We start from the raw sequence: 288,145 nt of genomic DNA, 5'->3' as shown, positions 1-288,145 counted from the left end.
TCCTCTGGCATGGCTGACAGTGACTTCCCTAAAGTGATGCAGAAGTTTTGAGGAAAAAAAAACCCCACAAACATCCACAGGAGAAAAAACAAAACAAGCACAAAACGTTTGCCGTGATTCACAGCCCGATATCGCGCATGCTTGTGTGAAGTTAGCCTGAGCATAAACAGCATACTTTACGTACGTGGTCTTCAAATCTTGTCCTACGAGGAACGGTTAAAGGATCTGGGAATGTTTAGCTTGTAAAAAAGAAGGCTTAGAGGAGACTTAATAGCTGTCTACAAATATCTAAAGGGCTGTCACAGTGCAGAGGGATCAGCCCTATTCTCATCTGTACAAGGAAAGACTAGAAGCAATGGGATGAAACTGGAAGGGAGGAGACACAGATTAGATATTAGACACTGAGGGGGGATCAATGAGTGGAACAGGTTGCCACAGGAGGTGGTGAGTTCTCCTTCAATGGAAGTGTTCAAACAAAGGCTGGACAAATATCTGTCCGAGATGATTTAGTGATCCTGCATTGAGCAGGGGGTTGGACCCGATGACCCTGGAGGTCCCTTCCAACTCTTCCAGTCTGATTCATGTACTGGCTTCATTTTTTTTTTTTTTGAACTAACAAACATTCTCCTAGCAACATGAGCTAAAAAGGACTTTAAAAAGCCCTACATGTGCAATTGCATTTCAAGAGCACCTATAGAAAATAGGGCTGTATGTGGCAATACAGAACATGCTGCCTTTTCTTAGGTGTGTAATTTACACAAGTGTGAATGGGACAATAGAAACCAGTGTACTTTCATTGACACCATTTACTGCACATTAGATGTGTGTAAATCAGGAGGGGTATCATGTCTCCTTGAGGAGAGCACCCAAGTAGTGTGGAGACACCTAGGGGGTGAGTGGGTCAGGGGATTTTTATAGTCTTTCCAAGGAGAGCACCCGAAGGCCATACAAGCTTCTCTGGGTAATTTATGCAAATAAGGAAGATGGAGAGATACCTCTGCAGCGCCACCTATTGGATGGCAGCATTCCTTCAAATTGGGAAATTCCTATTCCCATTCAGACTTATGAAAAAGTCACATTGATTTGAAGTAATGCAGCCATCCAATAGGTGGCGCTGCAGAGGTATTTTGCCATCTTCCTTATTTGCATAGATGTACATAAATTGCACATGTAATACACAATTCAAATAAGTTAGTGTGAGCCCGGCCTTGCCCGTCTTCAGCCATCGGGATCCAGGGCTGCAGCCCTCGGCGGTCCTGGTGACAGATGAAGTCACAGAAAGTCAGGTGACTGCTGTAGCATCCCCACTGTTCTCCTGGCATTGGGACTCATGTCCTGAGCGCCATGATGTCAAGAGTTAAAGAGCAGGCTGTAGCAGTCACGTGATTTCCGGTGACATCTGTCACAACAAGCCCTGGGACCACAGTACTGGATCCTAGCAGTTGCAGAAGGGCAAGTATATCTGTTCATTATTTATTCGACACAAGGGAGTCCTATTTAGAAGAGGTTTCCAGTAACCAGACAACCCTTCTATGTAAAGTACACCTCTGGGTGCTGATCTTCACGCACCATGTGTTTCTAGAGTAAAACTAGGAGAGTCGCTTCAAGGAGGATCTGGGTGTAGTTGTAGGTCATAGGCTACAGCACAATGTCAATAAGCCACTTCTAAGGCCTGCATGATACAGTCATTAAAGATGATGCAATGGACATACAATTCAGTTCATAGAGAGGATGCCTGGAGTTACACTAACCAGCCATACAGGAGCAAAGAGTGAAAGTACTGAATCTTGAGAAGAGATATCTAAGGGTGGGCAGAATTACACAAATTCATTAACAGTCAATTTTTATTACAAAGCCATTATATGTAAAACCCCCTGAAGACAAGATACTCTGTACCCAGTCCTTAATGTAGTGTCCCAGAATTACATCCTGGTCCCCTCCATAATTGTCATACCGTGAATTGTCTCATATGGATGCACTGTGCAGAATTGTCACGTCAGTTTTCTGTATGCATGTTGCACAGCTGCAGCAACTGAAGGGTTAACTCCCATAAAATCATTGCCTGCCAGCTCTGTCTGCTGAACGCATCTATCCTACTGTGGTACAGGTGAGGATATAAAAGTGAGTGTCTGAGAGCGGGAAGAGGTCTTCAATCTGTGTTAGAGTGGGGTTCCATCTTACCTGCTGCAGAGTGCTAACACAGCCGCATGGAAGCACCTTTAGCTTCCATGTTGGTGAAGATGGAGGAAGATAGACATCCCGTAGCGCATGGAGAGTGGATGAGAGGAGAGAGTCCCTTCCAGAGAGCGCAACAAATTCTAGTCCACTAAAACAGGTACCCAATCACACTACAGGCATTATTTTTCCTTTGTGGCCATCCGCCATTAGGATCACCACGCAATTGTGACACACGCGAATGTTGTGCAGGGTGCATCTAGGTTAAGCCTTTCTTGAATAGTTGTCTGCCAGAGTGTATGTGGAGAGACCCCTACCCAATTTCCAGGACCGGTGACATATAGATAACGTGGACTATAGGGCCATATTGTTCGTGTGTTTCCTCCCGACCTCTAAGGTTCTGCCTGTAACTTTATGTAAGTGAATTGTACCTGCGACTACCTGTTTTGCAAAGTTTATCCAAGTAAAGTTTTACCGGGTCTCAACCGTTCCTAAAGTACGACACAAGCCTCTGTTTATTGCTCCGCCGTATAGAATGGTGTGGGAACGGTGGCATCACAACGCAATATCTAAGACTACTACCCCCCCTCATCCAGAGGACTACTGGCCCTATCCATAGCTGTGGTAACTCCCTGCAGTACCAGAAGTTGGTAATTGCCACCGTGACTGACACACACACACACGTTTAACAGAATCTGCAAAGGACATTTAAACAGGTGTGAATGAGGTCTTAAAAACTTCTTGCAGTGCAGAACCTATGAACAAGTCCAGGGGTCCAACCACAGAACATGGCCACAAAGTACCAGATACTCAGCTTTATTATTAGATCACATGAGATATCGGCACTCAAAGTTTTGCTTCCCAATGGGGTTTTTCAGTATATTGGTTTAAACCAGAGGTACAGGGTTGGATCCTAAAAACAGAGTACTGTATATATTAGGTATAAAAGGGAGCTGAAGCCATATAGCAAATGTGAAGGCAGCCTGGGTATTACTTACCTAACTGCTCTCAGGTTCTATGCTGCTATCCAAGACCCAGGGTGTGAATCCTTCTGCAGAGCACACAGCTATTTATCTGCTCAGCGGCCCTAATTAGTAGTCAGCTGGTGCCCCCTAATTAGTTCTACAGAGAGAGGGAGAATTAACAAAACACTCTGGGAACAAATGATGTACTAGGTGAGACCGTCTTTCCCGTTTGAGTTCCGTCCAATTGCGATATGGATGGAACTCGCACGTGAAAGTAACCCATCGATTTTAATGGGTTAATTTACATAAGCAATTTTCCACTCATACGGATATTGCGAGATCAAAAAAACGCAACATGTCCTATTTTGAGCGATTCTATTCCAGAATCCCCCATTAGTTCATTTGGGGGGTAAAAAAATTGCATCCCACTCGCATGTGAGGGTGCATTCATGCGAACGTATATCGGCTCGGTTTTCACGCCGAGCCAATATACGTTGTCCTCGTGTGCAGGGGGGGGAGGAAGGAAGAGCCAGGAGCAGGAACTGAGCTCCCGCCCCCTCTCTGTCTCCTCCGCCCCTCTGCACTATTTGCAATGGGGAGAGGCGGGATGGGGGCGGGGCTAATTCGCGGAACTTAGCCCCCCCCCTTTCCCTCCTCCTCTCATTGCAAATAGTGCAGAGGGGCGGAGAGGAGGCAGAGAGGGGGCGGGAGCTCAGTTCCTGCTCCTGGCTCTTCCATCCTCCCCCCCCCTGCACACGAGGACAACGTATATCGGCTCGGCGTGAAAACCGAGCCGATATATTTTCGTGTGAATGCACCCTAAATACGAGTTTCTTTCGAGTGCGATGCAATTATTAAATTATTAAAAAATTTATTTTTTGGAGCAAATGAAATGCGCACGCAAAATACGCAAATGTGAAAAAAAAAACATTGAAATCAGTGGGTTCTACTGAGGGCTTATTTAGACGACCGTATATTGGCTGGGTTTTCACGCCGAGCCGATATACGATGTCCTCATCTGCAGGGGGGGGGGGGGAGGATGGAAGAGCCAGGAGCAGGAACTGAGCTCCCGCCCCTTCCCTGCCCCTCGCCACTATTTGCAATGAGAGGGGCGGGACGGGAGCTCAGTTCCTGCTCCTGGCACTTCCATCCGCCTTCCCCTGCAGACAAGGACATCGTATATCGGCCGGGCGTGAAAACCCAGCCAATATACAGTCGTCTAAATAAGCCATGACTGCGTATTGCGCTGCGCGAGCATTTGATATGTCGTCTTTCCTCACTATTTACACATTTATGGGCTTCTCTACTATTCAAAATATGACAGTTTTCTGGCGCAAACTTACATACCTGCGCCACATTTATTAGGTGTTTTTTTACACTATCGGACAGTTTTTCCGACTTGTCTGAAAAAGGCTTGTAGCCTAAGCTGCGCCAAAAATTTTAAGACTGGTCTAGTCTTAGTTTGCACTAACTTTGAGACAGTATCGTTAAATAAACCCCAAAAATGTCATTCGGTTCTGCCTCAACACCATGGCTTTTCAAACTCATTTTTACCGAGGGCCACAATAGCCTTATGGTTGCCTTCAATGGCCAATTGTAATTGTATAGTAAGAGCTTGTTCACATGAGCCAATATCCGCAGCGTATTAGGCGCGGAAACCTTTTGGCGTTTAACACGCAGTGAGTAGAAACCTATTTATTTCAATGGGTTTATTCACATGAGATGTACAACTGCATGAAGAAATACACGGCATAACCTATTTTGGTGCAATAGAACATTAAGATGAATGGGCAGGCGCAGGTACGCAGTGAGTACGCATGAAACCTGCATATTTGCACACAATTTCAAAGAGCCGATCTGCGTTCTTTTCTGTATGTGCAAACATGCAGTGTGTTTGTGCACATAAAAACATGCCAGAGGCCTAATAATGACCCCCATAGTGGCCCCAGTAGTAATAGTGACCCCCATAGTGGCCCCAGTAGTAATAGTGACCCCCATAGTGGCCCCAGTAGTAATAGTGACCCCCATAGTGGCCCCAGTAGTAATAGTGACCCCCTTAGTGGTCCCAGTAGTAATAGTGACCCCGTTAGTGGCCCCAGTAGTAATAGTGACCCCCATAGTGGCCCCAGTAGTGATAGTGACCAGCATATTCGCCCCAGTAGTGATAGTGATCACCATAATGGCTGCAGTAGTAACAGTGCCCTCATAGTGGCCCCAGTAGTAATAGTGACCCCCATATTGGCTGCAGTAGTAACAGTGCCCTCATAGTGGCCCCACTAGTGATAATAATACCCCATAGTGTTCCCAGTAGAAATAGTGATGCCCCATAATGGCATCACTAGTAAGTGACCCCCTCTGCACGGTGCCATCGGACCAAAGCTGCAAGGTGGGGTGAGTAGAATTCCTTTAAATGGGTTATCCTGTGTAGTGTCCGGCGCTTGTAATTGCAGGCTGGGGTGCCATTGATTTCAATGAGCGCTATGCCTGCAATTATGAACGACAACTGATACATAGGAGTCAGAGCAGTGCTTCCGCTCCGACACTGGTGTATCCCATCGGATGCTGCCTGAATAGCCCCTTTAAGGTTTAATGCACGGCCGACAGGCCACATAAGGTGAGGCGACGGGCCAGATCTGGCTCACAGGCCTTGTGTTTGACATGTGTGATCCAGAAGAGAAAAAGAAAGATTGGCTCAAACACAATCATACACTTTTTCCATTCAAACTTCCTGTTACAGTTTGTGGCCACGGCGGCTAGCTTAATCCCCGTGGCGGCTGCAGCACATGTCATTGGCAGGCACCTGATGGCTGTGCTCTTAAAGAGCCAGTGTGCGCCTTATAAATTTCTCCACTGCCAATCATTTGGTGCCCTTGGCTATATCAAACGTATGTAGGGTGCCTGATTTTATTGGTCCTGCTTAAGGTGCTATCCTGGCATATCCTGATTCTTCATTTCCTCACTTCGCCTATTCCTCACTACGTTCCCATTTCCTGTCTTGACCATGGCTCGTTATAGTGCCCACGCTTCTGTCTGTTGCCTGCTCCGATTTCTGGACTGTTGTACCATTTTGAATCCACTCTCTGTGTCCCAACCTCTAACTTGTTCTTTGTCCTGAAGTTTTACTACCTGCCCCGACCCGTAATGTCTGACTACACTTCTGTTCCCACTCTCAGCTACGACAACTTGGTCTATAGTAGCGTCAGCTGCCAAATTACTGGCACAACTTCCAGAGCAATGCCCGGGGAACCACGAAGCGAAGTCCAGATCCTGACTAGTGTAGTTAAAGGTGAAGAGTGGGGTACCTCAGGTGTCACCTCTGGATTTGGCCCTAAGCCAGATCACTGTGTGGCACAGTGCATGTACATCCGCTGATCAAAATGTGATTGTTCTCAGCAAGAGATACCAAGTAATCTTGTAGATATGATACCTATTAATGGCTAACAAAAATACATGATGTTAATGCGAGCTTTCGAACCTTTCAGGATTCTTCCTCAGGCATAATGAAACAGATCTGAAGAGGCATATATATATATATATATATATATATATATATATATATATACACATTCTTATGACAAGGCACAGATCGTGACACTATCATTAACAATTACTAAACGTTTTGGCAACAGTGTGCAATTATAGCTGACTTTTGGTTAAAACCCTCTCTAAAAACAGTACATTAATACAGCTTCTCCTCTGTGTGACTTCTCTCATGTCTTAACAAATTCTGTTTCCACAGTAAAACAGTTCCCACCTTCTTACCATGAATACCGCTTCTCCTCTGTGTGACTTCTCTCATGTCTAATAGGACCTTTTTCCACAGTAAAACATTTCCCACTTTCTTACCATGAATACCGCTTCTCCTCTGTGTGACTTCTCTCATGTCTAATAGGACCTTTTTCCACAGTAAAACAGTTCCCACCTTCTTACCATGAATACCGCTTCTCCTCTGTGTGACTTCTCTCATGTCTAATAGGACCTTTTTCAAACATGCCTCTCCCCATGTGACTTTTCTGAGATTGGATGTGCCTTCTGAGACTTTCATTCTACTTATCAGTTGGTGATGAATCAGAAGACAAGTACTGTTTAATAAGACGAGATGGACCGGTGCTGTGAAGGTATATTTGGGATAATGGCAGGCTTTCCAGATGTATTTTGTCACATTCCCCGATTATTTGAAGATATCAGATGTCCCTCTGAGCTCCTGGTACTGTCATTTACCAAGAATAAAACCATTTTTAAAAAATAATACAATCTTCAAATTATATTGATTTCTATACCAAGTTTCCATGCAAGCTGTAAGGTATGCAGAAAAATGTAATCATTGACTGATGAAGAACGAAGGTGGTAAAACAGATCATAGCCTAACAGTAGACCTCAAGCAAAGAGTGGTGGATCATGATGTAGAACCATAGAATGGTAGAGTTGGAAGGGACCTCGAGGGTCATCGGGTCCAACCCCCTGCTCTAAGCAGGATTCACTAAATCATCCCAGACCAGGCCTTGTCAGGCCACCAGGCTGTTCTAATGCATTTTTCCACTTCTGGGGTGCAGCCAAGATCTTTATATGTTCATGTGTCAGTGTACCTCTCTTTACTTGTAAATGCTTAGCGGAGAATCCTATAGAGACCTGTAAGTGAGTACTATTAGGCGATTGTCTCATACACTTCCTGATAGCTGCATGCTTTACCCTGGGAAGGGCAAGAACAGAGTCTAGTAGTTTGGGATAGGCACAGAGGGGGATAACCAATGAAGCGGCTTTGTTTCTTACCTGCATCAGGTCAGCTGGGCACTGAAGTCATTGCTGTTACCAGCCTTTAAGAATGTCGATACTGGCTTGACCCATACTTGGAGCAAAATGGGTGCGTTCACAGACTTTTTCGTGGGGTACCTGCCAAAATGAATCACACGGTCATTGCATATTAATAACTTTAATAACAGTGGCAACAACTGTTAGTCTTAGTCCATTCAGGCCGTGGGCACACAGTACAACTCTCATTCTCTATATTGGAGTTACCGGTCCTCCTAATCACCGTTAGCACAACTCTGTTCAACGCTTGTGGTGCTCTTTTTTGGAGGATAGATCACTGCTGGTTTTTGGGCAGGACCCCCTGTCTTCAGCTTGTGGCCTGTTTTCCGTGTGCCCTTTCTTACAGCACTAGATGAAGACTGTTAGTTGGCATCAAACTGCGTCACACCCTTCCCAGGACATGGGCTGTTTCATAGTCTCCTATTCCCATTTCCTTTCGAGTGAGTTACTTGCTACACTTTGCCCATTTGACAACCCAAATACAGACTAACATATAAGAAAAATACCTGTCATCATCAGGGTACATCATATATCCTGATTTATTAGTAGACCCCCTCTACACATACAGCTTAGTACAGAACATGGCAGACAAGATGAGCAGTATGGTCATGATCAGAAAATTTTGGGCCCCATGCTGCTAAATGCTCAACCCCCTGGACCCCTCCGACATCACTTGGATTTATGTACATGGGATAAATACAATTATTGAAGTCTCCCATTATAATTAGCAGAACATTAGAGAAAATGGAGGTAAGCTATTCTTCTAGTTCATGCTGCATATATCCTGCGCTGACATCTGCTTAGTGTCTGCCACCGGAGGGTGTGTGTGTGCACATGCCTATGCTCTTAAAGGGTTGGCACTTAACTTGCAAAGTCTTTACCTGCCGATCATGTGGTGACTGGTGGTGTAAAAGGGGGACAACTGGGGTTCCTCAGGTGTTACCTCTGGATTTGGCTCTAAGTCAAACCAGTGTTTGGCAGAGTGGATCCATATCTGATCCTGACAAATATACAATATACAATAATTATCACGTATCCTACCTAGCGTTATTTGCTGTGTATTCCAGTGTAACTCCTCTTGCTATCTACTAAGGATCGGACCATTTGAAGGAAATATTCTTATGTACTAGTTCCACCCCTCTCCTTGTATGGTAGGCGAAAAAGTGTACACAGTATTCCCATAGGGCCCACCTCCCCCCAACGACAAAATAAGTCACCACCGCTTTCTAGTAAAGGGAAAGGCGGCATTCACAGTCTTGTCGCACTGCTCTCGGATCGTCTGCCCCATTATCTGTGCCTACCTATATAATCAGATTACCTCCACCAATCACAAAAATGGATCAAGGATAAATTAAAATATTGGGATAACCCCTTTTGTTGTCATCAATTAATTAATTCCTTAAAAGGGTTGTTTCATCACCAACAACCCCTCTCATGTTGAAGCTGCTGGGGTGATCAGTTAACCCTTTCCAATCCACTGTCTGACGTCTAAAGACATTATGATTTAAGGCTGTACAGCTCCGATGTTGGAAGACATCCGTCAGGGTTCTCTTACTGTATATTGCCAGCCTCTCTGCTGTCGGAGCTGTCGGAGCCTCATGCAGTACTGGCTTTAGCCAGCAGATAGCGCTGTTGTATAACGGCAGAAAAAGAGTAAGCTCCCTAGGAAAACCAGGATACAAATTGAATTGGAAAGGGTTAAAGGTCACAGCTAATCAACTATATCTCCTGCAGGGTTCGCTTCAGGGAAAGTGTAGCATTAAACGGCTGCCACTGGCTCCTGTAAGGTATCCTGCGCAGAGAGAGCCTTTTATAACATCCATATAGCCTATTAGGGGGTGTTTATGGTAATGTCACTGTTGTGCCAAATTGATCCCACTTCTTGCTGACTGTCTTCACTGTGTTCCATGGTATATGTAATGTCTTGGAAATGTTTTGGTCCCCTTCTCCTGACCTTTCAACAATCAGATCCCTTTGATGTGCTGTAAGCTCTTTACGGCTTTTGCTGAACAATGCAAGTAAGGAAATGTCAGGAGAATCCTACTAGAAGTGCTGAACTTTATATGGGGGAAATCAGAACACTTTACATAATAGCAGCGGAGTGCCGACTTGTATTTAACATGATATTAAATGTAATTGGCTAATTCTGAACACAACCACATCCCCAAATATAAGAGGGTGTTCACATTATTTTAGTTTTTTTATTTTTATTTTTCCACCCAAAGAGTCAAATTTCTTTCTGAATTTGGTAGATCCGTGATAAAATCCATTTGCAGTTTTTGTCATATCAATAAGGCATTTAGCTATTTCAGAAAAACTGCAAAGAAACTTTTTGTAGTAATTCACGAACCCCCCCAAAAAATGTTAAAGGCCTTTAGATTCTCCGGTGGACCCATTCCAGATCCCCTGTTCTTTCGGCTGCATTCACATGAACGTATATCGGCTCGGTTTTCACGGCGAGCCGATATACATTGTTCTCCTCTGCAGGGGGGGAAGGGGGCAACTTAGCCCCGCCCCTGTGCCACCTCCTTTCATTGCAAATATTGCAGAGGGGCGGAGAGGAGGCAGAGAGGGGGCGGGAGCTCAGTTCCTGCTCCTGGCTCTTCCATCCTCCCCCCCCCCCTGCAGATGAGGAGGACGTATATCGGCTCGGTGTGAAAACCGAGCCGATATACGTTCGTGGGAATGCAGCCTTCATCTGATCTGTTATGAAATCTTGAAATAATCTACAAATAATGTACTTAGGAAATTTCTTGTATAACAAAAAGACATTTTTTCCTTTTTAGCACAAAGAATTTTCCCTCAGGACCTGTAAAGCAAGATGTTTTTGTGAAAGAACAGATCTCGGGGAATAGATTAAGATATTGTCTAGGTAAGCAACAAAGCGATCAATGAACTCCCGCAGAACATCATTAATCAGTGCTTGAAAAATGTTAGAAGTATTTGTTAACCCAAACGGCCTTACCAAGTTTTCGTAGTGCCCCTCGGGGCATTAAATGCCATCTAACACTCACCCCTCTCTTGTAGGCACCATGATGCTCTAATAACTAGCCGAAAATTCCCATTTTGTCTTACCTGATGCAGTGGTGCTTCATGAGAGGCCGGTTCATCGGGGACCTGCATAACGTGCGTACAGGCCAGAGCCATTTGGTGCCATCAAGGAGACGGGTATGTCAATTTACAGCTATGCTGCAGTTCCGAAGAAAGTCAGACCAAGAGCGTGAGTAAGCATACTTTATTTGCAACTATACTTTAATGAATTTTTAACAATATGTGTTGACAAGCATTCTGAGTGTACTTTTGCATTTCTGACAGTTATTTTCTATAGGTTTGTGTGCCCAAAAAAAGTATTTTGATTGTTATTGAATTACAACATATGTTTATTCTTTCTTTTTGATTTTTTTTTTAATGACCACGATAAGCAGATGTCAGCAGTTATGAACCATCAAAGAGAAGGAAGACAACACCGCAGATCCCACTACCCAACATACTTCTAATCGGTTGCTCCCCAACCAGAAATTGCTGTAATGATATAACTCCCCAGACCACAATGGGAGCTGTTTTTTTGGGGGGAGCTGAGTTATATTGGCGACATGGATCTGGTCGGTAAGTCATTCGCAGTGGGAAGATCCAGGAAGGCATTGTCAAGATACCTTGCACAGATTTGACAAACAGGTAAGGAGGAATCGAGGTGATATCCTTAATTTTACGGTTAGATGGGGCAGGGCCATTAGATTATCATTTCTTCTAGTTTCTCCTGCTTGAAATGGGGCAAATGACACCCAATCAACTGTATGAGTGCCATACTGTGGTGTACAGAGCCATCTTGAAGATCCGGCACCATTCCATGATTCCACTGCTGTCTACCCACTGGCTGGCACACGTCTACCCACGTTCACAATAAATACCTCTCAGCCCACCGCCATCCTCCTGCTCCACTACTTCCACCTGCACCTACCTACAACCCTGTACACAATGTCCCAACACCTTCTCAGTTGTTCACATCCTACCACATAGATTCGCCATCACATTCTCCTCTCCCGCTGGCTATTCTGACCCAACCCATTTCTTGCCTTTCCTGAATCCTATCCGCACTATACCACATCTGTTCTTGCTGGCGAGTGCCTTGAGGGATAGGCATCACTATGGAAGAGAACAGTAAAGCATGCTCCCAACCTGAATATCACCAGCTGACCTAAATGCTGTGAACTGTTAGTCACTGTCTAAAAAAACGAAAAAATATTTTTGCAAGTTTTAATTTGGGTTTAACAGAAATCTTATTGCTGATCTAATTTGCTTGGGTCGGCGCCAGGGAGACGGGGACGCCAACACAGGGGGGGGGACCCCCTGTAGGTAAGTGAATAACTTCTGTATGGCCAATATTTAATGCACGATGTATATTACAAAGTGCATGTATATGGCCATACAGAAGTGTTTAACTTTACTTTATTTTGCGGGACAACTCCTTTAACATATATTAGAAATGTCAGTAATGATGTTTCATCTGTATGTATTGTAGTGCATTACTATTTTTTTTAGATTTTGTAGGAAGCTTTTTTTTTTCTAATATTGGTGTAAATCAATGCTTAATTGGTTGCAAGTATAGAGATATGTGTTCCTACAGATCACTATTACCACATATTACTACAAGTCCATGCTGTAAAAATACACTAAAATAGTTCCAAAGGTATAGCAACATCCTGACTACCAAGATGCAGACTGGCCAAATATGACTCCACAGAAAAAAAAGAAAGAAGGTATAATTTTTTTTAATTCCCAATATTTTTAAATTGTTTTGCAAGTTTTTAATGGTACATAAAATTTCACATGTGATTTATAGCAATAGGTGTACAATATAGAAGGAATGTGAAAGAATGCTGGTCTTAGTTCACAATGTAATTGATTCAACTCGCATCTTTCCATATAGGCTCTCTGAGCCCATTTAGGCATAGAGTGTTAAACTAAGGACCACCTCATGCCACCCATATTTCAAAAACTAACGACTGACGTCTTTTAGGATATTCAACAAGTATCTCAAAAATTTGAACCCACTTTCAGCTCACTTTCTCTTGAGCCCTTCCGTCTGCTCGAGTCTGGATTCAATCATATGTTCCATTAGGCAACTGTGATGGGCCACCTGAAAAATTTCACTCAGCGTCAGTATACTACCAGTAGTACTTTTCCATTTTTTTGCTATGGAAGTGTTGGATGTTGTTAAGACATGGAAGATTATAAGAAGATCCCCTGAGGAGTAGTCTTCTGTGCCCAGTGATAAAAGGGCCACCTCTGGACCCCACTGTACTGTAAGTTGTAAAATGGAGCAGAGTGCATGTTGGATTTGGTCCCAGAAGCTTTGGAGAGGTTTGCACAACCACCAGATATGAAGGAATGAACCTACTTGTTTGTGGCATCTCCAGCATAGTTCAGAGAGATATAACTTTTTTTGTAGGTACAATTTAGTTTTTTTTTTTAACCAAATACTTTTTATTAAACATTTTCGTATGGTACATAGTGTTATACTTTCACACATGTTAGTTATGCATAAATTATACATTAAATTTTTCTGTTTGCGCTGCACCACGACGACATAGCATGTGAACAACACCAACGACTATTTTAATTAGCAATTCTGTGTGTTTATGCAGTGTTGTATTTTTAGTAATTTAGCTCTTGCTTGTATTTTGTCAATCATGTAGTGCCATCCGAATAAGCCGTCGTGTACACAACACACCCAGTAGATGAGTTTCAGTAGTGAGAAAGTATTAGATGTAATAGACTTTTAACTTGTTAAAATGTTATAGTTTTCTACTTTAAACATAACTTAAAACATTTCACAACCTGCGTTCTTGCCAAAACTTCCAAACATCATCGAATTTATGTATGCAATCGTTTTTCTTTGCATGCATTTTTTCATAGCAATAGTGATCTGTCATCATGTCCGTCAATTCTTTGATTCTTGGAGGATGTTCCGATCTCCAATTCCTTGCAATAACATTTTTTGCCGCCAGTAGAAAGTGACAAGTCCATTTCCTCTTATTTTTTGGGATAATATCACAGTCCAGGAGTAGGAGAGCTAATTGTGGGGTAAAAATCAGTTCTTCCTTTATAGTTGCTTGTATATAGTTGAAAACTTCCCTCCAGTATATTTGTATCTTTGGGCAGTCCCAAAATAGATGAAGGAGGGACCCTTCGCCTCCACATTTCCTCCAGCATTCGTTTTTTACGTCGTCAAAGCATTTTGCTAGCTTCAATGGCGTATAGTACCATCGTGTAATCATTTTTTGGTGTGTCTGGATTAGGTTTGCTGAAAGGGTGGCTTTGTTTGCCCACGTGAAGGCGTTCAGCCACTGTAGTCCCGAGAAGCTTTCCCCCAAATCTTTTTCCCAATTAATTAGGTGCATTTTTTTTACATTGTTCATGTTTCCCGTTATGCTATCGTATATCATTCTGGTTAATGAGCTTTGTGAGGACTCACATTTTTGCAGTGTAGCTTCCACTTGTAGAGGAATAGCACACTTCCCCAGGTGGGAGCTGTTCAGGAAAGACACCATCCTCATATATGAGTACAGCTCCGAGTTTGGTAGGTTATATTTTTCTTGAATTGATTGGAATGTGAGGATTTTATTATTTTCTAATAGCTCTGTTATAGATTCAATTCCTCTCTTCTTCCACTCCTTTATATTTACATCTTGAATAAAGTATGAGAGAATTTCTATGGGAATATATAGAGATGTAATACGATGCGCATTTTTGAACTTGTATGCCAAATCTTTCCAGCATTGTATAGTCATTTCCATCATTGGAGGAAGTTGCTGTATTTTTAATGGCGGAACTGTTTTAGGATACAGGGATTTCATAATGGAAGCTTTAATGAGCAGTCCCAAGGATCTATTGTGGTTTTGGTCTTTTTCTATGTTGCTCCATGCAGGAGTTTGGGATTCTTTCAGCCAGGTGGCAGATTGCTCTATAATAATCGATTGATAATAGGTTAGTAAGTTCGGGACTCCCAATCCTCCTTGTTTTTTGCGTAGATGTAATATTGATGCTGCTATCCTAGGTCTTTTCCCATTCCAGATAAATGCTGATAGTTGTTTTTGGAAATTTGCTATTGCACTTTTCGGAATAGGGTAAGCTAGTGTGCGGAAAATATAAAGAATTTTCGGCAAGATTAGCATCTTGTACAGAATTATTCTGCCGATCCATGAAAATTCCTTTTTCTTCAGCTCCTCAAGTTCTTTCTCAAGAATATTTAGTAGTGGGTCTAGGTTAGAAGATATGATTTTTTCTTTAAACTGGCATAGTTTGATCCCTAAGTATGGAATCTCTGTACACCATTTAAATGGGAGTTCTCTTTGGATATCTTTTTCTAGTTTTTTTTCTATATTAAAACTTAGAATTAATGATTTGTCCGAGTTTAGCTTATAGTAAGATACATTGCTGAACTGAGATATACATTGCTGGACCTTTCTTAGGGAGTTTAGAGGATCGATTAAAGGAGTTGTCCGGCCACACAGGGTAAAATTTTTTATAATGCTGCTGCTTTCCTTTCAGTAAGGATAGTAACAGACAGCATACAGGGGCTCAAACCGGCCGGCAGATCAGCTGCAATGTCAGTTTATTACCTTAGACTCTGATGTTCATTGCAGCTTTCAAAGATGGCGCCTCTGTGTGCGCGCTCCCGATGGTAGTAAGAGACATGAACAGGCAAAATTTCATGGCCTCCCTCAGCTCACGTCCTAGCCCCGCCCATGACACGCCCACCTCTATTGAACTGCTCTACAGTCTCTCCCCGACCAGGCCCCGCCCCCTGCTGCATACTATACTCAGAGGGGGTGTGGCCAGGGGAGACTGAGTTATACACTCATGTCAGGAGGGGGGAGGGGAGGGGAGCGAGCAGCAGTGATGTGTGTCTGTGCAATGTCAGGATGGATGGATGGATGTGTGCAAGTGGCTGTCAGAAGTCCCGGGGGGGGGGATGGATGGATGTGTGCAAGTGACAGCCACTTGCACACATCCATCCATCCATCCTCTCCCCCCAAGCCCCCCCCCCCCCCCCCGGCCTGGACCTCTGACAGCCACTTGCACACATCCATCCATCCATCCTGACATTGCACATACACACATCACTGCCGCTGCCCCCCCCCCCCCCCGGACTTCTGACAGCCACTTGCACATATCCATCCATTCATCCATCCATCCTCCCCCCTCCCTCCCTCCTCCCCCCCCCCCCCCCACGAGAGCCCGCCCCTCCTCTCATTCTTACCTAGGAGTTGAAGAGCCAGCAGCCACGCCTCCTCAGGCAGAACTGAGCTTCCCAGGCTGAACTTCTGCACATGCGCAGAGCTGTGCTGGAGAGGCGCGTCCCCGGTCGTCCCGACAAGAAGAGGAGAAGAGACTTGTCGGAACCAGGAACCATGGCAACCGAGGAGCAACACAGGGGGGGGCAGCCAAGAGGTAAGTGAATAACTTCTGTTTGCCTAATTTACAATGCACAATGTATATTACAAAGTGCATTGTATTGGGCAAACAGAAGTAATGAGACCTGATGTTTATGGCCGGACAACCCCTTTAAGGACAGGAGGATGTCGTCAGCGAACAATCCAATTTTGTGTTGCCTTAAGTTTGATGCTATTCCCCTAATTCCTGCGTCTGACCTAATTAATTCCGCCAGTGGTTCAATAAACATTACAAATAGTAGCGGAGACAAAGGGCAACCCTGTCGGGTTCCATTTGTTATGCAAAAGGAGGAGGATAGCGTTCCGTCCACCAGCACTCTTGCAGAGGGTTTTGTATATAGGGCTTGAACTGCGTTCAGATAGTTACCTTCCATTCCAAATTTCCTGAGGACCGCAAATGCGAACCCCCAGTGGACTCTATCGAACGCCTTCTCCGCGTCCAGGGAAAGGAAGAGAGAAGGCGTCCGACTCGAGCCCACCATATTTATCAGATTCTGTGTTCTGCGTGCCCCATCCGACGCATTTCTTCCCTTTGTGAACCCCACTTGATCACTATGTGTTATACACGGCAGAACTTCCAGTAGTCTCAAAGCTAATATTTTGGAATAAATTTTTGTGTCCGAATTTAGTAGCGATATGGGTCTAAAGTTTGCCGGAGTGGTGGGATTTTTCCCCGGTTTAGGGAGTGCTATTATTGTGGCCTGAAGCATTTCATCCGGCATCTCACCTTTAAGCATGGATTCGTTAAATATAGTGACCAATCGCGGGGATAAAATAGGTGCAAAGATTTTATAATACTCATTGGACAGTCCGTCCGGGCCCGGAGATTTGTGATTTTTTGAAATATTTATTGCTTTGATTACCTCATTTATTGATATTGGTTTGTTTAGTTCTTCTTTTTGTTTACCTATCGAGGGAAGAGATATTTTTTTCAGGAATTTTTCTATTATTTCGGGTGTTGGCTGGGGTGTTATGGCGCATTCTCCCAAATTATATAATTTGGCATAAAATTCCCTAAACCGCTCCGCAATCTGTTGCGGATGTGATATTTTTACTGTGGGATCTTTGCTACATTCTATATAAGGGATTTTTGTTTTGACTATTCTTACTTTGGCTAATTTGGCCATTAATCTTGAGGGCTTATCGATGTTAGAGTAGTAGTTAGCCTTCAGGTAAGTCATGTTTTTGTTGTAATCATCCAACAATGCTTTTCTTAGTTCCTCTCTCAAAAGTATCAGATCCGACCGGGGAACTTTTTGGGATGTTTTTTGTTCTATTTTTTCCTGTTTTTGTATTTTTTCTAATAGGGTATTTATTTTTAATTGTTTGTTTTTATTTTCTTGTATTTTTAGCTTTATCATAACTCCCCTGATTACTGCTTTATGTGCATTCCATATAATATAATTGTCTGTTCCTTGGTTTTCATTCAGTCTAAAATATTCCATCAATGCTTGTTTTAATTGCTCTTGGGCTTTGGGTGTTTTAAGCAAATTTATATCATTTCGCCATATTTTAGTTTGTTTGGAGTGGGGGCCTATTTTGACCTTTATATATATGGGGGAATGGTCTGACCATGTGGTCGTTTCTATCCTGGAGACCGAAATATCTGTGAGTGTCTTTCTATCTGTTATGAATAAGTCGATACGTGAAAACGTCTTGTGCCTTGGTGAGAAAAAAGTAAACTCTCTCGAGGTGGAATTAAGGCACCTAAAAGTGTCGTATAGGCCCTCTTTGTTCAACCAGGGTTGTAGTACTGCTGCGGTCCTTTTTTGTGTTGTGGAGTCTATTTCCTTGTCAGGTATAATATTAAAGTCCCCGCAAATAATTAGTTTTCCTTTTTGGATTTTCCTGATTTTTCTGATTATTTTATTTAGGAAGGATATTTGGGAACTATTCGGAGCATATATGTTCGCTAAGGTAACTATTGTTTTGTTAAGAGTGCCTTGTAAGATAATGTATCTTCCTTTCTGGTCAATTATTTGTTTTTCTGCTGAGAATTGGATACCATCCCTAAATGCAACTGCCACTCCTGCGTGTTTTTTATTTTGTGCACTAGCCGAGAAAATTTGAGGGTATTTTTTATTTGTAAATTTTTTCGCAGCCAATTGTGTAAAATGTGTTTCTTGTACACACAAGATATCTACTTTGTTTGTCGTAGCATCCTTCCAGATCATAGACCTCTTAAAGGGAGTATTCAATCCCTTTGCGTTTTGTGAATATATTTTAATGGACATGAAAGGTTTTGGTGTGAGGTGTTCTGTTGAGGTTCAGTTTGGTAGAGCAGGTTGTGAACAAAACTTTACAAATATTACATAAAGTAACAACTGTAGGTCTTCTTGTCAGTAGTCGCTTGCCTATGTGGGTGTTGCGAATTAACTGTGAGACCTGTAACGTAGAACATTTGAGGTTGTATACAAACTCAGGGTAATCCTGGTGTATGTTTGTGGGGGTAAGAGTTCATCTTGCAGGGTGAGACCCCTTTTACTCACTCATTTTGTAGACCCAGACAGTCCAGCGATCTTGGATTATTCTGAATTAGAGTGTATTTCTCTTGGTGGGGTAGACGGTAGTGCACGTCTGCTGATCCCATTCTTTGGTTTCGTATATTCAGTTGTTTGCAGCGGGATATTCCATTTTCCCAAGAGCTTTTCTCCTGCTTCTGGTGAAGAAATTACATGCATGACATTATTTTTGTGTATTAGAATTTTCGTCGGGAACCCCCACTTATATGGGATTTTGGCGAATCGTAAGGATGTTGTTATTTGCGAAAGAGTTCTTCTAGCCTTTATCGTAGATTGCGACAAATCTGTATAGAGGTTAATTTTTTCGTATGGGGATGGCAGGGTGTGGATGCGTCTCGCCACTGCCATCAGTTCCTCTTTTATATGGTAAAAGTGTAATCTGGCAATTACATCACGAGGTATGGCATCTGGTAGGAAGCTTGGTTTAGCAAGCCTATGTATCCTATCAATCGTATATTCTTGACTATTAGAGTCGGGGAGAACCTTTTTTATCAAGTTGGTAAGATATTGCTTTAATTCCGGTTGGGATACACTTTCTGGAACTCCTCGGAGCTTTATGTTGTTCCTCCTGCTCCTGTCTTCTAAGTCAGTTAGTTTATTTCTTATACTTTCCACCTCCTCCTCCAACGTATAATGGGCATCTATTAGCCTGTTATGGGACGTTGTGATTTCTCCCATTTTTGTTTCTACACGGTCCGTGCGGACTTCTATCTCCTGTATGGAGCTATTTACTGTAGATGAAAAGGCTTGGATATCTTTTTGCAGGGACCCATGTAGCGCTAGCATCATATTTTTTATAAAGTCCTCTGATGCTGGGAGGTTAGAGGAAGGGACGTTTTTTATCAGTTCTTCTCCAAAAAGAAGTTGCTGATTGCAGGCATTGGACGAAGCTGAGAGACGAGGTCTCTGTTTCTCCGGGCTTATGGATGGAGAGGAGGGTATAGACAGGGACAGGGAGGGGGTCTGTGAGCCTATCGGCGCCATTTTAGGTGAATGGGCCGGTGCATTTTGGAGCTCTGCAGCTCCTTCACTCACCCCTTCCCGATGTGAGCTTCTCCCCGCTCCTCCACTCCCTCTGTCTGGGCTGACAGCTTCCCCTGTAAGCGATGTCCGGGGTTTTTGCTTTCTCCCGTCGGCTCCGGAGCTCGTGCGCGGGACGGCGCCATCTTGCTCGGCAGGTAGTGCTGTTGCTGAGCCGCGGGACGAGAAGAAGTCCGATACTTTGTGTAGCGGCGTCTTTCCTCCTCTTCTCTTCGGCATGACGATCTGTAAGCCGTGAGACACCTTCTTCACCTATTTTGCTGTGCTGGGGCTGCTTTTAACGTTGCTTAGCGGGGTCTGCAAGACGGAGCCCGGCTTTACACTTCTTCCTCCAACGGCATCAGGCCACGCCCCCCAATTTAGGTTTTTTATTGTTTTTTGGATAACTACATTTAAAAATGGTTCCTTCGTGAAGCTATATTAAGGCCAGTATTAGTATTTGTAGGGTGCATGCTGTCTTCAGAAATTGTAAATGTGTCATGAGCCAGGTCAGGGGGTTATGTTTGCATGGTACCAATATAATGATTCTCTCTCCCACCTACACTTCAGTGAAAGGTTGTTGGACTTGTTGTTACAGGGTGGTCTACGCTGCATGGGATGGTGTCCTGCTGTAGTGTAGTATGTGTCCCCCAGAGAATAGTCTAATTAGCAATAAATGATTAGAACTAATACTCACTTGCTCATTGTACATGTAGACAATGAAGGGTTCTTCTTGTCCATACATTCAATCCCCTGAAAAACAATTTGAAGGTGGTGGCTAGAAGTACTGCTCCCCTTCCATAAATCCTGTAATGTTTGGAAGAATATATAACAATGTTCTTCACACTCTTTATCCTTCTTCATCTCTAAGAACATTAGCTGGACAACAGTGAGGTCTGGTGACAAAAATGCTATCTTCACAATGCAAACTACACCTATTCTTTCTCTCTTCTGAACTTTCTGCTACTTCGCTACTACTTTTATAATCTTTGGTCCTCCCAACAGCATAGAGATGATTGGCTGAGAGTGAGATGTATGGCTTAATCACTGGGGCATCTCTATCTCAATCTAACAGAACTCTATCAATTTCCAAACATCTGTTTCAGATATGTTAGATTGTCTGTTCCCACTAACTTCCCTCTCCCTAGTGCTGGCAGACGCGGGCGTCATCCTGCTTTCCCTGTGTCCTGAGCTTTCTTACCTGCTTCCAGCACTGCTACGGTTAATTGCTCCTGGGCTTCTCTGGTCAGTTGTAGGCTCTTTGCCAACCTCCTTCCTATATAGCTGTGCTGGGACTTCACATCAGTGCTACAGAGTTGATGTTGTTTCAGACCTGATGTCTGTCTCCTAGCTTGCTCCTGTTTGTGCAAGTATCCTGTTTGCATTGTGTGCCCTGTGATTTGTTGTCTTGTCTATTCTTGTATTCCTCTGTATATACTCGACACCTGTTCCTCTTTGTTTCCTTGCAAGCCTGTCTCTTCTCCCAGTCCTGGTCTTTTTTTTGTCATATAGGTGTTCTGTCCTGTCAGGGTCAGGTAGCACCCAGAGGAAGACCGCTGGGTCATTTTTATCAGGACGCCAGCCCTACTTATAGGCAGGGTCTTTCCTCTCCTGTATACTAGATCAGGGCTAGCTATCTCCCCTAGTTGTATTCATGGACAGGGTCGCAGTCATCTGGTATCTCACCTCCGCACGCTAGAGGATCAGCTGTCAGCCTTGCTGGATCGGGTCATCGCAAATCCGGTAGGTTGGCACAGTGGATGCATGTCCACATTCCTAACAAGATACATGCATTTAAAAAGCCTATATAAAAAAAAAGTTTTATGGAACAGACTAACTACACATTAAAAACAATTTAAGGCACACTTTTACAAGAACTACCATAACACCATGTAGTGACCATTTATTTTTATGTTATAAATGTATTATTTTAAGAGTTTAATTTAAATAAATATAAACAGTTACTCCTAATGATAAATGTATTTTTAACAGCTGTTATAATGTTATTCTATATAATGTCTTTTGCCGGTAATCTGTGTTTTTTCGTTGTTACATTTGCAGACAAACTATATACTTATTTTTAACACAATTCTCGCAGCGGGACCCGACCCGAGCCCCTGCAGAGAGCAGCGTGTACACAGAAATAGCGCATGCCGCGCGAGATTTTGCGAAGACATATCGCGGCCGTCTGCCTAGGATCGCGTTTGCTAATGCAATCCTATGGCAGCTTTCAGGGGCGGAAATTCTGCTGGAAATCCCGCTGCGGAATTTCCGCCTGTCTGCAGGCGGCCTTATTGATGCTTGTTAAACAGAAAGCAGAACGTTTTGTAAATATTTGAGTACATTTGCCTTTTTTTTAAAAAAAAAACTTTATTGAAGATTCATGTGGAGAATGCTTAGTATTCAATACACAGACATGTTTAGTCATCAATATATTGTTTATAAAAATAATTTGTTAATTGTAAATATAAAACTTGACACACAATGCATTGTAATTATTAAATACTAAATTGGTACACTATAACTATCTTTAAAAAAACCAAAAAACTTTAACAGCTGTTTTAATAAAGTCCATGTGGCGATCCATGCGAGACTGTTTCTGACAAGGGGTAACATAGCTTGAAAGAAGTGGCTTATCTCCTAGTTGCTCAACAATGTCCAACTTTAGAGAATTGGGTGCTTCACAGCTAAATTGTAATCTTTATTTTTTAATCTAAGTTCACGCACTTTCATTTGCAACAAAGATGATAAATTGTAGATATATGGAAGAGAACACATCGCATTTACTTGTAGGTTCACCTATGTTAACATTAGAGATGAGCGAGCACCAAAATGCTCGGGTGCTTGTTACTCGGGACGAACTTTTCGCGATGCTCGAGGGTTCGTTTCGAGTAACGAACCCCATTGAAGTCAATGGGCGACCCGAGCATTTTTGTATTTCGCCGATGCTCGTTAAGGTTTTCATGTGTGAAAATCTGGGCAATTCAAGAAAGTGATGGGAACGACACAGCACCGGATAGGGCAGGCGAGGGGCTACATGTTGGGCTGCATCTCAAGTTCACAGGTCCCACTATTAAGCCACAATAGCGGCAAGAGTGGGCCCCCCCCCTCCCAAAAACTTTTACTTCTGAAAAGCCCTCATTAGCATGGCATACCTTAGCTAAGCACCACACTACCTCCAACAAAGCACAATCACTGCCTGCATGACACTCCACTGCCACTTCTCCTGGCTTACATGCTGCCCAACCGCCCCCCCTCCCCCCCACAGCGCACACCAAAGTGTCCCTGCGCAGCCTTCAGCTGCCCTAATGCCACACCACCCTCATGTCTATTTAGAAGTGCGTCTGCCATGAGGAGGAACCGCAGGCACACACTGCAGAGGGTTGGCACGGCTAGGCAGCGACCCTCTTTAAAAGGGGCGGGGCGATAGCCCACAATGCTGTACAGAAGCAATGAGAAATAGAATCCTGTGCCACCGCCATCAGGAGCTGCACACGTGGGCATAGCAATGGGGAACCTATGTGCCACACACTATTCATTCTGTCAAGGTGTCTCTGCATGCCCCAGTCAGACCGGGCTTTTTAATTCATAGACACAGGCAGGTACAACTCCCTATTGTGAAGTCCCTGTCGACCGACAGCATGGGTGGCTCCCTGGAACCCACCGGCGGTACATACAAATATCCCATTGCATTGCCCAACACAGCTGAGGTAGTAATGTCGTGCTTAATGCAGGTGGGCTTCGGCCCACACTGCATGCCCCAGTCAGACTGGTAATATGTACCTTAACAGTAACCGCGTTGGTGGTAATGTGGTGGTGACTGCGGACCTAGTAGCGCGGTTTTATTTTGTTGGTTTTCGGAATGTGGCCAGGATTAAGTGGGCCGTGGCGGGGGATGTTTTGGAGGCACTATGTGTCCTCTCCACGTGTCCGTGGTTATATGCACCTTAACAGTAACAGCGTTGGTGGGAAATGGCCTCGCCGCCATCATGTCTTTGGGAAGCCTCTGTTTCCACACCCCAGAGACATACCATTAGCAGCGGTATAGGCAGAGCCCAGAATTAGTAACATTTCAGCCGTAGCATTAGCGACAGGCCTCACTAACATATCACTAGCAGCATTATAGGGGGAGCACAGTCTTAGTTCCATTTCAGTAATAGTAGCAGCCTACACAGGCCCCAGTAACAATTCCGAAGCAGCAGTATAGTGGGAGCGCAGTCTTAGTTCCATTTCAGTAGCTGCAGTATAGCCAAGGCCCAAGTTACATTTATGTAGCTAAAGTGTAGGCCAACCCCACACACACTTCTGTACCATGAGTGCAGGCGAAGAACATAGAAATTTCTATGATTACACTGTAGGTGAGGGCCCCAAAACATTGGTGTACCAACAGTACTAATGTACCTCAGTAAAAATTGGCCATGCCCAACCAAGATGGCAGGTGAAACCCATTAATCGCTTTGGTTAATGTGGCTTAAGTGGTAACTAGGCCTGGAGGCAGCCCAGTTTAACGAAAAATTGGTTCAAGTTAAAGTTTCAACGCTTTTAAGAGCATTGAAACATATAAAAATTGTTTAGAAAAATTAGATGAGTGAGCCTTGTGGCCCTAAGAAAAATTGCCCGTTCGGCGTGATTACGTGAGGTTTCAGGAGGAGGAGCAGGAGGAGGAGGAGGAATATTATACACAGATTGATGAAGCAGAAATGTCCCCGTTTTGGATGGTGAGAGAGAACGATGCTTCCATCCGCGGGTGCAGCCTACGTATTGCTTAGGTATCGCTGCTGTCCGCTGGTGGAGAAGAGAAGTCTGGGGAAATCCAGGCTTTGTTCATCTTGATGAGTGTAAGCCTGTCGGCACTGTCGGTTGACAGGTGGGTACACTTATCTGTGATGATTCCCCCAGCCGCACTAAACACCCTCTCTGACAAGACGCTAGCCGCAGGACAAGCAAGCACCTCCAGGGCATACAGCGCGTGTTCAGGCCACGTGTCCAGCTTCGACACCCAGTAGTTGTAGGGGGCAGAGGCGTCACGGAGGACGGTCGTGCGATCGGCTACGTACTCCCTCACCATCCTTTTACAGTGCTCCCGCCGACTCAGCCTTGACTGGGGAGCGGTGACACAGTCTTGCTGGGGAGCCATAAAGCTGGCAAAGGCCTTGGAGAATGTTCCCCTGCCTGGGCTGTACATGCTGCCTGATCTCTGCGCCTCCCCTGCTACCTGGCCCTCGGAACTGCGCCTTCTGCCACTAGCGCTGTCGGATGGGAAGTTTACCATCAGTTTGTCCACCAGCGCCCTGTGGTATAGCATCATTCTCGAACCCCTTTCCTCTTCGGGAATGAGAGTGCAAAGGCTCTCCTTATAGCGTGGGTCGAGCAGTGTGTACACCCAGTAATCCGTAGTGGCCAGAATGCGTGTAACGCGAGGGTCACGAGAAAGGCATCCTAACATGAAGTCAGCCATGTGTGCCAGGGTACCTGTACGCAACACATGGCTGTCTTCACTAGGAAGATCACTTTCAGGATCCTTCTCCTCCTCCTCTTCCTCCTCAGGCCATACACGCTGAAAGGATGACAGGCAAGCAGCATGGGTACTGTGGGCCAAGCTGTCTCTTCCCCCTCCTCCTCATCCTCCTCATGCTCCTCCTCCTCCTCCTGAACGCGCTGAGATATAGACAGGAGGGTGCTCTGACTATCCAGCGACATACTGTCTTCCCCCGGCTGTTTCCGAGCGCAAAGCGTCTGCCTTTATGCTTTGCAGGGAACTTCTCAAGATGCATAGCAGAGGAATGGTGACGCTAATGATTGCAGCATCGCTGCTCACCATCTGGGTAGACTCCTCAAATTTTCCAAGGACCTGGCAGATGGCTGCCAACCAGGGCCACTCTTCTGTAAATAATTGAGGAGGCTGACTCCCACTGCGCCGCGCAAGTTGGAGTTGGTATTCCACTATAGCTCTACGCTGTTCATAGAGCCTGGCCAACATGTGGAGCATAGAGTTCCACCGTGTGGGCACGTCGCACAGCAGTCGGTGCACTGGCAGATTAAACCTATGTTGCAGTGTCCGCAGGGTGGCAGCGTGCGTGTGGGATTTGCGGAAATGTGCGCAGAGCTGGCGCACCTTTCCGAGCAGGTATGACAAGTGGGGGTAGCTTTTCAGAAAGCGCTGAACCACCAAATTAAAGACATGGGCCAGGCATGGCACGTGCGTGAGGCTGCCGAGCTGCAGAGCCGCCACCAGCTTACGGCCGTTGTCACACACGACCATGCCCGGTTGGAGGCTCAGCGGCGCAAGCCAGTGGTCGGTCTGCTCTGTCAGACCCTGCAGCAGTTCGTGGGCCGTGTGCCTCTTCTCTCCTAAGCTGAGTAGTTTCAGCACGGCCTGCTGACGCTTGCCCACCGCTGTGCTGCCACGCCGCGTGACACCGACTGCTGGCGACGTGCTGCTGACACATCTTGATTGCGAGACAGAGGTTGCGTTGGAGGAGGAGGAGGAGGAGGAGGAAGGTGCTTTAGTGGAGGAAGCATACACCGCCGCAGATACCACCACCGAGCTGTGGCCCGCAATTCTGGGGGTGGGTAGGACGTGAGCGGTCCCAGGCTCTGACTCTGTCCCAGCCTCCACTAAATTCACCCAATGTGCCGTCAGGGAGATATAGTGGCCCTGCCCGCCTGTGCTTGTCCACGTGTCCGTTGTTAAGTGGACCTTGGCAGTAACCGCGTTGGTGAGGGCGCGTACAATGTTGCGGGAGACGTGGTCGTGCAGGGCTGGGACGGCACATCGGGAAAAGTAGTGGCGACTGGGAACCGAGTAGCGCGGGGCAGCCGCCGCCATCATGCTTTTGAAAGCCTCCATTTCCACAAGCCTATACGGCAGCATCTCTAGGCTGATCAATTTTGCAATGTGCACGTTTAACGCTTGAGCGTGCGGGTGCGTGGCGTCGTACTTGCGCTTGCGCTCAAACTGTGGCACTAGCGACGTCTGGACGCTACGCTGACAGACATTGCTGGATGGGGCCGAGGACAGCGGAGGTGAGGGTGTGGGTGCAGGCCAGGAGACGGTAGTGCCTGTGTCCTCAGAGGGGGGTTGGATCTCAGTGGCAGGTTGGGGCACAGGGGGAGAGGCAGTGGTGCAAACCGGAGGCGGTGAACGGGCATCGTCCCACCTTGTGGGGTGCTTGGCCATCATATGCCTGCGCATGCTGTTGGTGGTTCCTCCCAAGCTGATCTTGGCGCGACAAAGGTTGCACACCACTGTTCGTCGGTCGTCAGGCGTCTCTGTGAAAAACTGCCACACCGTAGAGCACCTTGACCTGTGCAGGGTGGCATGGCGCGAGGGGGCGCTTTGGGAAACAGTTGGTGGATTATTCAGTCTGGCCCTGCCTCTACCCCTGGCCACCGCACTTGCTCGGCCTTCGCCCACACCCTCACTTGGCCCTCCGCGTCCTCGGCCGCGTCCACGTCCTCTAGGCCTACCCCTACCCCTCAGCATGCTGTATTAGCAGTGATTTGATTTCACAGGCAGGAAAGAAATTGGCGCAAGCCTGCTGGCCAAATATAATTTTTTAACTTTTTTTAAAAAGGAAAGGCCCACTGCCTCTAGTGAATGAATAATAAGTTTAATAACTGTGTTGCGGCCCTGCAAAAGTGTCACAGAACTTTACTGTTGCAGAGTTATTAACTGTGGCAGAGCAGGTATTTCCCAGGCAGGAAAGAAATTGGCGCAAGGCTGCACTCAACCGTAGCTGGTTGCGTCTGATTTTTTTACGTTCTCCACGCAGCACACACGTACCCAGAGCCCTTAGGACTGACACAGGCAGGGCAAATATACTTTTTTCCCTTTTGTTAAAAAAGAAAAGGCCCACTGCGTCTATTCAATGACTAATATAACTGTGTTGCGGCCCTGCAAAAGTGTCACAGAACTTTACTGTTGCAGAGTTATTAACTGTGGCAGAGCAGGTATTTCCCAGGCAGGAAAGAAATTGGCGCAAGGCTGCACTCAACCGTAGCTGGTTGCGTCTGATTTTTTTACGTTCTCCACGCAGCACACACGTACCCAGAGCCCTTAGGACTGACAGAGGCAGGGCAAATATACTTTTTTCCCTTTTGTTAAAAAAGAAAAGGCCCACTGCGTCTATTCAATGACTAATATAACTGTGTTGCGGCCCTGCAAAAGTGTCACAGAACTTTACTGTTGCAGAGTTATTAACTGTGGCAGAGCAGGTATTTCCCAGGCAGGAAAGAAATTGGCGTAAGGCTGCACTCAACCGTAGCTGGTTGCGTCTGATTTTTTTACGTTCTCCACGCAGCACACACGTACCCAGAGCCCTTAGGACTGACAGAGGCAGGGCAAATATACTTTTTTCCCTTTTGTTAAAAAAGAAAAGGCCCACTGCTTCTATTCAATGACTAATAACTGTGTTGTGGCCCTGCCTACACAATTCTGTGCCTGTAGATTCAATGCAGGGTGCAATGCTCTGCACCGCCGATTTTGAGAAAAAAAAAAAAAAAGCAACACAGCTAACAGCAGCCTGCACAGTACTCCACACAGTTAAATGTGGCCCTAGAAAGGACCGTTGAGGTTCTTGAAGGCTACACTCACTCCTAACACTCTCCCTGCCTAAGCACCACTTCTGTCCCTAATACCGGGTGCAATGCTCTGCACTGCCGATTTTGAGAAAAAAAATAAATTTCTCCACTGCTAACAGCAGCCTGCACACACGTAGATGTGGCCCTAAGAAGGACCGTTGGGGTTCTTGAAGCCTACACTCACTACAAACACTCTCCCTACAGCAACTCCAATAGAACAGCACTTTCCCTCAGCTAACTCACACGCCATCTGAGGCGAGCCGCGGGAGGGGCCGACTTTTATGTTCGGGTGACACCTGATCTTCCCAGCCACTCACAGCAGGGGGGTGGTATAGGGCTTGAACGTCACAGGGGGAAGTTGTAATGCCTTCCCTGTCTTTCAATTGGCCAGAAAAGCGCGCTAACGTCTCAGAGAGGAAACTGAAAGTAACCGGAACACCGCGTGGTACTCGTTACGAGTAATGAGCATCCCAAACACCCTAATATTCGCACGAATATCAAGCTCGGACGAGTACGTTCGCTCATCTCTAGTTAACATATAATTCATAACTTATCAGAAACATAATGCTAACAAAAGTTATTGCATTATCACATATTAACATAAACATTGATCCTACTATGTAGAACTTAAAGAGATTACATCAATGCTAGTATACCCTTGGTCAGCTTATATCACAGAAAATATCACAGTATGTATGTGTATATGCATATAAATGTATCGAATCAAATGAAACTTTGTATGTGGGACTGTAACATTGGTATAAGTGATTAAAGGGGTTGTCCTGCAAAAGCAAGTGGGGTATACACTTCTGTATGGCCATATTAATGCTCTTTGTAATGTACATTGTGCATTAATTATGAGCCATACAGAAGTTATTCACTTACCTGTTCCGTTGCTAGCGTCCTCGTCTCCATGGTGCCGTCTAATTTCAGCGTCTAATCTCCAGATTAGACGCGCTTGCGCAGTCCGGTCTTCTCCCTTCCGAATGGGGCCGCTCGTGCCGGAGAGCTGCTCCTTGTAGCTCCGCCCCGTCACGTGTGCCGATTCCAGCCAATCAGGAGGCTGGAATCGGCAATGGAGCGCACAGAGCCCACGGTGCACCATGGGAGAAGACCCGCGGTGCATCGTGGGTGAAGATCCCGGCGGCCATCTTACTAAGGTAAGTAAGAAGTCGTGGGAGCGTGGGGATTCGGGTAAGTACTGGACGGTTTTTTTTTTTTTTTTACCCCTGCATCGGGTTTGTCTCGCGCCGAACGGGGGGGCTATTGAAAAAAAACAAAAAAACGTTTCGGCGCGGGACAACCCCTTTAATTACAATATCAGAGCAAAAGGATAATTTATTGCAGAAAACCGACCCCTTGAAGGGAGGCTATTACCCTGTTGGTCCTCCTCTAGCTTAGATACAAGATATGATACGGGCTACGGGCGGGCATGGAGACTCTAGTACCCTGTTGTATCCAAGATAGAGGTGGCCCAAAAGTGCACTAGAGCCTCCATGCCCACCCGTATCACATCTTGTATCCAAGCTAGAGTTGGTCCAAGATGTGATATGGGCAGTCATGGAGGCTCTAGTGCACTTTTGGGCCACATCTAGCTTGGATTCAAGGTGTGATATGGTTAAGAATGAGGGCTCTAGTACCCTGTTGTACCACCTGTAGCTGGGACACAAGATGTGATACGGGTGGGCATGGAGGCTCTAGTACCCTGTTGGGCCGCCTCTAGCTGGGATACAAGATGTGATACGGATGGGCATGGAGGCTCTAGAACCCTGTTGGGCCGCCTCTAGCTGGGATACAAGATGTGATACGGATGGGCATGGAGGCTCTAGAACCCTGTTGGGCCGCCTCTAGCTGGGATACAAGATGTGATACGGATGGGCATGGAGGCTCTAGTACCCTGTTGCACTACCTCCAGCTTGGATACAAGATGTGATACGGGCAGGCATGGAGACTTACAGGTTCTGTATGGTATCCTGTGATATATCAGTCCACATTTGCTATAACTGAAATCTAAAACATGCAAATTCTTAAGCTGTCGAGTTTGGCATCCCAGGTGGTCTCATACATGTTCTATTGGTGATAAATCTGGTGACCAAGTAGGCCATGGAAGTGTGACAATGTTGTGTAGGAATACAGCTGCCCTGTGTCTTAAGCCACTAGTTCATACAGGTACATAATTCAGAAATTTGAAATATAGGCCATGACTCATGCAGAGGGTGGGTAGTGAGGACCAATTTAGACACTTTACATATACAGTGACAGATTGCTGTCGTGTTCTGGAATCTTGCTGTCAGTCTGACTGTATGCCCTTAGTGTTAGCAACGATGATCATCCCTCCAAGTCCTCACCATATCCCTACACATCCTCTTACTATCAAAACAATGTTGGTTCCAATTCTCAAACACAATCAGCATCTTCAATTATTCCTCATTGTGATTCTTCTTTAGGTTGTTCCTTCTCTGTTTTATCTATGTTCCCAAAGTTCAAATATGACAAACCTCTATATTAAAAAAAATTAGCATGTGAATTTTGAAAGGTCCATGTTATGAACATTTCAACTTAATTAAAGGATGCCATAATGACATATTTAACCCCTTAATGACGCAGAGCGTACAGTTACATCTTGGAGGCTAGGGGTGTGTATAGAAGGGGATCGCAGGTCGATCCTGCTCCATACAATGCGCGCGCCAACTGTTTGACACCCGCCCGCAACAGCTCCGATAAGCCGCACCGCTCATCGGAGCTGTTAACTCTTTAAATGCCACTGTCAATTCTGATAACGGCATTTGAATGACCCAACCGATGTTTAGGGGTCCCATACAGCCTCCCGCAATGAGATCTGTAAGAAGTAATAAAGTGATAGGGCCATTCACAGGTATGCTGTATGAATTCATCATCCATGTAATGAGGAACACTTACAGTTTTCTACAAAAAGTAGATTTTTGTTTTATTGTGTCCATAGAAAAGAATGGGTAATATTGTCCCAAAAAATAAGGCAAACTGCAAGAGAAAGATCGGTCATCTTTTTTTGCCCTGTACGGCACAGAAGTCGCATGGAAAAAGAACCCATTATTTTTAATGGGTGCATTTACATGTCTGATTTTTTTGTTTTTGTTCACAGCTCAGCGAGGAACATGTCCTATCTTTTGCCAATTCTGTTTAAGAATCGCCCATTCGTCCCTTGCGAGGAAAAAAAAAATCGCATTGTGCTTACATGTATATGCGAGTGTCATATGAGCACAAATGCGATTTTTCTCCCATAGGAAATAATAGGCAGTTTTTCACATGCATGCAAAATCACAAGTGCAGTGATTTGAGTGGGATGCAATTTCCTTGCAAAGCACATCACACTCTCTTACAACTTGTGGGTTTGCAACTGCAATAATATCAATATTGCACTCGCCCATGTAATTGCACCCTTAGACAGAATTAGTAAATGTGCCTCATTATGTAGCAACCAGTCTAAGGCTGCATTCCCACGAACGTATATCGGCTCGGTTTTCACGCGGAGCCGATATACGTCGTCCTCATGTGCAGGGGGGGAGGATGGAAGAGCCAGGAGCAGGAACTGAGCTCCCGCCCCCTCTCTGCCTCCTCTCTGCCCCTCTGCACTATTTGCAATGAAAGGAGGCGGGACGGGGCAGGGCTAGGTTCCGAGAATTAGCCCCGCCCCGTCCTGCCTCTCCCCATTGCAAATAGTGCAGAGTGGCGGAGAGGAGGCAGAGAGGGGGCGGGAGCTCAGTTCCTGCTCCTGGCTCTTCCATCCTCCCCCCCCTGCATATGAGGACGACGTATATCGGCTCGGCGTGAAAACTGAGCCGATATACGTTCGTGGGAATGCAGCCTAAAGCTGTCCATACACTTCAGATAGGTGTTGGCCAAATGTATATTCAGCTGACAGATACTCCTCCTGTCTTCCCCATATGCATGCACTTTGGATGACATGTTCTGAATGGGGAGTGTTGAGTAAGCCACTGTTAGTCAGTTTTGGCAGAGACATATCTTCCCTAGGAACAAAAGGATGGAGCATGTTGAAATTAAACAGCTTGACCCTTCTTTTCCCTGATATCTGTGTAAGGACTGTGGATATGGAACCACTGTGTCAACCTACTGGGTAGGTGAAGATCCGATCCAGTACAGCTGACAGCCAACCCGAGCGTGGGAGGTAAGATACCAGATGAACAGCCCCATATACGGATGGAAACTAGGGAAGGTACCTTGCCCTGAACTGATAACCAGGAGAGGAAAACCCCTGCCTATAAGCGGAGCACTCGTTCTGATAAGGACAACCCCACGGTCTTCCTCTAGGCACTGACTTGCCCTGGCGGGCCAGAACACCTGTAGGACAAAGATAGAACAACAACGGGGGGTACAGAAACAAAGAGGGAATGAGCTGACAAGGATAAACAGAGAAGCACACAACAGGAATAACAGACCACAGAGTACACAAACGAAGAACACAGAACACAAGCAGAATGCAAGGTAGTAAAGTAACTGCCGAAGCTGCGGCTGGACAGGACATCATGGGAACAAAACTCTCAACAACACTGCAGCAAGGTCTGAAAGGCCCAGGGCAGCTATATAGGATGGTGATTGGAAAAGAAGCTGAACAGGAGACCAGAAGCTATTAACCATAGGAGTACTGGAAGAGAGTGAATATAAGCTCAGGGAACAGAGAGAATGGGACAACACCCATATTTGCCAGACACAGAAGCAGAAGATTGTGTCTGAACAGTGCACCTAACAATCTGCCATTGGGGAAAGTTGGTTGACCTCCAAACACTTTAGGTGGTTGTCTGGTTCTATCGAAGTTGGCACCTTCAGCAAGGATTATTCTATTGAATATGCCCACCTTAATCCTTTATTCATATCTGTCGTTATGAGTGCTCTACTGATGTGTGCTACACTATTCTTGTCATCAAAAGTACTTGGAATGCCTATTCATTCTTCGGTTTTCCTTTCTTGGAAATAATTGTGTTGAGTTTTAAAGGGAATCTGTCTCCTATTTTTAACCCCATAAAGTAAGCTTATGGGCAGAAAGTAGGTGACCCATGAAGGTCAGAGCATAAGTTTCATACTTACTTCCCTGTTGTTCCCCCAATGTCAGTGCTGTAAGCCACGGATCAATGGATACTAACCAGTCTGCTCGTTCTAATACTATAATGGGAAGGCTGCTCAGCAGTCCCGCTAAATGCATTGAGCAGCGGCTTACAGCACTGACATCGGGGGAACGATGGGGAAGGTAAGTTTAAAAATTAAATCCCGGTACTCCACGGGTCACCTACGTTCAGCCTATGAGCTTAGCCTATAGGACTAAAAGTAGGTGACAAACTCCTTTTAAAGTTTTGAGGCACATGTGGTCTACTTGGGTAGCTATTTGCTTTTCATATTTTATAACTCAATGAATGCAGAGGTACCTATGGGAGACCCTGAGCAAAGAGTTCACTCCTGGGGATCATGCATGTGGTTCCCATAGCAGACTGTAGGCAGTGTATCACACATAGGCAGTGCTGTACATAGATAACATAGGGCCCCAATTAATGAACAAATGCATGTGTCAGGTGCTGTACATAGATAACATAGGGCCCTATAACAAAGGAGATGCTTGAGACCGATATAACTGTAAGTGTTCCTCAGTACATACCTATGAATGGCCCTATTAGAAGAATGCAGGTTTCATCACCAACGTAGAAAAGGGTTCTTTACTGTTAGAGCAGTTAGACTGTGGAACTCTCTGCCTGAGGACGTAGTGATGGCAAAATCCATAGAAGAGTTTGAAAGGGGACTTGATGTCTTTCTGGAGAGGAAGGATATTACAGGATATAAATCTTAGGTTAATTGTTAAAGGGGTTGTCCCGCGCCGAAACGGTTTTTTTTTTCCAAAATCATAATTTTAGGCCTTTTTTAACTGAAAGTCAATTATGAAATACGGACAGTGCCTTTACGTCTAATAAGACCATTCTGATCTATTATTTTATAGTAATATGTAGGTTAAAGGAGTTTTCAGAGTAAAACAAACATTGTTGACCTAAACTTAATGGCCATTTACACGGGACGATTATCGTTCAGAATTGTTCGAATTCCTGTGCTCCTGCGTGAATTTGAACAATAGCGTCCCATGTTAATGCATGCAACGGCTGGATGAGAGTTGTTCAGCCGTTCAGTTTCTGCATGCAGAAAACTAAACAACACGACGTTCAGTGTAAATAGCAGTCATTCACTTTTAAATGACTGTCTGCTGACTGTGAATGGAGGCGGGTGGGGGGAGAACGCTCTCTGGTCCGCTCCGCCTCCATGCCGGCAGCGCTTTCAATGATGCCACCGATACTCGCTCCTGTGTAACAGCGCGGGAGCAAGAATCACTGGGATGCGCTGTTGGACATCGTTTGCCCAATAGTTCGTCCTGTCTTAATGGTATATTAGGATGGGCCAGCAATGTATGATCAATGGGGCTAGGTCCTGCAGTGAATAGGGCTGGAGTTATAGTATCAGGGCCTCTTGTGCAGACGGGCCATTATGCTTAGGCAGGCAATGAAGTGGCTGTTGAGATAAGGCTACCAGGGGGCGAACCCCCACAATTCACACATTTACATATAGATGTCTTAATGTATCTTTATATAGGATAACTGTCGGGAACATATGCACACTACCGGCTTGCAATATAAGCCCTCTACTGAAAATAAGCCCTAGCTACACTACATGGTAAAAAAAAAACCAATACTGACCTAGTAGCCGGAGTTGGAGTCCCTCACGCTGGGCGCTTGAATACCCCATCTCCAGCAAGCGAGTGCTCTAATTGGTTAATTGAGTGCCACGTCAGCGCTCGATTAACCAATCACAGCCATTCAATGCTGATGTGGCGCTCGATGAACCTATCAGAGCAATCGCTTGCTGGAGGTGGGGTATTCAAGCCCCACTACCAAGAAGAATTGCTCTGTCACCGCAGGAGACTACACGGAAGCCTGCTGCAGCATCGAAGCCCAGAGCAAGGGACCCGAATGCCGGCTACTAGGTAAGTATTACAAGACACCCCCGAAAATAAGACACACAGCCAAGATCAGTCTAATGAACTGGAAGAATAATACTCCCACAAATTCATTCTCTTTCCAGCTCCTAGACTGACCACTATATCATAACATTGGGAAAGATAGGGAGGCCTATCTAGTATATCGATATGTCTCATGACAGTTTAGGAAATAGATACGTTGGGGTTGCTGAAGAGGCATGTTTGAAGCACCTCTTTCCTCCATGTCACCCTGCCACATACAGGACCTCTGGCACATCCAAAACCCTTTGGAATTGTGTCGCCCCCAGGCATCCTGTTGTGTTTAATACAGCCAAACTGACGAAGGGGCTCGACCCCGAAACGCGTATTCACTTGCTGGTTCTCTACTTTTAGCTTTCAACTATCTTAGAGTGTTGCGCCTTCACCACCAGGATTTTATCAAAGTCTCTTTCGGAAAAATAAAAAAGTCATGGCTTTTGAAAAGTGGAGATGAAATTCCCCCCCAAAATTGTTGCGTCCTTTTGGCCAAAATAGCGGGTTAACAAAATGGAAGGTGAGCAATTTTGCCTATTCAGTAATGGTAACAGGTCTCTTAAAATGGAAGCTTATTATTTTAACATTATTTTGTAAGAGTCCTTACAAAAACGCAGGCTGTTCATAGTCCCTCCTGAGGTGGAGGTCTACTACATGGACAGATAATATTCTCTCACACAATAGAGGTCTGTTCTTTTAGTATATAGTAGTCTCTCATGTATGCTACATGTAAAATAATCCTCTTAGAGCATTATAGTCTAGTCAATTCATGCCATACAATGTCTCCATTTTGCATGTACTGTATGCTAAATGACGTAAAAATGACTTGGCCACTGATGATACAGGGTGAACCCCTCTGTAGCTGACAATCACTTTCCCTGAGGTAATATAATTTCAGATCACTACCTTTAATAATCAGATCCTTAATGGCACGGTTACTTCAGTCCACCAATTCTAACATAGTTGGCCATTAGATAGGTCTATATGGCAGTGAACAGCCAATCCCAGGTGACGGACCCCCGCAGGTCTACTATTGGTGATCTGTCTTGACGGTATACTTTACATTGGGACAACAACCCCTTTAATGTAAACATTCAAAGCTCTGCTGGTGGGATATTTGTACTGTCGTACTAAGACTTGCTGAATAAGACAGTTACTTAGGCCTCTTTATTATCTGCCATTGTCGCCAATTGTCTTTCTTTCTTCTTTTTTGGCATCACCAACAACTCTTATCTGTCTTCAAATTGGCATCTGAAGCAGCTCCAATTCTCACTTCTTTCTTTCTTTCTTTCTTTCTTTCTTTCTTTCTTTCTACATCGCCTCTTAAGACTCCTCCCACTTGAGCAGACCACCAATCAGAGGATGATCTCTAGCCAAATGGAGTTTTATCTCAGGATTTGCAACTTCATGAAAAGTCAGCATGTTAAAAAGGAGCTGCACAACTCCCTTACAGACCCCTGGCCATTACTCTGTGGGGCACCACACCACTCACAGCCTAACCATGCAAACACTACTGAAATCTTAAATGGTTAACGGGGTTGTTCAGGATTTCAAACAATTAGCCTAACAATGAGAAATGTGCTAAAATAAAGTGTAACCATTATTCACCGCTTAGGTTATTCGCTGTTCCAGCCCTGATGCTCTAGCGCCGGGGTCCCCAACTCCAGTCCTCAGGGACCACCAACAGGCCATGTTTTCAGGATATCCTATGGTAAGAACACCTGTGGCAATGTCTGAGGCATCGACAATAATTACATCACCTGTGCAATACTGAGGAAATCCTGAAAACATGACCTGTTGGCGGTCCCTGAGGACTGGAGTTGGGGACCCCTGCTCTAGCGGTCCCTGGCGGTCTTTGTTTACTATGTTATGTTGCAGTATGTAAGCATCACAGCTGAGGCCAGTGATTGGCTGCAGCAATCATTTAGATGTACGGCACATCATCGCTGCAGCAAAGTAGGCAAGGACCAGCAAGAATCATGTGTATAGTGTGGGGCCTTAAAGGGATTTTCTGGGACATAAAAAAAAAATTAAACAGGTTTAAAATGAAATTAAAGTGAATAGTCACCTATCCTGGCCGCTCCTCATTGCCTGCTGCCCGGAGCCCAGAAAAAGCAGCAGGTGGTCCCGTGCGATCTAATGGATCACTGCTAAAGCCTGTGACTGGCTGAGCATTCACATGCACAATGAACGTCACGTGACCGCCTGCCATTTCTTCTGTGTTCCAGGTGACGGGGAGTGGCTCGAATGGGTGAGTATTCAATTTTTCTTTTACGTCCTAGAAAACCCCTTTAAGTCATGGTATTTGCCGTAGGGATTCAAAGAACACCAAAGAGAGAATTCCCGCGTTATGCTCCGCCCTCTCAGGAATGACAGTTTACCACTTTTGTAAAAAAAAAAAAAAATGCAGACACAGCTAAGTGTTAAAAATAAAGAAAATCATATGCTGACCTCTTAAAGGTCCCGCTGCTCCAGTGCCACCCCTCCAGTCCAATGCCAGAGGTTCTTGCAACAGTCACGTCATTCATCATTAATTTGACCGTTGCAGCCAATATACAACACTTGACCACTGTGGACAGTGATTGGCTGTAGCAGTCACATGAACGGCACATGACTACTGGGGACAGTGATTGGCTGCAGCAGTCACACGAACAATGAACGGCACATGACCACTGCAGCAGATTCATTGGACCAGAGCTAGGGGACATTTAAGAGGAAGTACATTTTTTTTTTATCTTAGTGACTTATTTGCCCCCGCCAATTTTTTTTTTGCTCTAATCTCCGAAAACCCCTTTAAGCAACAACGACTTGACTTTCTGCAAAAATGGAGCTTCCTGTTAAATCTTTTACTTAATCCTTTTTATCTGTACTCTTCCTTTTCCTCCATATTTCTATCACTTTAATGGGTTCCTGTAATTGCATGTCTAACAAACAACACGACTATCCAGATAAAATTGTATCGCAGCATCAGTCCACCAAATAATCTCTGTATAGCGGGAATAAAAGGCGCTGAAAGTGATTGTATCTTTCATCTTCAAGATTACAAATAGAACATTTTAACGGCCACAAAGACCACATTCTGGGCAGATCATCGATTATTTATCAAAAATTTTAGACTAATGTTTTTGAAAACATAATGTAACAGATTAAATCTTCAATCTCCAGACACCGGGGCGAGAAACGGGACAGCAGAGATGAACGGCACCGGAATACAAATCCGGTCAGATTGTATCTTAACCTAAAAAAATACGACTTCTTCTGGCAGGTTTGTAAAAATGATATAGGGAAGCAATCCAAAGCCCCAGACAGATCTAATAAAGCACTCCAGTAAAGAAAACACTTCTATCTCTTCAAGTGATCCGTGTTATATACCCTGAATAAAGTCTTCCCGCCTCCCGGGGTCAAACAGGAACAGTTGTGACTGACACACAAAATTGATACTAAAACCCACCTACTTAAGAAGTCATTCTCTGGTAGCATTCTGCCAATAAGTCTTTCATTCTTTTCATTGCTGGTGGATCTTGTAATCTCTTCGACTACAGTATTTTTGTTGTAGTGCTCTGTGCGAAAACCTAAAAAATATAAAAATAATTGTAGACTAGGGAGAAGATGTTACTTGTTCCTGGGCCACAAAGTCTGGAATGGCCTCCTCCATCCATTATGTACCCTTTATAGTATTGGTATCATTTTATGTGGCCTCATTAGGCACCAGGGCCCGGTTGCAGTTGCTTTAAATTTTACATCATATACATAAGTTTCTGCTCCATAGAAGGGCACTTGTTGTGTTGCAAACAGTCCTGAAGAACTCCGAGGGGTTTAGCGCCATCTACTATTAACTAGTCCCCTATAATCCTTACACAGGATTTACGGCCTCAAGGGGGACAACTATGACATGACATTTTCTTACCACCCGTATTCTGGATGGACCAGTCAATGCAAGGAGAGGTCCTCCCTCTTCTCCCACATGTTGATGTGTTACTGCCATGGGTCATCTGTGGCTTGGTCTTGCACAGGCATTCATAGTAGGGATATCTTTAGCAGGCACTGCTGGGAGGGCATCTGTGTCAGGAGCAGACATATCGTATCTGCAACCTGTTTAGATGCCTAGTATATAAGGGGGCCCACTACCACCTTAAAAACAAAATTCTAACTGTCTAATGGATCAACATTGGGAGATAATTGGCTAAATTGCATGGACATATGTTGGCCTTACATACTATGTTACTACAGAGGTGTCAAGCTGATTTTCACAGAGGGCCACATCAGCATTTTGGTTGCCTTCATAGGGCCATTTTTAATTGTAAGACTATTTTAAAGGATATATTAAAAAGGGGGAGGGTAGAACAGAGCACACTTATAATCCAGAACAGTTGGGGCACACGTCCCCCAACACAGATACTTGACTCCAAACTGCCAGGACTGGAGGTACTCACTCCTATTCCCAACAATACCACTCATACCAACATCTGGCTTTTTACATTGGGTAGCACACAGCTTCATTAAATAAATTTTTTAACATTCTTTTTAAAACCTTTTCATGCTTCCAAAAACCCAAACTTTAATAAATCCAAAGAGTCGTCAGAAAGCCCTTTAGAAATAAACCAGGTTTGAAGAACCGCCTTCTCCTAACCTGTGCTGGCATGGAAAGCAATTTTCCGCCAACACCTCCAGCTGTGACAACTTCCGAAACCCGCAAATCCACAACTCTTACTTCCAACCGTGTAGCTACTACACCTCTCCATTCCCCAACTCTTGGGCAGGTGTCCTTGGTTATGTTCTCCTGGCTCCCGAATAGACTGCTCCTCCTCTTCCTCTTTTCCTAACCTAACTTAACCCTTCCTTCCCACTTACTTATGGTCGTCCAACCCCTTTCCTCTCTAAACCGCACCCCCCAGTCCCTAGCAGCTTCGTTAATCATGTTGTTGCCATAGGGTAATCAGAGGAAAGGAAAGATTATGTGAGTTAGCAGAACCTGGTGAAAAGTTTCCAAAAATTCCTAAGAGTAGAGCCCTTACAGGGTTAAGCATCAGTATAACACAACGTCTTCTTTAATCCGTGCAGCGGACTCGCAGGATATAGATAGGCAAACTGGAACAGACTGTTCTCTGCAGGATGGTAGCGAGGACCAGCCGGGATGTACAGGCCGCCTCACGGTTTGAGTCCCAGTAAGTAGTGCTGTAGTGCAGGATAGGTTCATTGGGAGAAGCAGATGGGAGAGCACACCATAGGCTCTGGGGCCTGCAGCGCTCAATCCACATGCACCTGACATCGCTGTGAAGGACCAGGAAGGCAGCCACAATCCTGCTACCTAGTGGCCGGCCACAAACAAATCCACAGTGCACCAGAGGGTCTTTTCGGTACAGCTCAGGACCCTCCTACCGTGTTTCCCCAAAAATAACACCCTGTTTTATATTTTTGCCCTGAAAGAAGCACTAGGTCTTATTTTTGGGGGATGTCTTATTATACTTGCCTAGCAAGCTCTGTCCAGGTCCCTCCCGCTGCTCTTTAGAGATCCAACGCGTTTCTTGCTGTCCTCGGCCATCAAAGAAGATCACTTCCTGGTTACAAGATTCGTAAATCCCATCTCCAGGAAGCGATAGCTCTGATTGGTTTTCAAGCGCTGCTCAGTCAATCAATGCAGTACTCAATGAACCAATGCGATGGCTGTGATTGGTACATTGAGCGCTGCATTGATTGCCTAAACAGCTGTTAAAGAACCAATCACAGCCTTCGTGTTGTGGAGGTGGGATTTATGAATTGGCTGAGCCAAGGCATTGATTGGCCAATTCATGAATCTAACCTCCACAACGTGATGGCTGTGATTGGTTCTTCAACCGCTGCTCAGCCAATCAATGCAGCACTCGATGAACCAATCACAGCCGTTGTATTAGTTCATCAAGCTCTGCATTGATTGGCTGAGTAGCACTTGAGAACCAATCAGAGCCATCGCTTCCTAGAGGTGGGATTTATGAATCCTGTAAGCAGGAAGTGATCTGTGTGCAGTTGAGGACTGCAAGAAGCGCGCTGAAGTTTCAGAGAGCAGCGGGAAGGACCCGGACCGAACCTGCTAGGTAATGTTCTGTTTTTTTCATGTAATGCAGCTTGGGCTTATCGTCAGGATAGGGCTGATATTTCAAGCCTCCCCGAAAATCCCCGACAAAAAAATCAGGCTAGGGCTTATTTCCAGAGTAGGTCTTATTTTCTGTGAAACAGGGCATCTAGAAGAGGCTCTTCTGTGTCCAGACCTAGATTGCATGAAAGGTACTACAGTAATGTATTATAGCTGGCTGGTTCTGAGACATACATATACAGTATATCCAGACTGCAAGTGACATATTATAGGAACGTAGCAGGGGATGAATAACAATCCAAAATTCTGATGCGGTAACATGCTGACACTTAGGTGATGTAGATTCCTGTTTACACTGCAGATGTGCAAGCGGTTCATCTATTATCTTTATTATACGGGGGTATGATGGCCATTAAGATGCATTCACCTTCATATCGCCTGACATAATGGGATTAATCCAAGCTTAATTATAGTTATGTTCCGGTTACGGATACGCTGATGGTAATTAATCTACCTTATAAACCCTGCCGAATAGGTAGAGAAAATGCAGTGTCAGATTAAATAAGACCGCGGACTACTTTATTTACACAGGAGCCGTCTATTTATGTGACTGTCACTGATATTAAAATATAGTTACCAAACTCAAGGGACGGCCATTATTCTTCTTATAGCGGTTTATAAATCAGTAGATATTTTTTTTCCTATATTAGTAACAGCACATTATAAATATGCTGGTTTTTAAGTAATTTTTGCTTGTGTTGATTTTTTGTGGATTACATAAGTGCATAGCACCCTCTATAGGAAAATATGAAGTATTGCAGTCTGTTCTACTTTCTCAGCTAATTCTTTTTATCATCTCTCTCTCTCTCCCTCCCCCCCCCCCCCCCCCCCCCCGCTCCCCTCTGCTCACTGCCGCAACTCACCTGTCACCCGCGTCGGCAGCCGAAACTTTTCTTCCGAGCGGGGAGATACTCGTTTAGGACAATGCTCGATTGAGTAATTGTCTATAGTGAGTATGCTCGCTCATCTCTACTGCTTATCTATTTGAATTTTTGCATATATTACTTTCATCTAATCGATCTGTACGGTCGCCATTTAGAATGTGCCCCATGATTGACAATGTACATCTTGCACCAAGTATACAGTTGTTGAACAGCCGCTCGATGGTGCATACGGCTGTACGAGATGTGATTGTGTTGCGTATTCGGAAGCGCAGATCCCGGATCTAAATGAGCAGCTTGCAACACTGAGATCCATTGGCACCATGGAAAGCAGTTTGCTGCTCACTGAGTGGGCGCTCGCTGGGGTAGATGTGTGGGTGATGGGTAGTATGGGGGTGTAGGATGAGCAGGCAGCAAACTGGATGACGGTTAGAAGGAGGGGTAGAGGGAAGAGATCCAGGTAGGCTAGTCCTAAACTGGAACGCCTCAACAAGTTCGCAAAGTTGGCAGGTGAGGGGGATGCCATTACAGGATTAGCACTGCTGCAGCACGACATGCCCTCTGACCGGGGAAAAGGAGGGAGACGATCATGTGGAGTCTATATAGGAAGGCATACATGGAGAGAAAAATAATAAAATCCTCATAGGGTTCTCTATAGGCCACTAAATATAACAAAAGACACCGAAAATCCATTAATAAGGCAAATAGATGAAGTGACAAATCACAGTGAGGTAATTATTATGGGGGTCTTTACCTATCTAGATATGAACTGAGAAGCCAAAACCTGCGAATCTCACAGAGGTAACAACTTTCTGTCAATAACTAAAGATAATTACCTAACCCAACTTGTATAGGATCCAACTAGAGGGACGGCCATGTTGGACTTCATATTAACCAACATACCTGACAGTGTAACAGGGGTGCAGGACGGGGGGAACTGGGAAATTATAATAAATTTGCATTTGTCTTTCAAAAGGGAGATTTAATTGGGAACTAGGAAAATACTAAACTTTAGGAAGCCAAAGTTTGATCAGCTTAGAGATGCCATTAACCTTATTGGATGGGACGATGTACTCAAAAATAGGAGTACAAACAATGAATGGGAAATTTTTAAAACTATCTTAAATACTTACTGTGAGAGGCTCATACCTTACAGGAATAAGAGGGTTAGTAATTAGAGATGAGCGAACGTACTCGTCCGAGCTTGATATTCGTGTGAATATTAGGGTGTTTGGGATGCTCGTTACTCTTAACGAGCACCACGCGATGTTCGAGTTACTTTCACTTTCCTCTGTGAGACGTTAGCGCGCTTTTCTGGCCAATTGAAAGACAGGGAAGGCATTACAACTTCCCCCTGCAACGTTTAAGCCCTATACCACCCCCCTGCAGTGAGTGGCTGGGGAGATCAGGTGTCACCCGAGTATTAAAATCGGCCCCTCCCGCGGCTCGCTACGGATGTATTCTGACATTAGTTCAGGGAAAGTGGTATCGTGTTGGAGCTGCTATAGGGAGAGTGTTAGGTGTATTGTAGGCTTCAAGAACCCCAACGGTCCTTCTAAAGGCCATAAATCGTCTCTATATGCTCTCAGTGGGGCCGGCGGCAGCAGCGCCGACCCCATTAAGAACATATAGAAGACAAATCCTTCTTTTCTGCCACAGCTGTAACAGCTGTAGCAGAGAAGAACGATGTTAGCCCATTGAATTCAATGGAACCAGCAATACAGCAGGTTCCACTGAATGCAATGGGCTGCCGGCGATCGCAGGATGAATGGTCGGGAAGGGGTTAAATATATAACCCCTTCCCTGCAATTCATCCAGAAATGTGTTACAATAAAAATATATACCGGCGTATAAGGCGACGGGGCGTATAAGACGACCCCCCAACTGTCACCTTATACGCCGGCAATACAGTGGAGCAAAGAATAAAAATCATTACTCACTTCTTCAGACGATCTGCGCCGCTCCTGTAGACTGTCACTCCTTCCTGGTGTTCTGCGGTGCTCCTGCAGGCTGTCGCTCCCTCCTGGTTCCCGGCAGAGCATTGCTTTCTCTACGAAAGGCTTTAAATCCACGCCTCCAGAAACACACGTGCCTTCAGCCAATCACAGCCAATGACAGTGATGTCATTGAATTGCTGTGATTGGCTGTGTTTCTGGAGGCAGGGATTTCAAGCCTTTCATAGAGAAAGCTTTAGTCCGTGGACCAGGAAGGAGTGACAGTCTGCAGGAGCGGCGCAGATCGTCTGAAGAAGTGAGTAATGCTTTTTATTCTTTGCTCCACTGTATTGCCGGCGTATAAGGTGACAGTTGGGGGGTCGTCTTATACGCCCCGTCGCCTTATACGCCGGTATATATTTTTAGTGTATCACATTTCTGGATGAATTGCAGGGAAGGGGTTATATATTTAAGCCCTTCCCGACCATTCATCCTGCGATCGCCGGCAGCCCATTGCATTCAGTGGAACCTGCTGTATTGCTGGTTCCAATTAATTCAATGGGCTAACATCGTTCTTCTCTGCTACAGCTGTTACAGCTGTGCCAGAGGAGAACGATCTTTACGCTGACAGTGCGGGGGGGGGGGGGGGGGCCCACTCTTGCCGCTATTGTGGCTTAATAGTGGGACCTGTGAACTTGAGATGCAGCCCAACATGTAGCCCCTCGCCTGCCCTATCGTTGCTGTGTCGTTCCCATCACTTTCTTGAATTGCCCAGATTTTTAAACATGAAAACCTTAGCGAGCATCGGCGAAATACAAAAATGCTCGGGTCGCCCATTGACTTCAATGGGGTTCGTTACTCGAAACGAACCCTCGAGCATTGCGAAAATTTTGTGCCGAGTAACGAGCACCCGAGCATTTTAGTGTTCGCTCATCTCTATTAGTAATAGGAGAAAACCAATGTGGCTCAATAAGGATGTAAGGGGGGCACTAAACAACAACAACAACAACAAAAAACGCGTTTAGGCCTCATGTCCATGGCCTTAAAATCCGCAACGTTTTTCCCGCACGCGGATCCGCGCCCCATAGGGATGCATTGGACACCCGCAGGTAGTTAAATACCTGCGGATGTCATTTTTCCCGTCAGGCGCGGATCCTCGTGCGGGAAAAAAAATAGACATGCTCCATTTTCGTGCGGGTCTCCCGCGGGGACGGCTCCCGCAGGCTTCTATTGAAGCCTATGGAAGCCGTCCAGATCCGTGGGAGACCCGTACCAGAATTAAACTCACCTGCTCTGGGCGATGTGGATCTTCCTTCCTTCGCGGGCAGATCTTCTTTCTTCGGCCCGGTGGATGTGCCCGGCGCATGCACATGGCACGCTGCCGACGTGCCGAGCACATCCGCCGGGCCGAAGAAGGAAGATCCAGCCGCGAAGGAAGGAAGATCCGCATCGCCCGGAGCAGGTGAGTTTATTCTGATTTTTAGCCTTATGTCCGCGGGGCAGGAGAGACCCGCTACGGATTCTACATGGAGAATCCGCGGCGGGCCTGATTTTCCCCGTGGACATGAGGCCTTAGGTTACTAAATTAAGAAGGTAGTGGAGAAACACTAAAAACCTATAAGGAAAGGAATAAATGATGTAAAAAGCAGCAAAGATGGAGACAGAGAGACTTATTGCCAATGAGAGTAAAACTAACCCTAAACTGTTCATCAATTATATAAATAGTTAAAAGATTAATACAGAAAGTGTTGGCCCTTTAATAAATAATGTAGGAAAAATTGTAGATGGTGAGGAGGAGAAAGCAAATCTAGTAGACAGTTTTTCCCCCAATGTATTTACTGAGGAAAATGAAATGTTAGATGAGATGCAGAGTGATAAAGTAAACTCTCTACTAAATGTCACCAGTTTAACCGAGGAAAAAGTGCAGAGCCGTCTTAAAGGGATTAAAGGGGTTTTCCACTGAAATACTATTGATGACCTATCATCAGGATAGGTCATCAATAGTTGATCGTCCGTGGTCCGTCACTGTGGACCCCGACCAAACAGCTGAGTGGATGCATGGTGTCAGTGCCGCAATAACACAGAGGTCGGATTTGAATGGTGACTTGAAGGGAAGAGCTTTGTATAGCTGTGGGATACTCTACTAGCAGTATTGTTTCTAATACTATATATGTAGGGTACCTTCCTGGCAACATTGTTAATTGGGGTCACTTTGCTGGCACTTTTTAACAGGGAGCTGGCACTCTTCTTTCAAGGAGCCGGTCTGCTGACAGAGTACTCTGCTGTCATCATACATAGAGTGAGGATCAGCACACAGGAACTCAGTATCTCTTCACCATCAATCAAATCCATTTATTTCTCCGACAGATAAAACATGCAACATTTCGACGTGCCATGGGTCTTTATCAAGCATGGAAGTAACTAACATAGACACACATATATCTACAGCATACACACTCATCCGCGACTAATAAAACCAAGACACCCACAATACCTTAGGTGTTCCATAGGTAGAACGGCGATTCCACCAGGTGCAGAACTCGCCCCATATTAAGTAGACTATAGCCGTTGATACTATTCCGCATGTGGTTGCCCTATGTCCTCACAAGCAGCGTCCATAAGACTGTACTGCGCAGCCAAGTTTATTATCTCGCAGAAAAGCATATCTAGCAATCAAAGTCAAAAAGTCACTGACGGCACAGAGCTTCATAGTATTACTAATGTCATGGGCAGTGGTGTAACTATAGAGGGTGCAGGGGATGCGGTTGCACCCAGGCCCAGGAGCCTTAGGGGGCCCATAAGGCCTCCCCTCTCCATATATGGAGCCCAGTACTATGAATAAAGCATTATAGTTGGGGGCCCTATTACAGGTTTTGCATTGGGGCCCAGGAGCTTCAAGTTATGCCTCTGGTCATGGGTATAGCATCCGACGTATCACCGCCAAATCTACGGAAAACAGCAAAAAGAATTTAAAAACCTGTCAATGTACACACAATATACATCTATATTAAAACACCTATCAAATCATAACCAGCAATCTATACTGTACATACCTACAGAAAATCCAATAACAGCTATGCTATATGTATGGGGTAGCATTATACTCCAAGTTAAGGCCTTTAGGATACAAAGTATCCCGATTAAAGATCCATTTAAGTTCTAGTAGTTTGAACTTCACCTCTCTTTCTCCACCTCTGTGTAACTTAGGCGCCCCATCAATGATGCGGAATTGGAGCTGACTAACAGAATGGCCTGCTTCTATAAAGTGTTTAGCGACTGGAACATCTGTATTTCCAGTCCTGATAGTGCTCTTATGCTTAGAAATTCGCTGTCTAGCCTCCATTGTGGTCTTCCCTATGTACAAAAGCCCACAGGGCTCTTGTACACTATCACTGTACACGTGGTTGGCAGCATTGTTTAGTGGGGTTTCAGTGTACCTTGTACTTGTGGGCAGCGGTACATTAAAAATTGACATTCCACACCCCTTGATCTCAAACACAGGGGTGTACTTACAATTTATGGGGCCCCATAGCAATACTTGAAATTGGGGCTTCCCCAAAAAGTTGTATATATAAAATTTTTTCACTCAAGACAACTTTTCCAACACCATGGGCTTAGATACAGCGGCTCCGCTCTATCTATGGCAGTTTACCACTAAATGTGGTCAGAAAACAGCTCTGCACGGTTCTAGAGATTACAGTTCACTTATATCCAGTGGTAGTGATTACCAAATAATCAGCAGGACGCTGCTGGTTTCGACTCTCCCATTCAGCACAAAGCTGATGGTACTGACAATTCTGCACTGTACAAAGTTTGTGCCGGTGACAGACCAGATGAGCAGAAAGCTGGTACCCGAGTAGTTTGCTGGTGGCAGTGATCTAGATGAGAAGGTCGCTGGTTGTGATCCAATGAGCACCATGGTGACGGTTATTAACCCCTTAATGACACGGCCTATTTTGGCGTTGAGGACCAAATGATTTTTGGTATTTTTTCATCTCCATTTTTCAACAGCCATAATTTTTTTATTTTTCCATCGATGCGGCCGTATAAGGGCTTGTTTTTTGCGCGGCGAGCTGTAGTTTTTATTGGTGCCATTTTTGGTTACATAGACTATATTGTAAAACTTTTATTATTTTTTTTATGTTCGTAGGGAGAGAAAACGCATCAATTCTGCCATAGATTTTTTTTTTTTAAAGCGTTAATTATGCAGCATAAATGACACACTACATTTTTTTCTGTGGGTCGGTACAGTTACAAGAATACTAAAATTCTTATATTTTTTGTAGGTTTTTTCACTTTTCCACAATAAAAATCCTTTTTTTGGAAATTATTATTTTTTTCTAAACTCACTGCATTCAAAGTGCTATAACTTTTTTATTTTTCCACGGACAGAACAATGGGGGCTTACTTTTTGCGAGACGAGCTGTAGTTTTTAATGGTACCATTTTGGAGTACATACTTTTTTTTATCACTTTTATTGCGTTTTTTGCCTCAGTTTTTTAGCATTTTTTTAACGCTTTTTGCCGTGCAGTATAAAAAGTGCATTCAATGTATTGTACTCGTTGTTACGGATGCGTCGATACCAAATATGTAGGATTTTTTATTTTTTTACATTTTTTATGCTAGTATGAGAAAAAGCATTAAAAAAGGGTTTTTTAACTTTTTTTTAACATTTTTATTTTTTGTACTTTATTTTTTTATTTTTTTTTTACACAATCTGTGTCCCTCTGAGGGACTTTTACTGCAGGACTGCAGATCGCTGCGATAATGCATGGCAGGACTTCTCTCCTGCCATGCTTTATTGCTTACTATAGCGATCTAAGTTATGGCAATACAGGACGCCGGTATCTGGCATCCTGTTGTCATAGCAACCAGCCGGGCTCTCGCGGGGGGCGGGGAGCGGCGGGGGAGAGCGGGGAGGAACGGAGGGGAGTTCTCTCTCTCCCTCTTTCCCCGCCGCAACTCACCTGTCACCGGCGCCGGCCCCTGAATCTTTAGAGACGAGCGGGGAGATACTCAGCTTAGGCACTACTCCCTCGAGTAATGTGCCTTAGCGAGTATACTCGCTCATCTCTAGTACTAATCATACATATGCTTGTACTGTTATGGCTGATGTGTTAGTACTAATGGGCCAGTCCAGTGAAAACCTATTTGTCCATGCCTGCACTCCTACCCTGATTGCCTGTCACACTCTGGAGGTCTCTGTGTATTGCAGCTACTTCACTGCAGTGTAGCCCTCTGTCTGATGCTGCCAATAGGTGGCGCTGCAGAGGTAATTTTCCATCTCCCTTATTTGCATATTACCCAGAGGAGCATCAATGGCCCTAAAAGACTCCTCACTCATTTTCTTGGTGCTCTTCCTAAGGAGAAAAGATAGCGTTCCTGACCCACGTCAGTGGCCTATTGCTAGCCAAGCCAGACTTCTACTTCACACTCATGAGGAGCAAACACCCCAAAATAGCTGTCTGTGTATGGATTCTGACTTGGTTTCAATTCTCAGTCATTGTTACAAGGCTTGTATAAAGAGTCTAACATTGACTTGCCGGAATGCTGCCTTGCAATAGGTAGTGTTGTATTGTTCCATCTCCCTTATTTTAAAGTTTATCAGACAGAATCTTTAGGCCTCATGCTCACGGCCGTGGCGGACTCTGCTAGCGGAATATTGCAGCGGAGTCCATCACAGCGCCCCCCAAAACCCTCATACTCACTTCCCGGATCCGCCGCACTGTTCCTGTCCCTGTGCGGGATGACGTGGTCGGGGACGCATTTTCATGCAATATTTCCGCTGTGCTGCAGTAGAAGTATAGCATGACGGCCGGCTTTCATTGACTACAATGGAAGCCGGCCGCATGTATTCCCTCGGCAATTAGAACATGCTGCAGTTTGTTTCACGCTGCAGGATTCCGCCGCATAAAACGCTGTGGGCATTAGCCCTTAGAGTGCAGGTTTTTTCCTTCACTTTCACAGTCAGATATAACCCATGATGCATCTGCACAGCACTAATTAAGGTTATACCATTGAGTTTAATTATCATGAACTACATATAGTCAGGAGGATGAGCTGTGATCTCCTCTATTATAACTGTGTGGCAGGATCCACTAATCATTATCAGTAACTGTGACAGGAGTGTCTGTTCGCCCCCGTAGACAGTTTCTGTGGTAGATCCATGTAACAACATCACACAGACTGAAAATCTGATTAGAAAATTAATACATAACCCCAAATAAACCTGAGCTGGGAAGAATTGAGATCACATGACCATCTGAGGAAAAACGGGTCAGGAGTTTCTTACAAAAAAAGAACTAATCAATATAACACCAGCACACACACACTATATATATATACTGGGGGGGGGGGGTAGATACATAGTGAATGATTCCAAATAATCACTGGCATGGCCCTTTAATATCCTCTCTCCGTCTCCTATACCAGGATCGGGAGATATTGCTGCGCTGAGTGTGATTTGAATACAAAGTTGATTTTTGAGCATTTCTTTATCAATAATACATCACAGGATTTCAGCATTTCTCCGCTGCTCAATAACTTCATTATATTGGAACTCGGAGAGTGTTTGACCTTAATGTTTTATTTTAATGAAGTCGAGGGAACTGAGAACATTTTGTTTCATGAGTGACATCTCAGAAGTGAAAAGTTCTGTGCGCTTCCTTCCTTCTCACATTTTAACCCCTTCTCGTTCCCTGTCGGATATAACCATCATGGCCGCCGAGTACTTTGTACTGAGTAAGGTCCAATGTCCACGGGTGGATTTGAATTGCGGAATCCGGGCAGGGGTACCCGTGCAGATGATCCGCAGTTCAAGACGACCATAGGGAAACATGGGCGTCCGCAGCTGAATTAAAGCATGCGGATTTGATCTGCGGACCAGAAAACAAATCACAGAATGCTCCATTTCAGTGCGATTCCCGCACGGACTGTTTACATTGAAGTCAATGGAAGCCATCTGACCCACGGCCTGTACACAGAGGACATCGCGGATGGGCCGCGGGTTCTACGGGAAAAGCAGGAGATTAAAAAAAAATATCTGTACTGCGCATGTCCGACGGCAACTATTCACAGTACAGATGACCCAGAAGAAGAGGAGTCCAAAAAGAAGATCTGGCAGCATCAATCGCTTAAATCCAGACCATCAGGGCGTTCTTTACTCCCAAAGACATAAGCAGAAGCGACGTTTCGATCCTAGGCATTTCAATGTAATAGTCTGCTGGTATCACCAGCACTGAATACAAATCTAAAAAGTATCCACCCTTTAAGGATACAGGATTACGTAGCAAAAGTAACTTCCAACCAGCTATTAACCCCTTCCCTGCCCATGACGTACCCTTACGGTACTTCCCCCAAAATGACGTACCCTTACGTCATAGGGATAGCGCCAGATCATAGCAGATCTTGCGCTATCCCGCAGCAGGAGCCGGCTGTCACTAGTAGCCGGCCTCCTGCTGCGACAGCAGGGGGCATCGGAGACGTGCCCACCTGCCGTTAACCCCTTCCCTGCCGCGATCTAAGTAGATTGCGGCAGGGAAAGAATTTACAGAGGGAGCGCGCTCTCTCTTAGACTTCAGCTGGCTCTTGCGATAACATCGCGAGAGCCCGGCTGGTTGCTATGGCAACAGGTCGCCAGATACCGGTGTCCTGTATTGCCATTGCCTAAGATCGCTATAGTAAGCGATAAGGCATGGCAGGAGAGAAGTCCTGCCATGCCTTATCGTAGCGATCATTAGTGCTGCAGTGTAATTCCCTCAGAGGGACACAAATGGTGTAAAAATAAGAGCAAAATAAAGTACAAAAAATGTAAAAAAAAGTTTAAAAAAAACTTTTTTTATGCTTTTTCTCATATTAGCATAAAAAAATCCCATATATTTGGTATCGATGCGTCCGTAACGATGCATACAATAAATTGAACACACATTTTATCCTGCACGGCAAAAAGCGTTTAAAAAACCCCAAATAATTTGCATTTTGCCTCAGTTTTTTTAGCATTTTGCCTCACAAAAAAACGCAATAAAAGTGATTTAAAAAACGTATGTACCCCAAAATGGTACCAATAAAAACTATAGCTCATCTCGCAAAAAATAAGCCCCCACAGAGCTCCGTCCATGGAAAAATAAAAAAGCTATAGGACTTTGAATGCAGTGAGTTTAGAAAAAAATAATAATTTCCAAAAAAAAAGGCTTTTTATTGTGGTAAAACCAAAAAAAATAAATAAAAGAATTTTGGTATCGTTGTAACTGTACCGACGCGCAGAAAAAAATGTAGTGTCATTTATGCTGCATAATTAACGCTTTAAAAAAAAAAATAAAAAAAATCTCTGGCAGAATTGATGCGTTTTCTCTCCCTACGATCATAAAAAAAATAATAAAAGTTTTACAATGTAGTCTATGTACCCGAAAATGGTACATAGGCTACATTGTAAAACTTTTACTAGAGTTCGCCACACAAAAACAAGCCCTTATACGGCCGTGTCGACGGAAAAATAAAAAAGTTATGGCTGTTGAAAAATGGAGATGAAAAAATACCAAAAATCATTTGGTCCTCAATGCCAAAATAGGCCATGTCATTAAGGGGTTAATGATCCTGCGTTAGACACATTCACTAAGTTTGTCAGGGAAGACATTATGCATCTTCTGGCTCATAGCTGTAGGACACGGCACAAATCTAATATCACTCACGCAGAAACTGCAGCACTGGGGGGTTGACAACAAGATCAGTCAATCACTATAAAGCCAGCCGGTAAAGGGGGCGCCATAGTGGTGATGAACAGCTAAGATTATCTTGCTGAAATTAATAGACAACTCAGTGATCATTTAGTTTACCAACTTCCTGACTTTGATCCATCGGTGCGCTTGAAAAGAGAACTTACTACACTTGTGGATGAAGCAGTTCTGGATGGAGTGATTGATCCAGCTCTTGGTCAAAAATCCGGTAGTGCTATGTATATATGTTTTACCTAAAATTCACAAGAGCTTGATCAACCCCCCTGGGAGACCGATTATCTCAGGCAGGGAGTCTCTGACGAGTAATTCCTCACGCTTTCTGGACCGTATTCTGCGAGGTTTTGCGCAGGGTGCAGATTCATATATTAGAGATACCAGCGACTTCCTGAACAAAATCAACACCTTGAATATCCCGTTGGGAATATTGCTTGTTACCCCAGACGTGGTGTCATTATACACCAACATCACTCATTCTAGAGGGATGGGAGCTATCCAGGAGGCCTTGGTGGCCTCTAATTGGATGAACAGAAAAATCCAGTTTGTCCTGAGAGTATTAGAATTTATCTTGTGTAACAACTTCTTTATTCATGGTGGCAGATTTTATCAGCAGTTGTGCGGTACCGCCATGGGGTCCAATGAGGCCCCTACATACGCTAACATATATATGAGCCAAATTGAGAAAAACCTTGTATACGCCTCCCCATCCTGGACCCATGTCCTTGGATGGTGGAGGTATATTGATGACATTTTTATGTTGTAGAAAGGTACCCCGCGTGAACTGGAGGACTTCCATCACGATTCACGAACTCAACAGCATTTATCACATTGAATTGCTCGGATACCAGTATACAATTTCTTGACGTACTGGTTAATGTCAAGGACCAATCTTTGGGTACGGACATCTACTGTAAGTTGACTGACAGGAATTATTTGCTAAGATTTGATAGCTGCCGATCTCGTAAAATGATTGAATCGTTACCATGGAGCCAATTGATGCGTGTCCACCGGATTACTGATGATGACAAGTTGGATTTACGACTCGATGAGATGTGCAGATGGTTCATAAATGGAGGGTACCCTGCTGATCTCGTGAAAAGGTCAGCTACGAAGGTGAGGATGCTCACCCGGGCAGAGCTGCTGACACCTAAAAATCAAGTATCCCAATCCAGTAGAATTCCCTTCATCCCCACATATGGCCCTGATAGTAAATCAGTTTCAAAGATCATTAGGAAATATTGGTACCTATTAGCTAGGGGATGCCCTCAAGTAGAAGAACTACAATTACCACCCCTGATGTCATATAGGAGATCCCCCAATCTTAGGGACAGGCTCATACATGCATACAGTGATGCGCCAAATACGTCAGGACAATCCCACCCCATACCGCCTAAGTGTGGAAATTTCCCCTGTGGTAATTGTGTATGCTGCAGTTACATCATACGTGGGGACACGTTATCCCACCCACGAACAGGGAGAAAATTCAAACTTAGGGGACACTATACTTGTAAATCTACGTGTGGCGTGTATGCTATCACATGCCCCTGTGGGCGGATCTACGTAGGTGAAACCATGGGTGAGGTTGGAGTACATATGTCGGCCCATAAGAGCACGATTAGAACTGGCAAAAAAGATCTCCCGGTCCCAAATCATTTTTTACAAATGGGTCACACTGTTAGTCAGTTCAAATTCCGTGTTATTGACCATGTTCCACAGACAACTAGAGGCGGTGACCGAGAGAACATTTTGAAGAAAAAAGAATTACAGTGGATATTACGTCCTGGCAGCGGGGTACTTCCCGCAGCAGGGCGCAAACTTACCTCCTGGGGATAGCGCAAGATCACTGATCTCGCGCTATCCCGCAGCGGGAGCCGGCCTCCCGCTGCAACAGCGGGGGTGCATCAGAAATGCTCCCTTCCCTGCCACCATCTATGTAGATCGCAGCATGGGAGGGGTTCACAGAGGGAGCGCGCTCCCTCTGAAGTTGCCGGGCTCTCGCAATATAATTGCAGAGAGCCCAGCCTGTTGCCATGGCCAGACACTGGTGTCCTGTATTGCCATAGCCTGTGATCACTGTATAAGCGATAAGGCATGGCAGGACAGTAGCCCTGCCATACCTTATCACAGCGATCATCAGTGCTGTGCTGTAAGTGCCCCAGAGGGACACAAATTGTGTAAAAAAAGATAATAAAAATGAATAAAAAAGAAAAATGTAAAAAAAAAGTTAAAAAAAACTTTTTTATGCTTTTTCTCATATTAGCATAAAAAAAGGTAAAAAATTAAAACCCCACATATTTGGTATTGTCGCGTCCGTAACGATGCGTACAATAAATTGCACATGCTTTTGACTGTGCATGGAAAAAACGTTAAAAGAACTGAGGCAAAATGCTAATTTTTAGCATTTTGCCTCCCTAAAAACGCAATAAAAGTGACCAAAAAAGCCATATGTACCCCAAAATGGTACCAATAAAAACTACAGCTCGTCTCGCAAAAAATAAGCCCTCATAGAGCTCTGTACATAAAAAAATAAAAATGTTACAGGACTTTGAATGCAGTGATATAGAAAAAAAAAAATTCCCAGAAAGGGTTTTTATTGCAGAAAAGTGGAAAAACCTAAAAAAAAAAAGGTAAGAATTTTAGTATCGTTGTAACCGTACCGACCCGCAGAAAAAATGCATTGTGTCATTTATGCTGCATGATTAACGCTGTAAAAAAAATAAAAATCTACGGTAGAATTGATGCGTTTTCTCTCCCTGCTATTATAAAAAAAATAATAAAAGTTTTACAATATAGTCTGTGTACCCAAAAATGATGCCGATAAAAACTACAGTTCGCCACGTGAAAAACAAGCCCTTATATGGCCGCGTCGACGGAAAAATAAAAAAGTTATGACTTTTGAAAAATGGAGAAGAAAATCCGCTAAAAAATTGTTGCGTCCTTAAACCCAAAATAGGCCGTGTCCTTAAGGGGTTAATAATTCTCAATTAAGGGGTTAATCTGGACTCATTGATACCTAATGAATTGAATAATGATTATAATATTACGCCATATATTTGATCTTTTTGTACTCCACTTTTTTTCGTGTTTTTAAGTTGTTTTATGTATATGCATATCACCCGACCCATCAGCCTTACCCGAGTTACAATCATCCTCCATGTAATTTTAGGCGCACGGATTGTGGATCGCCCCGAGCAGAACCTGTGGAGTTATTTGGTTTTCCAGTCTACTATTGGAATACGATATTTTACGGTCGGCATGTCTTCTTTGTTTCAGCGTCTGTTCTATCCGGATGAGGAGTTATTCCTTCTGATTTTGTCCATATGGATCTATGTTATTTTCTGCCTATGTTCTAGATGCAGCATTACATGCTATTATTATGTTTGACACGTTTCCGTTTTTTAAGCGGTTGGCGGTTTTGATGGATTAGTGATGTAGATGGAAACTACTGTATAACTGATTTAACATTAATAAAGCGATCATTGATGAGCTGTACAGTATATCCTTTCACATTTATGTTGCGTAATCTATATGCACAGATTTATCTGGGTCGTATTTAAGCACTACGGTATCTATACGCCCATTTAACATGAAAATGGTTTCATCATTTTGGACTTGAGTGGCTATAATTGTTGAACACTGATTACATTAAGATCCCACATCTGACCATCAAGTGCAGGATGTACACCGTGGCTGAACGCTAATGCTAGCAGCTATTTCTATAAACGGACTAGATATTATAGTCTATTGTGGTTACTTTATAATAGGCCTAGCAGGGGTGTAACTATAGAGGGTGCAGGGGATGCAGTTGCACCCAGGCCCAGGAGCCTTAGGGGGCCCATAAGGCCTCTCTTCTCCATATAGGGAACCCAGTACTATGAATAATGCATTATAGTTGGGGGCCCTGTTACAGGTTTTGCATTGGAGCCCAGAAGTTTCAAGTTATGTCTCTGTGCAGCATGGTTTAGGTATGGGTACGGGTACAGATACAGATAGAGGGGGGCCCCAGCTTACGTTTTGCATCAGGGCCCCTGAGCCTTTAGTTACGCCCCTGAGGCCTAGTGAACCTCCGTTGAAATCACAAGTTATTCGGTAGTATGCAGTCATTAGACAGTGTGGATGGGTATCGGCCACAATCTCTACTGAGGTGAGCAGAGTATATACTTTTCTTTTCTTCTGGTGGGTGCTGCTGATAAACTAAAATTTGTATGTGGAAGAAGAGGAGTCCACGTGGCTGCCACCGCCTGCACACATGGGTAAGCTGAGTTTACTGTCCCGGTTACGGGCCGGATTCCATGCGTGATTCTGCATGTGGAAATCGACCGGCCCGTGAACATGAGGCCTAAATCAGAGACGTCAACCAGGGAGACCCTTTCACAGGGTGATGAGGGTGACCCTGTGAGGGTGTGGCTGCAGTCAGTGCAGCGCAGTTAGCGAGCGGTATCAAAATTTGTAAAAATGGCTGAATCACGTCTGCAGCCAGGTGATAGGGGTGAATTTTGGGTGATTTTTTTACAGGGATCAGGTAACCGGATGAGGGGGCCACCAAAAATTGGGTGACGCCTTGGAAATGACGCAGCAGACCTGATAAATAAGTCTGCAAGATTGAGTAAGCACACCTAATGGACAGCAGCTCTAATTGGTAGCTCCATTGTCATTGTAACCACAAAGCCCATTAAAATATATAATAACATGGGCCTCAGAAAAAGCTCCTGCAGCACCTCTTGGCGAGGAGTTTCAGTTGAGCCAGAGGGATAGTGGAGGACCAAGACAAGGTCTGAAGCATCAGCGAGACAGAGAGAATGGAAGTAAGGAGGAGCTCGTGTTGTTGGTTAGCTCCTTGCGCATACCACACAAGGCTCTTATGTGTGTTTGGCCAAAGAACGCCTGCAACACAGACTATCGAAGCGAGCCAGTTGGGCAGATATGTAGAGTCACCATAAGGATGCCAATAATTGTTCTAAGAGTCAATGATGCCCTCATTAGCAGGTACCATGTGACTCCATTGCCGGTTATCTGACAGTGCCCCCTGCAGCCAGACATGATTCCTACAGCTCAGGGATGCTACTTAACTATGGACTACCAAAAACCCACTCAACAACCCCCCACCCTCATTACTAAACCCAAATAATAAAAGACAATATTACAACTTTGTTCATGGTTAACCCGTTAGTGCCCACCCATAAGTGTTTTCATGTCCTGGGCGTCTGGACTTTAATCTACAGGGCCGTAAAATCACGCTGACCCTGTATACAAGGGGTCGCCAACCACAGGTCTGCGGACCAGGATCAGGCCGTTGGGGTATTTTTGCCGGTCCCCGGCATTGCCATCGGCCGCTCACCACGTTCCTAGTGAATACCGGCAGGGGCTGCAGCTCCCCTGCCGATATTCACTAAGCATCGCTACTAGCGGCACTGATCTCGACGCACACTGTGATGTCAATGTGCAGCCGGGATCCTCCTCCCCCCTCCTCTGATGTCTCCTACTTGGTTCCGCAAGATCAAGGGGAGGAGGCGTCCGGCAGCACACTGACATCACGGTGTGCACCGGGGTAAGCACTGCTAGCAGTGCCGAGCAGAGGAGTAGCAACACTTGCATGTGGAGGAAGGGGTAAGTATATGGGTCTCGGGGGGGGGGGCGCTATTACTACTGGGGCTGAAATAGGGGATACTATTAGTAATAGTGTCCCCTATATCGGCCCCAGTAGTAATAGCATTACTACTGAAGCCACTGAAACCCCGCCCTTATATGACCAAAGCTCCACCCCTGCCCCACCCCGCCGGGCCATGGAAAAATGGTCTTGCTTGAAGGTGGTTTTGCTGGTGCAAAAAAGGTTGGGGACCACTGCTGTAGACTAAAAAAGCCCTGGGATCTACAAGTTATAGTCCCTAATTACTGCAGAAGGGTCGGTGATCCAGGGATTATTCTGATTGTCAGATTGGAGTCAGTCTAGGTTCACACAGGACTGAAATCCTGTGGAAATCTCGTGAAATGACCGCCCGGAAATACCGTGAGATTTCCGCGGGAGAAATGCAGCCTCAAAACCCGCTGCTTTTCGCCGCAGGTTTTGGAGCTGCTTCTGCATTCTGCTGGCGCTTGATGAGCCCATCACAGCCATTCAGTGATGTTAATCATTGAGTGGCTGTGATTGGCTCATCGCGCCCCGGCTCTGATTGGCTGCCGCTCGTTCCAATCACAGTGCTCGCTTTGCTGGAAGCTGGGTATTCAAAGCCCCGTCACCATGAAGAAGTTGGGATGTCAGAGCAGAGGATACTGCAGTTTGCTGCAGCACCGCCGGAGACCATCACAAGGCATCAGGATGACCAGATGAGTATAAGCCCCCTTCCCCTGAAAATAAGACACTGTGCCTCTTTTGGGGCAAAAATTAATATAAGACGGTGTCTTATTTTCAGGGAAACACGGCAGTAGCAAAAAAGTTGATTTTTTTTCCTTTTTTTCCTGAATGAATCCTTCAAAACGTGTATATCCTTGTTTCAGAGTTAAGGAAGTGAATATAACAATGATGTGGCTTTCTTAGTAGTCACATGAACACATCCACTCGGATGATTTATCCCGTGTGGACGCCTACTCATGCAGATCCTCAATTTGTGATTGTTCTCAATAAGAGAACCAAGAAATCTTGTAGATATGATACCTTTTAATGGCTACCAAAAATACATATTTTCTCGAGGTTTCCAACCTCTCAGGGTTCTTCCTCAGGCATAATGAAACAAATCTATAAACATATTTATATAAAAACATATACACATGATCACATGGGAGGGTACAAGCATGGTGAACCTAATGAACTTAAACATGGTGATCCTCAATTTGTCCCTTGCTATAGAAATCCAATTTCCTCATTTGTTATTTTCGCAAGTTTCTGTCATAACATACATAAAAATAGTTACGTAGTTGAAACTAAAAATACATGTCCATCAAGTTTAGCCAGGTAAAGGTACTGGTGCGTCTTGTCTCCCCCGGGACGATGGGTGGAGACATGGGCATGTCCTGGGGGAGTGCTGTGAAACGCCCACAGCTTCCAATTGGATACCTTTATGCTGGCAGAAGACAGCGGCTCAGACCCAGTGGGGGAAGGGGAAACTGACAGAGTCTCTGACAGACAGCAGCTCCGGCTTCAGCCCTGGCGGCGGACAGCAGGAGAAAGTGCTGTGGAGATAGGAAGGCCGCTAGGGAGAGTGACAGTGGGTGAGGGGAGCAGTGCAGATCCGCCACTTACCTAGATGCATCTGACCAGGGGTGTAACTATAGAGGGTGCAGGGGATTGGGTTGCATCCGGGCCCAGGAACCTTAGGGGGCCCATAAGGCCATATAGAGAGCCCAGTACTATGAATAAAGCATTATAGTTGGGGCCCTGTTACAGGTTTTGCATTGGGGCCCAGAAGCTTCAAGTTTTGTCTCTGAGCAGCATGGTTTAGATATGGGTATGGGTACAGATACAGATAGAAGGCGGGGCCCCGGATCACATTTTGCATCAGGGCCCCTGAGCCTTTAGTTACGCCCCTGCATCTGACAGCAGTGCAGGGTTCAGCGCTGGCCCTTCCATCCATCCTGTCACAGGGGGGCCAAGTTCTACAACGGAGCAGGATGGGAGAATGGCGGGCAAAATGACAGGAGTCAGAAGGGGAGATGATGCGAGTATGCCGGGGAGAGTGACAAGAAGCCGGAGGGGACATGATGCTATACCGCCGGGTAAAGTGACAGCGGTGTTGGGAGTGGAGATGGAAGAATGGCGGGGGGAGAGTCACAGCAGGCCCAGCAGCGGAACGCAGACAGAGGCGCTAGGAGCGGGGATAGGAGCCCAGCGGGAAGGTCATGTGCCAGAAAGCCGGCTAGAGGTGTGACCTTGCATCTGGGGAGGAATGTGTGCATCAGCCAATTGGTAGTTGTAGCCCTGCCCTTCCAATACTGTAAACCATGCAGTTGCACTTGTAGCAGCAGTGGCCACATGTGCTATTATACAGACACCATTCACTTGCATGTGAACCTTTATGCTAGTGCGCACATTCTCAAATTCATAATAAATTAATTATATTGCCTATGCATTTGCCTGCTGCCTTCCCCCAACTCTTGTTGTGTGCCCTAATCTCTGGTTTGTACCTGGTTCTGAAGTTACACTACCTGTCCCAACCCGGATTGGTCTACCTACTCCTCTGTGCACACACTAGGGCACCGCGCCTTGGTCTATAATAGTGCCAGCTGCCACATTACTATGACCATTTCCAGAGTAACGGCTTAGGGGACCCCGCAGCAGAGCCCGTATCCCAACTGCTAGGGTTAAAGGGTGAAGACTGGGGTTCCTCAGGTATTGCCTCTGAATATGGTTCTAAGTCACCCCCGTTTGCAGCACAGCTGATCCTGATATAACTATAGGAAAGACAGAGTATCATGACTTTTTCCCCAATGGCCACACACTACCTGAAAGTCATATGCAGTTTGGAACAGCAACCTCTTCATTTTGGTAATAAAAAAATATTCAGTTGTTAAATGGAAACCATCAACAAGTAGCCTAGCTGCTGTTGATGGATGTTATTTTGATTGTTTATTAGTAATACTTTAGGCATTGTAGACAGAAAACATATAATAAAACAGGCTGTTGACCGCCTTTGTGAAAGGGGGCGTGGTTAGGGGGTGTGGCTTATCATAACATGGGTGTGGCTTATCACAACATGTGTTTTTACCTGTTATTCTAGTGGCCACAACTAGTAACTGCACTCACAATAATGACCCCAATAGTAATAGGAGCCCAGTAGTGGCCCTAATAGTAATTGTGTACTCATCAGTGGCCTCAATAGTAGTATTGCCTGCAGTAGTGGCTGCAATAGTATTAGTACCCAAGTTGTGGCACCAATAGTAATAGAGCCACCCAGGGGCGTAACTATAGAGGATGTAGGGGATGCGGTTGCACCCGGGCCCAGGAGCATTAGGGGGCCCATAAGGCCTCTCTTCTCCATATATGGAACCCAGTACTATGAGTAAAGCATTATAGCTGGTGGCCCTGTTACAAGTTTTGCATCAGGGCCCAGGAGCTTCAAGTTACGCCTCTGGAACCACCAGTAGTGGTTCTAATAGTAATTGTACATCCCTCAGTGGCCTCAATTATAATAGGACTTCCACTAGTGGCCTCAATAGTAATAGTGACCCCAGTTTTAGCCCCAATAATAGTGCCTCCGATTGTGTCCCCAACAGTAATAGTGCTCCAGTAGTAATAATGCTCCCAGCTGTGGCCCTCTCTGTGTCCTCCTGTCCTCCCCACCCTAAACCTGCAGCCGAGCAGCAGCCCCACAGCATCTAATATGTCTTTCATCCTCTCTCCCTTTAGCTTCTGTCCGGCCACCGTAATCAGAGCTGCAAACCCTGACCTCTCCTCCCGGTGTCTGCGATGCATATAGGACGTGCAGGATGCAGACACTGGGAGCAGAGGTCAGGGGTCACAGCTCCGATTATGGTGGCAGCATGGGAGCTAAAGAGAGAGAGGATGACGGACATACTAGATGTCATGGGGTTGCTGCCCAGCTCTCAACTGACAATTATTTTTTTACCAAGAATGAATATGGCTGGTAAGAAAAAAAAGAGGGGAACCAGCCTTTGGCCATAATTACTGGCTGTTCGGCAACCCTAGGTGAATTGTGGAGCAAGGAAATAACACAATGCATTGTGGAGCAAGGAAATTGAATATTTTAAGCCCCTCCTTCTGCCCACTCCGAAACAACCTTAATATGGACCAGAAATAGCACTTTTCATGCAAATTATCATAAGCCACTCCCCTTTCTGTGTCTGGCACAGTCCCATGAAAATCAGAACGGATGAAAAGTGTGGTCTAATGTCATGAGACTCGGCTATTTTCCCCAGCCCTCGGTGGGGGCCATGACGTTGTGTGGGAGGACGGCATGGGTTGTGTCATTGGAAAAGTGTCTGGAATGGTGAAATCAGAGCCGTTTGTGACTCACTAGAAATAACATCTGCAAGTGATTCCGACTAGATCTGGAATGGTGGAGGTGGTGGTGGTGGGGGTGCTGTTCTGGACTGCAAATGTTAAACTGCATACGTATCTCTACCTGTATTCTGCCATTCTCTAATACCTGTATTTGGTTCATTGCAGACTAACATCTGTGGTGCATGAATAATATATTCTGCTCTACTAAATCTACCTTCTGGACTCGGAATGTTGATGTTAACTTGGGACTTCCTTATTATAGACCGAACTTTCTGGTTTTCACTTTGTATGTTGTGTGTTCGTTGTCATAACCCATAGCAGCTGTCACTTATCTCCGTCCTGCATGATCTGGCTATGGAGCTGAGTCAGACCTACCGCACTATCCGTAGATTTTTGTTTAAATAAGTCAGTGGTGGATACGGGGTTAATAGTCGCTGACAGTTATCAACATGGTACCGAGGGGCAGACCACAGGGTCAACTTTTTTTGGAGCTCCCCAGATCCTGCACTCATACAAGATGGAGCCCAAATCGCACCGGTCTAACACGCCCCAACACATCCCGCTGCCACCACTGACCATTTCTGACAGGTATGCCAGGTATTCGGCTTCCACCAGCCGACACCAACTAACACCTTTCAGGGTTACGGAAACTGACTAAATGTAAAGCTTTATTTCAAGAAGGGTTATCAGTTTTTAGGTATAAAATACACAGGGGGGGATATTTACAGAGGGGTAAGAAGATACAAATACACACAAAACAGTATGAAAACAAAAAGAATAGCAAATACTAGTCTACAAAGTTGTTTCTAATAGTCCTGGGGTGAGGAGCGAGTGGAAATATAGACAGTCCTGCATCAGATGCAGCTCCTGGATTTGACAATGGGGTGGGACCCCTCTTTTAGCTTTACAGCCTCTTTGAGCAACACCTCTGCTGTCCTCCTTGTGACTTCACCAAGAGGTTGGCTAAGTGGATGTGCAGATCTTCCAGTTGGAAACCCAATTTAATATTTCGGCCATGTTTTCCAAGGAGGCACTCCAATAAACAAACTATGGCTGCCATCGTAGGAATTTACAAATGATTAAATATCAAACAGTACAGGTTTGGAAGGTGTACAATTCCTTGTATCCCTGACATTGTCTAGTGACTGGAGTGGATGTGTTGTGTCCATAGGATGTTCGAGGTTTCGGAAATACACCTGGTTTCTGGCTAAAATTTTTGTAATCCCAGTTAGTTATTTTTCCTTTGTTTCATCTGGATGCTGGAGATGCAGACCGCTAGTCTGTGAGAATGTGTATTGGAAGCACAGAAGGGTAACGGAAGCTCTTGCAAATTGCTGATTTCCTTACTATGGAAGAAGGCTTCCTCATTGGTTCCAAAAGGAGCAGATGGGATCAAATGCCTCTGTAGAGGTGTGAATGGCAGTTTTAATGAATACTTAGACATCTGCTCTAAAGCTCAAAGCCACCCAAGTTTCCCAGATCAAAGTGGCTGATAGGAGAGAGAATAGTTTACATGCAAAGATGGGTGAAAATTAGAGATGAGCGAGTATACTCGCTAAGGCACATTATTCGAGCGAGTAGTGCCTTAGCCGAGTATCTCCCCGCTCGTCTCTAAAGATTCGGGGGCTGGGGAGTGGCGGGGGAGAGCGGGGAGGAACGGAGGGGAGATCTCTCTCTCCCTCTCTCCCCCCCGCTCCCCGCCGCAACTCCCCGAATCTTTAGAGACGAGCGGGGAGAAACTCGGCTATGGCACTACTCGCTCGAGTAATGTGCCTTAGCGAGTATACTCGCTCATCTCTAGGGAAAATCTATCAGTATCACTTCCTTACCTACACAAAGCTTTGTGATATATGTGAAGTGGCGTTTTCCTCGCTACTAGCATCTCAATTAGTAGTTCCTTATTCCCGCCTGCCAACTCACTGTAAATGTTCATCTCGGGTTGGACAGCAAATAGAAGACAGAGAAGAGAGGAGAGGAGGGGGATGCAACTGCATGTTCTCACTTAGTCTGTCAATAGAAAGAAACATGGTGTGAACGAGCTAATGATGCATCTGCCTGTCTAAACAGAGAACATGAGCGAACGAGCTAGCAATACCGTCATTTGGTCGTCAAGGCCTGTTTCACAGGGGCGGCACAATACTGCCGCAAGAAAATCGTAGTGATATTGAATCGTTGGTCATTGCGATATCGCTGGGTTTTCTCGCAGCAATATCACAATTTTGTTTTGCTACAAAGTCGCACGACTTTGTAGTACCATGTGTGAAGACTTAGCACGTGGGTAGTGGTTTGAAATATAAGCCCTACCCCGATAATAAGCCCTAGCTGCATAGGAAAAACAAGCAAAAAAAAACACATACATCACCTAAGAAGCTGCTGTCAGCTCCGCTGTGTCTTCTCTCCAGTCGCCGACACTTGTCTTCAGGTATCTCTTCCTGGTCAGGGATTTGAAAAACCCCACCTCCAAGAAGTGCTACCTCTCATTGGCCACAGCACTCAACCAATCACAGGCAGCGCTTCCTGGAGGCGGTGCCACCACATGGTCGTTTGCGTTTTTGGATGGGCGAGAAACACAGTGATAGGGCAAACGTGTGTTTGCTTTGTAAAGTGCATTTTCATGCCTTTTTTCACTCAAATCGAACAAACGATGGCTTCATTTGGAAACAAAAGTGCATAAAAGAGCAAAAAACAGCCAAAAGATAGAACATGCCACGATTTTTTGCTATCGCAGCATTGCAACAGAGAACACATTGCAGATGAAAATGAAACCATTGAAAGACATTGGTTTCATAAATCTGCTTTTTTACTCAATCTCACACAGAGCAAAAAACGCAACATTTTAGCGCCCGTGCGGAGGCACCCTTAACCTGTTTCGGACCAGCCGCCGTAAATTTACGGAGGCTGGTCCTGGGCTTAGAGCACCGCCGATAGTAAAATTACGGCGGTGCTTTAAGTCTCCTGGCTCTGCAATCAGTCAGAGGGCAGGAACGGGTTATCAGCTGTTAGTGACAGCTGATAACCCAGAGCAGAAGGCAGGAGGGGTTTTTAACCCTTCCTGCCTTCTGCTTCTACGATATCCAGTGCTCAATGGGCACTGTATGGGGAAAGTGAAAGTAACATGTACTTTCACTACGGGAGCCTCGGGGGGTCATGTGACCTCCTGGGATTCCCTGCTACTGCAGAGCTGGAGGGTCAGACTAGACCCTGGCAGCTCTGCAGGTGACTAATGTCACCACAGGGGTTGCTTTCCCCTGTAACTAGGGCTCCTATGGACGCCCCAGCTACAGTGGGAAAGTGTCAAATAAAGAAAAAATATATATATGTGAGTGTCCCCCAGAGGTCTTATATGACGTCACGGGAGACACAGATAGTAAAAAAACACAATTACATACATGAGTAAAACAAAACAACAGAATAAAACAACAATACATACAAAAGAAAGAGAATAACACAAAGCAGACGCCAACAAAAACCGTCGCCGTATGCGCCCTGTAAACCAAAACCATACATACTATATATCAAAATGTCCAAAACAAATAGAGGAACCCGTTCCCATACTTTATTTTAGTTTAAATATAAAAATAATTTAAAAAAAAATTATAAATGTTAAAAAAATGATTTTTTTAGCTTCTTACCCACAATAAAAGTAGAAAACGGAAAAAAAAGTCAGTGAAAAAGATATTAAAAAATAGTCCTATATGTCACGGGAAAAAAAACGCAGCTAAAATAATTTTGGTAGCTAAAGCAAAAAAAATAGGACAGTAAAACCACCACATGGGTAAAATCCCTAAAAAGTGTCTGGTCCTTAAGGTACAAAACAGCCTGGTCCTTAAGGGGTTAAGGTTGCATCGCACCACAAGAAAACCGCGTTTATGTGCAATGAGATGCAACAAAGAGGAAAGCTCCATAGGGAAACATGGAGCACAAAATATTGCAAGTCGCGGTCATCTCTAGCAGCCTGCTTTTTTTTTTTTCTGTCTCGCAATGTCGCACGCTACAAAACATCGCTAATGTGAAGCAACCCTTAGGAAAGCACAGGCTTCACGTACATGCGATTTGTAGCGCTGTCACATCGTGAGAAAATCGCATCATTTTATCGCCTTTGTGAAACAGACCTAAAACGATAAATCAGCTGGTCTAAAAGGGCCCTAATAAAGACCCTATACTCACCTGTCCTGGACCCGGCAGCGCCTACACTGAACCCGCCGTTATACCTGCCGAGTCTGTTCACATGCCGCCGTCTGCCTGTATACAGAGCGTCACGGCTAATCCCAGGCCTCAACGGTATAAAAGAATTGCTGTTTTTGTCACTTCGCAAAAAAATGGTCAAAAAGTTGTGTGTACCCCAAAATGGTACCACTAAAAAACTATAGCTCCACCCATAAAAAAACAATCCATGCAAAAATAAAAAAAGTTATGGGGCTCGGAATACGGTGATACAAGGCACATTTTAGTAAAACATTAAGAGAATATATAAATTTCGTACCTGCAAAAAAAAAAAATTATCCAAAAAATGACAAATGATTGTAACGGGAAGGGGTTAATAAATCATGCATTAACCACAAGACCAAACATTTGTCTGCTGGTGAAATATGTGACCCCCTCCCTGGTTAGCACTCGGATCCGAGGTGACGGGACGGATGTGCTATTGTTTCTTCATTGTATAATCCCTCTAATGTTCCACTTAGTAAGACTATTGGAATGTTTCACATCCTGCATGCGCCGCCGCTGGTAATGGATCTCCGTCACGGAGGGTTGGGGTTTCGCTTGCATCCACCGTGTTGGCAGCGTTTCATACGGCGGGCGGCGCAGTTGTTTCCACTGCTGGAAAATCAAACAAAGTATAGAATTATCCCGATGCAAATGTGTCCCAGATCCCTACTGAGCGGGGACACTGCGGCCCTGTAGACCAAATATATCAGTCGGCTCAGCTGTTACATGGCTTATCCGTACGTGGAAAAGCTGGGTGACAACCAATATGACCGGCTGCTACATGGTTGTCACACAGGTATCCAAGAGTTTGGAATGGCAAGTCTGTCTAGTCAGCGAGAGGGAGAAGTACTACATAACTAGACAAAACTCGTGACATTAACCCCTCAATGCCACAGGATGTAAGTTTATATCCTGGCAGGGTAGTAGTTAACACAAGAGGAAATAAACTTACTTCCTGTGGTTGGCACGGGCTCAGAAGTGAGGCGGCACCATCCCGCAGCGGGAGTCAGCTGTTCTTGACAACTGCTGCAACAGTGGGGATCGGTGATAACACAGATCCTCACTGTTAACCCCTTACATGTCACGATCAATGTAGATTGCGGCATGTAAAAGATTCATAGAGGTAGCATGCTCCCTCTGTAATGTCATTGGCCTTCCGCTATGAAATCGTGGAGAGCCGATGTGTTGAAATGGCAACAGGGTGCCAGACACTGGTGCCTGGGCCTATCATGGCCAGTGATCCCTATTGTGAGAAGTACCGCAATGCATTACCATAGTGATCAGAGCTTTTATGGCTCAAATACCCTAGAGCAGGGGTCCCCAACTCCAGTCCTCAGGGACCACAAACAGGTCATGTTTTCAGGATCTCCTATAGTAGGAACACCTGTGGCAATGTCTGAGGACCGACAATAATTACATCACCTGTGCAACACTGAGGAAATCCTGAAAACATGACCTGTTGGCGGTCCCTGAGGACTGGAGTTGGGGAACCCTGCCCTAGAGGAATGTAAAAAGTAGAAAGAATAATATAAATAAAAAAACACATTTTTCCTCCTTTGTATAGCAAAAAAAAACAAAAACATACTTGGTTTCATCTTATCTGTAACGGCAATACATTGAACATACTACCCGTGTTTCCCCGAAAATAAGACAGTGTCTTATATTAATTTTTGTTCAAAAAGGTTTAACTTTTTTACATGTATAGCTGCCTGGACACTATTTAAATTGACTTTTTAAATTAACTGTTAGCAGGGCTTACTTTTGGAGTAGGGCTTATATTTCAAGCATCCTCAAAAGCCTGAAAAATCATTTTGCATCCTCAAAAATTCTGGAAAATCATGGTTTGTCTTATTTTCAGCTATGTAACAGGACTAAAACACCCCGCTAAGCTCTAAAACGCATAATAAATGTGCTACGTGGTATTTGCGCCAATGCATTTTGTCTCGTAGCTGAGTTCCATTGTAGTGAATGGAGCTGAGCTGCAGTACCGCACATAACCCATGGACATGGATGGCGCTGCTTCTGGAATAAAGCAGCCATGTTTTTCTAATTCTGGACAACGCCTTTTATTAGGTCTCAGCTGACCTGCTCTGTATATTACACACACAAAATGACTTTATAGCTGCAGACCTGATTCTTTGCATCTTGCAGTTAGTAGACATTGCATAACCACATGCATCCACTAGATGGCACTAAAAGTCTATGATATATCTGTTAGGTCAGGCCTTCGGTACAGAACGCTGTTTGTTGTAGTAATCATTAAAACTTTTGAAGAAATAGTAAAAACACTTTGAGCCAGTGGTGATTATTAGCTTGTATATTAGGGACCCAAATATGTCTCCGGTGACAGCAATGGGCAAGTCGGATACCCGGTGACTTCTCTGGGCTCGGCATTAATTACTGCTGTTGGGGCAGAGTTCTGGCAGAAGGTGCAGTTTGCTTCTAGCGCAATTTAGACAGTTTAGTATTGATTTGCACACAAAGGAACGGATTTTACGCCTCGCACTCCACTTTTAAAAAGTGTCTTAAAAAGGGGGCGGAGTTTGAGTGGACAGCGGCTTGTAGAGACATTTATGACATGCAACTTTTTAAAAAGTTACAATCTTTGTCACAATTTCACTCTAGTAGAAGTGACACCACATCTCTAGACCTATTTAGCCCCTTAAAGACACAGACCCTTATTTTCCCCATTTTTTTCCTCTGCAAAAATCATATTTCTCTTATTTATCCATCAACGTAGATGTTTTTTGCGGGATGAGATATATTTTTCAATGGTGTTATTTAATGTATCATATAATGTACTGAAAAACTCTTTAGTTTAGTGAAATTAAAAAAAAAAAATTATTCCGCCATCTTGGGGGGTGGGGGGGGGAGGATTACAATTTTCATTTTTTGGGGAACTGTGTCAATTTAAAAACAGTTTTCTTTGTACAGCACACATATAAATGAAGACTTTTACCCCCAAATGGATCCCCCTGTTTGTCCCGTATTCAGAAACATACCCATTGTAGCCCCAATCTACTTACAGAACAAATGGCTAGGCCTATAATGAAAGGAGCACCCGTTGAAATTCCAGTCCCCATTGCCCACTTATAGAGCCATTGAGCAGCCAAAACGATAAAGAACCCCCACAAATGACCCCATTTTGACAACTAGACCCCTTAACAAATTCATCTAGGGGTGTACTGCGTATTTTGACCCCACAGTATTTGAATGAATCTAAGCAAACCAGAAGGAAAAAATTACAATTTTCATTTTTTTTCAGCAATTTTGTCAATTTAAAAACAGATTTTTTGTACAGTGTACACAGGAACGAAGGCGTTCACCCCAAAATGGATACCCCCGTTTGTCCCGTGTTCAGAAACATACCCATTTTAGTAGCCCTAATCCACTTACAGGGCCCATTGCAAGGCCTATAATGGAGGGAACACCCGTTGGATTGCGGGGCACAACTGAATAAAAATTGACTCCCTAAAAATACCCCCCCCCCCCCCCCCCGCGCGTCCTTTTCGGCGTTCCCCAAATCGTAGAAGAAGTAATAATGTAAACTGTGTGGTATTTCCGAAGACAGGGGTAACTACGGAGGCTGGTTGGGATGGGTACATGGGGCAATAAAACTGGGTATCCCCCCTCCTCTCATGCTTTTTGGGGGTCATTTCTTGACCTCAGTGGCAGGGATGGGGTGTAAAAAGTGGCGCTCTGTGAGTCTCCGTACGCTTGCTGAGGTGTGGCGGTCTCACACAGAAGGCGCTCAACATGCTGCTCCTGGAACTGCAGGAAGGCGAGCGTTCCCGGGGCTTCTTGTAAATCACGTATTACAGGTAGCGATCTGAATAACGCCCGGCTCACACGGCCGCATGTGGAATCCGCTTGCAGAGGCCCGCAGCAGATCCCGGCTGTGAGTCCAGCCATGGCTCTACGTATAGCTGCGGAATGTACTGCTCATAACTGCATACTTACACAGGCGGTCATACGCAGTACACCTTTTTTCTGTTTATGTTTCCAACGCCGTCGCTTAGCGATGACACGGGTACCCACAGCCCGTATACAACGTAGTTGCGTATGGGCTGCGGGTATATCCGCGACCATGGAGCACAATGGGCTCTATGTTGCAGATATCCGCAGTAAAATAGAACCTGCTGCGTTCTCTTTTCTGCGAGTGGATTACACAATTCCAACCCACTAATGTGAGCGGAATTGTGTAATCCAATGCGATTGATCTGCGTAATACCGCGGATCAGACGCATGCGGAATCCGTAATTCCTATACCGTCATGTGAGACTGGCCTAAGGTAGATCGGTTCCTTTTTATCACATGACCGGTGATCGCTCAACAAGGTCACTGCTCCAGGCTCTCGGCGACCGATGGTCGCTGGGAGCAAGGAGATTTTAAGTTTCCTGGGCTCCCCGACTCCTGCGCATGTGTCCGCCATTTTGCCAAAGGTCGCATGTGCAGAATCCAGGAAGGTTCACTGAGGAGGAACTCGTCGGGGGGCAAATACGGAGGCCTCCGGTAAAAAGTTTCAATTTTTTTTTTACTTTTACGTGATCACCATTATCCATTGGATAACGGCGAACACGTGACCAGGAATCGCTCAATGTGGCCGCCCATGAAATCTCCAGGCTCTTGGCTCAGTTTTGTAACCAGGAGCAGGGAGAATTTAAATTATCCTGGCAGTCCACAGCTTTTGCGCATGCGTCTGCCATTTTGGCAACAGGCATGTGTGCAGAAGCTGGGGTAAGATCCGCGGATAAATCCGGGGGCCTTATGTACGTACTTTCATCCTCCCTCACTGATATGATCCATGAGGGGAGATGAAACGTAAGCTTTTTAAACTTTTTTTTTTTTTTTACTTTTTTACACTTTAAATGATTACTGTTATCCATTGGACAACAGTAATCATGTCCCCAGTGACATCCCTCTGCTCCTGGCTACACATGGTAGCTAGGAGCAGAGGGATTTTGAATTTCTCGGGGCCTGAGCCCCTCTGTGCATGCGCCCGATGATTGACATTGGGCGCGCATGCGCAGAAGGGGTCTTCAGGTCCCGGAACAATGGAAGATCATAGAGGACCCGAGGTGAGTATTTTCACCTCCCCTCATGGATCCAATCCATGATGGGAGGTGAAACTTGTACTTTTTTTCACTTTTTTACACTTTTTCGTGATGCGGCGATCACGGGCCTGGGGACCGCTCACCGCTATCCCCGGTAACATCTCCTGGTTCCTGGCTACCTTTAGGAGCTAGGAGCCAGGAGATTTTGAATTTGCCAGGGCTCCCGGCCTTCTGCACATGCGTGTGACGTCATTCGCCTGGAGAGGATGTGCAGAAGAGCGGCGACAGATCCCGGAGGACACCTCGGAGAAGGCAGGTGAGTAATTTCATTGGATAGCGCCAATCGCATTGCCGGGGGGGGGGGAGGGGGGACTGCCCGCAGCCCAGGATGACAGCTCCATGCTGTTGGCTACCTGCAAGCACTAACAGCATGGAGCTGTCACGTCCATAGCCCACATGGCTTTAATCCCTGCAGGAAAATAAAGAGAGAATAAAGCCCACTTGGGCAGGATGTAAAAACACTATGGGCTGGTCACTAAGGGGTTAAGATCTCTTACCATTCTGTGTCCGCAGCTCCTATACAGAACTACATTATGTGTCTTCATGATTACAGACTTCAAGCAGAACCCCGGGTAGTCTGTTTCTGCAGTCTTACTTACTTCCTTCTGTCCCTTGTAAATGTATATTATCAAACAGGGGACGACTATAAGGTAATATCACTGCAGGATCAGACTACACAGGTTTGTTTGTTGTCTGTTACCATGGAGACAGATTCAGTAAGTCTAGATAGAAGCAGTGGACACAAAGCGGATAATGTTCTTCGAAGCAATGAAGAAAATAGAGCACAAAAGTTTAGTAGACCCTTAGTGGGTGACTGGTCAGGGGCCACAGTTGTGAGGATAGGTCTGGGGTTGGAGGATCATTGCACAGCATAGTCCTTCACCGATGCCAATAGTGGTGCCCCATACATCTGTAATAGGCATCAACAATTTAAAAAAAACTATAAAGTTACAATACAAAAACAGAGGAACAACCCTCTTATAAAAGTATATATTTAAGTAAGGGTATATATATATACGCTTACTTAGATCCAGAAAAGAAATTACAATTTTCCAGTTTTGACGGCTGAAGGTCCAACATCAGCCACATTTCTTTCTAGTTCACAGATTTAGGCCGCTTGCAGACGAGCGGGTCGGATCCGGCAGCGAGAATTCTCACCACGGGACCCGACCCGAGAGCCTTCAGTGATGAGAGCGTACTCACCCATGCCTGGCGCAGACCGGAGCCGGCGGCCAGGTGAGTGCGAGTGCGAGCCTCGCACAAAAATAGGACATGCCGCGGTTTGTTTGCCACGCGAGATTTCGCACGGCCAAACCGCGGCCGTCTGCATAGGAGTGCGTATTGTAATGCACTCCTATGCAGACTTTCAGTGGCAGAAATCCCGCGGGAAATACCGCCGCGGGATTTCCGCCCGTGTGCAGGCGGCCTCATTAGTGATATTAGATATATTGTTGCGAGTTACCGCTGGTGTTTTGCTATTATTACTCTTTTTAGATTCCATTTTTTTGTATCGATTCTCCCCTTTTTGTTTCACTTCTTCCCTTTTTTCTTTGCTTGCTCATCGCAGACAGAAACTCTTTAAATGTAGTTGACAAGCCAAGATGAAAAGGAAGATGTTCAAAGATGGTGAAGAAATGTTAAGTGAAGCTTAGTGAGGATGAAAAACCTCCAGACTTACATCCCAAGATCAAATATTAGTATTGCCCAGATTAACCTCGCGGATTTCTGCTGTCAGACGGGCCGCGCTCTCCTCATGTGATCTCAATTGATGCTTCGTGCGTTTGGTAGGTGAACCCTTGTTGCTCTTGCATAGCACAGAGGAAGCGTCACAGAGGGTCATGCTATATATTTGGCGTGTAGAGCCGACTGACTAGTTTAAAAAGTGCAAAAAAATATTGACCAGTGTACCTCCTAATGGGTGCACTATTAATCCAGCCAGGGATTGTATGCAGTACGGATACAAGATTACACGGATCCAGGGGCATAGCTAACAGCTCATGGGCCCTTGTGCAAAAGTTTAACTTCGGCCCCCTACCTTCTCTTTATGCCTCCTGCCCAACTCATCCACAACTTTTCGCAGCATTACTGGGTCTCTTTAAGGGGTTTTCTGGGGAAAATACTATTGATGACCTATGCTCAAGTTAGGTCATCAATAGTTGATTGGCTGGGGACCCCAACTGATCAGCTGATTGTGTGCCTGCTGATAGCCCTGCAAATAAACAGGGGTCAGAGAGGAAGCTGCTGCACCGAACCACGTGTAGTGGCCGACGCTTAGAATTGCAATGGAAGGTATGCCTGCAGTTATAAGCATTGGCCACTAGCCAGGGGTCAGAGCATCTGCTTTCACTCCAACCCCTCTGTGTTTGCAGCACTGCCAGCAGGCGCACGATCAGCTGATCGGTTGGGGTCCCAAGCGGCAGACCTCAGCTAATTAACTTTTGATGACCTGTCTTTTAGGATAGGTCATCAATAGTATTTCTCTGGAAAAACCCTTTAAGAGACTTATCCATACAACACTAGCTACTACTGTAGTGACATTGATAGAGTCTTAAAAATAGCAGAGGCATAGGTTTTAAGACATATATCTCCCCCATAATAAGGGGGAAATATATATATATATATCATATATATATATATATATCAGAGACAGCGTAAGACAGCTTTTATAACATGGCAGGCTTAGATACAGCATCTCACCTCTAGTATACCTCTAAATACTTAAGTCACAATATAATAGTCAGTTAGTACTTGTACACAATGGTAGTGATTACAGTGCAGTTACCTCCAGTGACCACAGGTGATGTCCTCTCTGTTTGGTGACATTCTTTTCAATTTTCATCTGGACCAGACAATAGGACAAGTTTTTCCAGCTATAACTCTGTGATGCACACTTCCCATCCTGCCGTCACGCTCATTGCCTTCAACATAGTACTAGTGCCCCCAGAGTGCCCCTCTTACATTAATAATTTCACCATTGTATTCGCCTTTTTCATGCCCCATAGTCATAGCACCCTGTGTGCCTCTACACAGTAATGATCCCCCCTTTGTGCCCTCTACAAAGTAATAGTGCCATCTTCTACGTCCTTTAAGGTAATAATTCCCCTTGCATAGTAATAATGCCTTCTTTGTGCTTTCCACAAGATAATAGTGCCCCAATTGTGCCCCAGCAAACAAGGTAAGTTTCCTCTTACAAAGTAATGAGTCCTCTTTTTGCCCTCTACATAGTAATGGTAGCTCCTTTATGTCCTCCACAAAGTACAAATGGCCCATTTGTGCCCATCAAAAGGTTGTAGTGCCCAGGTACCCCCACAAAGTAATAATGCCTCCTTAATGCTCCCATGGGTAATACTGCTCCCCTTTTCCCCATCAGGTAATAATGTCCTCTGTGTACTGCCCCCCCCCAAAAATAAATAATGTCTCCTTAGAGCACTCCCCAATCTCCTCAGTTCCTTCTTCGAGTTGTGCGGCCAGCAGTGTGTGAATCGGCAATCATCCTGTCTTGTCTGGACTCTGCTTTACTCCGACAAGTGGAGGAGACAATACAAGAAGACCTTACAACCACCCTAAATAGTGGGAATAGAATTTTTCTAGTTATCACATTTGAGCCCCATAAACTCCGTTATGGGGCTCAAAGGTGATGGAAAGGGGGGTCCTGAGCGTTACGTTTCATACTCACCAAGTGCCCCGTTCCAGTGCTGTGTCCCCACGTGCCTGCACCTTTATTTTTTATGCATGCATCTGCCAATATTCCCTATGGGAGATGTGTGTGCAGAAAAAGTCAAGCTGCCGGTATGGAAACTCTGTGGAGACACAACGCTGGAACGAGGCACCCATAGAGTATGAAACACAACTCTCCGCATGCCCTCTCACATCACCTTTGAGTCCCATAATGTAGTTTATGGTGTTCAAATGTGATGACAGGTTCTCTTTAAAAGAACTTTTCCATTGTTTGGCTGCTTCCACCATGCGGGCCACTGGTGGCCATAGCGTACCGACAGGTATTCTCATCTCAGCCACGATTGGCTTCCATGTAAATATCCCTTTAAAGCAAAATACAGGATGTTTCCCAACTAATAATAAGGTTAGAGCAGCCAAAAATGTAATTTCTAGCACATCCGGAAAAGATAGACATAGTAGAGTGTCGTGAAGATCCTGTAATAGTCTAGCTGTAAGAGGTTCAGCTGCTAGGGCGAAGAGGGCTGATAGCAGGCCTGACTGTTTAGCACCTCTGCGAAGCCGGAAGGGTTCTAGAACATGGCAGTTTATATGTAGAAATGCAGTCGGTTTGGTGTAGAGAAGTTGTATCCATGTGAAAAGCCAAAAGTAGAGAAGAGCCCATAAGTAGGTCCATTCAACTGCGTCAAAGCCTTCAGCAGTAATTTCCCGCTGTTCCCAGATTGTACACATATAACATCCTTTTTTTCTTTTTTTTTCCACATAAAGTGGATCAGTTACTATCTATAAAACTTTATCGTAAAAAAAAAAAAAACTTTGAAAAGCAAAGGCTTTATTGCCACCAAGAGACACAAGGATCTCATATCGAAGATTGGACTGTACATCTTGCAGATTCATTAAAAGGACATCTAAGGTTCATGGATGTGTGTCTGCCTGACATAAAGCCAGTTTGGTCTGATTAAACTAGGGGCCGCATTACAGCATTCAACCTCGTGGCTAGTATTTTGGCCAAAATTTTAACATCTGTTTAGAGTAAGGAAATGGGTTGGTAGGAGAAATATTAGATACTTAAATACATAGAAAGATATAGACAAAGTCTAGTCTAGATCTGTGTTTGCATGTAGGTCTGTGTCTCCCTGCTTCTCTAAATATGGGTGGACAGTTGTAGTCCTAGTCTGCAGCACATGCAGCTCCCCTTTTCCCTTCCCCTGACAGGTGCGGCCTCCAAACGTCTTATGTGTCGTTCTGTGTGTCAGTTGGTGGATCCCTGACACAGTTCCCTATGTCAGCATGTGGCTGACTGTCTATCCCCTCTATATGAGAACACTTGGATTTTCTGTGCGTTTCATCTGTGTGCATGTAATCTCTGGGTGGAGTCTGTGTGGTTTGCACTTTATGTTACAGTTCGTGCCGGGTTGTCTGTCCTGTTGCAGCTTGCTGTGTGACCTGCGTTCCGTTGTCTGTCCTGTTGCAGCTTGCTGTGTGACCTGTGTCAGGTGCCACTGGACACCTGGTTAGTGTCGGGACTAGTGGTATAGGCAGGAGCCGTGAAGTGGCCTGATAGCTTCCACGTTTTGATCAAAATGTCAACTAATACCTGGCATTTATATACAGCTTACTATCTGCTATTAGTATTGCATTTTGGTTGCTGTATGCTGTGTTTTCTGGGTCTGTGTGTCCTGTTGTTCTGTCCCTGTCATGTGGCATGTTAGTGTGTCCTGTTCTCGTGCGTGGTTCCTAGGAGCAGCTAGGTCCCAGATCCGAAGACCGCTGGGCCGCCCTTTATTGGGGCGATGTCCCGCGTAGGTAGGGCCATGTCATCCTCCCTGTAGCACAAGGTCAGTTGTCTGAAACCTGTGTGCGTATCCGTCTTTTGGTCACGATCTTGTGGGCTCTGTGCTTAGTTTGCCCACACGATCGTAACACAAACTTCTGAGCCCATTGTAATGAATGCCAATCAAAATGCATGGCGATCCATGCTTGTTTAATTTTCTTTTACATGGGCCAAGAATTGGCTTATGGGGATGAAAAAATTCACTAACATGATCATCTGCCCCATAGACCATATGTACATCTCCTTGCTCACACAAGAAGATGTATCACTGTTGGGTGAGCTTTTTTATGTACCGATAAACAAGCCAATCAGCTGACAAATGAGCTTGTTTTTTTGGCTGATCATTGGTCCCTTTACATGTAAGAAGCAACAAGGGGTATCGGCTCCACAGAACCAAACCCCCAGATATGCATGCAAGCAATCTGCTTCAAATACAGTACAATCAACCAATAAGGTATAAATGTGTAGATATAGAAGATAAATCTGCAAGCTTTATTGCAACACTTCTAAACCAAGGCGTTTTATCCATGTCAGTGACCACTAATGCATTTCGGATGTGAAAGCCTTAGACATAGGATGTAAAGTCTGCAACACATTAGCAGTCACTGACTCCAATAAAACATTCGCTGACTTATAAAGTGTTGCAATAAAGCTTGAGGTCTTGTTTTCTATATCTATGTTGGACATTTAGACCTTATTGTCCTTTTACATAGCCCGATTGTTGGTCAAACAAGCGTTTGAAGGAACGTTTGGGACATAATCAGTCCATATAAAGGACCATTGATAGAGAGAATTTCTGTAATAGTTTAATTTATGTTGAATTAAAGTCAGAATATGGGAATAACCGAGGAATTTCACAGGTGAAGTTTGACTTACCGACCCCACAACCCTGGTTATATGTGTTTGTATATATGAAGAACATTTTTCCAAAATGAGTCAGGCAACAAGGAATTGCTTTAAATAAATAAGTTTTTTTTTTACAATGGGAAATAACTCACAATGCATGCAGGAACCTGCCGCCGGCTGTAAACACCATTAACTAATTTATGGTGCTCATAGGGCAGGTTTCCAGGAGGTCATTTTTATACCTACCCACCTCCCAGTTTCTGTGCTGACCACCCCGAAAGTTGTTGTACGGAGCAGACTCAAAGTTCCAGGCTGTACATGCACACTCCCATTGACCTTGAGTCTGTGCACTGACTTTCGTGGTTAACATTGCAGGAACAAGGTGGCGGGTAAGTATAAAAAATACTTCCTCTGGCTCCTGGGAACCTCCTCTATGAGCACCATAACTTAGAGTGACTGGTTTCCTTTATCCTTTTCCAATCCACTGTCCGACATCTTCCTACATTCTGATTGAAGCCTGTACAGCTCTAATGTCAGAAGACGTCCCACAGGGTATTCTTACCATCTATTACCAGCCACTCCGCTGTCGGAGCCTCTCTGGCGCACACACACTGGCTTTAGCCAGCAGATGGCACTGTTGTATAACAGCAAAAAGAGAAAGCCTTTTAGGAACCCCTGAATCCAAAATTGGATTGGAGAGGGTTAAATATAGCCTTGTAGACATGCAAACAGAAGCAAAGGGATTCGTACTGTATGATAAAGCACGAAATCTTTAAAAATGGACTTGATTCAGTTTGGAAAAACACTCCTGATTAGAGATGAGCGAGCGTACTCGTTTAGGGCGTTTTTGCACTCGTGCACCGCATTTTCCGAGTAACTGACTACTCGGACAAAAAGATTCGGGGTGCGCCGGGGGTGAGCGGGGGGTTGCAGAGGGGAGTGGGGGGGGGGGGAGAAAGAGAGAGCTCCCCCCTGTTCCCCACTGCTACCCCCCGCTCCACCACGCCGCCCCCCGCCCCCCCTGAATCTTTCCGTCCGAATAGTCAGTTACTCAGAAAAAGCGGTGCTTGAGTGCAAAAACACCCGAACCGAGTACGCTCGCTCATCTCTACTCCTGATACATAACATGCATTCCATCCTGTAAAGAAATATTTGTCCTTCTTCAAAATACATACAAAAAGCAGATTATCTTTTTTAGCTGAAATTTATTTTAATGGACATCGGTCTTTTTTCCAAATAAATATAATTTCATGCTCTCAGGAATTTCTTTTATTTTTACATTTGAAACAATAGATTTTCCCTTTTCTTCGTTCCCATTCTAGTAACGGTTTACAGAACATACAGGAATCTTTTATATTTTCTCTTCTTAAAAATAGATGAAAAACACGCCGGAATAATCACTCCTCTGATAATCAAATGTCCGTCTGTAGCCTGAAATCACATCCAATCCCTGACTCTAAAGCATTTTACAATATTTACAAACAACTTCAAATACTTCAGACAATATATTAAGACAGAACCGGATATTAACAAATCTTCTATACAATTAGTCATTAACTTATCATGCTAAATTTATTTCTTTTTTTTTTTTAATATACTCAATATAAATAGAATTTATGGTAGGCAGTTATTTGTGATCTATTGGATGGTCAACCAAAAAGTGGTAAAAGCATGTACAAAATTGGCTCTACCTTCGAACAGTGCCAGTTTACCATTGGGTACACATAACATGGGCCTATAAGGTCAACGGGCCAATCATCTCAACATGGGTATCTCCAGTTTTGCCCGGCATCTCATTGATGATATTTTATATAGATTTGACCCTACATGATCAGAGAGCCCATTTTGCCCCAAAAGACCCCCAATGTAAACTCGGTGTTACCGGTCAAAGCTATAGAAAAGCTTAATAGTCCAAAAAGACATAAAGAGGAAACATCATTGAACCTTAAACAATGAACCAAAAACTTACATTGCATTGTCAGGCTATCTACATCTACCAGTCATCAATGTCTTAGTGGGAACTGGCATGCCGATCTAAATCAACAATGACCTATTCATTTTGAAATAGGAACCAAAAAATTATTTTATTAGCATCAGCTGTTGTCTCCCAATTTTAATTTTTTTATTTTTTTTGCTTTTTTTTTGTTTTTTTTAAAACTTTTTTTGTACACTTATTTTGTCATGCAAATGGATCGTGAAATGAAAAAAAGTCTCCGAAGATGTGGCACATAACCAATGAGTGTGATTGCTGTATATACTAAAGTAATTTTTGACACATACAACAAAACATACATGTTAGGACTTCGTATTTTTTCTTTTCTCTCGACTACGATGCTGTCCTACAAAAACCGATAACAACTGAGTATATGTAAGTGATAATTATGATCCTTATGGCTTTCCATACCCAAACACTGAGACACGCACCGGTATCTCTACAACGCTGTAGAAAGTAATGACCTTATATTACAAAAACAGAGGAAAACAAACAAAAATTTGCACCATTTTTACCATGTGATGTAAAAACTAATACCTACAATCGATTTCACAGAGTCACAGTGAAACAGACTTTTTGTGTTGTCTTTTTTTGGTACTTCACAAATGGACTCGAACCGCGGAAATTCTTGGCAAAGTGATACACGATAACACCATGCAAATCTGAGTTTGCTTAATTTGTTCAAAGTAAACTATTCACATGCCGATTTTTCTAAAATTTTGTTTTCAAAAATATCTCCTTTAGTAACACCTGTTTTTGCTATCTGCTCCATCCTGAGCAACCTGAATAAAAGGAGAAGGTTTTCAGACTTGCATCAGGAAAAATAAAGTCACTGGTCGGACGTATTAACTTACAACTTTTTGTGAAATGAAAAATAGGAAAAGTCTTTGTTTTGAACCTACAAGGCCACCCCAATTTTTAATTTTTATTTTTTTACAAATCTTTTAAAAAGTCACGTACTCTTAAAAATCTTTCATCTCCACTCCATCGGACGGTGCAGTCGTAATATATTTTTGGAAGAGTCCCATCTTCGTGTATCCAGAAAGTTCTGTTTCCTTTCCGAGTAATGCACATACGACGAGAGTTGCATAAAGCAGAGAAAATTCAAAAATATCACTTTTCGATTGACATCTAAGAACATCATTTCCAAGGTTAGCATCTGTCCCGGTAGATTTTCTTTGCTACGTGGCATCCGTTGCACGTTGATATGTTGGTTTCCTTTGGAAAATTGTAGAGTAATCCTCTTTTTTCAATTAAATGTCTATTTTTTAACAAAAATAAGAATTTGATTTTTTTATATATATATCTTTTTCCAAGTTAGGAAGATCCAGAAATTTTGCCTTTAAGCCGCCAGAAAAATAGGAAATCCAGTAAAATGAAAAGCCTTTTATCTTCATATAAGCCTCTGTGAGTAAACACTGTACACTTGTCCACCCTGACAGCCGCCGACTCTATACTATAGACCCTTTGGAAGAGGATAGATGGATAGACTGTATCCGTGTCGCCAACGTCCTTTGTAAGTCCCCAAGAACATCCTGGCCCGATGTCTCACAGTTCTTATCATATAATAGTTGTTTAAAGGCTTCATTTTCAATGAGGAGCATCATATTTTTTAAGAAGTAGCCTTCACAGTAAGACGATAACTCAGGGACACCGAGAAACTGCAGATACAGAGAGTCAGAGGACAAAGTCGGATTAGTCACAGGATTAAGTAGACGCAAATTGTAGCACACATTGGAACCAACAGAAAGTCCTTGTCTTGCAAAAGTACAAGGCCTCATAGAGCAATAACGTAAAACAACTCAAATCCTTGTAGGGATTGGATTTTTATATAGCACATATATACTCTATTCCACAGTACTGTGCATAGAGAGTAAACAGTTTTCCCACATTTATGACCTATACACAGGATAGGCAATACATGTTACAATCTTTGGGGCCCCTACTGACTACTAGATTAATTATTATGTACATTGAGGGGCAGTTTCTTTTACAGGAGGTGCCTGGTTTAGGAAACCCATTATTCAAAACAGCCCATTGATTTTATTGGAATTGTGTAATACTTCATTTCTCCTGTAGGAATGCTGCAGGGAAATTGTACACTTAGGTTTTCCTACAGATTACAGTTGACTGCTGGAGTCTAAACAGGATTCCTTGTAATTATTTTATCATCTAACCAATAGAAATGATCCCCAGTGTATAATCCCTTTGAAGCATTTGAAGATTTAGGAATATCGCTTTCTGGGCTGAACCAAACCCCGTAACATCAGATATTAGCATGTTTAACTTTTTGCATAGCTGGTTTGGGAAATAACAAGTAATCATCATATGAGCACTGCCCTAGTTATTGGAATAATATGTGTTTTTACAGAATGTGTATTAATGTAAAATTTTAGTAGTATTTGCAGTGTCATTTTGGTATCTGAAAAAGAATTCTTAAAGGGCAAGTTCACATTAAAAAATACAATGTAGTCTGGAGTGCCCCCTACAGCCACAGTCTGGCAGTGTAGTCTGGAGTGCCCCCTATAAAAATCAGTCTGGCTGTGCATCTGGAGTGCCCCCTTTGGCAGCAGTTTGGCGGTGTAGTTTGAAGTGCACATAATAACTGCAATCTGATTGGATAGTCTAGTGTGCCCCTTTTAACAGCACCCTGACTGTGTAGTTTCTAGAGCCTCCTATAACAGCCATATACCTAACCACAGCATTAGAAAGATGGGCATACCCCTATAAATTTATTTGTTGGCTGCTCTCCTCTTGAGTTATTGCTAAGACCTCTGAACCACCTGCTGAACCTTCAATGATATTGGTGTTATGATAATCAGACATAGGAATTATTTTGTCCTATGCCTGACTATAGGTTCTTAACCCATTAAGGACCAGGCACAGTAAATTTATGGCGCCTGGTCCTGGGCTTAAAGCACCGCCGATAGTAAAATTACGGCGGCGCTTTAAGCCTCCTGCCTCTGCAATCAATCAGAGAAAGGAACGGGTTATCAGCTGTTAGTGACAGCTGATAACCCGGAGCAGAAAGCAGAAGAGGTTTTTAACCCTTCCTGCTTTTCCTTCAGGGAGTACACAGTGCTCAATGAGAGCTGTGTACTGAAAGTGAAAGCAGAACTGTAGCTTTCACTATGGGAGCTGGGGGTTGGGGGGTTCATGTGACCGCCGAGGTTCCCTGCTACAGCAGAGCTGGAGGGTCAAACTAGACCCTGGCAGCTCTGCAAGTAACTAATGTCACTACAGGGGTTGCTTTCCCCTGTAACTAGGGCTCCTATGGATGCCCCAGCTACAGTGGGAAAGTGTCAAGTAAAAATGAATGTCCCCCAGAGGTCTTACATGATGTCATGGGGGACACAGATAGTAAAAAACATAATTATGTACACAAAGAAAACAAAATTCCAGAATAAGAAAATAACACAAAGCCGACGCCAACAAAAACCATTGCCGTATGCGCCCTGTAAACTAAAACCATACATACTATATATCAAAACGTCCAAACGAAATAGAGGAACCCATTCCTATACTTTATTTTTGCATAAATTAACTAAATTTAAAAAAATAACTATAAATGTTAAAAAAAAATCATTTTTTTAAGCATTTTACCCCCAATAAAAATAAAAAAACGTGAAAAAAATTTAGTGAAAAAGATATTTAAAAAATCGCCCCATATGTCACGAAAAACAAAACGCAGTAAAAATAACTTTGGTAGCTAAAGAAAAACAAAATAGGGCAGTAAAACTGTCACATGGGTAAAATCCCTAAAAGTGTCTGGTCCTTAAGGGGTTAAAGACCATCAGATTATTGGAATGTTGCCGTATATACAGCCGGTGTTAAGGTGGATCTTCATATTATACAAGTACCTTGGCATGGTTATAAATATCCACACAGTTTTCTGTATTAATGCTCTTTGCACAGATTATTTCACAGTGGCGTTGCAGAGCTTCCAGGTGAAAGAATTTGCTGGCAGACAACAGCTGCGAGAGAGAGAGAAAGAGGTGCAGGATAATGAATTCACGGTGAGAGAAGGTGGAAGAGCAGCATTAATAAACTAATCTCATGCAGCAGGACGGAGACTTAACACTGTAAATATGCCGTCAATATCGGATTATCAATCATTAGGAAATTGGCATCGCAGTAAAGCGTTCATGTTATCGTTAGCGGCAACTAAATGGTTTCTCTTCTAAACATCTGCGGCTGGTTAAGCCCGAGGATCTCATTTATTGAAGAATTCCACAAAGCGCATCTTACCTCCATGATTTCATTATTTTTAATGAGGAGTGATTCTGTGCCGCCACAATATAGGTACTGCATGACCAGCTAGAGAAAGAGAAACAGACACATTGTAACAAAGGCACCGCTTAGATAGAAGTTATGGTCATTTGTGCCAACATATAAATATAGCTGGAGAATAAGGAATGTTTCATCATTTACAGGTTCTCTCCTTCCTCTTGAAGACATGATTTGATATTAAAAGTGCCGTCCAGATTAGAAGAAAAAAATAATTTGCCATTTTTATTTCCATGAACAGCGCCACTCTTGTCTGCAGGTTGCGCCTGGTATTGCGGCTTAGGTTTATTTTCTTAAAAGGGGATACATTGCAATACAAGACATAACCCATGGACAAGAATGGCGTTACTTCTGGTGGATAGATGCTTTTTTTGTACTACAAAGACATTTCTTGTTTTTGCAATAATAGGATGAACACGATATACTAGTCAGCCATAGCATTAATATGATGTACTCAATGACTATTCAGCCTCATAATACAGCAAGCGATGATGCCCCGTGTGTTCTGACTCCTTTCTATCATAGCCTTAATTAAGTTTTCAGCAGTTTGTGTTAGAGTAGCTTTTCTATGGGATCTGATCAGACGGGCTAGCCTTCACTGCCCATGTGCATCAGTGAGTCTTGGGCACCCATGACCCCAACGCCGGTTCACCAGTTGTCTTTCCTTGGACCACTGGATAACGGGAACACTCTACGAGACGTATTGTTTTGGAGGTACTCTGACCCAATCATCTAGAGATCACAATTAGTCCCTTGTCATACTTGCTCAGATCCTTAGGCTCGCCCAGAGGCGTAACTTGAAGCTCCCAGGCCCCAATGCAAAACCTGTATCAGGGCCCCCAACTATAATGCTTTATTCATAGTACTGGGCTCCCTATATGGAGAAGAGAGGCCTTATGGGCCCCCTAAGGCTCCTGGGCCCGGGTGCAACCGCATCCCCTGCATCCTCTATAGTTACGCCCCTACGCTCGCCTATTTTTCCTGCAACCAACATCAACTTCAAGAACTGACTGTCCGTTTACGGCCAGATATACCGTATCCCACTGCTTGACGAATGTTATTGTCATGAGATAATCCGTGTTATTCACTTGAACTGTGGGTTGTTTTAAAGGGATTTAGTCATTAGGTTCATGTTGCCCAAACTATGGCAGCAAGAACCCGGGACAGGGATGCCGGTTGCCCCCCCCCCCCCCCACCCCGTGGGTGTTCTTTCTGAAACGCTGCAGTATTTTAGAATTAATTTATTTTGAAGCTTGACTTTGAGTTGAGCACCAAGTCACACTAGGTGGGCTGTGCCGTCTTCTTACTGCCCGCAGCATGAAGACTGACTGCTCTCTCCCTATACACAAAAGAGAAGAAAACTGTCAGTCTACATGGTGTTGAGAGAATCTGGAGTGCCCCCCTCCCCCCTCCCCAATGCCTGGGAGCTCAACTCCGAGTCAAATTGTCCCTGTCCCGGGTACAAGAAGCTGATGACAGAATCCCTATAATATTATTACTGACTGGTGTGTATTTTCAATTGGCTATATACTGGATGTCTCCCTATTTCCACGAGACACTGGAATGAAACGCATGGTGTTTCTATATAGTTGGTTGGACCCCCATCCGCTCTGCTGATCTGCAATACCCATAGGATAGGGTTGGAGCATATTTTCCTAGAACTCTTCATTGCACCTTTCCTCTGTTATTCCTCCCAGATATATATTAATAAATTGACAACTAGGTATGGTGTCAATCTTAGAATATGCACTCAGTTGTCCATTTATTCATACTCAGTGCCAGCCCTAGGTTAGATAACACCCTGTGTGGATTTTTTTTTGCGCCCCTTTCTCGTAACAAGAAAAAAACATATATATTGCAGGAATAGGCAGTCTGCCTGTATTCTCATTGTACAAAAAGCAAGACTAATCTCAGTACATACAGCACCAGAATCAAGCTCATAACATAAATACAGCACCAGAACAAAGCTTAGTACATAGATACAGCACCAGAACCAAGCTCATAACGTGAATACAGCACCAGAACCAAACTAAGCAAGTAGAATTCAGCAATTGTGTTGTTTGCCGATGGGCAAACTGGCACTTTGAAACATTAGGAAGGAGGAGGAAGAGCCTGGAGGGAAATGATTCATGTAGTTCCACAAGATTCTGGCGCATGAAGAAAGAAGATCATGTGACTGGGCAGACCTAAGGGAGGACTATTGCCACCAGCCTGCATCTGTTGGGTGCCTCCACTGCAAACTGGTGGCTAGCACACTGTATGACTGCATGGGTTGCACATAGCTAAGGCCAACTATATTCATACATTTCCATAACAGAGGTATGGCACTAAACAGTGATAATAGCTCCCCCTAGTGATAACAGCTTACAGACAGAATTATATAATTTATCCAGTCAGGTATATTATGAAATAATTAAAATACTGGACTTTAATAAAGAATTAGTACATTCAAAGTCCCTTGACTCCTTGACGTGAGCACTACCCAAGGACCATGGTAGTATAAACTTACCCCTGCAAAAAAAAGCAAGTAGGGGAGTGTGTGGCTATGCCTACTGGCACTTTCCTTCGCAGGGGTCGCGCCATGTGTTTGAATAGACTGATAAAATGGATTCTGTGAGGATGGCTGTATTAATCCCAGGCTTCAGTGGGGATATTGCATAATCCATAAGTAATGCCAGCTGCTCAGACTATGTAGTATTATTAATATGATGTGCATAATTCATAAAACCTTGTAACCTGATATGTCAAATTACATTAAAGCAAATCCTCCATTAAAATGTCAAAATGTTCTTTACAATAAACTTTGCCAAATCTAGATGAATCCAATATATAGCATTTTATGTTCTCGTATTGAAAATGATCCAAACCCCCCGGGTATTAAAACTCATGAGCCCCTTTCCAAACACTATGGCCATAATACACTTGGTTTGGAGTGCTGTAATTGACTAAGGGGCTGTGGACCTCAGCCACTACCTTAATGCTTGGATGGTCCGTTTGCCCTAACTCATGCTGTATACATATTTCCTTTACGTGAAAACATATTTGTAGAGATGAGCGAGCGTACTCGGTAAGGACGGATACTCGAGTGAGTATCGTCCTTACCAAATACCTGCCTGCTCGGCTGCAAAGATTCGGGTGCCGGCGGGGGTGAGTGCAGGGGTGAGTGCTGTGCTGCTCTTCCCCACCGCCCCCCGAATCTTAGCGGGTGAGCAGGCAGGTACTCGAAAAGGACGATACTCGCTCGAGTATCATTCCTTACCGAGTACGCTCGCTCATCTCTACATATTTGGTAAAAATGTTTATTGATATTACTGGTAGCTGTAGGGCGATGCAAGAAGGCAATGACCCAAAGAACAGAAATAAGTCAACTAAAAAATGGTTGAAGAAGACATTTTTTGTTGTGGAATGTCCAAGTAGGAGTCCTGACCTTAACCCGATCGGGATCTTTTGGCATGACCCAAAGAGGGCTGTGCACACAAGGCATACCAGAAATATTGTTGAACAGAAACACATTTGCAGGGAGGAATAGTCCAAAATTCTTCCTCAATGTTGTGCAAATCTTATGTTACATCTGTGACAGACATGTGGATAGTATCCTCCATGGATTTACGTATGTACACCTCACATGAATAACACAAAAAAACCCTACCTACAAACGGGGCGATAGCCCTGAAGAAGGAGGACCCATGTCAGGAACCAAGGGCACTCTGACTTTCTCTAGATGGTGAAAGGTAATTGTGGCAAACGAAAGATAACGCCGAAATATATGCAACCACTAGAATAAGGAACAAGATGGTAAACACCCTATAAGTTAAATAAATGAATAACCAACAGACCTCTAACTGAGACACAGGTTAGGATCAGGAACTACCAACTGGACCAAAAACACCGTCAGACAAAGTCTACAGCCAAGTCAGACAGCAGTCTATCTGAGAGGGAGTCACAGACCAGATCTTCAATAGTGTGATCAGACAAAGTTGAAACAAGACCAAGTGAATAACCAGCGTCCTCTGAGGGGAGGAGCTGAATTAAATATACCCAAACTAATGGCTATTGGCTGGCTGGGCTGTCCCCCCTCCCCAGCCAACCAATCTGCCCATACATACAGAGACGTGCTCCCATTGGTATCTAACACCAGAATGACGGTGAGCATGTGGAGACGAACAGGTCGCTAAGGAGGAATCTACGGGTCATTCAATTCAAAGATTCACTTACTTACTTGTGCTCAATCAAAGACCTAGACGGTACAACTGTTTTTGTGTTATTAGATTGTTTTTGCCTATAATTGTCACTTCGATAACAATCAGACTAATTGTTTGCAACTAATGCAGAAATCATAATAATTCCAAAAGGTTCACTTACTTTTTCTAGTAACTGTACATAACCCCCAATGAGTTCAATCTGTGCTGTATACATCCTACTGCACCCCAGGAGTAGCTGTATATCCAGATTTAATTGCTACAGCGCCTTTTTTAATTATTTTTTTTGCCCCTTTTGTATGTGGAGTCTATGGAGTTTAGTCTATGATTTTTGCATATGCCCCCGCCTGCAGATATGTAGTTATCAAATTATTGAATGCATAGACACATACCTGAAAAATATGATATTTCACATAATTGATTTCAATGCAGCTGTTTTCCGCCGTTGACTTGTTGGTGAGAAGAGCTTTAAACCTTCGAAAAGAATTCATAGTTATTTTATTAGAAACTCCGGACTTGCAAAGTAAGCGATGGCGGCAGGCGGCGTCTAATTAGCGGTATGGATTGTACTGTATATTATATAGAAATTCTCAAAAATGCAACTACTCATTAGACCTGATTGGTGTGTTGCAACATGTTTTATACTCTAAACATATTCCAAGCTGCTAAAAACAAGACAGATACATTTTTAGTGCAATCAGGCTGTAGGATCTGACATCTCTCTGCTGAGTACAATCCGCCCCCTTTACAATGTGGGATGTGCTTTGTTAGGCCTAGTGAAGGCCCCGAGGTGGTGGTACATTGCACAAGGAACGGAAAGGGAACTTGTATATTTTATGCTGCCCTCCCTGACAGACACATTGATTCCAGTGGTCCGCCATTTATGTTCTGTAGTGTGGGGAACTCACATAGCCAAGCGTCTGACATAAGAGGGGTCCAGCTGCCTGTCTTCAATAGGTCCAGGGTAATTATGAGCTTCCACTTGCCCCACCACACATGCCATGATTGACACTTTTATCAATGGAGGGCCGTCAGGGTGAGTGAGAACTCACTAGACTTATCTCAAGCCCAGCGTTAAGAAACCGGGCTTCTCTCATACCGGGAGCTGCTGCTTGGCTACGTAAGTGCTTCGAAACTACAGAACATCACGCTATTCAGTGACAGATCAAATAGCGTAAAATACATGGCGTAGTATATAAGGCCAAAAAAGGACATATGTCCATCCAGTTCAGTCTATCACAACTCAATGTTGATCCAGAGGAAGGCAAAAAAATACCAAATAAGGTAGAAGCCAATTTTCCACATTTACGGGGAAAAAATTCCTTCCCCGTTCCAATCTGGCAATTAAAATAATCCCCGGATCCCCGACCCTTCCGAAATTATTAATGATTATAACATATAATATTGTATCGCTCAGGAAAGGCACCCAGGTCCCTCTTGTACTGATTTATCGAGTTCACCATCACCACGTCCTCAGGCAAGGAGTTCCACAGTCTCACTGCTCTTACAGTAAAGAACCCCCTTCTATGTTGGTGTGAAAACCTTCTTTCCTCTAGACGTAGAGGGCGCCCCCTTGTTAGTGTCACAGTCCTGGGTATAAACAGATGATGGCAGAGATCTCTGTATTGTCCCCTGATATATTTATACATAGTTATTCTTCTGAACAGTGTAGCTGTAGACTCCATAGACAACTCCCCCACCCACAGTCCCACCTGTCTTCTCCCCCATCGCCCTTCCATCTACCCATACATTCTCCTAGGATGGGTTTCCATAGACTGCTCGGATGGCAGTCATTTAGGAATCACTAGAGGATACCTGTGTTGTGCTCTGCCTTCAACCTATAGAAGGCGCTGTTAATTACAATTTCTTGCCTATGTAACTTGCGTGTGCCAAAATACAGAAGTGAGTGAGTTAATATGAGCAGCATTTTTCCTTAACCCCCTCCTCACCCCCGATTCTTTGTAATTGGTACCTTGGAGATGCTGTGAACAGCAACACTTTGTGTGCATAAAAAGGTCTTCCTTCCACAATAAAGGTGACATCCGACATTTCTTTGTTGTTGAGGAAATGAGGATCTACAAAGCAACAAGAAGAAAATCACCATTTATGTTAGAAGAAGCTTGATTCTTGTCTGTGGTTTCTCTCTGCAATTGCAATTTAGCCAAGTTCACTTGAACCACAATGAGACTAGGTCCAGACACAGCCCATGGACATGAGCAGTAGTGTTTCTGGTCCACCTCTCTCCTATACAACACACGTGTCCATTTTATTAATCAAGGGAGGACATTTATCATTACAAGTTTGCAAAAATGGCGAAAATTGCACAAAGTTTAGCAAAACGGCCCACGTGAGTTAATAAATGTGGCAGGTGTACACAGAAAATGGTTGCCCTAACACAAAGATAAAAATGAGGCCGTTTCAGGAGCTGCCTGATAACACCCCTCTCCTAGTTACGACAGGAAGTCCTCATGCCCCACTCCCATTTTCATGACTCAAGGAACTTTTCCACCTATGGAGCCCACTCATTGAAATGGGGACAAAACTAACCTGGAATCAGTCCCGTTTCTCTAGGGGACTCACAACAACCACATGGGTGACCTGCCTTTATATACGTTTGAGAGTCTCACAAGAATGGTCAAGAACTACTAAAATCCGACCTAAGGTCTAACCTTTCAATGTCTGATGACATCCCAATATTGGGCCCAGTATGGGTGAGACAATGGGCGATCCCAACAGCCAAACTGCTGGAATATGTGCAATAAGCAAGATCCTTTGCTCATTGTGTTCGAATGAAACTCACCCAAAGCAAAGGTGTAACTAGGCTTTCTGGTCATCCGGGGCAAAGATTCAATTTGGTGCCCCTCTTTCTAAAACTTGCTCTACAATATACAGCTGAAGTGATCATTTTTAATTAAAGAGGTTGACATTTTTTTCTTTAAAATCAGGTTCCTCCTCCTAGAAAACAGGAGGCTGGTTTAGACACAACGATTATCGCTCAAAAATCTTTTGAGCGATTTTCGAACGATAATCGTTGTGTTCTTTAACAGCGCAAGTGGATCGCTCAAGCATTGAGCGATTACCTTGAGCTCCAAGCGGAGGATGCAGAAGACAAGCGGGGTGTCCCCACTTGTCTTCTGCATCCAGCTGTTCCCTGCTCGCAACGTCCGGCTGTTATGTAGCCGAGCGCTCCGAGCGGGGTATGGAGAACAGAGCTGGACCGCTCTGTTCTTCATACCCAGCCACTCTGCTCCGAGCGCAGGATGCAGAGGATGCATCCAGCTGTTCCCCGCTCGCAGCACCCGACTGTTATACAGCCGGGTTCTCCGAGCGGAGGATGCAGAAAACAAGTGGGGTGATCCTGCTTGTCTTCTGCATCCAGCTGTTCCATGCTCGCAGAGCCTGGCTGTTATACAGCCGAGCACTCCAAGTAGGGTATGGAGAACAGAACTGGACCAATCTTCATACCCAGCCTATCATCAGTGAGCGAAACACAGCTGAAACAATAGTATCAGCTGTATCCCGCTCTGAATTCCTGATAACTGATCGCTGATCTTTCAGCACGCTGAAAGACAACAATCAGCGACGGCTTGACGAAATCTGCACGATGTCAGTGCAGTTAGACACAACAATTATCGCTCAAAAGACGGCTTTAAGCCAGGCAGAAGGTCCGGACACAGGACATTGAGAAGTGGCAGACTGGCACGGCAGTCACACATACTGGAATTTGCAGCCGTGCAAGAAATCCTGCACCAAACTCTGTATGTGTAACGTGGATTCTGATGTGGGATTGCAAATGGATTAATTCTGCCAGTAATTCCACATCCAATGGAATTCTGAGTTGGCAAATTGCGGTACGTGTTAAAGCGCCGCAGGGCTCCTTCAGACGAATGTGTGGTGACAGTGTATTATGCGCAGGTTCTGTGCATCTAATACGCTGTACCAAGCTGCCATAGGCTCCGAGTGTTAAGGCAGCAGAACTGCAATCCTAAACTCTTGCTCACGACCTGAAGGTTGCAAGTTCAATCCCTGCATGGTTCAGGGTTGACTCAGCCTTCCATCCTTCTGAGGTCGGTAAAAGGAGTACCCAGCTTGGTGGGGGGTAATAAATAAATTACCTGAAAACGCTACGGAATAAATTGCTGCTATACAAATAAGAAGACTTATTTTATTTTTATTTTACTTGCGCTGGTGCCTACAGCCGAAGAGCAGCCGGGCCTGCAGAGGAGCAGCCAAGAGTGAGGAGACGCAAGTATCAATAAAGAGACCAGCTACCACAAACAGCTAACATTATGCAACCCCTCAGTGACGAAGCCTCTTTGCGCTCTTATGCCCAACTAATGTTTTTTTACTGCATTCTCAAAGACCCCTAACATTTTTTTTTTTTTAAATGGAGAAAGGTGGGATTTTGAGGTTTTTATTATTTTTGAATTTTTTTTTAATCTTTTTACTTTTTATTTTTGCCCCACTTTGGGGATGTGATTATCACCATATTTTATCATTCTTCTATTGCAAAGCCTATGAAGCTCAGCCAGGGGCTGTAGCTGACAGACCCAGAGGCTAGATTCAAGCCTTCAGGTGCCATAGCAACCCATCGGAACCCTGTGATTCGGGGGCCGGCGGTGGGCGGGGAGCGGCGGAGGAGAGCGGGGAGATCTCTCTCTCCCCCCCGCTCCCCGCCGCAACTCACCTGTCACCCGCAACCGGCCCCCGAATCTTTAGAGACGAGCGGGGAGATACTCGGCTAAGGCACTACTCGCTCGAGTAATATGCCTTAGTGAGTATACTCGTTCATCTCTAATACTCACTATACACATGCATATATACTTACACTGCACACACTATGCACATGTCTCTCACCCTCATCTAAGACATCATATATTACCTACTTGCCTATCCTGACAGTTTATTTCTCTTGCAGCCCCTCACTAGTAGGCACTGCCCAGTAGCCTGCAGTGGGTGTGCCGCTGTCACCAGCTTCATATTGGGACTAGGGGAGGACATTGTTTGCTGAGCTGCTGCTGCTGCTTCAAGACCTTTAGATAGGGTCATGCAAAATGATCTTGTGACTATATCTCAATGGTCCTTCAGCAATCCCTTGTGCATACTTGTCGGCTTAGGGATAATTACACACTTTCAAAACCGTGTTTCACTAGGATGGCACCTCCTACTCCCTTCAATCCTTGCTGCACCCAGGGCACATGCCCCGACTGCCATACTCTACCCAAAGGTATGGCCGCACATGAGGATAATAGTGAGGAATCCGTGAAGGCAATATCTGAGCACTTACTAATTAATGGCCAAAACTTCACCAACCCTATACCACCACCAAGCCTTTACAGTCTAGCTGTGCGCCAACACCATGAGTCACAGCAAAGCCAAGGAAGACCTTGTGTCTTTTGCTTTTAGGGGCTTTTATCCATGGATTACACTGCTGCTCACCTGAACTCAAGCTGTGCAAGCACCAGATCAATAGTCCTGACGTCTGCATGAGCTAGAGCAAAACTGTCATTCATTAAATGATGGTAGATCAAAGTCTCTGGATATGCATGAATGAACAAGATCTAAATACACACAGAAGATCATCCTATACTTCCAATATTTCTGGTTAGTGAATGCAGCTCCTGCACAGCATTTAAATTGCACCTGTAAGAATCTTGAAAAAGCAGCTTATCAATATAAATGAGCCCTGCATTGTAAAGCAAATGTTCCAGCCGGGCGTAGCGGGCATGGTATAAAAGTACAGAGATGTGTTACGCATGGTGTAGACTACTAATGAGTTTCGACGGACCGTTAGTTCATCGATGTTTGCATATCTTTCATTTAGAGTGTAACAATGCACCAGAAACATGAATAAAACTACAATTTCAGTGTTACATTTGTGAACACTTACCCAACCGGGACGTCTGCTTGCGCTTTATCTCAGTCAGCTTCGGAATGGGGTAAGGACCGTAGCACTGGCTGAATATGACGGCCAATTGTTGGCTGATAACCTCATTCTGTAATAGAGAGAAGACAATTTCCCTTATACAAATGGGATTCACAGACGGCACATTCGGTTTTATCTACGTCTTGACATGTCATGGAGATACTTTATATTAGAAGATAGCATTGATCGGGAGCATAAACTGATATTCCCACTGCATGAGTTCCCTTGACTTTAAGTTCAGAGATTTCTAAGCTAATGTTGATGATGGTGTGATTGGTTTAATCAGTATCGGGCATTCAATCTCCACCGAGGCCATCTTCTAGGACATCGTTTGACCAACAGCTATTCCTTGCCATCCCCCATACAAATGCACTCAAGCATGCATGTGTCCTCAATAGGGAAGAGAGAAATGAAGTTCTGCTAGATACCAATAGCAGAGTCTTCACTTTCCTCAGAGCAAAGGATGGTGTAAATTGATATCCAAATTGCTGAATCCTTCTTTCCCCCAACATTTGATGTTGGGGAGGTTTGTGGCACCTCCATATCAATTAGAAGGTCAGTTTGCCCTGCCAAAATCATCATGTTCAGCTAATGTGTGTGACCACCTTAAAAGGGGTATTTCCTGGCCAAGATGGTAAAACCCAGCCTTCTGTTTCCTACCACATGTCGGAAACAGCCAAGCGCTTCAGTCCAGCTCTTATTGAAGTGAATGTGAGTCTGGAAACAGCGCTATGCTATGCTGTTTCCGTAACTCCTATTCACTTTAATGGGAGTTACGGAAAAAGCGTTGGGCTGAAGCGCTTGCTTGTTTTCGTAGTTACCGTCTGGATAACTATCACAGCTGTGAAAATCCATTATGGGAATACCCCTTTAACACTTCTCTCATAATACAGATGGTGTAGGTACAGCTATCAAGGAAAGGCAATGCGTGATTTTGTGGGTAGAGTAAACACTTTTAATGGACAAGATAACCCGTGGACCGTCTAGGACTGTCATTACCCACTGGTCGGGTCAAGATTACACAAAAAATTGATTGTAGTAAATTCAAGACTTGAACATTTTTTTAAACTACTTGCTACGAGGTTCTATTTCACAGACACCTTCTTGGACTAGGGTGCTGAGTCCTGAGGGTTGGACTAGCCCTTCAGAAGGGAAGAGAGTGCAGGCTCTGATGAAATAATAAAGCTCATCCATAACAAGGCTCATGAAGACTCATCTGAAGCAAATGGAGTAGATCACTTTTTTTTGCTGGGGTTAATAACTTTTGGGGTTCTTTCAAATATATCTTGTTAGTCCTGGTGACATAGTTTATAACACAATGCACTTGGCCTCTAGGGGCCTTCAGTATAATTTATTCTAAGGAGCCTTTAATATTGTTTCCTTCAGTAGGCATTCAGTATCATTTTTTCTGGTGGGCCTTCAGTATAATTTCCTCTGGTAAACATTCAGTATGAGTTCCTCTGGTGTGGGCCTCTAGTAGGTCTTCCAGTGTCATTTTCTCTGGTGGGCTTCCAGTATCATTTCCTCTGGGAAGCCTACAGTATCATTTCCTCTGGGGAACCTTCAGTATCATTTCCTCTGGGAAGCCTTCAGTATCATTTCCTCTAGGGGAACCTTCAGTATCATTTCCTCTGGGGGAACCTTCAGTATCATTTCCTCTGGGGGAACCTTCAGTATCATTTCCTCTGGGGGAACCTTCAGTATCATTTCCTCTGGGGGAACCTTCAGTATCATTTCCTCTGGGGAACCTTCAGTATCATTTCCTCTGGGGAACCTTCAGTATAATTTCCTCTGGGAAGCCTTCAGTATCATTTCCTCTAGGGGAACCTTCAGTATCATTTCCTCTGAGGGAACCTTCAGTATCATTTCCTCTGAGGGAACCTTCAGTATCATTTCCTCTGGGGAACCTTCAGTATCATTTCCTCTGGGAGAACCTTCAGTATCATTTCCCCTGGGGGAACCTCCAGTATCATTTCCTCTGGAGGGAACCTTCAGTATCATTTCCTCTAGGAGAACCTTCAGTATCATTGTCTCCAGTAGGTATTTAGCATCATTTCTTCTGGAGGGCCTTTGATATAATTTCCACAGATAGGTCTTCAGTATCATTTGTTCTGGTGGGCTTCCAGTATCAGTTCCTCTGGTGGGCCTTAAAGCCATTTCCTCTCATGGGCCTCCAGTATTATTTTCTCTGGTAACGATTCAGTATAATGTCTTCTGCTGAGCCTTCAATATTGTTTTCTTTGGTAGATCTTCAGTATAATTTCTTTTGGTGGGCTTCCAGTATCAGTTCCTCAGATGCGCCTTCAGCATAATTTCTTCTGGTACGTCTCCAGCATCATCTTCTCCGTGGGCTTGCAGTATCTTTTCCTCTGGGGGAACCTTCAGTATTATTGCCTACGGTTGGCCTCCAGTATCATTTCCACTGATAGGTCAACGTACCTTAGCCCAACTCCTTAACTTCCCCAGGTAATTGTGTAAAAACATTGAAGCATTCCGTTTGTTTCCCTTATTCTTTCCTATGTTATTGACAGCACAAGCAAACTTTTTTCTTTCATATTTTCCGACTCACTAAAGCAATGAAAGCGATGAAGTTCTGTACGTCTCCCAAATACCTCAGCTCCTTCCCAGCAGCCAAGGACACTCTGGAGTTCTCATTGTCAACCATAGTAAAAGTGATTAAATTTCACTCCAGAGTACTGGTACTCATCACCACTGTGGTCGGTGTAATTAAAAACAATCAGCATCTTGGTGCAGCTTTGAGGTCTGTAAAATCTGTGGTAAGAAACTGATCTACAAAAGTTTTTTTCTTTAGAGTAGATGAAGGTTTTTCCTCAGTAGACCGGAATGAAATGAAAGAAAGAATAAAAAGCCCCATCAGACTAAACGCTGGGAGATCTGCCAAGAATGAACTTGGAAATTGCATTTAAAATCACAGCTGTGAAGTGAACTTTGGGAAACCCTGGGCGAGAAGGAAAGTTACGTCCTTGGGGACCAGTAATGAGACGATTGCAGAGATGACGGGATCGGAGCCATGCAAGATCATAATTAGTGAGTTAAATTCTTTGTGGGTGATACATCTGCCTCCTATTAAATGCCATTCACTCCTCACTCTTTTACAGTGGCGGGATCTATGAAGGAGCTCTGCATGAGGTCACCACACACTCATGTTTGAAATATAGACTAAGACACAAATATCATAATATCTACAATAAAGACATCTGATAAGCCCTAGATCCAGGTGATGAGCCAAACCAGAAGTGATGCCATAGGCTAAGGGGTCGACAGGGTGGGTGCAGTTCAAGTGCAGGAACCAATTTTGGAGCCAGTAACAGATAACAGAGCAATTATGTTTAGACTCCCTAATGAATAACATACAGTCTCAAACAAGGGACATTTTTTTTGAAGAAATGACCCCATAGTATATACTTCCTGGGCCTACCTTGGTTCACACCCTATACGCACACTGCATTGTACTTAGGGCTGTGGAATGATTTCTGTAGCCCACGCAGCACTGCAGATCCTAAGAGAAGCAGAAGGAAGCCTGATCCCAAAGTATCCCTCATCTACTCATCAATTTCAGAATTTGCTGTTATGCTCCCTCCTTGTACTGTGCCTGCCGTACCCCCATGTATTGTGCTGGCTGCTCTCTAGTACTGTACCTGCTGTGCCCCTATGTATTGTGTCTGCTAACCCCCTCTTATTGTGCCTGGTGTGCCCCCATGTATTGTGCTTGCTCATTCCTTGCACTATGCCTGCTCAGCTCTTATACTGTGCCCTGATGTATTGTGCCTGCTGTGCCCCCATATATTGTGCCTGCTGACCCCTTGTACTGTGCCTGCTGTGCCCCCATATATTGTGCCTGCTGACCCCTTCTACAATGCCTGCTGACCCCTTGTATTGTGCCTGCTGTGCCCCCATATATTGTGCCTGCTGACCCCTTGTATTGTGCCTGCTGCTGTGCTCCCATATATTGTGCCTGCTGACCCCTTGTACTATGCCTGCTGTGCCCCCATATATTGTGCCTGCTGACCCCTTCTACAGCGCCTGCTGTGCCCCCATATATTCTGCCTGCTGACTCCTTGTATTGTGCCTGCTGCTGTGCCCCCATATATTGTGCCTGCTGACCCCTTGTACTGTGCCTGCTGTGCCCCCATATATTGTGCCTGCTGACCCCTTATACAGCGCCTGCTGTGCCACCATATATTGTGCCTGCTGACCCCTTGTATTGTGCCTGCTGTGCCCCCATATATTGTGCCTGCTGACCCCTTCTACAGTGCCTGCTGTGCCCCCATATATTGTGCCTGCTGACCCCTTGTATTGTGCCTGCTGTGCCCCCATATATTGTGCCTGCTGACCCCTTGTATTGTGCCTGCTGTGCCCCCCATATATTGTGCCTGCTGACCTCTTCTACGGTGTCTGCTGTGCCCCCATATATTGTGCCTGGTGACCCCTTGTATTGTGCCTGCTGTGCCCCCATATATTGTGCCTGCTGACCCCTTCTACAGTGCCTGCTCTGCCCCCATATATTGTGCCTGCTGACCCCTTCTACAATGCCTGCTGTGCCCCCATATATTGTGCCTGCTGATCCCTTGTATTGTGCCTGCTGCTGTGCCCCCATATATTGTGCCTGCTGACCCCTTGTACTGTGCCTGCTGTGCCCCCATATATTGTGCCTGCTGACTCCTTGTATTGTGCCTGCTGCTGTGCCCCCATATATTGTGCCTGCTGACCCCTTGTACTGTGCCTGCTGTGCCCCCATATATTGTGCCTGCTGACTCCTTGTATTGTGCCTGCTGCTGTGCCCCCATATATTGTGCCTGCTGACCCCTTCTACAGTGCCTGCTGTGCCCCCATATATTGTGCCTGCTGACCCCTTGTATTGTGCCTGCTGTGCCCCCATATATTGTGCCTGCTGACCCCTTCTGCAGTGCCTGCTGTGCCCCCATATATTGTGTCTGCTGACCCCTTGTATTGTGCCTGCTGTGCCCCCATATATTGTGCCTGCTGACCCCTTCTACAGTGCCTGCTATGCTCCCATATATTGTGCCTGCTGACCCCTTCTACAGTGCCTGCTGTGCCCCCATATATTGTGCCTGCTGACCCCTTCTACAGTGCCTGCTGTGCTCCCATATATTGTGCCTGCTGACCCCTTGTACTGTGCCTGCTGTGCCCCCATATATTGTGCCTGCTGACTCCTTGTATTGTGCCTGCTGCTGTGCCCCTATATATTGTGCCTGCTGACCCCTTCTACAGTGCCTGCTGTGCCCCCATATATTGTGCCTGCTGACCCCTTCTACAGTGCCTGCTATGCTCCCATATATTGTGCCTGCTGACCCCTTCTACAGTGCCTGCTGTGCCCCCATATATTGTGCCTGCTGACCCCTTCTACAGTGCCTGCTATGCTCCCATATATTGTGTCTGCTGACCCCTTGTATTGTGCCTGCTGTGCCCCCATATATTGTGCCTGCTGACCCCTTCTGCAGTGCCTGCTGTGCCCCCATATATTGTGTCTGCTGACCCCTTGCACTGTGCCTGCTCAGCTCTTATACCATGCCCTGATGTGTTGTACCTGCTGATCCCTTGCACTGTGCTCTCGTGTATTACGGTATGTCTTCTCTGCTTCTTGTATTGTGCCTGCTGTGCCACTATACATAGGGTCCGATACCCTTCTTCTAACTGCCCCTCCAAGTATCCAGCTGAGGGATCTCAGATAATGAGGATACAACTGAGTGCATTGAGAATAATATAAGTTGGTGGTCTCTTTGCCTCTGGCCCCCTAACCTATGGGCCAGTAGTAGGTACACCAATGCCTCCACCTGCTGGGCCAAACATGTAGGTAGCCTCTAACATCACCCTCCCTAGTCCTAATATCTGGCATGCACCGGTGAAGGCTCCGTGGCAGATGATCTTCCATTTTTATCTAATACATCCAGTGAACTGTTTTTAAAAAGTCTCCATTAACATCAGCACTATATTAGCGGACGCATCCGCTTGTCTTTGTTTGAAGACCCATGTTACCTTATGCAGCGCCAGGTCAGCATCTGAAGCAATTAGTAAAGAGATTTATGAAGCGCACCCGCAGCTGAGAACGTCCTAATTCATTAGTTGATCCTGAAGGTGGCACCTGAGTCATTTGTTATCAGTGGCGGAGCAGCTTGTTGTGTGATGAGGTGGAACCGTGTGCCTTAGTAACTGTACGGGTTCTGTACTATGCCCAAGAAATATTTTCATTGGCAAGCCCTCCTGGAACAAAATCTTGCTGATATGTCAGGTGGAGCCATGTACAAATATCCATTGAAAATGATAATTTATAAGCAATTTTTAAAGACCCTCTGGAAAGGCAGACAAGGCCAAAGCCAAGAATTGATCGAGAATGGCTGTACCTATGGGATACATAGATTTAAGGTGATTTATTATATTCCCTTCGCCAGACTGGAAGACTAACGACCATGGTTTCCGGTGGAAATCCTAGGCGTAAAATCTCCGATGATGGATAATCAATAAGAACATTATTGTCTCTGGAGATGGATAATTGTGCCTCCCAAATACAGTCATGAAAAAAATGAAGCACACCCCCTTTGAGTACTATGGTTTTAAGTATCAGGACATAATGGAAAAAACATCTAGTCTCTTAAAATTAGATAAATACAACCTCAGGTGAACAATACATGAAATATTATACCGTCATTAGGCCAAAATGCAGAGATAGTGCGTGAAAAATTAAGTACACCCCATAATGAATCGGTAGCTTGTAGAACCACAACAGCATTAACTTGTAGTAATCCATTTCTGTAGGATTTTATCAGTCTCTCACATCAATCTGGAGAAAGTTTGGCCCACTCTTTACAACACTGCATCAGTTCAAATATGCCCGGCTCTCTTCGGGTCCCATCACAGCATTTCAGTTGGGTTGAGATCTGGACTTTGAATTGGCCATTGCAACTTCTTTTTCCGCCATCCTGATGTAGATTTGCTGGTGTGCTTGGGATCATTGTACTGTTGCATGACTCTGCTTCAGATAAGCTTTAGCCTTTGGGTAGATGACCTCACATTTCACTCTATAATACTTTGGTATTTGTCTATCCAAAGAACATTGTTCGAGAAGTCTCGCAGTTTGTTCAGATGCAACTGGCTGCCATGTTTGATTAGGAAGAAGAGGCATTTTTCTGGTAACCCTTCCAAACAAGCCATATTTGTTCAGTCTTTTTCTGATTGTACTGTCATGATCTTGAACATTTGACATCCTAACTGAAGCCTTTAGAGGCTGAGATGTAGTATTTTGTTTTTTTTGCAATTTTTTATGCACATTGGATGGTCTGTCCTTAGGGTGAATTTGCGGGGGACATCCCCTCCCGGGAGCATGGTCAATAGCCCTAAATGTAAACCACCTGTGAATAATCTTTCTCACTGTAGAATGATGGACTCCAAATCATTTGGAAATAGCCTCATAACCCTTCCTAAATTGATGGGCGTCAACAATTAATTCCCTAAGATGAATGCTGATGTCTTTCCTCCTTTGCATTGTGTTATAGGGAACCATCATCTCCCTACAGCAACATAAACTAAGTTATGGTGCTGTTAGGGCAGATAGGAAGTCGGGTGATGTATTTTTTATTGCTCCCTGGTAGCTGTGGTGTCCCCCTGTAATAAATCATGCAGTGTATGGAAATGTGACTCTTCAGATTGCCATTCATGTACTTTCCCATAGACTTGTATGGAAGAGTGTGTGCAATTTGAAAAAAAGTCAGATTTCCATGTACCACGTAATTTTCACAGGGGGACACAGCAGGTACCAGGGAGCAGGTGAGTATAAAAAAATACACCACCAGGCTCCCTGTCACCTACCCGAACAGCACTATAACTTAGTTTATGGTGTTGTAGGGAGGTTACAGGTTACCTTTAACACACCTGAATGCTCCAGACCAGCAAACTGCCAGAATTTCCGCCTTGAGGTGGCCACACTTGCTGAAACTCAATTAATCAAGGGTTTTTGATTGGTAGCAGCTGGCTACTACTTACCTTCTAAATTCCTATGGAAGCAGTAAACGTGTACCTAATTTTTCACACTGCCTCTGCATATTGGCCTAGTTTTAATGAAATGGTGTAATTTGTCATGTTTTGTTCATCTGCGGTTGTATTTACCTAATTTTAAGACCTTCCAAAGACCAGGTGATTTTTTATTATGTCCCAAACATAAAACTATAGAATTTAGAGAAGGTGTGCTTAGTTTTTCTCATGAAAGTAGCTTGGGTAAATCTGTCACCAACTTGTTTGATGCATTGAATTCTCCCAATAATTTTGATCTATGGAGTTCAATATAGATTAGTAAGAAGTAATATTATTATTAAAGAAGACTGTTCACTGCCGCTAACTCTATCACCGTTTTTTTACCCCATACTCATCTTCATTCCCCCAGACAGTCTTTTCTTAGGTCTGGCTCCCGCTGCTGTCAGTGTATCAACTGAGTAATCTCCAGCTCTCACTCTCAAAAGGCTATAATCAGACTGTCAGTCAAGTCTGATGTCACCCAATGAGAGCAAGTAGTGGGGACCACCCTCTTGACAAATTGAGAGTGCCAGAAGTTGACAAGTATGAAAAAAAGGGGATAGAGTAAATTGGCCATGGCTGTAGAGCCTGCCCTGCTGATACTATCTCATGACTCGTCCTCTTCAAGGCAAAAGAGGTAGTGTCTTGCACAACAGCAGAGGTTACACCTATGGTATCTCCATTCTTTCTGTAGTCCTACATGACCATCTTCAATCCCAACCTTCACAGTTAATAATCCATGACTGTTGTCCCTTAAAAGTACAAGTAAATTGAACAGAAATACCTTGCTAGCTTTCAGAATCTCAAACATAAGCGGCAGACCCTGTGTAATCAGCTCTTCTGTATATTCCTCCTCTTGAATTGACTTGAACTCTTTCAGTAGACATTGAATCAGAGGACGTCTATGTTGGTGAAATGAAATACGCAGGGACTCCAACCAAGTGTGAAGAGTCCACGGGACACCTACAAGAAAACACAGTAAAGTTAATGCATCTACCGCATAGAATTAGCCCTGCCCCAAACTGGTCTACAGTGATTGGATACAGCAGCACATGACCAGCAAAGTGGGACGTCTCTTTGCCAGGGCTGCGGTATAATATGCATTGGCTTAGGTGATGTTTTTTGGAGGCCCATAGGCAAAAAAAATGATATTGGCCCTCTCCTCAGAAAGAGTGCCAATATTATCAACAGGACCCAGCAACAATCTGATGTGTAAGGGGCAACTCCATTGTTCCCCAACATTAGCTGTGTGGAAAACATGTAGGTTGTTAATATGCACAATTACTTGTTCAATGGGTAGATAAGCAGTTTTCCCCTCCCAATGGTGACAATTGTACACCCCAGATTTCTTCTAGTAAGCAAAGAAAGCAAATGGAAATATCCAAAAACTACAGTCTTACTAATAGGGCCATCTAGAAAAGAATGTATGGAACTGAAAGGTGGAAGCCCCTAGGCAACTGTCCCTTTTGCCTTCCTTATGTGTTCCATTAAGGAGAACCTGTCAATACCTTTAACCCCCATAAACTACTTTATGGGGCTCAAAGATGAGGGAACGGAAAGTCTGGGGAGCTGTGTTAGATCTTACCAGGTACCCCGTTCCAGCACTGTGACCCCACAAAGTTGGAGCGCACACACAGCATCACTCTTTCCAGATGGCTCTGTTTGTGCTGTCTGAAAAGAGTCAATCTGTGTGTGAGCGCCAACTTCGTGGGGTCATGGCGCAGGTATGGGTACCTGGTGAGTATAAAGCACAGCTCCCCACTTTCTTACCTTTGAGCCCCAATAATGTAATTTATGGGCTCAAAGGTGCTGATAGGGTCTATTTAAAGATTTGCTATACAGCAAAATGAAGAGGTGACCCATTTGCAGTGGAGCTGTATCCTGTTAGTTGAAGGGCCACTTTTTAGGTAACATGATGGACATTAAGCAAAGTCCTACAGAGGATATCAAGGCTGGCATAAAGTGTCCTACTTAACTCCCCACCGAATCAGTATTTTTAGCCGGAGAAACCCTTTAACTAACCTGAAGCATCAATCTATTCACAGTATTCTGCTCTTTATTATTTCTTGTGATACCAATGTCGAAGAAAATGTCTTATCTTTCTGCAGGAAGTTCCATTTCCGCACAGCGGGGAGTCGATTTAAACACCTGTGACACCAGCTCTGGTTTTCTTTTAATTCTAAAACCTTCAATTACGAGGGTTTGTGGATTGCACTAAAAAAGCAATTTACATCCAGCAAGGGGATTATAAACGATAAATGTAACTGAGTTAGTGGAATTAAATTATAAGGTATCGCTTCATTAACCATTACTAAGGTATGGACAATGGAGCTGCCTCCCTATTTTGACTGAGATAAAAATACACTATGCTGACAAAAGTATTGGGACCCCCCACTAATCCTGTGCTGTCAGGCGAAGGGGATATGCAAATCAGATGTGTGAGCATCAAGCATAAAGGAGAGGATCACACAGGTATATCCCACTACTGAAACCATCAGGATGCCACCAGGGGTAGAGCTGACAACGGGGTACAGTGGTGGGATGTCACCTGAGCAACCAATCAGTACGGAATGTCGCTGCGCTTTTGGACCTTCCAAAGTCCACTGTTGGCCATGTTAATCGGAAATGGAAACCATCTGGTGTGTGTGGTGCAGCCAAGTTCTGGGAAACCACATAAACTGACAGAACGTGGACATCGAAGCCTTGTAGAAGCTGTGAAGGCATCACAAACATCATGTGCCGAAACACTTGCTCAGGAGATCTCACAGGCCATTGGAACATCCATTAGCACCAGAACCATCCATAGGGAACTGGATGCGAAGGGTTACCATGGACGAGTAGCGGCACACAAGCCCAACATCACAGCAGTGAATGTACAGAGGACCCTGGGATGGAGCTTGTAGCATTGTTCTTGGACTGTAAATGAGTAGAGGCAAGTGTTAAGGACAGCTGAATTGCCGTACACCATTTTTCAATCGGATGGCTGCACTTGTGGTGGTTGCCTGGAGAGCGGTTTCTAAATGACTGCAATGTCTCAACAGTGAAGTTTGTAGGATTTTCTGTTATGGTGTAGAGGTATTTCAGCTGGGAAGGACTAGACCAATGGCTATAATGAATGTCTCCATACCTTAATGCCAGTGGGAACACAGGAATTCTGGAAAATGTGGCATAACTTTCCCTTTCACCATGTCATACAGCACACAGTGTTATAGCTTGGTTTGAGGAGCAGAATGTCTGCCAACTTCATTGGCTAGCCCGAAGTTCAGATATCAATCTTATCGAGCATCTTTGGGGTGAACTAGAACACTGTATCCATGAACACCTATCATCCTCCACATCACTATCTGAAGCTCTCCACGAGGAGTGAAGGCAAATCCCACCACACATCCATCAGAATTTGGTATAAAGCATGCCTACAAGGGTTACTACAGTCATTAAGGCCAATACTGTATTAAAAAATGTGAATAAAATCAAATTTATCACCTTCTATGGGATTCCTAATACTTTCGTCAACATAGTGTGCATAGTGCATGCTTCACTTAAAGACCCAACCACCCTGTCGAAGTCACCCCCTCTCTTTAATGGGACTTGTTTTATGTGTTAAGAACTCAATTCCTCTCTGGTATAAGTTATAATCATTCTGTTCTTGATACTATGGAAATCAGATCTCTATACACTGGCTTCCCGGTGACTTGTGGGCTTCTGCTCATAAACAGTAGCCAAGCAGAACAAGCGGAACTGCAGTATAAAACATGAAGGGATATTAGAGCAGCGGTCTGAACCTCTGATGAGGCAAGAGGTTAGAAAATGCTGCTAAGTTGCAGTCTCTAATCATATTTGTGACCTCTTAAAGGAGGAGAACTTTCTCCTTTAGGAGAAATCCCAAAATTTAGCCAAGACTGAAGAAAACATGGCCTTAATAGAGCATATACACAGAGGTTGCCCTTATAAGAGAACCTCTTTAATCAAGAATGACTCTCCTTATTCTCCACCATCTAAGGTCAGACCGGCCAACTAGACTTCCCAAGTACCGCCTGGTAGGCCCTTAACAAAGCAAGAGCCAAAAGGTACAGTAGAGGACAATCCCACTAGGGTCAATTTCCTATGGACACATACCCTACAGATGAAGAGTAATCCCTCAGATTCATCTCCTCTAGTGCACCCGTGTCTGACCCCATTCCAATACTTTGGCACTACCAACACATTTTGATTTTTCCTCCCTAGGTAGCGGTCTTATTCTGTATGATGTTGCAATACAGAAGTAAGCAGAAAAATCAATGAAGGAAACTGTTATCTATCTGAACATTTGCCTCTTTGTTTGTTTCTATATAAAGACGCTTAATAAATGGCCCCTAAAAGGCAAAGTAAAACCTAGCGCCAGCGGCGTACTTCCTCCTGAGCACTGCTGGTCTTCAAGGCCCCCAGGTGGCTAATGAAACATATGGCTCATTAGCTGCTGGAAGGGGCGCAGTGCATGTGCAGGGAGGCATGCCACTGGAATGCAGCAACTTACTTTTATGATGTTTTTAGAAAATCGGGGAATGAAAGGGTTATTTCCTTTCGGGATAGAATTGAATCCATTCGGCTGTCACATTGAATTTATGTAACCTAAGCCCATGCTTCCCTAATGAAGGTAGAAGACTGTGACTCACGTTCTTGTAGTGCAACCGCTGAATCCACTATGGATTTGTTGTCTGAATTACAGAAATAGTTGAGCCGAATACAGATGATAAATGTTTACAGTGTTGCCCCAAGTGGGCGATATTCAACTCTGCAGTGACTACTAATAGCCTCACAATGTGCAGCAAGAAACACAATAGCGATATACATACAGTGACACGCACATGTATATGATTACAACCTGAACTGAGCTGATTTCTTCCCGCACATCTACATGTTATCGCACCCTGTTTGGGGTCTTTAACTCTTTGCAATCCAATTTTGGATTCAGGGTTTCCTATGAGGCTTTCTTTCTGCCATCATACAATGACGCCATCTGCTGGCTAGAGCCGGGACTGTGGTATGGGACATGCTGGAGAGGCCCCCAACAACAAAGCGGCCAGTAATATACAGTAAGAATACCCTGCCGGACGTCTTCCGACATCAGAGCTGTACAGCCTTCAATCAAAATGTCTTTAGACGTCAGACAGTGGATTGGAAAGGGTTAAAGTTTCCGCTAAAAATTAAAAATGTATTATCATGATATATTTTAGGAATATTATGGGGTTAACCTTGGGGAGGAAATCGCATGTGGATGTCCGTCAAAGACTTCGAAGAGTGTAGAGATGACCTGTAAATAGTGGCATGACTACTATAGAGGCATTCAATGTCACTGCTACTAGGCCCGTGTTGAGAAAGAGTCAACATTACCCCGTTTCTACAACTTTTTTTTGTTTTCATCAAGGGAAGCCCTTTACAATATAGAGCTCCCAAACAGAGGAGCCATTTCTGAGTTTTGCTATTGAACTTAATGATTTCTACATGTTCCCCCCCCCCAGCCGTAACTTGTGGCTGCTGAGCTTCAATGGAAAATCTATAACAGGACCCCCAACTGTAATGCTGTATTTATACTACTGGTCTACTTATATGGGGAAGAGAGACCTTATGGGTGCCACTGGCGTAACTATAGGGGATGCGGTTGCACCCGGGCCCAGGAGGCTTAGGGGGCCCATAAGGCCTCTCCCCTCCTTATAGGGAGCCCAGTACTATGAATAAAGCATTATAGTTGGGGGCCCTGTTACAGATTAAGCATTGGGGCCCTGAAGCTTCAAGTTACGCTTCTGATGGGTGCCCTAAGGTAACCGCATCCACTATAGTTACACCCTATGGAGGATATCAGGGAAGGTTGATGCAAAGAAACCCCCCAAAATGTACTCACCTAAACTTCTTATATCGATGGTAATATCCACATATCCATGTTCAGCGCTGTGGTACATGGCCTCTTTTAGCGCCTTCAGTTTAGCTTTGCTGTTACGACTTGGACACAAGGAAGTGTTGGTTGTTTCGGCCAAATCTGTCCCTTCGGCTAAGATCTCTTCCAGGGATAAAATGTCACTCTTTTCCTTCTCAGGTTGGGATAGCAACTTCCGAAATACATTTCTAGAATAAGACATCCCGGGAATATTAATGGCACTGCAAAAAAATATTTCACTTACAGCTCAAATGATAGCATTTCCTAGGTATGGTAACCAGTTTAGGTAGGTGATTGAGAGGTTGTCACAGTCCCACTATCATCTTACTTAAAGGAAGTCTGTCGGGTCTTCTTAGCAATATAAACACTATAAACTTTGGCACTGCATAAGGAATAGAACGGTACCTTTATTTCCGCCCTCGGAGGCGCCTATCTGTAGATATAGCCTTCTAAGCCCTTACAGTGCTGAATGCTAATTAATTGTGAACTGCCATGCTTTCTATCTACGGCACGCCTGAGTTGCACTGGGGATGACACATTCATGTGATGTCATTCCATACGAGTGGTGAGAACACAGCCCATACACCCGCTCCATCCGTGTGAGTCAGGCACCCCATAGATGGAACGCATAGCATCAGCAGCCATTGCTGGATATGTCAATTAGCAATGAAGGGGGCACTTTTAAGGCTGGTTTACACGGGCCGATGATCACTCACAACGACAGTTTGAGCAACAGCTTTGAGCGATCATTTTGCATAAAAATTAATTGGTATTTAAGTAGCTACTCAGCTACTTAAATACCAATTAGGTATGCAAATGAAGCCTTCACTGAATGCAGCTAATAGCCCAAGGCTATTATCTGCGCTCAGATCCTTTATTCTTCATGGGAAAACAATGCTATCAGCACTCCCCGTGGAGAACTGCTGATAAGAGTGAGTGCCGATTTTTATGTTGGACTGAATTTAATGATCAGACGATGGGCGCACATTTACACAAACCGATTATCGCTAAAACGATCACCGATTAGCGTTGTTTTTTTTTGCGATAATCGGCTGGTGTAAATGGGCCTTTAGAAGGAAGAGGGAGGGAGAGAGCCCGAACCACGGCGCGAGGTGAACCACCCATCAGACGTCCACCATTAATTAGCATACAACATGGGAAGCACTTAGAAGGCTAAATTTCCAGATGGGAGCCATAGAGGGAGGAGATAACGTTACTGTTGTATTCATTACACAGTGCCACATATTACAGTCTATAGTGTTCATATTGCTAAAAAGATCTGACAGACGTCCTCTAAAAGAGGGTTGTCTGCTTTATACTTGACTTTTTGTTATAATTGTCTGGTCTGTGAGAGTGGAGTTGGGTTTGGCCAGCGAGCCACACTACACCTATTGACGAGATGGGCATTAATCCACCGCCCTTTCATTTTACCCATGTTGGCTGAGGCCTTGCTTGGGATTGTTGGGTTAAAGCTAAGAAAAGCTTTTTAGCGGAAGTGTCCCTGGGGTACTGGGGAGGTTCCGGACAACTAACTAGAGCAAAGACTGTATTATGGCTAAGTAATGCCTTGAGGAATACTGCTGTTGTGAATGTGACAACCTATGGTGCCTTGCCAAGTGCAGTTAAAGTGACTTGCCCTGTGAGATTACAAAGACTGTAAAATATGCTGTATGCCCTGTTCAGAGACTGTTCCATGGCCAATAGTAACCGCCAGGCTCTGCACCATTAAAAGAATCTGCAACTGCAACCACCAAGCCTTTTGCCTTGTACTGTAACCATTAAGTCTTACACCTCCTGTTGGAATAAAGGTAATTCAGGTTTGGTGCTAAGTGCCTGTATTTTTACTATGCCATCTTTGAGTGGAGTCCCCTTATAATGGTCCTGGCCATGCACAGGGCTGACCCTCTTAAAAGCTTCCAGGAAGCAGTGTCAATTGGATTTTTCTTTACCATTGGTAATGCCCCAAAGAAAAGGGCAGAGATAAACCCTTTTATATTGGAGTTTAGCTCCCAACGCGCCAACAAACAGCAGATTTTGCAGGGGAGGCCACAGCCAGCAAGTCATGAAGGGTCATGGAATACATAGATGTCCAAGACCACGAGAATGGGGGTAAATCCGTTTTATGAAGCCTTACTATGGGGGACCTTGTAGACATTTGTAGTACAGCAAAGAGGTCTAGATCCACAACATCCTTTTCATCAGCATTAATCTTCTTCTTGGCAGAAATACCTCTCCAAGCATTTAGTGAACAACGAGCATTATGTGTAAGAGCCTGGGTGGTAGCGAGTATATAAATTACCTATGCCCGTGTGCAGCAGCCTGGCTGAAAGAATTCATGTCTCCTTGAGGTGCCGTAGAAATTCCATTCCTGTACATTGTTCCTATCATGGGATCCCCTCCTCGCTCCAACAGCAAAGTTACAAGCTCAAAGTTTCCTGTGGAAAAAGGTTTTAAGAAGTGTTATCAAACAAGAATGGCAAGTATAACAAGTTCAAGAAACCATTAGGGGTGTACAATAAAAAGGTTGGGCCTAGGGGTGTAACTATAGGGAATGCCAAGGATGAGGTTGCATCCGGGCCAATGAGCCTTAGGGGGTCCATAAGGTCCCTCTTCTTCATATAGGGAGCCCAGTACCATGACTAAAGCATTGCAGTTGGGGGCCCTGTTACAGATTTTGCATTGGGGCTCAAAAGCTTCAAGTTACGCTTCTGGTTGGGCCCTATAGAAATATGTACTATAGAGTTCCTATAGATGTCTATACCATTAGATGCCTCTCATTTAAGATCAAACATGCCCACTGCATGCTCATTCACCCAACTAGTCATCCTTTGTAAGACTTGATCTAGTTTCATTCTCCCACCAAGTTTTCTCCACTCATTGAGAAACAACTGCGTGGGGCCCTCTTGCCTATGGTGCCCCACAGAAACCACTTGGCCTGCATCTATGGTATATTCGTCCTTGTGGGATTCAAAAGACTGAGGTCCTTCAACTATAAAGAGTTAATCCTATTACTGAAGAACCAGATACATTGCCATGCCAGGGCGCAACGTTTGGTATGTAAATGGGAGATGGTATAATGCCTCAGCTGTGCCACCTATTAGAAGGCAGCTTTCCTACAAGCCAATGTCTGACCTGCTAACAGGCCTTGTAGCGTGACTGGGAATATAAGCCAAAACTAGAATCTTCTTCAGACTCTGTACAATAGGTTTTTGGCTGGCTGGATGGGAGGTCTAGCATTTGGTTTGGAGGGGTGCAGTTTTTCTTGAGGAGACCAGCTTCATTTGCATACCAAGTTTCCCAGAGGAGCATTGCATGGCTTTTTAAGTCTCCTCTCACCTACTACTCAGTCCCCACAATAACAGCACAACATTCACATGCATGAATATTTTTCCATATGCCTTGGCCCCTGTTTCACATTTTCCAGGTGACCATGCCCATTCCCTCTCCTCTCATATGTTTGGAAGTTACTAATATCTCTGGAAGCTTTCTAACCAATTACAAGTAAATATCTCTGCTATTTACATTTTTATAAGCCATAGGACCAAATGGCTAATGCATTTTTCATAACCCTACCCCACTTTTGCCAGATTGTCCCATGAAATGGATCTGGAATGGGCAGTGCTTTTTGTAAATGTGGGGTGGTAAGCTGGGTGGTGAGCTAATGATTATTAGATCTGTGTAGATATTCCAGAATCTACTATAAAACATGGCCGGAGTTATATACATATATTTGCACAGTAAATGCATCTGCCAAGTAAAACACTCGCCTGCAGCTGCTGCCAGTTGTAAAGGAGTTTCTGAGTAATTTTCTTCACCCGCTTCTAAAGATCCCTCCACACTAGCATTTGCATCCAAGAGCAACTGGAGAGAGAAGCAAAACATCATAAATGGGAAAAGCACGTGAATGGTATTATACATTGAGCGGTCACTGTAATTGAGACTCCCATTTAGCGGCGCGTTGGGCCTCCTTTGGCCTTCGGAGTCGCAGCATTTTATTATAGCTTGGATCACACTAGGTGCTGAAATTGTTCTGCAGGGATATTTGCCCAAGTAGACAGATAGCTTTTGGTGTTGTTGTAAATTAGACAGAGGTACTAACAGGCTGACAGGAAGGGGTCATCAATTCATGCTGCTTGCGCCAAATTCTGACCCTTCTATTGGATCAGGAGATGTTTTCCCACTGCCCAGTGATACAATTCTCATACTCTTATGCACACTGGAGTCTTGTCTTCCTCTTTCTCTTAGTTCGCAATAGCAGTGGAACTAACTGGCCGTGTGCGGTTATAGTGTAGTGCCCAGAGTTAACGGGGCCTCTCCATAAGCATGAATGTGTTTGTCTTGTGCCTATGTATTGTCAGCGTCTTCTATGTGTGTGAATTTGATGAGTATTCCACCTCTGCAGCACTGAATGGGTTAACGTCTGGGTTATGTCTGAAAAATGTATCTTGTTGTAGGTCACGTGATCATGTTTTATATATGTGTATGCAAGGTGTAGTGCAGTAGTAATCTTCTTCTTCTTGCAAAGTGGAGAAGGGAGTTGTTGGTCAGTCTGTGAAAGTCTGCAAGAATTAGAGAAGCAGTGGAGCTTGTCTTGAGGGAAAGGAACTTTTGTTGAGTAAGAGAAACTGTGCCTCATCATACTAGGATCCCCAAGATGGAAGAGGCTGAGTGATGGCCTAATGCCTGCCCTGGGAGCAAATCACTCAGGCCTTCTCAGTGTTAAAATGGAGAGCTGAGAGAGAGAGAGAGAGAGAGTGAGAGGAGCCACCATGCAGCGTGAAGTGTAACTTCTAAATGTGAGTGTGTACTGGTAGAGAGCTGGAGTGAGTGAAGAGAGTGGCTGGGAACAGAACCCCACAGATAACTGGGACTGTGGACTCATCTGACATCCTGTGAATCCTCCCCGTGACACCACTATGCTGTCTACACCAGTGTCCTGCTGGCTGATGTAAAGTGTAAAGTTTGTGAAGTGTTAACAATTTATTGAAGTAAACGAGCCCTACCGACCGTTCACGGTTTTGCTCAGAAAGTTATCCCTATGTGTGTGTGGACTATTTACTTCCAACTTCTGGATTCACTGTAGAGGACGGAACGGTGGCGTCATGGTGACAACAAGGACTTTAAGGTAAATTGTGGATCAGGTTTTCCCTGTGCAATTCCCCCAGCAGTAACTTGGTCGGGTCTTGTACTACCCCCTGGCAAGAAGATGGTAGAACCCCATGACAAGGCCTCAATCTACCCCACTATCTCCTCGGGTATGGGCCCGCTTCTCAGACACTGCAATAGCCATCCACTTAAGAACAGCACATTGTGCATTCAGCACATTAGTTGGATTACTAGTGTTGCATTTGGCTACAAACTGTTGTTCAGAACAATTCTTGACATCCTCCTCTGACCCCTTATGTTGATGAATTGCTTACAGCCGCTGGATTTTTCCCTCGAGAAAACCCCACAAGGTTGGCAGTGTGTGACATCCTGGCCCCGGCTTTATTGGAAGTTGCTCAGAACGCTCGATATTCCCATTTTAGGGTACATTCACACATTGGTATGGCGTATCCGCAGCAGAAAATCTGCACCAAAATCTGCTTCAAAATTTAGACCGTTGGTGCAGATTTTAGCATGGATTTTGACACGGATCTGCAGAAAACTTTGCCCCTTCAATTATAAGGGTGAACACAGCTGTGGACCAGTGTTTAAAAAACACATCAAACTCCAGGTCAAATGGTGCAGATTTTGTGAAGATCCTCACCAAAATCCGCCAAGTGTGAACGTACCCCTACTGTGCATGCACACCGAAACTAATCCACGCTAAACTTGCACACTTGATTTTATGCTGCAGTCTGAGGGTCATGGGTCTAATTTGCATACCGGAAAACTTTAATTGGAATAGTGTCTAATAAAGTGATTATTCAGACTGTCCATCTCTCTCTCTATCTACTGTATCTGTCTATGTAAATGAATTAGAACTTGCAGCATTATAGTTATTTCCATTGTGCTGATGAATGTAAATTAGCCTTAATTATACCTGTACAACAGGAATATGGCCCTGGAGGACGGCAAATGTCAGTGCTGTCCAGTGACGAGTCTCGGGGTGAACAGATGGAAATTTATGAGCTGTACTTGGAACCTGCAATAAAGATAAGAGTCATTAAAAACACGATCCCGGCATTCTGTAATTATATCATACCTTCTAATCAGCCAGCAGAAATGTGGTTTATGTATTAAAAACCCACATGTATCACTGGACGAGGTGGACACCACCGAAGGGTCTTACAGGGGTGGTCTGAGATCAGAAAAAAAGATGTTATTTTCCAAGGTACAGTTCCACCTTTGTCCTTGGCATTGCCCCTTCTACATTCAAGTGAATGCAATACTAGTCACAGCCCATGGACAAGGGTGGCACTGTTTCAAGGAAAATAGCAGATCCTTTTTTCTAATCTCAGACCACCCATTTTTAATATCACAAGAGCTATAAATTAGGCAGCCAGCAAAACACACACATTTGCCAGGTTAGATAAAAAGTGGCATTTAGTGTTGAACTTGGAGAAACCACTTTTTATATTAGTTGTGTTGAGTGTTGTTCTTGTTTAATGGCATTTTATTATATTTTTTTCCAGGGAGTCCAAAAAAAGACAATTCTGGAGTTGTGTATACTTTTTCCTGACAATGTTCACCATGTGGGATAAATAATGCATTATTGTGACAGGTCATACTTTTATAAACACAGTGATACCAAATATGTTATGTTTTTAAATAAATAAAGTTTTTTTTTTACTTTTAATATTCTTTGCTTTCTACAATACTAAACCCCCTTTTTTCGCCTTTCTTTTTTATTACAAGTCATATATGGGATTTGAACTTGCGATTCTTTGATCACTTATACCGTATTCTTCAGTATTGCAGTATACAGTATTTCTGCCAGCATTGTATTAAGACATGGCACATGCTAGTCTTAATAGGCAGGAGTATATGGTAGGCCTGAGGACCTTTAGAACGCCTCTGTGTGCCATGACACCCGAACGGCACCTCGTCAAGTATGGAATGGGCTTGGCATCCAGGCCTGCTCAATCAAAACCCGCCACTGGAGGGTGTATCTGTATGCCCTTTAGCGTCATGGGGTAACGGACCTTGATTGGTCTCAGCATCAATAGATGTCTTCCGTGTAGTTAATATAAGCATTCACACTTTCTTACCTCAACATTGAGTTCGGCCCCTGCATCCAGGAGCATTTGTACCATAGCTTCATCCCCCCTGACACATGCATACATTAGCGGGGTCATCCCCTAGAAAAGCGAGAAGAAAAGAAATTTGGCATTTTTCCTTTTGTTATGCTGAATGTGTGATCATTTTGCATCATCCATATGGCGATCCCAAGATTCCTTGGTGGAACTGTGGATTTCCTTCTAGTTCTGTTGTAACATACATCAAGACATGTCATACCACTTACAACCTGGAGATGACGTCCTACTTACTTGTTCACTCATGCTGTTAATTCCTTCAGGACCAAGTAGAGTCACCGCTTGCTTGACCAGATCTGTCCTACCACAGTTGAGCATCCTGAATCCAAGATCCTGCTTAAACTTGGCTTCGGTAGCTACTGCGTCTAGTTTGCGAGATGCGCAAAAACAATCATCAGCCCTGCAGGGAGCAAAGACAGAAGGAGCAATCATAAAAATGGTTACAATTTTGCACAAACACCATGTAATAGTCATATCACTGTAGGGGGAGCAGTCGTATCAGGCAGCGGAGGGGGCCCAGAGGCATCATGAGACTCTTCTGATTCCCAATCTATAGGATGATGTTCCCATATAGGGTTAAGGTGCAGTTGACTTGAACGTGTTCTATCCGTATTTTCTAGCACTTGATTTATGGAGTGACCTCACGTTCCTCATCTCTCAAATCTTCTTCCATATATTAGATTTTACCCTTCGGGAGTACAAGCGGGTGGCGGGGAGTGGGGCGACAAGCTGATTTTCATCTGGCACGTACATCACATATACATAATTTCCTGCCCCAGGTCGGCCGTAGTTGAACGTTCAGCACCATGTAGATTATTCATTATATACCAATGACTTCTCTGTGATTCCGCTTACAATATGGAGGTTTCTCTTTAAATTAAAATCAAGGATAAGCAGCACTGTCCAGTGTTCCCACAATCGACATTTACAACCGCTGAACAAGATAGGCGTCATGGCACTCTACCACCGCGGCTCATCAGCTACTGAAGCCGCTACTGTGGTTCCTCCTGTCCACCAAACTTCGTTCAGTCCATGCCTTGTATTCACTCCTCGCCCTCTCTTTGCTTGCCCGTAGGGTGCATGCATGCTCCTGCCCCCCTTTTTAAATCGCCAGCACGTGCTCCCTATATTCTGGTCCTCTACCAATCCCAACTCACCTTTGGCCATATTAGGAATCTTCCCCCTATGGAGGATACCTAAACATTCGGTCTGCATCACCCATTGTGACAAAGCCCCCATTAGTGTTTGCTCTGCTTCCGACTGCTGCTTAGCTTCTGACTTCTGGGCTCCCTGACCTCGGCTCTGACTATTGGACTTTGCTATTGCTCACTATTCTACTTGTAGAGCCTCGTGTGGTGCAGAGTGTTAAGGCAGCAGTATGCAGTCCTAAGTTCCCGCTCACATCCCCACATGGTTTAGGTAGCCGGCTCAAGGTTGACTCAGCCTTCCATCCCTCTTAGGTCGGTAAAATGAGTCCCCAGCTTGGTGGTGGTGGTGGTGGGGGGGGGGGGGGGGGGCAAAATAAATTACCTGAAAGTGCTGCGGAATAAGTTGACACTATGCAAGATTTATTTTATTTACTCTAACCTTCTGCCTGGATTGTATGATCACTCCGATGCCACCAGCTCCCACCATCGCTCATGTGACCACTACTCTACAGTTCACATCATCAGGTACCACGTCTAAGCCCTGTGACTCATCAACGACCACACTACCAGAACTAGCTGGACAAGTAATGGCTTGGTCACCCGCAGCAAAGACCATATCCTGCTTGGATGGGTCTAGAGTGAAAACCAGGGTTCTCAAAGTGCTGCCTCCCTAGATAACCCAAAGTCAAATCAGTGTGCGGCAAGGCAGATCCAAATCCACCCATTGAACAATAGGTGATTAATGTATTATCACTGGGACTTCTACTGGTCACTAGAATGGGAGTTCTGAGTCCCCTGTTCCTCCTTACCATATGACCATGGTGAGGAGGAGGGTAAATTGAGCGGCAGACAATCATGCATGTTGCTGCTGCTCTATCCAGTGTCTATGTGAAATGATGGACCTAGCGATGCACCGCATTGAAATGGCCAAGATCAGAGTATGGCTCCCGATCAGAACTTGCTTCTCTTACTACCGGCAAAGGTCTATGTCTGTAGCGTTCTGGAACTTGATCTATAAATGGCATCCGTCTTGCGAGAGTGTAGAAAGAGGTCCGTAATTTGCATAATTTGCAGATAACCGTAGATAAATCTAATTTTGGATACTGCAGCCTTTCCCCATGACAGTAGAAGGAGTTCTTCAGTTATACTCCATTAACCCTTTCAAATCCACTGTCTGACGTCTGAAGACATTCTGATTAAAGCGTGTACAGCTCCAATGTTGGAAGACATCCGGCAGGGTATTCTTACTGTATATTACTGGCCGCTCTGTTGTCGGGGGCCTCCCGAGCATGTTTAATACCGCAGTACCGGCTCTAGCCAGCAGATGGCGCCATTGTATAATGGCAGAAAGAGAAAGCCACCTAAGAAGCCCTGAATCTAAAATTGGATTACAAAGGGTTAATGCATGAAGTATCTTTCCTACCACAGATTCTGCTTAAAGTGGTTTACATAGCCCTGTCTCACATCGTGGTTATGCCTAGTAGTCCTTTAACACATGTCATTATCTGTCTGTGCTAACAACCACTGACTGATGATGAGCATGTTGGTCAGCGCTCTTTTCCTTCGTGTTTTTTCTGCACACTAGTGGCAACCAATTGCGATTTTCCGCTCGTGTAGGAAAAATTGCAGCATGCTCTACTTTTAGGTGGATTCCATGTGGACGGCTTGCATTGAAGTCAATGGAAGCCGTCCTACCTGCAGCCCTTCTGCAGTGTCATCGCAGAATTACTAAGGTGGTATTTTAATAATTTGGACTTTCACAGACACAACATTTATTTTTTTATTGTGCCAACTGGGAAGAAGGTTTTTTAACTTTTCATATTTTTTATCATCATAATTAAAAACTTTAGTTTACATTCTATTTTCCCCAAAGGGGACTTGAACTTGCAATCATTTCATCAATCATACAGTATAATACAATACCATAATATTTCATTATGCTGTAATCTATTATATTGTGCAACAGGCATGTCTTAATAGGTGATCATTCTTGGCAGCCCTGCCATAACACCCTGACGGCTCACCAGGATCTCATCATAGAGGGCCGATTGGGAGATTCCAATGCCACTGCTGGAATTGGTATTCTCTCTGATCATGATTGTTGTGGGCTTGGCTCCATACACAGACTCTCAACATGTACAGGAAAAGTCAGGAAGGGATTGAAGAAGTTGGAGAAGCGACTTTGGACAAGCTTGTGCAGCAACCAATCCTCTCAACAATGGGGGTGAGAACAGCGGGATTGCACTGCTGGGACCCCTCGCTGTCATTGCTGGCAAGATCATCCACTTGTGATTGATTTCTACTTCAGTGATCCTATAAGACTTACTTCACACGGGCGAGCACGATATCGGGCCTCGAATCACGACATGATATCACGCTTGCCACCATGTAAATCTCCGCGGATGTGAGGCAATTTTATGTCAAAAATGCCTCGCATCACTATGGGGAAGAAGCAATCCTCCGTCTTGGTTGGATTTCTGGACTGGAGGGTTATTTTACCTATTAGGTTATTGTGACCTATTAGGGATTATGGAAAGATGCCCAAAGTGGACAATCCCTTTAAGTAGGAATTAGGGAGGTCAACACCTAAGGGCTTCATTCCATTAGTTAAAAGTGAGGTTCCTGCAGACTATGATGAGGAATTATGACTTTGACATACAACTAAAACTCAAGTCTCTCAACAGACCCTCCTAGAATCCACTTGGCAATGCCAAACCGGAAATATGAGAAAGAACCCAATTAAGAAAGTGGACTTGCGTGGATGCACATACTTTAGTTGCCGTGGTTCGCAGTCCACACCGGGAAGAAGAAGACGAGCAGCCTGTCTTACATCGTCGCTATCTACGGAGAAACTGCGGCGGTATCCGGCATGAGCTACAGCAACACGGATCCATTCCATTAGAGGTGGGAGCATCAGGAACGGCCTGTTATGGAAGAAGAAAACACAAGGTAGTCAGCGTTACATCCCGGAACTTTCTCCTAGCACTACTCTTGTTAGACGTGATAAGGAAATTGATCTCGGCTGGCAGCGCCCCTCTTGTGATTGGCCGCATTCCCACACTGCAATGCATCCTGGGTCATGCTGACAAAATAGCCGATAACCTTTGAACAATTTGCTCCCTCAATAATGTAACTCAAGGCACATATTCTCCATAGACGTGGCTTTGTGGCTCATACTATGTGGTATTAATACAGCTCCACTTGGATTTTTGTTAATCCCCTCCTGAGATCAGCTGTCATGTGTGATGACTTAATTCAATGCAGATATGGTGTTAGCGGTGGGGAGGTATCACTTTCATTGCGGTATACAATTTCTTTAACCTTAAAGGAAATGTGCAACGTTAAACACCAAGTCATCCAAACATCCAATATCTATTAATTTTGTCTTTATAGCAATTGGAGACCCATTTTTTTCTTAACACAAAGCACTAAATCCCCAAATCCCCATAGACAGAAATAAAATAGCAAGCAGATTAGAAAGATCTAGAACTTCTTATTCTGTAACAGTTTAGGAAAACCCCTTTAATTTAGGGTGGCTTCACATCGGCATGCAACAGTGCATTCCCTATGGTGTGTGCACATGTCCGTGCTTTACAGGCGAGTGCCTGCAAAGATAGGACATGCGTGCACCACAGGGAAGGCACGCATTGTTATCAATGGAGCCGCGGCTGCTGCCGGCGGCTCCATTGAAAACAATGGTCTGCCGGCACCCCTGCATTCTTTTTCAGGGACGGGCTTTACATATAGGCTTTTCCCTGAAAAAGAAAAATTTAGTGTAAAAAAAAAAATATATACTTAGCTCTCCGCCGCTGCCGTGACCCCCGCGGGGATGAAGAACAGATCTGCCGCATTTGGCAGATGTTTCCTTCATCCCCACTAGTTAAAAGAATTCCCTGCTGCTACATCTGCCACATCTGGGACAGATGCAGCAGAGGAATTCTTCAATTCTCTACCGCAGCTGTTACACATGTCAGCTGCGGTAGAGGATTCTGCTGCTGGCAACCCCTTCAATTGATTTCAGGAAAGGGCTTTAAATATAAGCCCTTCTATGAAAATCCAGAAAAAGTGGTTTAACAAACAAAAAAAAATACATACTTACCTCCCTTCGGCTGCCAGGGTTCAGCCGCATCTTCTCCTGGCTGTCCCCGGCTCCCTAGTGCTGATCTACCGGCAGCAGGGATTTAAAATCCCCGCCTGCTAAAGGAGATGTTTGTGATTGGCTGACATGCTCAGAAAATCACAGGCAGCTCTCGCCGTCCCTCATTCGGGGTTGCCGGCAGCAGAATCCTCTACCGCAGCTGACATGTGTGACAGCTGTGGTAGAGAATTGAAGAATTCCTCTGCTGCATCTGTCACAGATGTGGCAGATGTAGCAGCAGGGAATTCTTTTAACTAGCGGGGATGAAGGAAACATCTGCTACATGTGGCAGATGTGTTCTTCATCTCCACGGGGCTCATGGCAGCGGCGGACAGGTAAGTATATATATATATATATATTTTTTTTTTTTTAAACTAAAATTTTTCTTTTTCAGGGAAGAGTTTATATGTAGAGCCCTTCCCTGAAAAAGAATGCAGGGGTGTCGGCAGACCATTTTTTACAATTGAGCCACCAGCAGCAGCCACGGCTCCATTAAAAAACAATGCACGGACCTGCATTCACGCATGTTTTTGCATGTACATGGGTGCGCACCTATGTACGCACAAAAACACGCTCATGTGAAGCCACCCTTACTCTAAGAATCAAGAAAAAGTCCCATTAATGGACCCTAAGGCCACACGGTGGACCATGCAGCGGATTTAATGTGAAATTTGTGCCAATTCCACATCAAATCCGCAGCAAAGAAATGTTGAATTAATTCTAATGGAAATCTGTACAGTATTCAGTCCAGGTCACTTAACATAGTAGCATAGTATGTAAGGCCGAAAAAAGACATCCATCTATCCATCCAGTTCAGTCTATTACCCCCAATGTTGAAGTAGAAGCCAATTGTCCCTACTTAAAGGGGTTGTCCCGAGGCAGCAAGTGGGTCTATACACTTCTGTATGGCCATAATAATGCACTTTGTAATATACATTGTGCATTAATTATGAGCCATACAGAAGTTATAAAAAGTTTTTTACTTACCTGCTCCGTTGTTAGCGTCCTCGTTCCCATGGAGCCCGACTAATTTTCGCCCTCCGATGGCCAAATTAGCCGCGCTTGCGCAGTCCGGGTCTTCTGTAGTCTTCTATGGAGCCGCTCGTGCCAGAGAGCGGCTCCGTGTAGCTCCGCCCCGTCACGTGCCGATTCCAGCCAATCAGGAGGCTGGAATCGGCAGTGGACCGCACAGAAGAGCTGCGGTCCACGAAGCAAGAGGTTCCCGGCGGCCATCTTCACAGGTAAGTATAGAAGTCACCGGAGCGCGGGGATCAAGGTAAGCGCTCCGGTAAGCTGTCTGTACGTCCCTGCATCGGGGTTGTCTCGCGCCGAACGGGGGGGGGGGGTTGAAAAAAAAAAAAACCCGTTTCGGCGCGGGACAACCCCTTTAAGGGAACAAATTCCTTTTGGACTCTGGCAATCGATGGATTTCGCATCAGATTTTCCACATGCAGATAACCCTATTGAATTCACCCAATCCATGTGCAATCCATGACTGCACTAATGCAAAAGCAGATTTCTACCATGGTTTTCATTGAAATCGATGTCCGATTTTTTTCGACATGGATTTTCAGTTGTGTGGACATAACTTAAATTATCACTGTAGCAATTGGTTATTTTTAGAGATGAGCGAACGTACTCGGTTCAGGTGTTTTTGAACTCGAGCACCACTTTTTCCAAGTAACTCACTACTTGGACAAAAAGATTCGGTGGGCGCCGGGGGGGGGGGGGGGGGCGGCGTGGTGGAGCGGGGGGTAGCAGTGGGGAACAGGGGGGAGCTCTCTCTCTCCCCACCCCCCCACTCCCCTCTGCAATACCCCGCTCACCCCCGGCGCCCCCGGAATCTTTTCATCCGAGTAGTGAGTTACTCGGAAAAAGCGGTGCTCGAGTTCAAAAACACCCGAACCGAGTACGCTCGCTCATCTCTAGTTATTTTTCAACTTGAATCTGCTATAATAATCCATGGCAGAAATTAAAGTCCAAGCCTTGGAGTTCTGTTGCGTATTTGTATGCCGATCCCCATGTGGATTTTGTCCAATTCAATTGGGTAAATCTGCATATGGCCATCTGACGCTTTTTGGGCAAAAATCACTTCAAAAATTGAGATTATACATCATACAGACTAAATAGCTAACAATAAACACATACATTATATTAATAAATAAGACACATGGACACTGGACTGGGTGGATAAAAAGTACCCACGACCATCTTTATTAAAGCTCAGTTAAATTAAGTAACGGAAACTCAACTTCAAAACTTTAACCAGTCAACTTTAACTAAGAAGAATGAAGTCTAACCATAAATTCAGACTAACTATAAACATCAAGTAAACGTCCCCTCACAAAGTGAGCGACTAACCCCTGCTTCTAATAAAGAACCAGAACCAAGGTAACAAAAACAGGGTGGGGTAGAGTGGGGGATGGAATCGGCAGTTGGGAAATGATGAGCCCCTCCTCAGACTCCCAGACTATTTATAGCAAGGGAACAGGTGGGTCACATGGGTAACCCTTAACCAATCATGCACCTGTAAATGGGTGGAACAAACATTATCCCCCCCTAGTAAGCAGCTAATTACTGGTCACCATCCAGATCCAATCACCAGCCACAGCCTGAGAGCAGAGCTGACGATTTCCTTGGCGGGAAAAATCCTGAGAGAAGATAACGGAAGGACCCAAAAATTTTTTTTTTTCTTGGAGTGGTGAAATGATCAGAAATAGGAAAAAAACTTTTTCATTTTTTTTCATTTTCCTATGCTATGTTTTAAGGTACTTTGTTCAATTATTGATATTTACCCTAATAATTAATCCTCTAGCTCTCCTGTGTATAACCACATCACATATCTGTACACTGTATGACATATGACATCGCAATAATGGCAAAAACAGAAGCCCTATTGTAGCCATAGATGTATCTTCCTCCCTTAGCTTTTGCCGCAGCCTCTGTACGTGCGTGATAAGCATCCATGCACAGAAATATTTTTAGTACGGGAGATTGGAGAGGTGTGCACTTTTTTCGGGGCGGTGGCTTTTTATTTATTCTTTTATGTTTAGACATTTTTTAAAATCTTTTTACACATTTCATTTATTTGATTTTTTTAAAATTATTTTTTGTAAAAGTCTTACTTTTTATTTTACTATGGTGACACACACAGGTCAGCAGGGAACACAATGTCTATGTGTTCCCTGCTATCCCCACATAAAGACCATGATAGTGGCGATCTAATGGTAGGAATCAATTAGATGACTGTTGGCAGTGATCTGTAGTCACAGACATGCACAGAAGAAGCACATTGCGTCCCCCCACATACCCGCAAGCCCATTATACAGACGGAATCCTTGTGACGCCATTATGGAAGTCGCAGAATTTCCCTAGCAACCACCCAAATGAGGAAGCAGCGCTTCTGCATTTGGGAGTTCAAGTCAGACTTATCCCATGCTGCAGGAAAGCCCATGAATGGTGGGTTCCTCCGGCCCAGGAATGATCAGCTGTCATTGTAACTAACAGCGGGAACAGGTCTCAGTGTTACTTACTGTGACAGCTAACCGCTCTTATGCTGCAGGGACCCACCGATCGCAGCATTCCTGCAGCATAAAAGGGGTTAAACTAACAGATTCTGATCCAGGTGCCCTTATCAGGGCCTGAACCAATCAGGTCCCGATGTCCGCACCCAATCAGAGGCTGTAAGTTACAGCTATAGCCGGTAATTCGCTGAAGATGGAAGCCTGCTGCGGCTGAGAAAAGGAAGACCGTAAATACACGTCAGCTTAGTAAACTAGCACACTGCTAGGTGCTTTATATTTTTATGAGGCAGTTATGAAGGGGTTCAAGTCCTTACACAGAAAATCCACAAAACTACCAAAATTGGATGTAAAATTATGCAGATTTCAAAAAATCTACATGTATAAAAGATCTAAGGGCGAATTCATACAGTGGTTTAAAAATCCATAGCAGAATCCATATCTAAAATCCTCATATTAAAGGCTCACTCACACAGGTACAGTGAAGGAAATAAGTATTTGATCCCCTACCAACCATTAAGAGTTTAGGCTCCTCAAGACCAGTTAGACGCTCCTAATCAACTCGTTACCTGCATTAAAGACAGCTGTCTTAAATGGTCACCTGTATAAAAGACTCCTGTCCACAGACTCAAATAATCAGTCAAACCCTAACCTCTACAACATGGGCAAGACCACAGAGCTTTCTAAGGATGTCAGAGACAAGATCATAGACCTGCACAAGGCTGGAACGGGCCACAAAACCATAAGTAAGACGCTGGGTGAGAAGGAGACAACTGTTGGTGCAATAGTAAGAAAATGGGAGACGTACAAAATGACTGTCAATCGGCATTGATCTGGGGCTCCATGCAAAATCTCACCTCGTGGGGTATCCTTGATCATGAGGAAGGTGAGAGATCAGCCTAAAACTACACGGGGAAACTTGTTAATGATCTCAAGGCAGCTGGGACCACAGTCACCAAGAAAACCATTGGTAACACATTACGCAGTAATGGATTAAAATCCTGCAGTGCCCACAAGGCCCCTCTGCTCAAAAAGGCACATGTGCAGGCCGTCTGAAGGTTGGATGATTCTGAGAGTGATTGGGAGAAGGTGCTGTGGTCAGAAGAGACAAAAATTGAGCTCTTTGGCATTCACTCAACTCGCTGTGTTTGGAGGAAGAGAAATGCTGCCTATGACCCAAAGAACACCGTCCCCACTGTCAAGCTTGGAGGTGGAAACATTATGTTTTGGGGGTGTTTCTCTGCTAAGGGCACAGGACTACTTCACCGCATCAATGGGAGAATGGATGGAGCCATGTACCATAACGTCCTCAGTGACAACCTCCTTCCCTCTACCAGAACATTAAAAATGGGTCGTGGCTGGGTCTTCCAACACGACAATGACCCAAAACATATAACCAAGGCAACAAAGGAGTGGCCCAAAAAGAAGCACATTAAGGTCATGGAGCGGCCTAGCCAGTCTCCAGACCTTCATCCCATAGAAAACTTATGGAGGGAGCTGAAGATCAGAGTTGCCAAGCGACAGCCTCGAAATCTTAATGATTTAGAGATGACCTGCAAAGAGAAGTGGACCAAAATTCTTTCTGACATGTGCGCAAACCTCATCATCAACTACAAAAAACACCCGTCTGCTGTGCTTGGCAACAAGGGTTTTTCCCACCAAGTATTAAGCCTTGTGTGCCAGAGGGATCAAATACGATGGAATGGAAGCAAATGGAAGCCTTTCCATTTACTTTCTGTTTTTGTTCTTTTTTTTTTTTTTTTTTAAACCCCATTGAAATCAATGTTGAAAAAAACAGATGTTTTTTTTCAGTTTTTAGTCAGTTTGTCTCCTCCAAAGCAGGACAGAGAGACAGAAACCCTGAACTGACCGGAACGCAGGTGTGAAAGCAGCCATACTCGTGTAGTTGGTTTTCAATCATAATCATTCAAGCGATCGTCTGAAATATCCTTCAATAGAAATAATCCCTTAAGATCTATAAATCTCTTCTTGTGAAATAACCTTTAAATATTTATTACAACCTTGTCCTTCATTAACAGAGAGAATCAGAGACAGTGATTGAATTACATGGGTCAATACTAAACCGCTCTACGGTATTTAACGCACCACCACTTTATTCCCCTCCCAAGAAAACCAATGTTCTAGCCATCACTGATGTACATCTCAGATCACTTAACGACACCTTCAAGGCAACCTTGCTGAAATATTCAGGAGCTACATATATATTACAAACTGGGACAATTATGACCTTGGAAAGAAGGGATAACGACACAAAGTAAGAAATGGAATGAGTTTTCATATTTTCTATTTTCTGCAAAGTAGTATCCCTTACAGGGCGCAACTACGAATCATCCACGAACATTACCAACATGTCAAATTATGACGCAATAATATCCATAACAGACCAACATATGCATGTATAAAATTAACAAAACAAGCGATTCACTAAAGACGGGAAGGGGAACACTATCCCTAAACTCCATTGGCTTGGAGGACCCTGCCTAAAAGCAGGGTGATCGTCCCAATAGGGACGGCCCCACGTCTCGTACTTAGGGGGCCTAGCTTGTCCCTAGATGGAAGATAGAGAAAGATGTAAAGAAGATGGAAATGAGAACAGAGCTAGGAAAAAGCATATAACAGACATGAGTCCACAGCCACAACACACGCAACCAACAGGACAAGGTTAAGGCGTCCACACACCAAGGGACTGAGGGGATTCAGGCAACCCCACACCGACGTATGGAGGGGATTCAGACAGACATCCAACCACCATCAAAAACAGACAGAAATAGATGCAGGTGTTCGACCAACATCTAACGGGTGGAACAAATAAGACAGGACCAAGATCAGACATAGATAACGCAAGGCAACAAACTATTGGCTGAGCATGTGCACACAGTGAATAACCAGCACCTATGCAGAGGTGGGGACATATTACACACCAGTAATCATTGTTGGCTGGCTACGGGGAAACATCTACCTGCTAGCCAATCAGTCCACTCACAACAGGAGATGTTGAAGCAGGGAAGACAAGTAGAGAACGTAAGACACTGAGGGATTCCTGACAGATGACACCCAAGGGAACCTCTGCAGTAACAGGAATCACCAAGGGATTCCCAACAGACTATGACCTCTGCAATGTCAGGAGATCAGAGGGATTTCTGACAGATGACACCTAAAGGGCTTTCTGCAGTAACAGGAAAGAGGCATTCAAAAATGCCCAAGGTGCAGTCACGTAGACCAGGCTAACGTAGATACGCTACCCTCGTTCCACTCTCTGATTGTGGCTTTCATGCCACAAAAGTATCCATATTGTATTTTTATGGTTCTGATATTTGGTGTCACAACCTGGACAAGTCTTCCTTCCTCCTCTATATCTCACTCACTTCTATCCTGCCATATTCTGGAAGTAATAACTAGTACAACTTTCATGCATGGAGTTAGTATCACTCATTTTCATGCGCTAGTGGTGTAGCAATATTACCAGTGTTTCTTTTTTACTTGATTGCTATCTTGTGCTATTGGATACTGGCCCTTTAGGGTATGGTAAGGCGCAGAGTTGTGGTTAGCCTACAAGATCTTGCAAGGGTAGACAGTAGCTGATATTAGGGACATGTTGCAAGCTGCATCTGTGACACAGTTAGGACTGTGGCGCAGACTGTATTGCTGGTGGACCTTCTACGCCAAAGGCCAAGCCTGGATGCAAGTGCAGAAGACCAAGTCTGCAATCAGGCTAGCCAGCTATGCTGAGTAGAGGGCACAGGGAACGAGGTGTCCAATGTGGTTACCAGGTGTCCATAACATCACTGCCTCGCCAAAGTATCGCTGTTCTCAGTCATTAACATGTTCCTTAACGTTCAGTTTGAAGCATCATCCTCTTGAGTCAAGTGGTCCCGTCCGGTGCAGCCGATCATCTCACTGCTGTATGTCTGGTATATCAGGGGAGCTTGTAATGTTTGCTCAAAAGGACCCCTAGATGTTCCCATGCCACCTGGACTGTTGTCCCCATTACCACCCCAATATACACATGACCTACTTTTAGTGCCACTGCAAGTGGCATGCATCAAGTATCTAATGAACATTGTGTGCTTGCTGCAGGCCGTCAATCTCACAAACTACACGTGGTTGATTTGCAATTACAATCCGGCCATGTGAGAGAGTTCTAAGGAAGAGCGCCCCCATATCAGAGCAGGCGGCAGAGCGAACCACAATGCAGCAATAGGGAATAAAGAACAGTGCATCCAGAAACTTCATAACTAAACGAGCAACAGTGCCCCCATAACAGTGCAGGCAGCAGACCACACCACGGTACAATAACAGAGCGAGCAACAGTCTGCCCATAACAGAGCAAGCAACAGTGCCCCCATGACAGTGCAGGGTGCAGAGAATACCACAGTGCACCAATACCAGAGCGAGCCACAGTGCCCCCATAACAGTGCAGGTAGCAGAGCAAACCACAGTGCAATAACAGAGCAAGCAATAATGCAGGTAGCAGAGCAAACAGTGCACCTACAACAGAAGAGGCAACAGCGCCCCCGTACCAGCAGAAAAAGAACACAGGACACAAAAGAGACAGCAGAACAAACTAATAAGAGAACATGCAACAGTGCCCCCATAATTAAGCAGCCAGTACAGCTAGTCACAGTCAGTGTTAACACAGTGAGCCATAGAGCCCTTAAAAGTGCAGATAAAGGACGTCTGTCATGAACATTTTACTCCATAAACCACTTCTAACTATTGGTGGGTGATGAAGACAAGTGCAAACATTCCTCCCTTTCTCCTAAAAGTACTGCCATGCCCGGCGCCCTGAATAAAACCATCTGATATACACTGGATCCGGCTCTCTACCTCTGTTCCTTCCAAATTCAATGATTGATGTCTCCAGCACAAAGGTGAACTTTAGGTTCTGGGATCTAACGACTTCTAAAACTGTAAGACCAGCAGGCATCTAAACTGGAGGTCTGGTGGTCTTAGAGTACTCCTAACCTGTGGCTCACTAGTTGTTGCACAACTACAACTCCCAGCATACCCAGACAGTAAGAAAGACGCTGGTTGGAAAACGCTGACGTAATGTGTCACTTACAAATGCCCAAAGTTTAAGGAGCTTCTGTTATCTTTCACTTTAGCCAATCTACCGTATGACCATTGGCTGAGGTGAAGAATACTGCACAGCAAGTTAGACCAAATGAAGGCAGTACTGAACCACCTAAATCAGTACGGCTATACGAGGGTAGGGGGTAGAAGTTTTAGCCTTGTTTTTATAGGGGGAATATAAGGGTTATTGATGTTTTATGTGCAACTGTGATCCTGCTGTACATGGTATAGACACTGTTGGGGGCAATGTGTATACGGTCTTGACCACAATGTGGTGGCCATTGGAGATTTACATAACCTGTCACCAAACTTTGGTGAGGCATGAGTCTGGTAGATGAATGGAAGGGCATAGCTGATCCTGCGGGGAGGTGCCTGTTGGTGGTAAAATGGTGGATGTAGCATGGTAGCGTGGTCAAGTTGGCAATAGCAAGTATGAGAGGTCTGAGAGAGGCGAGGTGCAACCAAGAAGTTTGAGCTGCAGAATGCCCCGATGGTGGAGTTGGTGAGTAGCTGTATTGTTGAGTGGCTGAAGGCCTCGCAACCATGAAGTCTGTGAGTACATGACCCCTGTGTACTGACGATTGTGAACGTGGGGCCACGCTTGGCTTGCCTTGTACTTAAAGAGACCGTAACTTGATTCCATATGGGTATTAAGGCTGTAACTGTGTTCCCAAGTTCTAGAGAAGACTGTGTTGCCACTTTGCTGCCCAAGTAAAGACTGGTACAGTTTACCGTAGCGTGTGTTCCACCTCTTAACCTGAGGGCTCTCACATACATGATATACCCCGTCTACGGTACAAATTTTCAATTTTGGGTGGAACAAATCAGTAGGGGGATTCCAAGTCGCTCGCCACAATAGATGTATCCCATGTATCCGATTTATATACACCATGATACCGAAGACCAAATGTTAAGAGTCCACATTAGTCATCGTGCCCTCGGTGTGGTCTACAGAGGCTCTTTAAATCTTAGTCCTACCAACGTGATTGGATGTTTGCATTGTTAGAAACGAATGAAAGTAAAAAAAGCTCCATGTCAGAGATGCTACGGATTTTAGGACATCGGGTTAATAATACAATAGCGGCATTAAAGAAGAAAGGATGTTTTTATCTTCAGCGATAGCTTTGTCAGATACTGCCCGCCAACAGCCGCTGTACGACTGTGAATGTGGCATTGTCAAAAGACAGAAAACACCTACTTCATCTCAAGTAGCTATTCACTGTATCTCTCCACCATTCACTCCTTATCTCTGAGGTTTGGGCACCTGACAAGAGCGACAATGCCAGATAAACAGGATTGACATGGATATATAACCAATACAGAGCCAATTTTCAGGATTTCTTTCACGGCTCTACATGTGCGTGCGTTCCTCTAGTTGCTTTTCCTCCCATGACCTTGCTCTTCTAGCCTGTTCTCCTTTGATGGTACTTGAAGTAGTCCTAATCTTGCCCTACTCCACACATTGAACTGACACTAAGGGTTGTCAATGATAATGTGCCGGAGCAGAAGTCACGATGACTAAGATCTAAAAGTTGTCTAAAGTTGACTTAAAGGGGTTGTCCCGAGGCAGCAAGTGGGTCTATACACTTCTGTATGGCCATAATAATGCACTTTGTAATGTACATTGTGCATTAATTATGAGCCATACAGAAGTTATAAAAAGTTTTATACTTACCTGCTCCGTTGCTAGCGTCCTCGTCTCCATGGTGCCGACTAATTTTCGCCCTCCGATGGCCAAATTAGCCGCGCTTGCGCAGTCCGGGTCTTCTGCTTTCTTCTATGGAGCCGCTCGTGCCAGAGAGCGGCTCCGTGTAGCTCCGCCCCGTCACGTGCCGATTCCAGCCAATCAGGAGGCTGGAATCGGCAGTGGACCGCACAGAAGAGCTGCGGTCCACGAAGGTAGAAGATCCCGGCGGCCATCTTCAGCGGTAAGTATTGAAGTCACCAGACCGCCGGGATTCAGGTAAGCGCTGTGCGGGTGGTTTTTTTAACCCCTGCATCGGGGTTGTCTCGCGCCGAACGGGGGGGGGGTTTAAAAAAAAAAAAACCCGTTTCGGCGCGGGACATCTCCTTTAAACTCCTTTTACATGACTTGAGCTGAGCCAGATGATAAGCACCAATCAATGATATCGGGCTCATTCTAATGGCCTTCATACAGGCCAAATCAAACTGTACAGAGGATGAATGATCATTAATAAGATTGTTTGCCCCTGTATGCTTTCACCATTGTCGGCATCACCTCCCCCTCTTACACTATAGAATGTGCTTCCGACATACATCGGCTCAGCCCTAAATTAACTATTCGTGCACACATGACCTCCAAGGCCAGTTATTGGCTGCCAATTGTGAACGATAAATGGCATGTGACTGCTGCATGAGCTTCCAGGACCAGAGTGGTGGGAATGGGGGTGGTTGTGCTGAACCGGCAACCATAAAACCAAGAAGTAGTGCTAGTTTTTTTTAATATACACCATTCCCTACCCTTAACGACTTTTGGCGCATACATTTTGAATTTTCTTGTCCAAATGCCATTTAAACTACTGCCAATATTGTCAATTGGTGGTCTTCATCTGGCTCAGAATAAGTTCCCTACTAGAGAGGAATGGGGTAAGAAAGTAGATGGTAGCTATAATTGTTGGGAGCAGACAATGGAAATGGGGGCCAACACAAGAAGACCAAACATGACAAAGAGAGGAGGCTGGGCCTTTAAGATAGACGTTAGGACAGACATTGCTTCCTGGAGGATACTTGAGAATAATGGTCATAGGTACGAATATTTAACTAACATTTCAGAATTGTCTTGGTATAAATTAAAGAAATAAGGTAGATGTTCAGGGGATGAAAGTATCCACCGTGTGTATTGAAGGAAATGTTATAGCTACCTATCTCCAACTGTTTAATCCGGTTTATGTTACAGACCCTGTCATGGTCTCGGGAACATGGTGTGTGAGTGGTCCTGATCCTAGTCCAGTGGCGACTTTAAAGTTTACATGAACTTGGTGGGGGGCATGTGAATCTGTTGGACGAATGGTAGGGCATGTCTCACCCTGCAGGCAGGTGCCTATAGGTGGCATAAGTAGTGCGGTGTGGCACACAATTGTGGTATTCGTTACTGCCAATGTGGTGGAGAGATCAGCCATGTTGGGTGCGGTAGCACGTATGAGAGGTCTGTGAGAGAGGTTGGGTACAGCTAAGGAGTATGAGCTGCGGACAACTCTGGAGCCTCCTGAAAGGGAGTTTGGGTACTCGAAAGCCCTGTGCTGCCAAAAAGCCCCCTGGCTATAGAAGCAGAGTTGGTCCGGTCATTGACCTGCTGTATTGCTGAAAGTCTGGAAACCTTGCTACCATAGAGACTGTGTACTGACAGGTGTGACCCCAGACCTGCTGTGCAGCGAAAGAGACTGTAACTTGAACTCGCAAAAGGCTGATACTGTGTTACTCATTATGCTGACGAGTAAAGATTGTTACTGTTGACTGCAATGTGTGTTCCATCTCTTAACCTACCTGAATGAGGGGTCCCCACATATATATAATATATGTCCTGCTTTTTCTCCCAATTGGCTGTCAACATTGGCCACACCTTGATATGGACATGACATCAGAAGGGCAACATACTAACATGTAACATAATCATGTGACTGCATTGTCCAGCGCCTGCACCTACAAGAGAACCTTTCACCTGAGCGGGGTACTCATTTGACCGACCTCAGAAAGATGGAAGGGCTCAGTCAACCTTGAGTTGGCTACCTAAACCATGCAGGGATTGAACCCGCAACCTTCAGATCATTAGTGAGCTAAAGACTGCATTCTGCTGCCTTAACACTCTGCACCCATGTGGAATACAATTCTTTACTAAAATATGCAATTTAGGCGAATGTATTTATGGAATGGCCGCTTCTTTTTATACTAAATACTATGCCCCACGGAGGGCACAATTCAAATTTTTGAAAAATAGGAGGAGCTATCTGTGCTCATTGTCTCCCCCTGCTGATGAGTGCAATTAGGATAAACTGCCAACTCCAGCCAAGCCTTTGCCATGATGAACCTCCTTCTAGAGAATGGTGGACTTGAATGTGTAGAATGATTTTCTTATCTGTGACGGATTTCTTAAAACTATTTTTTGTCTAAACAACCAGTGTTCAAACTAAGTTAAAAAGATGTCCCAAATCTTCTCCACCTCCGCTGTGACAGGGGCTGGATGTTGCATGGCAACCTCTGTCACAGTACAGAGCACAATTTAAATCTGTCTGGGCACGTCTCCAACATCTTTTTTATTTTCTCTTGTGTTGACTTGCATCTGTGCACATTTTACAGAGTAACCCGAACAAATCTCAGCTCTTTCCAAAATAAACCACAGATTTAAGAGGAATGAAGAAAAAAGTGCTTACTCTGTAACCAACCACATCCCACAGTGGCTTCTCCTGATATAGTCTAAGATATAAAAAAGAGGCTATAAGGAACCTGTGCTCTAGTCATCAAAAATTACAAAAAGTGCAAAAACAGCAAACAAGGGAGGTGCCTAAAACTACCAAATTGCTGCTACCATTTTTTGCCTACGGAAGGTTGAGAAAGCAGGCACCTGATTGGCTGTCATGCACAACTCTCCAAACTTATTTGCATATTTTTTTATACATTCCGCTAAAAATATTCTATAATAATCTAGACAAAAATATCAACTATTTTTTCATTAAGATCCATATTTTTGCCTTCCTCGAAAAAGTAGGTAATGTTTTTTGTGTTTTTTTCTAAATGGATCAATTAAATTGGTATTCCCATCTTTGACTTTTATGAAGCTATGTCATAAAGGTTTTATAGATGTCCATCCCTATCTCTAGAATGTGGCTTCCGCCAACCCCAGTCCTGCCTGGTGACCCAGCTGCCAGGGCTGGATTATCATTGGAGCAGTTGGAGAACTATCCATTGTTCAGGGGGCTCCTGGCTGCCTGCTCTCCAACAAGCTAAGGGAGGAAACCCAACTGTGGGACTCACGGGTTCGGAAGAACCAATGAGAAGTAGTTAGGCCCAATTTTGTGCTGGTTAAAAATCTATCTTCCAATTTAGCCCTAGTACTTAAACATGATGCCTGACCAGTACTGATGAATCCCTGGACGTGACCCAGTTTTAGCAAGGCCCAAAAAAAAAAACATTGTTCAACAGTTGGTAGGTAAGTACTGGCTGCAGCTTCTTTTACCGAAAAAAGAAGGTATGACAAAAAAAAATAATCGAAAAAAGCTGCCAAAAGGTTCTGTTTCGGAGCATAGTTTATAATAGGTTGTATCTTTCAAATATGTAAAATTACAGTCATGAGAGACGGCCATCATGATTGAACTGCTTCGTACCATAGACAGCCTTAATCCAGCCCTGATGGCTGCAGAGGTGTCAGAACATCCACCTCTATGGGAGTTCTAAAAAGAACCAAGCAGGGTTGATATATGTGAATAGGTTTAAAAAAAAACAACAATGCGAATAACCCTTTAAAAGTGCGCCACACTTTGGACAATGCCTGCTTGTTAGTTCACCATAAGATGATGACAAAATGTCCCCCTGCTGGAATCGCCAGCGAGCAACTGTAATCTATGGGGAAACCTGTCAGTTAAGTGTCCAATTTCCCTGCACTGCCTCCGCAGGAGAAACTGAGCATTACACAGTGTCCGTTAAAATCAATGAATTATCTGCTGGACGGGTCCTCCGGAGCGAGGGACACTCTTTGTAGCTGCTCTAAACTTGAAAGTTTCCAGAATGTAGTTCATTAGATGATCCAATTTAGTGCAAAGGTTACTCTTGATAACCCGGGGTTTACACAGTTCCCCTATATTACCTTCAGTGTCTCAGGAGCGTTGAACTCCTCATCCATTGTACAAGGCAAGGAGCATCAATGATCACAATAAGGTCCTGTTAGTTCATGTAAAAATTATGTATATATATATTTACTGCATGTGTGAAGAGGCAAGACTCAGTGCCCCTCCTGTCCATAGGTTTTGCATGGTATAGCAGCACAACTCCATTCACTTTATTAGAGCTATACTGTAGTACCACACACAACCCATGGAGAGATGTAGCGCTGTTTTTTGGAAAAAAAAAACAGCCTTTTTTTTTTTTTTAACATTTTGGACAACTCCTCTTTAAAAAATACCTTCATAGAGTCCATAAGGAAAGTGTATGTCTGATATCACATTTGGTGATTTTCCAATGTCACAATCCAAAAAATTCTATATGTAATGCAGATGTCTTGTCAGGCATTGCAAAAGTTAGGGTATGCCCATGCCTAGCAGAAAATGGCTCGGCACTGAATGCCTCCCCTGCTTTTTGTGACCCTGTTTTGGCAGTTACACACCCCACCTCTAGGGGGAGCTCACAGAAACCATGGCAAAATGAGCCCCTGCTGTCTCCTGCTTCCCATTGAATATAGACTGAGGAAGAATCGCCTTGATACATATACCTGCTTTTAAGATAAGGAGATAAATAGGAGGTAAGTCACAGTAACAAGATAAAGTTTCTGGATGAAACTGGAGAAAACAAGATCATTAGAAACCGATTTTCATGTTTCTGTTTGTTTTTTCCCTGTGCCATCTGTGAATCTTCACAAGCAGCTTTCAGCGTGTGTATTACATTGTAGACATGAGTTATGTCATTAATTAGCGTATAGAATAGATTTCTCTTCTGGAATCGGAGACGTCACTAAGGATATTAAAAGTATTTTGCCTTGATTGACATTTTGCTTCTATTTGCCTCGAGTGAAATGGAAATTACATTTGTAGAAAACATTGCGAGGCATCGAGCCGCAGAGCTCCCCTGTATAGATGGATTTCGGCAATGGCGGGCTCTACGTACATACACCTCTAAATCAATTTTCAGTATGTAAACTGGGTTAATAAAAGGCTTAAGTAAGCACTCTCTTTATACAGACTGACCCTAGTTTATTTAGTCAAGTCCTTAAAGGGAACCTTGTAAAAGTACAACATCAATGACCTCGAAAGTGGCAATCAAAAATGATATGGATGATATGAGCTCTGCCATCTAGTACTACTTCTTAAAGGGGTTTTACTACAACTTCAAATTGCTCCACAACTACTTTGTACTTCCTGGTTGCTGCTGACCAGGACATGTGACTGGTGCAGCCAATCACTGGCCACAGCAGTGACCTTCTATAGCCAGTGATTGGCTGCGGCAGTCACATGTCCTGGTCAGCAGCAATCAGAAAGGACAGAGTGGTTGTGAAGGAAATTAAAGAAGTGGGAAAACCCCACTAAGGCCTCATGCACACAAGCTTTATTATGTGGCTATTTAAGAGTGGCGATAAAACGTCGGCCGAAAATTGCGACTGCGATAAGCATTGGATGCCAATGCATTCATTCACATAACCGATTCTCAGTCGCATGAAAAAAATCACACTGTCAAAATGAGAAATCTATGCCAATTTTTCACACTGAATCAAATGATATCCTGTAATATCATTGCGCTCTAGAAAGACATCAAGTCCCCTCTTAAACTCTTCTATCGATTGTGCCATCACCACATCCTCAGGCAGAGAGTTCCACAGTCTAACTGCTCTTACAGTAAAGAACCCCCTTCTGTGTCGGTGATGAACCCTTTTTCTTCTAGACGTAGCGGATGCCCTCTCGTTACCGTTGCCATCCTGTGTATAAACAGATCCTGGGAGAGATCCTTGTATTGTCCCCTCATGTATTTATACATGGTTATTTGATCACCCCTTAGCCGTCTTTTTTCCAGGGTAAATAATCCCAATTTTGATAGCCTCTCTGGGTATTCCAGTCCCGTCATTCCATGTATTAGTTTAGTTGCCCTTCTTTGAACCCCCTCCAGCACTGTAACCTCTTTCTTGAGCACCGGTGACCAGAACTGTGCGCAGTATTCCATGTGAGGCCTGACAAGTGCCTTATATAGTGGGAGGATAATATTCTCATCCTTCGCCCCTATACCTCTTTTAATGCACCCCAAGACTTTATTTGCCTTTGCAGCTGCTGACTGGCATTGGTTGCTTCAGTTTAATCTACTATCCACTAGTACTCCCAGGTCTTTTTCCATATCACTTTTCCCTAGCAGTACCCCATTTAGTGTATATTGGTGACATCCGTTTCTCCTGCCCATGTGCATAACCTTACATTTATCAACATTGAACTTCATTTGCCATTTTTCTACCCAAGCCCCCAGCATTGTCCTCCGTTGTATTAATTGTCTTGTATAATTTTGTATCATCTGCAAATACTAATATTTTACCATGCAGCCCCTCTATCAGGTCATTGATAAATATATTGAACAGAATGGGGCCTAACACTGAACCCTGTGGCCCACCACTAGCAATGGTGGCCCAGTCAGAGTACGAACCATTTATTACCACCCTCTGCTTTCTATCTCTGAGCCAGTTCTTTACCCAGATACACACGTTTTTACCCAATCCGAGCTGTCTCATTTTATATATCAACCTATTAGGTGTCAAATGCTTTAGAGAATGTACAAAATCCATAGACTCTCCCAGGTCCAGCCTAGAACTTACTTCATTGTAGAAGCTGATCAACTTGGTTTGACATGATCGACCCAGTGGCGTAGGAAGGAAGCGGTGCAGCAGGTGCGGGCCGCGCCGGTTGCTATTACTGAGGGGGGTGACCAAAACGTTTCCTGCAACAGGTACCACCTGACTTTGCTACGCCACTAAACCCAGCATCTCCATCACTCCGCCTCACACTCGATCAGGACAAGATTCATACACCCCCTTATGGTTGGACCCTCATCGATCAGACATTTAGCCTCTATCCTGTGAATAGGATGACTTTAGTGAGAAAGCCCTGAACTGCTGGGAGTAACCTGACATAATTGGGCACCCTATGACACTATTATTTGGAGCCTATTATGGCAATACTTTAAAACCATACGCTAGTGCAGATTTTTCGGATCTGTTCTTCTTCCCTCTTGATAAATGAGATAAGGACCCGTTCACAATATTTCTACCAAAGCCCCTTATCCATCCCTGCTTTATCATACACAATTACATCTTCCGTGTACCACAGGGCTTTTCAAACAGAAAACACACACATAAAATGCCTGACATTACAGATAAAAAGCAGAACGGGAGAAGAGGACATGGCGGTCTGTAATTTGATGAGAATTCCTTATGAAGGTGACATTGTTATATCACAGAATAAAAGGATTCCCTGCCTGTCATCATGAGAAGGTCGCATCCTGCTGCCGTGAAAATGGATATGGTAGGACAATAAAATCACACTGAAAGCTGGTTTTACCCAAGCCTAGATAATAGTGCTAAGACACCTCAAGAAACGACGATAATCATACTGCAATTTTTGTTCAAAGTAGAAAATTGACTTGTTATATTATTGCGCAGCACGGACGCCTGCAATCTACATAAAAAGACAGAAGAACAAGAATTTTTGACATTATGAATCTTAAACCAAAGCCTGATAGAAAAGGGAAATGTATTGATGTAGGAACTGGTGACGCCAATCAAAATGATGATGTACAAAAAAGAAATTATATGTGTATGACCAAAAATCAAGCCTGGGCTACAAGTTTTGTCATCTCCTGCAGCATTTAGCATATGATCATATAGTCAAGACCAAAGAGATTGCCCAATTCAAATAGTCCATTTTTTTCTTCATGAGTGCTTAGGTGAGTATGGCTGTTGCAGTCATAAACTGTGGGAGAACCTGGCAGCGAGTATTCAAGCCCCTGCAGCGCCTCCAAAGGGGAAACAACGCATTACATCAGTTGAGTCCTCCAGAGTGAGAGATGCTGCTTTCAAATACAAGAGGGTTCTAAATGAAGGAAAACCATTTGTAATAACCCAGAATTCCTTTATAGAGTGAAATAGATTTTCTGACAACCTCTTAAAGTTTTATTATATGTCACCTTGTACCAGTTGATGATGTCATTTGTAGGGTGCAATTTTGAAATCTGATTCAATTCCTTTCCATTTATGTATATTGAATGAAAAAGAATACAAATCAAATAGCAAAATTGCATCCAGTAACTGACCCCAAAAATTGTGACTACACCGGTGGCAGCTTTCTTGCTAAGCTGTTGTGGAAATACCCATGTATTTCATCTTAGACAAGCGACAGAGAGCCAAAGCTGCACTAATTATCAGATAGTGCATGGTCTTGCGGTACTCAAACACCAATAGTTCAGGGGGCAGTTGAAATTGAAGGCTTGTTTCAAAAATTACTACGTCTAATGGGTCCTTTAACCTAAAAAGGGACCCCTCTTTCTATGAGCCAGAGGGGAAAGGAAATAACAAAGAGTGACCTAGACTATTCATATATTATATTATCACCCTTTCAGTTGAACTTCTGTATGTCATACCACATTTCCCCTGTAGTGGCCACTGCAGACATTAAATTCCTCTCTATTTCAAAGGTTTTCTGAAGTCAGACATGCGGCAATCAGCTGATCACCAGGTCAGATACAATCTTTAAAAAGTAAGATGTGAAGATGAGAAGACTCCTTTAATGAAGTTTCTCAGGAACATCTGTAGGCACAAGTATGCCCTGAACTATTCTTAGGAGACACTAATTGAGCTTCTTTGTCAGTTTATTCACAGTGCAATGATGACCTGCAAACTAACAAGCACCAATTTTGCAAATTATGCGTCTGGTCACACAATTAAGTTAATTTCGTCTTGAAAGTCCAAGAAAATATGAACATCTGAGAACAATCACAACAATATACCTTTAATGGTAATTGAGATTTTAAACAACAGTGCTCTGCAACCTGAGGCTCTCTAGCTGTTTGCAAAACTAAAATGACCAGCATGCCTTTACCAAATTAGCTCTTGTGACCTATTATTTATGTTCCTGCATTGCCTTATAGGCCTTCCTTTGCTTGGTACCTTTATCCTCACGCAGTCATGTAAGCGAACAACATATTTTGTTTACTTTCCCAGCATGCCTTGCTCTCTGCTGCTGAGTGATCTGTTTTTACTTTGGATGTGAGTGGAGAAGAAATCATTATGTAATGCAAAATCATTAAAGCTAAGTACTTCAACATAATATGAAGAGTTGATGTGTGAAATGTGAAAACGTTTAGCAAAAGTGAGTGACTTATTGAAAAGAGTCACTTCTACCCGTATCCACAGTATGACTCATGTATATAGAAGAGTGACCCCGGGCTTTAGGTCAACTCCAAATCTTTCATTAGGTTTGGAGTAGACAAGACGGCTCAGGACACATGATCAAGCATTTATCTTGAACCAATTTGCATTCCACTGTCAAAAGATTTCTAGTAGGATCCATAATAACACCAGCAATCTGCAGTGTTTAGATTTGGTGAGAAGCTCTGCGAATTTACCTATAGGCACAGTAGGTCTTTACCTGTAGGGGGGTCCAAAGGGAAGGCCTTCTGGTGAAGGGAGAATTAACATATGAATATAAGGAATAGTGCACTTTTAGCTCCAAATTAGCTCCATTATTTTGTTTGGGAACAAAACAGACAGCTGAGGGCCGCCATTATAGTCAATAGAGGCCATTTGGTGACGTTGGGATCTGTCTTGTGCCAACTATGGCATTTCTGTAATTTTATTTGTTCTACTACTATGATGGAGCAAAACAGTGGAAATGACAAGCGCAAATGTGAATAAAACCTTAGGGCCCATTCACATGGGCGTATTTTCTGTCTGTGTGCTGTTTATTGACTGAAAACGGGCAATACACGGACCCATTCATGTAAATTGGTAAATTCAGATGCCCATTTTTTAAGCACAAAGCATTGCCACGCCAAAAGGTCCCAAGCACAACACGCACACCAGAATAATTCACCAAAACCCAGCTCACCTAACCCAGAAACCAGCACCGCCTCACAGAAGCAAAGAAAACAAGCAAAGAGCAAGTTGAGCATATCAGTGACTAGAGGACCGACATAAGAACATTCCAGAAACATCCTATCCAAACATCTAAAGAAGGATTACAACCTGACCCCATATCGGGAAATACTACGAAACCGCAAAGATCAACAGATGCTGAGCTGGTCTAAACTGAGCGCCCCCAGCCTGGCCATTGAATCAGGGTGTACAGGCAGAACTACAACACCATTCAAAAGTTTTAGAACACCTCCATTTTTCCCGTTATTTTTTACATTAACACAAGTCCAGCAAATAATGTGAAAGGATTCAAAGGTTCAAAAGCAAGTAAAAAATGTAAAAACATAATGAAATGTTAGCATTAAACGCAAAAACAGTCTGAATTTAGTATTTTAACCAAAGGGAACACATCAAGGACAGCTGCTCTGCAGCACAGAAAGCAAATTATGCTGCTCTATTATTGAAAATATGGTTTGAAACTGGACGCAAAGTATTCCTACAGGTGTCTCAACTTTTGTAGATTACTTTCAAACCCTTTGATTCTATATAACCAGTGTTGGAATAGATTGCTTTACAACACCCTGAGTGCAATTGTGAAAAGAATGCCTCGATTGTGTAAAGCTGTTATATCAGTTAGAAGGGGATACTTGGAAAAGTCCACAATCTAGATTTAATTGGTTAAAACAAAGGCAATCCATTATTTTTATTCATTCTTAAAGGGGTTGTCTCGTGACAGCAAATGGGGTTAAACACTTCTGTATGGCCATATTAATGCACTTTGTAATATACATCATGCATTAAATATTGGCCATACAGAAGTTATACACTTACCCCCTCCGCTGCTGGTGTCCCCGTCTCCATGGCGACGATCAAACTTATCCTCTGGTCGCCGCAACAGTCGCGCTTGCGCAGAGAGGAATCCTCTTCTGCAGGGTCCAGGCTCACGAGCTGCGTCCTGGCTCCTCTCCCTTCTCAGCATCATCGCGTAGCTCCGCCCCATCACATGTTGCCGATCAGCCAATGAGGTGGCTGTAATCGGCAGTGGAGCTCAGACTGGAGAAGAACATCCACGGTGCACCATGGGAGAAGACCCGCAGTGCACCATGGGAGAAGACCCGCGGTGCACCTTGGGAAATGACGGTGGCCATCTTAGAAGAAGATTTTTATAACTTCATGAAACAGCTTCATGGTGAGTAGAAACGCTCTAAAAAACCGATTTACATGGGTAGTTTGTGATGCTTGCTTAACATGGGGGACTGGGGTGTGAAAATTTTTTCGTTTTGGCCGCGGGACAACCATGTTAACTTTGTTTTATACTTTTATTTCAAATTTATTCATAGATAGACACATAGACAGACAGACAGATAGATACGAGCTAGATTGATAGATAGATTATATTAAATTCACTGAAGAGTATAATTCTGGTTAGACTTGAGTTTTTTGAGAATTCCAACATCTGTGAAGACTGCAGATTCTTGTTGGCCAGGTAATAAAGACCAAACTGTGTTTTAGTTATTTATGATACAATAAAATGTTATAAAGTGAGGTGGGTCTTGGAAAATTATATTCCAATTCCAGAATTTCAAAAATATGTTTTGGAATAAAGTAGATAAGAAACATCTGGATATGTGATAGAGCCTGCTGCAGACTTCAGGAAACCTCATCTTCTACCAAGCTTTTAGAGGAGTACATGGGTAAACTTGCCATTCAGAAAATTAGGAAAGCTGGATGATTACTACCGTAGGAACTGTGAGAATGGCCAAAACTGTCACCCAGCTTTCACCTTCCCATATACACTATTTGTCAAAAAAAATGATGGAGTTGCTGTTTTGCTGCAAAACCTGGCATGCAGTTACATCTCAGGCAAATATACAAATGACTAGAGTTGGGGTGATTAGATGAAAGGTCTTGTCACCGGAGGCCCTAAAAGTGGTTCCCTAGTTGGCCTATAAAAGGCTCTCAGAGGCTCCTTGTGTGTAGTGACCTCTTCTTCCGCTTGTGTAGAGCTTGTTGACCACTAGATGCCTCTACGACGCAGAAAAGAGATTTTAACCCGTTACCAGAGTCTGAGAGGGGCGCATTATTGAGATGTGAGAAGCTGGATGGCCATATCAATGAATTTCCCATTCTGACCAGACTGTTAGGAGGTGTTGGGACCAGTGGATGTGTGACGGTGTCCGACAAGAACCAGCAACTCTAACTGTTTCGTTGTCCACCATCCAGAGACAGGTGTCACCATCGTCACAGGTCCATGTCTGTCAGAACTATTTCAAGGCACTTGGCTGAAGGACATTAGGTCTCACCCATTACATGTACTGCCTTTGACACCCACCATTGCCTCCATTTGCAGTGGTGTCATGAATGATGAAGCTGGACTGCCATTAAGTGAAACGGGGTTGTCTGCAGCAATGAATCCAGGTTTAGTTTGGGCACTGACAACGGCTATGTTTGTGTCTGGAGACCTAGGGGTGAGCGACATAATCCTGCTTTTGCTATGGAGCGGCACACGGCCTCCTGCTGATGAGATGGTTTGGGGGCCATCGCATACAACAGTCGGTCACTCCTAATAGTGGTACGAACGACAATGACAGCTCAGTGATATGTTCAGGACATCCTGTAGCCACGTGTGTTCCTCTCATGTTGGCTTTCAAGGAGGCAGAAGGATAATGCTGGGCCGCACACACAAGGGGGTCACAGGAATGTCTCAACAACATTGTCACACTTCTGTGGTTGCCCAGTCGCCAGATTCATCACCAATTTAACATGTATGGGACCATCTGGGATGCCAACTTCGACATCCTATGAGTTTGCATGATCTAGTGGACCAGTTACAGCAAATGTGGAGCGATATGCCAAAGGATACCATACAGAACCTGTATGCATTTATGTCTGCCCGTATTACATCTGGTATCCAAGCTAGAGGCGGTACAACAGGGTACTTGAGCCTCCATGCCCACCCATACCACATCTTGTATCCAAGCTAGAGGCAGCCCAACAGAGTATTAGATCATCCATGCCTGTCCGTATCACATCTTGTATCCAAGCTAGAAGTGGTACAATGCGACACTAGAGCCTCCATGCCTACCTGTATCACATCTTGTATCCAAGCTAGAGGCGGTACAACAGGGTTCTACAGCCTCCATGCCCACCCATATCACATCTTGTATACAAGCTACAACAGGGTACTAGAGCCTTCATGCCCTTTCGTATCACATCTTGCACCCAAGCTATAGGCGCCCAACAGGGTACTAGATCCTCCATGCCCTCTCACATCATATCTTGTATCCAAGCTACAGACGGTACAACGGGGTACTAGAGCCTTCATGCCTCCCGTATCACATCTTGTATCCAAGCTAGAGGCGGTGCAACAGGATACAACAGCCTCCATGTCCACCCCTATCACATCTTGTATCCAAGCTAGAGGCAGTACAACAGGGTACTAAAGCCTCCATGTCCATCCATATCACATTTTGTATCCAAGCTAGAGGCGGTACTAGAGCCTCCATGCCCACCTGTATTACATCTTGTATCCAAGCTGGAGGCAGTACTAGAGCCTCCATGTCCATCCATATCACATCTTGTATCCAAGCTAGAGGCTGTACAACAGGGTACTAGAGTCTCCATGCCCACCCGTATCACATCTTGTATCCAAGCTAGAGGCGGTACAACAGGGTACTAGAGCCTCCCTACAAGGGGTCAGTTTTCCGCAATAAATTCTCCTTTTGCCCTGATATTGTAATCTCTTACTTATATCAACATTACAATCACACAGAGAAAGTTTCTTTTGTTCTGACAACTTCAGGTGCTGAATTATTTTTGACAATGAGTGTAATAGTCCCATACTGTGTTGAAATAATAGCACTATATAGTGCCAAAACAGTCCCACAGGCTGCCCACATAATACTTCCCTAGAGAGCCTTTATTATAACTGCCATACAGTGACCACATAATACAATCCTACAGCACTTTTATAATAACTACCATATTGTACAGTGGCCATGTAATACTGCACTATAGAAGCTTCCTAATAAGTGCCATAGAGTGATCACATACAAGTGCCCTAGAAAACTATCATAATAACCATCTTACTGTAACCATATAATACTTCTCTAGAGAACCTTAATAATAACCACCATACAGTGACCACATAATACTGCTTAAGAGAACCTTCACAATAACTGCCATACAGTGACCATATAAAACTGTCCTAGAGAACCTTAATAATAACCACCATACAGTGACCACATAATACTGCCACAGAGTGCCATCATAATAACCACCAAACCATCACCATATAATAATGTAAAACATTGTCCAAGTAACAAGGCCTTACCGTTCTGTCTGTAGCGTCACTTTGGAGGGCTCCACATTGGGGTTCTCCCATTCCATTTGGGGGCAATGCATGAAGTAACAGAGCGTGTACAGGGCCTCGGGCTCCCAATACAGTGGTCCTTGCTTGTTGTGCATCGGGGTGCCATTACCATGCTGCTTTATATTGAGTGGCTGGAGGTGATGCATTGCCCGAGACACTAGGTCACCTGTTGGAGAAGAAGACATGTATTTACCGAAACATCTCATCCAGAATAGACTGTAATTAACCCTTTTAGGACCAGAGAGTTATCATTTTTTCATGTTTATTTTTCGCTCTTCGCTTTAAAAAAAAAAAAACCCTTTTGTATTTACCTGTTGATTTAGCTATGCAGGCTTATTTCTTGCAGGGCAAGTTGTATTGTTTAATAGTACACCTAATGTACCAGATCATATATCGAAAAACGTTTTGAAATTTCTAAGTGGGATGAAATGGAAAAAAAACACAGTTGCGCCATTTTTTTTGGGGGGGGGGTGTTTTTATGGCATGCATGGTGCAGTAAAAATGACATGATAGCTCTTTGTGGGTCAGTATGATTACAGCAATGGAGATTGGGGTGACCAAAAAAAGTGCACTTTTCTTGACAGCATTGCCCAATGTGGGATAAATAATGCATTATTTTAATAGATTAGATTTTACGAACAAAGGGTTACCAGATATGTTTGGATTTTTAATGTTAAACTTCCAAAAAGTTTTTTTTTTTTAAGAAAAACTGATTTTTTTTAAATTTATGATAAAAAGTTTTAATTTGCCCTTTTTTTTTTTTTAGTTCCCCTAGGAGACTTGAACTAGCAATTGTTTAATCGCTTACACAATATACTGCAATACCTCAGTACCGGAACAAGACATCTCAATTTCATTGTGAGGGCCATTCAGGAGAGAGAGGGAGTCCACTTCCTCTGTCTCACATCTAAATGTTAACCCTTTCCAATCCACTGTCTGACATCTAAAGACATTCTGATTGAAAGCTGTACAGCTCCGATGTTGAAAGACGTCCGACAGGGTATTCTTACTGTATATTACTGTCCGCTCTGTTGTTGGGGGCCTCTCCGGCATGTCACATACTGCAGTACTGGCTCTAGCCAGCAGATGGAGCCATTGTATAAGGGCAGAAGAAGAAAGCCCTCTAGAAAAACCTGAATCCAAAATTGGATTGCAAAGGGTTAACAGTCACAATCGGAGTTATACCCAACTGCGCCTTCTGTTGCCGGATATCGGCTCCATGCTATTCCCATTTATGTTGGATTGCATTAAAGTGTTAATGCAGAATTAATCCTAAGTACATTTCTGTTCCTGAAATTTACTCCCACAATGCATCAGGATGGAGTTTCCTCTTTTCGGTAGGAGGAGCTCTTTGAGTGCTCGATATCGCCACTTGCTAAAGTTGTAGTAGAGCGAAGATCCTTTGAACAGCGGTTGTCACATTTGAAATTCAATCAATCTTTGACTTGACAAACTAAATAGCATGACTTTACCAGTGGTGTAAATTACTGCAAGTCTGGTATTACCGCCCCCTATAGATAAAAATGTGTAAAAACTCTAGGCACTTTTAAAAACCAAATATAGATAAACCCATATACATATATACCCTGTTTCCCTGAAAATAAGACATACCCTGAGAATAAGACATAGCATGATTTTCCAGAATTTTTGAGGATGCAAAATGATTTTTCAAGCTTTTTGAGGATGCTTGAAATATAAGCCCTACTCCAAAATTAAGCCCTGCTAACAGTTAATTGAAAAAGTCAATTTAAATAGTGTCCAGGCAGCTATACATGTAAAAAAGTTAAACCTTTTTGAACAAAAATTAATATAAGACACTGTCTTATTTTTGGAGAAACACGGTACTATGTTGTGAAATAGCTTACATAATGTACACGAGGCTCGTTCAGTGGCTGTTTTCTGCCAGTATATTGTTTCCCCGGCTTATAAAACATTTGTATTGAGTTTTTTTCATCTGTTGATTATTTCTTGGTCTGCGTTACTATGGTAACGACTACTGTCTCCAAGCGCTCATCGCCGTACTAGGAGAGCTTTAAAAAAAAAAATCAGCACAAAATGGACTTTCTTTGTATTTATTTTACAATAGTCTGTGTCTTATCCAACAAGACTTTAGAAAATAAATAAGTATGCTGCTTGAACTTTACTAACCGGAGAATTGATAAATGGCCCTCGGAGGAGAGAGCAATTGGGAAGACTAATGTAGAGCATGACACATCTGTTACAGTGAAAACTGAAGATTTCTGTGGGTGTAGCACAGGTTCAATCTCAGGGCCGGATTTTAGGAAGTGCATAGAGGACGTGTGACCCTGGACATGGACCACCTAGAGAGCCTCCACCCCATACCTTCACTGACCAGGTCGGTTCTTCTTATCCACCCCGCCTTTTCTTATCACACCCCGGTTTATTGTTGTTTGTATGAGTAGGTTATACACCTCTAGTGCCCAGGACAAAGAATAGATCCCTCATAGTGTTACAATACAGCCAAGGGCCACATATATACAAGGGGGTACCCAGAAGAAACCGGAATCATCTTCTGGTGTGGAGGGTGTTACTAGTACCGGCTTCTGTTGGCAGGTCAATGTTGGCGGAACCCTTGGGAAGTAGTACGCCAATGGACATTGTTGGGGAAGGTTCAACTTTTTTTTTACGAGTACTTTGAGCAGTGGGAAAGGAAACAAACTTTTTTATTGTTCATATGAATCAGCCCTGACAAAATAGGCCAAAAAATGAACTACTTGGTAAAAAAAAAATCATAGTCTGCTGCCCTGCCCCTAACTCTGCATCCAGGTCTGTCCACACTGACAGCAGATCCAGCAATCAGTTAATCGGTGGGGAAATCCTAGCGACAGATCCCTGACGATCAGCTACCCTGAGGATGGGTCATAAATACTAAAAGTCCCGAACAATCCCTTTAATAAGTAGTGTAATGAGTTATTCCCCTTGGTCATACTTGTGACCTTGGTTCAGATTGTACCGGGCGCTACAAGACTCCCCTTGGATATCCCCTTGAAATAAAACTTGGAGCATTTAAGATGTTCCTCATACTCCCCTGATATTTACAGGAGGCAGATGGAGAATTTAGTGCTCAGACTTATTCCCAAGAGACCCATGTTACAGCTTTTAACACAAAGCAGAGGAACACATGGCAGGCAACCCAACATAACCCCGAAATCTATCTCCACATTACAGATGATAAGAACACCACAAGAATGCCTGGTGTCTTCACCTTCTGCTTGGTGACTGTTGTGGTTCTGCTGTAGTTTTTCACATTTCCCTGAGGAAGTTGTGGGTTTGAAAGTAGCTGCGTAACATATGGTTTGCAGCATCCATAATACGAGGCTCTGTACACACTATAGCATCACGGCTTCCATCCATAATGGAACCATGTGAGCTATGGGGAGATCCATTTTCAAACGGATCCTAATCAGTCCTGAGTGATCTCTTTGACTTCCCAATGCCAGGCTCTATTACCAAAATCCCTCCCATATGTGAAATAGTCAGAATACAATTCCTCACTATACAATATTAAGTGCCACTTATTATGTGTCTCTGCTTAGTACTCTGAGTGCACAAAGGTGTACTATTCTAAATGGGATGTGGATATGATTGTAGTAGCTTATCAATGTCTTAGAGGAACGGCACTATTGGTCACTGTGGGATAGTTAAATACTTGTTTTTTTTAGGATGTCCTGTAGTTTCGAGTGGTACCATTGGTTCTATATTGGAGTACACACACAACTTTTTGATTGCTTTTTATTACATTTTTTCTTGGCGAAGAGGTGAGCAAAAGAACACGGAATTCTGACGACGTTCACTGAGCGGGATAAATAGATAAATAATGCATTACCTTCATATATTAGACTTTATTTTGAGGGTTTTTCATAATAAATATAGGAAAAGGACTTTTTAAAACTTGTATTATGTTTCATTTTTTAATAATTTAGAAAACTTTTTTTACCCATTATTTAGGAAATTTTTTAGTCCCCATTGGGAGACTTGAACTTACAGCCGTTTGATAATTCCTGCTGTATAATATAATACCATAGTATAACATAATACCATAGTACTACATTATACAGCCATCTGACAGGCCGTCTATCAAGCCACACCACAGGCATGGGTTCATAGGCAATCTGCAATGGTAGCCCTGAGAGCCTTCAGAAAACTCCTGGCTACCTTGGCAACCAAAATGCACTCCGTGATCTCCGTGTATGTGTGTGTGTGTAGGGGGTGATAGGGACCCCTCGAACTTCAATTGGGGTATTTAAATGCTAATGTCAGAATTGACTGTGACATTTAAAGGGTTAACAGCCACCAATCCCGAGAACACGGGTCCATTTGGTTCACGAGTGAATGGAGTAAAGGTTGTACAGGTATGCCACTGCTCCATTCCCTTCAGTGACACTGCTGGAGACTGTTGAAGTGCTTGAACTCGATAATCTCTGGCACTGTCATTGAAGTGAATGGAGCAGCTGCGTGACCTACATTCCATTTACTCAAACCCCCACCGATCATAAAGTTATCCCCTATCCACAGGATAGGGGATAACTTTATAACTTGGCACAACCCTTTAAAACATGTGCTATTTATGCAGGACACATTACTATACATTCTGACATTGCTTCCTTAATAATTAGAGAATTTAGGAAATTCTAGACCTATTTTACATCATACACTGAACACAAAGCTGTGACAGCATCGAAAAGATGTGTGAAGTCTCGTCACTCAGTGACAGTAGCCTAAAACAAATGCAGAGAAAAAGAATTGCCTCTACAAGCTATTAGTGTCCCCTTAGTGCCCCCACATGTCTATGCTACCCCAATAGAGCCCCATTAAGTTAATAGTGCACCCGTAGTGCCTCCTCAAGTCAATAGTACCCCAATAGAGCCCCTTCAAAATAGTAGTTCATCCATAGTGCCCCGTCAAGTCAATGCTACCCCAATAGAGCTCCTTCAAGTTAATAGTGCACCCATAGTGCCTCCTCAAGTCAATAGTACCCCAATAGAGCCCTTTCAAAATAGTAGTTCATCCACAGTGCCCAGTCAAGTCAATGCTACCCCAATAGAGCCCCATTAAGTTAATAGTGCACCCGTAGTGCCTCCTCAAGTCAATACTACCCCAATAGAGCCCCTTCAAAATAGTAGTTCATCCATAGTGCCCAGTCAAGTCAATGCTACCCCAATAGAGCCCCATCAAGTTAATAGTGCACCCATAGTGCCTCCTAAAGTCAATACTACCCCAATAGAGCCCTTTCAAAACAGTAGTTCATCCATAGTGCCCAGTCAAGTCAATGCTAACCCAATAGAGCCCCTTCAAGTTAATAGTGCACCCATAGTGCCTCCTCAAGTCAATACTACCCCAATAAAGCCCCATCAAGTTAATAGTGCACCCATAGTGCCTCCTCAAGTCAATACTACCCCAATAGAGCCCCTTCAAAATAGTAGTTCATCCATAGTGCCCAGTCAAGTCAATGCTACCCCAATAGAGCCCCTTTAAGTTAATAGTGCACCCATAGTGCCTCCTCAAGTCAATACTACCCCAATAGAGCCCTTTCAAAATAGTAGTTCATCTATAGTGCCCAGTCAGGTCAATGCTACCCCAATAGAGCCCTTTCAAAACAGTAGTTCATCCATAGTGCCCAGTCAAGTCAATGCTACCCCAATAGAGCCCCATCAAGTTAATAGTGCACCCATAGTGCTTTCTCAAGTCAATACTACCCTAATAGAGCCCCTTCAAGTTAGTAGCGCACCCATAGTGCCCAGTCAAGTCAATGCTACCCCAATAGAGCCCCTTCAAGTTAATAGTTCACGCACAGTGCCCCTGGAGTCAGTAGTCCCTCATCTTTTATTTCACACTATAGTAATGCTGACAGTACTGCTGTTACTCTTTTACTGATGATCTTCAGTCCTTTATTTTGTCCTGCCTACATGGTGCGGCTGTGTGTATGTCACCAATTATTTTCCCTGCTCCTCCTCTCTGCTTCCACCTACTGTGAGGTGCCAGAGTACAGCCGATAGGAGAGGCTGATTGGCAATTCCCAAACTGTTGTATGACGCCGGGAGGATGGAAGGAAGATTGAATGTGGACACTTCTATTTCCATTACAGTATACTTAAAGTATGACCAGTATAATTTACTACGTTCTCAGTCATTTTCTGCCCATTATCTCTGTGCCACTGTTGAGGGGGTGCCCCAAGGTCTCCTTATGTGTCCTCCTATTTGATATTCCTGTAGTATTATTTTGTTTATTGCTAATATAATACTGTGCCTTTAAGAAATCAGGTGCGGAAATGGGATAGCGGAGTTCCTGTCGCGAGATGAGATCTCCCCTGGGGTTCCTTTACGTTCTGATTGGAGTGGCTTAAGACAAGAGTAAGAAGCGTGATAGAGAAGGACGCTAGATTTGACCCTCTTGCTACTAGGCCCACACAGGTACTGTGCATTCCGCACCACCAGCTGTGCCTGATATTTGGGTATCTGCACTTAAAAAGGGGACGTGGTTACCTCCTTGAGGGGGCCATCTGTCAAACAGAACACTGAGTAACAAGGAAGCTTGATGGAAGACAGAGCTACAGAGCGCCATCGGGAGCACTGTCTACTACATCACCTCTGCCCTGCAATATGGTGTGGAGCCTTGGGTGACATCGATCTCTACATTTCTTGGAATTCTTGTTTTGGGGCCTTTATTTGCAAGTGAGGTGTAAATTGCCCATTGAACTGCTGTCATGTTCATTTTAATAAACATTTTGAGCAATAAGCTGCCCATTTGACTCCTCGTCGCTCAATATGTGGACCCCATTGGTACATCCTATTCCTACAGCGATGCAGGTTCCTGGGGACAGAATATACCACCACACCAGGTAACCCTGGTCCCTGCTCCACAGCCTACTGTCCATATTTTCATCCCCACCTGGCTGACCCATACCCACCAACACCACAGTCAGGTTCACAATTCTGGTTTGGCACATTACTGGTGCCGTATCCCCTCCCTATGCCAGAAATAACCATGAAGCATCAGCTCCCAGATCCATCCTATGGTCCAGAGACTGCAGTCATAAACCATGCTCACCATGCCGCTTCCCAAATTATCCAATCCAATTCAAGCCCTCTTGACATTGGTTGAAGAGGTTGTCCAGTTATAAACCACTGATGGCCTAGATTTAGGATATGCCATCAATAGAAGGTCAGGAGGGGTCTGCTGCCTGGGATCCCTACAGAACAGTTGTTTGCCAGGCTGGTGTGCCTATGTACTGAGCTCATTTCTGCAGGAAGCAGGCAGCTCTGTTCTCACTTCAGTGGCCAGGCTTGGTATTGCAAGCAAAGTTCCTATTCACTTTAATGAGAGCTTTGCCTGTAATACTAAGCCTGGCCACTGCAGTGAGAACAGAGCTGTCTGCTTCCTGCAGAAATCAGCTCAGTGCACAAGCACACTGGCCTGGCGAACAGTTGATTGGTAAGGGTTCCAGGTGTTAGACACCTACTGATCTACTATTGATGATCTATCCTGCACATAGGCCATTAATAGTTTACAACTGGACAACCCCTTTAAATCTCTCCCACGGTCAATAGTATTATGGTGTGGTAGAGGGGTCGGATGAGCAGTCTCATACATAGACATACTCATAAGGCTGTTCTCGGAGTGCACATTTTCCAGTGTCTGCTCTATATATTCGGATAATTTTATACTCTCGCCACTTTTATACGGTTTTAAAAAATTGAAGTCAGGAAAATGAAATCTTTTGCAAATGGATATTTTATAACTTAGGCGGATAACATATGGTAGCGAACGACAGTGCCAAAAATACAAGGCATCACAGCTTTAAAAAAAAGCAGATCATGACATACGTGATAAATCAGTTGATTTACAGCGGACGTGTTCTTCAAGCTGCTATCTCAAAATATTTAGTTGAGAGTGCAATATCCAACATATGGCTGCAATCATCTTCATGTCATTACTTATAGGCTATGAGATATAAACTATCAAGTGTGGCAGATCACAAAGACTGACACTGGGGTAAACAGGACACACCCAAGCCGCATGTAACATCTCAAACAGGATTAGTTTCCAGACCCGCTCCAATCCTGCATATGCAAACATCCAAGATACAAATATCCTTTCTATCAAGATGAGGCACGGATCCCTATACCCGAGGCTTAGATTTCTCCTATGCTCCTTGTCAACTTTGCTTTGTGGCGTCATAAGAGTGGGGGAAGGGATGTGACAACTTCTGGGAACAGATTTCTGTCTTGAAGAAGTGGTTGTCAAGTCCATCTGCTAGCAGTAATAAAGCATCGGCTCTGATTGCTATAATACTGCCGCTATGGACAAGACCTAAGACAGACTTGTCATATTGGACTATGCAGTAATTATGCAATCGATATTCAAAAACGAAATCCAGTGATGTTCTGGTATGTTATTAAAGTATGTTATAGGATTGCAATGGCGGAGTCTATAAGTTTGGATTTCCACTTATTTCCTAAATTGTGGACACACGAAAACCATGGCCATGATTATGGACCTACTTACCATGGCCATGATTATGGACCTTCTTCCCATGGCCATGATTATGGACCTTCTTCCCATGGCCATGATTATGGACCTTCTTCCCATGGCCATGATTATGGACCTTCTTCCCATGGCCATGATTATGGACCTTCTTCCCATGGCCATGGTTATGGACCTTCTTCCCATGGCCATGATTATGGACCTTTTTCCCATGGCCATGATTATGGACCTTCTTCCCATGGCCATGATTATGGACCTTCTTCCCATGGCCATGATTATGGACCTTCTTCCCATGGCCATGATTATGGACCTTCTTCCCATGGCCATGATCATGGACCTTCTTCCCATGGCCATAATTATGGACCTTCTTCCCATGGCCATGATTATGGACCTTCTTCCCATGGCCATGATTTAGTCCCGTTATGCGGCTGAGATAATTACGGCTGCATAATGGGATGAAACAACATTTTTTATCTCAAGTGTTTCTTTTTTACTAACGGTATTCTTGTCCATTAATAGTATAAGCAAGAAAAGATAGGACTTGCCATAGTATTAACAATGTGCGGAAAAGATAGGGCAAGACCCATCTTTCCTGTGTTTTTTTCAAACTCCTGCACTATAGCGTTGAGCTCGTACAGCCAGAGAAGGAAGAAAACCTTTTCATGCGTTACTACGCGATGAGCATAGTTGTTCATAAGCCTGTGTGTTTTTGTCCTAAGGCCGGTGTCACATGGCCATATGCACAACTACATTGGCCACTATGGAGCGTAGTTGCGCATGGATGGGTTTTTTCTTTTTACTTCTCAGGCCGTTGAAATTTCATAGCCCAGGAGTTTGGAAAAAACTGAGGGAAAATAGGTGCCGCCCGGTCCTTCCCGCACGTGTGAGCGCTGCTACATCGGTATGCGTTTAGGTGGATGCTCAAGTACCACCATGCAAATGTTGCCGTAGGGCAGATCCACAATCCCAGTGCTACAGGGCAATAGTGGTAACTAGAGATGAGCGAGCGTGCTCGTTAAGGCAAAATACTCGAGCAAATATTGCCATTTTCGAGTACATACTTGCTTGTGAGAAAAGATTCGGGGGCCCGCGGGGGTGAGCGGTGAGTTGCGGAAGTGAGCATGGGGGAACGTGGGAGAGAGATCTCCCCCCCCCCCCTCCATTCCTCCCCGCCCTCCCCCGCCGAATCTTTTGGCACGAGCGGGCATGTACTCGAAAATGGCAATACTCGCTCGAGTATTCTGCCTTAACGAGTACGCTCGCTCATTTCTAGTGGTAACCACTAAGCCACCATGCTTCCACATGTAGTAGCCAATCAGCTCAGCTTTATTTTTCGCAGAACATTTCAGGAAATGATTTTTGATTTCCAACTGGCTACTATGGCCAACAAGCCCATTTTTGATAGTTGATGCCCAAAGCGTAAAAAGATAGGGTTCTGTGGCCTGCAACATATTTCTTATGCGCTTTAGACACTTTTTACACCTACTTCAACAGTTTTGAAAAGTATGTAAAAAAGGACCCTGCTGCAAGACGTTGTACAATGGGACACATTTACAGAGGCAACAAAGTTTAACTTGACACGGATTTCTTCTGTGATAACTTTTCTTATTTTTAAGTCATTCAAAAGCTATTACACAAACAAAACACTGAAAAGCTATTAAAACACAGACATCAGTTTAACCATTTTCAATCCACTGTCTGATTTCTTCCTACATTCTGATTAAAGTTTGTACAGCTCCAATGTCAGAAGACGTCCGACGGGGTATTCTTACCGTCTATTGCCAGCCACTCCGCTGTCGGAGCCACTCTGGCGCGCACACACTGGCTTTAGCCAGCAGATGGCACCGTTGTATAACAGCAAAAAGAGAAAGCCTTTTAGGAAACCCTGAATCCAAAATTGGATTGGAAAGGGTTAAGCCCTTAATGTGTTAAGTCTCAAGTTAAACTTTGCTGCATCTGTACTTAGACCGGCGTTTTATATTCCATACTTTTTGTGCACCAGTCTTACTAAAGTGTGTACTGGTGTTCCTGCAAGAAGTCAATGAAGAGGCGCAAATCTCTTAATACATTTGTCGCATCTGGTGGAACCTCTATGTGCCAGATGGAAACCTACACCGACTATGGGCTGTTATAGGTTTCTGTTCTATTCTACATAAGTTTCTGGACTACAATATAGTAAATGTGACAGGCTGCTCACAGCCACACCCCTTAATGCCAGGACATGCCCACTTTTTGAAAGAGTGGTGGTGTCCAGCGTAAAACTCACCCCAAAAATTCACAATTTTTGTGCTTGCACAAAATATATTTAGACTTTTGTATGTCAGGAAAGTGACGTATAAAAAATCTTGCATATGCCCCAATGTACATGTATTGTGGGCAAAAGTGATCATGAACTTTTATGGGGATGGTTTTGAGCATCTGTGGCTGTGATTGGGCAGAGAATCTGAGAAAATGTATTTTCTTGAGCATGGGAGTGGCTAAGTAAAGCAAGGGAGGGTCCAAATGTCAATAACTACTTATATAACAGCACTTGCTAAATTTCTAGAACATCAGAGTTTATTCTATCAGAAAAGACACCATTACCTAGCTGACTCTGAAGAACAGGAACTCAATGAGCCAACTAATACCACCTAGTATTATTTTGCGGAATTACTTGAAAACTAAATTGTGGTTTTATGTGGGAACAGTATGGCAGTATTATAAGGATTCTGAAAGGGAGTATTTGGGCACTGTGATATGGTATTATATGTGGCTTGTGTAGCAGTATCACAATCAGGTGTAGGTTCGGAGTCTCTTGTTGCGACTAGTGCGGGCCAATAGCGTTGTCAGGGAAAGCTGGAGGTCAGTGCACAGATAGTACTGGTTGCAGTAAAAAAGCAGCAGGCAGGTAGCGTAGTCAGGAAGAGGACAGAGGTCAGTACATAGAAGCAGCAATTGTGGTGAGAGGAGCAGTTGGTAGCTGAGATTGACTAGGGGCTGAGAGCACAATGATGGGAGGTGCTAGGCCAGGTTATATAGGGTGTACAATCAGGGAAACAGAGTGGAGCAATCAAGGAAACAGGGACTGGATAAGAGCAAGGGACAATAACAAGGATGAGCAGGGGAGCTTGTCAAAGGGCTGGATAGTACAACAGGTAGAGCCGCCACCTGGACCCAAGGAGCTCCTGGGTTCAAGCCCTGAGAAGCAGCATTATCTCACCTTTACACAGTGGTTTGATGTTATTACTGTACGGAGACTGAAATTATGAGAAAGCCTATAGCGACAAGCATCGGGCCCTATTTTGCATCTTGCCCAGAGCCCCATTTTTTAAAAGACCTTCCCTCCATGGTACTACACCTCACTAATCCCACTGTGTACAATAATCCTACACAATGTTTCTATCAATAATTATAAATTAGTCACTTAATACTTTCCCTGGGTTTAGCCGTGTAAAGCGATTCGGAGGTGCACTTGAATAAAGCACTGCCTAATTGAACGCAGCTCCTCATCAGCGTAGCCAACCTTGAGAACTCCGACCATTTCTCAGCCAGGAAATAATTGATAAAAATTCCTAATACTCAACTAATGCAATCCAGTCAATGTAAACAAGTCAACCGTTACATAAAACGAACATAGACAATCATGCGGTAACCATGGAAACTGCCAGCGACATAAGAGCTCTAACCTATGATAATGCCACTCAGGTATTAGAATGAGGCCTCATACACGTGGCAAACTATGGATCCATATTGTATGGATGCATAATACAGCGCCCATGCAACAATATAGCCTGCAGGACCCCTATTGTTGGGATCAGTGGGGTCCCAGTAGTCAGAACCCCACTGAGCAGATAGTTATCCACTAGAGATGAGCAAGCATATTCGCTAAGGGCAATTGCTCGATCGGAGCAAAGATTCGGCTGCCGGCGGCGGGCGGGGAGCGGCGAGGAGAGCGGGGAGGAACGGAGGGGAGATCTCTCTCTCCCTCTCTCCTCCCCGCTGCCCCCTGCTGACTGCCGCAACTCACCTGTCACCCGCGCCGGCAGCCGAACCTTTTCTCCCGAGCGGGGAGATACTCGCTAAGGACAAGCCTCAATCGAGCAATTGTCCCTAGCGAGTATGCTCGCTCATCTCTATTATCCACTACTCTGTGAATGGGGGTAACTCCTTTTTGTGGGACAACCGATTCTGTATATATATATATATATATATACACAAAAACAAATTTAGAGATAATCCTTAACAGGGACCAGATTATCAAATATTCTGGATTACCAAATAGACAGAAAACTTTCTAAAACTAATACGAAAAAAAAGAAAGTTGAGACACAATATACATAAAATATGTCGCTGTAATACTGTAATTAGAGGAGCCTCTTAATCACTTATTACTGCTCAGTCTTCGGTTTCTGATTTTGCAGAAGCAGGTGCCAGATTACTGGAATTTCTGGACTATTGGTTAGCCGATTAGAGGACTCTTATCGTAGCACTGTTTAAACAAAACCCAATTTAGTAAGTTGTGAAATCAGTGAAGTTCAGTAGGCATTCTGCGGAGGAGTAAAACAAATATAATAAACTAGTGGACCATCTCAATGTAAGCAAATTAACGGAATCTACATGATACCCGCCGGTGATGCAAAACCACAGTTTATTTACTGTTACAGAGAATGCCGGAACAGGCAGGAGAACGACGCAGAAAGCGCGGGCTGGAGTCGGAGAACCAAGCCATAAGTAAGCTATGCCTATGAGAGCACCCAGATGATGCCGCACCATGCCCAACGGGCCACTATTAACCCATTCATTTCCAGTAGGATATACAGAACTGTGCAAAAGTTTTAGGCGGGTGTGGAAAAAATGCTGCAAAGTAAGAATGCTTTCAAAGATTTCTCCGCTTCTATTTCAATTCAATTGAACGGGTAAAATCTGCTGCAAATCTGCACCAAATCAGCTACATGTGAACACACCCTTAAAATGAAAGGCTGCAATCTGCTGTGTATCTGTGGCAAAAACCTTGTCAAAATCCGCACCATACGGCTCAGCTTTTAATGGCAGAATTTGGTACAAATTAACGGCTCAAAATATGCTGCAGATTTTGGCGCAGATCAGCACCTATGTCCATTGCATGTGAAAGTACCCTTATATATTTATGTATGCTGTTCCTTCTATATACACACCTAAATACTGCCCCTATATACTGCGTCTTGTGTGTATCCAGATGCATTATGCAGATTTATCAAGAGGCGTTATGGTTGTAGATGCCAGAATTCATTTTGCGATTTGATGAAAGGCTCTGGAGGTCATTCTGTGTACTACTAGTGATTTACAGCATTTTAGCCCGTTTTATAGGTGTGGTCTATAAAAGGGGGTGTGGCTATAATCCATAAAAATGTTAGTTTATCTGTCATTTTTTTTCTCAGTTTTCCAGAAATAACTGAACAAACCTGTGTGGATGGATATCTCTTTGATTCAGTCTTCAGATTCTCATTTATTCCGCATGTCAGTCATATACGTAGGCCATATGTGTTGAATAAACACATAATAAACAGTCTGTTTATCAGAAACTGTATCAGCAATTTTTAGAAAAACTGGAATTACCGAATGTGGTATTTGAATTCAGCACATAGAAATCTACAAAGATTAAATATTATCTTGTGGTCAGCAAATTGGATGTAGACCAACGTAATGATCATCATTTTCATATACAGATTGAAACACATTCCTAAATGAAACAGAAGCAGCTGTGTAGGAGGCTTAAAACTAGGCGAGGAACAGCCAAAATCTACTACAAAGGTGAGGTTGTGGAAGACAGTCACAGGTCATATACCATAGTAAGGCCTCGTGTCCACTGGTAAAATAAAATTAAGAATCCGCAGTGTTTTTCCCACAGTGTGATCCGCGCCCCATAGGAATGCATTGGACACCTGCAGGTAGTTAAATACCTGCGGATGTCATTTTCCTCTGAGGCGTGGATTGCATCTGCGGGAAAACACCCGCGGCATGCTCCATTTTTAGTGCTGGTCTCCCGCGGGGACGGCTCCCGCAGGCTTCTATTGAAGCCTATGGAAGCTGTCCGGATCCGTGGCACACCAGTACCTGAATTTCTGCTCTCCGGCGCGGTAGCGCGGGAGAGCAGGAGTTTAAAAAAAATAGGAGTACCCGGCCCAAGCGGCACTCTGCCGGCGTGCCGAGCACATCCGCTGGGCCAAAGAAAGAAGATCCGGCCAGGACGGAGGGAAGATCCGCAGCGTCCAGACAGGTAAGTTTAATCTTCTTATAGCCTCATGTCCGCGGGAAAGGAGGGACCCGCTGCGGGATTCTGCATGGAGAATCCGCGGCGGGCCTGATTTTCCCCGTGGACATGAGGCCTAAGACTGAGCACAGCAACAATACACAAGGTAGTTATACTGCATCAGCAAGGTCTCCCCCAGGCAAAGATTTCAAAGCAGATTGGGGTTTCAAGATGTGCTGTTCAAGCTCCATTGAAGAAGCACAAAGAAACTGGCAACACTGAGGACTGCAGACATAGCGGTCGGCCAAGGAAACTTAGTGCAGCAGATGAAAGGCACATCATGCTTACTTCCCGTCAAAATTGGAAGTTGTCCAGCAATGCCATCATCTCAGAACTGGCAGAAACCAATGGGACCCAGATACACCCATCTACTGTTTGGAGAAGTCTGGCCAGAAGTGGTCTTCATAGAAACATTGTGGCTAAAAAGCCATATCTCCAACGTAAGGACAAGGCCAAGCTATGTATGAGAAGATAGGAAGTAGGGTGCAGAAAAATGACAGCAGGTGTTCTGGACTAAAGAATCAAAATTTGAAATATCTGGCTGTAACAGAAGGAAGTTTTTTTGCAGAAGGGTTGGAGAGCGTTACAATAATGAGTGTCTGCAGGCAGCAAGGAATCATGGTGGAGAGCGGTACAATAATGAGAGTCTGCAGGCAGCAAGGAAGCATGGTGGAGAGCGGTACAACAATGAGTGTCTGCAGGCAGGAATCACATCTATGTCGGGGCATTTCATTTTCCTGTTCCTTCATAGGAATAGAAAAATGGAATCCCAGATAGGAATGGATCTGTCACATGATGGACACAAACTGCTCCCTTTAGCCCCTTTTAACTACAGTATAAGTACAGCAAACAAAAAGAGCACCGATGATAGAGAAAAAGTGCGGACCAAGATAAAGCACAGCTGTGCGGTGGTCTAAAAAGTCCTTATGAAGACAGTGCAGGTTGGGTGCGCCCAATCTAGTACACTGGTCAACCAGAGGCCATGAAATGTATGGGTAAAAGAATTGAAGCTCTGGTGTGACCCATTGACAGGAGGTTATTAAATGAAGCCGATGATGCCATTCAAAGACAGAACACGTTATTTGGGACCAACAAGTATAAAGCAGTCAAGACCATTGGTGGCAGCAGGAAGCATTGATGGCCAAGGGCAGTGATGGATCCATCAGTGCTTTTTCCCGTTGGCCAACAATGGTCTTGATTGCTTTTTATATCAGACTATGAGAAAATGATGTATTGACATATGTTCTATCTAGCTGTCTGATGAAGAGGTCTGCAGACCTCGAAACGCGTTACCTGCTGGTTCCAAATACACTATTCTTCCTTTGATTCATATCATCGGCTTCCCTCTCATCTAACAATCTCCTGCCAACGGGTTGCACCAGAGCTTCAGTGCCTTTTTACATCCCATTAACTGTAATGGGATCCGTCAGGTTTCTGTCATGAAATCCAGCATTTTACCGGACAAGATATTACAGCTTGATTCTGTGCTGGGTTCATGCCAGAGACTCGGAACAGCCTCCAGTACACATGTGAACAAAGCATAAGTCATACAGTGCATGTCCTTGAATGGGTCATTCACTAAGAGAAAAACATGAAAAAGGCGCTGCTGGCGTAGGTTAGTGAATGTAATTGTCCTCACACTGGGAATATTTATTAAGACCGGCATTTCAAACATTGGTCTTAATATTATTTCCCCTGGTACACGATGTGCCTAACATATGAAGAAGAGTACACCTCTTCATACAGTAGACTCATCTTGGCTCCTCTATATGCCTACACAGAAATCTATGCCCGACATACATTTAAGGACAGTTTACGGCATAAATTATCCATAAATGTGTCAGTCCGGGGCTCCATGGCGGACAGTGGCGCAGACCTCGAAAAAGTCACAAAATATTTGTGCATGCAAGCTTTGCACAAAATTTGGCAACTTTGTGTTTTGAAGTTTAATAGCCTGACATTTTTATGGTGGCCCCATAAACTTCTCACCTCCTCTGTTCCAGCAGTGCTGGCTTATCTCTTGTCTTTCTTCTCCTGTCTATTTAATGGTTCATGACAACCATTGCCAGCAACTATATGTGCAGACAAGCTGAAGGCATGATCTACCAGAAGACACCTGCGATCACTGGGGTCCACAAGAGGAAACTTTTGGGGCTGGGTTGGTGAGCGCGCTTCTAGTCATGGCTATAGTTGTATTTTTTGCTTTGCCTGGAATATCATATTAGAATCAAATAGCTGTAACATCTGATGACTCCCTGAAGAAGTTCACCTATTTCAATAACCAGAAATGAATTATAAAGGTTGGTGTTGCGTTCTCAGGACATGCAACTTCAATAACACAAACAAAAGGCACAACTGTGCAAAAGGAAACAACAAACTAAAGGGGAATGCTCTCCCTATCTTCCCCTAACCCGGGAGGGGGCCCTGCCTACTCGGCGGACCGACCGCTCTGACAAGTGCGAGCCTGCACGCGTGCCTGGGCCACTGACAAGTCCCTATAGGGGAGCCCTGGCACAACAGAAAGACAAAACCGAAAACCAACAAAGCATAAAAGAACTTAGCTAGGAGCTTCAGCCAAGGTGTGTTCCTCCGTCGCTGTCCACAGGTAACTGAAGGATTGAGCAGCACAGGAGATCATGCTGGCACAGTTTAAGTAGGAGCCAAGCTACTCAGCACCAGGTGCTGACTGACGTTACTCCTGCAACTACCACGCCCCTCAGCTCCAGGAGAAGCAAGGGCACACCCAAAACCTGGTCTGGCCTGCAAGCCTGGTGCAGGCCTCAGAACGGCTGCACCAGTTGGAACCCCAAGAGTAATCTTCTAGGCACACCACATACGCAGAATACTCATGCGCTGTAGGCACCACATACGCAGAATACTCATGCACTGTAAGCTCTTCAATACTTAATGAGAGCCATCATAAGTGATATAATACATAGTAATAACATTCTTATCTTTTTGGTGTTCTTTGTAACTCCGTCCCGCACCCTCCTCCTCCGATCCAGCACTAGACATAACAGAGGTATCAGTTCTGCCAGGGTGTGCCCAATGGAAATAGTTTCCAATACTAAAATTTCAGATGGAATTTCTATCTGATTATGTTACTTTCCTGGCACTGGACTGTTCCAGGAAAAGTTGTTTCTTAATGTTACAGATGGGGCCAACGTGGGTGTAGAGAGTGGCACTACCCACTCAACATTTGAGAGTTTTTCTTAGAATATCTAGTACAGATTAGATATCTAGCAGAGAACTATCCGTTGGTTTGCTTCCATTTCCTTCTGATATAAAATCAGTGCTCCTACGCATTTCATTGAATGTAGCATGCACCCTGTAATTCAATATTCAGCTGGCATGCAGCCACAATCTCACATCCCCACAGCAGGACCCGCGAGCGAACGCACCGGGATCTACTATTTATTAGCCTGCAGAAGAAAAATGAGATTCAGCCAGCAGTCTCTGCAGTATTGAACAAGAGTCCAGATCCACAGGAGCCGGCAGAGCTGGAAAAGAAATGATTATGTGTAGCAAGAAGAACAGGTAAATGTTTGATCGCAGGGACTACAGAGATAAGGATCCTGCTGGGAAATAGGTGCAAATGTAGAAAACGTGTCAGGTAGGTGGATGTGGATCCGTCCTTCCATCCCTCCAGTTTGGCTTTGGGCAGCACGTTGGGAATCCCAGTTTTCAGTCTTGACCCCTCCAAATGGAATATAGTCTTTGCTGTGGAACCCAAACTATTAGACACAGTCCCGGTTGTGTGGCTGTTGACGCTGCTCTGGATCTAGGCGCGGTATCTGATGGTGTGAACAGGTGTGTATCAAGAAAATAACGAGTTTCAAGCAGCAGGTCGGGCCGGCAGCATGCAACAACAAAGTCCAGAATACAAAGCAGAGGTCAGGGAGAACAGAAGTCAGAATTCTTAGGAACAGGGCAAAAGTCAAAAATCAAAAAATGGGCTAATAGGGCAAATTGCATAGGCATTATCCATTAGGACCTGCTAGGACTGAGGGCACCGGCCCTTGAAGTGAAGGGCAGGAGCACATGCGTGCCCTAAAAGCAGACAGTAGACTACCAGTGGTGGAGAAGACACAGCATGCAGCTATTGCAGGATGACGACACATGACTCTAGACCGAGTAGCATGGGAGAAGTGGTCCGCCGCGACAAAAAGCTTCAATCAAGACCATAAATTTCATATAGGCAGAGTAATGGAGATAGATAGTCCAAGGGCCCAGCAATGGTGAGTCCTATCAATCTGTTATTGCATGACAAGAGCCTGTGCAGCACTCCCCTCTCTGGAATCGGGTCAAGGGTCTTGGAAATAGCATAAAATGGGAAAACATCCGTCCCTGCCTGCCATCAGCCTGAAAGAGACTCTGTCATCATCTTCTTGCACCCCTCACTGAGGGCAGCACAAGGTAGTGACAGTCACACCAATTACAGTGATATGTCTGCTGTGTGGATCTGTTTTTGAGAAACTTGCATTTATAAGTAGCAGTAGATACATACTTAAAGTAGTCCTGCATATTAATGAGCTCCACCCACCCCACCCTCCAGCCACTGATTGCCTGCTGTTATCTATTACTGAGCATTGTGCATAGAGAGAGCGGCCAATCATTAGCTGGAAGGCGGGGTGGGTGTGGCCAGGCTGCAGTTCATGAATATGCAGGACTACTTCTGTGTCTGGCTGTTACTAATAAAATGCAAGTTTCTCCAAAACTACTGCACAGATACACCCAGCAGACATATCACAAGTGTGACAGACACTAAATTGTGGTGCTCTCAAGTGAGGGCTGTAAAAACATGGTGACAGTCTCTTTTAAAGGACTTTGTCCAGAAATCCCTGGTATTGCACTGAGCAGACTTTGGTGACACCAGGTTGATTGTTTGAATAGACTGTAGGTACCTTTGGGGTACAATTCACATAAATTATGTGTGGCAATTAAAAATTACCAATCCAAAATGTTAGCAGGATGACTAAAGGCCCATTTACACAGCTCTTGCACAGGATCTAGCAGGGATTTCTCTCCTCTCGCTCCCCCGCCCCCCTCCATTCACATAACACAGCTGCCGTTTACTACTGAACGGCCGCTGTTTAAACTGCACGATGAGCGATCAGCTTCATCACTGATCTTTTATGCTGCATAAACGATGAGCTCATCGTGCAGTTTAAACAGCAGCCGTTCAGTAGTGAACGACCGCTGTGTTATCTCAATAGAGGGGGGCGGGGGAGCGAGAGGAGAGAAATGCCCTGCACTGCCCCGCTCCCATGCTGGCTGCCCCATGACCCAGCCAGCTCTGCTAGCTCCTGTGCAGGAGCACAGAAGCATAGAGACAGGGACGAGTATCAGGCATCGTTTGCCCCACACTCGTCCCTGTGTAAATGGACCTTAAGAGTCCATTCACACATGAAGCTTATACTACTATGTGGTGCATAGAGATGAGCGAGCATACTCGCTAGGGGCAATTACTCGAGCGAGCATTGTCCTTAGCGAGTACCTGCCCGCTCGGAAGAAAAGATTTCGGTGCTGGCGGGGGGCGGGGAGCGGCGGGGGAGAGCGGGGTGGAAGAGAGGGGAGCTCTCTCTTCCTCTCTCCCCCCGCTTCCACCTGCTCACTCCAGCAACTCACCGCTCACCCGCGCCGGCACCCGAATCTTTTCTTCCGAGCGGGCAGGTACTCGCTAAGGACAATGCTCGCTCGAGTAATTGCCCTTAGTGAGTATGCTCGCTCATCCCTAGTGGTGCAGTATGGTGCCTTGTATAGCAACATAGACTATCCTAGAAGCAATACTTCTTAGGAGGAATACCTCTACAATCATGCATTGATTTTTCTTTGCGACAGACAGATGAATACAGAGATATCAGGTACTGTAGATTGAAAAAGAGAGATGGATGGATAGATATGAGATATATAGATAGATAGATAGATAGATAGATAAGGGATAGATAGATAGATAGATATGAGATAGATAGATAGATAAGGGATAGATAGATAGATAGATAGATAGATAGATAGATAGATAGATAGATAGATAGATAGATAGATATGAGATAGATAGATAGATACGTAGATAGATAGATAGATATGAGATAGATAGATAGATAGATAAGGGATAGATAGATAGATAGATAGATATGAGATAGATAGATAGATAGATATGAGATAGATAGATACATATGAGATAGATAGATATGAGATAGATAAATAGATATGAGATAGATAGATATGAGATAGATAAATAGATATGAGATAGATAGATAGATAAATAGATAGATATGAGATAGATAGATAGATAGATAGATAGATATGGGATATGAGATAGATAGATATGAGATAGATAGATAGATATGAGATAGATAGATATGGGATAGATAGATAGATAGATAGATAGATAGATAGATAGATAGATAGATAGATAGATAGATAGATAGATAGATAGATAGATATGGAATAGATAGATAGGAGACAGATATGAGATCGATAGATAAATAGATAGATATGGGATAGAGAGATAGATAGATAGATAGATAGATAGATAGATAGATAGATAGATAGATATGGGATAGAGAGATAGATAGATATGAGATAGCTAGATATGAGATAGATAGATAGATAGATAGATAGATAGATAGATAGATAGATAGATAGATATGGGATAGAGAGATAGATATGATATAGATACCGTGTTTCCCTGAAAATAAGACAGTGTCTTATATTAATTTTTGTTCAAAAAGGTTTAACTTTTTAACATGTATAGCTGCCTGGAAACTTTTTAAATTGGCTTTTTAATTAACTGTTAGCAGGGCTTAATTTTGAAGTAGGGCTTATATTTCAAGCATCCTCAAATAATCATTTTGCATCCTCAAAAATTCTGGAAAATCATTCTATGTCTTATTTTCAGGGAAACAGGGTAGATATAAGATAGATAGATATGAGAAGATAGATAGATTATAGATAGATATGAGATAGATAGATAGATAGATAGATAGATAGATAGATAGATAGATAGATAGATAGATAGATAGATATGGGATAGATAGATAGATAGATAGATAGATAGATAGATAGATAGATATGGGATAGATAGATAGATAGATAGATAGATAGATAGATAGATAGATAGATAGATAGATAGATAGATAGATAGATAGATAACTGAGTTTAACAAACAATTGCAGACATTTGGCATTAAACACTGCCCTACAGTCCTGCTTTTTTTTATTTCTGCCTTTTAATAGATATTGCACTTTGAATAGATTGTCCCATTTATTCAAGTCTATCCCATTCTGCTCCTGACTGGAGGTAATGATAGATGTGCGGTGGAATGTTCTCAATTTAATGTGCATGATACTAGAGTCAATACCTTGGCAGGTCCTGTCAGACACAAGTTATTTTGAGAGGCGATGCTGCGGCAGGATTCTGATCATGGTCAATCACAGAGCCATTTTGTGGTGTCGGGTGCGGGCGGCTCTGATTCTACAGCAGATGAAATGACGAGACTGCAGAGATCACAGCACAACCCAGACGGCTACAATTCCTCCAAAACCTCTTCTCTCATATTGCTACAGAAGCCCTGGGAGACTGGAGATATTTCACAGCTCGCCTCGCTCCTTGAGAACCGTTAAATATGTATCTATACGTGTTACATTGTATCCCAGCAGGGCGGCCCTCACCTGCCCTGTCATCATTTTTTAAATAAAGAGAAAAGGGAGGTTGAGTTTTTTTTTACTTATCTTTTTTCACATCGTATTGAACTTTTTTGCACGTTTTATTGTTATCCCACTAGGGGACTTGAATTTAAAGGGGTATTCCCATTTGAGTGTTTCATGGCTAAAATGAGAAACCTGCAGCTGTATCTCGACCACCTCATGTTACGAAAGTCAGGACCGTCCCACCAGATCCGGGATGGTTGGGGCATGTGTACAGAGACAGTCATAGAACTAGGAATTAAACCTAGCAGAAGAGGCATTGAAAAGCATAATCCCCTTGATAACCCTTTTACATATGCCATATTAGAGCATATGGATAATATACAGGAAGTTCCCCTGGTCAGGACCCACCCATGAGCTAAATTGCCACCCGTAAGACTCCACCGCACATTGCATGTAGAGGCCGTTGCAAGAAAAAAGAGCATCCAGCAACAAGATTACCTGTTGTTGGGGAGCCCTGGAGCTGGACCCATTCTGATTACCTGACCTCATATTAAGGGGGATTTCATGATAAGGCGAGCCCTTTAACCCTTTCCAATCCAATTTGTATCCTGGTTTTCCTAGGGGGCTTACTCTTTTTCTGCCGTTATACAACGGCGCTATATTCTGGCTAAAGCCAGTACTGCATGAGGTGACACATTGGATAGGCTCCAACAGCAGAGAGGCTGGCAATATACAGTAAGAGAACCCCGACGGACGTCTTCCAACATCGGAGCTGTACAGCCTTAAATCATAATGTCTTCAGAGGTCAGACAGTGGATTGGAAAGGGTTAAAGGGGCTCTCCAGTAGTAAACTATTGATGACCTATCCTCACCAATAGTTGATTAGTGTGAGTCCATCACTTGGGATCCTTGCAATCAGTTGACTTTTTCGGCAAGTACAACGGCGGTCAAATGGGATGGTTGGAAACCGGACTGGAGCAGCAATTTTTTTGAATAAATCAGTCACGGTTTCTATTAAAGGGGTTTTCTGGGACATAAAAAAAGTTAAAAGGTCTTAAAATGACGAAAAACTTGAATACTCACGTATCCCGGTGGCTCCCCATCCAGCGTTCATTGCACACCTGACCATAGAGCCACTCAAAGGCGTCAGCCATGATTCTTTTAAGGCCACTATGCACTATATGATAAAAAGTTTCCCTTGGACTCTAGGAAAGCTGGGTGACCATGCCTGTGGGGGCTGTCATGGCGGCCACATTGGATCCAACACAACTTTACAGTAAACAGATATAACCCAGATCTACAAGGTATAATATAATGATAGCTGTATGTGAGCACAACTGTTCATCAAGAGATTCATGGATTAGGTTTCCACAACCAAGAAGCCCACATAAGCTTGAGATCATCATAATCAGTGCCAAGCGGTGACCGGACTGATGTAAAGCACTAATTTGTGGCAGCAGTTTAGAGGAGGAGCCTTCCTGTTCTCGTATGACAGTGCACCCCATGAAAAATGCAAAACCCATGAAAAACAAGTGGTTTGATGAGTTTAGTGAAGATGAAGCGACTGCTTTCTATAGAGCTCCAACCTTGAACCTCTCTGGACTGAAATCCTACTGCGAGTCCAACATTGCTACCCAACATCTGTACCCAACCTCACTAATGGCCTTGTGGCCAAATACCTGAAATCATTTTCCAAAGTCTAGTGAAAAACCTTCCAAAAGTGGAAGCCCAAAGCAGTAAAGAACGGCAAAGAATCTAGGGGTACAGCTATAGGGGTACAGAGGAAGCAGGCACAGCTACGGTAGGTTCTACTATCCCAGAGGGCCCAATGGCACCTGTTCCATACATGAAGGAACCAGTATCATACATGGCACCTAGTAGGTGTGGGAGGGGGGCAGATTTGGAACAGGGGCATGGGAGCATCAAGTTACACCTCTGAAAAGAACTCCATATTAATATCCATGGCTTCGGAATAGGACTCAACCCTCAGAGTTAATTTTTAGGTTTCCAGGGATGTGGTGTTATAGACGTAGCAGATCTGAATTGTGATGACTGAAGTTAAAGGGGTTGTCAGAGAAATTTTGAAAAGTTTAGTTTTTTTTTCTAGAAACAGCGCCACTGCTGTCTAGTGGCTGTGTTTGGTATTGCAGCTGATATTCACTCAAGCAAATGGGCCCAAACTGCAATATCAGAAAAGGTTATATGGCACATGCAAAACAAAGTGAAATAAATGAGTGCCGGTGGCTGTTCTGCAGCTGTAGTGCAAAACCAAGCATACACATGAGGTGTAACAGCACATTGCACATACTAATGTGTTGCTGCCCTCCTTGTGTATGTTTGCCTTAGACTGACAGGAGTAGTGCTATCTTGTGGCATCTAAGCTCCTTAAGACGAACGAAAATCTATGCGCACTATACGCAGAGAATGGAACCCATTGATGTCATTGGGTTTGTACTCAATTTTTTTTTTCTCTTTTTGTGCACACGTGGTGGAGCGGGGGGGGGGGGGGGGGTAGCAGTGGGGAACAGGGGGGAGCCCCCCGAATCTTTTCGTCCGAGTAGTGAGTTACTCGGAGAAAGCGGTGCTCAAGTTCAAAAACACCCGAACCGAGTAGATTCTCTCATTCTCTCATCTCTAGTGTCCAGGTATACATAAATAGGGCCATGCACTTGCATGTGTATAGTTCTTTGCAGAAATCACCCCCCTGGCCAGGAAATATGTGAAGTTTACGTTCAGCATCACTTAGCCTCCTAGTCGTGTAAGAACAGAGAGCCAATACGTAGGTCTGAAATCCCACCATAAGTTTATATGTCTTGTTTAGCTTTAAGAAGTCGCCAACAAGAAACTATAAAACACATAGCGGTCCCCGTGCTCCGATGGAAATCGTGAATTCTGCCCGTTCATTGGTCAATGTAGATCACATAGACCATGGAAATATGGCGGATAAGGCCTTTCAACCAGGAAACCGCAATGATAAATCACCTGATCTAAGAGCGAACCCAGCGTCTACGTATGATTACAAGACGATTTTGCAGGTTAACCCAAGGTACAGATCCTATTGTGGTTTGAACAAAGGGGCTCTTTTTTTACCCATTTTCCACTGGTTTATTCCATTTGTGCTGGTCTGCTGAATAACTTGCTGCTCTTTGAAAAACGCTGACCCAGATCGCCCGGTACGATACGGCATTTTACCTGTACAATCCATAAACAACCCCGGCGTCCTACTGTGTTTAATTTTAGTTCACACAAGGCTGAAGTAAATGGAAAGATTAAAATACATCAGATAAAAGACCCGCGGACCCTTTATCGCTGACCCTTTCGTCTCCACGTATACATGCGCTATCATAGTGACCCAATTTGCCCGACTGATTCCAAATACACAGAGTACAGATTATCAGTGACCACCAGGGGAGGTGGATCAAACCTTTCATCAGCTAGACAGTAACTAGAATGTAGTTAAATAAAGGTAACTTCTTTGGTTGCTTTTGTTTTTACCTTGCACGAGTTTTGAGAAATTTGCCCCATTGTTCATCAGTAACAGCCAAGTGGGCTTTAAAAGGCTTGTCTCAGAACTGACATTAATGGCATATGGCTAAGATATGTCGCCAATGTTTGGTCATCAACTGAAGAAAGGAGCAGAAGACCCTTCGAGTCTCTTCCTGTACAGTGAGCGCCACCAAAAAGTAAGGCAACAATCTCAAGAATGCCATCATGGTCACAACTCTTGTGAGTGCTGCACATTGCCCATAACTTTTTCCTGTTGGGGACACCATTTTAACCAACCCTCCACTCTTTGAACAACTGAGTAACACCTATAAAAATCACCCAAAAAAGACCAGTCTGCATAAACTTGCTCTTTCGGGGTGCGTTTTGAGAGAAAATACTGCGAATAACAGGAAGGTTTGAAGGTAAGTGACACACTAAAGTCCTGTAACTAAGACTCATTATGAAAACCCTAGAAAAAAAAGTTTCCAAACTCAAAGGCCTTCAGTTGTATCTTCTCACCTCATTAGTTCAATTAAAGCGACTATCAGCCCATGTAAACAGGCAGTCATTCTTCTACGAACTACTGCCTGTTTACTCTGAATGGAGGCGGGCATCCAGAAGAGATCTCCAGCATGCTCCGCCTCCATTCAGTGAACGATTATCGCTTCTGTATAAAAGCACAGGGTGATAATCGTTGGTACAGCTGTTAAAGCTTATGCGCCCAACAGTTGTCCCATGTAGAAGTACCCTTAAAAGAGTCCCATGACTATAGATAGATCACAAAGTGATCAGCTGTAATATATGAGGAAACTTGTAGTAAGTGTTGAGTTTCCCTGCAGCACCCCCAAAGGAGAAATTAAGCATTGCACGGTGCCCATTCAAATCCATGTAAACCAGGATAGGGCAGGTCCTCCAGAGAGAGACACTGTAACCATTCTCAACTGCAAAGAGATATGAATCCTGACCAGAGGACCCCCTCCTCTATTAACTCCAAATTGACAAACTTCAGCCTACTGACCAAGGTCAGTTGCCAGGGAGACTAGGATGGCTACGTTGCATTATATTCAAGATAACCAATTTGCTTCATCTAGTTTCTGTGGTAACCGGTTCTATCTGCTAGGTGCAGCCATCTTAAAGGTCACTGTCAGGGTGTTTTCAACCAAGAAGAAATAATTGCCGTTCTGTAATTAAGATAATTCCACCATTAAGATATATTTTTTTATTAAACCTACGAACAAGGGTATATGTACCATAAAGGCAGACCATACCAAGGCTATGGGACCCCAAGAAAGAAGGAGTCTGGCCCTGGCTAGCCCCATTCTTTTTTCATTAATGGATGTCTAGAGACTGAGCAGAAATTGCTTCTCCTCCAACATCAAACAAGGGTCATAGAAAGTAGATGAGGGCAAACAATTACCTAGTCCTTCTTTCCCGAGTGTTTAGGGGTGTGGTAATGTTAACTAGTACCAGAAGGGGGCCCCATTTTAATCTTTGTTATGGTGACCTTTCACTTTTTTGTATATCCTTGCCAGGTTTACTATGACGTTCAATGTATCTGGAGTCATTTATGTGATCATCTAAAGCAAGTGATCCTCTGAATGGTGGAATTACGTGTAATAGCTAAATAAGCAATCTGCTAATATAGTTCTTAAAGGATATAGTTTTTCAGCTATGTCATAGATCACAATGGCCATATCTGTGATCTTGAATGGAACAGTTTCCAGGCTGTAAGGGTGCCAAACCCCTTTGGCATTCCTCGGAGATTTCTGAGAATCGATCACGGAAGTGATCCCTAAGTCACATGGTAACCTGATGTACGAGTTCCACTACCTGTTTTGAGCATACTAGTGCCAGTACTTAGGCTGTTCATTTATTAACTCAAGTTTCCTTAAAGATGAACTGTTCTATCAAGCCAAAGGCAGGGTTCCAGAAGGCCAAGGTACCCCAGAGAAGTAATACTTAAAGGAACACTGTAGGAAAATTGAATATATTGTATTATTTCCAGTGCAAGACCTCGAAAGGACAATGCATGATCCAAAAGGCATCAAAGATGGAAGTTGTACACCCCTACACCCTGCACTAGGTATAACATCAGTTTTTTTGTGCAGAGTTCCTTTAAAATGGGGAAAAAGATCAGTTCTCAGTAAGAGAAACCAAGTAATCTTGTAGATATGATACCTTTAAATGGCTAACAAAAATACATGATGTTACAGCAAGCTTTCGGATCTTCCATGGACCCTTCATCAGGCTTAATGAAACCTTTTAATGAAACACTTTCATGAAGCCTGACGAAGGGTTCATAGAAGATCCGAAAGCTCGCTATAACATCATGTATTTTTGTTAGCCATTAAAAGGTATCATATCTATAAGATTACTTGGTTTCTCTTACTGGGAACAATCACATTTTGCTGTACAGGCGACACCGGACCAACCTTTTTTTTTTCCGTTTTACGCATTTTATAATATTTGAACAATCACTATTGTCCTAATTACTTATGCACTATACATCTTCTGTATATACTGTACTTATGTAATAAAAGACAGATGGAAAGTGATAGATTAGAAGTAAAAAAGAAATAGAAAAAAAGTTATAAAGTATTATTTTCCACTAAAAAGACAGACTTTAACCCTTTCCAATCCACTGTCTGACGTCTAAAGACATTCTGATTGAAGGCTATACAGCTCAGATGTCGGAAGACATCCGGCAGGGTATTCTTACTGTTGATTACTGGCCGCTCTGTTGTCAGGAGCCTCTCCAGCATGTCACATACCGCAGTACTGGCTCCAGCCAGCAGATGGTGCCATTGTATAATGGCAGAAAGAGAAAGCCCCCTAGGAAACCCTGAATCCAAAATTGGATTGCAAAGGGTTAAAGGACTTTTTTTCTCTGCGTTCCTGGGAATATCTGTATGTTTTGAGCAGATTATGCTGTGGATTTGCTGCAGATTTTCACGCTATGCATACAAATACGCAGCCTGCTCTTAATTTTTTTCTGAATGGAGTTTTGAAAACCATATTTACATATATTATAATGCAAATAACTATGTATTCTGTGCATGGATTCCAAACCAGAATCTGCAACAAGGCGCAATACAGATTTGGTTTGCCTGAAATTTCAACATTGGCAAAAAAAATTGCCAAAAAAGGTGTTATGCTGACATGTACAACCTCTTTTAGAATGCGGGTCTTGATGAGATCAGTGGATCGCCCCGGGTTCTGCTCCCGATACACTTGGCAAAAAGCTGATTTTGCTGGGGGAAAGTTAGGGACAGCAAGACATTGCCTACTGCAGAAGAAATGCAGTATTACTGCACGGCCATTAACATTAATGGCTGCCTTGTAATTACACACAGTCCACCTGCATTGAGTAGTTCTTCTTTCCGAGTCATGGTGGGGAACACTGCTCTATGGTGTTCATGTGCCCTTGGCACAAGCCCTTTTAGGTTCTTTCACATGGACCAATGATGCTTAGCAAGCATACATTAGAATGCTCAATCACCCGATCGTTGGCCTGTGTAAACAGGACTGTGATCAGCCAATGAACGAGCCATCGCTTGTCCAATGGTTGATCATATCTTTACAGAAGTCAGTAAAACCCACAGTTCTCAGGAGCTCTCAACAGTGATAGATGTGAATGGGGGATGCATGTACGCATAGCCAGCCTTAGCTTGTGTGAACCACATGGTTGCTAGCTTGTAGGATGGGGGGCACAGGCAGATGTAGGTTGGGCGTGATTGCTCCCTTTAGGTCTGCCCGGCTAGATGATTATTCTCCATGCAGCAGCATCTTGTGGACTACATCAATCATCCTCCTCCTGGTTCTGTCTTCTCTGATATTCCGAGGCACCATTGTCAGCTCATCAGTGCTCCTGCAACACAATCATTTACTTCTGCTATTGTGATTACGTCATGAGCTTGGTTCTGGTATTGTATTTATGTACTATTTTATCTATGTACTGAGGTTGGTTGGTGCTATATTTATGTTATGAGGTTCTTTCTGTGGCTGTATCTATGTACCGAGCTTGGTCCTTGTGCTGTATTTAGTATATGAACTTGGTTCTGGAGCTGTATTGATGTTATGAGCTTGGTTCTAATACCGTATTTATTCACTGAGTTCTTCTGGTGTGCGTATGCTGCTATCTTGCTGAGAATATAGGCAGACCGACAAGACCGCTATGAACAATCGTTAGTCTTCCATGGAGTCTGAATTGGCTTATGTAAAAGGCCAGGTAAACACGCATTGGTCATTGTGAACAGCACTCATCAAACACGGACTTCGGCAAGTATAAAGGGAGTTTTAGGCTTTGCCAGAAAATTGCCTGCCAGTCCAACTACGACCAGTTGAAAAGCATTAAGCGTCGCTTATGATTCCCACTGAGTGGGCTATATAGGCCCATGTGGCCAACTCTAAGATCCCCAGGCCTTACTGTAGGTGCGGAGGGAATCAGAACTCAAGCACAGGACCTGAAGACAGAGCAGAAACGACCTGGGTGTGTCTAATTTCCTAATTATTCCTATTTCCCGATACTTACCCAGGTCTATAATGGTCTGTATTCAGGCCCGACCCTGTATATATATGCTGTATATACAGATAGATATATACGGTTTATGTTACATTTGGTAATTTATATATTTAATTTTTTGGGGGGGGATTTTCCTATTTAAACTCAAAAAAAACTTTATAGTTTACCCTTTGATGAAAATCAATTTTGCGTAACAGTGACAGGTTCATTCATCCTTGTTGCATTGCCATAATTACACCGGACTAAGATAAATTGCATATATTGCAGTTACCATGGCTGTCTCCCACGGAATACGTGGTTGTAGAAGACAAGGAAGAGGGGAGTGGAAGAAAGAATATTCACATACTGGTACTTACTGAGCTCTGCAATACTTCCCACACGTGTGGCAAGCAAAGACTGCTCTATAGTCCTCAGTTCTGATTGGCTAAACATCTGTACATCACCTGGTTTATTTGGTCTTTGGTGATCTCTATGGAGGTTCAAACTGTCTGGAAGGCAGAGGACTCCTGAAAATACAAAACCAAAAGAAATAAGATTGCTGCGCTCTTACCCTTACAAGATCAAGGTCAGCTAATTATCCTTAAGACGTTAGTGACTACCTCAAATGTTCCTTCTGAACTGAGCAACTCGAGAACTTATACGTAGGCCGGACATGGACTCCACCTTGAGGTGCTCCATTCATCGGTATATCTATTCCTATACTCTGTATGTTGCTCAGTTTAGGAAGAACAATGCTTAGAAACAATGCACATTAGTTAATATGGGCTATGCACATGTAGCAGAGCTGAATTTGTCATGTAACACATTTTGGATACAGGGGCGTAACTATAGAGGATGCAGGGGATGCGGTTGCACCCGGGCCGAGGAGCCTTAGGGGGCCCATAAGGCCTCTCTTCTCCATATAGGGAGCCCAGTACTATGAATAAAGCATTATAGTTGGGGGCCCTGTTACAGGTTTTGCATTGGGGCTCAGAAGCTTCAAGTTATGCCTCTGTGCAGCATGGTTTAGGTATGGGTACGGGTACAGATACAGATAGAGAGGGGGGCCCCAGCTCACCTTTTGCATCCTGAGCCTTTAGTTACACCCCTGTTTGGATGTATTACTAGATATTATAAGCTCCATGGGTTAAGGTTGAGTAGGGTTACTTAGAAGCATGAAAAACTCAACCCTGCTACATATAACAAACCCAGTTCTGCTATACTGTACCTGTAGGCTCCTTGAGAATATTATGGTACTAAAAGATTGTCCTTACCAAGGTACACATGAAGCAGCTCCCATGCTATATGGGTGGGTATATATCGTGGTGCAATGTGCAAAAGTGTGCTGCAGCCCAAAGCAACCAGTTTAGGAGCTAAAAGTTATGCAAAAAGGAAGTTGCAGGAAAAAGTAAGTGAACTCTTTGGATTTACCTGGATTTCTGCATAAGATGTTGTCTAGTATAAGACACAGCTAATAATGCAGCCAAGAAAGCTGAAAAAAAAGCAATACTCATGTAGCAGGCGCCATCAAGGTCCCTCCCGCTGTTCTCCATCCTTCCTGCAGGTTTCAGTGTCAACATAGCATCTCTTGCTAGCAATGGGTATTGAAAACCCCGACTCCAGCAAGAGATTGCTCTGATTGGTTCTCGAGGTCTGGCTCAGCCAATCAGAGCCAGCACTCGATACACCAATCAAACCAATTCATTGAATGGCTTTGACTGGTTCATCGAGCGCTGGCTGTGATTGGCTGAGTCAGTATTCAAGAACCAAGGAGAGCAATCTCTTGCTAGAGGCGGGGTTTTAAATGCTCGTGACCAGCAAGAGATGCTCTATTAGTGCTGACAACTGCAAGGAAACCTGCAGGAACGCCGGGGAGCAGCCGGAGGGACCCGGACGGCGCCTGCTAGCTGAGTATTGCTTTTTTTTCATGTAGTGTACCTATGGTGGAACCAAGTTGTGCCGCTAAAAGCTCTGCCCATCCTATTCAACGGCCCACGCACAGCGTTTAAAAACACTGAAAAGCCTAAAAATCGTAGCGTTGTCTGCACCTGTGTGAGCGGTCCCATTGAAAATAGGAGCGTTGTACTATAATTGGCGCAGTGTTGAAAGTGCCACACTAATCGTGCTAAAAAGTACTAAAACAGAATGACTTTTATTGAGCTTATTGCGTAAACATCCGAAGTGCAGGAGGAAGAAGTATGTGGATCTCGGTGTTACTAGCTTATCCAAGAGCTAATTAGCGGAACGTGTTTCAATTGCAGAGTTGAAATTGGAAGTATGGGTTTCATAGGCGCTTTGCCCATTAAATAAAGGAACACAAAGCCCGGTTACTGACAAATCTGTTCTCAAGAAAGATTGGTTAATGTTACCTATACCTCAATGCAAACAACTTTCAGAAGTTGTATTATAGAGATGCATGAGGCTGGAAAAGGCTGCAAAAGCACTGCTGAAAACGAAGATGTACATCAACCCATCATTAGAATACAAGAGTTATAAGTAAGGAAGGGACAAAAAAGAAGATTTATGTTTTGAAATAGCCAAGTCAGAGTCCCAATCTTAACTCTGTCGAGATGTTGTGGCATGACATTAAGAGGGCTGTGCATGCAAGGCATCCCAGAAATATTGATAGATTGACACACATTTGCAGAAATGAATGGCCGAAAATTTCTTGCCAACATTGTGCAAATCTTATTTGCAGCTATAGGAAACATTTGGTGGAGGCAATTGCTTCTAAATGGGATCTACGGATTATTAAAGATTCAAGGACTCACATTTTCTTTCTGCACTGGGAATGTTTACTGAAAAGGACCAATAAAAGACATGAACGGTGTAGTACAACTGCTTGTGTTTTAGTAGTTCGTTTGTTTTTATACTTTTGACTTAGAGAACGATCAGGCCACATTTTATTAGTAATCAATGCAGAAATCCAGGTAATTCCAAAGGGTTCACTTACTTTTTCTTGCAACTGTATGCAAATGTGTGGTTGGTTATTATGGGTTGCAACACATTTGGGCACATAGCACCATATATAATAACGAGTTCTCAGACATCTAGTTAATATGTGTGTCCATTTGGGCTGCTCTATAAGCAGGGTACATGGCATATGTCCATTGAGAGCTGTGTAAGTATCTTCCCTATAGGGTCACTGGTATGAGCTAACTGCATATAAAACACTAAATGTACCATATTTATTCAATCATAGAGGACCTCTGACCCCTTTTAACTAAATGGTGTAATTTACAGATCTGAAGTCACAGCAATCAATATGCAAAATTAATTTTCTCTACATTTTGTAAAATCTAATAGTCCAGACGCCCAACTAATGGATTTTTTCTTCTTGTACGGTATAGCCTCCAGGAACTGAACATCACTTCATCTATTTTTAAAGAGGACCTGTCTGCTCTGCTAGAACTCTTATGTTTTGCTGTTCCTCTGTTATTCCTCCTGGAGATGCTAACACCTAGTTGTCAGTTTATTCAAAAATGTCCAGGAAAAATAACAGAGAAATGGCGGATTGGTAAGAAAAGGCATTCCTGAATTGTTATATTTCAGGGATTCAGTAAAATAGACAAGTCAGAATAGCTGACAGATCCTCTTCAAAGGGGTTGTCCAGGCATGCCAAAAAATGTCCGCTGTCCGTGCAGCCTGGAAGAAGGGCAGGTCCACAGGTGAGGGGGGCGGAGCCTAGCCCTACAATGTATAGTAAGCCTGACGGGAACTAACAGTCTGGCATTAGGCTTCACCCTTAGCTCTGCCCCATCCTGCCCACTTCCTCTGCCACTCTACATAAATATTCTCCTGTCCACATGGATTTCCACAGGCTGCATGGATGGCGGCCATTTGTGGCATTCCTTGCCACCCCTTTTAAGATACCAGAACGCAGCACAAGTGCAATGGAAAAGAAGAATATTCCATGATAATCAAATAGGTTTCCTCTGCACCAGTTTTCATCAATCTTTTCCATTGTACTCTTATAATAGTAATGTGAATAGTCGATTACAAAAAAGGATTAATTAGACGTAACTGAGAGTTGCTGCTAATAAAAGATTCCCCCCAGGCTTCACTGTTAATGGTAACTCGTCACTATTACAGACCCTCTAAACCTCCCCCCCCCCCCCCAACCTCTTCCTGCAAGTCCCCTGGCGGCTCCAGGTCTGCCCCTTGACATAGTGTTTACAAGCTGCAGCAGCTGCAAGACATCACAGGCTACTGCAGCTAATGACACTGATCGCTGAGCTCTGTCATTGGCTGCAGCATCCTGTGATGTTCTGTATACAGGCTGCTGCAGCCTCTAAACAAGCGGCTGCAAGGAGGCCTAAAGCGCCCATGGGGAACTTGCTTATCTCAGACAACCCCTAAGATTACTGCTTTTTACAGATGTCATACTATGTGAAACCAGTGAACACAACCAGACCCAATAAGGTTTCTCCTCATTATAGTACATTTAACTTCAGGCCTTTATTGGTCCTTATTACAAACCCTAGGCAATGCCTCCATTGCTTTTAGGACAGAATGACCTGCAGTAGGTAACAGTACAGCGAGCTACCGGGTTTTCCCGAAAATAAGACAGTGTCTTATATTAATTTTTGTTCAAAAAGGTTTAACTTTTTTTTACATGTATAGCTGCCTGGACACTATTTAAATTGACTTTTTAAATTAACTGTTAGCAGGGCTTAATTTTGGAGTAGTCCTTATATTTCAAGCATCCTCAAAAAGCCTGAAAAATCATTTTGCATCCTAAAAAATTCTGGAAAATCATGCTATGTCTTATTTTCAGGGAAACAGGGTATTAGCGCTGTATTACGCACTCATATAACATAGATCCATAATACAGCCATGAGGGCTTATATGAGCTGAGCCAAGCTTTCCATATGGAATGCCATATAGCGCCCCAAAGCACCTAATGAACAAGGTCAAGTCAAACTAGTGAATGTAGCTGCAGCATGTCAGCTGTCATTTCATTGTTTCCGGCAGGAGTGACGGTGCAAGCTATCCCTGCAAAGGGCATAAGGAACAGCGCCCCCTCCTTTAGAAACAGGTCACACGCTCCCTAAGGCTCCCTAATGTCCAGAAGTGGAGCTCTACTTGATGCTGACGGAGCCCAGCACACCGCCTGGGAGAATGCTCTGGGAAATCAGGAAGGGAGTTTTTCTGAGGAGGCCCAGAAGGAGTTAAAACCACATCCTACTTAAATCAAGACGAAAGGAATTTCTCCACTTCACAGTGCGACATGAATCAATGTTTATCCACAATGCTGATTACATAACATAGCTGCTTACATGTGAACCGCCTGTGTGCAAGCACTAAGCCGAGCGTAAGCACAATAATGGGGGGAAAAAAAGGTTCAATGTAAATGATACAGAAGAGACGGAAAATACAAGCAGTCACACATGCAAGCAAGAACAGGAAGATCATGGTCAGTGTTGTGCATCATGCCATTGGGTCACGGTTATATACTTCCTATGCTGCAAAGCTCTAATTGAGGGCTAACTGGTGATCAATTGATTGCTGCCGATCCAGCAGGTGGTCAACTGTTATACCTGGAGAAACAGCAAAGAGCCAAGCCGTCACTGTAGAAATATGACATTACTAGGAGCCATGTAAATAAAATCAACCCTGTGCTCCCGGGGCACAATTTGCCTTTGACTGGAGAGGGCAATTGTATTATCTGGTGTCCTCCTTCTCACAGTTTGGCCGCTGATCTGGCAGTTCTGAGTCCCTTCTTGCAACATGGACAAGGTGCTCCGGTAATCAGACAATGCATGCTGCTTCCCAATTGGCCAGTGCTGCTCATGTGAATAGCACTGGCCAATCAGAGCAGCGTGTGATGTCTTAGACTACTGATGCACTGACAGAAGTCTAATAAACACTACTACCATCTTAGGTATATGAAGATTGGACCAAAGGAACAGGCAGATCAGCAGCTGTCCTGGGAAAAGGGTGGCACCAGGTACTATATATTATACTAGAACTGCCTGGATACATTTTGCCCTGGGACGAGAAGGTTTGCTTTAATGAGTGACCATGATTGGGCTGAATCAACAAGAGCTGGAATATACTTGGGATCCCCTCTTCGACATCCATATGTAATACGACATCCATTTTTATTCGGATAACTTTGGGTTAAATAAAATCCATTCGTTTGAATAGGATCTGTGTAATAATTAACCCTTTCCAATCCACTGTCTGCCGTCTTCCAACATTCTGATTGAAGCCTGTACAGCTCCGATGTCTTTAGACATCCGGCAGGGTATTCTTACTGTATATGACTGCCCGCTGTGTTGTCGGGGGGCCTCTCCGGCATGTCACATACTGCAGTACTGGCTCTGGCCAGCAGATGGCACCATTGTAAAATGGCAGAGAAAGAGAAAACCCCCTAGGAAACCCTGAATCCAAAATTGGATTGCAAAGGGTTAATTTACCATATGCAGGAAAATTGGAAATTTACGACCAAATTTCTACACAAATTGCAGCTGATTGCCAGGCGAGGCATAAATGTCCAAGTTGGAAATACTACTTTAATTTACTCATTTTTTATTCTTGTTATTTGATATCTTTTTAATTAATTGGTTAACAATCATCCAATAATCCAGAAACTCAGATTATCCCTATTACCAGATTATTGTAATTGAAAAGGCTTGTAATTAGAGATGAGTGAGCCTACTCGGTAAGGCAGTTACTCGAGCGAGCATTGCTCTTCTTAAGTAACTGCTTAGTAATCCGAGCAGGCTCGGGTTAGCTGCGGGGGGGGAGCGGGGGGAAGAGAGAGAGAGATTCCTCTCACTCTTCCTTCTGCTCCGCTCCGCTCCCCACCCCCTGCAGCCCACCCGAGCCTGCTCGGATCACTAAGCAGTTACTCGAGAAGAGCGATGCTCGCTTGAGTAACTGCCTTACCGAGTAGGCTCGCTCATCTCTACTTGTAATCGAAACCTCTACTACAAAGGACTTGGTGTTTCCTAAAGATCTATAAAATAACACAAAGTAACAAGGCTTTGACGCATAGCCACATGATATATATTATTCTATAGGAGTTCACTATAATCCCTTTTAAAATACTCTTCCACGGTCTATTATCAAACATTTGACAAAACAGTATAAGAATGAGGATATAATACTAAACACTAGATGACAACCATGAATGGGACTGCTCCGACATAAGAAGGGTCACACGCTGGGACTTTCAAAGCAAACATCTAGTTTAGCAAAAAGAAGCTTTGAAGGGCTTGGTCTCTAATAAAATTCTAATTTGACACAAGGGTTTGGTTGACTCCTCCACCTTTTCTCCTTAGTGAACGAATAAAAGGGGCTCTCCAGCACTTAAATGTTGCCCTGTCCTTAGGATAGGTCATCCTTATTAGATAGGGTGAGTCAGGCTCCCAGCCCCAATGGTGATCAGCTGTTTGAAAGGTTTGTAGACCAGGCACAGCGCTATACATTGCATAGTGGCTGTGCCTGGTATTGTAGCTGAGTCCTGTTCACTGAGCTGAAGAAAGCATATGTGACCAAAGAACATGACAAAGCCAAAATGCTCCCTCAAGTGCAGTGGTCTCTTCAAATTCCTCATTGTTATGGGTGCCGGGAGTCGTATCCCAAATAAGGATAGGTCATCAGCATTTAAAGGGGTTCCATCACTCAAAAAAACCCTATTTCTCCCCAGGCAGTCTTCTTACCGCATCTTCTCCTCACCAATCTTCCCCTGGCTCTTGCAGTCCCCGGGTCACGTCACCTCCTGCCGGTCGGATCCTCATCTTCCCTGATGTAGTGTCCATTCTCGGCAGTCTCCTTCCTGCAGGTTAGTGTAATCTATGTCACTAGTGACGTAGTGTTCACTGCCTAGCAGGGAATGCCGAATCCTATTGCCACAACTGTGCATGCATGATGTCTCGTGGCAATAGTATATGAACACTCACAGCAAGACAGCGTGCATGCACAGTCTCGGCAATAGCCCGGCATAGGATTCGGCATTCCCTGGTAGGCAGTGAACGCTACGTTACTAGTGACTGGGTAGACTGACCTGCAGGAAGCAGAATGCTGACAATGTACGCTTTGTCACAGGAAGACGAGGATCCGGCCGGCTGGAGGTGAGGTGACCCAGGGGACTGGAGGAGCCAGGAGAGGATCGGCGAGGAGAATATCTTGTAAGAAGACTGACGGAGGAGGAATAGGTAAGTAAAGAATTTTTTTTTTCTTATGACAGAGCCCCTTTAAGTTCTAAAAAATTCTTTAACTCTGTGCCTTCTATGCCAAGAAAGATAGTACACAAGGGGAACACAATCTTGTATAAGGGTAGAGAGATTGAAGAGTGGAGGAAGCAAGATCTGTGAAAGTCCCTGGACAAAACCTGCTACATTTTTAAGCCATGATCAGTAGTTTACCTCTCTTGTTGGGCACAGTGCATATTCTGTCCCTTTCTCCAGCAGACACCTTGCCCCGGTGTCTGCACAGTTTCGGGCGAAAGCCCAAAAGGCGCACATGCACTCGCCTGTGCTCTTAAAGGGCCACAGTGCACCTTGGAATGTTTTCCCTTGCCCATCACAAGGTGACAATGGCTATATCAGGCACCCTCCCCTAAGTAGAGTGCCCGATTTTTTGGGCCTTTCTTAAGTTACTATCTAGTGTGTTCCGATTCCTCGGTCTTTGCCTATTTCTGACTACTTTCCTGTCTCCATTCCTGAACTCGACTTGTTATATTGACCACACTTAAGTCTGCTCCTTGCCCTGACCTCTGGCCTGTTGTGAACCTGCTCTGTGTATCCTGAAATCTGGCTTATTCCTCGTCCTGAAGGTACACTGCTTATCCTGATTCGGATTGTCTGACTACACCTCTATTCACATCTTCCGATATCCCAACTATATTAGCATCAGCTGTCACATTACTAGTACCTCTTGCTGAGTAATGACCTAGGTACCCTGCAGCGAAGCCCACATCCCAACTGGTGGGTTAACCCTTTCCAATCCAATTTGTATCCTGGTTTTCCTAGGGGGCTTACTCTTTTTCTGCCGTTAAACAGCACTATATGCTGACTAAAGCCAGTACTGCATGAGGTGACACGTTGGATAGGCTCCGACAGCAGAGAGGCTGGCAATATAGAGTAAGAGAACCCCCGATGGATGTCTTCCAACATCGGAGCTGTACAGCCTTAAATCATAATGTCTTCAGAGGTCAGACAGGGTGATGACCAGGGTTCCTCAGGGGTTGTCTCTGCATTTGGCTTAAAGTCAAACCAGTGTTGATCTATATCTGCTGATTTCACAACCCTTGGAAGGAGCCTTTTTTAAAAGAAGGAATGGAGACTAGCTTAAGAAAATAAGTCTACATGTAAGAAATGAAAATGATAAAGCTAGAAAACATTACAAATTATTGCACGATCACTGTAGTTTTTAGTTACCGTAAAGGGTAAAAGGAACGGTGCTAAGCAGTATCCAAATAATACCAAAGTACAATACATTAATTGATGTCACTTCCAATGTCCAAATAATTGGGCTATATGTGACTGAAAGATGACGCTGTGCTACGCCATGATAGCGCAAACCCAGATAGTAGATCTTGCATGTTCAAACCAAGTATTGTGAATCTTTCAATAGAAACCTCACATTTATGGAGGCCACAGAGCATTAGATCTCATAGTAATCAAGCCCTGGGATGGTGGATCACTGAGCTATTGATGGGAATCTTGATGGATGATCCTCGAGAGATCCGTAATGCGAACCATATTGGTTGATCCAGCTTTACTAGAAACAAAAAAATGGTTGTTTTTTTTTTTAGGTGTTTCCCGGACACTTTTCCACAGCATTAATCTAGAACATTCTTCGGATTTTAGTAATAAAAAGTAAGACGCAGAATCTAATAAATCAGCCAAGAACAGAATGTTTCATAATCTATGTACTTCCTAAAGCAATCTATAACAGCAATGTAACATCTCTCTATTAATCACTGTTATCTGGAAGACATCCACCTATTTTATTTTAAACACGCGGAGGACTGAATGACGGCAAACAGGATGCATTCATGTGTCACAAAAATATACCGCCTCCTCAACTTCTCCCCAACTCCTTCCAAGAATAGTCCTGACTATATTTTGCCAGTTAAGGTTGCCAAAGAAAATGGTTTAATGAATCTTACAGCCACATTCTAATGACAGGATATTTTTGGGACCCCACGGTGGGATGTCCATGAGAAGAAGACCTTAGTGAGACACCTGCCTATCAGTGACTGTCCTAACAATGGGTCAGGAACGCTATCTTTTCTCCTTAGGGAGAGGGCTCGGAAGGTGAGTGGGTGAGGAGACTTATAAGGCCATTCATGCTCCTCTGCGTAATATGCAAATTAGGTACTCTCCCTAAGGAGAAAAGATAGCATTCCTGATCCACATCCCAGGCCTCTTGCTAGCCAAGCCAGAAACCTACTGCACAGTGATGAGGGAGCAAACACCCCGAATCAGCTATCTGTGTATGGAATTTGGCTTGGCGTTCAATTCCCACTCATTCTTATAAGGCTTGTATAACGACTAACATTGACTTGCAGGAATGCTGCCTTCCAATAGGTGGCGCTGCAGAGGTATTGTTCCATCTCCCTTGTTGTTCTAACAATGAGACACTTGCCTATCTATGCCTGTTGCTTACTTCCGACACTTTTTAGATAGCCGTTCCAATCCCTCCATACTCATGCACACTTGATTTGACCGAGCGTGCATATGTTCCGAATGTAGAGAGGATAGAAAACCACTGCCAGACACTTTAAAGGATTGGGCAGTTGAAATCCAACTGCCTAATCCTTATCTTCCCTGACATTCCCCCAGTCAGATGATCAGTCGGCCTTGCCAAAAATGGCTGATTCAGCCGATCTACTGTGTATGACCAACCTTGGAGTTTTAAAAAGTATACCCCCTCCCCCATTTATGGCATAGCGTGAAGCACGGCTCCTCATAAGTACTGTCTAACTATGCTACTTTTGTATAAACGGCAAATACTTTTTACTATTTTCCCCCTGTCTCGCTATTATCTAGATACATTCATCGAGACGAAACTTGGATCCTTGGCTTCTTGGCACAAGCGTGGTGACAGATCTGCTGGAATCAGTACAGGTGCCAATTATATAATCTTATGGCCCATAGGGGTTGTGATTTGGGTTTTAAAAGACCCCGAATGGCAAATAAATTTGCACACGAGAGGACAAGCGCTCTAGCCATCAGGAATGGTCATTTCCAACAGCAAAGGTCGGAGAGGAACCTCAACAATCCCCTATAATATCTCATGCCAGGACAAAATCTTACACACTGGGTTTCTTCTGCCTCTACTAAATGTATCTGGCTGCTTTTGGCATAGCTTTAGCATGAGTTAATTAAGATTAGTGGAAACCTGCTGTTCGGAAGAAAAAGACAAGACGCGTTACTGCAATCCACATATTATCTCGTGGGTAATAGAAATATCAAGGGCACAATGGGCGACATTGTCCTATAGGCTGGTACAAGATAAACGTCTCTAATATTGCAAAGTGTCTGAATTTACAGTCATGCCAGGATTAACTTCAGTCCTCAGAATTCTCCGAGCTCTTACGACTTTGGCTTATTGGATAGAAGGGATGGGGGGGGGGGGGTCAGAAAATGATTATGCTTCATAGATCTGTTATTTTCTGCATAATTGAGGGTATTAGCCATATCTGATTATACACAAGGTTTTATTATAAAGAGTAGTGCCACCAAAAGCCTCAGCTTTGGATGAGACTATACTAAGGCCTCCTTCCCACGAACGGATTTACGCCACGTAAATCCGCGGCAAAAATCCGCTGCGTTGCCCCCTGCTATTAGGTTCTATTGAACCTAACAGCTCAATGCTCACGATGCGTAATTCCACCGCGGAATTACGCACCGCGAAATCTCCCGTCCTCACCCGCAGCATGTTCTATTTGCTGCGGGTGTACGCGCTGACGGCTTCCATTGCAGTCAATGGAAGCCGTCCGTTCACGCTATCTCCCGCTGCAACCAGCAGAAGATAGCGTGAAAAAACGCTTCCCCGCCTACCGCCGCGCGTCATATGACGCGGCCGGCGCGTCACGTGACACGGCCGGCCGCGTCATGTGACGCGGTGGGTGTGTCACATGACGCGACGGCGGTGGGCGGGGAAGCGTCTTCACGCTATCTTCCGCTGGTAAGTATGGGGTCTCTGGGGGGCGCCGTGATGGGCTTCACTGCGGAATATTACGCGGCGGAGCCCGTCACGCTCGTGGGATGGAGGCCTAAAGGCGCCACATTAGAGGGAAATGGGACAGACTTGTAGCAAGCCAATTCAGACCAGCATTTACCTTACTAATGGCTCTCACTGGACATCTTCTACTACAAAGTCATGGTCAAGGGATACCCTTCTTCCTCCAGAGACATGTATAGCATATAAGTCTTTGGCTGGAATATCCATTTAATTGCATTTTTTTCTTAAAATCAACTTTTTTTAAAGAATTCGGCACCAAAAAGACATTACCTAAAATTGGTCCCACTCAGTTAGTACCTCTGACACCAGCTATGCTCTTCTGTTGAATGCCTCTAAATGAGTACTCAAAGATTGATAATATAGTCCAGCATTTAAGACCTTTGTTATTAACCCTTTCCAATCCACTGTCTGACGTCTGAAGACATTATGATTTAAGGCTGTACAGCCCCGATGTTGGAAGACGTCCGTCGGGGTTCTCTTACTGTATATTGCCAGCCTCTCTGCTGCCGGAGCCTATCCAACGTGTCACCTCATGCAGTACTGGCTTTAGCCAGCATACAGCTCTGTTGTATAACGGCAGAAAAAGAGTAAGCCCCCTAGGAAAACCAGGATACAAATTGGATTGGAAAGGGTTAAAAGGTAGTCACTGGAGAAGGAAGCAAAAAGTTGCAGAATGTATGCCTCATAGACACAATAAAAGTCTGATTTATGGCACATTGTCATAAAAATGTGAACATTTACTTGTTTCCTCAGTCAGTCTGACCTGTTAACCTGTAGCATATGGGTATTGTTACGTCTCAGGGGACCCAACATTTCCAATAGTAAACTATCTAAAAAGCACAGATGAAGAAACAATTGCTTGAGAAATGCCGGAATGTCAGGAACTTGCAACAATGACTTATAGCAACATTTGTGGCTTAATAAGGCACTGTGCATTTCTATAGGCTCAGAGCCACAAATGTATTTGCAGAGAGGAAAGTAAATAGGAAATGAATGTTATATTGCAAACCAGCTTCACAATGTGAGTGCTTTCAGGTACCCATTAATTTTAATACAAAGTCCTTCAGGCCTCTTGTGCAGAGTGCCTCCTTTTATTATCTAAATGTTCAATAATAGGGCATCAACTCTAAAATTCAGCATGCGGCCGTGAACTGATGTTGCCCATATATCCTGTCTGAACAGCTGTAAAGAACGGATCCGGCTCTGGAAGGCTCAGCTTGACCATGAATTATATGTTCACCCATTCATCGGAACGACCGCTGCATTTTTCTTGCAGTGGCCGCTGAAAAGGAAATGTAAAGCATGAAATTATACTTTAAAGGCTAAGTACAACTTTGTGCTTTTTTCTATCAATTTGTTTCTGGAAATGAAGACTTTTTGTAATTGGTTTTCATAAAACATTTCTGAGGGCTCCCACCCACTGGCGTTTTTTTCTCCACTGCGATGCGATTCTAAAGTTAAAGTCTTGCATCACAGTGCGAGAAAAACGCCGGCAGATACCCAAAAATCGCTGGGATATCGCTGCGACATTGCCAGTCTTTTCAATGGGGCCAGCGGCAGCAGCGCTAGCCCCATTGAAAAGATATGGAGAATGCCGCGGACTTCATGAATGAATAGCTAAGAGCTATCTGCCATTGGCTGAGCGCTCAGCCAATAGCTAAGCACTAGCTGCTATTGGCTGAGCCCTCAGCCAATCCGCACAGCCCTTTCAGGAGGCGGGGATTTTTAAATCCCCGCCCGTTGAAAGTGCTGGACAGCAGTGTCGGGGAGCCAGCTGGAGGACGCGTCTGAGCGTCGGAGAGGTGAGTAATTTTTTTATTCTTTTTTTAACCACTTTTTGATGATTATCGGGGAAGGGCTTATATTTCAAGCCCTTCTCCGATAATCATTCTACGGGGCTTGTCAGAAACCACTGCTTTCAATGGGATCGGCAGCAGTGCTGATCCCATTGAAAGCAATGGGATAGCATGCCGCGGACTTCTGCCACAGCTGTGACAGCTGTCACAGCTGTGGCAGAAGTCCGCGGCATTCTCCATATCTTTTCAATTGGGCTAGCGCTGCTGCCGCTTGCCCCAATGAAAAGACTGGCGATGTCGGAGCAATATCCCAGCGATTTTCTCGCACTGCTCTGCGAGATTTTTCACTTACTCTCACAGCGTAATGGAGAAAAAAATGCCAGTGGGTGGGAGCCCTGATTGTTTGATTTTTATGCCTGTATTGTTTTCCTAGGCACTGCAGACTGGAAGGCTAATTCTGTGAGAGTAAACTGACAATTCCTTCCCAGACCTGCTCCCCTGTTGTAAATGTGCATTCACGGCCTTTCCACAGAACTATTATAGAGGAATGTATGACAGTGCAGGGGTGGATGAGATAGACAGAGAGATAGCTGTGTAGTACTGAGTGGGTGTGGTTATGCTACACAGCCTCTGAAAGAGAGAGGAGAGTGAGCTGAGTTTGTGCAAGTTCGTGATAGAGACCAGCTGATCAGTGCTGGGAATGCTCCTGAGCTTGAAACTTGAATGTAGGAAAGCCTGCAAACCACTTGCATTTCAAATGCATAAGAAGGAAAATGCAATGGAAGTAAGTGCATCATTTTTTTGCAAGGACGGTTTCATGTCTGCACCGGAACCGTCGGTCGGACGTTCCATTGTGGATCTGGCAGAAAATACATGAAGAAAAAGTGCTGTATGCAGAGCTTTTTCTTCCTGCTAAAAGCTGGACAACTGAGTTTTTTGGTTCCATCCTAAGACAGCCGTTCTGCTATGGGGATTCCCCTTTCTTGCTTCCCGAACAGAGCAGGAAAGCGGAACCACCCACGTAGGTGTAAAACAACCCTTAGTAAGAGTAAGATATGTGTGTATTGATTTTTTATGCACAAAATGTTTCCGTAACCTTTAAATAGGTTGCCTGGTTTAGAAGTATCCTATAAGTAAATAGTAAGATAATAAGGATATCCCCCATTCTGGATTCTTATATATTAGTCAGAGAGGAGAGCAACCACAGACAGAATCCCTCATTCTGGAGGACCCGGTATGTCCATGCATTAAAGTGATTACAATGGCAACTACTGTGTAATTGTTGATGGGTTCTTCCAGAATTTAAAGCTGATCAGAAGTTATTATGAGTTAATCATTAGAGATGAGCGAGCATACTCACTAAGGACAATTACTCGAGTGAGCATTGCCCTTAGCGAGTACCTGCCCGCTCGGAAGAAAAGGTTCGGCTGCCGGCGCGGGTAACAGGTGAGTTGCGGCAGTGAGCAAGGGGTAGCGGGGGGGAGAGAGGAAGAGAGAGATCTCCCCTCCGTTCCTCCCCGCTCTCCCCTGCCGCTCCCCGCCCACCGCTGGCAGCCGAACCTTTTCTTCCGATTGGGCAGGTACTCGCTAAGGGCAATGCTCGATCGAGTAATTGTCCTTAGCGAGTATGCTCGCTAATCTCTATTAATCATCAATGGACCCTTCTAATAAGCAGACATTGTTCAAAGCGGGGAACGACAAAATATATATCCATCTAGATAAAAAAAAACAACAGAAGCAACAAAACAGTACTAAATAGTTGAATACATCATTTACTGGGAATTTACACTATACTTAATGCTAAAATAAGCTGCGTATTGCTGAGAAGTAGGCTAATGTTATTCATGCATTGTCATTAGCTTTGCTCCTCATTATGTTCTAGAAATGTCATGGGACTCTAGAGGATATAAGACAACATATAGACTAAAATATCTAACTTCACGGCAAGAGGACATTATCACAGGGTAAACATTGCGCTAAGAGAAAGGACGTCTGTTGAACCGTGATTAATGTCATTCATCCTCATCAAAGCCGAGGTCCACGTGAAAATGACAGGGCAGCTATTTTAAGAATGGATATTATGGAAAGTATGAAGGGATATGTTTTGCTGAGACCAGAGAATTTATGAAAGTCACGAAAGACAAGAGAATTGTTGGATGAATGTTTTTGCAAAATTTCTATGAATCCGGAAACTTTTAAAACTTTTTAAAATTTTTCTTTCATTTGTAATTTCCAATTTTTTTCCCCCAAATTTCTTATAGGATGCACAATTAAAGCTACTTTTATTTTTATGGCATGTATGGAAGATACGAGATTGGCTGTTATACCTTCACGCTTCATGAACCGCCTCCTCGCTCACTTGCCCTCTTTTAGGGCAGCAATGAAGGATATCCTTGGAAAGCTTCTTGGTCTGACACCCACAAATAAGACATTTATGACATAAATTGAAAATCCTTTTTTTAGATCTTCTTTGAAATTAAAGACTACTCTAAGAGAAATAGTTTGTATTGTATAAAAGTATCAACACCAACAATACCTCACATGGGCCTAAGGAAAGACGTCAATGGACCTTGGACACATGGCAAAAGGTTATCTGGGGTGACCAGTCCCAGTTCCTGCTAAACGATATGAATGGCGGGGTCCACATCTGATGTAAACAGCATGAAGTTGTATCCCAGGGGTGTCCAACCTTTTGGAATCTCTGGGCCGCATTTAACCCTTTCCAATCCACTGTCTGACGTCTGAAGACATTCTGATTGCAGGTTGTACAACTCCGATGTCAGAAGACGTCCAGCAGGTTATTCTTACTGTATATTACTGGCCGCTCTGTTGTCGGGGGCTTCTCCAGCATGTTCCATACCGCAGTACTGGCTCTAGCCAGCAGATGGTGCCATTGTATAATGGCAGAAAGAAAAAGCCCCCTAGGAAACCTTGAATCCAAAATTGGATTGCAAAGGGTTAAAGAAGAAGAAAAGATGTCTTGGGCTACACACTAAATACATAAACCCTAGCGAAACGCTCATTTGCTCATTGACAGGGCTAAATCTATGTGCATATCCATGGCAAAAACTGTATAGAAAGCCATTGATTTTGACATCTGTGAAAAGTCTGCCATATGAACGTACCTGTACACATCAAATAATCAATTAATACCCACCTGAGACACAGAGGCAGGCAACACTAAACTGATGACTTCTAAATTAATGCAGCTGGGGTGGCTGCCCTGGCTAGTCTACTAACTACTGTCTGTACTGGGCCACCCGATCATAAACTCATACAGACTCACTCATAGTAATGCCGACAGGAACTGGGTGCTGGCCTAGCTGTAGCCCGAGAGAGAACTAGAGAAAGGGCAGGAAGAGGCAGAGCTAAAAGCGCCAGGTGGCTAACTGTACATGCCAACACCTCTAGGCCATCAACATGTCATCTGATTGGTATGGCCTAGAGGTGGGAATACTAAGTGCTGGACCAATGGGAGGCTCTCTTGCTTAGACGTGGCCAGCATAGCTCCTTATTGGCTTTCCTCTTCACAGTGACTCTCCTACAACTTGGAACAGCAACAGCAGTGGCTGAACTGTAAGTGGCCATCCCTGGGCTCTTCCCCCTTGTATGTCAAGGATGGCTCCTTCCAGGTTCTGAGTGGAGCGCTGGAAGGGGAGCAGCCAAGTTAGACAAGTATTCCATTTTTCTTTATTTTAAGGCCGTATAACCTTTTTATAGGTCCTGGAAAACCCCCTTTAAAGCCATAGGGCTCAATAGAAATGTGAACAGAGCCTAATAAAGGTTTTTATGTATGTATTTTATCCCGGTAAGAACTGTGTAGTCTATGAACAGTCCACCTCCATTATCCTCTCAAAGCTTTATTTTTAATATCCTGGATTTCAGGAGCTCCGCACGAATTTCTACCCACAAAATAGCATTTCTAATACTGTGCTTCCAATGCAGCATTCATAAAACTATTTTTAAGATGCCTTCTCTATTGCAGAGAAAGCTGAAACTACTTAAAAGTGTGTTTTTCCTGGAAATATTCCACATGCGCAACAATGAAACCTTTCAGAAAATGTTTCAACCTTAAGGAATCGCCCATGCTAAATTTTAGAAGATTTTGTTCTAGTTTTCCATTCTGCTGATGACAGGGGGAGAGTGTTTGTAATATTCGACTGTAGCTCCAGGTTCACCCGACGGTCACTCCAATGTTCCACGTGATAAACATTTTCAGAAGCTTCTAGCAAATGATATTGGATTAGTGCTATATCTTTAGTTACAATACTTCATACTGGGTTCCTATGCTGAACTGTATAAGGCATCTTACGGGTCACTTAGAAGAGACGCGGAAAGTTAAATCCTTGAAAAAGAATTTCGTTTTTTAGAACTTTTCTTCATTGTGTATAAACACAGCGTTCTGTTTTTTTATATGGCAGGGAGGAGATACTGTTAGGCTGGGTTCACACGGGGCGGAATTGCCGCGGACATTCCGGCCGAACATCCGCCTGCGGCCGCTAATCCCGGAATTGGCCGGCCAAGTGGTCGAGATTTCTCAGAAATCTCGTCCACACGGGACGGCAAATCCGCCGCGGCAACGCCAATAGAAGCCAGCGCTGCGGCGCAGATTCGCCGGCCGCAGCATGTTCCTTTTCTTTCTTCCTCTATGGGAGCGCCGGCCGCAGCGGAAGAGCGAACGGCCAGGCCACTTCAAAACCCACGGCGAAGTGCCGCCGGTTTTGAAGCAGCGCTTCTCCCGGCGGAAATCTCGTGGTTTTTCGCTGCGGTCAAACCGCGAGATTTCCGCCAGGAGAACCCAGGATTAAAGGAGGTATTCTGGACTTCAATGTGGATGACTTCTCCTTAGGATAGTTTATCAATATCAGAAAGGTGGGAATACGACTCCTAGCACCTCTCGCCTGAAGGTACTTGGGCAAGTGCTATGGTATCTTCATTGTAAACCAGGTATGACTCCCCACATTTTGGAGTGGCTGTGCCTGGTATTGCACCCCAATCCCATTCACTTGACTGGGACTGATCTGCAGAAAGGCCATATGATCGATGAACTTCATGGCACAAGTCCAAAAAAAGTCTGTGACTCCTTCAAACAGCTGATTGTTGGACATGCTAGGAGTCGGCCCTGCACCTATCTGCTAATAATGACCTAACCTAAGGATATTGTACGTCATCCACAGTTAAGTCCAGATATCCTGTTCAAGCAGCATCTTTCTCGTTTGGTGGATCATGCAACAAGTACCCCTCCAGGATACTCTATGCAGCTGTTGGACTCATTTATGACTCTGGCATTGTAGAGCTAGGGGCTTCCACTGGTCACTTAATGGCTAAGTTTCCGGACCCCTAAGTTTCTAACCCAAAGCTTACCCAAAAAAAACAGAAAATATCCTGGGTTGAATTAAATTGACCATAGAAGCCATTTTATTATAATATATCAAGAAGTCATTGTGTAATGTAAAATGCATCTCTGATGCTTGAACTCAAACACATGACAACACACCCATGTCCATCATAAGATGGAAGGGGTCCTTGAAGCTGTAAGCTCTGGTGCCATTCTGCCCAAAGCATTCTATTTACCCCAACAGCCTACCACAAGTGCAGAGGAACCGCAACCAACTGCAGATGGCTATTACAAGCTACATCCATTCCCAAGGACACCATCCAGATGAAGGCCAAATTTTTCCAGACCAGCTATAAAACATTGTATAATTTAGCAAGGACCATACTCATGATGAAGTCCCCCAATTTCCACTAAGTACAAGGACCCAACCCACCACAGCAAGTAAAACATACCGTGACACCATACATTCACAGAAACAGCAAATCTTACACTCCACGCAAAACAAAATCTTGAAGATAAAAGAGTAATGTAGAAGAACAGAAAAGTACAGAGAAAGCATGGGCCAACTGAAGGCTGATACCCCACACTACCTAGGAAGCCCCGAAATTCAATTTATCCCTCTAACCCCACCCCTCTAATTCACTCCTCTCTCCTTACTTCCTCTTCCCTACCACCTGCATCATGCTAGCCTTCCCTGATGGCTTTTATCTTGGGCCTGGCCTTTACTTCCAAGTAGGCCTCATTCATTGCAGCTGCCTTAATGTAGATTAAAGGGGTTTTCCTGGCAAGCACAATTGATGACCTATACTCAGGATAGGTCATCTATAGTTGATCAGCTGTGGTCCACTGCTCGGGACCCTGACCGATTAGCTAATCATGTCCCCGCTGTCAGCACCACAACCCACAAGGTTCAGAGTCGAAGCAGATCACTCCGACCCCTGTGTAGGGGCAACTGTTGGTAATTGTAGGGGCAGCCTCATTAAAATCAACCTTCCATTCCGTATACGTACAATCTGCTTCTGTTACGTAAACTGTGTGGCAGTGCTGACAGTGGGTGCCCGATCTGCTGATTTGCCAGGGTTCCAAGGATTGAACCCCAGCCAATCAACTATTAACCCTTTCCAATCCACTGTCTGACCTCTGAAGACATTATGATTTAAGGCTGTACAGCTCCGATGTTGGAAGACGTCCGTTAGGGTTCTCTTACTGTATATTGTCAGCCTCTCTGCTGTCAGAGCCTATTCAACGTGTCACTTCATGCAGTACTGGCTTTAGCCAGCATATAGCGCCATTGTATAACGGCAGAAAAAGAGTAAGCTCCCTAGGAAAACCAGGATACAAATTGGATTGGAAAGGGTTAATGACCTATTGATAAGTCATCAATAGCATTTGCCTGCAAAACCCCTTTAAAGATTTGGGTCCCTCCAATATGAGAGGTTCTCTTCATTGAAGCGCTACAGTATTTGAGAAATCTAATGAATTATGCCTCAAAAATAAGTAAATTACGTTCAGCTTAGTTGAGAAGTACTTGTGACGACTGTATTTCCTCTACGGTAATGGGCCATTAGGAGAAGAGAAGTTAGATGAACATCGGGCTATAGAAAGGGCTTTGTGTTAACAGAGGCTTACATTCTCCAATTAATAGAGTATCATTTCTTAGAATACAAACGCTCGGGGTCCGGGTGCTGACTGATCTCACTATATACACTCAACCACACTAAATGATTTACTACCAGCGCTTGGGAACTCAATGTTTAGTTAGAAAGACAAAGAGGGCCTTATTCCTATACTGTACATAGTGGCTGCTGTGTGAACAATCGCATGTAGAGTGCCAGTATTACAGAATATCTGCGTATGGCTGCCTCTATGTATCTACACAGCAGGGATTGGATAACAGCACAGAGAAAAAAGCTTTTAATTACAATAACCAGACAAATTCCGACAGCAGTAAGTACTATTTTTCGGCACAATTACATACATGACATCTGTAGCCAGAGAACAGCTTGGGACCCTCATACAAAATTGGCGCAGATGATTAGTTCGAAATCTGCTATGTCTTTATATTGGGAATTTCACTCAAAGCGCAGACCAGTAACTTCCCAATATGTTGTGTTAATGATACCTCACAAGTAGAGATGAGCGAGCGTACTCGTTTAGGGTGTTTTTGAACTCGAGCACCGCTTTTTCCGAGTAACTGACTACTCGGACGAAAAGATTCGGGGGTCGCCGGGGGCGGCGTGGTAACGCGGGGGGTAGCAGTGGGGAACAAGGGGGAGCTCTCTCTCCTCCCCCCCCCCCCACTCCCCTCTGCAACCCTCCACTCACCCCCGGCGCCCCCCGAATCTTTTCGTCCGAGTAGTCAGTTACTCGGAAAAAACGGTGCTCGAGAGCAAAAACACCCTAAACGAGAAGGTTCGCTCATCTCTACTCACAAGCCTTAATACTGACGCCTACTTTGGTTCTTGGTGAGCTCAGAGTTGTCACAGAAGATGTTGAAAGGGACCACTGCCGCCCTCCAAACACGTCAGTAAATCCGGACCAAAAAGTGAAAATTTTGATGTGGATCCGCTGCAGGTTCCACTCCTTCAATTGAAAGGCCAAAAATGGCCAAAAACGCATGAACGAGAGAAAGCCGTAACCAAGTCGTGCCTAAATCTCCTGCTTTCTCGCTGAGTCACATGGCCAAGTGTAACGTACATCCCAGCCCGAAATTCCTTCGGGTGGCATAACTCCTTCAACTCTCTCAATAGAGCCAGCTGACATAGTTTAGCAGAGCCAGACGCTGCTAAACTCCCTCCCCCTCGCTTTGCCGGCAGCTCCCATAAGCTTCTATGGTAGCTGCCGGCTGATCGCGGCCAAAAAATAGGGCAAGACCTATCTTTTCCAGACGCGTGTCAAATCAGCTGCCAAATACGGCGGCGTATGTGCTATTTTTTTGGGCTGTCCGAGTTTTGAGCGGTTAAACTAAGCCATCTGAATGAATGCATTGGAATCCAAGAGAGCAGTTGTCACCATTAATAGATGGAACCGTACATTTGGTGTTCGCCTGTGATAGACCTCGTGAACTCAAGATACAAATTGAAACCAGCTGCACAGGTAAAGCAAGGATACTGTCATAAAGCAATAGGGGAGTCATATATTTTGGATGGAGTAGCCTTTTACTGCTGGCTCTTGCAATATGCAGGTTCTAAGTCACTGTCTTATCCAGCATGTAATATTTCACCACTGCTCACCCTCCCGTCTAACCATGCAGCTGTGCTGTCTTTAGAAATGACTTTTCCAAAAGTGAGATCCTCTAGGGAACATCCGTAAAAGTTCACTCTATCTTTGGTAAATGGGAACATTTGGGAACAAGACTTACAGAATGTCATGATATAAATGAGAGGATTATGGGGCTTTCCTGTTCTACTTGGAACCAACCCAACCACAGGGCAACTAAAACTAGTCTTCGAAACTCAGATTGTATATATTAAGTAATTACTTAACTAGCAGATCCCTGAAACATTTTCTGTATAGTTGCTTGAATGTTCAGCCAATATGGAAGGCAACAGGGTATTTGAACGTCCGCCAATTAGGGCAGCATGGTGACTGTAGTGGTCAGCATTGCTGCCTTGTATGTTCTCAATGGTTTCCCTGCTTTGTTATCTGAAAGCCTCAACAAATAGCAATATATTAGATCATTTATAGGGTGCAAGCAAATTTCCAGACATGAATGGGTATGAGAACAAGGGTTGTACTGGTCCTACAGGGCACCCAAAACATAAGCTTCCAGTATACCCAGGCTCTGGCAAAACAGAAGATCCCTAATACAATAAGGTAAAAAAAAAGATCCATCAGAAGACAAGCCCATTTGGAGGTGACTATGGAGAGGAACGCTTGCCACTATGGTCTGCTTTTAATGGATTGATTCCCAGAACAGAATTTTTGATATCATCAGAATTGGATGTGCACAAGTTCTGTATAGATAAAGGACCCAAATAACACCACCCATACTACTAAAATGAATCTACTATTGTCCTTATTTGGACTATTCACAACTTGAATTCATATTAACACATTGGAAATATTCTGAACACATTGTGAATAGTGGAAGACTCAGCCTCAGTGGTATGGAAAGACCACTGAAGAAAAGGTTAGGAAGTTCTTTTGGGCGCTGGATGGGTAACAGACATGATGCTTCCTCTGATGTTTTTGGAGACCCCTCATGGTATCTACCTCAGGATTACACATTTCGAAAGCAGACTACTTCCTTTCCTTAATCAGACCATGATCTAATGAAGACAGTGGTCTGTTCTTGAAACACGGAATCCCCTAATAAAAAAAAGTCACTATGAGTGGTCTACAAAAACATCGAGGAACCATGTTATCTAATACCTGTCCGGTGCCCAAACGAATGTACTTCTTCTTTAATAGCCTTTCCATACCATTCTGTCTTTACCGAGCATCCTGTAAATGGGAATTTGGCTTGCGAGATCAAGTTGGGCTGCTACAGTAGGCTGCTTGTCTTTGGTAGAATCAGCTTAGCACCCGATTGCAATAGCCTGGCGAATAGTTGATCAGTAGGAACCCGTCTGATCAGCTATTGATGGCCCATCCTGAGGATGGGCCATCAATAGCTCCTAACTGGACAACCCTTTAAATCTCCTGCGCCCCCCAATGCAAAATTTTTAGGACCCTCTCAGGCGCCAGGGTTTGGGTGCAACTGCTACCCCCACACCCCTTATAGAAATGTCTCTCATTATGAATAAAGTCACGCCTTTGTTTTTGAAAACGTCCATTTTCCCACCATCAGCTGTGAGCCTCGTTGGCAGCTGAATAAATATTATTAGCGCGCTGTATTTTATTTTTCTACATTATGAATTCCACAAATGTTTAGTCTAAAATAATACCTGTAACAGCGCTTATTCTGTAGCGTTTAGGAAGTACGATCAAACATCTGGGCACCATATGCTCAGCAAGTTTCGGAAAAAAAAATATATATATTGAAGCTTTTTCATTTTTTTTTAAGTTTTAGAATTCTTCCAGTAGCTGAACGTTTCATTTTATCAGATTTCAGTAGACTGTAGCTTTTTAGCTGCTGATGAAAAATCATTTGAAGCTGTATATGACATGGCCTCACATAAGCCCAGAATTCGTCTGGCGCTTGGATTTTCATAGTGGAACTTTTCAGAAATACAGTATAAACCATTATAGAAACTTATTTTAAAAAGCAATATTAAGCATCGCTTATAAAACTCATTCAATAATACATTACATATAAACTTGTTCCACCGCCTTTGGTGCCCATGCACACCTTCAATTTTCTTTTTTAGTTTTTATATGCCTCGTTTCCAATGCCTGAGGCGCAGTTTAAACATAGAATTATGTGCAAAATCTTTTATGTAAGACAGAGAAGTAATTTCAATATTTTTATATATTATGCATACCTATCACTACTCATATAAATTAGGACAAAATAGGCCACCATTTAAAAAACATCGGGTCACTATTCATATCAGCATAGAGAAGTCTTAAAGGGAACTTGTCACCACCATCTCACCACTGAAACTGACTTTACTGGCAGGCAGTGGATGAAAAATCAATCCCTTTCCATGTCCTTTCTTTTCCTAATAAGCCCATATTCACCCACAATTAAGTCCCAAAGTTATCTTGTGACTAGAGTTGAGCGAACGTACTCTGGCGAGCTTGATGCTCGTTCAAGTTTTAGCGTACTCAATGGTGCTCATTACTCAAATGAGCATCAAGCCCTGTCTGAGCCCTTCCCAGTTTTTGGCTCCTCCCCGCTGTGACGTGCCTGTTTTGGCCCATCCCTGCCGCGACGCAGTGTGCATCAATGGCAAATTTTTTGTCTGGCAGGCAGGGGGGAGAGAGAGAGAAAGAGAGAGAGAGAGAGAGAGAGACACGAACCAAGAAAAAAAAAAAGCTCAGGACCCGGCGTCCCACATACAAAAATGCTCGAGTCTCCCCTTGTAGCCAACGGGGCTCGTTACTCGAGTAGAGCTCTCGAATTTTACAAAAAGCTCGACTCGAATAACGCGGACCTGAGCATTTGGGTGCTCGCTCATCTCTACTTGTGACATATGCAAATGAGTAGAGAAGAGTCAACTGGTTGAGAAGAGTCACACTGATTTATGAGGTGCTGAGCTAACCACGACCCTTTCTCTTAAAAAATAGAATTTTCTGTGCAATGGAGGATAAGATGAGCGGTCTATCAAAAGATAGTAGATGTAGGCAACTCAGCAGCTCATGAATCAGCACGACTCTTCTCAGTCAGATGACTCTTTTCTGCTGACTTGCATGTGGCATGAGATAACCTTGGAAACTAATTTTGAAGATACCTGGGCTCATTAGAAAAAAAAAGTGGGCATTAAAAGTGATTGATTTTTCATTCCTACTTGATAGTGAAGTTAGTTTTGCAATGTGATGGTGATAACAAGTTCCTATAAATGAACTACATTTATTGGCTTTTTTTGCAATATCTCATTGAACATCTGTAAAAAAAATGTGTTGAAGATTCATAAAAATTGGGGTGGCTGCAAAGAGTGTTTCCTGCTTTCAAAGAGCCAGTATATCTGTGCATTACTTGGACAAAGCATTCAGTTTCAAAAGCCATGGTGTAATACTGCATTTAGCCTGTGGTGGTGCTGCAGCAGAATTGTACACCTCCTGGTAGCATCCTCTAGAAGTAAACATGCCCATATATATTATATATATAGTATACACAATTAAATACAGACTTTTCTGCATTTTTCTTTTCATATGAGTTTAGGAAAGTTTTGAAGTGTCCTATAAATATATGTTCTACTCATCTAAGCCCCTATTTATTAAAAACATTGATAACTATTATGTGGAAACAGCAATAGAAACTTGGTTATTGCCTTTCCTCTCCATCAGACTACGTATCGTTATGCTGCATCTTCGAGGCATTTATTTGAAATGAATCGGCGCTGCACCATCTGCACATGCTCAGTAGTGAAGCTCCGCCTCTACAGATCAGAGGAAGAAGGCGCTGTGCAATGGGCATGTCTGCCCATATCTCAAAACTGTTAGAGAGGACAGGAGGACAGTATTAAGGCTGAAAGCATGCCTAACTTTCAAGAAAATGTGCATCAATCAATTACCCAGTGTACTTTCCCTTCAGGGCTGTGGAGTCGGAGGAAGAGTGTGATACAATAGAGGAGTCGGAGTCGGGTTTGGCTCACTGACTCCACAGCCCTGTGGCTGCATCTGCAAAACAGTCATTCTCCAAGTGGTTGTTTGTTCAATAGTTGTTCAACCATCAAACCACTTTAGTCAAACATGTATGGCCACCTTTGGAGTTAATCACTGTTGGACCCAACATTGAGACAGCTTGTTATCAGACTATTGTCAGGGATCCCTTCATACAAAAAGAAATCATTGAAAGTGCACACTTTCTTTAAGCAAGGTATACCCAATTGGGCAATTAAAGGGATATAATAAAGTGTCACAGTTGTAGCTTTGACCTACAATCTGGTTCCACTGACTCTTTAAGGTGGTTTTGCTGCAACAGTCCACCACTTGCCCCTACTTCAGCTCTATGGAGTCATCCACAAAAGGTGATAGAACACTTAGAGAGCAGGGACTTGACAACCCCCATGAGCTAAGCTCTGGTACACAACTGTGTTGATGCCTTTTCCTGGAGAAGACACACATTTTTAATGAATTTTGCAACTCGGACGTAAAAAAGACAAAAAGTGCTATCTGTTACTCTGTAGGGTGCATCATTAGGCTTGGAGTATATACTAAGTAGACACATGGCGCCAGGGTGTTCATAGAGTCGCTTATCTTAGAAGGTAGAAATAAAGTTTAGGTTTTGTGGCTTACCAGCTCCATATAGAGTTCTATAGTAGCAACTTGTCTGCTTTTTCAGCAGCGTTCTGCAGGGCTTGATGGATGGCTCTGTTATTTATTATATAATCAGAGATGTTAAGACTTAAGCTTCAATGTAAATTATTGAGTCTGTGGTTTCATTGATGATTTCCATATGGGAGCCTCACTCCCCTACGTATGCTACAACTTAAATTCTGAGAGAACAGTACTGAGCACTGCTGGTCACTTAGACGCCAAGCAAAAAGGGAACATAATCATAGAAAATTGAACCCTGGGCCTCAAAATGTGGAAGATTTGCCACATCATCCAATCAAATCACTTCTCACATCTAGATTTCCCACATCTGATTGGTTGATATGAGCACTTGTCTACACTCTTTTTTTCTTACATCCAGAAATGCAATATGCTAAATATTTTGTCTGACTTTTTTCTGCAGACATCCTCATCCAACACTTCTTTTGGCACTGCCCATGGCTGGCTATAATGGGCACATCATCTGTCAGACGACCACATGTGTACTTTTAAGCCCCTCCCTGCTCTGGTCCGGAACGCCCCAAAAATTCACAAAAAATACTCCTTTTAATGTAAGTTATCAGAACTTCACCTCTGTTGTGGTCCAACTTGCAGGACAGTCCAATGGAAATTGTATTAGATGGAAAACAGAGCATGTGAAAGGCTAAAGGGTGTATGAAACACATGTGCTATGCTTTTATGTGTCTAGTACCCCTTGGCTTGATAATGGACCTATGTATGTTACATTTTAAAGGAAGAGATGTGTAAAGATGATATATCTGTTGCCATTAAACAACTGCAACGGCCAATATGGGCTAAAATGTTTGAAGCACAGCCCTTCTTGAAACCTCAGTCTGCTTTAAAATCTTTGCCTGGAAGAGACCTTGCTGGTGTAGTATAACTACCTTGTGTCTTGTTGCTGTGCTCAGTCTTGCCGTGGTGTATGACCTGTGACATGAAACTGTCTTCCACAACCTCACCTTTGCAGCAAAGTTTGGCTGTTCCTCACCTACTTTTAACCTCCAACACAGCTGTTTCTGTTTCAATTAAAGGGGTGGTCCAAGTTATATTTTTTCAGTAACTGTGTGTTCTCCATACAGTAAAATAAGACATCGGCATGTATTCTCCTCTCCCACTCCATCCCACGCCGTTGCTTTGAGTCTCCCCTCTGACATCCCAATTACAGACTGCCCCAGCCTGTTTACGGACTGTCACAGGAGCTGCAGTCAATAACAGACCCCTTTAATGACTGTTTTTCAACCTACAATAATCTACCTAAAATGATGATCATTATCACCTGTTTGGTATAATAGGTTAATTATACACCTGATTATAATCCTACACAATCCCTGACTTTGTACAAGAGTAGCTGGAAGAAGTGATGCGGTTGTGAAGGCAAAGGGCGATCACTTCAAATGTTGATTTGATTTAGATTTCTCCTTCATTCATTCACTTTGTATTTTATTAACCCTTTCCAATCCACTGTCTGACGTCTAAAGACATTCTGATTGAAGGCTGTACAGCTCCGATGTCGGAAGACGTCCAGCAGGGTATTCTTACTGTAGATTACTGGCCGCTCTGTTGTCCAGCATGTCACATACCGCAGCACTGGCTCTAGCCAGCAGATGGCGCCATTGTATAATGGCAGAAAAAGAAGACCCCCTAGGAAACACTGAATCCAAAATTTGATTGCAAAGGGTTAATTGACAAAAATAAGCTATTGCCACTTCTATTTTGGAAAGCATTCTTGCTTGTAGCCTTTTTCCACACCTGCTTAAGACATTTGCACAGTACTGTGCTACTTGTTCTTGGTGCAAACTCCCTAAATTAAATAAAACACGTTCTTCTCTATCAGAGACCTACCATCAGAATCCAATAAACCTGTCTCTGTGATTTTGCACATTTTCACTTAGCTACATGTACATGCAACGTTAATTACCAGCCTCCACGACAGTTAATCCTACGAAGGAATACCTTAGAGGCCCTCGCTATGTAATAATTGCGCGTTTTGTCTTAGATAACATTAAATAAAAAAGAATTTGCTGGTAGCTCGGGGAGACAAGCATCTTGAACATCTACTACTTTTTGAGGACGCGAGTTGATTAGCTTGCTGCATAAAATATGGTACCCGAGTGGAAAAACAGGATTAATGAAGTAGATAAAGTAATAAGGGAGCATTCCGTCAATCTGATATGAGGTGCAGATTAGAAGGTTTTACACCCATTTCGCAACTGTTTGCTTGGAGAGACATTCTGGTTATATAGATTCATCCTATTCTACATTACTGAACACAGATTTTAGTCATTGACTACACCCTTTCTTCATTTGAGCTCACAGTTAGGGGTGTAGCTATAGCGTGTACAGAGGTAGCAGGACCTAATTACAGATTTTGTACTGAAGCCCAGGAGCAGGGGTGTAACTAAAGGCTCAGGGGCCCGGATGCAAAAGGTGAGCTGGGGCCCCCCCTATATCTGTATCTGTACCCGTACCCATACCTAAACCATGCTGCACAGAGGCATAAATTAAACTTGTGGGCCCCAATGCAAAACTTGTAACAGGGCCCCCAACTATAATGCTTTATTCATAGTACTAGGCTCCCTATATGGAGAAGAGAGGCCTTATGGGCCCCCTAAGGCTCCTGGGCCCGGGTGCAACCGCATCCCCTGCACCCTCTATAGTTACGCCCCTGCCCAGGAGCTTCAAGTTATTCCTCTGGGCACGGTCTAATCTCATGCCTCTCAACTGTCCGGGATCCAGCACGATAGTCCTGGATTTCTTGTGCTGTCCCAGGAGGCATACCACATGCCCCAATCTCAAATGTATTTGAGGATGCGGATGGTGTAGTCTTTGGGGGGACAGTGGGCTACCTGCAGCTTTATCATCAGGGCCCTCTGGGGATAACTTTAGCTTGACTACCTCTGCCCAGCTCCGGTCTCTTGACACCAGTGACACAATCACGGTCCTTCCATTCCTTGATACTGACCGATTCACATTCCGGTTCTCATTTTTGGCACCAGACAAACATGAACAAATGGGATTCATATCCATATTTGCAGTTGAAGAAGAACCGGTTTATTCTGGTTCTTCTTCAACTGAATGAAAGAGACTTGCTTTCTCGTTGAGTGCTGTTGAGCAGTCTGTAACAGGATCGGCATGTGGATGGTATAGCCTTTAGAGGGACAGGGGCCCACCAGTTCTGGTCCCTTGGCATGATCGTCCTGTTCTCCGCTGATACTGACCGATTCCGATTCTGGTTCCCATTCTCGGCATCAGACACACAGGAACAAATGCAGCCTTCATCCATAGTTGAACAGAAATCAGTTTATTGAACGAAAGAGGCTTGCTTTCTCCCTGAGTGCTTCAGAACAGTCTGTGCTCTTCTCGAGACCACATCTCTCTCTCACTGCCCAAGGCTCAATGCTGCATACTGCGGCTCTAGACTTCCACAATGTCTTACTTTCACCACTCTCTATACATAACACACCCTGGTTACCAGTGTGATGGGGAAAATGGTGCATTGCGCCATGCACGGGTTGCCCTTACCAGCACTCAGGGGACTCTGACTTAAACAATATAGAAACAGGACAACTGATATAAAATGAACAGTAACAATCATCAACAATATGGCACAACCCCCTTACATGAGCACAGTCCATGGTAAGGTGATGTGACTGGCATCCCAGAGCCACTGTAGCAAGATGGAGAGCCGAGTCCTGGCATAGTGTGCCCATCAGCTGCCACTCCCTGGATAATGCCACCTAACTGCCAAGAGCTTGAATCAGCACAATGCCGAGCAGCAAGATCGGGGCTGGTATGTAGGGTTGAGGGGCAAAGCTGAGCTCAGCTAAGTCCTCTGTCTGGTCAGGAAAGTAATTGAGCAGTCCTGGGAGGGGAAGGGGAAGCACAGCACATGGGAGGCTTCACTTAGAGGCATCACTACTGTGAGGGGTGCTCTAAGGCGACATCCTTACTGTGAGGAGGGCACTATTACTATGTGAGAGCACTAAGGGGGCACCATTACTATATAGGAGCACAAAGCAGACTGGGCATGATTGGCCATATATGGACAGAGATTGGGCAGGGTTAGGTTAGGGTTGTGGTTCAATGTAAGAAAAATAGCCATGACGCACTTCTGCCGAAGTTGTTCTTCCGTTGTTTGAGAGTTGGGATGTATATAGCCTCCCTATCAACTATTGCTGGGCCCAATAGTAGCCCCATGTCTCCTGCCTGTGTAATATGTAGAGTGCGCCATTGCTAATATACAAAATATTGCATAAGTATTACCGATTTGGTGCAAACTTCGGGTAGTTGTATTGGACAGTCTCCATATTCTGCTCTCAGCTTCCTTTCTAGATTCAACTCTATCAGTGAAATAAACTTTATGTTCTGGACGCCATTTGATCCCATTATTATAAAGGATTTGATTTAGCGTTATGTTCTGATTTGCTGCCACCTACACAACAATAACCAATCACAATGTGAGTCAGCTCACACGCATTAGCAACAGAAATGGCACAGTTGTAACTGTTATAATTTGCAGACCTTGGGCAAAGACTTACGGGCACGTGGCCAAATTATACCAGTTCCCTCAGTGTCAGCATATTTTATGGGCGAACGACAGCATAAAGTGCATTTTGGAAATTGATTCTGCAGTAAACCGTCTACGCTGATGAGTAGTGACAGTCTTAGAATAATGAAGCGGTTTGACTCACTTTCCATTCATACTATATAGTATAGAGCTTATTTAGCTGCAGTGTTGTAGTCATGGATACACTGCAGAATATTAACTGCAATGCTGGAATGGATCGCTATATCACACCCATGATTTATATTAGTGAAGCCAACAGGTTTTAAAGGTACTGCAGGTATTGCAGGTTTTCTTTCAGGTTCTGCACTGCTTATATCCTTGGACTGTCTATTATTGCTGCTTGGCCCCATTCACTATTGCTGCAATACCAAATGCAGCCATAGACCAAAGTGGCGCTGTTTAGGGAAGAAAGCAGCCATGTTTTTCTATTCTCTTACAACCCCTTTTTAAACCATAAAGCTGGCTGTACACCTTGGTTTCCTCCTGACCCTTCTCCCATACATCTATTCTTCTTGACTTCTCTATATATGAGGCTTTCTCGGTTCGGCCGCGGTTTCAAGTCTTCTCACTACAGAGTGAGGGGGAAGCAGCTTATCTCCTATGACAAAAAAAGATTTAGTATATTGAAGTCCAAATCCAACATGGTAAATCCTTCTTTGCCCCAACATTCGTCATTGGGGAAGAGTCAGAACACTCCCATAAAGATGGTTAGCCGGTCCCGGTAAAATCAGTGAGTTCAGTCGACAATTATTTCATCTGTGAAGCTACCTTAATTCCACTCAAACCCAGACAATTCTCATGTTACACTTCAGATGTGTAGGTTGGATATAATGGACCCTAGTGTAATTGCTATCCCTGGACCCTCTATCTACGCCATAAACCAACATACTTAAAGGGATATTCCAGACATTTACTATTGATGACCTATCCTTATGATCCCCACCAGTCAGCTGGTCCTCCAGACTACTTTCAATGCAACAGGGCTTCATGTTAGTCGCCAGAGCCAGAAGTGAAATGGAAGGCTTCACTCCCATTAAAATCAATGGGAGCGATGCCTTCTCTTACACTCCCAACTCTGACTGCAATTAGGAGATGGAAATGTAATGGAAGGTACAGCTTTCAATGGGAATGAAGCCTTTCTATCACACTTTCGGCTCCAACCCCAATGCGGGCATCCAGCTTCATTGCATTAACAATGGGCTGATGGACCGGCTGATTGGTGGGGATCTTGAGCGGCGGACCCCAGCAATCAACTACTGATGATCTATCCTTGGGATAGGTCATCAATAGTAAACGCCTGGAATACCCCTTTATCCATATACAATATGAGAACAAATTCTGACAGCCTCATACTGGAGCTGTAAAGGACAGCTAGCTAGAGACTAGCATAAACATGCAAGACTTTCCTAGTCTCCAAAAAGTCTGAGAAGTATGTATCCGTATTGTATTCTTAGTAGCTGGGGGTAGGCCAGTTTAGGTAGGTCCTCCATGGATGGTGGAAACCTGCATATGGCTCCCTCTCTCTATAGACAATTCAATGTTTGCAAATAGGGTAGAGAAAAATACCCTACTGACCATGCCACCCAGGATAGTATATATCATATAGTCAGATCATGCAGCTGTCATGGGGTCTTTGAAGAACTGAAACACAGCATGATTGGTCCTTTTCTTTTTGTTTCTGGCTGTGAAAATCTATACCGGATTCCAGAGGAATTCCATTGTTAGCAAGAGCCTGAGGGGTTAGCCCAAGGGTCATGGAAAGAACATGGAGAAGACAACAAACGCCAAGCCCTTCTGCCCTTGGTTGCATAACGTGGCACCAAAAAGGAGTTTCAATTTTGACACTTGTTATAGGCCCCCTTTCACTTCAAAGTTGTCAGAGGGTTTTGAAAGTGAAGTTAATAGAGAGTTAATACATGCTGAAAGCTTTTTCCTCCGAAAGTGATAAAGTGAGAATAAAATCCAATTTACTCCCTTCTTATCACCTTGACAACTGCCTGGACGAGAAAATCATTGCTCCACAATAATGTAAACTGCCTGAACTATCTGCAGGATGACGCAGACCGGTCATCCAAACTCTCATCTGTTACCGCATGGCCGGCAGTGGCTCGCCATCACATATTAATACTGTTAGCTGCAGGCTGGCTGGATGACTGAGGGTGTTGGCGTTCTTGCCTTGCTCAAATCCACAGTGACACACACTGTTTCACGATGCTGCTAATTATTAAGGAAGCGGCATTCCCAGCTGACGGTACGTGCTGAGACTCTTTGATAGCCCTACTTAACATACAGAATAGATTTTTTCCATGAGGCTTTTAACTATAGTGCCATGTTACTGTTAAAAAAAATCAAAGTGCTAGCATCATCTATTTAAGCTAATAAACTTTCATAAGATAAATGCACAAAAAAGGGAACCTGCAAAAGGATACATTTTTAATTATCCCGCAAGGTCATTTACTTCTTCAAAGTTTTAGCGCAGGCGTTACATGGCTTCAAATGGGCGATCCGACTTCACAGCAGTCATGGAGGGAAACACAACTCCGGTCTTAAGGAGAAAAGTGAAGATTGGATCTGCCGCAAAACCTTATAAAAAGTTTCACTAGAAACAACCCTACAGGCACAAATACATTGAATCGATGCTAAAAACCGCAGTCAGCGCTAACTGGAGGCAATGGGGATGTTTTCTATTAACCCTTTCCAATCCACTGTCTGACGTCTAAAGACATTCTGATTGAAGGCTATACAGCTGCAATGTCGGAAGACGTCCGGCGGGGTATTCCCACTATAGATTACTGGCCGCTCTGTTATCGGGGGCCTCTCCAGCATGTCCTATACCGCAGTACTGGCTCAAGCCAGCAGATGGCGCCATTGTATACTGGCAGAAAGAGAAAGCCCCCCCAGGAAACCCTGAATCCAAAATTCGATTGCAAAGGGTTAAATCTCTGTCAGGATATCTGAATTTCTGTATCAGGAAAAGAAATCTCTAACCGCAAGAAAAAAAACCCAAAAAGTTGTTCAAAGTGGACATTCTACTAAAAACTGCAACTAGAATTTGACAACTCCTTCCCTACGCATAACTTGAAGCTTCTGGACCCATAATGTAAAGTTTATAAAGAGCCGCCCACCTATCCCATGTCATATATACTTCTGGTCTTCTAATATGGGGCTGAAGAACCCTTTATACTCCCTTAGGCCTAGTTCACAAAGTGTTGGCACAGATTTGGTGCTGATTCTGCTGCCCAATCCGCAGCAAAATACCATTTTAGCGCTCCAATGACTGCTATGAAATTCTACGCTGTAGTTCATATGGATTGGATTTTTCTGTGCAAGGATTTTGAAATCCACATTGCGCCAAAAGGAACCAATATGTCAATTCTTGATGTGGTTTTCATGTGGAAACCTCACAGGGCAGCCATACACAACTTGTCCCATTGACTGGGGCTAAATCTGGATCCACATGAAAATCTGTGCAAAACTCTGAAGATAAACCTTGGAGTTCTGTCATGGATTAACTAAAAATCCGGCATGATCTGCAAGTTTAAAGCCTGTGTGAACACCTCCTTAGGCTCCAGATGCAACTGCAACCTCTACACGCCGCTGATGCAGTCTAGTAAACCATGGTATAGTAATAGAAGGGACCACTTGATTGCGACCCTACTCTGCTAGCTAGAGCTTTATGGGTATGCTCCAAAATAGCGGACTGCCAGCAAAACTGTGGGGCCATTAACAATCAATTTTTTTATCGTGGACTTGGTAGTTGGTCTGCTTTTCGACAGCACATTAGTCAGGTTATCAGCCACTGTGTAAAGTAAGTCAAGGGTATCTCTACAATTATGGAAACCAGGGGCGTAACTATAGAGGGTGCAGGGGATGCGGTTGCACCCAGGCCCAGGAGCCTTGGGGGGCCCATAAGGCCTCTCTTCTCCATATAGGGAACCCAGTACTATGAGTAAAGCATTATAGTTGGGGGCCTTGTTACAAGTTTTGCATCGGGGCCTGGGAGCTTCAAGTTACACCCCTGATGGAAACTATGGCTATAGTGAGTGCAGAGGCAGCATTTGCACCCAAGTCTTGTTGCCTGAGAGGGCACAATGCCCCCGCTGCCAGATAAAAAAGCGCAAGTATTATAAATCATGGGTGGGGGGCTTTTGTACAGACTAGTCTCCAGGAACTTCCAGTTATGCTTGTTATTGTTAGTAAAATGAGGCAGAGGAAGTGTGGAATGGCAGAACGCTTTTGATCAGTGGGACTCGAGGCAGGGTGCCGGGCAGAAAAGACCCATGTCTGAGACTAATCAGCAGATAATTAGGTGCTGCCGGCTTAGTATGCTGGCTGAGCATAGGTCATATTAGTGTAATGATATGGGATGAAGAGGGTGAAGGAGAGCTAAACCTGCTGGTTCTGAACAAAGAGTTCTTATAAAATATCCATGCCATTGACTCTATTTCATCTACAGTTGACGTACGACAACACGTTGCACCCAAGCCTTAAGCAACCTTTAGACATAACGAGAAGTGTATAACGGTTCTAGTTGAGAATGATGCCGTTCTCATTCGGTGTTTAAACTCAACGAGAAGCCAACGAGCCAATGATGACTCCGGGTGGAACTGAACGACGAGCCAAAAATTCCCGACTCGTGTTCGTCGTTAAGCCGTTGGCTTGCACCTTTGTTCATTCGCTAACGGTTCCATCTAAATGCACCATTAGCTCTCTTTCACTCTTCTTCATTCCATCCTTTGGGCAAAATATCACTTTTTATAATTGTGCACCCAAGGGGGGCGAAACAACACTTTAGTAAATGAGCTATGAATTAACCGAAATGTAACTCCATGTCTAGACTCCCAGTAGATGAGCAGCAGATAACCTCCTCTATTGTCTCTGCCAAAACCTAGTTTGTAGATTTCATTGTTTTCCTGCCAAGTAACTAAAAGAGCAGGTCAAGCCTCCAGACATCCCTTGCAAACCCACACAACATAAAGCACACTAGTACAAAGGACGAGAATGTAAAAACTGACATAACGAAGAGCGAATCTGCGGCGCTGGAAGCGGCTACAACATTCTTTCTTTTCAAGCCGCCAGGTGACATGCACAAAAAAACTTTTTTAAGATTTGTCTATAAATAAAAAAAGGAACTTTCTGATTTATGGAGAGCGACTTCATCATCTGACAAGCAGGTGCTTAAATAATGCAAAAATAAACATGAACACGAGGAAAACAGTACTGACAGCAAAGAAGATCCAAAAATGATCTCGGAGCTGCAGAATGTAAATTCATACAAGCTGTAGCATGGCTGCACATATTGTTCACACTTCCCCTTGAGAGCAATTTATGTAAACTTTATTATTTCCTACTTATCCATCAGCAAAAGTGATAATCAATCTTATATGAATTGGCAACACCTAAAAATGAGTCTGGCACAGGATAAAAAGCCAAAAAAGTTGGCTGATCAGTTATGGTCTTGCGATTTCACTCAATGGTTAGTACTGCTACCTTGTAGCGCTGGGGTTCTCGGTTTCTAAAAACGACATGGGGCTACATTCGAATGGAATTTGTATGTCATTTGGTTTCTTCCCACAATCCAAAAACATCCAATTAAATGGGAAATTATTCGTATGACCGATCTGATACATGCTAGATGTTTTTGTTAATCTAAGTTCCATAGCTTCTCCACATAGGTGCCCATTAGAAAACCCCATGCATGGCCTGAATATCCAGTGTTGACGTCCAAGTAGCAGCATAAGTAGATTCAACTGGAACGAAAACATCTTCTGTAAAGGCATAACGGTTTTAATATCATAGAGGTTCAGTATGCTATAGAGCAGGTGCCCAGCTCTCGTTGGTTCCATCTTTTCGGAGGTAAGAACCTGTGCAGGACCCAACGTTACAAAAACTAATAGCAAACTAGTGAATGTGGCAAACCGAAGAAGGGATACCGCCTCAACATCAAGCCAACCAAATCTACGAACATACATACAAAAAATCAGAACATACAGCTACTGTGTGGCCCTTGAAGAGAGAAGGCACAGCCCTTGTTGTCCCATTCCATTTTTATACTAGCTGGTGACAATTGGTGAACTCTCCTCTTTTGACCTTCACTATGAGACCCCATCTCTTACCTGCACCCTATGTAGTTGAATCAGACGTCACTATTATAGTTGGGCCTTTCTTTGATCTAAACACTACAGTGGGTACATAGATAAAAAACCCAAATAACCACAAGAAGGGTCTTAACAGGGGCGTAACTATAGAGGATGCAGGGGATGCGTTTGCACCCGGGCCCAGGAGCCTTAGGGGGCCCATAAGGCCTCTCTTCTCCATATAGGGAGCCCAGTACTATGAATAAAGCATTATAGTTGGGGGCCCTGTTACAGGTTTTGCATTGGGGCCCAGAAGCTTCAAGTTATGCCTCTGTGCAGCATGGTTTAGGTATGGGTACGGGTACAGAAACAGATAGAGGGGGGGGGGGGGCAGCTCACGCTTTGCATCAGGGACCCTGAGCCTTTAGTTACGCCCCTGGGTCTTAATCAAGCCCTATCAGCTGATCATGGGGATCCTGAGTGTCGAACCTCTGCCAATCAACTATTGATGACCTATCCTGAGTCCTGAAGAACCCTATTAATAGGATGTGTAAAAAGGGCATGGTTAAAGCAGAGAACCCCTTTAAGGTTCAGTGAACTGTTGCAATTATAGGCCACATTTGTAGGTTAACCCACTTTTCATTCTAGAAAGTAAGAATATGGAATATAATAGATACATTAAAATACATACATTAATCTTGTTTCATCTTTGCCAGAATGATATAAAATGAAATGACATGCTGCTAACCTGTACATGGCATGTGCCTACTGAACTGAATTTTCTATCTGCCTATACTAAAAAATAATTTTGTGGATATAATGGCAAAAAAAAAGTGGTCTCTGCGATGCACTTTTTTTTGGAAGCATTAATATATGCTGAAATACCCGTAAAAACGCCAAAATCTACCATTGTGTGTTCGCCATGCAGAGGTAAGCAGTCAGTCAAAGGAACAGACGTTGTACTGAAATTGTTTTCATGCTCACAAAGCCCCAAGTCAAATTACTACTGTATATTCAGGCTTTACCAGATGAAAGCATTAGGTAATGGAAGTCATTCTAGATAACATTGAATCATTAAACTTCCTATGTGCCTGGGTATTCTAAAAAGTGCTAAAACATCTAAAGACCACAAAAACTCCACAATAAGGGTAACAAGTTCAAATGGGACTAGACATCTAGCTCCTTGTTCTGCTGGAAAGGTCAAACGTGGTCCTACCACCATTGAAACAACATGTCTCAATAGAAGATATTGGATCTACTATGTAGCAGAGGCTTCTGGGGTCATGCTGTTGTCTTGGTCTGATGTTCCGGATGTATCTCCAGGTCAGAGGTTGGTGGTGGTCCAAGTTGGTGGTGGTCCAAGAGATACAATAGGGTCAAGGCACCGAGTCAAGGCAAATCCTTCATGGCTTCTGTGAGTTTCATTTAAGACATGCTAAGAGAAGTCATAGATTATATCATCTCTTTAACATGTTAGGTCTTGATGAGATACCAATTTGATGTCATCAATGCCTGATTGGTTGGTGTCTAGAGATGAGCGAGTATACTCGCTAAGGCACATTACTCGAGCGAGTAGTGCCTTAGCCGAGTATCTCCCCGCTCGTCTCTAAAGATTCGGGGGCCGGCGGGGGAAAGCGGGGAGTGGCGGGGGAAAGCGGGGAGGAACGGAGGGGAGATCTCTCTCTCCCTCTCTCCCCCCCCCCCCCCCCCCCGCTCCCCGCCGCAACTTACCTGTCACCCGCGACGACCCCTGAATCTTTAGAGACGAGCGGGGAGATACTCGGCTAAGGCACTACTCGCTCGAGTAATGTGCCGTAGCGAGTATACTCGCTCATCTCTATTGGTGTCCAATTAATCTCCACTGAAGCCTTGAATGAATGGGGCTACATCACTGTGACCCCTCCACTGACTTATAACTGCAAATCCTGATATATCGCTAGATCAAGAGTACACCTATTAAAAAAAAAGTTACAATGGCCACAGAATTGAGATACCATTATTGTTTATGGTTAAAAAACTACTTAAGGGCCTTCTATAAGGAACGTATTGGCAATAATCATGAAAATACTATAAATCTTGGCAATTGACATCTATACAACACATTTTCTTGTGTAACGGTTCTTATAAGTGTTGAAATGAGTCACGATTCATGTAATATCCTCATAAACAGTTACAATGTGAAATAGTGTACATTTCAGTCACATCACTATTTGCATCACACAAAGGCCGCTGCTCAGTTTTATTTCCGGAGATGGGTGTAACATAGAACAAAAACAGATTTCAGACCGCATAGTCAGGTGCCAGCAGATACTTCCTTTTTCTTGTATTTCTAGAGTTAAGGGAGGTGAAACCACTATACGTTTTTTTACAACTCTGTTCCACGCTCTTATTTTGCGGTATGGCACCTTGCCGGAGAACATGTCAACGACACCAGGGGTGTACCTGAAGGCTTATGGGCCCAGATGCAAGAGTTCAACTTATACCCCTCCACCCCCCGCAGCTAGTCTCCATGGTTACATGCCATGGTTCGCCCCCAAGAATTTATACACACTTGTATTTTGTACATATATATGTCAGACAGCATATCTATAAAGAAATATTTACAACATGACAACTTAGGTGCAGTTCAGCTCTAGTAACTGCTTTATAATGCGGTCACCTATAATCAGATACCACTTCTACACTGCTATAGTTATTAAAATGCAGTTACTTCCAGCGATCACAAGTGATGTCTCCTCTGATTGGTGGTGTTGTTCACTTTCTCTTTTCTTCTCTATCCAGCCCAGACCACCATGAAGATTTCTTAAAGCCACTCATCTCTGCATACTGTCCTTATCCTGCTATTACCCCCAATGCCTCTCCCAGTGTCTCCCACAGTAGGAGTGCCACCTCTTTTGCCCCACAAAGTAATACTGCTTGCACACAGTAATAATTTCCCCAGAGTAAACACCACAATAAATAGTGCCTCCATTGTGCCCCCACACAGTAATAGCACCCTTTTATGCTCCACATAGGAATAATTCCCCTCTGAGGCCCCTATGAAGGAACAATGCCCACTTTGTACCCTAGAAAAGTAGGAGTCCGAGTTTTTTTTTTTAATTATTTCAAACTCTATAGGCATAAAAATAATACTATATACTCACTTCTCTTAGCTCCCCCCAGCTTCAGTGCAGCAGCTCTGTTCTTGGTGATGGGTCTGTGTTGTCAGACTGCACTCAGCCAGAATGTCACAGGCTGGTGCAGCGAATGTCAGCTCCAATGCTAAGGCCTGTGATTGGCTGTAATGTCCCATCAAAAAAAAGTAAAGGTGCCTCTCCATACCCCTTTAAAGTAAAAGATCCGAACTGTGCCCCCTTCAAAGTAATAGGACTCCCTCTGTGACCCTCTCCTCCACAAAGAAAAGACTACTTGAATATTAATATAACCCTCATAGTCCCCACATCCAAGGAACAGTATGAACACATAGCAGCAGGGGACTCGCGTTGCCTGTGGGGTTATGCAGTTAGATCATAGATTGGCTCCTCCCTAGAACAAACCCCTCCCATGATATAGTTCCTATAACAAAAACATTTTCATTGGAGGTTTCGACATCCAGATCCCCCGTGACTAACTTATTGTCCGCCACCGATCAGCTATTATCACTGTGGCCAGCTGGCAATGTAGTATTTATTATACAAACCTACTTAAGCCATTCAAATCATGGTCACATCAAGACCTTTGGGGATACGGTTTTTCCTTGCACATACTGCCAGCTGGCAACGCTCTCAGGGAACAGGTAAGTCATACATTTAGGTTGGAGATTTCACTTTTCAGTATTGGTGCTACATCACCTCTACCAGTAATATTGTGCCCTACATTATAACAAAATACTCCTATGAGAGCCTCGTGTGGCGCAGAGTGTGGCTCTTGCTCATGACCTGAAGGTTGCAAGTTAAATCCCCGCGTGATTCAGGTAGCCGGCTCAAGGTTGACTCAGCCTTCCATCCTTCCGAGGTCGGTAAAATGAGAACCCAGCTTGGTGGGGGGTAATAAATAATAATTACCTGAAAGCGCTGCGGAATAAGTTGGCGCTATACGAATAACAAGATTTATTTATTTTATAAACCTAACTAAAATACTTGATGTTGTATTGGGCAAAACTGGTTTGAATAGTTGGGCAGCAAACCTTTCACTGGAGAGCTGTGTCCACCAAGTTTTATGTTATATGTTGTCATTTTGTTGATACATTTTTGTAGCTGGTACAAAAATATTGTTGTCTACCCTTGGTCTAATACTAGGGCTGCTCATTAACTATTGCTGATGAATGATATGCATTGGTCACACGTTTGGTCTTCGGCACACAGCTAAGGAAATCGGAGGTCTTTATGGCTGTGTTTCCGAGCCATTGGCCCTCGATGGGCCTCCATATGGTACATCTGTATGTGTTTGGTACCTTACTTCATTAATATACCATGTCTGTTTTTCCTTCTAGGTTCTGTATGAAATTTAAAGGAGTGTCCCCATTTCGGCCAAGCATGACTAAATGGGAACACTTCTAACTATGAGATGGCCAAGATTCTCGAAAAACAGCCATGCTGAGCTGAGCTATGCTGTTTTTGTAACTCCCATAGAAACAAATAGGAGTTATGCATACAGCACATCACAGTGAGCTAGGCTGTTTCAACATTCAGAGTTACGGAAACAGTGTAGCTCAATGTGCTATGCTATTTATACACTGGCATAACTATAGAGGGTGCAGGGGATGCGGCTGCACCCGGGCCCAGGAGCCTTAGGGGGCCCATAAGGCCTCTCTTCTCCATATAGGGAGCCCAGTACTATGAATAAAGCATTACAGTTGGGGGCCCTGTTACAGGTTTTGCATTGGGGCCCGGGAGCTTCAAGTTACGCCTCTGTGCAGCATGGTTTAGGTATGGGTACGGGTACAGATACAGATAGAAGGGGGGCCCCAGCTCACCTTTTGCATCAGGGCCCCTGAGCCTTTAGTTACGACCCTGTATTTATGTAACTTCGATTGACTTCTATGGAAGTTATCAAAGTTGCAGTGTTCTTGGGTATTCCTATCCTTCTGGCCACCGCATTCAGGATGGCCAGGGCTGGTTGATCCCATCGCTGGGACCTGCAGCTATCAGACATTCAAGACATATCTTGTGGATATGCCATAAAAGCCTGAGATGGGAATACCCCTCTAAAACAAATGTAAGTATAGCATGGGCACATGAGTGTCATTGGGTGATTGGGCCGTATTATCATGTCTTGCTCTACCCATAGAACACAATGTATCCACAGACGTGTCATAAAAATGTCATAGATCAGCCATTACTAGGGAAGAGATGGAAGGTCTTATGTCATCTTGGACGCTCTTCATTGACGAACACACAGTCATTTGTATTGATACATAGCGGCACGCAGCTGCTGCCTTCACATACAACATGCACATAGCCTTTTGCATCCCTCGTTGTTATTTAGTAATCTTTTAATTGTAGGGAATTGTAAGGGATTAATTAGGTCCTCCAGTGTATCTAATTGCAAGGAGCAGCTTCACAAGAAATGCAACCGTCTTAAATTATTTAAACAGCCTGGATCTCAGTTTACCATTTTCCTCAGATGTCAAATGGTAATGAAGGTGGATTTCGTATGGAAGTTACATGCTGTCCTTTAACCGCTGCAGGCAGCAAGGAAAGAAAAGTTTAAACAAAATCATTAATTTCAGCAGCCCCTTGTATGTGTGTGTATATATTTAATAAAAATTTGACAATTACGAGCTCCGCACAGTCTGCCACCAGCAGGTGAGGTTGGTGAGATGTCTCTAATTAGCACTTAATTAACCAATCAACCCATATTTAACTGTCGCCAAGGGGGTTACTGCATTGTAAGGTGGTTATTATAACCATGTTTTCAACTTAAAATCTAGGGCAAAACTGGAAAATACGCATATATTAATATGCAGTTAGGAGACCATAAACCCATAAGAATTGCTAGCGTGAGAAGCATGTAATGGAATTAATGTACAGTCCCACTCACGTTGTTCTTACACGGAGGCCAGCCCAATGCTAGATGGTAGCCTGTCTTGTTCTTTCTGTTGGTGTACAGCTTGCTAATAATGATACCATTCTGTGCCACATATAAGTGAATCAGTGTCGGACTGGGGTGCTTATGGCCCACCTTTAAAATTTATTCTGTAGGCCCACTAATCAGTTACATGCAAATACCACGTGACTAAGGTGCAATACCCTGCCTATCGGTATGTACTGCAGTGTATTACAGCGCCGCGCGCTTTCTTCGGGGGGATTACTTCTGGTTCAAAACCCACTAGGGGATTTTCTTGTTCCCCTGTTGGCCAGTCCGAGCCTCAAGCCAACTTTCTTTTGAATAAACTCAAGATAATTTAAAGGGTTTGTCCAATCAGAAACAATTACCTTCAGAATGCAGCACCCGGGGCGAACAGCAGTTCCTGCTCCCGGCTGATTTTGCGGGGGATAGCTGCAGCCAGTTCCCTGATGGGGAACTGTAGTATTACAAGATGGCCATTCCAATGAATGTAATACAAGGGCAGCAAAAAATCCCCCAGAACAGAATCATAGAGAATTGCCCCAAGTGAGGGAAACCCACTCTGTGACATTCATAATGGTGCATATGAACAGCGGTTGTGAACTAGACACAAGTCCTTTAAACACATAACGCCCAAATAACAGTGCCATGTTGACCACAACCTCTAATACAGTTGCTTTAAAGGGGTTGATGCACAAGCTCTTTGAGATTGTATGGCTCAAGGTAATCAGCTGATCGCCCCTGGCCCTGATTTCAGAACCCCCTACTACTTAACCGCAGTTATATTACATGAATGGCCATCCTGTAATAACAGGACAGTGGATTGTCCACCAGGTCAAGAGTTGTAATTAGTGAGCGGCTCTCTGTTTGAACCCATGGGAACTAGAGATGAGCGAGCACGCTCGTTTAAGGCTGATGCTCTATCAAGCAATGGTCTTGTCGAGTAACTGATTAATCGACAAGACCAATGCGGGGGGCGGTGGGGGGTGAGAGAGAGATCTCACTCTCCCGCCGCCGCCCCCCCCCCCCCCCCCCCCCGCATGGTGCTCGGTCAAGTAATCAGTTACTCGACAAGACGATGCTCGATCGAGCATCAGCCTTAAACGAGCGTGCTCGCTCATCTCTAATGGGAACCCATGCTCTATGATGTGCAAATGCCCTACTAAGGCATATAAACAGAGGATGCCATCTTGGCACAACAGTGATGCCAATATCTTATACTGCAGAACTAATAAAAGACTGTCACCATCTTTCTGCACCCCTCTCTGATCATAGCGTAAGGTAGTGACAGGCACGCAAGTGATATGTCTCTTGCGTGTATCTGTGCAGTAGTTTTAGAGAAAATTACATTTTATAAGTGGCAGCACATACATAGAGGACTACAGGAAGTAGTCCTAGATTTTAATGAGCTGCATGCTAGCTACACTATTCCGCCATTGATTGACTGCTGTCTGCCTATTACTGTGCATAGAGAGAAAAAACTGCCAATCATTGGCTGGAGGGTGGGGTGGCTGGCTGCTACTGATAAAATGCAAGTTTCTCCAAAACTACTGCACAGTTCCACACAGCAGACATATCATTGTAATCAGTATGACAGGCACTACATTATGGTGCTCTCAGCGAGGGCTGCAAAAACATGGTGACAGTGTCGGTACAGTGTCTAAGTAGCAGTGCTGCATCGTAAAGTTCCCAAATACCAGCATGCAGAGACCAAATAGCAGCTCTGTACATAAAGTCATTTAGCCAAACTGATACATAATGTTAACCCTTTGCAATCCAATTTTGGATTCAGGGTTTCCTAGGGGGCTTTCTCTTTCTGCCATTATACAATGGCACCATCTACTGGCTAGAGCCAGTACTGCGGTATGGGACATGCTGGAGAGGCCTCCCGAAAACAGAGTGGCTAGTAATATACAGCGAGAATACCCTGCCGGATGTCTTCTGACAATCGGAGCTGTACAGCCTTCAATCAGAATGTCTTCAGACGTCAGACAGTGGATTGGAAAGGGTTAAAATGTTACTCCTGTGCAAGATTCATGGTGGTCACAAGCCTCTCGGGTATATAATAATCTAAAAATATTACAGTAATATTAGAAAAAGCTAACAATCACCATATGAATGTTCTTTCAGGTTTTCGCTCCCAACAACAAACCACCCAAGATATGCAATGAGGCGTTTTATGGGTGGACACCGCATCCCCCTCCTAATATGTTCTGGTTCTGCTTCCTTTTCTCTTCACGTCAAATCTGTATTGTCTGTTCAACAGCCACCTTGTAAAGTTCAGGTGAAAATGTTAGAGTCAAGCTGTCAACGCCGCTCACGCGCCGCCGGTCTCGGAGGATGTCACATAAGTGAGCAAACTGTCACTCAAATTTGCTGCTTGTTTCTTTGAAGTTAATAAAGAGTTGGTCTGTATTGTTACTTTATGTATAGGCACATACAAGGAAAGTCCTTGACTTGCAAGAAAAGATCCTCATTAGAATTTGTCTTGGTAAATCAAAAGTATCTCCGCTGTTACAAAATATATCTATCATTCAGCAATGCAAACATTTACTGGCAGTCCTCTAAGGTAGAGAGGGGCCCTCACCGAAAGACCGCCATTATTATACTTACGTAATTCTAAAGAGAACCTGCACAGGCAGAATGAAATCCCAACAGGCACCCACATGCACAGAAACGCCACGGCGCGTTAGAGAAAACATAATTTAGAAGAAAGTCAAGAAGGGTCATTGGGATGGCTCCCCACCTGACTACTCTAGATTGACAGGTCTCTACTAGAGATGAGCGAGCGTACTCGCTAAGGCAAACTACTCAAGCGAGTAGTGCCTTATGCGAGTACCTGCCCACTCGTCTCTAAAGATTCGGTTGCCGGTGGGGGAGAGCGGTGAGTTGTGGGAGTGAGGAGGGGGGAGAAGGAATAACAGTAGACCTCCAATACCTGAGGACGACCAAGCGTGCGGCTTGAAGGAAAAGGCTTAATTACCCTTTCTTCAGGAGAGAACTCTTGCCTGGGACCATAGATAGTACAGCCAGCTTCATCATTCAACGGGAAGAAGAGCCACATATTCTATTGCACAACCCATTAATGGACTCCCCAAAAAGTTTAACCCTAGAACACTCCCACCAAATCTTGGTCATTGTGCTCTCCTCCACCCCACATCTCCTGAAGGGCATTCAGATATGAAAGGGTACAATACCATCTGGAAAGTAATTTGAAATTCTTTTCTTGAATAGCACAGCATGAAGAAGTCTTATGTATTAAAGTGAATGTCCTTATCCAGGAGTCATTGCATTGCTCTCTTTGGGGCAGATTACAATGCAATTAACCGCGATTTTGCGCGATTGCGATTTTAACATTACAAGTCCCATAGACCCCTGCAGAAAAAAAAACCGCTGCGAATTTCGCAGTATAAAAAAAACTGTAGTGGGTAGTCACCCTTACAGGGGCTATATATACCCAAATGCTAAATATGGTCATGTGCCCACAAAAAAGAGAATGAGTTTTTGAGACTTCAAAATTACTTAAAACACCAAACTTCCAGAATTCTTTTAACAAATTTGGCTTGGAGAAAAATACAAGGAGGTTGTCTGCATAAATGGCCGTTTTACATTCAGTACCCCCAACTCTCACCACCGCTATAGAGAGATTGGCTCTAATGGCTCTGGCCAGGAACTGCATCACCATTATGTATAGTAGAAGGAAAAGGGGACAGCCCTGATGGCTCACATTTCCAATGGGAAATGGCGAGGATAGTGTACCATTCACTAGGGACCTGTGCCATAGGTGAAGACCAGAGCTCCATTATTCGCAAAATCGTAATGGGGCACAAACCCATATGTACCGGGGTCGACCATGGGAAATCCCAGCACATCCGATTGGAAACCTATTTGGCGTTGGTAGAAAGAAGACACATGGGGAGATTCCTAACTTTAGCAAATGAGATCAAAGACAGTGCTTTGATGGCATTATCCTTGGCCCCCCAGGACAGTGAGACAAATAGCGAAAGAAACATGTAACGAACAATTGTGCACATAATGCATAAACAGGGAAGACGAAACCATCTCTTACGGGCAGCCAAGAAATGAGTGGGAAGGTAAAAGCCATCTAATTACATGAAGCAGCTTCCCCGACCCCCGGCCACATTAGTAATTTAAGTATTAAACATAAGAACAGTAATAGCATTACCAATTATCTGTCCTGTATAACATAAAATGAAATAAAGCCTTTGTGAAACAGTAACATGTGAGTCTCCGAATGTACCGAGGTAAAGGAGCCATAGTGACCTCGCCTAGCGAGTCGAGGGGCCAATTATATTCCTGAAGTCTCAGAAAGTTACAAAACCCTGCTATTGAAACAACGAAAACAGTGTTAGTAAATCAGGCCCCTACAGAGAGGAACCAAGTTTCTATCAAATAGGGAATAAGAAAATTTAGAAGACCTGAGGTTTCAGAGGCGAATCTTTGAATCAGGTGGTGGTATTATTTTTGGATCTGGGACTGTGTAGGCACCTCCTTCTACTTTTCTTGCCCGGGGTAAATAACAGCTTGGGGATAGATGGCCAGTTCAGGAAGGGCATCCTAGGAAGTTCGAGTATCCCTAGGAATTTGGGTGAATCCCCCAAATCTCTGTAAACCACAGATTTCCCAACTTTAGTAGCAATAAGTACAGGATGTCCTTTTCTTTTAAGGGCATGAGAAGTGGGAGCACCCCTCTGCGGAGCCGCAGGGTTCTGCGTGATAAGTCAGGAAGAAACTAAATTACAGAGCCTTCCATCTCAATATGGCCTTTTTGCCATGTGGCTCGTAGAATAGCTTTGTTCTTTTTGTAAAAATGGACCCGGCATACAATGTCCCCTTGGTTGTGCTGCGTCTTCAGAACAATGGCCAAGGACCCTGTGTATACATTCCGGATCAACAGGGAGGAAGTAAAATCACCCAGCAAATTATTAAAGAGGTTAAGGGCCAATTGCTCCAATTCAGGTGTGCCTACAGATCCAGGGACCCCCATATCCTGCCTGAGGTTGTTCCTCCGATTACGGTAGTCTATATCATCTAGGGTACACCATGTTTATAAAGCCTCTGACACCATATTCTGCAGGTTCTTAAGAGGTTACGGAACTCAGTTGTATAGGAGTCATCCATATACGTCGGTCCTGATTCGTATAAGACCTGATATATCACTGGAAGGCAAGATGACCAGACTCAAGCTCACAGAGAAGAAGATGGCCCGGCTCAGACTCACGTATTGTGGCCATGTAAAAATATAATGCTTGGACAGATCAGTGGCAAAAGAAGACCTGTCCGCCAAAGAGCACGATGGCTGATACTGTCAAAGCTGATACCGGCATGGATATCACACAACTGAAGGAAGCTGTGCAAAACCGAAAAACATGGAGGGAGCTCGCCTTTAGGGTCGCCGAGGGTCGTGATCGACTAAACGGCTAGCAACAACAAAAGACTACGGAACCCAGGCTTAGCATCTCTTTAAAGTGATGCCTCAGTGTTAGCCCAATAACTGCCCTTATGTGCTTTACTAGGCTCTGTAGTCATACCCCCTTACCTCCTATTGGCATTGCATAGTACCTTCCATTGTTAATTTAATGGGGTTGTACCAGAATAGACTTCTATCTCCTATCTATACAATAGGTGCTAAAAGTCTGATAGGTGGGGATCTCACCACTAAGACTCCCACAGTTCACGAGAATGGTGGGTCCTGTGTCCCCCTCTCCTCCTCATTGCTGGCTCACTGCACCAGTAGTGGTTGCACATGCACGGCACCGCTCAACTTATCTCAACGGGACTGTTGGAAATAGCCAAACACTTTGACTCAGCTGCTTCTGTCAGCCTCATTAGAATGAATAGAGCTGCTGATGCTCAATCACACATGCGGGGGGTGCAGCGAGCCAGCAGTGATGAATAGAGGGGGTCAGTGTACTCCTGTTCTCGGTATCAGTGGGTGTCTCAATGCTGATACCTCCACCTACAAGCCTTTTATCTATTTTGATACAACCCCTTTAAGCTCCTGAACTTCTTGGCATGGCCTCTTTCTTTGTCTTGAGTTGTCCAGAAAGTCCATAAACTGGTTCCTGTCTATGCAGCTTGTGCAACCTGTCCGAGGACAGGAGAATGCAGAAGGGGCAGGGCCATGTGTGGAGGTGCAGCTCAAAACTACTCTCTCCTGAACAGAGTGGCATTAGGCTCCGACCCTGACCCTATACCTGGACCTGCCACACTCCCCAGTTCTTGGACAGTTTCCACAGCAACCATCTTCTAGCATTCTTGTAATTGTGATCTGTTGAGTTGGAGGTTCAATAGGGGGTCTGCTCTCATTTTTTTTGCAAAAAGTTCTAAATAGAGATGAGCGAGTATACTCGCTAAGGCACATTACTCGAGCGAGTAGTGCCTTAGCCGAGTATCTCCCCGCTCGTCTCTAAAGATTCGGGGGCCGGCGGCAGCCGGGGAGCGGCTGGGGAGTACGAGGAGGAACGGAGGGGAGATCTCTCTCTCCCTCTCTTCCCCCCGCTCCCCGCCGCAACTCACCTGTCACCCGCGCCGGCCCCCGAATCCTTATAGACGAGCGGGGAGATACTCGGCTATAGCACTACTCGTTCGAGTAATGTGCCTTAGCGAGTATACTCGCTCATCTCTAGTTCTAAAGTTTTTTACATCTGCCATCCAATTCAAACTAATTTGGCCTTTGACGAGCCAGCATATATTAGATACATTAGACTGACTGTACAAATACTATGGATCTTGCAAACCGCAGCAGCAAAATGTATGAAACCGAATGTCAGCGCACAAGCATCTCCCGGATACACCTATGCAAATCTTGGGGTTTTGAAATAGATGTTAAGAAAACTCTTATTTCCCACGCTTCAATGTCTTTTTTTCCTTCTGGCGCAGAGCAGCCGCCAAATTATATCCACACCCAGATATCCTATAATTACATACACATATAATCCAGTAAAGACAGACACCTCACATGACTCCTCCGTGTTTTATCCACCACATCATTAGTGCCAGGAATGCATGGCATTGCATTAGAACGGTGCCGCCGTTAATGAGTGAAAGTAAAGTCTATGCAACATGAGTCACAGATCTATGTCACGATGACCTCAGCTGAGATGTGATGTAACATGAAGCCAATTACTAATAAGGGACAATTTAAAAAGACTCTGTCACCATCTTTTTGCACCCCTCGCTGAGGGCGGCATAGGTTAGCGCCTGTCACACTGATTACAGAGATATGGCTGCTGTGCGGATCTGTGCAGTAGTTTTGGAGATCCGTGCCTTTTATCCATAGCAGAAAATGCATAAAGGACTACTTAAAGTAGTCCTGGATATTCTTGCGCTGCAGCAAGTTGCACCCACTCTAGGCTTCCGTGACTGATTGACTGCTCTCTGCTTATTACTATGCATAGAGAGAGAGCTGTCAATCATTGGCTGGAGGGTGGGGTGGGTGTGGCTAGGCCAGGGGCGTAAGTAAAAGGTCAGGGGCCCTGATGCAAAACGTGAGCTGGGCCCCTCCTCTATCTGTATCTGTACCCGTACCCGTACCTAAACCATGCTGCACAGAGACATAACTTGAAGCTTCTGGGCCCCAATGCAAAACCTGTAACAGGGCCCCAACTATAATGCTTTATTCATAGTACTGGGCTCCCTATATGGAGAAGAGAGGCCTTATCGGCCCCCTAAGGCTCCAGGGCCCGGGTGCAACCACATCCCCTGCACCCTCTATAGTTACGCCCCTGGGCTAGGCAACTTCTGTGTCTGGCTGCTACTAATCAAATGCAAGTTTCTCCAAAACTACTGCACAGATACACACAGCAGACATATCACTGTAATCAGTGTGACAGACACTATCTTACGGTACTCTCAGTGAGGGCTGCAAAAACATGGTGACAGTCTCTTTAGGCCTCCTTTGCGTTCTTATGTTTAGCCTACGCAACGTATAATCGCATGAATGAAGAATTGACGATATTGAGTCCCAATCTTCAGCCATGTATTTTCTGCCACTCACCCGGGCTGCTGCTGTGTATGGGCAAAAAACTAGGCAGTAGCGAGGAAAACGATGGATTACTGTAAAATGCTCGGAATTACTAAAAGTGATTAAATCTGGCCAACTGTGCTCTCTTCCCAATGTTGTACACTCAGTAACTCTCTCCCCCCTTCCTTTTTTCCAGCTTCCATTAAAGTCTATGGGAGCTTCCTGTGTATCTTGGCAAAAGATAGGGCAAGACCTACCTTTTCACATCGCATATAAAGTCGTCAACCAAAAATGATCGTGTATGTGTTATCTTTCCCAGCGTGATTTTTTGGCGCATCCAACAATCGTTCATCTGAATGACGGTCGTGGTTTTTGCATAAATACGGTCATGTGAATAAGGCCTTACGGAAGTATTCACACGCTGCAGACTCATGGTAGCTTTTCCTGTGGTTTAGCAAAAATCGCAAAACGTGATACATCCGTTGCAGAGAGAATGTAGTTTAACGCAGCGGTGTAATATGTCGATAGCCCACGTTCGTATCTGCCAGAATGAGAACCGCTACTTGTTATTGGCTGTGACTCATAGAAAAGGGGGTGTCCAAACAGGGGAACCGTCAATATGATATCTACTGTGTGTGGCATAGGCCCGGCTCGCATGTCGGTACAGCGTATTCTGTGTGCAAGTCTTGAGGGTAATATGGCGAACTAATCTGCCATAGGCGGACATGTTGCTGCTCACACGGCTTTCACGAAATACGTGCTCAATAAAAATCGCAGCATGTCTTATTTTAGCGCATATTACACGAGCATACACGCTAACGTAGAGCACGGCGATGAGCGTCACGCAGCCAGTACGCAATGTCTTTGGGTCTCACACGCATATCCCACAACCCGCAGGGTGCGTGATACACTCATGTGAGCCCGTATTTAAGAGGACATACTAAGAAATTAACTACATTACCATAAGGCCACATGCATGACTGCCTGCAGGGGCAATTTCCATTGTTCAGCTCTCTTATAGGAGCCAAACAAAGAAAATTCTAGAAGCATCGGATCTGGCACGTGCTCAACCCAAACTGTGACAAACGGATCCATTGACTATAATAGGCTTCTAGTAGGCTGCTCAAAATTTTGTGCAAAATTTGCATCGGAAAGGATGTGGTGGACTTTCCTGGCTTTTTACTCCCAGTTTGCCTTAAAGTAACCTTCCAGTTTTGGTACAAAATTCTGTCCTAGGACAGACTGGGCCAGTCTTAATTGCAGTTGTTCTTTTCTGCTGTCCCTCCAATTTGCCAGTTTCAGGCTCTATTTTTGGTCATCCAAGATGGCTGTAGCCATTTTATAAAACTACCTAATGGACACTGCACTGCTCTCCGATTGGCCAATGCTGCTCATGTGAGCAGCTCTGGCCAATCAGAAAGCTGATAAAGTGCACTGGTAGTCTAACGCTACCAATACACAGTTGGGATTTGGTCAGCTGAAGATTGTGTTGACCATCTTGGATGGCCAAATATGGTATCCGGTACTGGTGGAAGTAAATGGTAGAAAAGAACACCTGCAGACAATATATACCCCCTCCCACTCTGATCCCAGGATATAATTTTGTCCTGAAACTAGAGGGTTACTTTAAAGCAGACTCTACCTTGAATTCAATGAAACAAAGTGCCACATAGACGGAAGAGTCAGTAGAGGCTGTACAAGCCTAGGAAGCCTGCAGTGGTGGACTGGGAACTCTAAAATCACCCTGGGAAAAAAGTGGCCTCATATGGGTTCAAATTTCTAACAGACATATTATCTGATGCAGGATCTACCCCATTTCCCTGAAAATAAGACATACCCTGAAAATAAGACATAGCACGATTTTCCAGAATTTTTGAGGATGCAAAATGATGTTTCAGGCTTTTTGAGGATGCTTGAAATATAAGCCCTACTCCAGTCAAAAAGTCAATTTAAATAGTGTCCAGGCAGCTATACATGTAAAAAAGTTAAACCTTTTTGAACAAAAATTAATATAAGACACTGTCTTATTTTCGGGGAAATGCTGCGAGTATTATCTGTTCGATGCTTGTGTCTCCGGCCCTGGATGAGCCGAGAGCAGTGCACAGTTGCACCAGGTTACCTCATTGCGCCAAAGACGAAACAAAGTGGGATATTTAAATAAAAAGACATGCCATAGCTGCCTGATGATGACAAATGTGCTAGCACCACCTCCACACTACGTAGCCACATAACCTTCTGTAATAAATGGTCCTGCACCACAGCCAGCCTGTGGCTGCTTTTTGGCCCCCCCGGGAGATCGGTATCTATAGCAAGTACTCCATATTACATCAACCCAATATAGCTGCAGTGAGCCCACTGGAGTCCAGTGGGTCCAGCCATCTTCCCAGGTGCTGACACCCGCTCTGCCTGACCAGACTGGCCTATCAGGATTTCTCCCCGTAGAACCTATGGCCAGTCCGCTTCTGCAAGCTTGGGTGACTCTGTAACTAAATGATAGCAACATAGTTGCTAGAAATAATCGCTGTATCTTTTTAAAACCAAGATAGAAAAGGGGGCAAAAGCATCACGGAAGAAAGTGAGTGAAAAGTTTTAGGCCTCCATGAAAACTTTAGCCCTGTGGGAACAGAGGCGGACCCATAATAAGTGTATATTCTATGTACATTCCTTCGTAAGGGAAGCAAATATTCCAATTAGTGTTTGTCAAAATGTAATCTGCAATAGACGACAGAACTTCAGCTCTAGTACATCCATTTGTATGTATCCATAAAGTCCTGAACTCAGTGTACATTCCCTTTAAGAGGTTCCTCGGGGTATTCGAGTTGCCTGCTTAGATGGAAACAGATGAATAACTTATCCCGGCACGGAATGTGCAGCTTTCCGCTGTGTAAAGGATCGCTCATGTCTGAACACGACATGCATTCTGGAGTCAGATGAACAATTCCCAATTAGCTAGAGAAAAGATGGAATAATTGCAGAAAACACCCACATAATGACTGCGCGTACGGGTTATTAAAGGAACGCAAGCGGATGGTAGAATATGTCGATAGCGTTATATAAGAAATAGCAAATGTTATATTACTGATGTTATTAATTCTTGCTCTGCTCTTAAAGAGGGTTAGAAAAACATGGCTGCTTTCTTCCAGAAACAGCATCACACCTGTCCATAGGTTGAGTCGAGTATTGCGCTTCTATCTGTTTTTGGGGTCTCAGAAACCTTTATTGAATACTATACAATCTATCAGGGACGAAAATGAAAGCCATCATCTAATCAAGGAGATCTGACAAAATTCATATGAGCAATAGGGATGAGCGAACTTACTCGGCCACGCCCCTTTTTCGCCCGAGCGCCGCGATTTTCGAGTACTTCCGTATTTGGGTGAAAAGATTAGGGGGGCGCCGTGGGTGAGTGGGGGGTTGCAGCGGGGAGTGGGGGGGAGAGGGAGAGAGAGAGGGCTCCCCCTGTTCCCCGCTGCTACCCCCCCCCTCCACCACGCCTCCACCTGCCCCCCGGCGCCCCCCGAATCTTTTCACCCGAGTACAGAAGTACTCGAAAATCGCGGTGCTCGATCGAGTAATTACTCGAAACGAGTAGGTTCGCTCATCTCTAATGAGCAAGAAAACCCTTCTACATTAAAACATATTTTCCAGTCCCAAGTCTAGACATGGCATTGGCCTTCTGGACTCTTACACTTACTACTAAGGGACCGTTTACATGGGCCGAGAAATCGTTAAAAATCCTGTGATCGGCAAGAATCTGAAGATTGTCGTTCAGTATAAAAACATGCATCAACTGATTGACGAACGATAATTCGTTCGTCCTTCAGTTTATGCTCGCCTTAATACAGAATGACGAAACGGCCTTGGTAAACAGGCAGTCATTCATCAATCAACGACTGCCTGTTTACTATAAATGTAGGCGGATGGGCCGCAACGATCCTCGGGCCACTCCGCCTCTATTCACTGAGAATAGAGCCACATGGAGGAATGCACTAACATGTAGAACACTTCACCCATTAAGGACCATGCGCCTTAATTATACTGCACTTGGTCCTGGGCTTGAAACCTGGACAATAGTAAATATATGGCGCGGGGTTAAGGCCCCTGCTTCTGCAATCTAGCAGAAGCAGATCGGGTCATCGGCTACCAGACACACCTGAGGACCTGGAGGAGAAGGGAGAAGCGCTTTTTAACTGCTTCTGCCTTCTCCTTTACAGGCTACATAGTGCTCAGTGAGTGCTATGTAGAGAGGAGAGGAAGCAGCACTGCCATTTCCTGCATCGGACCTGGCGATCACGTGATCGCCGGCGGCCCCCGACATGTCAGAGCTGCAGGGACTTTGCAGATCCTTGACCAGCTCTGACAGTAATTACTGTCACTACAGGATGATGCTTTCCCCTGTAACTGCGGGTTCTATAAATGCTCCTGTTACAGAGGAAAATTGTGAAATAAAAAAGAATAGAGTGTGAATGTCCCCCCAGAGGTCTCCTATCAGATCATGGGGGACATAGATGTTAAAAAATAGTTAGGAAAATTAGTTTTTAAAAAAATGACAAAATTAACTAAAAATATATATGAAAAAAAGAAAATGACCAACCGCCGACGCCAACATAAACCGTCGCCATATCCGCAATTATACAAAGCTATTAAGATATGGTGATGGGAAAAAAAATGCAAGAAAAATTATTTGGGCAGACCAGGAAAAAAAAAAAAGAGCCACAAAACGACCACATGAGTAAAATCCCTTAAACATGTCTGCTCCTCTAGGACCAAAACACTCTGGTTTTTAAGGGGTTAAGTACTTTCAGATGATCGCATAAAGGCAGCCAATTAAACAAATGCAGTTCTTTAATCCACAAACTAATTACATAGTTGGAAAATCACACCACTTGTGCGGGGGAAAGTGACAAAAATTTCCCAGCTTCTAGAAATAAAATTAACATGTTTGTAAATTATATAGTAAGTCAAATGGACTCTAAGCCCAAATTCTACCTCATCTCCATCTGCTATAGACTTGAATAGAATTTATTGTTCCCTGTTTTCAGCCATTGAGGCTTCAGAATGGCTGATTGGAGGGTTCTAGAAGTGCAGAAAAACCCAGCCGTGTAGGAGTCATCCATATATGCCGGTCCCAAGCCTGGATAAATGGGGAGGTTTAGGGAAAGACCTGGCGACCTACCCTGTAAAAACTTCGCCTTGGAAACCCTATAAAAGAGCTCTCAAATGATTCAGATATGGTATCCAATGGCATGCCAAAGGATGCTCTAAATGCTACTGGGGAAGAACAAAGTCTACAAGAGCTGGGCATATCGGCACAACTAGTCAAGCTGATAAAACCACTTTATACCAATCAAGAAGCCACTGTGAGAACACAGTATGGGGACACAGATTGGTTTGGTATCGGCAAAGGCGCCTGATAGGGCCGCATCCTCTTACCCTTCTTGTTTAACCTATATGTAGAAGTGATCATGCGGAAAATGGACGAATTGGAAACCGGGGGTGAAAATAGGTGGCAGAAACATCAACAATCTCCGTTGTGCAGATGACACAACTCTATTTCCCCCTACCCCTTTGGCTGTTAGGGCTAGATTCCTCATCTTTCCGCTTATGTTTCTACTGGAAAAATACTAATCCACATTTGCCCAATAGCATGCAATAGCAATATGGCGGCAAAAATGCAAAAAATAGGTCATGCTGCATTTATAATTTTAAAAAACCTGAGAAAAATGCGGCCATGCAAATAGATACACAGACTTACATTAGCTCTGTATTACAGTCCGCAAAACATGGGCCAAATATGGAGCTAAAATACTCTCATCTGAGAGCGGCCTACAATGCTATATTGGGAAAACACTAGCGCAGGGGCGTAACTATGTAGGATGCAGGGGATGCGGTTGCACCCGGGCCCAGGAGCCTTAGGGGGCCCATAAGGCCGCTCTTCTCCATATAGGGAGCCCAGTACTATGAGTAAATTATTATAGTTGAGGGCCCTGTTACAGGTTTTGCATCGGGGCCCAGGAGCTTCAAGTTACGCCTCTGCACTAGCGCACAAAAACACTCTAACATTTACTGCTAAATTCTAAAAAGTTCAAATCATTTTTGCTCACATTTCCATTAAAAACCGAAAAAACTTATCATCATGTGAAAAGTTTCATCCAGTCTTGGTTCATCTACTGAAAATTCTCGGTTCATTAGGTTCCAGATATATGTCGCAATTACACAACAAGGATCAAAGAAAGAGGAAAGTTAAACATTTCCCATAAACCCCACAAATACTTTACAGATTTTCGGTTGGCTGGATCTGGTCATATTAGTCTCAACAGGTGATTGATGGCAATTCCAGGTGCGTATTATCAGTAGGAGCAGGAAAACAATCGGCACATTTACGGGTCTGCGGTTAGGCACGCGGCCATATTGTACCTATTCATTATACTCTGCAGTGGATAGACCCGTATTCTTTCTCTAAGTGCTTTCGATTTTACAGAAAGGCCTGCTGCATTGCTTCTAGGAGAGAATATGGTGCCTCATCATGGTACCATATGGTAATGTTCTAAGTGCCTACAGGTTAGTAACCCTCTGGTATGATTAGATCGATATGGCAATGTTAGCATTAGCACTCTTTGTGGCATGGAGTGATCCCTAAACGGTTTTAATCCAGGTGAAATATATGCATTCGCAGCCACAACCTGGCGCCTTCTGCTGACGCATTTATGACGTAGGTACACGCCCTTGGTTATAGCAAAGAAGCTAAAAACAGCTTCTTACCATTTTACGTAAATGGTTATTTTTAACATAGAATTAGAGGGACCCTGTCAAGTTTTACTACAGTAAACTAAGCCCTCCGCTGGAATCAGAGGCGTAACTTGAAGCTCCCGGGCCCCGATGCAAAACCTGTAACAGCGCCCCCAACTATAATGCTTTATTCATAGTACTGGGGTCCCTATATGGAGAAGAGAGGCCTTATGGGCCCCCTAAGGCTCCTGGGCCCGGGTGCAACCGCATCCCCTGCATCCTCTATAGTTACGCCCCTGGTTGGAATTGTTACCTACACCTGTTTTCAAAACTAATCTTCCTACAGCTCTTTATATAGCCATTTGCACATGCAAAAAACACACATGTACGCTGCCATTGATTGCAATAGGTGGCGCCGCAGAGGTATTGTTCCATCCTCCTTCTTTGCATAAATTACCCAGAGGAGTGTGCATGGCCTTATAAGTCTCCACACTCACTTTTCAGGTTTCCTCTCACACCCTTTCTGGGTGCTCTCCTTGGGGAGAGACGATGCATCCCCCGGCATACTCACCCCTTAGGTGTCTCCGCACACTTTTTGGGTGCTCTCCTTAAGGAAAGACGACACCCCTTTTGACTCACAGTTTCGTGTGCAAATGCATAGGAAAATAGAGCATGCTACGTTTTTTTTTTTTTGCATGACCGAAATGCGCGCACAAAATACGCTTATGTGAAAAAAACCATTGAAATCAATGGGTTCTATTCACTGCGTATTACACATGCAAAGCGCTGCACAAACATACCCATGTGACGCAATTCTAACTTCCCAAGCTGAGAGCCAGCTGGCTTTTTCTACAGGACATACAGGGCGAAAAACGGATGGGCGTGATTTTGTCCCAGGATTTCAATAGCTTCATTTCCACTATCAGGATTCTCTGGCGTTAATAGTACAGGCGCGAAAAGATAGGACTTGCCTTATCTTTCCCGCATGCAGTTAATGCTACGTGCGGGAAAGATTGGGCAGGACTAGAGATGAGCGAGTATACTCGCTAAGGCACATTACTCGAGCGAGTAGTGCCTTAGCCGAGTATCTCCCCGCTCGTCCCTAAAGATTCGGGGGCCGGCGGGGGGCGGGGGAGAGCGGGGAGGAACGGAGGGGAGATCTCTCTCTCCCTCTCTTCCTCCCGCTCCCCACCACAACTCACCTGTCACCCGCGCCGGCCCCCGAATCTTTAGAGACGAGCGGGGAGATACTCGGCTAAGGCACTACTCGCTCATCTCTAGGCAGGACCTATCTTCGCACTGGATATGGTTTCTGAGCTGGATCTTTTCTATATCTATAGAGCAATCCCTACAAGAGCCACCCTATTCTCATCGTAATATGGGATATATTGGCACATTTCACAATTTTATTCCAAGTGAGACAAAAATGGGTGTAAAATCAAAAATAGAACTTTGGGCCGCAGCGAAGAGTAACAAAATGAGAAAAAGAAGCACAAAAGACTGAGCAAAAAAAAAAATACAGTAAATAAAAAGAAGAAAAAGATACAAAGCCTATGTTATTTCTGTACCATTTTAAAGGTCTGTCGAGTTTCGGGTCACAGTCACCTTGTATGCCTATACAATGCTAAGAATAAAGCAGAGCTGAGGCTGTTTCCATGCAGAATACTGAAGTGTTCTAGATTCCTCCGGTGCTAATTGTAGAGTTTCTCTGCTGTTTTGACAGGTGGTTCTCATTTTTGCGAGCAATGAAGCCCTGATGTTAAGAATATTTTCTCAGTGTCCATGTTTAGATTTCAGAAAATAGCTTCATAGTTGATTTCTTTCTTCCGAAAACATTTATGTAACACAAGGAAGTAACTGGAACTGCAGTGCTTAGGGGGACTATATCATGTACCGGATTCCTTTACCTTTTTTATTTCCTTTTTTGTCCCAAAATTAATGTTTTTCGTGAATACTTTTTAATGGTTTCAAAAGCACTACTAAAAAACTCCAAAAAATACACATTTGAGGACCAAAGTAATTCTGGGGAACAACCTAAACCAGTGGTTGCCAATTTGTGTTTTTCTAGCTGTTGTGAAACTACGTACAACACCCAAGATATCAGCGACAGTTGTAGTATGACGAGATCTTTGGGACCGTAGTTTTTTCATCTTGCTCATCATGGCAATCAATAGGGCACCATTCAAAAATCAAGAGCGGTTGTATGCTAGCATGACATATAACACAATCCTGAAAGAGTGCCATTGACCATGGATGATCTAGGAAAATATCTCCGTAAAAGGCCAAAATTAGACCAGGACCAGGTTAGATAATAGCCAGCCCCTTCCACCTCTTTGACACTAAGCTTCCTACCTTTGAGGGTGGCTATGGTGCTTGGGTAGGGCTGTCAGTATTGTGCCACCACCTGTGAGTTGCTGAGTAGAGCGGTGAGGAGGTGCACCGGAGCTCTGAATCCAAGATGGCACCCGCTCCTTGTGCTGGAACCAAGCCCTCTGTCAAGTGCTGGCTGCATCCTCCAGGCAAAGTGGAGAGTCGGTCTTTCTACGCCCGGACCTCGCGGGCCACATAAAATGACGTGGTGGGCCAGATTCAGCCCACAGGCCTTGAGTTTGATACATGTGTTTTATAGGAATACTTTATAACCCTATGGTAGACTAATAAGACCCATTTTGGGGAAGATAGCTGCTCTTTTTTTTGGATTCCTTGACCTGTAAACATATTAAAGCTAGCCTCTGGTCCTGGACAAACTAAGATGGCCACACTGCTTCTCTGACTACGTGAGGCACATGTAGCATTGGTAGCGCATCTGTAGTCTAAGACACTACATGCTGCTTTGATTGTCCAGCAATGTTCATCTTCCATATGTAGCGTCTTAGACTAAGGGCTCCCACCCACTGGCGATATTTTCTTTCTTGCGCTGTCTCGTGCTCTCGCAGCGCAAGAAAGAGGCCGGTATAGAACCGCCATATCGCAAATGGTTTCAATGGGGCTAGCGACAGCAGCGCTAGCCCCATTGAAAGCATAGGGAGAATGCCGCGGACTTCTGCCACAGCTGTGACAGCTGTGGCAGGAGTTTCCTTCATCCCCGTGGGGACCGCGGCATTCTATTCTATTGCTTTCAATGGGATCGGCACTGCTGCCTATCCCATTGAAATCAATGGTTTCAGCAAGCCCTGCGGAATGATTATCGGGGAAGGGCTTGAAATATAAGCCCTTCCCCAATAATCATCAATAAGTGTAAAAATTTTTTTTTTTTAAATTATACTCACCTCTCCTGCTCTCAGCCGCGTCCTTCTGCTGGCTCCCCGGCACTGCTACTGAGCTCTTGCAGCAGTTGGGGATTTAAAAATCCCCGCCTCCTGAAAGGGCTGTGCAGATTGGCTGAGGGCTCAGCCAATAGCAGCTACTGCTTAGCTATTCGCTGAGTGCTCAGCCAATCACACATAGCTCTTAGCTATTCATTCATGATATAGTGCTGATCCCATTGAAAGCAATGGAATAGAATGCCGGGGACTTCTGCCACAGCTGTGGCAGAAGTCCCCGGCATTCTCCATGTCTTTTCAATGGGGCTAGCGCTGCTGCCGCTGGCCCCATTGAAAAGACTGGCGATATGTTGGCGTGATGCCGATATCCCCGGCGTCATGCCGATTTTTTTCTCACACTGCGATGCGAGACTTTAACTTTAGAATCGCATCGCAGTGGAAAAAATATCGCCAGTGGGTGGGAGCCCTAAGAATGCACTGCCGATACATCAGGTAGTCAAAGAAGCGGTGCGGCCATGTTGGTTTATCGTGGAGGGTTGCTTTACCATCTCCTAGCACTTGCACAGCTTTATTCTAGATCTTTCCATTGGCCCATTAAATTACCATCTAGGTTACCTGAGAGGTTCATTATTATCAAGGGTTCTATAATTCGAGAATGCAGGATTGCAAAAATTTCACTTAAAAATGAAATATTCCCCCAAAGCCAATCTCAGTTATGTATACATGAATAAGATGTACTCTGAGCTATGGAGATGACGTATACTGTTCTGCAGCAGATGGAGTTGACGTCATCACCAACCATAATGGGATTTTGCAGTGTTAGGGTGTGACCGTGAAACTAACCATAATCATACATTAATCCCTCACTCGGGACCACACTGTGGTTCTCTAGTCGGTTGGAATAACATAGATAATTGCCTTATTCTTCACATCTTGTTCTGTACTTCCTAGACAATGAAGGAGAGATGAAACTTGGGAGGTTGAGAGGAAAGTCAATAAATGGTATTTTTGGGTCATGATTCCAGACAAAACACAAAAATCAGCCAAGTGGAACAGAGCGGAAACATGGGTATCCAGAATAATAGATTATAATGTGTCCATAGGGGCTTAGGAATTATGCAGGCATATTCTTGTATCATTTAAAGGGGTCATACTCGATCGCCACTTCAGTCAACGACTTGGGATCCCTGTTCTAGTGATCGTGGAGGCCCTAGCGATTGGACCACCAGTGATCTAACATTAGTTTGCTTAATGGACTATTAAATTCAACACAATTTCCACCTTCAAATGACACATCCGTGCATTGAATACAGTTCTTCAATTATTTACTGGGTTCCTGTTGTGCAGTTTAGTGAAAATGTTTTCTCATCACAGAAAGTCATTTCAAGACTTGACATTCGTTTGAGCTTCTGAACAATTAGGCCAAAAAAAAAAAAAAGATGAGATTTATGTCTCAGATTGACTAATCTCCTGCATCATTGTAGTTATGGAAAAGTTAATTATCATCAGATGCTGATGTCTCAAACTGTAATCCTGTATGTGCTCGAGTCATTTCACATAATAGATGAAACGTACAAAAAAAGGCACAAAAATGTTTTTGAAATTGTACAAAATTATCTGTATACTTCACAAACACGCTCTGCTCAGCCATGGATACAGAATTGGACTGAGATCATACTGAGGGCCCAGCCGTTATCTACTGTATATACAAATCTATGTTTTATTTCATCGTCAATCATTGTTGTCCATTGCACACACAGAACATATCATCAGTAAGGTCTAATAGGTTATTCATGAACCAACCCATACGAAATAGAACCTAGTGGCAAGTGGCTAAGTCCAAGGTCACTTCCAAATGGGATTGTGGTAGACCTTTGAAGTCATGTCAAATTAGGATACATTAAATGGGTTCTGTCACTAAAAAAGAAAAATGCTATACTTATCTATTCCTCCCCCATCAGTCTACTTACCAGATCTTCACCTCCCTTATCTTCTCCTGTCTCCTGCAGTCCAGAGGGTCACTTCACCTCCAGCTGCCTGATTCTTCTCCTTCCTGTGAGATTACGTACATTTGGTTGGCAGTCTTCCAATGTACGTTACATCACAGCTGACAGGCCAGCAGGAGGACTGCCTATCTTCTTCAGAGATTGCTAATGCGAGATATCTCTGAAATAGATTACAATTCCTTCCTAGGCAGTGAAGCTACAGCACAGGGATGTGACCTTCACTGACCCCACCGGAAGGAATTTGTGATAAGCAGCCCTCATAAAAAGCTGGGCCCAGCCTGCAGTGAGCTGACCTGGGGCACTGGAGAAGCTCAAGCAGGAGAAGATGTGATAAGGAGACAGACAGGGAAGGAATAGGTAAGTTTAGATATTTGTTTTTAATGAGAAAACCCCTTTAATGTGTCAGAAGGTGGCTATATACATTGGATGTTGGCCAAGCCTACCTATTTCGGCATGATTGGCCACCTATTTACCATGTATGAGGAAGTCCTAACACTAAAATTTGATCATACTTGTTGGGGGTACAAGGAATGGAGCATGGTGGCTTTTAACTTGTCTGATCCTTTAATCCCACAAGAGATAAACCCCTGGCATAGTGATCTAGTAGAGCGGTTTATTGCCCTCTTCCATTTCATGTCAGATTCAAAGGATGGCCATACACATTAGATGTTGGCCAACCCCACCAATTTTGGCATGATCAGCCAACTATTTATTGTGATGGAGACATCTCGACTGTACAATCGGGGAAAGAAGAATCATGGTGGATTTCAACCTGATCCTTTGATTCAGAAGAGAAACGCCGGATTGAGGGATCTAGCAGAGCAACTTATTGCTCATTTCCCATTTCAGAAAAACACATGTGCATGACCAAGCAGAAGGTTCATTTTTATAGTGGAGAGGGAGTGTTATCTTAAGTGCATGGCTAGCTTAGGCTTACTAAAGGATCCCCTGGTTGATCCCCTGGTTGACCAGTGCAATCGTAATTGCAGATATACCAGAATACCAGCTTACCAGAACTCTGGTTTCCACCAGTGCATGTGAATAATGTGATGTCTCAAGCTTATAGTGCTTTTTAGGAAGAGTGACACAGCGCTGAAGAGAAATGGAAAAAAAGCCTACCTACAAATACACGGAAGAGAACACATGAAGACTTAAATCTAGTGACAGCCAGGACACATTTTACATAGTTGAAGAGATTCATGGTATGACTGTAAGGCGCATATATTTTAGACTTTGTTCTGTCCCTGGTTCTCATCATTGTAAGCCTGATTCCCATGTGCGGTAGTTGGCAAGCTCGTCAGGTTAAGGAATCGTTAATGTTATTTAAAGGGACATGAAATCTAGAAAAGAATGAGGAAGAAAATAACCGACTAAAAGACATCTACAGTATCTGTAGGACAGTGAGACATTCTGCAAGCTCTTAAAGCAAACTTTCAGAAATGTGGCAGTGAAAGCTGGTGGCTCATTACCTCCTAATTTCTAGCTAGAGAGTAGAGCTGAGCGAACGTACTCGTCTAGAGCAATTACTCAATTGAGCACCGCTTTTTTCGAGTAACTGCCTAATCGGGCAAAAAGATTCGGGGGGCGCCGGGGGTGGGCGGGGGGTTGCTGTGGGAAGTGGGAGGGGAGAGAGAGTGAGCTCCCCCCTGCTCCACCCCAGCGCCCCCTGCCCTCCGAATCTTTTCGCCCGAGTAGGCAGTTACTCGAAAAAAGCGATGCTCGATCAAGTAATTGTCCTAAAAGAGCACGTTCGCTCATCTCTACTAGAGAGTAATTAAGAGGGCATGGTTAAAGGCCCATTTAGACACGACGATTATCGCTCAAAAGTCGTCTAAACGACGGCTTTTGAGCGATCACCCATGCGTGTAAATGTGCGCCCATCGTGCACTTACCGTGCACTCTTCGTTGTTCGCTGAATTCAAGTCAGCATAAAATCCGTGGGCATGTTATGTTATCCGTGGGCAGCGCTGATAATATTGTTTCATCTGTTGTCCCGCTGGAGAACAATGGAGCTGTAAGCAGATAAGAAGAGCTCCAGCTGTTATCTGCTTACAGCAAAGGCAGGCTCATTTACACGCAAATTAAGCTACTAAATAGCTAAGTAGCAACTTAGTAGTTTGTGCAAAATGATCGCTCAAAACTGTCATTCCAGCTATCTTTTGAACGAACTATAAGCGATCATCTTTACGTGTAAATGGGGCTTTAGTCTACGGATGGACCTTCGATTGCCTACTCTCCAGTAGGAGCTGAGCGGGATCTTTCTGCAGTAGGCTTCATCCAAGCTAAGTGGCTGGACTATTTTGAGGTTTATGAAGAGGAAATAGATATCCCATGGGAGAGCTGGCTCCAGTTGTATATGGGCCCTTGAAGTCACAATGGGCTTCTTGTCCCTTGGCTTGACGAATGAGCAATCTGTTTAGCTAGACTTCCATGGACAACTCAAACCCAGTGATCCTTGAGAACTGTCTGGCTATGTCCTAAAACTCCAACAAATGGAAAAAAAGGAGAGAAAGGATAAAGGTGCAGATGTAGGTGTAATTCTACTCTAACCTGATGGAGTTTTGCTCTGCTGGGCACAACTCCAATGAAAGCCAAATTACTTGTAAATATCCTGACCCTTGGGTCCAACCATCTTCAAGCCATGATGAAAAAGGGGAAATGTCATTCCACATCAAACCCATTATTTGAAATCTTTCCAAGTTAATAAGAACATCACTCAAGGCGCTGCTTAGTGGGATCCATAAACCAAAGACTCTTGCATCAAAAGATGTATCCAAATGTAACCATATAGTGATAAAAATACAGTACAAAGAGTTTCAACCCATTCTGGGGTCTTCATCAGGTTTCCCAAAATATAGGCAATCTTGTGGCTCCTATAGTGGTAGAAAAACCAATATGAAATAGAATAATATGAAAATTGAGAGAGCAGGATGCAGGCAGAGCTTTTTCCAAAAGCTGAGCAGAAAGCAGACCACCCCGTTATAATCAAGGGGGGCCGTCCGGCCTTGTTCAGTTCCATCCAGAGACAGAACCGTTTGGCCACGGGGATTCCCCTTTCTTGCTCCCCGAATGGAGCAGGAATGCAAAAACCGTGCCACAGATGTGAAACCACCCTTAGTCATAGGGATCAGACCTATTCTCATTTGCACAAGAAAAGACCAGAAGCAATGGGATGAAACTGAAAGGGAGGAGACACAGATTAGATATTAGACAGTGAGGGGGATCAATGAGTGGAACAGGTTGCCACGGGAGGTGGTGAGTTCTCTTTCAATGGAAGTGTTCAAACAAAGACTGGACAGACACCTGTCTGGGATGACTTGGTGAATCCTGCACTGAGCAGGGTGTTGGACCCAATGACCCTGGGGATCCCTTCCAACTCTACCATTCTATGACTCTAGTCATTGTTCAGATGGGATGGCTGGGCAGATGTCATTAATCTGATAGCAGCATCAGGTAAAATAGCTTTGGCACAAATATCATTGAAAAAATAACGAAAGTTAATATAAATGTTCAATTACTATAAGGTACTGGTCAATAATGAAGAAGACGAAGATCTAAGAGCAAGTATTCATAATACTGTCTTCTTCCTTTTTACTTTTAAAGGGCCAGTGTATGATAATCTAATGGAATGTAGCGGAGTTTGTTTGGTTCTAGAAAGAAACTCCAGATTCAAATATGATTTCAGATCCTTTTGAACTACAGAAATGTAATATGCGTCCTACACAAAGAGCTTCCTTATTACTGTTATTTTTGCCCTTGTTCCAAAAAAAGGAAATACCAAATGCAATCCCTTTAAATAGACCTCAGTCTATTGCAGCATTATGTCAGTTTAGGAATGCTCCACATTACCATTCATTGTAGAATGAAATCCAATGGTTAATTTCTTATACGTGGGCTATGTAGACTATCAGACACTTTGAACATTCACATCAAATGATTCATGATCCGCTGCCAAGTGATTTCAACATTACTAACATCTGGATATCAGCTTGGACTCTGGCTGACTTTGGCAATGAAAAGTCTTTTGAAACCTGCAGAGGAAATCTTGGCGGAGGGGGGAAGGGTTTCTTAAGCAGCTTCTTATATTGGAGCAATGATGTGACATTCCACACTCCCAATCGTAGTGAACCTGCTCTGTAACCTGGGACGTGGCTTAGGAACACATTCTACTGCATAATACAAAAAAAATCCACTTTTGAAGTTAATGAAAAAAGCTTAAAATAACAGGTGGCAGGAATCACAGTTCATATATATATACTAAAACATTTCTAAAGGAAAATCCTGCAGAAAAGAAAAGAAACCATAATAAGCTCTCCTGTCTCTTTGCTCCCCTCCATCCCCCCAATTTTTCTTGTGCCTTTAATGTAAACTTGTAATTATTAGGAAATTATAGCATCAGTGTTTCTGGTGGCGCAATGCGCCACACAGCTCTGCTACATGCACGTCACACACAGCTCTGCTACATGCACGTCTCACACACAAAGCTTTGCTACATACATTGTTCATCCCATACAACAGGGAGCACAACCAGCACAGCAGAGTTCTGCACTCACTGATCACCCCCTGGTTATGTGACCCTGCACGCCTCTCACGCAGGTGACTGATCACACGACAGTGACATCATCACAGGTGCAGTAAGCACAAGGCTGCTGTCCAGCTTTGCAGGTTTTTAATAAAGTGAAGGATCTGTGATGACATCACTGTCATGTGATCAGGGGCGTAGCGTGTAACCCACTCACTCACGGACACAGAGCCCAAGTGACTGATTACACGATGGTGACATCATCACAGGTCCTGTAAGCACAAATAGGAAAGTCCCGCAGCACACCTAACACATGCACTTCAGTGCAGAGGTTCCAGTCTGTATATGCCAAGCCACCTGTGGGGTCATGAACCAAACCCCAAATAAATGCAATGGTATCCAAGGAGGCGGCAGCATCAACGGTGTAGAGATTATAAAAAAAGGGTTTTATTGCTCCATAAAATGGCGACGTTTCGACTTAATCTAAGTCTTTTTCAAGCCTGTAAGCACATGACTGCTGTCAGACTCTGCATGTTTTGTGTTTTAGGACCTTTGATGATGTCACCGGCATGTGATCATCGTCATGTCATCAGGGGCGGAGCATGTAACTCACTCACTCATGGACAGGTGGGCGTTAGTATTTTGATAAATAATCATAATCACTGTCACAGCTTGCTGGCCATGGCAGAGGAACGGGACCAGAGTGGCAACATGGTGACAGCCCAGGCCCACATGATCCTTACACTGGCGTATGCTCACTATCATTTCTGCACTGGCTGATGGGGTTTCTTGTACTGCTGTGTGTGGATAGATTGGTTGGCCTGGAGGTGTATATCCCAGTTATACTCTCATACTGAAGATGTATCTGGTCCCCTTGGAAGTGTCTCAGTTCACATACATCTGCATGGTAATTTTTTTCCCTGTATATCTATGACCATCATACTTGTGTATCAATAATTTGTCCCATTCCCTGTTGCCACCTAGAGATGGTCAGGGTTGCCCCAGGTTCCTTAAGTGGGGTTTCCCTCATCAGGGCTAGTTCTCCGCTTTTTGGTGGGACTTCATCATATCAGTAGGTTAGGGTCAGTTACTCTGTTCCCCATCTTCTAATATAAAAAAGCCTACAGGCTTTTTCTGGCTCCACACTTTGACCCCTTTGCGTGACCTTTGGTGGATGATTTTGGTGTCATTAAATTTGTTACATCCTCACCACCGTCGTAAAATCATAAAATTTGAGTTTGATACATTGACTGATCTGTTAGGCCAGGTCAAAGTTCCTATGTGAAGTCTAGCGCCGCTGTTGTGCTTCAGCCAGCAGCGCCGCTAAGGAGAGTCAGGGCTCCTTCACACTAGCAAGGGCGATATCAGGCCATGAATCATGGAAACATGTGGGAACCCCTGGAAACAGCCTGGGGCTGAAGGAATCCCCCGGCATAGCTGTCACAGCCGTGGTAGGGAATTGCGATGTTCTCCCATTATTTTCAATAGGAACGGCGCTGCTGCCACCGATGGCCCTATTGAAAACAATTGACAATATCGCAAAAAGAAAGGACGTGCTGTGATTTTTTTCCCCCTGCATAGTATCGCAACGTGGTGCCATGCAGGGTAATATCACAAATATGATTGAACCCATTTTATGTTCGTGTAGCCAACATAGTGTTCTTCAGGTTTGTACTTACACTCCTCTAACCAAGCAGGCTGCACTCCTCTGGTCTCTACTTACTTCCATGTTGAGGGGTTACGGCCACATGAACACTGGGGCTAGTCACTAGCCTCAACGGTACTGAGATTGGTTATGGACCACAGCAGTCATGTGTTCAGAGGGGCAAGTGAAAGTTCGACCCAGAAGTGATTGGGCACAGCAGGGACCAGAGTGGTGGGGGCTCGCAACAGGTGAGCATACCTAGTCTCAATTTACTTCCATATTGAGGGGTTACGGGCACAAGAACACTGGGGCTAGTCACTAGCCTCAATGGTACTGAGATTGGTTATGGACCACAGCAGTCATGTGTTCAGAGGGGCAAGTGAAAGTTCGACCCAGAAGTGATTGGGGACAGCAGGGACCAGAGTGGTGGGGGCTCACAACAGGTGAGCATACCTTGCTTTATTTTTTTAAGTGACAAGACAATGAGTTTACGGCTTCCTGCTCCGATGTGCTGTTCAACTGTATCTCCAAAACACTAGAAAATGGTACCGCTGCCAGGGGGCTCGGTGCAGATACACAGTTTGTCCTAAGTTTATGTGGCCCTGCCTTAGGCACCAAGAAAGCTTGTCCCTTCTCTGATTACTGGTGTCTTGAGTGTCTGGTAGCAGAAGGGCCTCTTCTAGGCACTAGCGCTATGCTTTCATGTCTACATATCATTCTAATGCTGCCGTGTACCATATGTAGAAGTAATTGCTCCCCATTAACAGCTCATTGGATTTTTAAAGAGGTTGGAAAAATTTTGAACGTTCTTTCATCAATGCCGTGTTGAGCGGAGACCTGGTTTAGGCAGGGATTTTCCACACAGCGAAGAAGGAATTACATTTTTATTATTATTTTTTTCCTTTGAGAAATGAAGCATATTAAGCCAATTCCTAAATAATCTCAGTGTAACACGATGTCCTTATTGATTCTACATGAAACGTTCCATACACATGAAGTAACTTTCCCTGGAATTAGCATCACAAGTTGCTTCGATAAATGCATTACTATAGCCTATCGAAATAATAGAGAAGAGTCTCCTAGTCATGAGGCCTCCTATTAGCTTCCATCTTCCTCAAATGGGACATCCTCCAACTGTAACAGATGAGACCCCCCAACCTCCTGTCATCAGCATTGCTCTCTAGGAAATCTAAAAAATGAGCTGTACAAGGCCTAATTTTTAGGTTTTACATTTTTTAAGGGAAATTTAAGGTTGAAATGATCTATTTTATAAATTGCCTATCCTCCTGATATGTCCAAGAGATGCCCAAAAATGGGGATCTCTTCCACAATCCTGTAAGGGCAAGCAAGTCTACCAAGAATGAAGAGGACCACAAGCTGTAGGAATGAGGAGAGGTGAGTAACTTTGGCATTTGTATTAGTTTAGGGGGTCGGTTGTGGGGTCTATATTAACCCTTTGCAATCCAATTTTTAATTCAGGGTTTCCTAGGGTGTTTTCTCTTTCTGCCATTATACAATGGCACCATCTGCTGGCTAGAGCCAGTACTGCGGTATAGGACATGCTGGAGAGGCCCCCCGACAACAGAGTGGCCAGTAATATACAGTAAGAATACCTTGCTGGACGTCTTTCGACATCGGAGCTGTACAGCCTTCAATCAGAATGTTTTCAGACGTCAGACAGTGGATTGGAAAAGGTTAAAGGGGCTTTGTGACACTTAAAAAATTGCCCGAGAGTAGGTTATAAAAAATAATATAACCATTACTTACTCTATCACTGTGCCTCCAGTCCTATACCACTGACCTGGACCCCCCTGGTGTGGTTCTTCCTGATACAGGAAGTGATATCATCACATTCATCATTCACATGACTGCTGCAACCAATCTCTGGCCTCAGTGGTCATGTGTGCATGAATGACATGTGACCAGTGAAGCCAGCGATTGGTTGCAGCAGTCATGTAAACAATATGTGTGTTGTCATCTTTTCCTGTACCAGCTAGGACTGCAGCAAAGAGGCCAGGATCGGTGATCTTAAAGGAAAGGTGCAGAGAGAGGGTGAGTAGTGACTATTTATTTTATGCTATTACCTATCCTGGAGTATTTTTTTTTAATAGCTGGAAAAGCCTTTTAATTTATAGGGTCTGGGCCTATATTTATTTAGGGGCCATGATCTGGGAACTGTATTGGTTGAGAGGGTCTGGTCTAAAGTCTATACTTGTTTAGAGGATCTGGTGACTGTCAGACACCTGTCTAGGATGATTTAGTGAATCCCGCACTGAGCAGGGGGTCGGACTCGATGACCCTGGAGGTCCCTTTCAACTCCACCATTCTATGATTCTTTCTTTAAAGGGTCTGGTGTGGGGTCTGCATTAAGGCCCATTTAGACACAACGATTATCGCTCAAAAGATATCTTTTGAACGATAATCGTTGCATGTATTTACAGGGCAAGGTGAAACATTGAGCGATCACCTTGTGCTCTGAGTGGGGGATGCAGAAGACAAGCAGGGCTGCTTGTCTTCTGCATCCAGCTGTTCTCTGCTTGGAGCGCCAAGCTGTTATAAAGCTGAGCGCTCCGAGCGGGGGATGCAGAACACAGCTGGAGTGCTGTGTTCTTCATACCCGGGCTGTTCATGGAGCTTTCTGGGATCTGATTTCATTGTGGGGTGTGATGAAGTGAGATATATGCAATACTTTCATTCAAGTTCCTTAGGTTAGGGGTGTGCGCCTATACAAATGGGCAGGGCTATGTTAAATATGCCATGATTAGCGAACCGCTCTATAAACTTTACTTTGTAAAATCCCTCTCTTTTAATAAGCCTAATGGTTCCAACTACCTAATTCCAACTCAGAGGTATTTTAATTATCCCGAACCCCCACTAGGAGGCTACATACCATGAGTCCTCTAAATGAGTAAGCTGTCCCATTTAATTCCCCCACATAAGGCTTGTTACACAAAGATCCCTTTAGAGGAATGCTTCCAATCGCATTAAATGTGTACTTAAAACTGGAGTTTTCCAGATTTTTGTCAAAAAAAAGAATCACTTTTCATGCATGAAAATGATTCTACAATGTGAGAATATGCTGACTGCAGCTGACCGGGGGTCATGGGATGTGCTGGATGGCTCACATGCCATTCATTCAGGCTACCAGGAATGTTGGTATCAGGCCTTCAGGCAATGCTGGAAATCTTTATCTAGATTTTTCTGACAAGAGCCTAGAGCCATTTTTTGCAATCAGTGACATTTTGCACCGTAAGGACAAAATTACAGATGAACCACATTTATTTAAGGCAAAGGGTATCAGAATGAGGAAAATATGGTACATTGTGTCGTCATAGAAACGCCCAACCAGTGTGATATCTATATACATATTGGGCACATGAATGAACACAAAAAGTAGAAATATTTTTCTTGATACATTTGAAAAATTACAAATATTTTTAAGAATTTCAAGTATATCCCAAAACTAGCTCTGGTTTATTAAACGACCCTCATGAGGAGAGCCCAGTTCTGCTGGAGGATCAAAACTACCACTATGGCCATCACTATGTGTTGCCAACACTGCTTGTGTCTCCACTTCCTTCAATGAGAAGTTTTTGAAGAATCCTTAGTTGGATGTCATGGCAAGAACCTTCAACTACAACTTGGGTTTGATTCTGTTACCAAGCACAAAAATGGTGGCAACCACTATGGCTGAAATTCTAGAATACCTATGCTGGCTACTCTCTACTTCGCCCAATAAGATGGCTATGGTGAAAGAGAAGCCTAAGTTGGGAGGATCATAATGCTATCACAAGGAACTTTAACTACAAATTGGGTCCTGTTCCTCCACCATGGTAACAACAGGGCATCCGCTACGTTTAGAGGAAAGCAGGTTTCATCACCAACATAGAAAGGGGTTCTTTACTGTAAGAGCAGTTAGACTGTGGAACTATCTGCCTGAGGAAGCGGTGATGGCAAAATCCATAGAGGAGTTTAAAAGGGGGCTTGATGTCTTTCTGGAGAGGAAGGATATTACAGGATATAAATCTTAGGTTAATTGTTAATCCGGGTATACAGGCAGGTAGGAACTATTAGGGGTTGATCCAGGGAATAGTCTGATTGCCATTAGGGAGTCGGGAAGGAATTTTTCCCCAAAAGGGCTATTTGGCTTCTGCTCTTGGGTTTTTTTTGCCTTCCTCTGGATCAACAACACAGGAGTATAGACAGGCTGGACAAGATGGACATTGTCTTCATTCGGCCTTACGAACTATGTTACTATGTTACCAGAGGTGGGTTTGCCTATATACACTTTGGGTTGCCTATACTGGTTAATGCTCCACTTCCCCCAAAGCCTATGGAGAAGAGGACCCTTAGTTATGTGAATCATATGCTCTAGCAAAGAGCTTGGGTCCTATTCTCTTACCGGGGTCTCGATCAGGTAATAAACCACTATCAGTATCATTCTGTGGTACCTTAACTAGTTGTCACTTCTCCTCCAACAATGAGAAGTCTTCATGAAAGGAGAATCCCTATACTATGGTTATGAGCTTCTAATTATATAATAGTAACCACAAGACGATGGAGATCCAGCATGGCCACCTGCCGAGATCAGCTCAGTTGCTAGGCAGTTGTCCAAACATGCGTCAATTCATAAATTATTAATTAGGCAATCTGAAGGACTAATTAAAGAGTAATTAATAATTACAACAGGAGCTCCAGTTTTCAGCAGGGTTTTCCTTTCATATCCATACTTACCACCATATCTACAAATACTTGACCTTTTTCTGGAAAAACCCTACTGATATTCCTGAATTTCCACATCCAACTGAATTGGAGACAGGGTTATAAATAAAGGAACGGGGCCCAATAGCAATTATTAAAATAGTGCCCCCTTCTGGTGCTTGTTGACACCACCACACCCCTAACCACCATTGTTGGACTAGACAATGGGTGATTTAGTTTTTTTCTTTTTGTCCACACTATATTTTTACCCTCCCTCCCTGGCACCAGGGTGAAAACCATAGCAGGGTAACTGGGTGAAGGTGGCTTAAAAATAGGACTGCCTGTAAATCAGGGTGAGTTGACATGAATGGGTTCCGACCATCCTGGGCTGCCTCTTTTTTCAATGGGACCCCAGCAGCCACATGGTCTGCCTCCATGGTTCTTGGTCTTGTTAAAAGCAAGTCATTTGGGGGAATATTACCCCAAATTAGTGCTGAGACTTGTAGTTCTGAGATAGCTGAACCTCTTAGGTATATTACAATAGTAAACCATTACGATCCATCAATTTCTAAAGGTAAATGCAGGAGGACACAATTGTCTAAAATCAATTAAAACAGTCAACCAATGGGATTGGGCGTGACACAGAACAAACGGGATATTTTAATTAAAGCTGTTAAATGACCTGTGCCAGAGAATAGCCACAGAAGACATTGCATGTGATCTGTGAAGGCCTCTCGGAAAAAAAGTTTAATTATTTGTTGTTTTGCTGAGATGAATGATAAGAAATACATAAAATAAAAAAAATCTGTCACGTCTGACAGAATTAACAAGTCGGCTTTTAATTTATAGAAGATGCAGTGAAGCGAGAGGCGGAAGAAACCAACTTTTTTGCATATGAATTAATTGCTTCATTTTGGAAGTCCAAAGGCAGGCATCAGGGAGCAGGAATATATTCCCATCACGCCAGACTCGTGGGTACCCCCACCTGTAGCCGGATTGGTGCGGGCTAACCGCGGCGAAAAAATCTGCATCAAATTCCAAAGCAATAACCATGTCAAATTCTGCACCAGTGGTGTTAAGTCTGCCGTGGATTCGCAGCAGGTTTAACCCCTTCAATTGAAAGGTATCCACACAAAAAAACGCATGAAAATCAGCAGCGCAAAATATGCTGCGGATTTTGGTACGGATCTGCACGAAAATTCTCTACATGGGAAGTTCCCAAAGGCCTCATGCCCACGGGCGGATCGGATTCCGCATGCAAGAGCCTGGAGCGGAATCCGACCCTGGCGACCGCACGTACCTGTCCAGGTCTTCTTTTTTACGTACTGTGGATGTATGCAGAAGTGCCGACATACAAGTGAATGAGCCCCTACTTTGTCATAAGAAATCATCATATTTTCAGATTGAGCCCTACTGAAGTGAATGGGACTCAACCTGCAGTACCAACCCAGACCACTGTGCAATGTACGGCACTGTCTGCTTCCTCCAGCGAAACAGCTAGAAGTGAGAAAACCCTTTTAACAGGGTTTTCCCACTTTCTTAAATTGCTTCACAGCCACTCAGCTCTTCCTGGCTGTTGCTGACCAGGATATGTGACTGCTGCAGCCAATCATTGGCTACAACAGTGACCTTCTCTAGCCAATGATTGGCTGCAGCAGTCACATGTCCTGATCAGCAGCAACCAGGAAGGACAGAGTGGTGTGAAGCAATAGTGGAAAAGCCCCTTTAAGTATCACAGTCTCTTCAGCGGTATGGGCCTATTCGCGCAGGCGTATTTTCTGCGTTGACCGTATTTTGTACTGACATGGACCCCTTGAAGTAACTTGGTGCATTTTTATGCAAATCAAGGGTTAAGTCCACTTTCTAACATTTCTTGCTACACTATAGGGCAGATTGATGACAACTGACAAAAAAAACACCCCTCTGTTTTTGTTGCTTATGGAAACCAATCACAGCGCAGCTTTCATTTTTCAAGAGCGGAATATGAAATGAAAGCTGAGCTGCGATTGGCTGCTGTGAGTAATAGCTTCTCATGTAGACAGCTTCATACTGTATATGCATGAGCTCAGCCATATTGACTCATCCCCCCTGAAATTTGGAAAAACGAAGGCGCACTGATGTCAAGCGATTAGTCCCAAGCCCGACACAGCGAGCCATGAATGCATAAATCCTTAATCATTATGTCCCGGCCTCTAATCAGAATTGCTAATATCGGAAGGGCTGATGTGACTCATAGTGCCAGCAGGCCACTGTATAAATTAGAGCCGGACACTTGTCTATGATTTCAATGTCATTATGCGAGAGGCGAAGATACAGAAAAACAAAAACTAGTTAGCAAACAGAAAACTTGCAAAGGACGGCTTGTCGGCATTTATAATTGGCGCAGGGGCGAAGAACGCTTCACCTAAAATACAAACCACTTAATATTTAAATGCCCAAGCTTGGCAATATGGTGGCACGTTTTTTTTTGTTTAACCAAGAAAGTATAGGAAAGATGGGTGACAACTAGAGATGAGCGAACACGTTCGGCTCCGCCCCTTTTTCGCCCGAACACCGAACTTTGCGAACACTTCAGTGTTCGGGCGAAAAAGTTCGGGGGCCGCCGTGGCAGCGCGGGGGGGTGCGGCGGGGAGTGGGGGGGAGAGGGAGAGAGAGAGGGCTCCCCCCTGTTCCCCGCTACTGCCGCCCGCGCCGCCGCGCATCTCCCCGCCCCCCGGCGGCACCCGGACACTTACGCGCGAACACTGCAGTGTTCGGCAAAGCCGGTGTCCGGGTGCGGATGTGTCCGTAACGGACACGTTCGCTCATCCCTAGTGACAACCAATATGGCTGCCGTCACAGCTCCCATGATGATTGTCACCTTACTTTTCCCAACCACAAAAACATACATAGGAGGAATTTAGATGCCACCTCTTCATATATTGGGCACATTGTAAGCCATATTAAAAGGCGTTGTACCAGAATTAACTTTTAGCACCTATCCATTAGATGGTTGTTAAAAGTCTGATTGGTAGGAGTCTCACCGCTAAGACCGCCACTGATCCCGGAAACGGGGTACACATGTCTCCCTCTTCACTCCTATGGAGTAAAAAGTTAACCCTTTCCAATCCAATTTGTATCCTGGTTTTCCTAGGGGGCTTACTCTTTTTCTGCCTTTATACAACGGCGCTATCTGCTGGCTAAAGCCAGTACTGCATGAGGTGACACGTTGGATAGGCTCCGACAGCAGAGAGGGTGGCAATATACAGTAAGAGAACCCCGACGGACGTCTTCCAACATCAGAGCTGTACAGCCTTAAGTTATAATGTCTTTAGACGTCAGACAGTGGATTGGAAAGGGTTAAAGGAGTTGTTCCAGGCAACGCCGGCTGTCAGAACCGAGATACACCAGGATTGGAGCGGAAGCCGCTACTCCACTCCCTGTGTAAAGGCCAGCGCTTGTCAATAAAAACAGTGGGAGCTGTGCCCGCCACTACACAGGGGGCAGAGTAGCGACTTTCACTCCAACCCCTGTGTATTGTGGTACTAACAGCGGACACCAGATTAGTTGAGTGGTCGGTGTCCTGGGAAGTGGGCCCACAACTTGGCAGAACCAACCAAGGATTCCTATTTGCCAACATGGGAGTGTGTTTTCAGCACAACCAGGCAGAACTATCATTCACATGTATAGGAAAGTTGGGTGACAACCAATATGGCCGCTAGCACAGCTCTCACAGGGGTTGCCAACTAATACTTCTGCAACAGAAACTCGCTCTCCACTAGTCGTTCTGCGTATCACGCGATCGTTCACTCGTTCGCAAACCATTTCCAGACTCCCCTAACAGACCAGCGACGGGCTGAACCATTATCTGTGTGAATTCACCCATTCCAATGATGAATTCATCCGTGTAAAAGGACCCTTAATTATCTGGCAATATGGTGGTATATTATTTGCGATACTTGGCAGAATTGTCTTTCAGAAGCCTTGGGAAAGTTGGGTGAAAGTCCATGTGGGACCTCTTATAGCTACTATATAGGTTATCACCCAACTTTCCCATACAGAAATGGCTGAAGAGGACCACTAATTTGGGGCTGGAGCCCTTTAAGAAACGGCAGTTCTCCATTATAGCGTCACTATGGGGGGTGAATATTTTATGGGGGGCATTGATCTCATGTTTAAATGGGGGCTAATACTTATTTCTGACCTGCTGAATGACTACATTGCTTGGAGGCAGGATACGTTTCCCCTATACGGCCCCTCTCCCCCACTGGTGGAGCACTGCCGGCACTCAGGCGTCTTCCTACCATGTAAAGCAACTATAAAGGTGGAATTCGCATAGGTATAATGGGGGTATTCTCAGGGCTACAATGAAGGTTTCTTCGGCTGCTTCCACGTGAACTTCCACAGCATAAAGAGCTTTTGACGTGTAGGACATCCCGTATCATCACACTTCTGCAGCTCATTTCCTCCATTTTGCTTTTTGAATTACTTTCAGTAAGGCATCATCAGTGGGAGTCTGACCACCAAGGAGCCCTACCAATCATTGGGACTGCAGTGAGCGCCTCATCTGTACTTGTGGCTGTGTATGGTACTGCATATATGGGATCCTACTATAGCCCGATAGGAGTAGGGGGGCGCGGTGCTTCACAGAATCTTGCGGTTGATTCGTTGTATTCATCAGTGGAGGGCTCAGTGCCCGCACCCAAATGATCACAACTTCAAAAGTTAGTCAACCTTTAAGGCCCCCCACACAGCGCTGTTAATAATAACATACTAGGTGATTGCTCTTTAAGCAATTCTCTTACATAGACTACATAGCCACTTTATTAGAGACCCCCATTTCGTAGTCTGTTGGACTTCCTTTGGCAACAATTCATCATGGCATAGAGTCCATTAGAAGTTGATGCTGTTCTGCAGGAATATCGGCCCATGTGGACAGGAAATTTCTTAGAGTTGCCATAAATTAGAGGGAGGTCCTGACATGTTCTGAACAGGAAGGGGTCATCGAGTCATGCTGCTTGTGCCAAATACTGACCTTATTATAAGCACGTGCCACAGAAATTTAGATTACTCGGACCAGGTGATGTTTTTCAATGGAGACAATTTTTACGTTCTTTTTGCCCTCTCGAGTCTCACCTTTCTGCTTCTCTTAGACAGCAATGGTGCTGGAACTGGTTGTCGGCTGTTAAAGCCCCTCGGTGAGAAGGAATGGTGATTTGTGCATTTGGACATATTAGTTGGAGCACTAGTTTTTTTTTTCGGCTACAATTTGCTTGACTGTGCACCACCTAGTCATCAGTAAGACTCTTGACATCTTCCAATAACCCATTTGAGTCCACAGGATCCCCCTTGGCTTGGTGTTTTCCATTCGATCACACTATTCTCGGTATACTCTCCACACAGCTACATGAGAATACCCCACAAAGTTGGCAGTGAAATCCTGGCCCGACTAGTCTAGCACCAATGGCCAGTCTTAGATTGCTGGATTTGACCCCTCAGAGTTTGGGTGGGAGATTGTCCCACTTTTTATGGTCACCTCTGGACAGATAATTCTGCCTGGAGATGGTTCAGCTTGTAGGTCAGGTCTTCGATCTATTGGCTGCTGTTGTCGGGTCAAAAGCAGGGTATGAGGGTCCACAACGAGCCCATATGACTTGCTGGGGTCAAGGCTGGTGATGACCCAGAGCTGTGGAAGAGAATTTCCCGTTACAGCCGTTTTGGTTGAAGCTGAAGTAAAGTTGTTCCTTTAGGCCTCATGTCCACGGGGAAATTAAGAATTAAAATCCGGAGCGTTTTTCCTGCACGCGGATCCGCGCCTCATAGGGATGCATTGGACACCCGCAGGAAGCTAAATACCTGCGGATGTCATTTTTCCCTGCAGGCGCAGGTCCCACGTGCAGGAAAAAATCCGGACATGCTCCATTTTAGTGCAGGTCTCCCGCGGGGACGGCTCCCGCAGGCTTCTATTGAGGCCTATGGAAGCCGTCCGGATCCACGGGAGACCCGTACCTGAATTAAACTCACCTGCTCCGGACGGTACGGGTCTTCCCTTCTTCGCGGACGGATCTTCTTTCTTCGGCCCGGCGGATGTGCCCGGCGTATGCGCGCGGCACGCAGCCGGCGTGCCGAGCACATCCGCCGGGCCGAAGAAAGAAGATCCGTCCGCGAAGAAGGGAAGACCTCCATGGAGAATCCGTAGCGGGCCTGATTTTCCCTGTGGACATGAGGCCTTAATGGGATGGACTATTTGTGTAAGTTATAGGAGTCGGAACTTATGGTTGAACTCTTTATTATGGTTAACAAGTTCAAATTGATGTTTAACCCTTTGCAATCCAATTTTGGATTCAGGGTTTCCTAGGGGGCCTTCTCTTTCTGCCATTTCGCGATAGTGCCACCTGCTGGCTAGAGCCAGTACTGCAGTATGGGACATGCTGGAGAGGCCCCTGACAACAGAGCAGCCAATAATATACAGTAAGAATACCCTGCCGGACGTCTTCTGACATCGGAAAACTGTATAGCCTTCAATCAGAATGTCTTTAGACATCAGACAGTGGATTGGAAAGGCTTAAAGCTTAATAAAGAAGGACGTCACATTTACTTAATCCACCAACTTTGTGTTGGTGCAATTTTTTTTATTAAGGTGATTTTATATATGTATGTAATATGTATCTATCTATGTATGTTTTTTTATGGTAAGGATTGAGTATATACCGTAGTAAGGAGTATGTTCTATGATCCCACTGAAACTGATCCACGGAAGACTTGGCACTTGATTTTATGCTGCATCGGTCTAATCTCCATACAATGAAGCTCCAATTGTAAAAAGGGCCGGGATCTCTAAAAACTGTGGCCATTCAGTGTTCAGGTTCGGTAAAAGGTGTTTAGAACTTTCTCCAACCCCTAGCTGTTCCCCCATATGTAATAATGAGAGGATGATACTCATAAAAGTAGCGATGAAGTGCACCACGTGCCGAGTCTCACAACACACCGACCGGTACTTTGTACTTGAGAATAGCTGTGCACTAATTACTTCTGTTAAGATGAGATTTCTTTGAAGAGCTCCAAGAGCGACTGTAGTATCTCATCCCGGAAATGTACAAATACAGCCGACATACAGCATTTATCGGGAAAGCATTCGACTCCTACTGATCTTACGAATTAAGGGACGACCCCTTATCACATGCTTAATGTCCAAACTTGCTGCTGTTCCTATAAGATCAGTGGTGTTACAAGTTTTTACCTATATTTGGGGTGGGCGATGAAAAAATGGTCAGGTACCCCACTTTTCAGAGAAAATCCGACTTTGTTGCACATAGTAACCAATCACAGCGCAGCTTTCATTTTAACTCCGCAGTGGTCTACCCTGTAACTTCCCATTGACTTATAATTATCATGTCCATCTACTTCCCTCCACTCTGGCTCCTAGGTGTAGAGGGGTCTTGGGTAGGGGACCAACCTCTATGAAAATGGCTGAATTCAAACATTGGGGTCCCATTGCATGACTCCTATCAGTAACATTGTGTTCAGGGAATAGGAATGTTATGATTAGCATGATTTTTATTCACTTTCTTGATCTCTGAGATGATTGAGGGAGATCAGGCAACAACCTAAAATATATGTGGCGGGGGATCCAGGATAAAAAGAGTTGGCCTGCTTGGATTTCAACACATCCGATCCTTTATTTCCAAGGAGAGGTTGTAACAGCACTAGACATAACAGCACTACTTGTGGCCATGCTTAGTATTGCAGCTCAAGCCCATTGTGGGGATTATCCTACCAAAAACATTTATCACCTAGATGTTTAATCGCAGGAGAGTCTGACAGCTGGGACATGAGGAGAATAGCACATCCTAAGTCCCCTGGGAGAATTAAGTGGTGGTTCACATGTGGACTCACTTCTATGGACTCGGGGAAGTAGCTGGATGTATCACTTGGCTATCTCCGCAGACAGTGAATAAAGTGATGGTTGCACATGCATACCACTGCTCCAATCGGGACTTTAGTGATTGTGGGAGTCCCAGTGATTGGACCTTAAATGAACAAATATTGATGATCTGTCGATAGATGATAAATATTTTTGGTTAGCTAGTAGAGCTAAGCGAGTATACTCGCTAAGGCACATTATTCCAGCGAGTAGTGCCTTAGCCGAGTATCTCCCCGCTCGTCTCTAAAGATTCGGGGGCCGGTGGGGGTGACAGGTGAGTTGCGGCGGGGAGCGGGAAGGGGGGGGGGAGAGGGAGAGAGAGATCTCCCCTCCGTTCCTCCCCGCTGCTCCCCGCCCCCCCAGCGGCCCCCGAATCTTTAGAGACGAGCGGGGAGATACTCGGCTAAGGCACTACTCGCTCGAGTAATGTGCCTTAGCGAGTGTACTCGCTCTCTCTATTAGCTAGCCCTAATGATGAACTAGTTTTTCAGTTTTTTTCATCGTCACATTCCTAGAGCCAAAGCATTTACATATTTCTGTCGACATAGCTGGATGAGGGCTTGTTTTTGCAACTTCATTTTGGGGGAACATATAATGTATTGCGTAACTTTTATTCATTCTTTTTGGGGGGGGGGGTTTGGATCCCATTTTTATGGCGTTCAGCATAGAGTATAAATAATGTGATCATATTCTCTGGTCGGCACAAGTCCGGCGATACCAAGTTTATACAGTTTTTTTTATATTTCGCTAATTTTGTACACTAAAAAAAAAAAAACTGTTTGCTTTGGTGCTGTGACATTCCATGAGCCATGATGTTTTTATTTTTCCATCAACGAAGCTCTATGAGAGCTTGTGTTTTGTGGTTGCCTTATACGCTGGAATATACGGTATTTTGTATTACATAGTAAGGGGAAGTGGTGGGGTTTGACTTTCTTATTTTTAATTTAAAAAAAAATCTTTTTTACCACTTTTTTTACTTTTTATTTTTGTCCCATTAGGGGACTTGAATTTCCTTACGTTTGACCGTTGCTATAATACACCGCAATACTTCCCTATTGAAGTGCATTATATTGTTCTATGTATTATATTCAGCCTCATAAGCACCATAACTGACAGACCCAGAGGCCATCTTCAAGCCTCCGGATGCCATAGCAACCTATCAGAACCCAGCGGTTAGATCATGGGGCTTCAATGGGTGACAGAGGATACCCTCTGTCAGCCTTTTACGTAGCGCAGTCACATTCACGGTGGCATGTAAAGGGTTGAGCGGCTGGGATCAGAGGTCTGTCATCAGACAGCCAAGCCTCTGCTCTTAATGGTAGACTAGATCCAGGTCAGTATTCTCATGTAGCACCAGAAAAAGGCCCATAAGGGCGGTTACTAAGTGGTTAGTGGGACGGAGCACAAGCTGAGCTGCAGTGCCAGATACAGGCACAGGTTCAGAAGTGGCGCTGTGTCTGGTACAAAACTGATATAATTGTGGTTCTCCAACCGACGTGATTGCCACTTTCGGTGATCGTTGAGGACCCCGACTGATCGCACATTTATGGCCTATCCTGTGTAAATTCTTCTACACCCCAAACCTGTAAGTGGCCCTCATACATCACATATAGCTTTTCTGTCCCCATGTATAGGACATTGCTTCTCAGCGGTATACAGCACTAGAAGAGAAGCACATTTTGGATCATTTCTTTCTGAGATCTTGTCACCCTGCCCTTGTTTTCATCTCCGCACCAGATGGTGAACGCCAACATATTATACTGAAAACCATCCTACACCGATCAAGTTACACGCAGACGACAATCACACTCAGAGGGGAAAGCAGAAGAGAATATGTAGTATGCATCCAGGAAGGAGAATAAGTTGTAATTACACCGAACACCTAGTCCAAAGGCTCTTAATCTAAAACAGCAGTTTTTAGTGCACATTTGGTGCCACGCTGATATCCCTGGCGCCGCGCCAGCCTTGTGACACAACACAGAACCTTTTTAGTCCTCTTGCAAAATGTTTTAACAATGCTTAGAACCAAGTAGGCGGTTTTACTGCGGCCAATATATCTTCAGACCAGCGCTCCGCAGTCTGCTGCATCCTATCAGCGATGATAGGCAATGGCGGGATAGTTTATAGGGGGGCACAGTAACTTCTACAGAAACTTTCCTGGTCCATTGTTTCATATACCCTGTGTAGGAAGACTGAATACATGTTGCAGATGTAGAAATAGTAGAAGTTGTGAAACTTTCTAATATACAGTACTTTGTATTAAGAGTTCCTTCTATTTTTAAGGAATCTGTGTTGCTGTCAGTGAACGGAAACATTCATGTAACATCCCTAAGTTGAAAACCTCTCCACTGCCGCCATTATATATACTACCAGTTGTACGCTGAAGTTGCATTTGTTTGTCAGTCTCTTGGGGGATAAGGAAACCCTGTTATGGTAATCGGTGGGGAACCCAGTGGTCGGACCCTCATCAAGCAGCTAATTATCGAATAGTGGATAACTTAATGTCAATAGAATATTCCTTTAATGCCACTGAGCTCAGGATGAGCTGCAGTACCAGACACGGCCTCTTATTAGGAAGCGGCACTGTTTCTGGTACAACAGTGAATAGGTTGTGGATCCCCAATAATTGCTGATTGGGGAGGACTTCTACCTGTCACAAATGTATGGCTTATTCTAAGCATATGACACCAATGTAAATTCCTGAAACCCCCTTTCAGGGCTCAGTCACACGGGCAATTTTAACGTGCGTTTTTCCGTACGTAAAAAAATTTACACTAGATAGAACCAATGTTTTTCAATGGCAGCGGTCACATGTGCGAATTGTACATGCGGAAAAACGCCTGCAGCGAAAATTATAGAACACCGGTTCGCAGAACGCATGTAACTACGGCAAACCGGTGTTCTATGTATGTGAAACCGCTGAATTCATGAATGGGTGAGTGCTGCCTGAGATTGGCTAAGTGCAGGGACCAATCCCAGGCAGCTCTCAGTTGTCATTCAATGGCTGAGAGCTGCCTCTGATTGGTCACAGTGCTCAGCTAATCAGAGGCAGCCCATTCAGCAGGCAGGGATTTTAAATCCCCGCTGCTGAATATTACTCATAGCAGTGCAGGAGAAGAGCCGGCTGGACGCAGCTGAGCCCCGACAGCTGCAGAGAGGTGAGTATAGATTTTTTTCTATCTTTTACACATTTTTAGGATGGTTTTCAGGGAAGGGCTTACATTTGAAGCCCTTCCCTAAAAATCACTGCAGCGCTTGCAGGCAGCCCATTGCTTTCAGTGAAGCCGGCTGTATTGCTGGCTTCATTGAATCCAATGGGAGAACATCACGCTCCTCTACCACATCTATGACAGCAGCTGTCACAGCCGCAGCAGGGGATAGCGGGGAACCCCCCTTTTTGAGCGTCAAAACGCCTGTGTGACCGAGCCCTTTTAAAACGGATAAACGCTGCTAGCAGCGTTTTTTTCCGCCGTGACGCCCGCTTAGGTCACTCAAATTTTTGAACGCATCAGTTAGGTGTTCAAAAATTTCTGCGTCAAAACGCCCGTATGACTGAACCCTTAAAGGGTGAATTGCAAACATACAACACAATGTACAGCCTGCTATGATACACCTACCCCAGCAGTATGCAGCACTGTGAGAGTTGCACATCTGGGATTACAAGGGGTACCGCTCCCCATGACACCCGTATACCCTAATAGAACACATCGTCCAGGGTCATTTTTGTTAGAAAATCCCTTTTAACACAGTCAAAAATCAGATCTTCCACATCGAAAACCCTCCATTTACTCTGCCCATAATTACCACCATAATATTAACAATTAGCTAGGCCTCGGCATATGAAATATTCCCAATACCCCCATTATTTTTCACTAAGATAAAACACAAGGGGGTAATTCCAGTCCTGCATGAGGCATTAAATACACTTTAATTTACTCGCTCACTGCCGAGTGTCCCTAATGGTTTATAATAATATGTGTATTTTAGGGGGAATAGATAACAGTCTGTAAAAGCATCTAATCGTGTGCAATGCTTTAACCCGAGCTCCACAGTACCATGGATACCGAACACTTTTCATGGTCGAGGGTTAACTGACAGTGAGCAAGGATTCGGAGGTTGCTTATTAAAATCGAAATTAGCACGGTAGTGGCAAGCAACACAGACATACTTGTGTGAAACGGGGTTCTGCTCTATTGTCACACTAAATCTCCCATTAGGCATACTGTCAAGAAGGAATTACAGGGAAATCATACAATGTGGGTAGTGAGTTGCAGTGGGGGATCACCTAAGGGTGCGAAAGAAAAACACTCTTAAAAGGCTTCAGGTTCAGAAAAACTTGGCTTCTTTTTTCTAGAAATAGCTCCACACTCGTCCATTGGTTGTAACTTCCATTGAAGTGAACAGGGATGAGCTGCAATGCCACACTGAACCTGGAGATAGGTGCGGCGCTGTTTTTTGAAGAAAGTAATCACATTTTTACAACCTGGGATAACCCCTTTTGTAGGCTATGCCTAGAGAAATCTGCTCTCCAAAGTTCTGTTCAGGTCACATCATTAGAGTGGTCATTGATTGCCAGTGGTCTCTGATCTGTAGCTCTACAGATGTAGTGAAACTATAATTCCCACCATGTCCTAAACAGTGAAGTTGTAATTACATGGGGTCTCGTATTGCTGAGATCTGTTGTGGTCTTTCTGGGGTGATGTAGATTGATGATTTCTGTACATGCAGTAGGAGTCTATAATGTTACAGCGGTCTAAGGTTTATTGACAGTGTTCCAAATTTCCTCCTAATAAGGGAGATGGAACAATACCTCTGCAGCGCCACCTATTGGAAAGCAGCATTCCTGCAAGTCAATATTAGACTCTTTATACAAGCCTTGTAACAATGACTGGGGATTGAAAGCAAAGCCAGAATACCATACACAGACAGCTGTTTCGGAGTGTTTGCCGTACATACACAGAGGCACAGACTATGCAGCAACCACTAGGGTTAAGTGCTTACTGTATACAGTTTATACATTGAACTCAATTTTAAAACCGTATTCAGTAAGCTTCCTCTAGTGGTGGCTGTAGGAAGGTACATTTAAAGGGGTTCTCATGGTTAGAAAAACATGACAGCTCTCTTCCAAACATAGCGCCACCCTTGTCTGTGGGTTGTGTCTTGTATTGCAGCTCAGCTCCCATTTTCTTAAATGGAGCTGAGCTGCAATACCACACACAACCTATGGACAGGAGTAGTGCAGTTTTTGGAACCGAACAGCCATGTTTCTTTAACCCTGGATAACCCCTTTAACTTTTGGTCTATGCAGTGGGTTTGCAGCTCTACTGCAAAGAAACTGAGCTCTTATATCAATAAAGATATATTAAGAAATTAGCATAGCCAGAACAGAATTTTGACATTTTAAATGTACACAAATCTGCTGATTTAGGCAATATTTTGGGTAATTTTGCCAGTATTAGGACTGAGTTGGCTGCTAAGTATCAAATAACTAGGCTAACAGATCTCATTAATTGTATAACATACAAGAAGTAGTCATAGATACGCGACAATTCCAACAATGGCTACCAGCGTCATCTTATGGTATTATACTGTTAACACAATAGTTTGTCTGTTTCTGGTAAGATCCACGAATGTACCGTAATACAATATAATGTCTAACATAAAGCAAGCTTCAAGGCCATAAACGCTTATGAGATTGTAGAATGACAAACCCTTCAGTAAATGAATAGGTCTATGTCTGTTCCCTGAGAGCCGCAGTGCAGATCATTATCCACACAAAATATGTGAAATATCTACAGCTAGGTCACATACAGGAGTTAGGGTACTATTATGGGGGCCGACGATTGGTCGAAAATTGCTCAAACTAGCGATTGCCAGCGACAGTCATCCTATGTAAAAGACGGACTTGACAGGGAACTGAGCAAGAAATAACTCGATAGCTACTAGTCACTTCACTTTAACGGGGCTATGGAGTTAGAGTCGGAGTTGTGGAGTGGGAGTTGGAGTCAGAGTCCCATTTTGGTGGAGTTGGAGTTGGTAGAAATGTCCTGACTCCGACTTATAAAAAATATATAAAATAAATTAACTCAGTGTAGAATTTGTTGTATATTTCCTTTCACATGACATTAGAAAAATTTTGAAATGTCCTATAAAAAACTGTTCTAGTCCTCTAAGCCGCTATTTATCAAAAACCATTGCCTTCACAGTAATAGTACCCCTGTTGAACAGTTGCCAATGGGGGCTCATTAGTGTAATAGGGCGCCACATAGATGGAATAGATATCTGACAGCTATATCTCAACAGCTCAGCTTGTTCTTTACCCTTAGGGCCTTCCAGAGAAACTTCTACAAGCAGTGCATCCCTGACACATCTTATTACCGGAACTTTCTGAACTGTGGTGCCCCCATAGGAGGAGTGTAAGTGCATGGTCACACCCTACATGACTTCACCCCACCAATAAGCTGGCAACATACTCAGAACAAGAAGTTATAAAATAACATTTAACCACTAGGTGGTATACTGACACCAATAATACCGCTTAGCGGGTAAAAACAGCACAGTATACAAAAGGGCTACCACCTTAGTGAAAACCTCAGAGTAATAGTGCCTCCTCACAGTAACAGTGCTTCTTACTGTCCCTTAGTTAGTCCTCACAGTAATAGTACCCCTTAGTGGTAACCTCACAGTACCCACCTTGCTGGCCAGGTTGAGCTGGTAGAGGAGACAGCTGAGAATGACTTTGCCTCTCATCCCTGGACCAGACCCAACCCATCTTCACTGTCTGTTCTGGACAACTAGCAGTAGTGTTCAAGGTGCAGCAACTGAGTTGGGTGGCAAGTTGGGAGCTGCCTCTCTGTTCTGCATCTGGTGGTGAGATCCTCATGGGCTGGGCTACGCTGCACTGCAGGGGGTCACAGTATAAATCCTGGAACTGGTCCCGAGGGCACAGATACAGCTGAATTTGGGACATGTATCATGTCTCTCAGGACAGCTCCTGCAATAAGAGATTGTTCCACTGGATCCATGATGGTTGGAAGACCTGCAAATGGTTTAATGCAGCCAGCAGATTCTATGTTTTTGAGGATGACATTCATGAGTGACCACCATAGTCTGACAGACAGGGTCAGCTAACCATTTCCAATTCGCATGACTGCCTTTTAAGCACATCTCTAACGTATTCTGAAAAGCATCTCCAAAGATTAAGTTTAGTCATTAGCGAGAAATTGCAATACATGACATGAACTCTAGGGGCACTACTGATTTTATCCTGAATGATCGGCGTTGCTTTTACACCCAATATTTAATCTGATAATCAAAAACAGTTTTGTAGCTGGTAGAAATGACTGCCGTGATCAACCAAGGTAGAGCAATGAAGAAATAAGACAAATCCAGCTACTTCCGCTGGAAACTGTTTTCACTTGAGTGGTTTGTGAGCTGAAACAATGTAAAAAGTGCGGCCTGGGAACAATAGAGCGCTGAAAGTTTGCCAGAACTTCAGCTATTACAAACCCACAGGGGCAGAATTAAAATGTGAGAAACGAAAATCTTTACCAAGGGAGATTCCAGAAGTCCAAGTGTTGACTGCCTAAGGGGAAAAAGACTTAGTGTCCATATAGGAATTTAAAGGGTCTGTTCACATAGCTGCTCAGTCAGTAGCAAGTAGGCAGAGGTAAGGAGAACATCATATGTCGCTTATCACATTAATCCTTTCCAATCCACTGTCTGACGTCTGAAGACATTATGATTTAAGGCTGTACAGCTCCAATGTTGGAAGACGTCCATCGGGGTTCTCTTACTGTCGAAGCCTATCCAACGTGTCACCTCATGCAGTACTGGCTTTAGCCAGCATGTAGCGCCATTGTATAACAGCATAAAAAGAGTAAGCCCCCTAGGAAAACCAGGATACAAATTGGATTGGAAAGGGTTAACTGCGTGGAGCACAGGATAATGTAGAGTATACCGCACTGTCCTGGGCTCCGATTCCAACCAAGAGCAACATCTGCATGGAGTTTGTATGTTCCCCAAGTGCTTGCATGGTTTTCCTCTCACGTTCAAAGATACTGACAGGGCCCAATGTTAAGTGATGACGGTCTCTGTACAGTGCTATGGAATATGTACGTACAACATAAAGGAGTAGAATAAATCTCACCATCTGTGGCTACCCACTAGGCCATAAATCGTAATAGCGCTGGCTTTAGGTTAGATGGAACCATGTGCAGAATCATTTTTGGCTCCCTTGGTATAAGAAAAAAACTATATGCATTGCAATGTATTCAGCTTGCGTAGAAAGCAGCAAGATAAAAACATATCCACGCCAGAACAGCTGAATGGATAAATACAGCACCAGAACCAAGCTCAGTATATAAATACAACACCAGAGCCAAGCACATAACATAAATACAGCATGATCCAACCTCAGTAAATAGAAGCAATATAAGAACCAACCTCAGTACATAAATGCAGCACCAAAACAGCACCAGAGCCAAGCTCATAACATAAATACAGCACCAGAACCCAGCTCAGTTTATAAATACAGCACAAAAAAAAACATAATACAAATACACAGATACAATACCAGACCAAACTCGTAACATAAATGCAGTAGCAGAACTAAGTAATTGTGTTGCAGGGGTGCTGGTGGGCTGACATCAGATGGGAGAAGTCAGAGCTGCAAGGCGAAGAATGATTCACATCACTCCATAAGATACTGCTGAAAGGAGGAAGATCATCTGGTCAAGCGGACCTAAGGGGTACGATCGGCACCAGTCTACATCAGCCTGGTGCCCTTCCCCTACAAGCTGGCGCCCTGTGCGACTGCGTGGATGAAGCTAAGGCTAGCCATGAATGGTGATATGGTAGGCCTATGTACATTAAAGAAACATGACTGGCAGTAGGTACTAAGCACCAATGTAAAATCTGGAATGGGACAGAGACAAACCTCCTTACCATGCGCCATTTATAAAACTAACATCATCTTCTATAGCAGGAGGGCTTTTGCCCTGTTCTCTAGGCAAAGTGCCACCTCTGCACCACCTATATCCACTGGCTTAACTATAGAGGGTGCAGGGGATGTGGTTGCACTGGGGCCCAGGAGCCTTAGGGGGCCCATAAGGTCTCTCTTCTCCATATAGGGAACCCAGTACTATGAATAATGCATTATAGTTGGGGGCCCAGTTACAGGTTTTGCAGGAGCTTCAAGTTTTCCTCTGCGTTAAGGGGTTAAGAGAAGTTGGGGGGCCCCAAGATAAACTTTTGCACCCGGGCCCAGCTTTTAGCTTCGCCCCTGCCTATATCTATATCCTTGGATAATGTGTTATGCTAGATAGAGGCGTAACTTGAAGCTCCCGGGCCCCAATGCAAAACCTGGAACAGGGCCCCCAACTATAATGCTTTATTCATAGTACTGGGCTTCCTATATGGAGAAGAGAGGCCTTATGGGCCCCCTAAGGCTCCTGGGCCCGGGTGCAACTGCATCCCCTGCACCCTCTATAGTTACGCCCCTGATGAATTAATAACATATGCCTGCGCCTGACCAGACCGACCACTTAGGATCTAGTTTTAGTCTTTCATCACAGTGAATATTCAGGCAGAAAAAACAATAATGTGGTTCAGTCTCCCACCCCTCATATGCCGACTCTAATATCTAAGTAGAGGTATTCCAGCTAGACACCGCCTGCAGGATGCTGGGGGTACTACGGCTCATAAAAGAAAAAGTGACCCCAATTTGTTTTTTATCACTGTACTTAAAGGAGATGTCCCGAGGCAGCAAGTGGGGTTATACACTTCTGTATGGCCATAATAATGCACTTTGTAATATACATTGTGCATTAATTATGAGCCATACAGAAGTTATAAAAAGTTTTATACTTACCTGCTCCGTTGCTAGCGTCCTCGTCTCCATGGTGCCGACTAATTTTCGGCCTCCGATGGCCAAATTAGCCGCGCTTGCGCAGTCCGGGTCTTCTGTAGTCTTCTATGGAGCCGCTCGTGCCAGAGAGCGGCTCCGTGTAGCTCCGCCCCGTCACGTGCCGATTCCAGCCAATCAGGAGGCTGGAATCGGCAGTGGACCGCACAGAAGAGCTGCGGTCCACGAAGGCAGAGGATCCCGGCGGCCATCTTCAGCAGGTGAGTATGAAGACGCCGGACCGCCGGGATTCAGGTAAGCGCTGTGCGGGTGGGTTTTTTAACCCCTGCATCGGGGTTGTCTCGCGCCGAACGGGGGGGGGGGTTTAAAAAAAAAAAAACCCGTTTCGGCGCGGGACATCTCCTTTAAACCTTTTTTTTAGTATGGCATGATTAGCTCTTCACAATATAACAAAGTCCTATTATTTAGTTTCTATGACTTCTAGTGACTACTTGTTCTGCAGTATTCTTGACAGAATGTACTCACACAGATCCCAATTCCTAGTGGGGCTCATATTCTAGCTTCCCTATCTCAGACAAATGCATACATGTGAAAGCCAATTAACTTGAGTAAGTTTTTGGAGCATGGGAGGATACAGGAGTACGAATACAGTAAGAAAGATGGATATGAGATAAATACACTATCCTAACCAAAGTATTTGGACACTCCTATCAGCAGACCTCATTGTGTCTTATTAGTATGTCATGTGCCCTAAACCATGCTATGTAGGATGCAGCACACCCTTGGAGGTGTCAGCCATAGTTTGTGATGGGAAATGCTCACAATGGGAAATTGACATATAGGTTACTCGGCTGCACACAAGCCGTCCATCATGAAGTGCCATGTATCAGCCCATCTGCAATGGTGCAAGGAGTCTCATCATTGGACAGTTGGAGGATGGATGTGGAGGAGCCTGGAGAATGCCTTCAGCCTGGGTCTGTTGTGCCAACAGTTGGGCCCAATATCCACGGGCGGGTTGAATTCTGCCTGCGGGAGCCCGCAGCGAAATCCCACCCTGTCCGCGGCCAAGGACAATTAATTACCTTTCCGGGTCTTCTGTATTCCTGTCCGGAACTTCTTTCTTCTGCACTGCGGATGTGTTTCGACGAGGATCTGCGTCCCGTCTGCGGGATCTGCAGCAAAATTAAGCATGCTGCGATTTGTTTTGCAGAACAAAAGGTCTGCAAAACAAATCTGCATGCTTTAATGCATTTGCGGACGCCCATGCATCCCTGTGGGCGTCTTGATTTGTGGATTGTGCGCACGGGTGACCCACACAGATTTCGCAAATCAACTCTGCCCGTGGACATTGGGCCTTATGTACGTTGAGCGGTATGTTTACCTGGCATGGTCTCGATCCGTTGGTTGTAGTGACAAGAGCCATGAACACGGAGGTGTACCCTGACATTCTAGACAATAATGTGCTGCTGACAATGTGATAATACTCTGGGAATGGTCGGCCATACTTCCAACAAGACAACGTGCCTTGTCACAAATCCAACGCTGGTTTATATTGGTTTGAAGACATGGATGTTCCATTATTGGACTGGCCTGCATAGAGTCCTGACCTGAACCCTACTGAACATCTTTGGGTGTATGGAACATCGGGTGAGGAAATATGAGTGGTGTCCATCTTCTTTGAGAAAGCTCGCCAAAGGTTTGCAGGATGAATGGAGGGAAATACCAGGTGAAGTTATCAGATTTTAGTAGAAAGTATGACACAGAGAGCATCCAATGTCATTAGGGCCAAAGGAGGCCTCACTAAGTATTAACATATGGAAATAAATTCAACTTTGGATTCTTGCTCAGGTGTCAAATAATTGTTTGTAGGATAGTGGAAATACCACGTTTCCCTGAAAACAAGACCCTGTTTTATATTAATTTTTGCCCCAAAAGAGGCGCTAGGGCTTATTTTCGAGGGAATGTCTTATTACACTTTCCTAGCAGGCTCGGTCCAGCTCCCTCCCACTGATCTCAGGCGCTCCGACACGCTTCTTGCAGTCCTCGGCCACTCACAGAAGGTCACTTCCTGGTTACATGATTCATAAATCCCGCCTCCAGGAAGCAATGACTCTGATTTGTTCTCAAACGCTGCTCAGCCAATCATTGCAGGGCGTGATGAACCAATGCGATGGCTGGGATTGGTTCATTGAACACTGCATTGATTGGCTGAGCAGCGCTCCTAGAACCAATCACAGCCATCGTGTTATGGAGGCAGGATTAATGAACTGGCTAAGCCGCAGCATTGATTGGCCAATTCATAAATCCTGTCTGTTGTTGGTTCTTCGAACACTGCCATTAAATGCAGCGCTTGATGAACCAATCACAGCTATCACATTAGTTTATTGAGCACTGCATTGATTGGCTGAGCAGTGCTCGAGAACCAATCAGAGCCATCGCTTCCTGGATGTGGAGTTGTATGACTCCCGTAACCCAGAAGTGATCTGCAAGAAGCGCGTTGTGACTCCGGAGAGCAGTGGGAGGGACCTGGACAGAGCCGGCTAGGTAATGTATTCTTTTTTTTTAATGTAATGCAGCTAGGGCTTATTTTTTTGGTGGTGCTTATATTTCAAACCTCCCTGAAAATCTTTTTTTAAAAGGGGCAGGGCTTATTTTTAGGGTAGGTCTTATTTTCGAGTCAACGGGGTAGATAGAGAGATATGAGATAAATATACGGATGGATAGATATGAGATAGATAGATAGATAGATATGAGATAGATAGATAGCTATATGGATAGATAGATAGATAGATAGATAGATAGATAGATAGATAGATAGATAGATAGATAGATAGATAGATAGATAGATATGAGATAGATAGATATGAGATAGATAGATAGATAGATACGTAGATAGATACATAGATAGATAGATAGGAGATAGATAGATAGATATGGGATGGATAGATATGAGATAGATAGATAGATAGATAGATAGATAGATAGATAGATAGATAGATAGATAGATAGATAGATAGATAGATAGATAGATAGATAGATAGATAGATATGGGATAGATAGATATGAGATAGATAGATAGATAGATAGATAGATATGAGATAGATAGATAGATAGATAGATAGATAGATAGATAGATAGATAGATAGATAGATATGAGATAGATAGATATGAGATAGATAGATATGAGATGGATAGATAGACAGATAGATATGGGATAGAGAGATATGAGATAGATAGATAGATATGGGATAGATAGATATGAGATAGATAGATAGATAGATAGATAGATAGATAGATAGATAGATAGATAGATAGATAGATAGATAGATAGATAGATAGGAGATAGATAGATAGATAAATAGATAGATAGATAGATAGATAGATAGATATGGGATAGATAGATATGAGATAGATAGATTATAGATAGATAGATAGATATGAGATAGATAAATGAAATAATTTGTATGATTCCCCTCTTCAGATTGTCCACAAATATCTAGATTCTCAGAGAATGCAGTTTACAACCATCAGTGAATGTCTTCCTGGCAGTCATTCGCCGCCCTCCCTTTGTAAGCCTTGAGGCATCGGAGGGATTAAATGTGTCTTAAAACATTTACATTCGCAGGGTCTCGAGCCAAGGGCCACATGTCTTCTCACATGCCTGTAGCCGGGGTCTGAAGCGCGTTACTCTGATCGGATAATTACTCTGGAATTCTGTTTTTCTCTCCACCGACAATGAAATCTCAGACCTTGTTTATTCCTAATCACCGATGGCTCAGCACCAGATAGTTTTTTTTACTGTCTCAGAACTAGAAATCTAACTGAATGACTTCCTCACAACAGAAAAAGGAAGTAGTTACATATTTTATTGGGTGTTTCCAAGAGTAGTGAACACACATTACACTAGGACGCCCACACGTAACAATGACCCTGCCATAGTCTACAGTTATGACTCAACTTTAGCTTCGAGGCCTGGCGTGTCAGCAGGTCAACCAGGACGTGTGAGCGCCGGCCTTTTACTAGACTCGTTTCATTGATCTTATGGGACTTTCCCTCTATTTGTTTTCAACTTTTTTTTTGTTGTCCTCTGGGATTTCCTCCTCTTCAGCTGGATTTTTATTAAAACCCCCGAGCTGAATGCACCTTGTGACCACTCAAATGTCAGGGCAGTACCAGCTAATACTAGTTCATAAGTCAATATGTTGTCACCCACATGTATGGAACAATTTTCAGTAATTCAGCCACATTTCTCATTAGTCTACTTCCTTTCCTTATCTTGTAGTAGAAGGGGCATGCCAACAACCTAACCTGAGATGCTGTTCTTCACCATACTCATAGGAACCACGTAGAAGTCTACTAGAATATAACCTACTCTTATTTTTCTATGAACATGTGATCACCATAAGATTGGCACAATTACCTTATTATATTTGGCACATTCTAGAATTAGGACTCCTACCAATGTGCCAAACCCCTGGTGTACCACTTCTTTACCAGAAATGAGCCATCTGGATGGTTGTAGTCTATAGGCAGTCAATAATTGATTAAATGGGTTCCCCTTACTCACTATTTATGGCCTGTTTAGCATATACTTACCTGTCCCATCATGCCCCTCTTCTTCATTATGTGGTGTATGTAGTATATCCCCATCTCCCTCAGTAGGATCTCTGCCTGTCTCACCCCATGATGGCCCCATCCAGATCTGTTCCATTATGATGAGGAAGGACCCTGTGAGGTCCAAAAGCTCGCTATAACATCATGTATTTTTGTTAGCCATTAAAAGGTATCATATCTACAAGATTACTTGGTTTCTCTTGCTGGGAACAATCACATATTGCTCTACTGGCTAACACCGTACCAAACTTATTTTTCAAGACCATTACAGCAAGTGGTCTTTTGAAGAGCAGCAGGGACTGTTCAGTCGAGGATCGTTTGCACGCATTTATGTGTTTTAAGGAACCGATAAGCGTTAATTCGGATAGTATAATGCTTAAAAATACTCAGGAAGTAGTCAGTGTTCAGTGGGAGCTTCACGCCTAACAAGCGCACTTCTCCCTGCAAAGTTGTTGGGCAGTCGTTGATAGACATCTATTACCTGTTTACACCAAATGATAATTAATCAACAGCGACTATTTTTAAATGGGCTGAAACAAAGCGATTAGCCACTAGAGAACAAATTTCACTTGTGACCTGGTTGTTGGCCCTGTTTAATGGACCAACTGTCTCTTACATTCGCTTTATCAAGAGACTATTCAGACGATAGTTGTCCCATGTAAAGCCAACTCAATAAAGCTTCCAAGTATTTGCCTAGGGGACAAGAACAGAAAACCACCCAGCATTCGTAAAGCCGGGTCAGGATGACTGGACCCTAAGCTACATATCTATCTATGCATTTCAGTATAGAGATATTTGTATGTATTACAGTTTCCAACTCTAACCCATTATCCCTAAAACTGAATCTTTGGTTTGAGTGAAAGAAGTTTTAGCTTCTTCTCTGAGTTCTGGTTTAGGTGCTATTATAGTTTAAGGAGAACTCATTTGATAACACATGTAGAGAGCACCATGCATGCTAGTAGAACTGGAGCTGGGTCAGACTCACAGCTCTACCGGCATAGGAGATCTATCTCAGTACGACTAGGCATACCGGGATAAGATGACTCCTATAATACATACAGCGAGCCCCATGCATCCTAGTAGAACTGGAGCTGAGTCACAGCTCTACCGGCTAGAAGATCTATCCCAGTACGACTAGGCATACCGGGATACGAGGACTCCTATAATACATACAGGTAGTACCATACATCCTAGTAGAATTGGAGCTGAGTCATAGCTCTATCGACATAGGAGATCTATCCCAGTAGAACTAGTCATACCGGGATAGGAGGAGATCTATAATACATACAGAAAGCACCATGCATCCTACTAGAACTGGAGCTGAGTCACAGCTCTATCGGCATAGGAGATCTATCCCAGTAGGACTAGGCATACCAGGATAGGAGAACTCCAATAATATATTCAGCGAGCCCCATGCATCCTAGTAGAACTGGAACTGAGTCACAGCTCTACCGACATAGAAGATCTATCCCAGTAGGACTAGGCATACTGGGATAAGAGGACTCCTATAATACATACAGGTAGCACCATTCGTCCTAGTAGAATTGGAGCTGAGTCACAGCTCTATCGGCTAGGAGATCTATCCCAGAAGGACTAGGCATACCGGGATAGGAGGACTCCTATAATATATACAGCGAGCACCATGCATTCTAGTAGAACTGGAGCTGAGTCACAGCTCTGCCGACATAGAAGATCCATCCCAGTATGACTAGAGATACTGGGATGGGAGGATGTTTATAATACATAGAGGTAGCACCATTCATCCTAGTAGAACTGGAGCTGAGTCACAGCTCTATTGGCATAGGAGATCTATCCCAGTAGGACTAGGCATGCCGGGATAGGAGGACGTCTATAATACATACAGGTAGCACCATACATCCTAGTAGAATTGGAGCTGAGTCATAGCTCTATCGGCTAGGAGATCTATCCCAGAAGGACTAGAGATACCGAGATAGGAGGACATCTATAATACATACAGCAAGCACCATGCATCCTAGTAGAACTGGAGCTGAGTCACAGCTCTGCCGACATAGAAGATCCATCCCAGTATGACTAGAGATACCGGGATGGGAGGACTCCTTAGCCTGTCCCTTGCCTTGTAAGTGAGACTGGTATCTTGACCCTCAGGCTGTTTCCTACCTCCGACTTCTACTGATATTACAGCATCTATAAAGAGGTTGACAGTACCCATCAGAAAGGACGATGAGGGTGAACCAGAGCTGAGCCCCCTCCGCAGGCCTTGGACCAGCTGCCCAGGCTGGCTCTGCGGCTGCTGGGTTTACAGATAACAGCTGTGACTTGTCTACTTAGCTTCCATTTGGCACCCTCACACTTGAGGGTTTAGAATTTAAGCCGGCCATTCACATAAGAGCGCTTTCTCCTATACACACTTGGATCATGAAATAAACTTCTGACAGAACTTCTCTGATGGCCGGTTACTAAGAATTGGGCATCCTGAGATCCACCATGGTATTTGTAGCCCTCGATGGGTGGCCTTTCAGGATGCCCCTACAGCTTGAGTCCAGCTAAATCAACCAGATCTGCTCTCAGTCATCTAATGTGAATGACCAACTGGAATATGCCCAGCCTCCTGTGCTTGCACAATCATTGCAGGGCAGATTTAGTGAGAGGGCACAGTCTAAAACAAGGGTGCTACCATATGGAAAGAATGACATCCATGACAGTTTGACCAGAACTGTGCATACCGAGGAACCTATATACACAAATACTCCACCCCCTGCAGATATGGTGCCTGAAGCCCTCGCTCTGATGGTGCCATGAAATATGGCTACACAGGAAACTTAAAGCACACCAGGCATGGAGCGGCATTACACACACGGCTCTATGAATGCTGCCATCCAGTACTACGAACATCGATAATATGTCACATATCAAATATCCATGCAAAGAACATGACAGGCGGTACTGTGGCTATATGTAGCGTGACGGCCTGCTGTTGTCACAGTATGGTGCCGTGTGACTGATGGGCACAAGTACTGCAGTCAGTGTGTGCAAACTGCTGAGACGGGCCTGGGGATTATTTTTGTGCTGATGGATTGGTGTATTGTTACTGGTTTTATACTCTAGTTGTGTGTTTTATGTTATTTTTGTATACATGTATTATGGTTGTCATTGTATGTGTGGCTCCATATATATCTATCTAGAAATGACTGGGTGTGTGTCCATATGGGGTATGTGTGTACAGAGCGTATATGTGGGTATCCACATATTGTATATGTATGTACATGTGTATAGAGAGTATATGCGGGTGTGTACATGCAGTGTTTGTTTGTACAGAGAGTATACGTGAGTGTGTACATACAGTGTATGCAGTTGTGTACAGAGAGTATATGTGTGTACATACAGTGTATGTATGTATGTATGTGTGCTAGATAGTATATGTGGGTGTATGAATACAGTGTATGTACGTGTGTACAGAGAGTATATGTGGGTATATAAATATGGTATATGTATGTACATATGTATAGACAGTATATGCGTGTGTACATACACTGACTGTATGTGTGTACAGAGTATATGTGAGTGTGTACATATTGTGTATATATGTATGTACAGAGACTATATCTGGGTATGCACATATAGTGTATGTATGTACATGTGAATAGAGAGTATATGCGAGTGTGTACATACAATGTATGTATATGTGTGTACAGAGAGTATACGTGGGTGTATGCAATCACTGCATGTATGTGTGTACAGAGAGCATATGTGGGTATACACATATAGTGTATGTATGTACAGAGAGTATATCTGGGTATGCACATATAGTGTATGTATGTACATGTGTATAGAGAGTATATGCGGGTGTGTACATACGGTGTATGTATATGTGTGTACAGAGAGTATACGTGGGTGCATACATACAGTGTGTGTACATATGCACAGAGTATATGTGGGTGTATGCAATCAGTGTATGTATGTGTGTACAGAGAGCATATGTGGGTATACACATATAGTGTATGTATGTACATGTGTGTATATGCATGTATGTATGTAAAGAGAGTACATGTGAGTGTGTACATATAGTGTATGTATGTACAGAAAGTACATGTGGGTGTGTACATATAGTGTATGTATGTACAGAGAGTATATGTGGGTATGCACATATAGGATATGTTTGTACATATGTATTGAGAGTATATGCAGGTGTGTATATACAGTGTATGTATGCATAGAGAGTATATGTGGGTGTGTATATATAGTATATGTGTGTATCTGCAGAGAGTATATGTGGGTATGCACATATAGGGTATGTATGTACATATGTGTAGAGAGTATATGCGGGTGTGTATATACAGTGTATGTATGCATAAAGAGTATATGTGAGTGTGTACATATAGTGTATGTATGTATGTACAGAAAGTATATGTGGGTGTGTACATATAGTGTATGTATGTATGTACAGAAAGTATATGTGGGTGTGTACATATAGTGTATGCATGTATCTGCAGAGGGTATATGTGGATATGCACATATAGTGTGTGTATGTATAGTGAGTAAATGCGGGGGTGTATATAAAGTGTATGAATGTATAGAGAGTATATGTGGGTATGCACATAAAGTGTATGTATGTACATGTGTATAGAGAGTATATGTCGGTGTGTACATGTGGTGTATGTATTTATGTGTGTACAGAGAGTATACGTGGGTATGTACATATTGTGTTAGGGAGTATATGTGGGCGTGTACATATAATGTATGTATGTACAGAAGGTATATGTGGGTATGCACATAAAGTGTATGTATGTACATGTGTAAAGAGTATATGTCGGTGTGTACATGTGGTGTATGTATGTATGTGTGTACAGAGAGTATACGTGGGTATGTACATATTGTGTGTTAGAGAGTATATAGTGGTGTGTACATATAATGTATGTACAGAGAGTATATGTGGTTGTATGCATACACTGTATGTATGCACAGAGAGTATATGTAGGTATGTACATATAGTGCATGCACATGTGTACAGAGAGTATATGTGGGTGTGTACATAAAGTGTATATATATATATATATATATATATATATATATATATATATACACACAGAGAATATATGTGGGTGTATGCATACAATGTATGTAGTTGTGTACAGAGTATATGTGGTTGTATACATAATATGTATGTATATATGTACAGTGATTATATGCGGGTGTACGCATACAGTGCATGTATGTGTGTACAGATAGTATATGTGGGTGTGTACATATAGTGTATGTGTATTTCTATATATATAGAGAGTGTATATGCCGGTGTCCATAGAGTGTATGCCTCTGTGTGTATACATGGAGTGTATATTTGTCAGCATGTATCTGCACATAACGTGTGTGTGTATACGCCTGTGTACCTTACAGCATATATGCATTTCCCTTCACCCAAACAGTAATTAATCTCGGCACGGTCCCTATGTGTGCAGCATACATTATGCATTGTTGTACGTCAAACATTACAAACAGCAGCAACAATACACTAAGCAGAGCTGCAAAGCCCACCGGGATCACAAATGCCATTCCTCCCCTGTATACGTGACACACGGTATGAGACGTGCACCTATGGATGTGTGCAGCAGACAGGCACAGCAAGAAATACCAAGCTGTTTTTACGTAAGCTTCAGAGCATGCCAATGCTCCTTAGGCGAAATGCCACCGAGAAAAGCTTGAAGAACATTGATGCAGCATGTATTCACCGTGCCAATGTGAGTAAACAAGCTCTTGAAACCATTAAGATCTGAGTATGAATGAACAGCCCAGAGCTGCAGCAACCACACAGACCACCAGTCAAAACCAGAGCAATCAACAATTATGTGGGAACGTCTCCGACCAGAGGAGAGCCCAGGGAAAAAAAAGGATTGATCGACCACTGATAATGCCATAATAAACAATAAGCGGGGGGTGCCTCTCATAGGTATTTATATTCTCTATACAGGTGATAATCCTGCCTGTTCTAATGACTGCTGCCTGCAATGAATCGGAGCTGTGCACTCAATACTACCGGACACATATCCAATCTGCAGGTATTACATCCAAATTTACATTGACGCCATCAAGGTCAGTTATTTGGCCCCATCGATGTGGCCTGTTATCAATGCAGATGTGCCTTTCGAGTGGGAGGGTGAAGGGAAGGATGTGACTGGCCATGGCAATGCCTTGTTTGCTAATATACGTCTAGAAGGCATCACTCGTTCTGTAATACCAATTAAGCACCCTGCATGGGGTCGTAGCTTTAAAAAGCATTGGCACACATCACAGGTAACCACCACTGGAAAAAAAAAATGTCCGCTATAGCAGATAGCAAAAAAAGATCATCCATCAATGAATTCAATGTAACCCTTTAAATGCTGTGCTTTGGTTGAAGACCATTATAGCGAGGCATTGAATGACCACCTTGAATATCAATGAGCTGGGTACTCTTAGTTTAGTGCTGTTACATAGTCTCTACTACTCACCACTAGCATTTTTACCGCATATAAGGTGCTGGAAAGGTTGAAGTAAACCCCAGAGCTCAGAATCATTGTTAATTGCTTGTTCCAGGGATTCTGCAGTAAAGTTTGGCGCCTCATTTTCCTTCTCGGGGCGAGGCATGGCAAGGACCCTCTTGTAGATATCCTTGAAGAGAGTTTCCATGCAGGCAGTCAGGTAGATGGCGGAGTGTTCATGGATCCTAAGGGCCACCCTGCTGTCCACCATCCACCTATAGAACTTTCCAACCGAAAAAGTCAGGCCACAGCGCACGGATTTGCCCCTACTAAGTCTATCCCCAGTGCTCATGTTGTATAGGGATAGGGCACTAAGGGCTGAGGCGGTGCAACTGGAAGATAGCGACCATGCCAAGACTATCTCCATGGCACTTTGGATCTCATACTTGGTGCATTTGGCAAATCTTAAGCTCAGTCTCTGAGCTTCTTTGGCAATCCTAACGAGAGACCTGCTGACCAGGGTGGACAGCTTGGAGAGGACATCTCTGCTGGCACCAGTCAGTATTTGCTCTTTCTTCAGAAGAGCTTCTACCTCCTCAAGGCTCCAGGGGACTTCCTCAAGGTCAGGCAGCCTGGAGCACTGTCCTGAGCAGTCCAGGACCTCCGAGTCTTCAGCCAGGACAGTATTGACCGTGTCAAAGCTGTTGTGTCTACTGTGCATGGAGTCAGTTAGAAGCCAGCAGTTTCCTCCATGGGCATAAGCTACCGGGTGAGAATCAGAACACAGGGACAAGTTGGAAGACCTGATGGAATCAGCAGCACCACCATAACCAGAATCCAGGGTCAAATCTTCCAGCGTCCTCACAGCTGTCTTACCTCTTCTTGCCATAACTGCACTTCATACTGCACCAGTAAAACTAAAGGGAGGAAAAAAAAGGAGCAACTGCTGCAGTTATTTATCTCCAGATGTCACTTGCAGGGATGACTCCCTTAAAGGAACAGCCAAGACTCAAGATTCTTCTCCCTTCGAGGAACAGCGAAATGCGCAGAAAGTCCAATGTTTAATGTGCTATTTTCCCCCAGCAGCTTTGCAGCCAGCACTGAGCCCTGCACTGCATCATAGCAAGAAGCAAGCAGTAGACAGAGAGAGACTGGGCTCAAGTCAAGGGGAGGGACTATGCGGTCGGGGAGTTGGGATTGGCCAATAGCAAGGCAGAAGAATGAGCAGCAGCAGGCGACTGACAGGAGCTGGAACGACAGCCTTGTAGTAAGAAGGGAGAGACTTGTCAATAGATAAAGGAATTAGATTGAATTCTTCTCATTCTCATCTTGTTACGCGATAATGCAGATTTGGGACGGTCGACGATGCAGCAATGAGATGCATCTACAGGGGAGTGCAGCATGGAGGCATGTGTCGCGAAACCTTATTTATGAGCTTACCAATTGCAACTTGTTGCTGGAGCTCGGAATAAGTCAGATGCGATAGTCTGCAGCTATGATAGGGTGGAGTCGATATCCCGCAGCTTGCATCATTATAAAATGTGTCATCCTAATGGAGAGAGTGCAACATTAGTAAATGACTTTGTTGCTTCCCAACAACATTTCGCAACATTGCAAATGCTTTTATGTAGGTGAGATACTAGTTATGCCCAATCAGGGGTGGGGACTTGCTTTCTAATGAATTATCGTTGAAGATTCCAGAGGTGGAATTCAAGTGTCCATCAACAGGTTCACCCTACCTGCAAAGTCATACTCCTATGGAATCTGGCAGAGCCTACAAAAGGGAAGGGAAGTGGAGGAGACGTTTAGTTACGTATTCTGCGCTGTCTCCACTCACCGTTGAATGAGCAGCTGAGGGTGGCAGCAGATGACAGTGCGCCACTTGCAACACTTACAGCGGGATGGCACGAAATCGTCTCACTTCTTTAACAACTGGGTCGGCTGAACCTGGGAGAACTGACTGGACCCTACCCCTGGAATAACTTCTGTATGTTTTTCCAAAGGTGCCCATACAGACTATTCTAGTATCGGAGGCGCCCCTACTCCCCCCACCTTCCTCCTCAATGGGGGTAAAAGGATATTGGATTTTAGAATGTTAGTTTCTTTGTTTTCCCAAGAGATTCCCCTCAACGAAAATGTCACAGGTGGTGGTGTGACGGAGAATGCAGGATAGGATGCAGCAGATGGGGTAACAAAAGTTTATTGATAAACACAGAATTATTAATGAACAATAAGACCTCATGCCCATGGCCGTGTCGAAATATCTCAGCAGAGTCCAACATGGCACCCCACAAAGACCCCATATTTACCTCTCCGGATCTGCCGCGCGAGTTCCATCCAGGGAGTTGGCGCACATGGGCAGTGCAGCACATGACGTGCCAGCTGTGGGCAGTGACGTGTAATAACGCGATACTTCCGTGACGGATGGCCTCCATTGACTACAATGGAAGCCGGACGCACGTTTTTTTGCAGCAATTAGAACATGCCTTGATTTCTTTCGCGCTGCGGAATTCCGCAGCATGAACATTGAAAGGCAGAAAGCTATTAGATTCAATAGAACCTAATAGCTGCGGGATAAAGCAGAGTCCATGCATTAGCCCTAAGGCCTCCCTCACACAGGGCGTTTGCAGAATGGCAGCGTTTTTCAACGCTGCGTTACTGCAGATTCCGCCCCGTTTCAGCAGCGCTGGCATACTTTATGCCAGCGTTTTGGCTGCGTTTTCAGCTCGGCTGAAAACGCAGCCAAGAATGCTAAAAGGAAAAAAAAAAGTAATACTCACCTAGCCGCTGCAGTCCGGGTCGCGGCCGCTGGTCTCTGCCGCTGATCCGGGCTTCCTCGGCACTCCCAAGTCTATTGCCGGAGGCCAGGTTTGAGAACCCCGCCTCCGGCAATAGAGTGCTGTGATTGGTTGTCGGTGCTTGCTCGATGCCCAATCACAGCCCTTCATTGACTGTCTCAGCCAATCAGAGCTTGCCGGTGCTTCCCCCCCCCCCCCCCCTCTATCTAGCTGGGACTGATTTTTGCAAGCCCTGACCCCGAAAATCGGCGAGCGGTTAACGCTGCCAAAAGCGCGGCACCAAGTGTTGCCGCGTTTTCAGCAGTGCTAAAACCGCTGCCCATGCATTTCAGTGGGCGACGCAGGGCTGAAAACGCCCCAAAATAGAACTTGCATCGCTGTCAAAGCGCAGCGTTGCAAGGCGCTGCGTTTTCAGCCCTGTGTGAGCAGCCCCATTGAAATGAATGGGAGTGTTGTACAGCGTTTAGCGCTGGGCTGAAAAGGCAGCGCTAAAAGCTGTACAAAACGCCCTGTGTGAGGGAGGCCTAACAGTATAGCAATAATGGTTACACAATTAAACCTTTTTACTTAGAATCACCTGTTGCTAATTACGGCTAACTAGATCCTAACGTTAATACTTTGTGCACAATAGGAAAGAATTCCATAACAACAGTATCAATAACACTTGACTATTATGAGCACTGCTTCACACAATGTTTGATTATGGAATATATGGCACAGCAATGCAGCTTCCCTTTAGGGGTTAACGCTCTAATACAGTCTCTTAGAAAAGCTGGTTCCCGTATACACGAATAATGTCTCTTTACATACCAGTCCATAACCCAGTTTTGAGCATCAGAATGATGTTGCTGTCCGCAATATGAGCCCTTTCTCTCACTGCAGGCCTGCTAACACATTGTCTTTAACCCTTTCCGCGGTGTGCATTGAGGCTAGCCTCACTTACAATATGTAACTTGGGAGTACTCACTTTGACTTACCCAGGCTAGGCCAGGGTCAGGAGTGTTTCTCCACCACAGTTTCCATAAACCCTTGTCACTGCCCAGGTGTCCCACTAGTCTGTAGACACAATGCAGGCTTTCTCTCTTGGCTTCAGACACTAGGCAGCCTCCGGTCACTATCCTTTCTCAGCAGCTTCCCCTCACAGGCAGAAGCTCCTCAGTTCTCTCAGAAACAGCTTCAGTAGCACCTCCAGCTCCCTTTGCTCAGCACTGTCTCTCCACCATGACTCAGCGCAAAAAGGTCCCTTTTATAACTAGGGTTCCAGTCTCTAGAAAGTTCCTACTGAGCATGCTCAGTTCCAGTATGCCGAAATTTGGCGTAAGTCACAGTCCATCTCAAGGGCAACATTTTAACTCTTTAGGGTACCCACTTATAAAAACACAGGCACAATGAGTGTACATGTGTATGCATACGTTCAGCCGGCAGCTATTGAAAGCGAATGGGCATCTTCAAAAGCAATTAGCCACTCTAAGTACATAATTTACAATTTTGTGTTAAGTATCAAAATAGTCAAACTACTAATAAAATTCTTTTAGAAGTTCTCGGCTGTTTTCATTATCTTTGACGCAACATTATATTGGACCTTGTGTGGAGCAGAGTGTTAAGGGCTCAGTCACACGGGCGTTTTTTCGTGCGTAAAAACGTTCGCACTGCGTGCTTAAAAAAAAAGCGTGCTCATGTCCATTGCCACCAATATGATCTATCTTTGGCGTGTACGCGTTCCTTTTAACGCACGCAGTGCGAACATTTTCATGCGCGAAAAAAACGCCGTGTGACTGAGCCCTAAGGCAACAGAATGTAGTCCTAAGCTCTAACTCATGACCTGAAGGTTGCTGGTTCAATCCCCACTTGGTTCAGGTAGCCGGCTCAAGCTTGACTCAGCCATCCACCCCTGCGAGGTCGGTAAAATGAGTACCGAGGGGTAATAAAGAAATTACCTGAAAGTGCCATGGAACAAGTTGGCGCTATACAAATAACAAGTCCCTTGCTTTCTACGTCGCCTACTCTACATCCTTTTTTTTTTTCATGACAAGTGATGTCCGTCCTCAACCTTCCATAAAAACTGACATGTGCGAATTTCCTGACTGTCCAGGACCTGTACAAGCGCAGAGGAAACTACCTCAAGTGCATTGACTTCCATCGTAGGCTCCTGGTCATACATGTGCAGGGTTTGTTACAGCTACAGTGCAGATATCTGAGCTATGTCTTGTAATGAGTTGCCCACTTGCCTGTCCATCACATGATTAGGACAGATTCGTTATTGACTCCACCGGGAGAATTCTGCACTTGGTCAAGCTTCCTTATCCCATGAGTTGAAGAAGAGTCTTCTTCAGGACTGTCTTTCCAGTGCATAAAAAACCTTTTTATGCTCAACTCCCGGCCGCTGCAGTCTGCACCGCTCCTGTCACCTGCTGATGTCTCGGTAGTGTGATCACTTCATGTGATCGCTGCAGCAAATTCCCAGCCTTGGTGTTCCTGAGGCTGCTGTGATCACAGGACATGAATATGCTTACCTAAAAGTCGTCTACAAAATAGGAGCCGCGCAGACTGCAGTGGCCGAGAGATGAGTATAAGTTGTTTTTATTTCAATGTATATAAGGATACATAAGAGGGCACTATAAATAAGTTGGGGCATTATAATTGAGTTGAGTGTATACAAGGAGGCATTATTACTGAATGGGGGATTAAAACTGTGTGGAGGCATAGAAGAAGACCTAATATGTCTGGCCCATTTGTTGTTGGTTTTGGCCCATGTACTACATGAAGCCACTTTGTACATTTTTTCAAAGGCCACTTTGGGTTCCCAATCTGCCCCTGCCTGGGAGTAAACAATAAAAGTTCCTATTAAATAGCAACAAGCAGAGATCTTGAAAACAGTCAGGAATTGATTCAGAATGTATATTGAAAAATAGCAAAACTTTTCATAATACAAAGGATAACCTTTATTCTATAAAATTGGGATACTCCTTTAACCCTTTGCAATCCGATTTTGGATTCAGAGTTTCCTAGAGGGCTTTCTCTTTCTGCCATTATACAATGGTGCCATCTGCTGGCTAGAGCCAGTACTACGGTATGGGACATGCTGGAGAGGACCCTGACAACAGAGCAGCCAGTAATCCACAGTAAGAATACCCTGCTGGACGTCTTCCGACATTGGAGCTGTACAGCCTTCAATCAGAATGTCTTCAGACGTCAGACAGTGGATTGAAAAGGGTTAATGCCCATATATATGTTATATGTGTTTGGCCTGTCTATAGACTTCCTTCAGTAAACAGTGAAATACTTCCCGCAGTTACACAGACTATTTTCCCATTCACAAATACTTTATAGCAGGAGTCTCAGCAGATTGTCTCTGTCGCCCATGTTTAATATTACAAGTGACACTTCATAACCCCTTTCATGTCAGTCATGAGCAGGAATATTTTTCATGATTTATGAGGTGAGTTTTCAGAATATCGCTTAGAAGACGTACAAAGAAACCTCTAAAAATAAAGATCCCGACTGTGAATTTGTGTCACAGGCCATATGGTGTGATTAAATTGAAATAGTCCATTTTAATAATTTAATGTAGTAATTTGAAATTTTTTTTATTCATATCATGTAATTTCTCACTGTTAGCAGTAATGAGTCTCATCGAGATATTTTCCGCCAGTGAGGTCATGACCATTGTTATTTTTAGCCATGTGCCGTAGATTACTGCTTAGAAAATCAACATTCGGAGAAATAGTTTTCCCTCGAGTCCATTTAGAAATCTTTGCACAGTGTAACTGGTGGTCTCCAATCTGTAGCTCTCCAGCTGTTGCAAAACTACAATTCCCAGTATGTAGGGGACTGGAGTGCCAGAACTTGGGGACCACTCCTTTAACCCATATCGGCCAGCTTTTCTCAAAAGCACTTGGTCAAACTTCCTTGTCCCATGACTTGAAGAAGAGTCTTCTTCTGGACTGTCTTGTGTGAAGGTAAGAAAAGCCACAATGATGATACATGAGCCCTCTAGATGCTGGTGAGAGCTAAGATGGTAGAGAATTTGTCATAAGTGGAAGTTAAATTTTAGACATTTGATAGACCTCAAATTGACATTTTGTTCTTTGGGCTTGGTAAAAGCTCTATGGAGATGTTTAAGAATAGAAAAAAGGGTTTTCCGTCAGTTCTGTTCACTTGAATGAGCTGCGGTCAGGGGTGTAACTGTAGGGTATGCAGGTGATGCGGTTGCACCCGGGCCCAGGAGTCTTAGGGGGCCCATAAGGCCTCTCTTCTCCATATAGGGAACCCAGTACTATGAGTAAAGCATTATAGTTGGGGGCCCTGTTACAAGTTTTGCATCGGGGCCCGGGAGCTTCAAGTTACGCCTCTGGCTGCGGTACTAGGGGATTTGTTATATGTGTAGCGCCAACATATTCCGCAGCACTTTCAGGAAATTTATTTACTAACCCCCAGCAAGCTGGGTTACTCATTTTACTGGCCTCAGAAGGATGGAAGGCTGAGTCAACTAGCTGCTCAATCCTGAAGGGTTAAATTCTGAAGGGGATTGAACTCGCAACCTTCAGGTCGTGAGCGAGAGCTTAAGACTGCATTCTGCTGCCTTAACACAATGCACCACACTAGATCATCCTATGGACAGAAGTGGTGCTGTTTCTGGAAAAACAGAAGACCCTTTATCTACTCCTGGACCACCTCCTGTAGCATGTAGAGTTCGAAATAACGCGCAATGAACCATATGTGGAAAACTAGTAACCAACTGGACCTCAATCATTAATATTCTCACAGTGTTTGATA

At 44.1% G+C, this 288,145-nt stretch overlaps 1 protein-coding gene across 2 annotated transcripts; it reads right to left on the bottom strand.

The window, feature by feature from the left end:
• Positions 1-80,429: 80,429 nt before the first annotated feature.
• On the bottom strand, positions 80,430-281,698 carry ABTB3 (ankyrin repeat and BTB domain containing 3). 2 transcript variants are annotated; one of them, XM_066590499.1, is made up of 17 exons: positions 280,602-281,698; positions 177,366-177,515; positions 146,538-146,742; positions 120,396-120,548; positions 116,711-116,876; positions 116,432-116,521; positions 115,264-115,365; positions 113,006-113,099; positions 111,538-111,673; positions 109,206-109,426; positions 104,112-104,290; positions 95,246-95,351; positions 91,328-91,430; positions 89,748-89,829; positions 85,118-85,186; positions 84,730-84,843; positions 80,430-82,530 (listed from the first exon to the last, which is right to left on the bottom strand). In XM_066590499.1, exons 1-17 carry the CDS (start codon positions 281,458-281,460, stop codon positions 82,321-82,323), a joined length of 3,039 nt encoding a protein of 1,012 aa, XP_066446596.1. In that variant the 5' UTR covers positions 281,461-281,698; the 3' UTR covers positions 80,430-82,320. The 2 variants fall into 2 exon arrangements, with proteins under 2 accessions (XP_066446596.1, XP_066446598.1); XM_066590501.1 differs by lacking the exon at positions 177,366-177,515.
• Between the last annotated feature and the right edge of the window lie 6,447 nt (positions 281,699-288,145).

This window comes from Eleutherodactylus coqui, chromosome 2 (genome assembly GCF_035609145.1).
Source record: "Eleutherodactylus coqui strain aEleCoq1 chromosome 2, aEleCoq1.hap1, whole genome shotgun sequence".
NCBI classification, from domain to species: domain Eukaryota; kingdom Metazoa; phylum Chordata; class Amphibia; order Anura; family Eleutherodactylidae; genus Eleutherodactylus; species Eleutherodactylus coqui.
The sequence above is the reverse complement of the archived record's forward strand: the minus strand, read 5'-3'. Positions and strand labels throughout refer to the sequence as shown.

Bases quoted from the DNA above. Each gene is read 5' to 3' on its own strand.
- ABTB3 (XM_066590499.1), bottom strand. From the start codon at position 281,460: ATGGCAAGAAGAGGTAAGACAGCTGTGAGGACGCTGGAAGATTTGACC. The intron at 116,877-120,395 runs GTATGTGCATCC...TGCTCCCTGCAG, and splicing joins TGCGAACCACGGCAACTAAA to GGCTGATGATTGTTTTTGCG. The intron at 89,830-91,327 runs GTACCAATTACA...TTCTTTTCGAAG, and splicing joins CTGTTCACAGCATCTCCAAG to GTTTAAAGCTCTTCTCACCA.